Source organism: Meles meles, chromosome 8, assembly GCF_922984935.1.
Source record: "Meles meles chromosome 8, mMelMel3.1 paternal haplotype, whole genome shotgun sequence".
In the NCBI taxonomy this organism is placed as follows: Eukaryota; Metazoa; Chordata; class Mammalia; order Carnivora; family Mustelidae; genus Meles; species Meles meles.
This window is the reverse complement of record NC_060073.1, coordinates 95,544,820-95,833,177: the sequence shown is the minus strand read 5'-3', so window position 1 is coordinate 95,833,177 and position 288,358 is coordinate 95,544,820. Positions and strand designations below refer to the sequence as shown.

General features: G+C 44.4%; 1 protein-coding gene across 2 annotated transcripts; it reads right to left on the bottom strand.

The window, feature by feature from the left end:
* Window positions 1–62,006: 62,006 nt before the first annotated feature.
* ETS1 (ETS proto-oncogene 1, transcription factor) lies at window positions 62,007–190,008 on the bottom strand. 2 transcript variants are annotated; one of them, XM_046016110.1, is made up of 10 exons: window positions 189,886–190,008; window positions 175,783–175,866; window positions 160,347–160,491; window positions 95,131–95,250; window positions 93,409–93,609; window positions 90,314–90,391; window positions 89,107–89,355; window positions 84,576–84,836; window positions 66,760–66,878; window positions 62,007–65,887 (listed from the first exon to the last, which is right to left on the bottom strand). In XM_046016110.1, exons 1-10 carry the CDS (start codon window positions 190,006–190,008, stop codon window positions 65,672–65,674), a joined length of 1,596 nt encoding a protein of 531 aa, XP_045872066.1. In that variant the 3' UTR covers window positions 62,007–65,671. The 2 variants fall into 2 exon arrangements, with proteins under 2 accessions (XP_045872066.1, XP_045872067.1); XM_046016111.1 differs by lacking the exons at window positions 160,347–160,491; window positions 175,783–175,866; window positions 189,886–190,008 and adding an exon at window positions 128,081–128,566.
* Window positions 190,009–288,358: the final 98,350 nt, after the last annotated feature.

Below are 288,358 nucleotides of genomic sequence, written 5' to 3'. Positions count from 1 at the left end.
CCTCTCTGTCTACTTGTGATCTCTCTCTGTCAAATAAATAAATAAAATCTTTAAAAAAATATTTTTTTCAAAATGAACAATTATGGAATTTCAGAATTAAACTTTGCACCTTATTTAAACACTCATCCACCATTTCATTTGTTTCCTCTCTTGCTTTCGTAGTAATGCATTTCAATGTATTTCTGTAATATGGTCTTGTTTGCATGCTTTAGTTTCAATAATTGAAATTCTCTAAAAGCAACAAAACATGATGTCTTTTGACTTCTCAAACACTGGATTTTTTGATTGAAGGTTTCCAACTGATTTTGAAACAAATGCGATCAAAAGGGTGCATTTGTAAAAGTTCAATAGAACCGTAGCCTCCTGAGGTTGATTTACAAAATACTTTTTTGCAATTTCAAATCTTTCTAGACTTTAATAGATGCCAGGCAGGAAAAGATAAAAGTGCCTACCACCATGTTAAGGAAATGAGGAGGAGAAAGGGGAGGAGGAAAAGAAGGAGTAGAAAGAAGAGGAAGGGGAGGAAGAGTAAACATCAGACTCATCACATAAAAAAAAGAATATTTAAAATAAAGACATCTTTTGCCATCTCTTACTGCTAATCACCTGCAGTTTTAATCATCTAAAAATAGTCATTATATACTTACTGTATTACCTTCCTGTCTTTTCCAAATACATAATTTATTTTCAACAAAATTATAATTTGATATTTCCCACCTGTTTTTTTTTCTTATTGCATCAAAAATATTTTTCATGTAAGTACATAATTTTCAAAAATGTAATTTTTATGGCTAGGAAAAAAATCATTTAAATGTTCATAAATTATTGTACCCCTGACCTAGCTGATTATTTTAGATAAGTAATAGTCTGCACAATCTTTATAATATCTTTATAATATTGCAATAGACATCATTGGGCAAAACACTGTGGTTTTGTTTTCAAATTTAGGGTTATTTCATTAAGGAAGAATTCCAGAAGTGGAATTACAGTTATTGTTAAGAGTGAATTTGAGCACATTCTTAGTAAATAGAAGGTTATCGCATTAATTAAATATATCTTAAAATTCTACCACCTACTTCAGTATCCTCAGATAATCAGCATAAAATTCAGCATTAACCATAAACACTTGGAGTTGGAAGGGGCATTCAAGATCATTGGTTGGGTTTTTCTTGGTTGTGTGTGTGTGTGTGTGTGTGTGTGTGTGTGTGTGGTTTGCTTTTGTTTAAAAATATAGGTACACAGATGCATGTATGCAGAGGGACAAAGGGAGAGAGACAGAGGGAGAGAGAAAAAAAGAAACACAGAGAGATACCTAGAAAACTTGAGTAACTCATTCAGAATCAAAAGCAACTTAATGGCAGACTTGGTTAAAAACAAAATTCTATTCTTTCCGTTTCTGTGATGTTTCCACTATAGGATAAGACCACGTTAAACAGTTCACTCCAAGAGGAGCCTAGGTGGCTTAGTCAGTTAAGCATCTGCCTTCAACTCAGGTCATGATCTCAGGGTGCTGGGATGGAGCCCTGCATTGGGCTCCCTGCTCCGCGGGGAGTCTGCTTCTCCCCCTCCCTCTGCCACTTCCCAGGTCACGCTCTCTCTGTCTCTCAAATAAATAAAATCTTTTAAAAAAAAAGTTCACTTCGAATCACATATAAAGAGCTATATTTACTGAAATATTATAAGAACACCAATTAAACTTTCACAGGAGACCTAAAAAAGGAAATTAAGGATGGAAATGATTTAGGAAAACCTGTATTTGATTCAGAAGCTTGAATCCAGTTTCTTCAAAAACTTGTTGAAATATTAAACAAAAATGAAATGTATGCTGTGCTCAAATGTATTAGCTTTCATTATCATAAAAGCCAAGACAAGTTAGAGCTGCTCTTACCTCATCGTGTCCAAATACTTCAGCCGAGCTGTAGATTTCACAGTTATAATGACTGACATAAAACTTCCACCCAAAGAAAGAAATACCATGTTTGGGGCATAGACTAAATATTTTACATTATCCTCTACGTTACCTTGAAGAATCCGTGACACCAGTTATTGTAGACCAAGTTAAAAGAACCATTTAGGTAATCATCTGTAATTGCCCAAAATACTCTCTTTAGCACACGGTACCTGTTAGATGCAACACAAGGTAGATTACGATCGCGTGACTCAATGTCCTGTAATTTCCATGATTCTAAACCAACAATCCCGAAGAGAGTTTGGGCTGCAAGTTCCAGGGTCAAGTTAAATGCTGTTTGGTGTAGGGAATTTGCTCTCTAATATACCAAGAACCTCAGACCGCTCTCCTGGGTAGCCTGCTTTAGATAAAGTGTATGTGTTGGATTTTCCCTGATGGTCTTATTTATACCTATTGCCCCGGAATATCTATTACAGCTCCTCCTTTCATGCACAGAAGTGTTCTACTTTAAATAGTGAATATAAAATAGTTAGCCTACCCATATGGAGTATGTTTACTCATATAACATTTAACATTCAGTGAGTCGCTCACACATGGTCCTGTGCTTAGGGCTTAGTAGAGGTTATTAGGCGGACCTAGTTTCATTTTTACCCAAATCGTTTGATCTTAAAATAACTCAAAATATGTCTGACTCCTCAGACTAATTCCTTAGCGGACATTAGGTGGCTTCTGGAAATGACTTATCCTCTATTCCTTATCCACATAACTGTGGAAAGGGAAAAATTACATCAATCTTACCACACCAGGTACTATGTAATGGTCGAGGAAGTAATGAGGTTTAGGAATTGGACAGAAACCGAGAAAAATGTTTAATAATTAGCCAGTCTAACAGATTGTGGCTGATGGATGTCTTAGTGAATAAAAAGTGAGTAAGTCACCTCTAATTTTTACCTTGTTGCCCATCTTGTTTTAATTGTATCTTCTAAGTGCCCACTCTTTAGAAAGTAGAAATCCTGAGTCAATAGGGCTAGATGCTGCATTTTATGCTTTGCTGGGCTTCTGCTTCCCCTAACATAAGGAGTGTGAGCATGGCCAATAAAGTGATTCCATATCACTGCAAACTTTATTCTGTTAGTGTGAAATAACATAATGAAAACTTTATATTTATATATATATGTGATATATATTTTATAATGATAATAATAATTTAAACAAACACACACACACACACACACAAATACATTTATATATTATAAAGTGGTCCGGTAAAGAGCAGCTAGTATGTTCTTGGACCAATGTCAACCTTCATGCTTCTGCAGCGTTTCCCAACTAAGATCAGATATAAAATCAATGAACCCTTTCCAAGGGCCTGCTGTATTTTAGCTTTGGGACTGGAGAGATGATCATGTCATTAAATCTTCACTAAAACCCTGTGTAGGGGATATTCTGATACTCATTTTGCAAGCAAGTTTGCTAAAACTTGGAAAGAAGGTAAATAATTTACCTCCAAGTTACAGATATAACAGGAAATAAGTGAAGTTTAAGCTCAGATCTTTTGACTTTAGGACCAGCTCTCAGATGCCCAACAACATGGCTGCTCGGTGAGGAGGTAACCACCAGATGGACAATGTAGAGGTTCCATGTTGAAATAGTTACATCTCTTGCCGCACAAATGGCATGTAAATAATACAAAGCTTTTTCTCCCCCACACTACTCTATTGCAGAACCTCAGAAGTCCTGGTTCTATTTTTAGTTCTTTATGTTTTTCTGGTTACTGAATTCCTGCACAATTAAAAAGAGAAAAGGGGGCGGGAGGGTGAAGGAAAATATTCTTTGGAATTTCTTTCATGCTCTGTTCCCAGCCTGTGTGTGTGTTTCTTAGTGTGTTTTTAAAAGGTTGCATTGACTCAGCAAGAGGATAGCCAGTTAGGTGACAGTTCATCTCTGGTTTCTATTACCCATGATTAATGCCAGGGATTGTGTTTATACTTGGAGTCTACACACTAGTTAGGGGCTCAGGGAATTTGGTTCTGGCTCTGGAAAAAAAAAAGAGAGAGAGTGTGTGTTGAGGGGGTGCAGTGTGTACCCAGGATGGGGCCAAGTAGGTAAGCAGGGGACTGCAGGCATTTCCCTGGAGGTAGGGGTGAGAGGTAATGTTCAAGGAAGGAAGATTCACCAATCCTGAATTCCGAGTGAGTAGCGTCTCCTTCCCCGTTCGTGATGACTGCCAGATTTCACTCAGGGACACTCTCAGGAGAAGATGATGGAAGTCAGAGCCAAGAGCTGTGTCCTTGTCAGATCAGAGAGGCCACAACAATCATCCAGTTAATGAATGAACCCCTCCGCCAGCCATGAGTCTGTAATAAGCAAAACTCAGAGTGGGGTTTGGGGTCTTGGGAATAAATGAATAGGTAAGAAACCACTTTGGAAGGGTAGGAAACTTCATGCTTGTTTGCTGGGCACTGGTCCTTCCCATGGCTTATAGACACTGAAGGTCACCTAGCCCAGACTGCCTCCATGCTTGAAGGTCCTCTCGCGCATCTCAACAAAGATCATGTCGGGATAACTCCAGGAATGAAGACGCCCACTCCATTTTGCAGCAGCTCTTACTGCTTGAAAACCATTACTCATTCATTCAATAAATATTTATTCGGTAATAGCTAAGTGCCCCAGCCCTCCTGTAGACCCTAGAGAAAAGCAGTAAACAAATAAACCAAAAGAAGTCCCTATCCTCATGGACTTTCCTTTCCTTACATTAAGCCAAAAGTTGGCTAAACTTCTTCCCACTGGACTACTTATAAACTCCCTGGGTCCTCTTTTTAAGGGGAAAATGTGATTCATTATTCTCCCTTGTAAATACTTGTAAACAATGATAGTGTCCCTGTTTGGTTTTGTCCGTCCATTTCCTTCAACTGTTTCTAGTTATGTAGTTCCAGGACTCTTTGCTGCACTGGTTGTGGATTTCTGAACTTGTTCTCGTTTGTTCATATCCTTTGAAAGTGCAACGCTCAGAAGTCATTACAATACTCCCGACGAGTTCTGACCAGTGGGGAACACGGTGCGGGCACCGTTCCCTCGTGCTGGTTCTCAGATGTCCATTATTACGGTCCGAGTTTACTTTGCCAGTTTTGATATCACATCTCTCTGCTGACTCATATGAAACTCCCAGCTCAGTTTTTAAACCCTGTTATTATGCGAAGGTATTTATCTGCATTGGAAATAAGTCCTATTTTCACTGCTAACCAGCGGCAACCAAACCACACAATGAGATGTGCCTTAAAAACAAGATTGGGGCCTCTCAAAGAGGTCGACACTCCATTTTTAGCCAGTCTGAGAACCACAAGTGTACCCTGGTGCAGAACTCTCCTTCATCAAGTGAGCAGATGCAGACCCTAGTTATAAATGTCGAATCTCAACCTCAGCAGGAGTATTTGCAAACCAGGAGGCAAGAGCAGCTCTAACTTAGCATCCCATTTGTGATCATGAAAGCTAGTACATTTCGAGCACTACATACATTATTTCATTCGATCTCCAAAACAACCCTTGGGCTGGGTGCTAATTTTACCCATACTCGGATTCACAGATGAGAAAAACAAGATATTGAAATTAAATATAAAATTAATTAAATGACCTGGAAAAATTACTAACTTGCCCCAGGTCATTTAGATTTTAAGAGTGCTTTGCCGACTCCAAAGCCCAACCACCTGACTACTGCAATCATCTGCCTTCGTGCATGCATTGCTAGCTGCCCAGGAATGTTCTTTGAGAAGGAAAGAGGCACATCTGCCCTAACATAGTCTTCTTCAATTATCTTGGAAAAGTTAACCATAAAGCAAAAAAAACCCAAAAAACCCAACAGCTTGAGAAGGACTAGGTTAGGCTAGTTTTGTCTACCAGCTCTGATGAACAAGAACACTAAGATGCTTTCGTGAAAAATCCTTCTGATTCCAACCTAGTGAATTTCACGGATCTTGACAATAGTAACACTGTCCTTACTTCTGCGTGTTTTCCCATAGTTTGCAACAGGAGCGCACTGCATTTTCTCTATTGGTCTGACTCAATGGAGTGGTCTCTAAGTCAGGCTGCACACAGCCATCAGGTGAGCAAATGGAAGAGCTTTGGATCTTAGTCAGCTGGGCACTAAATCACACAGCCTCACTGTGCCCTCCCCAGATAATAGCAAGGCTCTAACTCTCTTACCAATTTCAAGCAACCCCGGCCACAGGCAGGGACCTTCCACAGACAGAAAAGAACACTCCTTTTATCAGTGATGAAGAAGAAGGAAATTTCAGATTCTAGCACAGCGAGTGCACAATGAAGTCATGTGCCCAGTGCCATCCTCTTCGTGCTCTCCCCTCTGCTTTTATAATTTATTTTCTGTTATTTCTCTACCCATACATGGCAATTTATTTTTTTGCTTCTTATTTTCTCTGTGTTGTTTCTTTCCCTGTCCGCTCTTCCCACACTCCTTGTGTATCTCCATCAGAGACAAAACCATGTAACAATAAAATTGGAATTACTCATTTGTTGGAAGTTTTCTACTTGTTTTACTAAGATGCCTAATGGCCAAGATAATTGGACAGCAATGTATGTTAAAGCAAAAGTAGATAAACAACAGGACATTCTTTAAACATTGACAGAAAGAGAGTTTAGATGTAATTTTTAACCTCCTTTTCATCTAACTTAAACAGGGATTTGAGGATTCTTCTCATAAAAGAGCCTCAGTATGTCTGCTAAAATCACAAAACCAAGTTACCAAAAAAGTATATGGCTCCAAATTCAATTGAGACCCAAAAAGGTGGATATCACATATACTGACGTATTCTTTGAACAGTTTTTCTTTTGTTTCTACATGGAAGTTACTAGATAAGGGGCCCCAATCTTATAGACTCCATGTGGCAGAAAGTCAGAAAAAAACAAAATGGGTTAAATAGAAAGTTTACAGGGATCTATAATCACTGACCCCAAAGTTCACTCAGAGAAGAGCAACATATCTTTCCATTTGAAAATTCTTCCAATTAATGTGGTAAAAATTCTGTGGGTATTTACAATGACAAAGAGTTAAGTCATCTTTTCAAGTACTGATCTCAGAGTAGTATTTCCCTGGGAGGGAAAGGTCCTCACAGGCATGAGAAGGCCACAGAAAGTACACCTCAGACTCCAAAATATGCTGGGTTTTGGAAGGACTCGTTCGTCTTGGGGGGCTATTGCCAACAATCTACGAGAGTTCTCACTTTAGGAGAGCCCAGTAGTGGTTTTAAAAGCTCCAGCAGGGGCGCCTGGGTGGCTCAGTGTGTCAAAGCCTCTGCCTTTTGCTCAGGTCATGATCCCAGGGTCCTGGGATCGAGCCCCGCGTCAGGCTCTCTGCTTGGCAGGGAGCCTGCTTCCTCCTCTCTCTCTCTCTGCCTGCCTCTCTCCCTACTTATGATCTCTATCTGTCAAATAAATAAAATCTTTAAAAAAAATAAAAAATAAAAAAAAATAAAAGCTCCAGCAGAGTGGGATGCCTGGGTGGCTCAGTGGGTTAAGCCTCTGCCTTTGGCTCAGGTCATGATCTCAGGGTCCTGGGATCAAGTCCCACATCGGGCTCTCTGCTCAGCGGGGATCCTGCTTCCCTTCTCTCTCTGTCTGCTTGTGATCTCTCTCTCTCTCTCTCTGCCAAATAAATAAATAAATAAAACCGTTTTAAAGAAAAAAAGCTCTGGCAGAGTGCAAGAGGTTCCGTGGAGATATGGTCAATGGTGACAGGAGCAAGGAATGTAAAGGCAAATGACCTCCACAAGCTTTGCAGTCTGAATCTGTATGGCATTTGGCTGTTGATCTGTGGGGCTCCAGTTCATAGCAGGATGAGGATGAAAAGATTCAGGGGTCTGTGCCATTTGCTCCATTAGACAGAGTTGCTCAACTGTCCCTCGTATGTGCACTAGTAGCCCCTGAACTTCGTTAGCATTAGAAATGCTGTTGACTCTCAACCTTTCAGATCCTTTGGTGTGCGCTAAAGGTAGACTGATGGTCTCTACACTTGGGGTGGCCCAGCTCATGGAATGTGTGCAGAATCACAAATAATCTTGATGATGATGAAAATAAAAGAACCTGAGTGTGGTCTGTATACAAACCCCATCCCCCCAGGCCATAAAAGAGTTCTCCCTGACCTCAGGCTTGGCCTCACCACTCATCCCTGTAGGATTCTTCCTTAGGGAGTTATCTCCTAATCCCAGGGGCTCCTTGTGCTTCACATTTCCTGTGCCTGTGTTTTTGAAAGACCTTCAGTAAATTTAACCTTTTTAGGAAGCTAGACATCTTGGGGCTGGACCAGAAGACCCAGAGAACCAAACTTCCCAGGCAATTTTGCCCATAATTCCGTTGCCTCCTGGGAGTATGATATGCACTTTCGAAAGCCAAAAGCAGTTTGGAGGCCAGAGAGCATTAAGACTGACAAAGACTTCCTAACCTCAAAGCTGACTTATTCCAGTATAGCTGCCAGGAGTAAGTGGCTGATGGAATATTGTTTCTTAAAATACTGAATTCTACCATATGCATTAAACTCTTCCCAGAAATTAATTCACTCCTTCTTCACAAGCATCATATTAAATTAGCTCGCCTTTACTGATGAGGAATGATTTAGTACAAGTCATGTACTAAAGTCACAAAACTAAGAAATAGCAGACAGTGGACGAACTCAGGCATTTAACCAATAGGTCCGTGAGATGACCTGCCATTGCTGGAACACTCCATCCAGAATCTTCTTAATCAGGAACGGTCAGTGACATGCCCAAGGAGATGGTGGTAGAAGCTGTCTACACTGTGAGGATGAGTATTATGCCACATATGTTGTTTAGAATTGCCAGTCCATGGTGATAATAAAAAAGTTAGTTTCATTATTGTTTTTGTTTATAGAAAATGCAACCTTCTAGGGGCTCATGGGTGGCTCTGTTGTTGGTGAAGCATCTGCCTTTGGCTCAGGGTCATGATCTCAAGCTCAGGGTCCTGGGATCAAGCCCATATCCGGCTCCCTGCTCCACAGGGAGTCTGCTTCTCCCTCTGCCCCTCCCCCTTCTTTGTGTTGTCTCTTGCTCACTCTGCTCTATCAAATAAATTAATAAATAATCTTTAAAGAAAGAAAGAAAAGAAAATGCACTTTTTATTGCTTGCAACAGGGCGGATGTTCATATTCTCCCCCAACCTCCATCTTGAAGTGACTCTCAGGATGGCAAGAGGGTATTTTTTCTTTTTTGGAAAGAAAATCACATCTGGGTTATATATGGGCTATATCATAATGGAACTCCTGGCCTGGACTTGTCCATACGTCCCAGACCAACCCCTATGTGCAGCCTTTTCCTCCTATGCCTTTGCTAGAACCACCTTTTGGGGGCTAGGTTACACTTCAGAAGACACAAAGGAGTTTGGACTCTAAAGGAGTAGTTAGTTCCCAGTGTTCCTTCTGGGGCTACATTTTGCAAAACAAAGAAACATCAACCCAAACACAATCTGTTTTCTCTCACTGAGTTGAAATTCCATTTAAAAAGGTGATATAACTTCCTGGTGGAAAAACCTGGCAAACTCTGCTTAATCATCTAATCAAGGCTAACCTCACCAGTGAAAAGACATATTGATAGTGTGTACCCCCTAATATCTGATGAGAGGGGGACCTCATCTTTCTTGTATTCTTTCCCCAATTCTTTCCCCAAATCCATGCCCCAATCTAATCATGAGAAAAACAACAGATGAACTCAAATTACCTGGCATTGTAACAATCATGAAGAACAGGGGGGAAAACCATCAAAAACCATAGAGGACGAGGGTGACGTGATTGACTAAGTGTAATGTGGTTTCTTGGATCGGATCCTGGAAGAGAGAGAGGCCATTACTGTAAAAAAAAAAAAAAAAAAAAAAAAAAAAAGGAAAAGGAAGGAAAGAAGGAAGAAAAAGGAAAAAAAACCTGTCAAAATTTGGTTACCATTTGAGATCTGCTAATAACAGTACATCAATGTTGGTTTCTTAGTTTTGACAAATGTACCATGATCATAATAGATGGTTAGCATCAGTGGAAAATGGATGAGGGTTATATGGGAATTCTCTGTATTATCTTTGGAACTTCTCCATGAATCTGAAGTCATTAGAATTGTCATTGATGTTGTTGCTTTTAATTTTCTACGTGGACCCTTGAGAAGAATAAAGAACACAGAAGAATAAAGTGGAAAGTCTTAGTGTGTAAGGATCATTCTACGTCCCCATTATTGCCCTGATGATCAGTTTATTGGTTGTTTTCCTGTAGTATTATGAATAGCACCAATTTCCACCCTCAAAATTGTGTTTATTGGGTGATGAAATTCATCTTTGTCTTTGGAGATATTTGCACACTGAAACAAACAAACAACACACACGCACACACACACAAACACACACGGAGCCAATAAACAGAAAAAGAGGCTCAGCAATTCTGTAACAATTAAATAAACGCAAGCAGGCATCATTTTTTTACCTCCAAGTTGACTGAAATTTGTACTGAATGATGTCTTATTATATGGATGTTTTATATTTTATTTAGTTCTCTATGGCTAGATGTCTAGATTACATCTGGTTTCCAGCTCTGATAAATAATGTTGTCAAGAACAATTTCATAGCTGAACCTATGATTATTTACTTAAGAATTTCAGGAAAGAACACCAACAGTTAGCACAGTGATCTGCAGATATTCCTTTCACTGGTAAATAAAATTCCTGTGTCCAGGGAGCAGGGACAAACAAGAAAAATACATTCTATGGAGGAGAAGCCACAGAAGAGAAATGCCAGAAGCTGCTTCGGATGTCAAGAGTAACAGCTGAAATTTAAATCTGTATATTCTTTCATTTGATCTACCCCGGAGGCTTCTATAGATGAGAAAATGGTGGTTCCAAGTAAATAAACAACTCGCCAAAGGTCTTCTGATGCCCACAACAGTATCTTTCCACTTACTTTCCCACCCTCTGAAGAAGGGATGCATCAGCAATGCACATGACATTGATCTGCCTGGGCCCTTTGTTTAGAGCAGAAAGGCCTGGTTTCTCCTTATTGGCGATTTTCTGATTCTCTCCATCCTTGCACTGTCCTGCCATCTACCCTCCGCCAACCCCTATTCTGGCTCAGAAACACTATCTCAAGGGAACACAGAGCTTCTACTGCTCAACTCCACTTTTTAGGCCAGTATCTTCCAAAAACACACTATACTTTTGTACTTTGCCATGCTATTTTCTAATTCCTGTCATTCTTTCAGTCAGCAAACATGAGTTCAACCCAAACTACTGGAAGAAAGGCTTGGGCTAGATGTGGTGGGGAGGCAAAGGCAAGACAAAATCCCCGTCCTACAGGAACTCCAGTCTACTGACATAGATTGGTTTACCTAAGTGTGAACTGAGTGTGTTATTCTCACTCTTGTTTGTTGGGCACTGACAGTTACTGAATTATACATTAGTTAGATACAAGGAATATGAAGGCTGGGGAAGGAACTGGAAGGATCACTCGTATGACACAATCAGCTACCCTGATACAAAAGGTCCTGAAGTAAGGATCCTGAGAAGGGGACAGAGTGCACACCAAAGGACTTCCAAGCAGTCCCAGATGAGAGTGACCTGGAAGAAGAAACATTTAAAACAGATCTTGAAGGATAAGGTGGATTTCAACACAGGGGTCCAGTGGAAAGCGAGGAACTCTGGGGAAGGTGCCAACTTCCCAGGGCACCTGAAATTGTCCGTAGAGTTGGAATACATGTATGTGAGTGAAGAGAGGCAGTAAGTAGATGATAGGTCCAAGAAAGGGATCACTTTGGGGGTCACCTGGGTAGCTCACCTAGGGTCCTGAGATCAAACCCCATGTCGGGCTCCTGCTCAGTGGGGAGCCTGCTTCTCCCTCTCTCCGTGTTCATATTCTCTCTCTCTCTCTCTCATAAATTAAAATTTTTAAAAAGACGTTATGATAATATTTTTATTTTACAGGTATTATTTATTATAAATAATATTTGTTTCACAGGTATCATTTTTGAAGATTGTATATTGGGATAAATGGGCCAGACACGTATTCCTTATACCTCCCATTAGGCCATAAGCTGCTGGAATAAAGGGGAATATGTTTTCTTTCTCTGATGTCTTCTTAGGCATCTAGAACAGAGTTTGGTCTGAAAAATCGATAGAATTCTGCAAACATAGGTACCAGGAATGTGAACGTTGAGTATGACATGGTTTCAACCTTCACAACTAGTGGAAGACCGTGTGGTCAGAAACAGACGAGTTCAATGTCATTTAGGAGAATGATAGAGCACGGAGGGGCACTAAATATTTATACTCAATGAATAGCTGTGGCCTGTGTGGGAGTGTTTGGAGATCCAAAGTTGGCATGAGATGTACAAACGCAGAGCGTGATTTTGAAGAGACCACCTAGAATCTGTTCATTTATGAGCGGTCCTGGCTCTGCCGCTGACCATGGATGTGAACTTGAACAAGTAAGCCTTCTCAGAATCTGTCTCCTTTGTTTACAGAATTAGGAGTTGGATGACAATACTTTTTAGGTTGAAATTTTGATAGGCTTTCATCTTAAGGGGGGGATTTTGTGACTTCTCTGGTTCCAGACCCCCTCTCTCGCTGCCTTCTCCACCCAGGGCCCCTAGAGCCGTGTAGTGTGGCCTCCCACCCATGATCCCTGTGGCCTGCAGGGAGGGATGTGAAAACCTCAGTCTCCTCTTTCCGGAGCCAAAGGGAAGGGCCAGGGCAGGGACCTTGGTGAGCTCTACGCATGCAGTCAGTTCATTGTTGAGCAACAGCACTCCCCCCTCCCCCGGCTCCACCCCATTTCTGTGTGCAGAGACCCATCTGCTCTGGAGCCCTCCCTCGAAGCCCCTCAGGCAGCTGAGTCACCCTCTTCTACTCCCACCACTTTCCAAGAGAAGGAGACTTCTGTACTCTGTCTAATGTTATCTGGTCCCTTTTAAAAAATGAGACTGGAATAGCCACAGCTCCTCTCTCCAAGGGAAACCCTCATGGCACTATTTTAATTGTGTGATGAATTAAACCCTGCTGAACTTCTTTCATAAATCAACTGGATAATGCCTGGAACTTTAGGAGAGAAGACAGAATCGGATTGGGGCTCTAAAAGTCACCTTAAAAGACGGAAGGGGAAACAGAGAGGGACCAGCATTATGCTTCAGAAAAGAATCAGATTCAAGTTCACGAGAAAAATGGAAGAAGCCGAGAAATGTCTCTTTCTCAGAGCCTGGTTATTGTTGGCAAGCACCAGAGGACCTCCCATGATGTCCAACAGGAAAAATAAAAAGATGGGGCTATGCGGGTGTTTTCATTTTAATTAGGGTTATTTATAGAGTGGAGAATGCTGTGTTTATGTGTTGTGCATTTTCTGTCTCAATGGTCATCGTCAGCTTTTTTTGGTATTCTCGTTACAGAAAAAGAGAGGCAACTGACTGCTTCTGGTTAGTGCAGATCTGAGTCTTGGTTGGCACACAGAGGGGGATTCCCGAAACCCCTGCTGAGTCAGGTAGAGACTGAGCTGAGTTTTAAGAAGCAAGAGGTCTGAGGTCCTGCCATTTCTGTCCCAGAAAGATAGAAACTGCTGACATGTCCCGGCTGCCCTGGGAAGGAATTCTCTGGTGTTAGCCTGGACTGTGAACCAGGAATCTCAGAAAACAGGGAGAAGAGATTGCAAAAGTCTCTCTTGTAGAAGCTGATGAGCCTGCAAAGTGAAGGGAAAAAATAGAGGCAAAACCCCAAGATCTGTCACCTCATGGCTCCAGGGTTTAGAAAGAGGGAGGAAGGGCCCCTGAGGGTTTGCTGTTGACCAAAAAGGACAGTAGACAAGGGGTCTGAGGTCTAAGAGCTGGTCCACCTTAAATAGGTACCTTAAATAGGAGTCCTATGCAAGTCACATCTATTCTCTGGTCCTCAGTTTCCCTTTCTGTAAAATGAAGATGCTTGACTCAGTCATCCCTAGGAGTCTTTACTCTTCTTTCATAAACCAAGGAGTTCTGTGAGAAGAGGAAAGAGCTGCCTTGGTCAGTATTTCTTCAAACTCTCATTGGCCAGGGCATTGAATTTCCCAGCAAGCTTATGGACCAGTACTTACTTCTGAAGGAAGGGACTGGGGAGAGCAACAGAAGCCAGTCGAATCCATCCAACTCTGGATGAGACCATATATGTAGAAATACATTAGTAGAGACATTACTATATTAACAAACATGTGAAAACGCACACCTCGGAGTGCCTTAGCCTGTTGTTTTATGTGAATCATTCTTGAATCCTCTGCAGAGAGAAGTGTGTGTGCCTCTGAGAGTAAGAAAACAAACATATTTATCCAATAAAATTTCACCCACATTTCAGAGCATCATGGCAAGAATAGGGGTGGCAGGGTAAAAAGGCAAAAAGAAATGAATGGCAAGTTAGTGCTGTGTACCACTCACAAAGCCTCCTGTGGTTCCCATTTCATGTCTAGGTTCCCTACCCTCCCCACACCCTGCCCCTGACTGCTTGTTCATTAAATTGCTTCCAAACACACCTTGTCTTTGCTGGGGCAATAGTGGGGAAAGGAAGAAGAAAGGTAAAAGAGCAGAGTGGAAAGTCCTAGAGAAATTCATGATTAGCTAAACAAGAGCCAAAAGAAAGAAGAAAAAACAGAGAGAGAGAGAGAGAAGCCACAAGAAAATTTGCTGATGTGGACAGGACAGAAAAAGTTACCTTGGGTGATACACGCAACCTCAAAGCAGGCTGAGCTCTGAAAACAACTTTCCCCTCCTTGACCATGACCAGAGGACCACATCCCTGCCACCCTTCCTTCCCTGCCAGTGGCTTTTCCATCACCTTCCCCCCACATCTCCCTCTTCTGTTTCTGAGCAATCATTCTAGTCAGTGAACAGTGCCCTTACACAGATGTCAACAGTTCTCTCTGCCCTGTTCACTGCAGGCAGATCTCATTCTGTCTGCCTCCTTCAATCTCTTCTGAAGATAAAGACAAAAAGAATGGTGGGTTAACTAGGTTTCCAGGACCCAGCAACCAAAGACCAAATAGACTGATTTGGAGCAAGACTGAGAAGAGGTAGAAGAAAGATTAGCAACACTGTAAATTAGCTAAAAGGAGCTGCAGTACATGCTTCTGATTGCAGTAAGGAGAACCCCTAGCAATTCACTGTATTATTCCTGAGAATTTGACTCATGCTTGCTGCTTTGCTTCAAGATCTTCCTAACTTTTTTGTGGTTCCCATATGCTGAGAAAGCCATTCTTTAGAAGGGAACTGTTATCCATTCCTCAAGTTGTACAATCATCAATTTGCAAAACCAAAGCTTATTACTGCTCTGCCAGATTTCATCTGACCCCAAATAACTAAGGGACCAGTGCTGGTCATTTGCATGGCATTTGGGATCCCAAAAAGAAATACTGAAAAGAAGCACTCATCCTTAAAAGATAGGCTGAAATGATCTTATAGCAGTTTTTCAACTCTGTTAGCCCCCAGAAGGCTTGCAAATCCCTACTGACACTAGACACGAGCCAGTAATGATCTATCAGATAAAAACTGTACAAAGGAGTTTAGTATTAGAGCTCCAAAATTCAACCCCAATTCAAAAAATCACAGCCAGATTTCCTTTTAGCCCAGCCTACATTTTCAACCTCTTCTCTCTGGCTAACTTTGAAACAACTGGATCCATACTAGGATAGTTCCTTTATTTCATTTACAAGTCAGGGGAGAGGTGGTCACACTGTATACATTCAGATGTGCTTGTCTCCAAACCAAGGCACATTTGCGTACAACCCTAACCCATTAAACCATCCATGCCTTCCTTGCCAGAAACATTCTAGCAAACCCAAGGAGCGAGAGTCATCTCTACCTTTTTCTCAGGGTGGATCAGTCCTAGAAGAGCTCTCAAATACATCTTGTTACATCCCTGTCTCTAAGATCTCCACTTATCTTTTCTACACTTTTGAGTCCAGGAAACTGAGGCTCTCTTCCACATTTTCCTACCTCTAGAAGAGACTTCTATCCATTAATAGCCATTCTTTCTCACTCCCCGCCCCCAGTCCAACATTTCCTCTATTTCTGAATCAGCAGTTGTGCCTATCTGGCACAAACAAGCTTTTCTTTTTTTCCATTTGTTACATCCTGGTCTTCTGTTTTCCTCAGTTTTATTGAGCTATAACTGACATATGACATTGTATTAGTGTAAGATGTATGCCATAATGAATCATTAGGTGTATATTTTGCAAAATGATTGCCACAGTAAGTTAACATCCATCATTTCACATAGTTACAACTTTTTTCCCTAAGAGATGGCAGATTTTACCTATTTCAGCATCCACCCCTATTTTTTTCTGCCTTCGCTCCAGTAAAGAAAGCTTGGGAGAATATTGCCAAATCACTCTGCTAATCCTACCTTAGCAAAAGGATCCACTCCAAGATTTAATCTCCTTCCAGACTGTCTCTATAACACTTTTTTCTGGTTTTTCCATTTCCCTTGGAAGGGAGACTGGTTCCATCTCAATCTGGCGGGACAACCGATCATTTTTAGTCATTCGCTTTCTCACTACAGCGCTGGCAGCAACTTCATGTGTCCCCTTAATTCCATAGTAACTTTTGATCTTTTAATAATCTAGAGAGTAGTGAGATGAAGGAATTGACAGCCCTCTGAAGAGAATTCCCTGGCTGATATATCTATTGTCTGTTTTCTAAGATTTCTCTGTCTTCCGAAACACCTCAATCTCCAAGGAGAATGGGGCTGAGTACTCATCCTATGACTCAGTCCTCACACCTCATGTTGGGTGAAAATATGTCTATGTTGAGATACTGTATACCCATTCTTCTTTTCTTAACATCATACTTAACTATTGCTAAGAACTGGCCCAGGTCCAATCAGTGAAAGAGAAAAAAAAAGTGATTTGAAGGATATGAGAATCTAAATCATAATGAACGATTGTAATATTTTTTTCTCAGGATGTTAGGTCACATTCCATTCCCAGTAAGTTCCATTACATCAAACATCTCTAGTGAGCACAGTAATTTCTAATACCCAGCTAAGGGACCACTTATTTCAAGAAATATTAGATGTATCTACCTACATTTAAGAACATCTTAAAAATCAGGGAGATCCAACAGACATGAAAAATTGTTCAACATCACTGGACATCAGGGAAATACAAATCAAAACCACAATGAGATACCACCTCACACCAGTCAGAATGGCTAAAATTAACAAGACAGGAAACAACAGATATTGGTGAGCATAAGGGAAAAAGGGGAACCCTCTTACACTGTTGGTAGGAAAACAGCATGGAAGCTTCCTCAAAACAGCATCTGAAGGTTCCAGGTTCCACTCTGGAAAACAGCATGGAGGTTCCTCAAAAAGTTAAAAACAGAGCTAACTTGTGATCCAGCAATTACATTACTGGGTACTTATCCCAAAGATACAAACAGTGATTCAAAGGGGCACATGCACCCCGATGTTTAAAGCAGCAATGCCCACAAGAGTCAAACTATGGAAAGAGCCCAGATGTCCGTCGACAGATGAATGGATGAAGAAGATGTGGTATATATATACAATGGACTATTACTCAACCATTGAAAAGAATGAGATCTTGCCATTTGCAATGACATGCATGGAACTAGAGGGTGTTATGCTAAGTGAAATAAGTCAGTCAGAGAAAGACAAATATCAAATTATTTCACACATATGTGGAATTTAAGAAACAAAACAGAGGATTGTAGGGGAAAAGAGGGGAAAATAAAACAAGATGAAGTCAGAGGGGGAGACAAACCATAAAAGACTCTTAATTATAGGAAACAAACGGAGGGTTGCTGGAGAAATGGGTGGAGGGGATGGGGTAACTCAGTGTTGGGCATTAAGGAAGGCACTTGATGGAATGAGCACTGGGTGTTACATGCAACTAATGAATCTCTAAATTTTACCTCTAAAACTAATAATACACTATATGTTTATTAAATTGAAGTTGAATTAAAAATTTTAAAAATAAAATAAAATCTTAAAAAAATTAAAAATAAAAATAAAAATCAGATAGATCCTTGGGATTATAAAGGAAAGTTGCCTATGGAATACTCTAGTCACCCTGGTAAATTTCCTTGATCCGTGTCCTCATTTAGTCTTCTGTCTACCCTCTCTTGATGCATATAGGTACATTAAAACCAAAAAGATAAAGGCTTTATTGTGATCTGCAATGTCTGATGTAATCTGATGCCTGTTGCATTTCCAACCTACTCTTCTGTCCCTGCTCATCTTTACTTATTTATTTTTTTAAATCACACCAGCCAGAAATATACCATGTTCTTCCCTACCACACTCCCTGACAATCTCTCACATGCTGTTCCCTCAATCTGGAAGACTTTTCTTCTTCTCTAAAAAGTCACTAACTTCTACACATCCTTTGGATCACAAATACTGTATCTTCCAGAAAGAAGCCTACTTCTACTGTTCCCACACTAATTCACTCATGGTGAACACTTGTGGCTTCTGTGCCCCTTTATCCATTCAACTTTCTAATGATAAGCCTAGTCCATCATTTCTGAAGAACCATGTGCTGTCCCCTCATTCATAGACCATAGTCTCCTGGTGGGGATCCATGGAGTATAGACATAAGCCAAAATGATTGGTACAGACATGGGTTTATTAACCAACAAACCAGACTTTTTAAAAAAGATTTATTTATTTATTTATTCATTTATTTAAGAGAGGGAGTATACACACAGGATGGGGGGAGAGGTAGAGGGAGAGGGAGAGAGAGAATCTCAGGCAGGCTTCGCTGAGTGCAGAGCCAGGCTCCATCTCATGACCCTAAGATCATATCTCGAACTGAAATCCAAAGTCAGATGCTTAACCCCCTGAATCCGTCAGAAGCCCCGACCCAATCAGAATTCTTTTATCTGAGAATGCTGGAATACAGATTTTTGTTCTTTTCCATTGGGCTTAAAGCTGAGATATAAGATCTAAAGCTACTTCATTTACAAGCCTTCTGAAAAGGGCATCCGCAAAGTAGGAACAGATCTGTGAAATGGAGAAAAATAAACCAGGTTCAGGTGGCTTTGGAACCCCTATTGCCAGATATGCCTACAGATTTTAACTTTTTAATTATGTGAACACATAACAGCCCCCACATTTCTTAAAATTTATTTTGTATTATTGATGTATTGATTTTTTTTTATTTTGCTTAAGCCATTTTGATTTGGATTATCTTCCATTCTCAAGAGAAAAGTCCCTGAGAGCCCTGTGTTTTCTTGCATTTTGGCAAGCCCTGATGTGACTAAGCTTTGTCCAATTTCTGTTTTTCACATTAGATTGGGAATTTTATGAGACTGGAAACCATGTGAGTCTTATTTATTTTTGTGTTCCAGTTGCTAGTACAATGTGGAGCACGTAGTAAAATATCAATATTTTTGAATGAACAAAGGAATAAAGAATGCATGAATGGGAAATTCAAGGATTCCCAATGCCTGTCAGGCTCTCTTTTCCAAGGTCTTAACCTCAAAAACGAAACATAGTTCCCTGCATCTAATGTTGATCTTCATGTGCTCTCAGAGGACACTCTTGCCCTCCTTTTCCTCCTTCATTCCCCAGAAGAGTAACTTATCCATGTATGCCTTAGCTGTGTAGATAGGTAGTCTCCACTCACAGTCCCTCTCCTACGCAACATGCCCAGGAACTCTGCTTTGGTTTGAGGGCAGTGAGAGGAAGAAGTGTTCATGCAATGAACACACTCTCTAGCAAGATCATGTGACCTTCACTCCTGAGCCATCTTCTCCAAATACTTCTTTACTAACAAAGACAATAAGTTCACCTTCAGCCCATTGGCTCCACAGGCTGCCTCTCAGTGTCTAAACTGGGACAAGAAACAAATGAGAAGCTCTTTACTCTCCCTATGAACCCCAAAATCCTTTTTATTGGGTTGGAAGTCTTCAGAGTTACACAAAGTATGCAACTTAGAAAACCAAGTTGTACCTGTTGATTAAGGCTTCAGTGGGTCCAGGATTGAAGGCTTGAGGCCCTAGATTTTAGCACCTGTGGGTATTGTGAGGTTTTGACCTTATGCCACGGGACTAGTTTTTATAGTTGTGTGGTTGGCTTGTAACTAGAGCAACCTGTGGAGGCGGATTTCAGCCTTAGGCTTTAGAAGTAAACCATATGGGATTCTGACCTTTGTAAGTCACTGTAGTGCAGTGCAGATTTAGGTGCAGGTGAGCAGCTTTTCTTAACACCCACAGACCTTAGCAAAATGCCAAACAAATGGGGAGGGAGGGCTTAGTAAACATGTGCAAACTGTACCATTTCTGGCAAGGATTCAATCAAAGGGAAGAGTCCTGTTCATCCACCACTTTGGGCATTGTGGTAGAACAGGGAAGTTGCTGGGGCTGAATGGGGACTCTTCCAGTTGTGTTTCTTAGTCCAGAAGGGAGACCTAGACATTAAACTTCAAAGGTAGCTACTTTCCATTTGTGCAACAGAGCATTATAATGTGAGATGTGAGCTTTAAATCTGAAACCAGTAAAGGTGTATCTGAGATCAGCTACACATAATTTTATCTCATCTTATTCTGAAGAGGGATATAACTTTAGAAGGAATAATTTTGCATTCCTATAGCTGACTTACAGGTTCAAAGTCACCCACCCCCCACCGAGTACTGAATAACTAATCACATAGGTTTAGAAGGAGGTTTTAGACTTCAGAGTCCCACACTACAGCTTCTCCCATAGAAGAATAGACTGTTTAAATAAACAAATGAAAAAGGAAGGAGGGTCTATAACATTAAAAACAAATATGCCATTCATTATCTTGGGATAATACAGAAACAATGAATTGTTATTGGAATTATTACAAAAATTATCAATGGAATTACTAAAAACTCAAAGACTAGAAAAGAAATTTAAATACCTATGTCTGTAACACTTGATCTCTGGGAATCAAGCCAGCTCGGGAGACCCAAGAGGAACTGGAATAGTTTGCAAAATCAAAACATTTGAGTCATACAAACAGAACAGGGGCAATAAAAGAGTAGGAAAAATTGTCTAAAAACTGGAAAAAACCAAAGGGGGAGGATGATATTTTCTTTCAATATCATACGAAAGCATTGTATAATAAGCCAGCCCGAGGATGATTTAATTTTCTTGGGGAATTTGTTTATGTTTGGCTTTCCCATTACAATTTGATTAGAGCCCAGACATTGTAAAGTTTGGGTTAACAAGAATATTTGTCTGGTAGAGAAGATAATCCCAAAGGTTAAGTTTTATTGCCCTGTAGGACATTAACCGATTTGGTGTCTACTCTAGCAACCTTATTCCAACATTCCTTTCTCTAATGCCCATAGAATACCTAGTTCCTCACAGCTCCTCGCTTTGAAGCAAGTTCACATTTTTACCAGTTCCTCAGTAATGAACAATTATGAATAAGGTTTGAGAAGTAATGCTTCCGTGTTTGAATGAGAGTGATGTTTTTAACTTTTTGAAAATGGTTCTTTAGCAGTTTGGGAGGTCCTACTGAGATGCCCACAGAGCCAATTAAGCTGCAATTGTCCATTTCATGGATTAAGTCCAAGAATGTCATTTCTTGGTTCCTGTAGGGAGTCTCAAGAGGCACTACAACTTAATCGATCCCGACTCCTCTTTTTTTGGTCTTTTTTTTTTTTTTTTTTATCTCATTCTGCATTTTTGTTTCTGCTTCTGTACTTAACCAACCTTGGTTCTGGCTCTGACTGGTTCATGACCAAGGCATTCTTCCCCATACATGGCATCACTGACGGGCAACCTAGTCTTAACATCTGACCCTTTGGTGATCTCTCTTGGATGACGGGGATCTCTTCTAAGGTGAGACACAGCAAAGACTCTGGTTTCTTGACTTTTGTCTTGTTGTCTCCTCATGAACTCAAATAAATACTATATGCCCTCTGTGAAGAAGAAGAAATCTTTGAGACCTAGTCTGGTGAGTTTCTATGTTTACTTTGACACATGGCCAAAGTTGTAAAATTGTATCCATAAGTGTGGAACGTCTTTATCTCTCAGTGTGTGAATGTGAAATAGTTTTCTACCTCTGGAGTATATTAAGAAATGAGATCATAAAGCACTTTAAGTTAACGAAGCTATATTTTAGGGGCGCCTGTGTTGCTCAGTGGGTTAAAGCCTCTGCCTTCGGCTCGGGTCCTGATCCCAGGGTCCTGGGATGGAGCCCCACATCGGGCTCTCTCCTCAGCAGGGGGCCTGTTCCTTCTCTTCTCTCTCTCTCTTTCCCCCCCACCCCCCTCTTTCTGCATGCCTGTCTCTCAGCTGTCTTGTGATCTCTATCTGTCAAATAAATAAATAAAATCTTTTAAAAAAAAAAGAAGCTATATTTTAATTAGTTTAGAGAGAATATAAACACTTACATAAATCTTCTTCCAGAATTTAGAATATTTTCCTAGAAAATTAAGAAACTAAACGTCTCATACTTTGAATTTTTGTAGAAATAAAAATTCTTTCTTGTAGGAAATCACTGTATCAAAAGTATTTTTATGTAAAGATCCAAATTTGTGTAATTAAGGTGAATCCACACTGGTTTGGTCATTTCATTTGAAGACATTTCATATGAAGACATATTTTTAAATACGGATGTATTTTAAATATGTATAATATAAGCATATGTCTTATTTTTATAAGTTTTTAATTATTCTCTCATGAAGGAATTATTTATTCTGAACTTCCTAAATTTCTTATATTGGCTTAGGGATCAGGTTAGCCAATATGACTCCTACATAATCACTATGATTGTGAAAACAGAAACACTATGTGTTCACCTAAATTAAAATATAATTTCAACAAAGTTTTTAAATGTTCTATAATGTTTCAGCTTAAAAATAATTCCCAAGATTCTTTGTTAACTTTAACTAGGACTATCATTAAATTTGGCTAATCTTTGCACACTTCTATAATCTCTAAGTAAGATAGAATACTCAAACACTGATCATAATATATATCCTAATTTATAGACTTTTGTTTCTTACTTTTATATGTTACATAGTATGGAGTGAATATAAGTCTGGGTCACACTATTGATGATATTCGTTTTCATCCGTTTAGAAAGGCAAGAGTGTCTATAGGCAGTTGCACCATGTTATAGCTTTGAAGTTCTGCTAAAATGCTTACACATGGACAAGTAATTATCAATCATCTACCCTCCAGTTTTTCCCTATAAAAGTAGAAGTTAAGTAATTTAGCTACAAGTTATAGTTAATATGGATAATTATGACTATACTAGTGGAGACAGCGTGCATAATGATAAGCATGTCTTTGTTTGTCAAGAAAAACATGAGTGGGGGCCAGAAGGCTAGAGACCCAGGACAGAACTGATGTTGCAGTTTAAATCCAAAGGCTACCTGCTGACAGAATTCCCTTCTGCAACAGAGAGGGTCTGCCTTTTGTCCTAAGGCAAACCTTCAACTGATTAGATGTGGCCCACCTGCATTGTAGAGAGTAACCTGTTTTACTCAAAATCCACCAATTTAAATGTTAATCTCAGCCAAAAACATCCCCACAGACACATCCAGAATAATGTCTGACCAATTATCTGGACACCCTGGCTTAATGAAGTTGACACACAAATTAACTGACATACTATTGTTTCTCAGGTGCCCAAAACACTGTCTTAATATACTTTGAGAACTCTTGAATTTGTTTTCCTGAGATCATATTCTAAAATGGAAAAGAAATTAACCACTATAGTGTACACCTGCAACTAACATAACACTGTATGTTAACCATGCTGCAATTAAAATCTAAAAACTTAATACAAAATAAACAAACAAATAAATAAATAAATTGGGACCACCACCACCACCCCCTCGCAAAAAAGCAGTTTCATTTACATCCGAAACTATTTTGGGGGATTTCCCAGAAAGGCCTGGACAACAACAAAGATTTATTCCTTCATGTAATATAAAGACAAATACTAGAAGTGATCAGGTATACTTGGTATGGCCTGTACTTTTTAATTAGCTCAGTGATATTTCCAGAGCTGCATGGGAAGGGTTGTTAAATCAAAGTATAATTTTATGTAGGTAAAATGTCATTAATATAAATGTTTCAGAGATTGTACACTTTATGAATTAAAAGTACCTGGAGATTTATTAATGTCTTCACTCTCTATAATATGTTCTTATCCTCAGGAGAAACATTTGTCAAACCCTTATGAAACAGTTATATATTGTCCTCCAATAGAGAAGTTTGCGTACCTTCTTTTGGATATTATTGATGACTGTAATAAATTAAGGACACAAGCTATGATTAATTTAATTTCACCCACAAATATTTTCTGCTTTCCCCTAATGCTTACCTGAAGGCTCTCAGCATTTTTTCTGTGTGTTCAACAAAGGACAATCTCAGAGCCTCATGCAAATGACTCTATTTTTAATTGCTGAAATTTCAGAGTAGAATTTCCTAAGTATGGGCTTCAGAGCTTAAAGCTTAAAGGCATTTTACTTCAAAAGCAGATAAATTCAAGAGCACAGATTGAATCCAGTGTCTAGCAGCGCAGGAATTGATTGCATGGACAAAATGAATTGATAAGGGACAGCTCATTATGGTTACTTACTTGGCAGATTCCTTCTTCATATTGAATTTTCTGATGGAAATAATAAGGAAGACCTTTCCTTTCCTTACATAATCCACCTCAAACTTGCAGTGTGGTAAACTATGTTTTTGTGAATTTAAACTTGTAGTAAATGGTATCTCATTTTCAATGACTACGCAGAAGTCAGAAGCAATTTGAGGGTTTGCAGACCACATGGTCTCTGTGGCCACTTCTCCATTCTGGTAAATAGATTGAAATAAACATGGTGGTGAGTATATCTAAATTCTAAGGCAGCCATGGATTATACACAAATGAATACATATAGTTGTGTTCCAGTAAAACTTTTATTTAGAAAAACAGGTGCTGGGCCTGCTTGACCACGTGGGTCATAGTTCACCAACCCCTGGTCTCAAGCATCTATAAATGTCTCATTTGCAGCCCTAGGACCTTGACTATTCCAGTATCAACCGAATTGCTAAGTCTAAAGTTTATCAGGCAGAAGCTTTTGTGGGTGAATCTTTTTAGGGTCTTTGGATTGGTGAGGCTTTTCCTCTACCTCTGTCTAAATGGATATTTTATCTCGACTGTGGAAGAGGCTAGTAAGCACAAGCCATCTTCACCCGAGTGGGAATTAATTAAGAAACACAAGAGTTAGACAGGTGGGAACCAAAATGGCCCTTTTTGTGCAGATAAAATGTATTTTGGGAGAATGTAGCTGAGATTTGCAGCCAAGTGGGAATGCTAGTACTTGATTCTGAGTTAAGCAGTCTTGCTTACCCAATCACAGGCGCGTTTGGAAGCAGACCTCTCCGTGCAGACCTATCCCTGTAAGAATCAGAGAGCAGGTAACAAGAATGAAAATATGTTGCAGGAGTAGCTCAGCAGAGGAGTGAGAAGGGAGCTGTATAATTCATGCTCAGCGTTATCTCCCAAATTCTCAATCAGAAAAATAATTCCTCCTCCCTAGGGGGAAATTGCATTGGGGCATTCTGAGGTCAGGAGTATTTCTGTAATGGAGGTTTATTCACAGTGAAATATAAACCCGGGGAAAAAAGAAAGGGTTTCTCCCAACACCTAAATAATCTCTGATCCTTAAACGCTCCTGATCAAAATGTTCAATAACCACTCTTTCCTCAGAGCACCAATTCTAGTATCTTAGCCTGGTATTAAGATACTCAGCTATCTGGCTCTAGTTTACCAATGTAATCTTAATAGCTACAACCTACTGTGACTCTGGCTAGATGAGTGGAATCATCATTTCTAGAATACGACATTCACATTCCTGCCTCCTTTCTTTTCCCATGCCACTGCTTCTATCCGAAATCCCTCCCTAATTTTCTTCTTTGATTCCTATCTATCCTTTAGGGCCCAGTCCAGCCTCTGGAGAAACTTCCTTGGTCATTCTAATTCTCTTCATCCTTGAACTTCTAAAGCCCCTCATGACCGTACCACTCATTAGGTATTGGTAGTGTGTGTTGTCAGTAACTTATGCAGGATTGTATTCTACTGCCAAACTCAGATTTTTTTCCAGTTCCTTAAAAATCAGAAACATTTGGTAGGATTCTTTGGATTTTCAAAGCAGCTAACACAGTGATTTCACCTAAGGTCGGTACTCAACTGTTCACTCGATTGTACGTACCTTTTAGAAGGACTTGTTAAACGCTTACAAATTTCTAACACTACGATTCTTCACTAATCCAAGCTGCTCCCATCAGCAAAAGTTAATGAGGAATTGCTCTATTCAGAATAAGTCTCCAGGCAATTTTACACGTTTTTGTGCTGTTGTTGACCCAGAACGATGAAATGAGTTTTCAGCCGGGTTGTTCTCAGCATTCTGGAAACGCAGGCATGCTGGACTTCCTGTCCACTCCTTCAGGGAACAGCTCCGATATTAAGGTTATTTGCTTCCAGGGATAGAAATGGAGCAGTATCTTTCTTTCTCCTTCAAGGAAGTGTCAAATCACCTCTCTCAATAAGACCAAGGTAATTTGGAAATGTTAGAACACTTGGTGGATCGCTTGCGTTCTTCTAAACAACACTGTTCTGTAAAACATCAACGTTAATTTGTCAAAGCAGTTTTTTTGCATCTATAGTTTAGTGCGGATGTAGCTCCACGTTGGTAAGAGAGTCTTAGAAATTTGAAGTGAATTTTAGGTTGTCACAGTATCAAGAGGGGATACTACCCCCATTTAGCCGGCAATGGGCAGGAATGCTAATCATGGACGTATAGGACATCACCATGCAATCAACAACTCACCCACACTCCAGAGAGTTTTCAGATGTCCCTCCAGACATTTACATGGGTAGAAACCGATTCATAATTCTCTGAGCCTAATACTTAATTGCATTTACATATAAACACCTAAGACCTAACTTTTGTATAATTTTAAAACATGGTTTTGTGCAGTTTAAATTTTCCTTAAATGCAATTGCTACGTTAATCGAGAGAAGATTGCATTTTGGCTTGCATGGAAATTTAACAAACTTCGTTAATCATTCTGAAAGCCATATTTCCATGGCAGAACCACTTCCGTCATTGGAATCCCCATTGGAACACACTCCTCAGATGTAGAATCATCGTTTCAGATATTTCCTCCGTAAAGCATTTTCCAGAAACTTCTTTTCTCCAGCTGTATTTAATCCATAATCTACCCCGATCTTATCAATACTAAAAACATCCTCAATTATACTTATTCAGGTGGGCTACAATTTTTATTAATGGTCATGTCCCAGTTTCTAAACTGTGAGCTACCTTAGATATTTAGATATTTTTAAAATCTCACATGGTACCCAATATATAAAAGGCACTTTAGAAACTTTTCGTGAATATGTTCATTAGTCCTTGTATTTGTTTTATAACAAATATTTATTTAGCATTTACTGTGTATAAAATAAAGCTAGATGAGAGGAACATTTCGGGGGCAAATCAAATACGGTCTCTGATCTCATGGAGCTTAACCTCTGATCGGAGAGGGAAAAAAGTATTATTTACACAATTTTTAGCTTTGGTAGAATTGTCATACCTACTACAGTTGACAAGCATAAGGTTGCTGTGAAAGTGGTAAGTGGAGACCAGATCCAGGCTAGAAGAGAAATAGGAAGTGATATTAAACTGTGTCAGCCATCTATTCCTGCATAACAAATCAACCCAAAGTGTGTGGCTTAAAACAACCACCATTTACTGTTGCTCACAAGTCTGCAGATCAGTTGAAACATTTTGTCGCTCTAGGCCAGGCTCTGATCTCCACTGGGCTTCCTCATGAGTTTGTGGGCTGGGGTTGGTTGGTCTGGGACGGCCTCAGCTAGGATTCTCTGGGAGATCAAACCAGGGTCATTCACATGGTGCTGGTGGGGTTCCAGGAGAGGAAGCAGAAGCCTCAGATTCCAAGGGTGGGAAAAGAGAACTCTCACCTCTCAATGGAAAGAGCTACAAAGCCACATGCCAAAAAGTGCAGATGGAGGAGAGGTAGAGAATTATGGCCCTTTTTGTAATCAGTTGCACCAGGTTAAGACCAAAAGAATAAGCAGGAGCTAACCAGACAAAGAAGAGAACTGCAATCTGCCTGTAAAGACCCTAAGGCAGAAAGAAGCTCGGATCCTTCCAGGAATTCAAGAAAGCCAGAGAGGCAGTGTGCTGAGTGAGAAGATGAGCTGTATCAAAGGAGGCTGGTGAGGAAGGCGGGACCACAGGCGGCGGAACTGCGTCATCTAGTCATGTTAAGATCTGGACCTTTCTCGAGGAAAATGGCTTACGCACCCCAGGGACGTGGTCAGAATTTATACACATGTATATTTCAGATCTCTTATGTTATACATGGACCACATCTCAGAGAAGTTAAATTATAATTTCTGGGACCAGGTCCCTGTACTAGTAAAATTATCCCATGTTATACCGGTGTGCAGCCAAGGTGGAAACTCTCAGTATCAGAGAGAGGCAAGACATAGGAAGTTATTAGCGCCAGTTGCCCAGGTTAAAGACGGTAGTAGCTTGAATTGGTCTCTTTACGGAGTGAATGAATGAGCCAGTAAATGAGTGAATGAACGACATGGAACCTGAGTGAGAGGTTGAGGACCTGCCCCAGAACTGCCTGTGTATGGCAACCATACCCACCTGAGCAGTGTCTTATGCAAATGAACGAGATAATCCTTCCAGGGCTCCAAACGCTGTGCCAGCGGAATGGTAGGCCCACAGCGAACTCTGCCGTTACTAGCGAACGGATGGTAGACGGATGATAACTCCAACAGAACGTGGTCTCACGCAGTAAGCAGCTTCATCCCCATTAGTCTCCCCGAGGACACTCGATTCTAATTGGAATCACACTATGCAGTCCCAAGTTGGCTCATGTGGTTGCGATTAAGGCAAGGCCTGAGCTGGGATGAGATAGTGTCCATTTCTGCTTGGCTAGCCATCGACCCCCGGGGCTGCTCCTCCTTGGGTCTAACGCTCTGTCATCTGGCTTCAGCCCATCTGGGGGAGGACAGGGAGAAGCCAGACAGCCATGAATCTTGCTGTCTGCTCGCAATGTCTAACGTCTAGGGAGGACTGAGAGGAGCTCCTGTCAGGGGGGATCTATAGCTCAGTAGCAAAAGCGGGTGCCCTTTGGCTGTGCCACAGCCCAGGGTCAGCTGAAACCCTTCCAGAGACAGCGGGGCTCAAGTGGGGCCTGGGTTGACCACAAACTCCTGAGCAACTCAAAGTGATAAGCAGAGGGGAACGAGCGGGCACCGGAGACTTAGCCAGAGCTGTCTTTGGAGCTGGGGACTGGAGTAGAGTTCAATTCCCAAGAAAGAGGTGATCTTGCACCATTATACATAAAAAAACTCTTTTGAATCAATTACAAGTTTTAAGGAGGCTTGGATGGAAGATGGAGCACTAAGATAGCAGAATGGTAATGGTGATTGTCTCTGAGTAGTAAGATAAGGGGTGTTTTCATTTTCTTCACCCCCCCTTCTCAATATTCTCATGTTTTGCCACTAAGAACGCGTTTTAATAATCAACAAAAGTGAAAATGTTAAAAATCCAATGTTTGGGATGTTAGGACTTTTCCCTGCATTCTTACTGAGTTAACAAATTGTTCTTTAAAATCCTCTGGTGCGGTCCTAGGGAAAAGGAGGTTTCACTTACAAACAATCCCAACGTACCCCACTAGGATGTCTTAGATAATGATGGGACCCCCAAAAGCAGGCCCCACAGTCTCCCCTGCCTTTCCCCCTTTATGCCTCCTCTCCATCAGCTCTTGCCACTTGAGATCTCCCGTACCCATTCCCTAGGACTCAAGAGCTCAGTTTATGGTATAAGAGGTGAGGTAAAGGGGCATCTGGGTGGCTCAGTAGGCTAAGCCTCTGCCTTCGGCTCAGGTCATGATCTCAGGGTCCTGGGATCGAACCCCGCATCGGGTTCTCTGCTCAGCTGGGAGCCTGCTTCCCCCCTCTCTCTGCCTGCCTCTCTGCCCACTTGTGGTCTCTCTCTCTCTGTCAAATAAATAAATAAAGTCTTCAAAAAAAAAAAAAAAAAGGTGAGGTGAATGTAAATCAGACACTTCTCAGTCATCCAAGCCTAACTGAATCCTCAACCCAACCTTGTCATCTGTAAAATGGAGATAAAAGCAGTGCCTGTATCACAGGATGTTTGTGTAAATTAAGTGAGACCCTAGATAGAAAGTATGTAACAGCACCTGGCCTAGAGTGACATTTAAGGAGGTATCATGCTTAGTCCATCCTCTCTCGCTGTACCGTACTGGATGTTAACTGTCATCTGTGGGCTCTGGTCCTTTGCCTGACAGGAAATATAAACAGGAAATCAAAGTTAAGTCACATAGTAAAGACAGGCTAGTTTTTATCATGCCAGCATGTGCCCTGTTGACATCACCTCCTGGGTGGCTGAGGAATCTGAGTGGAGACGACCCTGCCCCAAATATCTCCCACCTGAGAAGATACCTCTGAAACCGATGGTGGTGAGAGGCAGAGCTGTGAAGACAGACCTTGGTCCACACCCTCTGTCCCCTCACGACAGCTGTGGGACTTGAGCAAGCTGCTCTGGGGGGTTTTATTTCTCCGATCCTGGAGAGCCGGGGCACAGGTCCTACTCCGTGATGCCTTCCAGCATGTGCCTGAGGGCTCCCTCGCTTCTCTCAGGCTCTGCTCAAGCAGCAACATTCTGGAAGGCCTTCTCTGATCACCCTGCCTCCCACAGAGGCTCTCCTCCATCCACCCCCACACAGACCCGGACTGGCTCTCCCTCACCTCCAAGATGGACGCCACAGCTCCATGGGGGCGGAAGTCCTGATTGGTCCCAGCCAGTTAATCATTCACTGATACAATGCTGGGCTACTACATTGCTCTCTGAGCCTCAGTTTCTCCACCTCTAAAGACAATACCATACTTCCCTCAAACAGCTAGGCGGAGGACAAATTTCAACCGTGGAAATAAATCTGCCTTGAACACTGTAAACCACCATATAAAAAGGAGATGTTAGCATCATTTTTTTTTTTTAAGTAACTCAGCAGTTTATTTCCTGGGTGACACCCTAAAACAAGAAAAAAATAGTTCCAGTCAGAATGGGACAAAGAGCACGCTTCATTTGGGATCAACGTCTGATTTGAAACCTTGCATCCTCTACCTGACTCACTCAACGCCCCCTCACCCCCTCACTCCCCCAGCAGGCCTCCCAGCTAGCTGCACAGGCACTGCTGGGAGCTGGGCTCTGGAACCCTCCATCCGCCCTCGCCAGCAACACGCCTTTGGCACATCCCACCCTGGAGCCAACCCAAGCTTAGTAATGGGATACAGAGCTTCTCGCTGGGCCAAGTAGAGTTTGCGTCAGGAGAGTTGTCCCTTTCTGCTGGTTGCCTGGTGACCCTAATGGAAAATGAGCTGTGGCGGACAATACCACAGAAACCACTCCCTCAGCTGGCGGGCTCCTCGGAAAGCCCAAGTGCCATAGGAGGGAGAGGGGGCTGCCTCCAGAAGCCTTGCCACCGGGTGCCTCCGCGTTGGTGACAGTAGGGATGGGCACACGAGGGCAAGGCCCAGGGGGCGCTGGGCCACAGCCGGGCTCTCCTTTCTGCCTGACCTGTTGCTCATGAGGGAAGGGTGGGCCCGGCACACTCATGAATGCTGGCCCCAGGCCCAATTTTGGATAAAAGCACACACACACACACACACACACACACACACACACACACACACACGTGCGCGAAGTTCCATCTGTGTTGACACTTCATGGCTCCCACATCATGCGAGGCACATTCTGAAGCTTGAGGAAGCCCTCTCTCAGACTCATTGTATTGATCATTAGAGACGCCGGAGAGGAAAGACTGGGCACGTGGGGGTGGAGGGACCCAGCCAAGAGCAGCGGCTCCCCCAGGACTGAAGGAGGCTTTCTAGTTGGGTAGCCTATAGGAGAGAACACCAGGAAGACCCCGGTTAGTTGGGAAAATATGTGGTGAGGGCCATCAGTGGGAAAATAAATTACGGAGTACATTTACAAGAGCTTGAGCCAGACCCAGGCCTGCTGAAAAGGCCAAGTTATCAAAAAAGTGCAGAGGTCCTACTGTGTGCCGGACACGCTCTCCCATTCTCATCTCATTCAATCTCCAGGTGATTATGATAATATTTGTAGCTATCAAAAATCTGGATTTAGGGACGCCTGGGTGGCTCAGTCAGTTAAGCAGCTGCCTTGGGCTCGAGTCACGATCCCAGGGTCCTGGGATTGAGCCCTGCATCAGGCTCCCTGCTCAGTGGGGAGCCTGCTTCTCCCTTTCCCTCTGCCTGCCGCTCTGCCTACTTGTACTCTCTCTCTCTACTTCTCTGTCAAATAAATAGACACAATCCTAAAAAAAAAAAAAAAAAAAGAGTTTGGATTTAGAGATGAAATCGAAGCTCAGAGAGATTGGACAATTTGTCTGAGGGTCACACAGCTACTCGGAGTCAGGATTTGACACTTGCTTTTCTTTTTTTTTTTTTTTAAATATTTTATTTATTTATTTGACAGAGAGAGATCACAAGTAGACAGAGAAGCAGGCAGAGAGAGAGAGAGGGAAGCAGGCTCGCCGCTGATTTGAAGTCTAGTGTTCGTTCCCTAACAACCGCCCGCCACGCCCCAAAGAAAATTCTTTCCCACCCCCACCGCCCCTCTTTTCCCTCCACTATCCCACTTCACCTCACCCAGTCTCTGGCAAGCAACATGTCCTGCTCCGGTGGTGCCTCAGTCTGACCTTGATTCATGGAGAACGAAGGTTATTTATTTATTCAGTCAGTCAGTCATTTGGTCCTTGACCAACTATTATTTTTTTTTTAAGATTTTATTTATTTATTCATGAGAGAGGGAGAGAGAAAGGCAGATGCAGAGCAAGCAAGAAGCAGGCTTCCCACTGAGCAGGGAGCCCAATGAGGGACTCGATCTCAGGACCCCAGGATCATGACCTGAGCCAAAGGCAGACGCTTAACCGACCGAGCCACTGAGGCACCCTTGACCAACTATTCTGTGAGGCCAATTTCAGGCCCTCAAGCTAGGGGCTGGCCTGCCGCAGCAAACAGAGAGGTTCGCTCCCCATCCTCAAGGAGGGTGTCATTTATTTATCCTTTAACAAGATAGTTTCCAGACTTGTGAAGCAGTTTCACAAATAAGCAACAGCCAATACCCAGCTCCACGCGGCGCTCCCCATTAGTCCTCCTGCTATATTTGGAAAGAAATATAATGCATTTTTTTTTCCATCCTCCTCTATTCAAACTATCGCCTGAGCAACACGTCCCTCATCTTCCCGGTCAGGCTAGTGATTAGTGTCTGTCCAGTGAAAAGGTTATGAAAAATAACAAGTAATATTGTCTTGATTCATATTTTTGTTTTAGGACTGAAAAGGATTTTGCTGAAAGTATTTCAATGAATTTGTTACCAGCACTTACATAATGGTTTGAGTGCAATGAATAATGGCCGAGAGCACAGCTGAGATCAATCCCATTCATGAGCTAATGAGTCAGGGAGACCCAGCCAGGAGTTCAACCCTCCCTGTCTGCCTCCAGGCCTTGGAGTTTGGAGCAGCCCTCAGGTTTCTGGGTGCTTCAGTTCATTTGTACTTGGCTGAAGACAGTTTCCTGTTTCTAAGAAAAGACTGCTCGGATGTCTTCTGAGGTCCTTTGGACAGCAAGTCCTGCAGGCCTAGCTAGGCACGGCCCGGGGGGTAGCGTGGTCGGGGAAGGGAAGCTACACAGGCAGGGTTGGTTCTCATTAACCCCCTGCCGCCCAGAGGCGTCCTGGGATTCACATAACGAGGCTATTACAAATATTTGTCAGACTGGCTGAAAAATGAAGAGAAGGGTAAGGACTGGGCCAAATAACACCCCAGCTCTTTGGAGAACATCTGAATTTGCTAAGCCTCAACCGAAAGACATGACAGGACAAGGCCCCGGGAAAGGGACAGGTGCGCGTCGCACCTTCCAGCCCTAGCAGGGGAAGCCGCCCACCGCGGCTGTGGCTCCGGCTCTCTCCAGGCCAGGCTCCCTGCCTGCAGCTCTCCAGTCCTACAGATCACTTTTCCAGCCGCACCACAGGCCGTTACCATGGAGGCAGATGTTAGCGCAAAACAGAGCTGTCCGATCTTCACCCTGTGGCTTGCAACCCCAGGCCCGATGTGGAGGAGAGCCATGCTGCGGCCACAGGCCTCCGTGGGGCACTCTGGGGACAGACGTAATGGGGACCACAGGGAGGTGCCCTGGCAGGAATGAGACCCCCTGGGGAAAACCCAGAGGAGGGTGGAGCTGAGCCCTCCTGCTATAAGGAGGCCAACTCCCCAGCCACCAACCCCAACCCCACCCCAGCTGGACTCTTCTCCCTGTCCGGAGGATTGGCTAGCCACCCTTGACAGCATCAGGCAGTGACTTACACAGGCTTTTGAAGGGAGAAAACAATGCACTGAAGGTTTATCAGGGTGGGCCCTGCAAGCCGAGCTGCCAGGGTTAGGATCCTGCCTCTACTGCTTAGTGGGGGTATGGCCTCCCTAAGGCCACTCACACTCCTTGAAGCCTCAGTTTCTCAATTAAGAAAATAGCATGTCACTCATTGTCAGGTTGTTGTGATCAGCAGTTGAGATAATCATTCCAATGGATCGCCTCATTTTCACTTTTGTTTCATTCTGATTCTTATCAAGAGCCAGAGAGCTCTTGTTAAAATGTGAATCAGATTGTGTTGCTTCCCTTCTGAAATGTTCCAATGGCTTCCACTGGAAATAAGAGTCTTAGCGTGTCCCACAAGGCCATACCCACCCACCTCCAGTCACTACCTAAAGCTCAGTTCCTAGTCCAGAGCTGCTCACGAATCTGCCTCACCCATCCAGGACTGCTTTCCCCTCTTCCAGTTTGCTTCTGCCTCAGGACCTTTGCACCGGCTCTTCTCGCCTCCCAGGAACACCTCCCCCACTTCACATGGGTGGTTTCTTGGTTGGTCTCTTCTATCTTAGTCAACATCTCAGGAGGCAACCTTCTATGTAAAACAGCTCTGCTCCCACCCCCAGACACTCTCTATCTCATTTCCTCTAGCATTTAATTCTTGGTAATCCTTCATGTCTGAAATCGTCTTCATTACTTTTGTATAATTGTTTACTAACTTTCTCCCCCAGAGGAAAGTAAGCCCCAGGACAGCAAGGATTTTGTGTTCAACCTTATTGCCAGTTCCTACAACAGTGCCTGATGCATAACGGGCACTTAAATAAGTGTCTTATTAAATTAAATCACTTAATGAAATGTCCGTTAAATAAATTGGTTGGTTATATTATTAACTGATAGCATAATAAACATATATTGTTTGAGTGGTGATGGTAGTCCCCTCAGGCACAGCAGGGTTCATCACAGATTTATGGAGATTTTCATGTTCTCGCCTCACATGGTAGCCTACACAATGGCCACCATTATTTTCCCTTCTCGATGAGGCTGAAGGAGACTCGGCAACGTGCTGGACCTGAAACCAGGCCTTTGCCTCCAAACTCCAAAACAGAGTTTCAACCACCTACGTGATCGGCCTTGAGATAACATCACATCTCAAGCTAGGAAAAATTCATGCTTTTCAGAAGGCCTCACTCCTGAGGTGAGGGACAAGGACTTCAGGCCCTGTGGCAGGCAGTGGTGGGAGCCCCCTCTGGTCACCTTCAAATCTCAGTTGCCTCCTTGCCGAGAAGAGCTGTTTCTGACTGGCGTCATCTCGGTTGGTGATTCTTCCAGCACTCATTGTCTGAGGCAGATTCCCTCCATCTCATTAGCTTCCTCCCTGGCCTCCTTCCCCTAGCCCATGTCTGTTTAAGGCAGTTAGAAGATATGCAAATCAAGGCCTGGGAGAGCCTACTGTGGGCTCTGAGGGCCCCAAGAAAGCAGAGCTTGCTTAAAGGTCACAGCTGAGGGAAGAGGGTTTGGAGCCCACTCACCCACTCTTTTTTCTCGTCTCTCCAAGAGGTCAACAGGTCCAAGGGTGGAGCATTGAGGCCAAAGGAAGAGAGAAGTCTCTGTGCAGGCTGAGGCAAGGGGACATTCCCTTCTTCACTCTAGGGGACACATGCATCAAAATAGGCAAACTAGTAATTGCACAGGAGTGATGACCTATGAGGTACCTCACTGGGCTCTAGGATATTGTGGAAGGACCCAGTTCCCTCTGGCTGAGCTGGTTGATCCTAGGATGTTCCCCTTGGTTCACTCAGACCCAAGAACATTTACCACTGTTCGCTGGCATGCTCACGTTTCTCGTTCTTTCCATCACGTCAAATTGGGAGGGGCAGGTTGGAGGGATAGAATCACCCGCCTCTTCTCACCTTTCCTTTGGATTTGCTCAAGGAAATTGTATAGTCATGTCCTGGCATTTCCAGGAATAATAATGCTCCTTTACCCATTTTCAGTAGGTAACGACAGCTAAGGCTTCCATTCCCACCCACATCCAGCCAATGAAATGGAACTAACACGGGCACCAGAACTAGAGAGCTGACCAGGAATTATTCTCAAGGAAATGGAAAAGAAAGGTGCAGAGTGTCCAACTTCTGGAGACCTGTTGTCTCAGTACCGCACATATCAGTAGTGGGACTAGTTAAGGTAGCAAGGATAGGTCATGTGACCCTATAAGGATGTTCGGGGCTAAATGCTGACTTACGATTCAGAGCTCTCAGTTTCTAGAGAAGGAGCAGACACAGCTGCGGTGTGTATACCGTCTGTAGTCAATCAGCCGGATTACAAATAACGACTTGTTAGTTGCTAATTTGGGCAGGATGTCATCCTTTCCCTGCTGGCCTCAGTGTTCCCATACACAAAATGGGGGTAATTAGAGTACTTTCCTTTGAGCATCATTGTGACAATTAAATGGCAAAATTCATGCAGTGTGATTGGCACAGTGCCTGCCACAGACCCAAAGCGTGTTAGATGTTGTCATTGCCATTACTATTATCATTCAGCCGAGGCTGTGTACGCTGCTGGATTCAAACATGCTGGTATATTTCTGTCAAATTCATAGATGAGGTTATCACCAAATTTTTACTTTTATTAGCCTTGTGGGGTCTTTGGGGAGAACTCATTCAAAGGAAAGTGGAGCTAGGTACAGCTATAGTGAATTGTCTCAGAAGCAAAGCTTTAGCCAAACAAGGCTGTGGGGCGATTCTCAGAGGCTCCTGTACATGGAATCAAGGCTCTTCTAATGGGACCTTGCACTTTTGTCTCTAGTAGGGATGGTGGTGTAGGGGGACGGTCATCTGTTCACTTCAGTTTAGACATTCAAAATCTCTCCATTTCCCTTGGGCTCTGATATTAGTCATTTACCTCTTAGTATGAATTCTGCCTGGCTCTCAGCTCTCCCTCACAGTAGAAGCATTGAAAACTCATTCTCTGGGTCAAATGGAAGTTTGTAACAAGTGTTGTGGAAAGTGGGAAGTTCTTCCTTGAGATTCTAAAAGACACATGGGAAAGACACTAGTACAATGGGAACCTTGAGTCCTAGGTTGTCAGGAATAGTCTCAATTTCAAATAATCTCATCTGTTATTCTCATGACCCATCAGCTTTTTCTGGAAACTACATATCCCAGGCTTTTCCTCACACTTGGATGTAGTACAGAAATCCTTTTTTATAACATGCGAGTCTCAGATTTGATCTGTTAGAGGCGACCAGTTCATTAACGAGAAGAACTCTAGATTAGAATCATTTCTGCTGTCAGCTGAGGACTTTGATGGGCTAAGAAGTGGAAGAATTCATGGAACACAACTCAAACCAAGCACTATACCACAAAGGCCGATTCTGGATTCTTTCAAGGCCTTCAGAAAGAAACACCAGTCCCTGAAGTTTCAGTAAAAATCTCCCTGAAGAATGATGGACTTCATAATAGAGAAATAGATTAACACTGTCCCTTGGCAATCATAAAACAAAATCTACTTAGTCCTAGCACGGCATCACTTGAATTTGAAAGGCTGATATAGCAAAGATCTGGTGCCTGAACCATCTGTGGCAAGCTTCTGCGTCTATCAGAGGGATGGGACTGGAACTTGACTGTCCTAATAGGTTCATCTGTGGTTGTCTTAGCCCGTGGAACCTAATGCCTTAACCTAGCTCTCATCCAATGTCAACATAAATTAGCTTCATTGGGATGCCTGGATGGCTCAGTCGGTTAAGCATTTGCCTTTGGCTCAGGTCATGATCTCAGGGTCCTGGGATGGAGCCCTACATCAGGCTCCCTGCTCAACTGGGGACCTGCTTCTCCCTCTGCCTCCCACTCCCCCTGGTTGTGCTTTCCCTCTCTCTCTCTCTCTCTGACAAATAAATAAATAAATAAATATATTTTAAAATAGCCTCATTAAGTAGAAGCAGTTTAAATTTAAAAGGTGACATTGTTACAGAGAAACTCAGTTTCACCACCAGCCCTAGAGATCCCACAAACGGCATTTCCTATTACTTAATTTTGATGCTCTCAGCCTCTGCCTCGCTCTGCTCTCATTTGGCCACTATTCCAAGTCATTTGGGTGTGCTCTCCCAGCCCCTGTTTACTTCGCTGTGAAGTCTGTGGGCGGCAAGCAGGGAGAGGAGCCCCTGGCTCAGACCTGGCCTCTGCAGAGAGACTTGCTCTTGGAGGGACACCCTTGTGCTTAGCGGTTTGGGGCAGGTGAGTGCAGGGAGGGCTGTCAGGGCTCAGTCACCTAGAGACTTTGACTCTGATTCCTACCAAGAGCTGTAAGGAAGGGTCTGAGCCCTCACCTGGACTCACACACACAGGCACACACACACACACACACAATATACACTGCCCCCATCCTCCCACCTCCCACTCATTGTACAGAGGAGAAAAAGAGCCGGGATATCCCACGCCTGGCTTTCTTTACCAGTGCTCACCAGCCCTCACCAGCCTCTGCCGGATTTGGCTCTTTCCAGTGAAAAATGAGCCCTAAAGCCCTGGAGCCTTCTTGGTGATTTACCGAGAACTTTATTTCCACATGGGCTTTCCGGCTACAACAGACCCCAAAGAGGCAGGGGGAGGAAGAGGGAGAAAATCATAAATGGATAGTGAGATGAGAAACAGATGTTTGGAACCTTCACTGGCAGGGAATTCACCACCTCGACCTACTCTCTTCATGGGATTAGAAAGGCTGAGTCCCTGAGAGCAGACTTCTGCTCTACCTGCATTTCTCCTGCCTCCCGACCAGCGCCCCAACTGCCACTCCGTCTTTTGAAAGTCTTCATGGCACCTTGCCATGGGGATATCTACCTGTTAGGTTATTTCTTTCTGATAACAAATGGATGCTAGGTGCTCTGACTGTAGGCACGTATTAGACACGATCGTTTGCCACTGAGCAGCTCACGAGCTAGCAAGGGAGATAGAGAAATAAATAGGCAGTTCCAAGATGGTAGAGTCTATCCTAGGACAGAGGTCAATACTGCACATTCTGGAAGCATGTGGGAGGGACTCTGAACCCAGTCTTAGGGCTCAGATGAGTGCTGGAATGTCAGAGGACATGACATCTGAGTTTTGAAGATGTTAGTAGATGGAAGGTGGTAGAAGTCACTTTGGATGTATTAACTTAGCAGCCTTCAAGAGCTTCATATATTTATTTAGTATAACATAACGGTTACGGGAAACCTCTCCAAAGAGGGGCTGCCTGAGCTTGAAACCCGGATCAGCAACTTATTATCCCATCAGGCAAGTTAATGATTCTCTGTACCTCACTTTCCTAATTTGTCATGGGAAGACAATTATACCTGTCCTAGGGCTGCTGCAGGAAATATGTGAAATATTATTTGTAAAGCCTTTAGGTGAGTACTTGGCACACAGTAAGCACTCTATGTTTTTCAAAGAAAAAAAAAAAGGAAAATTCAAGAAGTTTTTTGAGCCTGCTGCATATCAGGTAATGTGCAAAGCCTTCTGGATACTTTAAAGTCTTAGTCTGTCTTTTTGAGGAAGCCCTGAACGAGTGTGGTTGAATTCTCAATGAATTATGATGCGGTGGTGAGAGAGGGCTGTCATCAGCATGGCGTATTCTCCGTCCTTCCAAATGATCAAACCTGATCTAGAAGCCAGCCTGGACCCTTCCACGGCCCACCCCCATCCCCTCATACTCTATCACCATATCCTACAGAGTTGACTCCTTTACCATCTGCCAGATCCCATCGCTTTGCTCCTTTGCTGTTGTTGATGCTGCCTCTTCTTTCTTGCCACCTCTGGTGAGTACAGAACTGCTCTCCCTTCCTCCAGCTCTCTCTTCATCTCTGAATCAGTTCCTTTCCTTCTTTGGTTCCTTTTTCTTTAGAGAAATGTTTATTCAAGTTCTTCTTAAAATTGTGTTATTTGGGGATTTTTTGCTATTGAGTTCTAGGAGTTCCTCGCATATTTTGGAAATTAACCCCTTATACCATATATACGCTTTGTAATATGTTCTCCAATTGTACGGGTTGCCTTTTCACTCTGTTGGTGCTCTCCTTTGCCATGCAGAAGCATTTCAGTTGGAAGGAGTCCCACTTGTCTATCTTTGCTTTGGCTGCCAGTGCCTTCGGTGCCGTAGCCATGAAATCATGAGACTAGTGTGGTGACAATTTTCCCCTATGTTTTCTTCCAGGGGTTTTGCAGTTTAGGTTGTATTTTATTTTATTTTTTTTTAAGATTTTATTTATTTATTTGACAGAGAGAGATCATAAGTAGGCAGAGAGGCAGACAGAGAGAGTGAGAGGGAAGCAGGCTCCCTGCTGAGCAGAGAGCCTGATGTGGGACTCGATCCCAGGACCCTGAGATCATGACCTGAGCCGAAGGCAGCAGCTTAAACCACTGAGCCACCCAGGCGCCCTAGGTCGTATTTTAAATCTTTAATCCATTTTGTGTTGATTTTTCTGCATGATGTAAAAGGGGTCCATTTTCATCCTTTTGCATGTGGATATCCAGTTTTCCCAGCACCGGTTGTTGAAAAAACTGTCTTTTACTATTGTATATTCTTGGTATCCTAGACAAAGATCAGTTGACCATATATGCCTGGATTTATTTCTGGGCTCTCTCTTATGCTCCATTGGTCTATAATGTCTTGTTTAAGGCCAATACCATACAGTTTTAATTATGAAATCTGTTTTTTACTGAGCTAGAGTCATGTTTTTTGCACTCAAATATCCTCATAGCAATCCTCAGTTCAGAATTTCTCCATTGATCCCCCATTGGTTATAGACAAACAACTATATTCCTTAACATAGAAGAGCCCTTTGTGATCCGATTCTTATTTTTATTCCCACTTACATCTCTGGACATCCTCAACCCCTCAACCCCGCTGACACAACCTTCCATGAAATCGCTGTGCTGTTCACGTGACCGTTGCTCTCCATGTTAGAAATGGTGTCCTAATTTACTAAAGAATGCACACATCCTCTGTAATAAATTCTCTGATTCCTCCAATTCTGCCTTCATCAAAGTTCCTTGCACCTAACTACACAATGATGGGGAGAGTCTGAGGGGTCAGCACCCAGCACCCATTTTTCCTGCATGAGCTCTGAAATAAATTTTTTTTAAAAGACCAAAAAAGTAGATGGAATGGGAATAACTCATGCAGAGAATTTGGGATTGGAGCTGAGTTACCCTTATCAGTAATAAAGCCAACATTATAGTGTGACATTAATAGCAATGGGCAACTGGATAAGGGAGCTTCCTAATAATGACCCCAGAATTTGGCCATCTTAACCTTCAAGGCACGGGTTCTGAGGGACTGGGTCAGTCTTCCTCACAACAGGGCCGACCACTGTAAGATTTAGAGCGTGGGCTAACACAAGAGAATATGAATCCCTCCTGAGCAGGAAAATGAAGCAATATGGGATCAGGAGGGAAACAAACCATAAGAGACTCTTAATCTCACAAAACAAACTGAGGGTTGCTGGGGGGTGGGGGGAGGAGAGGGTGGTGGGGTTATGGACATTGGGGAGGGTCTGTGCTATGGTGAGTGCTGTGAAGTGGGTAAACCTGGTGATTCACAGACCTGTACCCCTGGGGCTAATAATACATTATATGTTAATAAAAATTAAAACAAAACAAAACTCAGTAATCAAATATATTAGTCCTTGGAGTGGGGCAAGTAAAGGACAGAGAAAGGCTAGGAGTGTTACAATTAGCACCTTCCCCATTAAAGGAAACACCAGGAGTAGAGAAGAAAATTACCTATCCCTTCCGCTACACACACATACACACACACTGTAACTCTAACTCATGTTCTATGATATTTTCCTTTTTTGTCTCTCTATGAGATTAAAGGATACTTGTAGACAAGAAATACGACTTTTCATCCTATACAAGTATAAATCAAATACTTATACTTGACGCAAAGTGGATGTTCTGCCTATTTGTCAAACGCTGTTGAAGAGTGAAGAGCCAGAGCGTGGCAGGTTCACTGGAGAAGGAACAGCTCTTTTGGTAGAAGTTGGAAGGGAAGAAAAAATTGGGAGGAGGACTTCATGAAAGAAGAGCTATCGGAGCTGGACTTTGGGAAATATGTAGGCTCTTACTACACAGAAAAGCCAAAGACAACAACAGTTGCATAAACCCAGAAGCACGAGATTGTATAGCAGATCCCTGGATGAGTGTTGTATATAAATGTGGGAGATGAGGCAGGAAGGGCTAACTGTGTTTCTCCACCCTGGAACACTTAATAGAAATACTGAAAAATTTAGCAGCCTAAAGAGTGACTCTTTCCCTGAGTTTCATTTTTTTTTTCTTTTAGTTTACTTTTAATCGTTAGTACAGTAGGGACAGTATTTGAAGGTAGAGGGGAGCCTTTTCTAGACCTGTCTGCTTACTCTCCCTGATCCAAAAACAACTCGTACTAAGAGTACTAAGAGCCTCTGGGCTCACATCTGGGAAAACCCACAATGCTGATGTCACTCCGGCAGTATGAAGCAACGGGGAGTTGGAGGCCACAAACCTTGGCATCAGAGGAATCACATACTGCATGTCTAGATGATGAAGAATGAGAGTCTGAAAAGGCTGCTGGTTGCAGATGGTGTGATTTTTCTATTTAAATAAAAACCAGGAAGATAAGATGATGTTTTCTTTATTTACATTTTTAGGATTTTTTTTTCATGAAATAATCGCCTAAAAAATTCCAGCATAAAATTAAGCTTTATCTACTCAAGAAATCTGATTTTGAACCCTAAAGTTCATTAGCAATGTGTGGAATATATCCCAAATTTTGATTTTGGGTAATACTCGAAACTCTATGATGTTTCGGTGACTCATGTAATGACCACCTACAGGGGTTTCCTCCTGGACCCTCTTTTCTGGGAACAACATGCCCCGCCCACGGGACCAGGTAACCAGTCATATTTCTGTTGTGTGACCCTGACCCCTGGTTATACCTTACTGGCTCAGAAATAGGAACTTGACTCATGCAGAGAATTTGGGATCGGGGCTGAGTTAATCTGTCCTTTATGAGACTTAAATTATAAAATCTAAACTTGGGAGCTGATTATCTGCCATCTGTTGCCTTTGTGTGGACTGAATAATAGAGATGGATGGTGAACAGAAAGGGAAGAAAGATGCCTACATGGATGGCCTAAAAACTTGACGAGAGACTGGACACAGCAAAGGATGGAAAAGGAGTGGTCCAGGTTGATGTCTCCATTTCCGGCCATGAATAGTGTAGGAAATTACCGTACTAACAACAGAATAGAAGGTAGGAAGGGGATATGGATATTGAAGATCAATATTACAACAGTGCTAAATGAAGTTATGAGAGTTGCTAAGTTCTTGAAAGGGTGCACTCCCTGAGGGCCGAGCCCAGATCCTCTGAGGCCACCCAAAATTAAGAGCAGAAGAAAAGGAGACTCTAGGAAAGAGTTAAAGACACAGGAGAGATGTTCCATTTTAGGAAAAAGAAGAAACATTAGGGGCGCCTGGGTGGCTCAGTGGTTTAGGCCGCTGCCTTCGGCTCGGGTCATGGTCTCGGGGTCCTGGGGTCGAGCCCCGCATCGGGCTCTCTGCTTGGCGGGGAGCCTGCTTCCCTCTCACTCTCTCTGCCTGCCTCTCTGCCTGCTTGTGATCTCTCTCTGTCAAATAAATAAATAAAATCTTTAAAAAAAAAAAAAAAGAAGAAACATTAGATTCTCCCTCTCCAATATTTTAGTTATCTATTCTTTTAAAGATTTTATTCATTTATTAGAAAGAGAGAGTGTGACAGAGAGAGTGCCAGCAGGGGGAGGTGGGGGAGATGGAGAAGTAGGCAAGGAGCCTGGTGTGGGGCTCCATCCCAGTACCGTCTGAGATCATGATGTGAGCCGAAGGCAGACACTTAACCCACTGAGCCACCCAGGCACCCCTCCAATATTTTGATTATCTAAATTGAATATTACATGACTACTTGGATGTCGTGGGACAGACTACAGAGTTGTTATTTTGATTTAGATATAGTTGTTCATATATACTGTCTTAGGAACTGTAGAGCATTTTGGAGGAAAACATGGTAATATACATGAAAACTGTTACGTGCCTAGACTTTGACCCAGTAGAGTGCCTACCCAGACAATCCTTTCTAGACACTGCCTATCTTACCCACAAGAGAAGCTCCCTGAAAGAGGGTACCTTTCCCATTGCTACATGGCCAGAGGTGACTACCTGACCCATGCTGAACTACTCAGAGCCGTTTCCTTGGGATTTTAAAAATTATTACTGAGAAAGAGAGAGATATGGTTTCTTGTTATATGGTTGGACCCATGCCACCTAAACTCTGGAATTTTGCAAGACTGTGTTTCCTATGACATGGAGCAAGAGAAACAGTGGAAGCTTGCCTAGAAAGAAAAGGAATAAAGCTGCAGAAATACAGAAAGGAGAAATAGGAGATGGACAGAAAGTCCTGATGATCTTTCAGTCTCCGGTTCTGGAAACTTCACAGTTCCAGCTGCCTTCCTGACTGCCACAGAGGCCCATCACTCACGCCCAAATCCATAAAATGCATATTTCCCTAGGAGACCTCAAGATGTCTTCTATTACTTGTAACTAAACGAGTCTCAACAGTAATCCCATTGGATGGTGATGGATGTTAACTAGACTTATTCTGGTGATCATTTTGCATTATATACAGATACTGAATTATTATGTTGTATACCTGAAACTAATATAATGTGTGTCAATTATACCTCAACAAAAAAGTTTTTAATAAAAGACACTAAGAATTTTGCCTTAGGAAACACTAGCAGATGTGTGAAGTTACACATACATTAAGGATAAATGTCACTCTTCCCATAAAATCCAGCAATCACACTCCTTGATGTTGTCCCAAAGGACTGGAAAACTTCATACGCACAAATAACTCAGTAAAGTTTCTTTATAATGTTATCAATGTCTGGTTAGCTCAGTTGGTTGATGTCCAATGCCAGTGAGGCCAAAGCTATGAGCTTGAGTTGTTCATAGGCCAGTTAGTTTCCAGCAGCAACAAAATGCACCTGTATTTTTACTCAAATTTGGGTCATTGAATTACCATGTGAATGGCTTATGGAAGCTCATAACCACTAGGAGGAAAATATAATTTCTCCAAGTAAATTGTTTATGGGCCATGGATCTTAGCAGATCCTTGGCTGTAATGGAGAGCATTGTATTTTCTACAAATGGTTTCTAATTAAATGGTTTCTAACTAAAGTACACTAAACTGCACCCAATGTAAAGTGTATAATCTGATCTGCTTTGAAATATGTAAGGGATCATGAGACTGTCACCACAATCAAAATACAAAATATTTCAACAACTTCAAAATTTCCTTCATGTCCCTTTGTAATCCATTCTTCTCTCTCCGTCATTCCCGGGTAAGAAAGAACTGCTTTCTTCAAAGCTGAATTATTTGCTTTTTTCTATAATTTCATATATATGAAATCATACATAGGTACTATTCTATGCCTTATTATATTTTAATACTTGAAAAGAAACTAGCTATGCCACGTCTCTTACTCCTGCTATTAGTAATTTGGATCCTCTCCCTTTTTTTTCATTTTTCCTGACCAGTCTAGTTAGAAGTTAATCGATTTTTTTTAAAGATTTTATTTATTTATTTGACAGACAGAGATTTCAAGTAGGCAGAGAGGCAGGCAGAGAGAGAGAGAGGAGGAAGCAGGCTCCCTGCTGAGCAGAGAACCTGATGCGGGGCTCGATCCCAGGACCCTGGGATCATGACCTGAGCCGAAGGCAGAGACTTTAACCCACTGAGCCACCCAGGCGTCCCTAGAAGTTAATTGATTTTAATGAGTTTCTTGAAGAACCATCTTTTAATTTCATTGATTTTCTCAATTGCTTTTCTATTTTCTAATTCATTGATTAGGGTTCCAATCATTCTATGTCTTTTCTTTCTTTAGGTTTCTTTTGCTTTTCTTTCTCTAGTTCCTTTTATTTATTTATTTACTTTATTATGCTTTTAATTTCAATTCCAGTATATTAACATACAGTGTTATGTTAGTTTAGGAGGTACAATATATTGATTCAACACCTCTGTACATTACCCAGTGCCTATCACGGTCAGTGTACTCTTAATCCCCACCGCCTTTACCCTCCACCCACCTCCCCTCTGGTAACCCTGAGTTTGTTCTCTATAGTTAAGAGTCTGTTTCTTGGTTTGTTTTTCTCTTATTTTTTCCCCTTTGCCCATGTGTTTTGTTTCTTAAATTCCACAGGTGAGTGAAATCGTATAGTATTTGTCTTTCTCTGACTGACTTATTTTGCTTAGTATAATACTCTCTAGTTCTACCCATGTTGTAGCAAATGGCAAGATTTCATTCCTTTTTATGGCTGAGTAATTGTCCATTGTATGTGTCTACCACAGTCTTCTTTATCCATTCATCTGCTGATGGACACCTGGGTTGCTTCCATAATGTGGCTATCATAGATAACACTGTAATAAACATGTGGGGTGCATGTATCCCTTTAAATTAGTGTTTTCATATTTCTGAGGTAGGGGGTATAGCTCAGGGGAAGAGCATTTGACTGCATATTTCTGAGGTAAATTTCCAGTAGTGCGATTACTGGATCATAGGGTAGTTCTATTTTTTACTTTGTAAGGAACCTCCATGCTGTGAGAGCAGCCAGAGTGGCTCCTCCAGTTTACATTCCCACGAAGTGCAGAAGTGTTGCTTTTTCTCCTCATTCTTGCCAACACTTGCTATTCTTGTGTTTTGTTTGTAGCCATTCCAGCAGGTAGGAGGCAATATCTCATTGTAGGTTTGCTTTGTGTTTCCCTAACGATGAGAGGGGTTGAGCACCTTTTCATGTGTCTGTTGGCCCTCTGGAAGTCTTCTTAAGGTGGAAGCTGAGTTCATTGATTTGAAGGCTTTTTTTTTTTTTCTTTTCTTTTCCACTATGAGCACTTCTGTGCTATAAATGCTCCTGTAAGTATACTTGAATCCACATCTTCTAGGGTTAAGTTTATGTGTGTTGGGTTTTTATTTTTGTTCAGTTCAAGATACTTGGCACTTTCTCTCTTGATTTATTCTAAAACCCAGGAGTTATTTATGAATGTTAGCTTTGGACTACTTGGGAATTTTCCAGCTATCTTTCTGATACTAATTTGTAATTTAATTCCGTGTGGCTATAGAACAGATTTTCTATTATTTGACTCCTTTTAGATTTCTTTTATAATACAACATATGGTCTGTCTTGGTAAATGTTTCATTGATACTTGAAAAGAAAGTATATTCTGCTATTGTTAATACAGTGTTCTATAATTGTTAATTAAGTCAATTTGATTAATAGCGTTGGTTGAATCTTCTGGATACTTACTAACTTTCTTTCTATAATTTCTATCAATTATTTAAATCTTTGACCATAACTGTGGATCTGTTTATTTCTCCCATTGGTTCATATTTTTTTGTCTCGTGTTTAGTGTAGCTCAGTTATTAAGGGCATAAATATTTAGGATTATTATATCATCTTGGTGAATTGACTAGTTTATCATTATTAAATGGCCCTCTTTATCTCTCATTATATTCTTTGTTCTAAAATCTACTTTTCCTGATATTAATATACCTACTCTAGCGTCATTTTGACTGGTATTAACATTGTATATCATTTTCCTTCTTTTAATTTTAACCCATTGATTTGGGTGTACCTTTATTTTTGAAGTGCATTCTTCTAGTGAACATATAGCTGGGGCTTCTTTTTATCACTGTGACATTTCTGACTTTCAATTTGGGCTATTTAAACTATTTCTATTTAATGTGATTATGTACGTGATTGGTTTTAAATTTACCAGCTGTCTAATTTTTTCAGTTTGTTCCATCTGGGTTTTGTGCCTCTTCCCTACCCCTTATGCTCTCTTTTGGGACTCACAGCATATTTTTATTATTCCATTTTATCTCTTTTTTGTATTTTTTTAATGGTTGATTTAGGATTCATAAGATATGTCTTTAATTTATCACAGTCAGCCCTCAAGTAATAGTGTACCACTTTAAATACATTAAAAGAAACTTACAGCAACACACTTCCCTTCCCTGCTTCATGGACTTTGAGTGACTGTTGCCATACATTTTTATTTCTTCATATCTAATAAGCCCCACATACAGTGCTCTTATGTTTGCCTTAAACAATCAGTGTTCTTGCAGAAAGATTTACATACCAAGAAAAAAGTATATTTTATATTTTTCCATATTATTACCATTTCCAAAGCTTTTAATTCAATTGCACACATTTCCATCTGGGATTATTTTCCATCCTTTCTGATAGCTTTTCTTTTAAAATTGCTTATCTTGTTTTATACTTTTTAAAAATATATTTTAAATTTCATTTTAATTCCAATGTTGTTAACATTCAGTGATACATTAGTTTTGAGTGTACAATATAGTGATTCAACAATTCTGTACATCACTCAGTGTTCATCAAGATAAGTGTGTACTTAATCCCCTTCACACATTTCACCCACCCACCTCCACCTCCGCTCTAGTAACCATTGATGTGTTTTCTATAGTTAAGACTCTGTTTTTTGGTTTGTCTCTTTTCTTTTCCCTTTGTCCTTTTGTTTCTTAAATTCCACATATAAATGAAATCATATGATATTTGTCCTACTCTGACTGACTTATTTTGGTCAGGACTGTAATCTTTAGATCCATCTATGGTGTTGCACGTGGCAAGGTTTTTTTCTTTTTTGTGGCTAAGTAATATTCATATATATACATGCCACATCTTCTTTATCCATTCATCTACCTACAGACACTTGGGCTGTTTTTATAATTTGCCTATTGTAATAATGCTACAATAAACATAAGGGTATATGTATCCTTTCAGATTAGTGTTTTCATATTATTTGGGGAAATACCCAGTAGCATCATTACTGGATCATAGTATAGTTATATTTTTTATTTTTTTTAAGATTTTATTTATTTGACAGAGAGAAAGAGACAAAGCAAAAGAGAGAACACAAGGGGCGCCTGGGTGATTCAGTGGGTTAAGCTGCTGCCTTCGGCTCAGGTCATGATCTCGGGGTCCTGGGATAGAGTCCCGCATCGGGCTCTCTGCTCAGCAGGGAGCCTGCTTCCCTCTCTCTCTCTCTCTGCCTGCCTCTCTATCTACTTGTGATCTCTCTCTGTCAAATAAATAAATAAAATCTTTAAAAAAAGAGAGAGAAAGAACACAGCAGGAGGAGTGGGAGAGGGAGAAGCAGGCTTCTCACTGAGCAGGGATCCTGATGTGGGGTTCAATCTCAGGACCCTGGGATCACGACCTGAGCCAAAGGCAGATGCTTAATGATTGAACTAGCCAGGCACCCCTATTTTTAATTTTTTAAAAGATTTTTATGTATTTATTTGAGAGAGAGAGAGAAAGAGAGGGCATGAGAAGGGTGACAGTTAGAGGGAGAAGCAGACTCCCCACTGAGCATGGACCACCCTTCACCCCAGCCCAATGCAGAGCTTGATCTTGATCCTGGGATTCTGGGATCATGACCCAAGCCAAAGGCAGATGCTTAGCCTACTGAGCCACTCAGGTAGTTCAGGATTTTTAATTGTTTGCAGAAACTTCATACTGTCTTCCAGAGTTCCTGCACCCACTTGCATTCCCAACCACAGTTTAAGAGGTTCCTTTTTCTCCACATCCTCACCAACACTTATTGTTTCTTATGGGTTTGATTTTATCCATTCCGATGGGTGTGAGGTTATTTTATTTTCTTCTTGATTCAATATCTCTATGTGTTGTGAAATGATCACAGTAAGTCTAGTTAACATCTCTCGCCGTATACAATTACAAATGGCTTTCTTAGACTGACAACTTTTAAGACTTGATGATTCTCATAGTGCAGTTCTGCTGGTGAAAAAATATTTTAATATTTTATATATGAAAAAGCCTTTGTTTTGCTCTTGTGTTTGATATCTTCACTAGGTATAAATTCTAGGTTGACTTATTTTTTTCCCTTGTTCTTTAAAGAGGTATACTGTCTTCTTGCTTGAATTGCTTTTGATGAGAAATCTGCTATTATTCTTAGTCCTTGTTCTCTGTATATATATCTTTTTTCTTTCATTACCTTTAAGGTTTCCTTTTTTATCACTGGTTTTCAGCAATTTAAATTGTCATGTACTTTGCTATAATTGTTTTCAAATTTCTTGTGGTTGGAGTTAGTTGGACTTTATACCTTGGATCTTTGAGTCTATAGTTTTAAGCAAATCTGGGATAATTTCAGGCATTAACAATTTCTTAAATATTTTTCTCTATAGTACTCTCTGACCTTTGGGGACTCCAGTTACGTGCTTATTCAGACACCTAAAATTTTCTCACAGGTCACTGTCTCTCTGTGCATTTTTCTTCCAGTCTTTCTTTTCTATGTGTTTGATTTTGGCTAGTTGCTATTGCTAGGACTTTAAGTTTGCTATTTTTTTTCCTTCTGCTGTGCTAAATCTTCCACCAGTCCCATCAGTTGTATCTCTCACCTCTTCCCTTACAGTCTTCATCCCAGAAGTCTGAATTGGGTCTCTTTTTTTCTTTTTTTTTTTAATGTTCCACATATCTACTTACCATGTTCACTATTTCCAATAGCTGTTTGCACATGTGAAATTGTTACACTCCTGTAATATCCTGGGCACTAATTCTATTATCTGTGTCATTTCTGGGAAATTTCCTGACCAATTTTTTTCCTTTTTAGGGTTCATATTTTTCTGCTTCTTTGTATGCCTGGTAATTTTTTATTGGATGCCAGACACTGTGGGCTTCTTGGGTATTTTTGTATTCCTAAAAATATTCTTGAGCTAAGTTACTTGGAAATAGTTTGACCGTTTTGAGTCTTGGTCTTAAGCTTTATTAGGCAGGAGTACACAGTCTTTAGTCTAGGGCTAATTTTGTTCCATGACTGATGTGAAACCTTTCTCTGTACTCTACCCAATGCCTTGTGAATTATGAAGTCTGAGAACTGGGAAAACTAACTGATGGTCATAGTAATCAGAATAGTGTATATTGTATATAAGTTTTACCTCAATAAAAATTATGTTTAGTGTTAAATACACACATATTAATAGTTAAGAACATAAGATGACTTGTAAAATCATCTTCTGAGTATTTTTCAGTTACTTAAATTGTCAATAAATGTACAATCTTTTTAAAACATAGATAAAACTATGGGGCACCTGGGTGGCTCAGTAATTAAGCATCTGCCTTCAGCTCAGGTTATGACCACAGGGTCCTGGAATCAAGCCTCACACTGGGCTCCCTGCTCAGTGAAGAACCTGTTTCTCCCTCTTCCCCTACCCCTGCTTATGTTTTCTCTCTTACTGTCTCTCTTTGTCAAATAAATAAAATCTTAAAAAAATTTTTTTTTAAAAAAACATAGATATGAAGGTATTTCAAGGGCGGGATTCTCTGTCTTGTAGAATGGATGAAGGAGAGGAAACAAATGTTTACTGGGCATTTGCCATATATTAGTCCTTTAAAAGCCACTTTATTACATTGTTCCATTTGGTCAATGTGACAATCTTATAAAGTAGATATTATCCCATTTGCAAAAGGCAAATAGTTATTAGTTCAAGGTCCCTAGGCTTGATTGTAGGTCTGCTGGCTTCTGGAGTCCACGTTTTGGTTCTGAAAAGAGACTTAAGCTCCTGGTATGGTCTTTTGAAATTCAGAGAATAAAAAAGGCTTGGCGGGGTGGGAAAGTCCCAGGAATATATCACTGTCCACAGGCCGATGAATTGGCACCCGGACTGGGGGAGTTCACTCTCCTGGCAAAGTGTATTATTCATCAAAGCAGTCATGAATCAAATATAGTTCATCTGAAACTCAAGGAAGTCTGATCTAAGGCAAGAGAATTGGGTGTTTCAGAGAAAATCCAACCAACCTAGGACCCTGCGTAGCTAATGGTGGGAGCCAGAGTGATGTGTTTCTTCCTAACAATTTGTCAACAGCTTCTAAGGACAAAGGCTGCTTTGTTCCCAGATGGAGTAACCCCTCCAAGGTCAAGGGTCATGGCTGTCAGGTTACAGGAATGGGTGCATTCCCTGTATTGGCTGCCTCCTGCCCAGGCAAGCCTGACTCACAGGTTGGTCACCTGTCTGAAATGGACTGTAGGAGAGCACACCAGGGAGGTCACCCAGAGAGCAGTGGGCCAGAGCAGTTTCCTTGTCAACTTGTTCAGGTCACATCGGCTCCCTCCACTTTGTGTTGAATGCTGTTTCTTTGGGTAGTGAGTCTGTTTCAATATCTACAAGGTACTTTGACTGCTGGGCTTTTTAAAAAAACCTCATTGGCTTGCTGTTTATTGATCCTTTTCTTAAAGTTTGGGATAAAAAAAACTCTGATTCCCCCCCCCCCCCCCCGCAAAAAACCCAGGTCCAACTACAAGGGCTGCGGGGAGATATGGGATTGGCTGGAAGCGAAAGCTCTTTTTAGAATGGCGTTGCGGTGGGCTCTGATGGATTGTGTGAAAGCTGGTTGGGGCTCTCTCAAAGCTAGCCTGTGACCATTAGGAGATCATCGAAATCCTCATGGGATCATCAGTTACGGACAGGAGTCGGCAGAGAAGAAGAGTACGGCTCTCTCACTCCAGTGTCCTTCATCTTATGTCCTTTGCTTGCAAAATGGGAGCTGGGGAGAGGAACCAGAAGAACTGAACCTCACTTCCCACACCACCCCCACACACTGACTCTTTTATAACAGGGCTGGGCTCTGCCAAATCCTCTGCCAAAGGCCAGGCCCCAAGCTAGGCAGGGGCTTCCCAGTTTCCATGGCTCATTCGCTTCTGAGACCTTTGGCTGAGTTGCATCACGGGGGGGGGGCTAATTACTGCCCATTGTGGCACTGTGGAGTGCTACCTTCTGACGTAAAAAATGGTCTGCTGGGAACTGGGCTAAAACCAACATACAACCATGTATTGCACAGTTGTTAGGAAGCCACCAGGAAGGCTTACCCACAGTGGTTTTTAAACATATACATGCAAACCTTCTTTCCTCTTAGAGCCAAGAGCAGCCTATCAGCGATTGTTTTGAAAAACACACATAGGTTTACCTTCCCAACCCCAAGGGAAGGACCCTCTCCAGGGATAGGTAGGAAGATTTCATGGCGAATGAGCTTCACCTTAAACCTTGGATCTTCCCTAGTTTCCTAGCAGAAGCAAGAGGAGAATGGGAAAAGCAAAACATTTCTTGAGTGCTTACTATAGGGTGAGTACTATTCTGTGCATTTACTATAAATGAACTGATCCTCAAAATTGTCCAGTGAGATAACTGGACTCATTTTGTGGAAAATGAGGCTCAGAAATCATATGGATTCCCAAAGTCACATAGCTTATTAAGTGGTGGAGTCAGAATTTAAACTCAGATTTTAACTGAGTGCAAATGCTGAGGTCTCTCCACCATGAACTGAAATCTTACTGGCCCACAGCAATTATTCTTTTACAATAGTCATCGCCAAGCTTTTCTGACCCTATATTCCCGCCTCAGATATATGCGTATTTATTTATAAATTCGAAGCACTAATTAATATCTATCAGCATTGATTGATAATACAATACCCCATGGCATTTATTCTCATTAGTGACAATAGCTGTAAATCGATATTTAATATTGAAGGCACCTGGGTTATTAAGCGTCTGCTTTCAGCTCAGGTCATGATCCCAGGGTTTTGGGATAGAGCCCCGCTTCAGGCTTCCTGCTCGACAGGAAGTCTGCTTCTTCCTCTCCCACTCCCCCTGCTGTGTTCCTGCTCTCCATGCATATCTCTCTGTCAAATAAATAAATAAAATCTTTAAAAATATATATTATATATAATGTTGATAATTTGGAAACTTTTTTGGCCGAATCTAGTTAATTTACTGTTGTTTAGCTTCAGTGCGTGACTGACAAATAATTTGTTCCAGGAGTAGAAGTCACCTGGTTTCTTTTCTTGTCTGTGTGCCACAGTGGTTCCTATGGGTATACCCCAGTTTCGTTGCAGGAAACATTGGAAGGCACTGGTCCATTCTGTGAAGGTTATTTAGTTAAAATTAGATATTCTGGTTTATAAATCTACTCACTGTGTACATGTAAACCATAAAACACTGTAAGATGCTAAAAATGAGAAAAGAAATAAGAGCACTGGCGTACATACCCCTTTTCCATTGTATAATTCCCACTTTCCCCTAGGGTGCTTGGAATATATGCAAATGACCCAAGGAAACCCAACTGCAGGCACCTGGGTCAACATGTATATTGGATATTAGTAAATAAAAATGCATTTCCTAGTTTTAGCCAACAACAGATATGACTAGCAGTTCTAAATGATTTCTTCCACACCCCATGTCTTCCTCTGCAATTCCTGGAGCATGCACGACTTCCCTGGGAGACCCCTGCCCCAGAGGAAGCAGACGCTGTATTCCCACGCAGATACAGAAGGCTGAGGTTTTGGAGGAGAAAAGCAGCCTGTCAGGAACTGCGGAGTCAGCACGTGGGGCTGGGATGAGAAGATGCCCAGCTTGGAGGTCCACAGTACGTGTGCTCAGAGCGCAGGCAAGAAAAAGCCTCCAGGGCCATCCGTCAGATCCCCACCCAAGAAGGGTCAGTCCAACAGCCTGGTTTTCTGGATTTTGTCCTTTCTGAATCCAGGTCTTTGAGAGGCCTCCCTCCTAACTGCATGAATACCAGAGTAACTGAAAACACTCCGCAGCACAATGACCCCTTAAGGTTTGAGTTCCAAGATGGAAAATAAAGGCACTTTAGCCCTTCCATGGATAAAAATAACTTGCTGTCGATTTTGAAATCCCTTTCATTTGTCTCCCATAGACCAGCCCCATACAATGGCACTTTGTGTGAGAACTTTCGGCATGGGCCAGCCAGGCCCTGCTTCCTTCTGCCTGCCAACGGGAGGAGACGAGAGGTGGGCTCCAAGCCCGGCGGTGGGAGAGGACTTTGGGCAGGCCCGACGTTGCTGTTGGACGTCATTCAGAAGTCCCCACTCCGTGGGGGAGTCCAAAGAGGAAAGCAAACAGAGCAAGGAGTAGTGGAAAATGCTGAGTCCTAGAGCTGGCCAGAACAGCATTCGCCTTTCCATGCTTGGAACCAGGCGTTCTGTGACACCCACAGCTGTCACAGAGAACAGGAAGGCCTGGGCACCCAGCGTCCCCAGCCAAGGGCCGGGAGGGGAGGGAACAGATGCTCCCATCTCATCAGATAGGCCCTCCAGAGCTAGAGCCCGTGCTGTGCCCTAATGCTGAAGTCTTCTCCTTGTCCAGGGACTCTGGGGGTGGGATGGAGTGGGAAAATATTTCCAAAGAAAGGAGAGAAAGACTTTCTTGAGCTGTGGTTTCAGATTTACTAATAACTCCCACTTTCATGACACTATGTGTCAAACACCAAAGTAGATTAATCAGCAATCGCCATATCGGTGGGGTCAGTACTATGGTTTCTGTTTTATGGATGAAGAAATTGAGGGACAGAGAGGTTAAATAATTTGCCCAAGCCACACAGCTAAAAAGCAACAGGACTAGGAATTATCACCGTGCAGTTTTGCCTCAGAGCCTGTGTTGTTCAAAGTTACAGACCTTCTCTTTAGCCTGTCACGTATATTTCCTCTCTAGGAATAGACAATCTGAAGGACACAGTGAGGGAACTCAGATGAAGAGTAAAAGGAATGGATGAGGAGAGAGTGAGGCATGATCACCAAGGACGGGAATAAAAAAAAAAAAAAAAAAAAAGGCAGGAGGCTCTCAGTCCAGGAGAAGTCGTGTGAAACCAAGGTAAAGAGATGGCAGGAAATGCCGGATAGGGAATGGAAGCCATGCACCACAAGCCAAACAGACACCTGTTCTTTTGTATGCCCCAAAGAGGACTCTGGAAATAATACGCGGAGATCACTCAGCAAATGGGGCTCAGACAGCTCTCAGAGAGGCTGGAGAGCAGGCAGCTGGAGCAGAGAAACGAGCACCTTCCCTCTCTTCCAATTACAGCCTGGGGTGGAGGCAGGTGTCCATGGCTCAAGAGAGAGATTAGCCCCCTGATGAGAAGAGACAGCTTATATCAGTCACCCAGGGAGGCCTGTCACATCCATTTCTAGGCTGAATAGTTCCTGTCCCTGGAGGAAGGAAGGGAAGGAAAGAGTGAAGGGGTGGAGGAAAAAGGGAGGAAAGGGAGAGATAGGTTATTTGTAGGGAAGAGCCCTTGACCTTCATCAGACACATAGGATTGGCCTTGGAGTCAAAAGTCCTAAGATCTAATTTTGCCTCTGTCACTAGTTAGCAAGGTGATCTCAGATCAGTCACCTAAACCCTCTAACCTTAAACCCTTACCTCTATGGTTCTTTCCAGATCTGAACTCCACAGAATGGTGATCTTGGGACCAAGGACAAGTCATCTTTCCCCACTCCCCACGTTCTGGTCCTAGCACAGTAGTCCACTGCCCATCCACACCAACCAATCACCAAGTCCTAGCCATTCTATCTCCCGAATACCTCTCTGATTTGCTTATTGCTGTTTCTCTTGGAGACAAATGAAGCCATTTTCCAAATGGTCTGCCCGCCTCCATCCTTGGGCCCTCTAATGCTTTCTCTGCTTTACAGATGGAATGATTTTTCTAAGTACAGATCAAATAGTGTGACTTGGCCTGCAGGAAGGTCCTCAGGCCTGTGCCCTGCCCTTCACATGGGACATGAGGCTCGGCATCATCTCTCCTTCTCTCCCTCCCCCTCCCTACTCCATTTCACCCTGGGCTCTGGTACCTCCAAAGGACTTCCAGCTTCTCTAGCAGCCCATGAACTTTCTCACCTCTAGGCCTCAACCTGGAACCTCCTTCCCTTTCTGATGGCTCACACTGCTACTCATCCTTAGGGCATAAATTCTTCCAGCTGGGTGCTCCTCCTAGATGTTAAACCATACTGTACTTGCCCTGGATAGTCATTCACCCTTTACCTGCCAATAGTCTTCATCTACTAAAAGCAGAGTCAAGGTAAAAGTTGTGTCTATCTTTTCCTTACAGCTCCATAATACTGAGTCCAGTGTTAACCACAGAGCCCGTGTTCGATGAATGTTCACTACCTGAATGATTTGTTGAGTGGTATCCTCACATAGGGCACCTCCCAGCTAGGACATGCTATAGTCTCACAGACAGCAATCCCATACCTCCTGCATGTTCAGTTTCTGCAAACTAGGTGTTAGACCTTCCACCATCCCAGGATCTCCTGATCCCAGCCTGAACATGAACACTTAGCAGATGGCTGGACTCTATCAGAACTAATAGAAAGAATTGCCATGATCAATTATGAATCAACTTTAAACTAGGACGTGTTGTCTGGCAACTGGATGAGATCCAACACAGTAGAGGAAGAAAGAGAGGGCTGGGAGGACTTGGAGACAATTAAAGCTACTTTCTAGTAGAAAGTCTGGCTAGTTCTAGACATACTAGAATAGGAGATCTTAGATGGATCTCCTGTTCTAGTAGAAAGTCTATTTCTGTCACTCATCAGGTAACTCTGAGCAAGTCTTTTGGCCTTTCTGGACTTTTGAGTTCATGCATGCCTCATTGAAGAGGCTGGACTAGGAAATCTTTTAGGTCCCCTTTAACTCAAAAATGCAGAATTTCAAATTCTGGTGTTTGCTCTTCCACTCACCAGCGGCTAAGCCAACCATGGGTTTTATAGGGAGACTGTGTAAAGTATTATGGAAGTGGAAGGAACTGCTGTGAATAATTATTCCAGGACAATGGGTTGACCCTGCGACTGTCCCAGGTACACCAGTCTTTGTGGTCACCCTTGTTTTAATTCAGCCTCTGTTGGCAGGGTTTCAGGTTTGTGGTTGTTACTTGTGGTGGCCGAGAAGACGATTTGGAATTTGTGGGATTTCTGTATTGGGATTTTAAGCAGATTGCACACACGGGTACCCAGAATAGCTTACATGCTTCACCATCATGCAGGAGGCCCAGCCAGTTCCCCTACCTGCTCCCGAGTCAGAAGCCTGAGCCCAGATGAGTCCATTCCCTACCCCAGTGGTCTGAAGTCGGTCAGTGCAGAAAATACTTAAAATCCCCTTGGGTTCAAGTACACAGCTCTGTGCTATGCTCATGAAATCTTGACCATAGAGAAAACAGATACCCTGAAGACCCTGTCTATGTACCCTCCAAACACTGGTCATTGTCTTCACCATCACTTACCCTTCCCCTTATATGTATAAACATCTCAGACAAAAGGTGCCTTGGCTGCACTATGATAGTAAACTTTCTTATTCCCGTGGGAACCAGAACAAATGGGACAAAATCGGTCTGCCCAAGAAGTAGATTAGGAGAGAAGATTCCCCAGTTCAATCACTCTCAAGGTTCTGAACTTGTGTTTCCCTGAGATCTATATAAGCAGGGTCCAGTTCATATGAACACTACACCATTCTCAAAGCCCTTTCAAAGTTCCCAATCCCATGTCTCCTTCTCACATTTGGAATATTCTTGCCTCAAAAAGGCAGTCCCAGATCAAGGCTCAGAGTCCTCGTCAAACTTTCCAGCCTTGTGAAGACTGGGGCCACCTCTTCGAGTCACTATTTCCAGCACATCTGGGGGACAGCCCTCAAAAGGGAAGAAGAAGCGTCACAGCTGAAATTTCAAGATTTGTCTGTAAAAAAAAAAGAAAAACGGCCTGCTACTGCCCAGGGTCAGTGTGGAATGGGCAGGGAGAAGAAGGTAGTGGCTATCTCTTGACCCCTTATAATTCCCACAGGTGGCTGCCAGAAACTTCCTTGCCCCTCCCCATGGTACCCCGTGGAGTGAGCAGAGCTGACCCAGCATCAAAGCTCTGTGAAAATACGGTGGCTGAGAGAGCAGGGGAGCCTGAGTGGCAGGAGGAGAGATTAAGGACAGGGCTGTGAACTCATGAGGGCTTTGGGACTCACACAGTACGTCATGAGACCTGGTCACTGTTGATTGTCCCGCGTTGCCATGGACAGATAAGCGTCACTGTCATAACTCTGGACGTCAGCAACACTGAGATAGACCAGGCAATTAAATGAACCTGGCTTTCTCAGGATAGAAATATTTTCCAGGAAAATGGAAAAGGGAAAATGGATCGGAACACTGAGTAAAACAGGAAATGGCAGTGGTCAAGGGGCAGAGGCAGAGCCACCCGAGTCCCTGATGTGCAGCTGGAAATTCTCAGTAAGGGCTTCTTACCTCAATTTCAAGCCTTTTCTAATTTTCATCAACTGGCCAACTCCTGCTTTTATCAACTTCCTTAAATCTCTGTCTCCTTGTAGGAGGTGCCAGGCAAGTGCTTTTCTCTTCTGTCCTTCGCTGTTCTTAGGTGAGGATCCTCATCGCATGGAGGGAGCCCCAAGAGCAGCGAATGACCAGCAGCACGCTGAGTCTCTCTCCCCACTGAAGGGCAAGGGCCACCTGCCCGGGTCAAGTGTCCCTGCATCTGAGCCAGAGAAAGGCCTCTGTACAAATGAACTTGCATTACAAATCGCCTTCCCAGAGTCACCCCTGGGGACAGGCGGAGGAAATGTTGTGGAAGTGGAAAAGCTTCCTTCTAGGGAGAAGACTGTCCTTGTCCTGTGTTTGATGTAGAAAGTGTACCTCCTGGTAACTGGGGCTGTGGCTCCCGTGGATGGGGGCCCATTAGCCAACATCATCAAAGGAGACCTTCTGGAGCTGTTGGGTGGTAACGAGGCCTAATGGAAAGAACAAGGGCTCAGAAGTCAGGTGGTGCTGATGAACATGATGACCTTTTGTACTCCCTTCCACGGTAGGTTCTAGAATAAAACAAGTTTTCTGCCAAGTAAACATGGAACGTGAATAGATAGATATCTTCATAAGGGTCACAAAGTCAAGTTCTGCAGGGACCAGGCAGGAGTGTAAATGTTTGGGGCTGACCTCCTGGAGACAGGAGACCCACGTTCACTTTGAGGGCATCTCACACTCAGTGTCGACCATAGGGCTTGCTCTGAGGAATGCCAGTTATTCAAAGACCTCCCATGACCCTATTGGATACATGGGTCCCAACGCCGTGAATGCCGAACTGAACATCTTTACGGTGCACCATCAGCCCACAGTCTGTCCACATGTAACTTCTCACCTACATTGCCTGCCTCATTTTACCTAAAACACAAATTACAATCCTCTTCCTTTTCAGGTTAAAACAGTTACACCTCATTACACAGGAAGCTCTGTTGCTGTTTTTTGTTTGTTTGCTTGCTAATTTGTCTATGTGGCGTGAATGTCCTACCTCGCTCTAAAGCCATACCTGTTGTGAGCCAGATTAGCCTTGGGCAATTACTTTATCCCATAACTCCCTGAAAGCCTGTCAAATCTAGATTTTTGATGACCCACTTCTTCTGAATGACTCCTCCTTTTCCTTGCATCTTTTTTTATCCTCACCCTACCCTACACCCCCAAATCCTGCAGTTGTTTTAGAAGATACGGTCTCTGGCCCAGAAACAATATGGTGGCCTCGGCAGCATCATTAAGGGAAATCACCAAAGCGCCGCTGCCTGAGACTTTCCCTCTCAACTCTAGCTCCTAGTTGGAGAAACAGAGGCCTAAGCTTATTTCATTCAAGGATATCCTGTATCTTTTAACCTGGTCAGCATTAAATCAGATACTTTGGGAGAGAACAGCCACTTGGCACCAAAGGTAAGCTCTCCGACCAAATTCCTGATGGAGGCAGAAACCTATTCTCTGTGCACTGTTTGTTCAAAGGGAGAGAGCTCAGATGTGGCCTCAGGTTGGCTCAGGAGTTGTGGCTTTGCTTGGGTTTGCAGCTGAAGTCTAAAAAATATAAGGACCTCAAGTCAACTTCCCAAAGTCTCCCAGTGAGTGGTGGCAGCTTGACTGAGGTGTAGGACACCAAACCCCCTCACGGCCGGTCCAGCTCTATAACCACTAGACCACACAGTCAGTGCACTCAGCAAACCTCAAGCTCCAGGCTGGGAGAAACAGATTTTCCAAAAACAGAGCTCTCTTTGTGAACAATTCAGCAAAAGTTCTCTTTCCAGCTGTGAGTAGAGGACTCATGTTGCAAATGCTGGTGTTAATTAAAAACATCCACCTTCTACAGTTTCAACAACAAGAGAAAAGTACCACGTAGGATGTGTTCCCAAGCACTCCTCCCCGAAGCACTCACAAATATGATTTTTATTTATCACATGGGCTGCTGGGGTTCGGACAGATATTATCATTCCCCATTTTCAACCCCCAGTGGAAGAGTTGGGCCAAAGGAGACAAATGCAATGGGTCCCAAATTGCACAGACCAAAATTAGCATCAGAAGAAGAAACCAGAATACTGTTCATGTCCAGAGCATGAGCTAAGCTGTTCAACTTTCCGTGCTCCTATCAGGAACTTTATTCCCTTGAAATCAGATGTTATTCTGTTGAGTCATTAAAAAACTTGTTTCACGTGGCTCTTCGGTCCTTCAGACATGAACAAAATGCGGTGTGACGAGGCCAGGCACATTCCACCAAGGATGACCCCCGTATATTCAATAATTGGGGTATTGCTCTATACTTCCCTGTATTCTCATTACAAGTTTATTAGGAAATCTTTATCTGAGCTGGTCTTGAGATCATGAGATCAGCAAGACTGAACTGCCTTTCTTCCTCAGCTTGTCTCTGGTTGGTGAGTCTGTCCTGCTTTTTCACACACGCACCAGACAGGAAAGAATCGAGCCAAACCCACGTTGTTATGAATGAATTTCTTTGTTTTTAATCTCACACAGTTTAAAATACAATATGAAATCAGGCTACAGTATATAAAAAACTCTCCAGCAAAATGATGTGCCAGCATCAGCTACTAAAATAAACAAACAAAAAAACTCCCCCATAAGAAATTTTTTTTTGCATTTAAAAAAAAAACACATAGACACTTACATCGCTACATCTCTAAGCTACCTCAGTTCTGATTTTTAAAAAGCACCTGCTTTTCCTTTTTTCATCTTGCTTTTAAATTTTCAGCTTTTTAAAAAATATAAATTATATGAAAATACAAGTTGGAAAATAGTCAAACACAATATAACATCTTTTTCACCCCTATACTTCTCAGCTTAAAAAAAAAAGTATTCTTAAAAAAAGTTCAGTAACTGAGGCAGTATTCCTGATAGAGATAATTTCATTTTAATATATATACTTTATATATGTATATGTATACATATATTTATGGTTCCTTGAAACGTCTTTGGAATGTAGATATGAGTTCAACACATTTATATAGACCCCAACAGAAAGCAGCACGCACAGCATGACTAGAACAGAGAAGGTGTGATTTTTCACCATGAAGATTAGGCAGGTTAATGCTCTAAAACCCGGAGTGTTTGTCTCCAAAGTGAGGAAAAGCACATCTGATCTTTGAATGCTACCTCCAATCCCCAAAGCCACAAAACCAGGGCTCTGTGTAGGGAAGTCCCTCCCCTGCTTGGAGAAGGAAACAAAAGTGACCCTGAACCCGACAGCCAAAACCAACACGGGTTAAGGCATCTCCCGGAAAATAAGGGTTTCATCAGCTCAACCAGATTTGCCCATCCTTCCTCTGAAGTTAACATGTGTTTTTAAAAAGCATAAATGCAACAATTCTGCTACATTTCCAGTGTATAAACCACCCACCACTCTTCCTGGGATGGTCTCTGGCCCCTGGACAGAAGGAGAAAAAGCATCTGGCCAGATGGACAAAGCTGTCTTCCCTAACTAGCGCACTATCTACAAATACTGAAAATGGTGGACCTAGAGAGAGAGGCATCTTAGCAAACAAGCGGGCTGAGGAGCAGGAGGATGCACTTTCTTGTCTCTTATCTGCTATGGAGTTCTTGCAGGACTTAGACATGCTCACACAAGGGGAGTTTCCAGCAGAAACGCAAGAGGAAAGGTGGGTGCACTGAGAAAGTCATGTTCTGCCTGGTTGCGAACAGCAAGCGAGACCGATGCCCTGCCTTGGTTCTACTCTTGCCTGTTGCTGAAATGTGGAAAGACTTAACTGAAAAACCCAGGTATTATTGTAGCGGCAGTTCTACATGTCTGCAAGCATGCACACACGCACACACGCACACGTGCACACGCAACACGCGCGCAGGTACACACACACACACACACACACCTTTGACAATGCCCAACAAAGATCCCATAATCTAAGAGAAAACAACGTAATCCAACAGTTCCGCCTAACACTCCCTGAGCAGCTCCTAAAATATTCGAGAGCTTCATTAAGGCACCTGCACCCGGAAGAAGATGCGAAGACACAGCTGGGTCAACTCTGCCTTTGCTTTCCAAGGAGACCCTCCGATTTAACAGTGTGAGGAGACTCATGAATCACAGAGCTGGTTTCCTGATAATTCAGGGTCTGCAAGGGGACCTGGGAGTAAACAACCCACTTTCTGGAAGCTATGTTAGCAGATAGTTAGTACTTCCGGTCTCTCCCTTGGAGCCCAAGAAGGGCTCACCCTGAGAAGCCCACCTGAAATATCTCTTCGCCTCTCCCACTGAAGTCTGCGAGAGCTGTCCCTCGGTCGTCATCCTTTTTAATCAGGCATCTATGGGGGGGGGGGGCGGGGTTCAAGTGTTTTAGGCACTTTTCTTCACTGGTTAGATGTTGGTTCCCACCCTCCCCGCCCTGGAAAAAGACCCGAACCTTTGCAGACCACCCTTCAGCACTGCCCGAGTCAATGGAGTTTGTCGTTGAGCTTTGGAGGAATCAGAAATCTACTCTAATCTCACAGACCACCTCATTTTCTTCACTCAAGCGCCTTTTCTTATGTTTCTTTTGCCTTCAAGTCATTTGTCTCTTCTGCAATTATTAACCTTCACTTACCCTGTGCCAAGAGAACAGATCCAAGCACGGGCCCAGATAGGTTCTGCACTCTTCACGCTGCATGCACGGCCTACCTGACACCTGACTCCACCGGCTGAAACTCCTCAAAGGAAAGCCATGCATTTCTCCTCCCAAAGACAGCCAAGCCACATGTTACTTCCACGCAACCTTAATTTCCATTGTTCCTAAAACCCAGGACATCTAAATGGCTTTGCCAGCCACTCTCCATCTCATGGCATGACTGCATTGCTCTTTCTCTCACCAATCAGAAAGTCGGACATTTCTCTCCACTAGGTAACAGGGTGGGGGAAGCAATAAACGTGGGATGCCGGGATAATGAGACATAAAGGAGAAGGTGTAGAGTGTTGGTGTGGAATGACAAGCATTCAGGACTTACTTCCTAAGACCTGAGGGGTAATGCCCATGCACACAGCTTTTATTCCAAGTCGTATATGTTACAGGTATTGAACAGATAAAGAACCAAGTCAGTCTTCCTCCTTCGATCTCCTTTCTATGACCTCAACAGTGCTCCTACATTGACTGTGGTCCAAAACCAGGGCTGCAAAATACATTCAGTTCAAAGACTTAATGCTTCTTAGTTCAACGTTAAGTCCAAACCCCGAGAATCCACTAATAATAAGTAAGTAGAGGGGCGTGATCATTTCTTAAAACACAGATGAAATTCACATGCACAGGTCTCTTGTACCCAAATCAGCATGATTTTTTTCCTTCATATAGAAGTCACATGAATTTGGGATCCCCGATCTCAGTGACAGCACTTTGCATTTCCAGTGGGGTCTATATAAACAGTTTCCTTGCACTGTGACAGAATCCTCAGCCGGCAAATAAAAAACAAACTTGCGTGACACCGCAATACTGAGACCACCTTAGAGCTTAAGACGATTTTTAAGAAAAAAAAAAAATACTGGCACAAAATTTAATAAAATAAATTTTAACACAAAAACAGTTTGGGTCCCTCCCCACTGAAGTCCATCTTTGTTTCGAAAGTTGAGTAAAAAGTAAATAGTCCTTGGTTTTTAGTGCATCCCCCAAACAAATGTTTCATCCCACCTCCCTCTTTTTTGCCCTCCCAGACCTAAAACCAAAAGCAAATTAACTGCCTTTTCATGGGTCTCATAACACCTGATGTGTCCATTTCTTTTGCTAATAGGTCCATAACTCAAGACATGCCTTTTTTTATTTTTCATGGACGATTTTTTAAAAATAATGGGACATGTTAGTCTCCTCCTCCCTTAAGCCAGATTCCTCAAGCTTCTAAGAAGACCCTTCTCTCTCTCTCTCTCTCTCCCTCTCCTGAAAATTTGCTCAAGAATTTCTCGTCCCACCCACCCCACAAGTCCTGGCTCTCTTTTTCCAACTGCTCACAATTGATTAAGCTGTAGCTCACTTAGCTCCCACCCCTGAATGTAAAAAATGAGTTCTGGAAAATTAAAAATAGAATAACGATTAAAAATTAAGAGTCCGACCAACATGGTTGTTCTTCGAAATGTCTCAGCAGAGTTTTCCCCGACCCCTTGGGTGTCCGTCACTCATCGGCATCGGGTTTGACATCCAGCATGGCGTGGAGCTCCTCGGGCGTGTATCCCAGAAGGCTTTGTAGGTCGCACACAAAGCGGTACACGTAGCGTTTACCCGCTGTCTTGTGGATGATGTTTTTGTCATAATAGTAGCGTAGGCCACGGCTCAGTTTCTCATAATTCATCTTGGGCTTGTTTTTCCTTTTTCCCCATCTCCTGGCCACCTGAAATTAAACGAATAAAAAAGTGAAAAAAAGACGGGGTAAAAACCTAGAGGATAACCCAAGTAGACACCCTGATATGCCCGTGTATCCATCGATTCATGGTGACCCATGATGTCCAAGGAAGATGGGTGGGGATTCACGTGCACGGGAGATCTTTTTCTCACCCACCTATTCTGAATTCCCATTTTTAAGAGATGGGCAAGATTCTTTAAATTAATGAAAATACATTGATCCTGTGTTTCTATGTAATGAAGTGCTGGAAAGTATTAAAGGTATTGGGGGGAAAAAAAAGACAACACTACTGACTCTCCTCTTTCCTTATGTTGCTGGTAGGCTATGCTCACTTTGCAAGCGTGAAATTTAGTGTGAGGGAGTGGAGCCGATCATGCCTGCGTTTCATCAAAGGGCAGCATTTTTTCTGTACTGGGCGTGCTATCTTCTCTTGTCTGCCAGACCAGAGATGTTGTCTCTCTTGTTCAGTGTTTTCGGTTCTGTCATGCTCAGACTAGGGCCTGGCACAGATATGCATTTGTTGAAAACGATATATTTAACGAACAGATTGTACTGATCTTCTAAGACCTCTTGAACTGTCCAACCCATTCCAGAAAAGGCAACCCATATGTATGTATGTATGAAGGGCCCACAATGTGAATCCTGGAACACAAATGGGCAGTGTAGCTATGTCCTCTGCTGTCTGAAGGATTCAACTCAGTCTCAGACAGGCTACGTAGCTGGCTCGAGATCATACAAGCACCGAGGGGCAGAGGTGGGGCTGGAATCCTAGGAAATGTCATCCCGGCCCACGTAACCACTTTCCAGAGTTCACTCTTATCCCCCTTCCACACGGCGCTCGCTCGTCACTCCCTTCTTACCTCATCTGGGTCAGAAAGCTTGAACTCCCAGCCATCTCCTGTCCAGCTGATAAAAGACTGACAGGATTTATCAGTGAGTAATTCCAGAAGAAACTGCCACAGCTGGATTGGTCCACTGCCTGAAAACACAAGCCATTGTGAATCATTACACCAGACGCTCGGCAGTACCAGCAATGAATCCCATCACACAGCGCCCCTCCTGCCTCCTCTCCAGTCCGTGCAGCCCCGGGAGGATGAAGGCAGCATGCAGCACAAAAGTTGGAGGAGGTACTGTGAGTTCACAAGGACTGAAAGGTGACAAACTTTCTACCTGCCCCCCCAAAAGCACTTACAATATACCATTGTCTTATCAATATTATTATTTTTTAAAGATTTTATTTATTTATTCGACAGACAGAGATCACAAGTAGATAGAGAGGCAGGCAGAGAGAGAGAGAGGGAAGCAGGCTCCCTGTTGAGCAGAGAACCCGATGCGGGACTCGATCCCAGGACCCTGAGATCATGACCTGAGCCGAAGGCAGTGGCTTAACCCACTGAGCCACCCAGGCGCCCGTCTTATCAATATTATTTTGATTGACTTAACGGTCAGTCCATTTTTACTGCAATAAAAATTCTAGAAAGAAAATTACTGGATCTATCCTCTGAGACATTCTAGGGTAGCATAATCCTTTGTGCCTTCAAGAACTAAGTCATGTTTGCTTTGATTAGTAATACAGTCATTAACTAAGGAATATCTTGCCACTTCCCATCTTAAGTCAAAGCTCTTAAGTGCTTCTCTGTATTAGAGAGCCTCCAGTCCCTGATTTTTCAGTGACAAGGGTTGCTATCCTAAGGTCACCTAACAAGGACACAGAAGTTAGACATTCTTTTGGTCATAAGGTCATAATACTCTCCACCACCATCCTGTTCCCCCAGGCCACTTACAGGCAGCCTCGCAAAGTAAGAAATGAGAGTATCAGCACTGTATACGGGATTAACCTGCCAGCCATGAAATCTTCAGAGGTCAGGTGAGGACGGTCTCAGAAATTCTTCCTGGGTCAGTATATTCTAACTTAACACACACACACACACACACACACACACACACACACACACAATCCTCCTGTCTTAGCCATCAACACTGCCAAGATCTTAGTTCTGGAAAGCCAGACACTCTGATAGTCCACTTATCTCACGCTCAAGGATTTATGCTCATAGATTTCCTCGTAAGAGAACTGTCTATTCAGAAATGACAGTGCTGCCAGTGGTTCCAATCGCGTTCATGGGCGTGGCTGGAGGGAGAAACAACCTGGTTCAACAACACGGTTCAAGTGCATGGTGCTTGCTATAGGTCTACACTTACAGCACCATCTTAGAAGCCATCTGGGCAGAGGAGGAAAGACAAAGGAAGCCAGGAGTGCTGCAGCTCATACAGGGACACTTGACTTTCTAATCCTTGACTTTCTAATCCTTAACCTGAGCTCAGATCAGTCTGATCCAAAGGAAAGTGAGATTCAATAGGAAACAAACTTTTTTCATCTAGAAAGAGAAATGTTCTTATGATCTGGAGGGGTCAACTCTTATACTTCTACAAGACATGTTCCCATGCATCATTTTGCTAACTCCTAAAATCCACTCCTCAGCCCTCTCTATAGGCAAGGCACAACGAGTCTTAGTGTTTCCGTCCTAAGAAACAAAAAGAAAAATGTTCAGAAAAGCAAGGTGACTTTGCTCTGGGGCACGGTGTGAACGTGATGGCTCTGGGTCCGGTGCCCAGGCCTCCAGACTCCAAGCAGCAGGGCAACAGTAGCTGACATGGACATTCACTGGACAGACAAAGGAAGCATCCTCCCGCCCCCCGCCAATGCCAGCGGTTACCTGCTGGGGGTGAACCCCAGCGTGCTCTCCAGCATAGGCCAAGCTAAAACTGGAAGATGAAATAGTTTCACTTCATCCTTCTAAGACTCTTGAAAACCATCCGGTAAGAAATACCTTATGCATATTCTAGAATGAGATGATCCCATGGACCTACAAAATAACTGAGCATTCAGAGAAACAGCCCAGAAGGTGACCCCAGGAAAACTTTACTTTCTTCTGTTTTCAGCCTGTTAAAACGCGGTTTCACCTACAACTCAGGTGTATTGGCAGGTTTCGTGGGCCTTGAGTTCAAGCTACCCGCCACTACTGCCTGCCTGGGCTCACGGGACGAAACAGGACATTATGGGAGGAATTGGTGGAGAAGCCATTCTGGACAGGAGGCATCAGTCCACGCATCTCTATTAAGAAAGGCTGTGGAATCTCTGCTAGCCAAGAAATTCACAAATAGCCACTGAAACAACCTGGCAAAAGAGCAGGCTTCCGGAAGAGGCGGAAAGAGGATCCTACACCCAACAGGACAGCACTGTCTTCCTACTCTTTGGGAGACAGACTTAACCAGGAAAAGTCAGCTACTCGGAAACCGCGTGAACGAGACCTGGAGTCTGCAGTCAGTCGTCTCCCCGGCCACGCCCACAGACAAACGACAGAACACGGAGAGAGAGGGGACACTATAAGACCCCCGGATGGGGACGCCTGGGTGGCTCAGTGGGTTAAGGCGCTGCCTTCAGCTCGGGTCATGATCCCAGGGTCCTGGGATCGAGTCCCGCATGACCTCCTTGCTCGGCAGGGAGCCTGCTTCTCTCTCCACCTCTGCCTGCCTCTCTGCCTGCCTGTGTGCTTTCTCTCTCTCTCCTTCTCTCTGACAAATAAAATAAAATTAAATTAAAAAAAAAAGACCCCCGGATGAGGAAAAGTGCAAACGAGAGCTTGGGCGTGTCGCACGCTCACGTGCACTGGATACTGTGCGTAATGTTTTATGTTCATCTCATTTATTCCTCATAGTAACCAGGGAGTAGGTACTGGGACTCGCAAATTTGTTTTTACTATTTTTACAACAGAGGACACTGAGTTCCTGGGTCACTTGTCCCCTGGCCTCGTCCAAGGCCATTCAGAAGTAAAATGGCCATGAATGGAACCCAGGCAGTCGGAGCCCCAAATCCCTCTTTGTCCTTAAATAAGACCCACCCAGAGGCAGAAATCTGAACGGGCTGCCTGGTTGAGGTGAGCCATGGTATAAAAGGACCAAGCTTTAAAAAACAAACAAACAAACAAACAAACAAACAATCTCTTCCTCACCGCTCACAGCAGATACGGGACACTGGGCTGGCTGGTGGTTCTCCTGATTGACCATCCAGCTACTGGGGACCTTGGTGTTCACCTCTACAGGTGACATGTCCAGCCCCATGAGTCCTCCCCTCCTGGTAGCTGTGAGGCTAATGTTACTTCACTGTTTCTCCCTCCCCCTATTTACCTGCAAACCTCTTTCCCATTATCTTCACATTCCTTTGGGGAGTGGAGGGCTCAGCGAAGGGGAAGGAAGGACATTTTGGGATCCTTCTACCCAGGCAAGGCCTAGTCCCTAGCAGGGAGCAGCAAGCACGTGACAGTCCCAAAGAGAGAGGCTCAGGAACACATCCCAGTTCCTCACCCTTGGGATCCCTGGGGCAGCCAGAAAGTGCAAAGGGGGTGTGTAAGTCCTGTCACCGGAACCAGCTCACAGACGCACGGATGTCAGACAGAATTATTCCTGCTCTTTCTCCTGCCCAGTGCCATTTCCCAAACTGAAATGTCAGAGGGACAAGTTCTATCTACCTGTGCCAACCCTGCCTGTCTGGGCGGCCAGGGGTGGGAGGGGGGTAGGGTAAACCCTTGTCTGTGGGTTTGGTGGGTTTTGTGTGTGTTTTTTGTTTGTTTGTTTTTTGTTTTTTTGGTCTCATTGTGAATTTTCCTCTGCTCATAAGGAACATAAAACTGTGAAATCTGGGAACTAGGAGCCCAGGTCGTGGGTGAGATACTATCAAAGTTCTTTTTACTATTTACAACAAAGGCAAGAGGGAGCATAAATAGGAAAACCAGATGCCTAACCAAAGCGCAGGAACTTGAACAGGGAGGAATGTCTCTTGAAAGCTTCACAACAAGAAAGTCAAAATACGGTGATGTCAGCTCGAGTCTCTGTCCCCTGACTCTGCAAGGAAGATCCCGGAAGCCCAGCCAGGGCTGACAGGCACACGCAGGGCTCCTGCCGTGGGATTCCTAAAGTGGCTGCTCGCCCTTCAGAAAGCACGGGATGTGGTACCAAATGAAAGGAATCCATGAGATTCTCCACCCTACCCCTCGCAAAGATTCCTCCCTTTGGCTAACTCCTAAAGGGCCCTTTTGGTGGTGGGGAGCCGTAAATAGGAAAGACATGGAATTGTTCTCCCAGCCCGAAATGCCAGGTCTGGGTAAGAGCTCTGGGTCCAGGGTAAGTCCATTCCCCAGCTGGACTCGTGGACAGTCCTGCACGGGAGCCTGGTCACGTTCATTGCAGGTCTTGGGAAGGGATATCAGGATCCCCGGAGGGAAGCACACAGCTGGCAGGTAGCTCCAGGATGGCAATGCACACTGGGTGACCCTGCCTGTCCCATCCATGTCTAGGCCCTGGGGAACTTCCTAGGCTCCAGACTTGTTGAAACCCGGAAATGAGACTAGCAGTGCCGGTTACAGACTCTCCCAGAGGATGTTTCTAGATTCTTTAGTGTAGCTCAGTCCAAATCCCCGGGGCTGCAGGGCTCCTCCATCCTTCGCCCTTGCTCCAACATATCCTCAAACTGTAAAGCCTCTTCCTCATTCTCCCTGTGCCTCCTCTCACCCGGGCCCAGCCCCATCCACCCACCCAACTGGACGGTGCTCCCAGTGACCTTTGTCCCAGGGAGCAGAGAATGGTACTAAGAATAGTGCCAGTCATGGGAAGGGGGAGTTCACACACTCAATGTGACTCACAATGGTGTCCCTGTCTGGGGGCCCCAAGGCAGTCAACGGCGTCCTTCACCATGCTGCCCCGGGGTGTCACACATCAGGAATCCGGTGGCATCACTGGGAAACTATGCTTCTCAAGTAGAAACTCTCAGCCACAACAACAGAGGGGTCCCTGTTAGAAGGAAGTCTCTCTCCGAAGAAGTGAAGGAGGGAGGGCTACACACACACGCACACACACACACACACACACACACATGCACGCACTCTGGCTGGGCCCCGCATGCCCTGCCGATTGCTCCCTCCAGCCCCCTCACCGGCTGCAGCTGGGGGATTTCCTCTGCCGGCTTTGTTCTTCTAAGCTTCTGGGTAAGAGGAGAGTTCTGAGTACAACAGTGACAATCCTGATCTGAAGAACGTGACCGAACCTCAGAAGCAGAAGTGTCAGGTGGGGACCCTCAAGGCACTTGAGATCCAAGTTGTTAGTCTCTCTCTCTCTCTTTTTTTTTTTTAAAGACAAAGCTTCAGGTAAATTCCTTCTCATCGGGGTGATTTCTTTTTTTTTTTTTTTTTAAGATTTTATTCATTTATTTGATAGAGAGAAATCACAAGAGAGGCAGGCAGAGAGAGAGGAAGGGAAGCAGGCTCTCCGCTGAGCAGAGAGCCCGATGTGGGACTCGATCCCAGGATTCTGAGATCACGACCTGAGCTGAAGGCAGCGGCTTAACCCACTGAGCCACCCAGGCGCCCTCGGGGTGATGTCTTAAGTCCCTCCTCCTTGTCTAGGAACTGGAAGGCCCACCATCTACCTTGATGAGGGCTAGTTATAAAAAATCCCCTATTGTTTTGCTGCTATGGTTGAATGTTCCCCAACTCCGACTCTAAGTGAACGAGTTCAATACACAGCAATGGGCGAGGACAAGATCTTACTAAGACCCTCTTGGGAATCATCCTTTCCACTTGGCCACCTGTCAGTGTCTTCTCATTTTCAGGTCCACGGTCACAGACTCACTGCTGGTGAATGGCGACCGGGGCTGGACGGCCGTGCTTCCTTTTCCTTTCACCTGCAAGTCCTCACCCCCTCGTCTGTGCCCCAGCGTGTGGCTAACCTATGAGAGCTGCTTTCCGTGCAGACGGAGGTCAGCATGGGGCAGTCGCGCTCTCTGGTAGCTTCTTTTATGGGTTTGCTTCTACAGAGGCCAAGCCTGATGGTCTGTGTCCTCTGTGCCTGTCTCTCTCATCACCGGGATGCACGTTCTCATGGCAGAGATGGTGTTTTCTCACTGGCGCAAGGCAAAGCGTAGACGATGCCTCACCCCCAAATACCAACAGTCCGAAAGCGACTTGCTGTTGAATGACACCTGCCGTTGGCCCCCTGTGCGCCCAGACTCAATCTTCGAGAGCCATCTTTTCTTGGTGGCAGGTATGGGGTTTCGGACAAGTGGTCAACAGATACTTACTGGTTCATGCTGCTGAGACACTCATCCTCCCTCTTCAGAAAGGTGTCTACCCCAGCTGCCTCTCTCTCTATTAAACCCTATCCGGGACTAATCAACGTGAGTGACTCCCAGGCTGTAGGAGCAACACGTTCCCCCAAATAAAAACACACCCACACGGCCTGTCCTTTGGGGATTCATTTGCTACTTTGAGAAGTTAATCTCTTCAGCTTGACTCTAAAAGTCAAATCAAACACCTCAGGGCAAGCAAGACACCACATTTATTTTAACCTATGAAACTCGCATGGTTGGTCACCCTTGCAACAGGGAAGACTCTGCCCTCAGAGTACACATCTGGCAGGTGGTCTTAAAGCAGAGGAACGGGCCTTGACTGCCCCTCCCTTCCACCCAGGTGTCTCTACCCACAGCCAAACGAAGATGGCAAAAACAGCACACGCGAATCCAGAAATGACCCATCTGCTCACCAATCTATCTTCCTCTGCTGCCACCGTGAAGGTGCCCACCGTGGCTGATATGGGGGGGGGACCCCAGAGCCTCATAAGCACCACGCCCTTCCTGTCAACCCTCTTCTAAATGATCATTCACGGAAGATGCCCAAATCCATGTCCACTGAGTCCTTATGAAGTGAAGCTGAATGACAAACGGGAAACCTCCTGACAACGGCTTGCCCTCCTGCTCCTGACAGTTTCTTGCCCTCTGGACCCAACTCAGCATGAAGCTGCCGACATCTTCTGCCTGGGGATAAACGACTGCTGGATGGTTTGGCCACGGAAGCACTGGGAAGATCGTTAAAAGGAAAGGAAGGGCAGAGACTGCTTGATATTTTGGCATGGGGATATGTCTGTAAGTACCTTTTTCCCACTTCTTCGGAGCGATGCCCATCTCCTGCGTCCACCCCAACCTGATCTCTTCTCAACTCCAGCACGATCTAACTATGGTACATTGCATAACCAGCCAACAGTGCCTTTGGTCCAATGAGTCACATGTTCCGTCACTAAGTTCCTGTATCAGTGGCTAATAACTCAAGGGTAGCAGCGGGGCATACAGGTTCTAGTAATTCAGCACACAACCACAAAGAATATTATCTGACGTGGGCTTGAAAAACACGCTCCATGAACATAACGGATGATAACTTCACGAACATGCATGGATTTACTGCCAAAAGAGCCAGCAGCTGAGAATGGAAGCCAGTCAGAAAACAGCTCTCAAATCAGGTAAAACGCGCCTTTGATGTCAAGTCTGTGTCCCTGGCACGTTAGACCAAAAGAGAGAGAATTTCAAAAAAAATCAAAAACAAACAAACTTATCAGGCAGTGGAAAACTGGAAGAGGAGAGCAGACAGTACCCTCAGAAATTAAAAAAAAAAAAATATGCCCAAGGAATGCGCTAAGTGGGGAGGTCAAGCCTCCAGCACTTTGCTCCCACTTCCTCCCTGATTCACTCCACGAACTTACACAATTAATTTAACCTCTCTGTGCTCTAGTTTTCCCATCCCTAAAATGGAAATAGTTATCCCTGTCCTCCCTACTTTATAGAGATGTCCATTGAGTCCCTGTTATTAAAAAACATGTAAATATAAATTTAAACACACACACACACACACACACATATGCAGAGGCTGTCACAGTGCTGAACATTTTGGGAACAATATAAAATACGACAGTGGGATCGACTAGAAGAATGAATCAACAGAAAATGTATTTTTAAAAGCACACTTTTCAAAGAAAGACAAGCAAAAAGGATGAAATTTAAAAAAAAAATAAACACAGCAAAAGCACAAGATAAAATTCAATTATTCTTCCAAGAATTAAATTGGCCTTTCTCATGGCAACTTTGGGAAAGGATAACGTTGCAGGCTACGAGAAAGGTCAAAGTATATATATGTGACCTTTTTAAAAAATCCTGTACACGAGAACGAGCAGTGTGGATCTGTTCAAGTTCGGGATAACTCTGTGAAGTGCCGGCCCTGATTCAAAGTAGGTGAGCACAAAAAGAACACATGCAAACTGTTTTGCAAGTGAAAGTATGACAGACACTTACGGTTTGGGGAAATCTTGGCCACAGACAGACTTAGATCCTCTTTTCCCCCAGTGTGCTTTTCTCCCTAATCATTTATGCTCCTCACAAAATACACTCTCTCTCATTATTATGTAGGGCTGACCAAGGAATGCAACAGCATTGCCCGCCAACGTCGGGCCTAGAGACAGATCCCATGCCGTGAACGGAAGGTAAAGCCCTAAGTCCTGTCCAGCTAATCAATGTCCAAGACAGACCAGGCCACAAGCCCAGGTGGCGGGCCACAGGTCGGCCAGGCTGCCCCACCTGGAACAGACATAAGCAAGGCTCCCCAGCCCGTCTGTCTTGGTCCTGAGAACAAGATCGCTCCACGCTTTAGCGTGTGGAGGAAAGACCCTTGTTTTTGCTTGGGCTCCTCGCACCTGCACGTTTCAAGTACACCTGTGTGGGGGTGGAAGGAGAAAGGAGACTGGTCTTCTCTTAAAGGGGCAGCCTATATTCAAGTGCAGCGCCCCCTCCCTCCAAACCCAAGGGCTCTATCTAACCATACTCAACCTACCACTGAGACACAGACTTGGACCGAGAGCTGGGGAAGCTCAAGTCAGGAAGTGGGTTCTTCAGAGCTTTTCCTTCTGATGTCTTCTAGGTAACTGACTGTTTTCAGAAGTCACCAGAAATGGGTTACGTTTGGATTTGAAGGTACGGGGTGAGAATTTTGTTCGAAACCCAAGAAATGCTTTTTCGAACCAATGCAAATGTCTAAAAACAAATGCCTCCCTATGATGTATCAAGGTAACAGGAAGAAAGAGAGATGTGTTCGTTGATTAGGATTAGAAAGATGAACTTGAGGAGTCTGAAGCCATAGTTTGTGACCTGAGTGGAACCTCTGGGATTTATTTTATCCTCTCCATATATTTGCACCTGCATATCAAGGGTGAGAGGAATGACGAGCAAAGTCTGCTAGAAATTTTGGGGAGATGACATACAACCCAAGTGGTCATTGGGGCACCGAAGTTTTCAAACTTTAATCCAGAAAAGAATTTCCACGCACCCCCCAATGTAAGGCATGGTCGCCAGATTGGGCTGGACGACAAAGAGAACATGAATGACAGCAAGGGGCATCAGAAGAAACATGTTTTGTTCCACTGTCGTGTGAAGAGCTGAGAACGTCCTACCTACGCCTTGCTTTTAAAGAAGAAAGGACCGAGAATGTAGCCTTGGGGACTTGCACAAGAAACTGCACCCGCCTCAGCTCTGAATGTCAGTCCCCTCCATGGGGCTGTGCCCCGTGGGCACCGCTCCAGCAAAGAGCCTTCCGGCCTCCCGCCAAAGTTCAAACTTTCATATTCACTCACCTTAGGAGAACTTTCACTCTTGTGATTCTCAGGGAGAGGTGAGTCACACAGAAGACAATGCCATTTGCTTTGTTAGAGTCAACAGTGTAAACGCATGGAGCTCTGAAGCCTATCTCAGGCCACCGAGAGCATCGGGACCAGGGTCTGGAGCCCCGCTGTACCACCAGCCAGACAGAAAAACCATGCCAGCCTATCCGACAACACGCAGGCATCAGTTAGGCGTGATGTGGTAGTCACCAGAGCGGTGGCAGCCACGATAAGAGGCGACTGAGACCTCCCGCTGCAGGAGGAGGGAATGCGGGCTTCTCCACTGGGCAGCTTTGACCTGAGGGTTCCCCGGGAGCCTGGCCAAACCTTTCTTGGACCCGAGCTACAGAGGGAGGCTCTTCTCTATCCAGATCCTCCTTCCCTCTCTCCTTTTCCAGGGGGCAGACCTGCAGCATGATCGAAAGCCTTCCCCGCCCTCCCTGGCCAGCCCCTACTTTGTCCCTCAAGATCCCCCTCACACGCCAACACATGTCTTGTGAGTCTAACCGCATCTTGCCACCTGCACCTTAGCAGACCCCAAACAACACAGGAACATGTCCACTGAGAGTGACTGTTTCCCAACTAATTGTCTGACAACATGAAAAACTTCAAAAGGCATCTTCCTTGTGGTTTTCTGTGTGACTTCAGGCTAGACCTCTCTCCCTGTCTGAACTTTGATTCCCTCATTGGTACAGTAAGAATGACTGAAGCTACCTTGTGTGGTTGTTGGTGACAGTTTAAAAAAAAAAAAAAAAAAAAAGGATAACGTACATGAAAGAGACTAGGACACAGGGGGAGCTTAATGCACCCGTGGGCTGAGCTGAAGAGCTGAAACGACCTGATCGGATATTAAGAATCTTCTGTGCCCTAAGTCACTGCTACCAATTACTGGCATTTACTAAATAAAATACACTGTCCCCTGACCTCGAGGAATATAAATATAGAATCATAGCATAGGGGTGCCTGGGTGGCCCAGTCAATTAAACACATGCCTTGGGCTCAGGTCACGATCCTGGGTCCTGGGATTGAGTCCCACGTCGCCCTCCCTGCTCAGCGGGGAGCCTGTTTGTCTCTCTGCCTCTGCCCTTTCCCCCATCTTGTGCACGCTCTTTCTCTCTCAAATAAATACTAAACAAAATCTTTTAAAAAAAGAATTATATGGGAAAGGTGGAGGTTGAGGACTAATACGGAACAGCGGTACTCGCTATGTGCCTAGCAAGGGTTCTGGGTGCTTTCCACAAACTCTGCCTTCAGTGCTCCCAACAACCCCCTGAGTTAGTAACTATTATTATCAGCATCTTGCCAGTGGGAATCCCAAGACACAGGAAGGTGAGCCTGCCTGAGGTCACACGTAGTCCAAGGCAGAGCCGGACCACACTCAGGCTGCCTGGCTCCCGACTCTGGCTCTTCACGCCTACGGGAAGCATACCAGGGCTCACAGAGCCTGGCAAGGCCTCCCTCTCGGATGCTTTACCAGGACTGAGAAGAGAAGGCAGTTCCAGGGGACAGGCTGTCCAACCGGGGGGCTGCACAGGAAAGCTGCCGTCGACAGGACGGGAGGAGAGAACAGCTTCCCTTGAACGGAGTCCCTAGGTGGAGGGACCAGTGAATGTGCCCCTCATTCCCTGGAGCAGCGAAGGCCATCAGGGGAAAGACAAAGATGCCAAGGGGCACCCGCAGGACGATCCGGGACCTCTGGCAGGGCCTTTCCCAGCAGAAGCTGCAGAGAGTTTCCTGGGCCTGCTGGTGAAGGGCAACAAGGTACCAAGGCCTCGGCAGTACCCGGGCTAAATGTGACTCAGTGGAAACATTTTACTTCAAAGGCAAAAAAGGTGGAGCCTCCAACTGGAGACAGAGCAGAATTCCAGAACCGTCACCACCCAGTTCCAGTCTCTGTAGTTAGATTTGGTTAAAGAAACAGTGACCCACATAATGCGAGACTTCGGGACGCCTCCCAAACAGGCAGGGGGCCTGTCCTCAGAAGGAAGGGGTCACCTGGCGAGTTTCCTGCCATCCCAAATCCACGCACCCGCTCGGCCTTGGGTGGCTGGAAACAGCACCAGGGACACGAGGCACGTTTTGTGAAGTGGAAATGGGTAGAGTCAGTTTGCAAGGTGTTGCTGTAACTGAATTAAGACAAGGAGGGGTTCAGTCAGCAGAGGCCTTCATAAACAACTGGCGGAAAAGGGGAACCTCCCTTTCCATATTTTTTTAAAAGACATTTAGGAAAACAAAACAAAACAAAACCCGAACAGGGAGGCCGAATCCTGCTACCCTGTGATCTTTGTCTGCTCATGGCAGAGGGTGAAGAAGGGTAAGAAAGCCAAGCAGGAGGCAGAGCAGTGAAAGTGCTCTGTGGGGCCACAGAAAGGGACTTCTCCTCTCCCAAGGGGTTTCCCTCCCCCGTGCTCTAAAGTATTTTCCCATCAGTCTCAGCACTGGGCAGCATGTTAACCCACAGCACGGAGAATGGGAATCCCACCCAGCTTCTGAGATGCTGGTCCCATTTAGGACAAAGGGGTCCTCCTGGCTTCCTGCAACCTGGTAATCATAGGGCTTCTGAGCCAAAAAGGCGAGACGCTCTCTCTGGGCCGCTATTTCTCATTTCTAAGCTCTTTTCTTCCTTTTCATCCAGGTGCTGCCCAAGGCTACTGCACAGGGAGACTGTGGTGGGCCCCCCTGAAAGCCTGAGGGCCAGCTCCAGCTTTGCCTGCCCCAAGAACCTCAGGGCCCCAGGAGAAGGCAGCTGAGGCCCCCAAAAGGGACCAGAGTTCTATATTCATGTCAACAAGTTGTTTCTTCTTCAATTCAGTCTTATACTGATAGCATTTGTACAGACACAATATTCTAGAGCCTGGGTCGGGTAATCACCCATCCCTTCACCCCCAAATTAAAAAGCTCTACGCTGTTCCTAATAACATACCCACCTGGGTTTAGAATTTTAGAACTCTTGTGCACAAATTCACACTGCACTGTGACCCCTCTCCCCTTTCCTTATCAAGAATGCAGGCTCAAACCAAAAGCTTCTTTAGTTGTTATTTGTACCTGAGTGCCCTAAGAGTATTTTGCAATCCAGTTTTGCTTCAGAAAACTGTGATTTCAGGTAACGCTGCCAAATCTCAGGTTTCATTCTGCACTGAAGCGCTTTGAAGCACTTCCTTTGCAATGAAGTTGTTTATTTTCAAAAACATGTTTTAGCAGCAGCTCTGGGTTACTGAACCCTAAAACTTAACTACGAGCCAGAACTCCAAGGTTTTGGGCTTGGCCTAGGGACTTTCTTACTGTATGACTTGAGACAGTCTCTAGAGCCTCCTAGGACTTGGCAAGATTTCTTTCAGGCCAGAAGCAATTTGAGAGGACCTAGAGAGAATGTATGGGGCTTTTTCTTCTACGAGACTAGCACTCTGTGTGTGTGTGTGTGTGTGTGTGTGTGTGTGTGTGTGTGTATGATGTTTCATGCAAAAGTATCTAAAAGTTGAATTTCAGATAGTGCCAGACTGAGCCATAAGAAGAATGAGGGATTGGATTTTCATAGATTTGCACAGCACTATAAGACAGAATTTGATGACAGTTGACAAGTAGCTTTGGATTTAGCCTTTTTCAGGCTTCCAGATGAAAGAGACCCTTGCCACCTCGTTCACAATGTTGCAACTGTGGGTGGGGACATACCCAGGCACGGGAGAACAATGGCTTTACTACCAGGCCGGCTCAGGAACAGCTGCAGAAGTGCTAGGAACAGATGTCTTATCTGTGGCAATGCCTTATCTGTCTGGCAATCTGGAATGAAGTTCAGTGAGGGTGACTTGTAGGCCAATGACTCCAGATTGAAGCCAAAGGCTAGTGCTATGTCCTACATAGCCCTAACCCATATACAATTGATAAAAAGTGCTAATTAGAGTAACAAGCGAGACTCAAGGCTCCCTACTCTACTGTACGAAAGCAACTGAGATAACCCATAAGTATTCTCTTTCTTTAACACGGAGAAAGATTTCCTAGTTGAGTGAGACATCTGACACCTAAGATTCAATTCAGGAGCTATTTCTGTGTACATGCAAATTATCTGGTCTTGAGTAAGTCACTTTTTGTGCCTCAGTTTCACCACCCATTAAATGGGGCTGCGAGAGGAGAGAATACCAATTGACAATCCAGTATATTTTTCTATAGCTACTGCATTTGGGAAGAAAAAAAAAATCAGAGATCCCTACCTTTTTCAGGGATCTGGAAAGCATTTTGCTTAGGTCTATTAAATAGATAGAAAACACTGGGGCACTTCTCTCCGATTGTTTTGTAATTAGATGGGGTTCATAATGTACCTTCAAACAAGAGAAAATGGAGCTTTCTGATTGTATCAGTCTGATAACCGTAAGCAGTTCACAGTAAGGTAAGAAGGTACATTTTGGCGGAAGCCAGCACTGCATTTGATGTATTCTTAACTCCGCACACAGGCAGGCTTTCAAGCCATGTTATCTGCCCCCACATCTTGACCTAATTTAACAAGTTGCCATGGGAGCCCAGTGAAGGTTGATGCAATTTTCTTATCTTCGGAGGAAGAATGTAACTGTGCAAGAGAATGTGAAAATTCAGTTTCTAACTGATTTCCACACGTACAGTGCAGTAACGAAGACATCCCGTGAAGAAGTGAAATGTATTCCTTTGAAGGTGATATAGACAAAGGCCCCCGTGTGTAATGGCAGGGAAATGACTCTCTTCCCGGCTCGAAGGAGCCATGTGTACACACTGTAGTTCAGGCCAAATAATGCTGATATAACGGTACCACTGCTTCTACGGGGTGGCCACATATACCCTGGAGTATTCGGATTTTGAGAGAATGAACAAAAAGGAGGCAGCACGTGAACTAGAAAATGGGTCTGATTTTTATGAGCAATAAAAAGTTTGCCAGCATTCATCCAATGCTTTCTACTTTCCAAAGCACTTTTCCAACTTTAGCTCACCTTAACACGTCTGTGTAAGGTCAGGTGTAAGGTCATGCTCGCAGGCTGGTGGAGGGGGGCTGCCTAGGGATGTTCCTCTATCCCTCTCCCCATTCCCTAGGATGTACCTGGAATGATGAGGGACCACAAGGAACATGCAAGGGCAAGGGAAACACCGTGTAGAATTCGTCTGCAGGGTGGACAGATACTCGCCAGGCACTGAGCCCAGGGTAAACGTCACCAAAATTTCAGCTGACCCCCACATGCCTCACAAATCCTGACCTTCATTCAGACCACAGCATGAAGAAAATCCAGTCCAAGTCTAAGGACAATTATAATATCTTGAATTTGACCAGATAATGAACCCCCCAAGGGCAACTAGCCCTTATCTATGCTCGACATGTGCTCAGAAACATTTGCTGAAACAACAGATTTATTAAAATGGAGCTCCCGGCACCCCATGTCTAGTACAATGTCTAGCACTCATTTGTATAATTAATTGATTTAGTTAAATTACTTTTCACAGATCTCCCACCACCAAGATAAGGATGAACACTTCCACTTCACTAAAAGTAGAAAAGGGTACAAGGTAAATTTGCCTAAAATCACACAGTGTGCTAGAGCTGGGGTGGGGGGAGGGGGCAGGGGACTTCTGTTTTCTGGACTATTGTTCTTACCGCTGTCTGAGATGGTGGGAACAGTTACATCCCCAGGGTCAGAGAGCAACACTGGGTGGTGAGATGCTTAAAACGTACTTTTAAATTCAAGGGACTACTTTAGTCTTTGAGACCTTTCACTGAGTCACCTTGGCTTTTCTTCCACTCACTGAATGTTTTATTCCCTAAGAGAGACAGAGAGACAGAGGGAGGAGGGAGGAAGGGTTGGGGGGGGGGGGCGACTGAGAGCAACTTTTAAAAAAAAACCCATCCAGATAAAGGGGGACATCCATCATAACTGTGACCTCCAGGACATACCTACGTTTGTGCTGAAAGAGCTTTCTAAGGCTCTTATCGGTTTGGCTTTGAGTCTAGATCGCCAGAGAAGATTCTCAGGCAGCACACTGGTGTTAGCTATCTTGACGGCAGTTCATGTCTCTAATTTGTATTTCATATTTGTTCCTAGTTCTTAGAATTCCCAACTCACCCCTTGCTGTCTCACCCTGAAACTGGGACACTTGGAAAGATTCCCCAGCTCTTAGATAATTCTTCCAAGATACTAAGATCATCTCAAAACGCCTTGAGTCACTCTCATAGGCTGTTAGCTCTGCAGATTTCTCCCAACAGAAAATGCAGTAACTAATACATATCACACTTTCAGAGCGGTTTCTAGCTGAGGTGCACATCAGGCTTTTACCCTTCCCAGAAACTTCTAGATCTTCTGCAGTGCAGCCAGAGATCCTTACCAGAATCTTATCCCATGAAGGCTGACTTCAACCATAAGGCCTTCTTTGACCATAACCCAACTTTAGAACTTCAAGTTAGTTTATTCATCTCGTTATCCACAAAACCACCCTAACTAGCAAACTTTTCATTATGACGTACCTAGCTAAGAGAGAAAGATGCCATGGGAGAAGAACGGTGATCATCGATGCTGGTGGTTATAGGGGAGATGATGCCAGAAAGAATACAGAAATACTTCCAATAAGGACAAAGCAATGTGAGGACTAGCTGGAAGCTGCAGACGAGCTGGACTTTACCGTTGGCAAATGGCAGAGCCCAGGGGAAAGGAAGCAAGTGCCACCAGTTAGAGATCCCGCCACCTGCAAAGTCCTCAGGACCATACTGGAGGCTCCCTGGCCCTTCCTTTCTCCCCCTGATTAAGCTGCACTTCTCCCTCCTTCATCAGCATCCAACTGGAGTCCAGGGCTTAAAACACCTAGGAGCTAAAGCTACAGCAGCCAGCAGTCTCGCACGTCTTGAAAGACACCGAATGTGCTTCTCCTCATTCCAGACGTCCTTAATGGAAAGGGGCCTCCTCTCTAACAGTCTGCGGTCCAGAGATGGAAGAGAATCCACTTGAAAGGCAGCATGTTCCCCCTAGTGACACACTAGTGATGTCCAAGCAAAGACTATGGGAGGTTCCAGTAGGAAGAACAGGGTAGGGGGCATTTACGTCTTTCCGGGTCCCGACTCTCTACAGAGACCTTGTCACTTCCTCAAAACACAGACATAAGTGCTGAGCACCAATTCGTGCAACGCACAGCCCGAGGAGCTATGTGGGATGTGGCAGAAAAGGGCTACTTCTGATCTCTGAAGGAGTCATTTCTCCAAGCTTCTGAGTTGTTCAAAGCTCAGCTGGCTTTTCTAGTAAAATCTTGAGACCTCCCTGACACAGGAATAAGGATCAAGCACACTCCTAAGATCAGACCAGTACCTCCCTGGAAATACAGGTAGGACAGTTTGTCTCCATCCACAGAAAGGGTCCCCACGTGTCAACCTGTCCAGCGTGGAGCTGAGGAGAAGAGTGGCCTACACCACAGCTGAGTGATCAAAGCTTAAAGTAAGCGCCACTCACAACACAATTCCTAATTCTTAGAAATTCTTAGAAAATACTACATTCCTACAGAAAGGATCTAATAGTTAACCCGTGAAAGCTCCCTGGGTATTTCTCAGATACACTCGTCACACGTTTCCAAGGTTAGGCAGCACCCGCGCTAACGACTCACTCGGACAATGAACTGTTTTATCAGCAGATTCTCAATCAGAGCCTAAGCTCTCAACATCCATCTTCCTTTCCCTGTGTCCTTTCTTCACTTACCACTACTAGAACTTTCACTCCTAGAAGACAGTCAGTAATAAAGCTAAATGAGGAAAAAAAAAAAAAAAACAACCAAAAAAAAGGGTTTCCTACAGAGGCCAAGATCTGGACAGAGCATAGGGTGACTAAGGCCTCTCTTCCTATTTGAACAGCCAGCCTAATGAGAATCTACTACAGAAGAATCTAGAGTGTGGCCGTTCAATGATGCCCTTGAGAGAGAAGTTCTTCCCACTGCGCTTGGAAATGATCCCCTGGGATAGAATGATACTGTTTACTTCCAAAAATCAATGGCCATTCACAAACAGAGTGGTGTGAGAGACTGACCAGACCTCCTACTGTCTTCTTCTCCCCGCTCCGCCAAAAAAGAGTCTCTAGGGATCTGTGCATGATGCCTTCCAGCACCGAGCCCACCCATGGCAACAAGCCCACAGAGGCTGCTGAGGTAGGGGCAGGACGCCTACCTGTGTAGCCAGCCAGGGCAGCAGCAGGAATGACAGGCTTGTCCTTGTTGAGGTCAGCACGGTCACGCACATAGTCCTTGAAGGTGCCCTTGGGCTTGTGGTTGGGCAGGGCGGCTGGATAGTCCTCTGAGTCGAAGCTGTCATAGGAGGGGACGCGCTGCAGGCTGTTGAAGGATGACTGGCTGCTCCAGGACTGGGTGAGGCGGTCACAGCTATCGTAGCTCTCCACGCTCTCAAAAGAGTCCTGGCCCCCGAGCTTACCTGGAGGTAAAGGAGGTGGGAAGAGGGCAGGGGAGGAGGAATTGGGAAGAGACAACTGTAAAAACCCTCTTAGTGAGGATGGCTTGCTAATCAGACCTGCAGGAGGGATGGAAGAAGGGAGAGGCCAGTGGAAACGGAAGCTCAGGGGTTTACGCTGGGGAAGGGCGCCCCATGGGGCTGAAATCACGCTGCTCTAGTCTGTCAGAGAGAGACGGCAGTGTGTGGGGCCTCAAGATTCCTGGGGCCGGAAATCCAAAAGTGGAGAATCACACTGGATCTTACGGAATTTCCGGCTGACGTATTCGACTCAACGAAGAGATGAAGAAATCGCAGCAGTCAGGCTCAACTCCCTATTCCCACTCAGGCCAATGAGCTGATTTCAAAAGGCCCAATTTGGCAAAATATTTTGGTCATAAGAAAAAATATTCTATTAGACTAAGAGCGGATTGACCTTCCCTAACCTTGGAACTTAAGTGTTATTTTTTAGCATTTTTTCCAAATACTATTTTAAAAAATGAAATCTATGCCCTGCCTCCATGCCTTCTCAAATAGAGAAAAAAGTTATGAGATGCTTTTTCCAGGAGGTTAAAAAAAAGAACCACTATCGCTCTTCTAAATAGAAACCCATGGTCTTCATCTTCTCCAAGTACAATTTTGTGTTTGAAATTTATACTTCAGTGGGGGAGCAGGGGCAATAAAACACAAAGGAGTTGATTAAAGAGTTAAGGTCCATAGCTATGTCAGAAATCCTTTACTCCATGAGTTGCTTAAGGCATTCTTAACTGACCACAAGATCATGCAAGTTCATTAATTTCCCAAACCAGGTTATAAACAGCTGCTATGATTGCGTAATAGCTCCTAGAGAAATTTCCATTGGCAAAAATGCCATGAAAAGGGAGACAAACCAAAAAAAATAAATAATTTGGAGGAAAACAAATGTATCTAAAAGCTGAAAAGCTCACAGGAATATTTTCTGTGTTCCCCTTTCAGAGACTTTTCAGGCAACCTAAATTAAATCACAGGAGACTCCATGACAGTCTCAGTTCAGCACAAGCCAAGAGGCAAACGGACGTGACAGACGTGTGTGTAGAAATAACAGGTCAACTCTCCATTGCTGAGGGGCGGCAGGTCTGCTATAAAGTTCAAATCCCAGAATACGGCTGGCAGATACAAGCTAATACTGGTGGGTTTCTGGAGTATTCTCCCCTTCATAATAGTGAGGATTGGTTAAAATAATGGAATTCAAATACTTAATTATGGTGTCCAAACCAAAATTAGATGTATAGTAATTAAGAGGGAAGATATGTTGCTCATAAAATTTAAACAAGCAACCAAAAAAATCCATGATAAAAGGTATTCAGTTAAATATATACTTTTTGCAAAGCCACTGTTGTAAGAAGATTTCCCAAACCTCTTATCCCCTCCTGCTGCAAACAGAAAGGTAGCTATCTCCACTTAATCTCATTCCTTCCTCAAGTCATCCGAAGAAGAGTAATCTCCAGAAGGCAAACTAGGAGCTCTCCATGAGTTCCTGCAACTGCCTACCTCATCCACTGGCGTATCTGTAAGTTTTTTATTATCCTAACAAATGAAAGAATCGTCTCTTCCAGAAATTCACAGGAAAAGACTCAAGAAAAGAACCTACAACCGGAATGCAATAGCCTCTTTCTAACAGAACAAGGAAAATTGGCGGCGTCTCTTCAAGAGGTGTTTGCTGAGACCAGACACCCATCTTAATAATGGTCATTCAGGTTCTCCACAAGGCAAACACACCAACAGCTTAGGAAAGACAACTCATCTCTTCGTGGAGAACACCCAGCAAGTGACTGATACTTAGGCAGCATTTCTACCTCAATCTCTCTGAAATGATTCTCTATCCGTCACTTTTGAAGGGCACGTAGACTGAACTTTCCAAAGCAGGCGAGCTGAGTTTCCAAGGAGCCCCGAGAAGCAAGGGCACGAAACTAGGCCATAACCACCCTCTGGCAGCTTCTCAAACATGAGCCAAATGTAACTCTGTTGAGAGTTGTGGTTTAGAGCAGTAGGCTGCTTTCATTTTAGCTCTATTTCACAATCCTGGAGCTGGGAACCTTCGTTTACGGGTATTTTCTCCAAAAATGGGTTGGCTCCAACTGGATGAGGCACTCAGTTATGCTACTGTGCTCAGGCAGGGAAGCCTGTGTCCTCTAAGACGCCCACTGGCCAGCTCCTCTGTGAACTGTCTCAGAGCAAGGCCTTCCAAAGCCATCTGACTTCACCAGACAGACCTCAGAGCACGCTACGAAGCAGACGGGGGACCCTCCCCAGCAACGCTCTGGACAGACTGACACAAAGACAGTACTTAGAGTCCGAAGAAGGGGGACACAGAAGCGCTTTGTATCCTATAATGCGGTCCACAGATACTGTGATCATTACTACTAATCATCAGCCTAACAGTCATGCTTTCTGTCTAACCAATCACCGCGCGTCCGAGGGCAGGTCTGCAGGACCTCTAACATGCAAACAGCAGCTGTGAACAACAAGGGCTTCCTCTCCGGGGCCGACGCTATGGTCGGTTTGCTGGGAGGGAGGGGGAACAGGGTCAGAGAGAAACACCTCCTGCCTCTTTGTACGGGTCGCTATCTGGTCCCCAGAAACTGACATGGGGTTGGAAGGATGGTGGAGCCCCAAACCCAGGACCGAGAGAAGGAGAGAGAGAAGGGACGATCATAGAAAAGCAAAGCCAGGCACAATTTAGAAACAAGGTGACGTCAGAGCTCCCCACGTGACACCATGGCTGGGCCCAACCCTCCGCCCCGGCCTCATCACATACATGCACAGAAAGCCCCGGGAGAAAGAAAGTAGTTTTGTTGCTTTGACCTGCCTGAAGAAAAAAAAAAAAAAAAGATACACACACATGTGTGTATGTATTTAAATAGACATGCATCCAAAAATAAGAAAAAAGAGTCAGAAAGGGGAAGGCAAAACTGGTTCCACCCATCCCCTTCGGTCTAACACACAAACACCCTGGGGCCCTAAGAAGGAAGACTGCAGGTTCAGATTTTGCTGGGGACTTTCCCTCTGCAGGGCCTGCCACTCTTCCTAGGGCCTGCTGGGAGGAAGCATGAGACTGACGCTCGAAGAAGACGACGACGACGTTTATGGCCCCTGGCGGCTGCTGGGTGATTCTTCAAAGTAAAGATGTCTTTGGGCTCCACTCTGAGAGACTCAGAGGAGGAGAGCAGGGTCAACCCCGAGCAGAAATCCCTACGAGGCCAACCAAGCCTGACTCCTGTGACCAAAAGTCTCCGATCACCACTTAGATGAGCGTCTCCTGTTCTCTCCCTGTTTGTAGAGTTTTCTCCTTTATCCACTGGAAAGGTCTTTTTTTTTTTTTTTTCAGCTCTCTAGAAATTAGGTAGTTCTTCCTCGATGAACAAATCCCTCCTTATAGAGGACTGAACTTCTCTCAGACACAAAGCTATCCAGGCACCTGAGGAGGGAGGCTGCTTCTCTGAGCGTTCATGTCCTGATCTTAAATTCGGGTGTACTTAACATTTTCCTTTTCTTTTCTTTTTTTTACGAAGTCAGCTCTATTTTGAAACATTTACTTCACTTTCGGTGAATATTTTATCACTATCATAATAGTCATGTCAACAAGAGTACCTTCTTTTGGAAGCCTCTGGCCACCTCTTTCCCTGGTCCTTTAGCTAAATACACACTTTCACCACAGTGCTGATGACTGGTTCCAAATAAACCGTTGGTTAACCATCTTGTATCTTCCCAAACCAGAGAAGTCACAAGAGGCTGGAGAGCCCAGGCTGAGATGCAGATTCAGATAACATGCCCGGGTATGCAGTGACACAGGACGAGCTTGGGAGGATCGCTACGCTACATGGGAAGCTAAGGGCTTTCCAGGAAGGTCACCTGAACCGTTCTTATCGCATTATGTCTTCCCCAAGCAAAATGCTCTCAAAGAAGATAAATCACACCTTAAAAAACAACCACCTTCCACTAGAGTTATCACTTAATGAAATATTTTACCCAAATGAGAAATGGGATTGGTCATCACGCCAATTCCACCACGGACACACGGTCTTTGTCATCGTGGCGGACTGGGCCACACTTTCAAGTTGGAAAGCTCTTAATATCTAGACATTCTAATAGAAAAACTGAAACTCAGGAATGTACAGGGCCTATAGCAAAGAAAAAAATAACAGGACCTGAAAAACTCACAAAGTCAATTGCATCTTGAAAACCCAAGAACTTCTAGAGAAGAAATCTGACCTACCACGACTGGTCCTCCCCATGCACATGTTGTCTGGGGTTACAACTTCTTGCTTGATGGCAAAGTAGTCAGTCTGCAAGGTGTCTGTCTGCAGAGGGTCCCGGAGGATGACGGAGGGGTAGTCGTTCTCATACTTGAGGGAGAGGAGCTCCTCCGAGCTGATGGGATGGAGTGTCTGGTAGGACTCTGTGATGAAGCTAGGCTCTGAGAACTCTGAGGGAGGAACGCACTGAGCATGCTCGATACCATAACCTGGAAACAGAGAACACGTGCCGTTGGAGAGAGGGCCAAGTTGGACCTACAACAGGCAGGTCTTTGCCATTCACAGCAGCCCCACAAGACGAAAACAAGCTGACTACCTTAGAGAAGGAAAGGAGCATATTTTAGGCCAGAAGGGTCTGGGTGTTTCAGCTTGCTCAACTAGTTAACAAGAGACTTCCCTTTTCTGGCTTAATTTACACATCTCTAAAATGGGGATGATTGCAATCTCCCTCAGAGCGCCGTGAAGAAAAGCAAAGAGTATGTGTGTAAAATGCCAGCCAACCCTTCTTGCTCTCGTTATCTCAATACTTAATATCATTGCTGCTATTAGAATAAAAATCAAAATAAAATTAAAAGGTAAAAGGAAAACAAACCTCCTCAAGACTCCCTTCAAAAGCAAGGCCATCAGATAAGAACAGCCCTACCCTAATCCTCTTCCTCTGGCCCCCTCTCCCGTAAGGTTAGGTGTCGTCTACTACAAGGGAGAAGGCTTTACCTTCTGTAACAGAATCCAAAGCCACATGGCACACTCTTGAGGGAGGATCAGAGGAAATGCTGTCATATCTACTAGTAAAAGGGGAAAGAACAAGGGCCACAACCAAATCCCTAACCCCAACCTCTGATGGCCACCATGGTACGCAGGATCAAGTAAGATCAAAGTTCAGGGGCCAAGTTGCAGTCCCTCTACATGACTTTCATGCTGAAGGTATCAGGAGAGATCCTGGTATGCAGAGGAGTTGGCAGGTTAATAAAAATACCAACATGTAAATAGGTTGAAGCCTCGTGCCTCGGGGGAACAGCAAAATAAATAACAGAGAGGCCACATTGAAGAAAATGTTATTTTCCACAGAATTACCATGAAGGAGCCTGAGGTCATCTGGGACAGGAATCCTTTCCTAGGTTCCCACTATAGCAAGCAAAACGAGAGAAGAGCAGAAGACGAACTTACTAATGAAGTAATCCGAGGTATAGCGGGATTCTGGATAGGTAGGGTTGACTCCATTCACTTGATATGGTTTCACATCCTCTGTAACAGACAGGCAGGGAACCAAACAGAGAGGTCAACAGACAAGTAACATTTGGCCTAAAAGGACCTTGGACGCAAGGACTACAATGATCTCAGTCCCTCCTCTAAGAAATCGGCATGTTCATTAACTGAGCTGGTGTCTGAGTCTACCCTGACTGGGGCCTTGTCTAGAGATGAGATCACAGAAGTATGGCTAAGTCGATTATTTCAGTAGCTGCAAAATGGGATTTAATATCTTAGAAGCAGCACCTGTGAGTAATCTCTAAGGCTTGGGAAGGCATCCCACCCTCATTCTGATGCATGCTTACCGTGAGAGGCTTCAAGATGTCTTGGGAATTTACCCGAATCAGTCCCGAATGCTCGAACCAATCGGTTCCAAAACTTTTTTTTGGAAATACATTATCATCTTTAAGTGGTTTACTTCAGGGCCTCCACTTCTAACAGATGTCTGGTTTTTGTGTTGTGTGTGTCTTTTTTTTTTTTTTCCATCACCCCCAGGCTCAGAGAAGAACGGGATACTGGTAAGGTGACCATTGGGTGGATGGATATGGTGGGGCTCGCGCGAAGACAGAGAACCGTTATCATCAACTGCTGTTGGCAACCAGGTGCCAGCTCCCCTTGGCATGAGAACGGAATGTAGGTAAGCTGAGGTGAGCTGGGGGATCCTCTCATTACCCTGGAATCCAGTGGTGTGACCCCAAATATTGCATGAATGCTCTGATTCTATTTCCCGGTAAGACTCAGACACACAGAAGGAGTGTTGGCTTGGGTTTTTCCTCCGATATCTGATAGCTTGTTGGGAGCAGAGGCTGCTGGGAAAACAAGTTTATGCCTGTACAGAGAAAACAGTTCCCAGTGGAGATAAAATGATTAAACTCCGCTTTAGCCCCTTATCAGATTGAAACATCCCTGTCCCTTTGGCCTTCCACCCCACCCCAAACAGCTATGTTCTGGGGCTGCGTTGTTCTGGTTTAATTACAGAACAAAAGCTGTAGCCTCCACACACACCTCGAGCTGGGCTCTTCAAGGGTCTAAGGAGAGATGGTTCCCACCACCTCTCCCAGTAGCAAACGGGTGGGATGATAGGACGTTCTGTCCTCCAATATTCTCAATGACTTCCTGATCGGCCCATATTCTCTGAAACTGGTCCTTCGCAGGAAGGTAGGCCACACCCATCTTGGGGGCCCAGACGCTGCCCTGCGAGTCCATAATATTAGACAAAGAATGCAGGGCAGGAAATTAAATAAAAAAGACCAAGTTTAAGGAAATGAGCGATCTTGAGGAAACCACCTAATCTGCCCTCATTTTACAGATGAGGACACCAACAGCACACGGCCCTCTTATTTCACGGGGCTGTTTTTTTTTTTTTTTTTTTTTTAAGATTTTATTTATTTATTTGACAGACAGAGATCACAAGTAGATAGAGAGGCAGGCAGAGAGAGAGAGAGAGAGAGAGAGAGGGAGGGAAGCAGGCTCCCTGCTGAGCAGAGAGCCCGATGCGGGACTCGATCCCAGGACCCTGAGATCATGACCTGAGCCGAAGGCAGCGGCTTAACCCACTGAGCCACCCAGGCGCCCCTCACGGGGCTGTTTTGAGAATCCAATGAGAAAACAGATGGGAAAGCACTCGGGAAACAGCAGTTGTGCTACAGTTATTAGTCATGACTGCGATCACAGGTGCTCTGGCACACCTGGTCGCTCCACGGAGACAAATACAGGGAAAGTGCGTCTTACTGGGATATATTTGGGTTCCACGGTCTGGTAGAATCCACTGTCGTGTTTATACACCAACGGTTACATCAGATCTCTTAGGAGCCTGCCCTGTCTTTTCCCTCTATAAACAGGTCACTCGTGTCGACCCGTAGGAGTGGGTGTTGGAGCAGTTAACGTGGACACGGCCTCAGGCCTTCGGGAAGCCTGGGCCCCGCCGTCCCCAGCGGAGGCAGCCGCAGCAAGATTCACCTAGTTCTGGACTGTGTTTATTTATTTATTTTCCAGCGCAGACGCTGAAGAGAAGGAAGAAAGATAACACTTCTGGGCCCAGAGGAATCTAATTTGGGGCTCTCCTGAGCATTGCGGAGTGGAAAATATCCTTACACAAAGGAAGGTATTATATGGAAGAAAAGTGCTAATCCAGAGCTTTGCTCCCTGCCCCCCCGCCCCCCGCCGTGGCATCTGCACCAAGGGTTGGAGCTGGTGACCACAGGGAAAGGGTGGGCCTGGGTCAGAGAGGGCAACGGGCTTCTAGGCTTACAGTCAGCTGGAGGGCACCGCTGACTGCTGGTAACTGCAATTTATTTTAAGAAGAAATTCAGAAAAATAAGTGCAAAAACACCCAAGTTTGCCGCCTGCTGCTGTTTCTATACTCAGCCAGGACTGTGGTACATGAGTCACTTGGTCCAAAAAGGTTGGAAGAGGCTGGTAGGGGAGGCCATGTCATTACAAGGTTGCAACACGGTGTCCCGACCTAACCCCCCGTTTGTGCTCCCGATGAAAAAGGTAGCCCACAGCACGCCAATCCCTCCCTGCCCTCCCAGGCAGGGTGCCAAGAAGCCAGTCTTAGTAAGTAGCTCTAGAAGCTAAGCTCTCTAGTGGAGGTGGACAGGTATCACACTGCCATGGATCAAGGGACTGTGTATTAAGGGGCCAGGAAAAAAATACAACCAACGATCTATCTTGGGAACTGGCTGCAGACCCTGCTCGAGAAGCCCATGAGTCCAAGGTAAGGACTGGGATCAGAATTCCGGCTAGCGAAATGCCTCGGGAATGCCATCTTGCAAAACATTAAAATCTGAACCTCCGATACATAAAAGGAAAAACAAGACATTTATTGAGCACCTGCTGCATTTATTGAGCACCTGCTGCATGCCAGCCGGGCGTGTTTCCAGACACAGTATACGCCCTGATAGGACACTCACAGGTACTGGCATGGATGTCCCGCCCTTGGGTATCCTCCCCCACCCACCGCAGCAGCAACCCCACAGAGCTTCCTCCTCACTCCCTCCCCACACCTTTACCTTTCTGCAGGATCTCGAGATGTTCCCACAAGATGTCCCCAACGAAGTCTGGGGCCAGCTCGAGAAAGCAGTCCTTCCCGAGTGCACAGAGGGCTGCTCCATTCATACAGAACTTCTGGAAGTCCACACCTTTCAGGCTGAACTCATTCACGGCCCACATCACCCAGTCCCGAACATGGGTTTCTGTCCACTGCCGGGGGTCTGAGGAAAGAGATCAAATGAAGATCCAGCAGGTCAGGCTTTCCCTCGTGCCCAGGCCTCAGGGAGGACACCGAAGATCTGTTCTCTGATTCACAGGTTTAGGAAGCACCAGCCTATAAAGGCATGTCAGGGGCGCTCTCCACAATCTTCTCCCTGCCCCACACTCAACATCCCTAGCCTGCAAGCTCGGAGATCATGCCCATCAGCCAAAAAGCAAGACAGGAGTAGACCCCCACACCTCTATTCAGACAGAGACTGATGAACCTCCTTTCCCACAACCTGACTTTCATGAGGCTTTTTTTTAAGCCCAGGACCGAGGAACAGAATGACATCTTTCATAGCAATAAGAACAAAGTCAAGTGCATTCTGGAGACTGCTCCCTCCTATCCCTGCTCTTCGCTGTCATGATTGACCTGAGACATTAGAATTAATCATTTTTATCCTCGCTAACGACGGCTAGTCATAATCATAGCAACTAGTAATAGTAAGTCATTCAAATGGTCCTTAGTCATAACAGCATTATCAGGTACCTGATTTCATCATACCAGACACCCCGCAAGTGTGGAGCAGCGTCAGAGAACAGACAAGACTTGCTCTTCCCGCGTGGCTGGGGTTGAGCACGACTGAACCAGTGTGGCGCTCTCAGAGCTCCGAGGATGGCAGGAAGGCCGGCTGTGGGGCTCCCAATGCACCTGCTGCCCAGCCCCACCCCACCCCCTTCAATCCAGCACATGACTTTATGAGATGCCAGAAAACCCAAGGTCAATATTCACTTGATTCTGCTTTGTGATGCTAATAGGATGTTAGGCATTGCTGTCAGCGGAGGTTTTGATGAAGTAGTATATACATGAGAAAAGGTTTGAAGGTACATTCACAGACTGTCTAAGATGTGGTGTGACTGGGCTGGAGGCAGCAGACGCCTCACTCTTACTTGAGAGAAAAGTATTCTCTGTGCTCTCAGTTGCTCAGGGGATGTTGCCTGCTGGAGGCTTAAGTGTTCTCCAGTCATTTGTCCTTTCTGACAACTCCAGTCCCCTTACATCCCTGAATAATCCCTTTCAGAGGAAAACACCCATGCATAAACCCATTTCACGAAAGCACATGGAAAAGAGAAGAGCAATCAGTTAAATTCCAAGGAATGTAGCTCACTACATTCATCCAGTGATAGCCCAGAATGACTCTAAGACTGTTTTCCAAGCTCAGCTGTGCTCTGGAATTACCAGGAATTTCAACTTCATGGGCCTGGGACATGGCCTGAGCTGTGGGATTTCTTGAAGTCCTGAATCTGGTGTGCAAACAACTTTGGGAACCACCATCCAAGATCAAGATGGCAGTGTCAAAACCTGGGAGATGGGGAAGCACTGGCATGGGTCTACGATTGTTCTAGGAGACGCCTGCCACCATTTCCAGGGGCTGACAGAAGTTGTTAGTCATAATGTCTATCTCACACTACAGCTGAGATAACTAACCTCACCCAAAAGTCTGATCCCATCCCTCTCTTCTCCCATCAACAAAACACACCTTTGGGAATTCCCAGGCGTTGCTGTTCTTTAGAGAAACCACTGAAAGTAGCTTTCAATGCTTGAGACATCATCTCTTTGCTGCTTGGAGTCAAGAGTGGGACATCAGCACATTCCATATCTGTAAAGAAAAAAATAGATGAGTAATAAAACAACACAGGTGATAAAGACTAGACACAGTAGTCATCATTAAACAACAGATACAAATACCAAATCATTATGGCGTATACCTCAAACTAATATAAGCTAATTGTACCTCAGTTTTGAAAAACTACTAGGTAGTTAACCACCCATAAAAGATAACAGGGCATGAATGGCTTGAAGAAGGCAATCTGAGAAATAACTGTACTAACGTCCTCACCAAGGCAGGTAAAATTTGGGGGGCTTTCCACAGTGCGCTAGGCCCCTAAAAAAAAAGACCAAAAAAAAAAAAAAAAACCTGACATTTGACTAGAATGTTCTACATCCTTGACCAAAAAATAAAAAAATGCTTATGTTTTCTGCAGAGCTTTGCTAATTCAGTAATAGCCCCTGCTCAACCTTCACATTCACTGAGAGAATTAATGTTGCTACCAACTTCCATGAAAAGGAAATGACAACATTCATTCATTCAATGCATCATCACTGAGCACTCGCTGTGTGCAAGGAATTAGGGAAGCAAACAGTGAGCAAGATAGAAATGATCTCTGCCCTCATGGAGCTGGATATCAGCGGCTGGCAGGGGATTCAGGCATTATAAAGCTAGTTATACAATTAAACATTCAAACACATCAATACGAGCTTCATAGGAGATGCAGAAGATGAGAGGTTAACATAGAACAAGAATTCCCGGAAGTCTGGAGGACGCGGAAAAGGCCTCCCTTAGGAGAACAGAGATGCTTGACCTGAGATCTGAAACATGCATACTTGTCTAAAAAAGAAAAAATACTCTAGACAAGTATTCCCCAGGTGTGGTCCCCAGACCAGCTGCATCATCATCATCATCACTGGGAAACTGTTAAAAATTCAAATTCTCAGCTCCACTCCGGATCTCCTGAATCAGAACCTCTGGGAGGGGGTAGGGGGAGCCCAGAAATCTGTGCTTTTAACACACAATCCAGGGGCTCCTGATGAACACCCAATTAGAGGACCATGGTCCTAGACAACGGGAGGAGCACAGATGAACTTTATGAAATGGGGGAAGGAGGGGAAATCTGGCCCACTTTCGTATCAAAAAGATCAATGCAGTTGGAGCAGAGGAACCAGGAGGACAGTTGATTGAGAGGAGGTGGCAAGGTAAGCATGGGCTTTTTTAAGGCACCCTAATGGACATGAAGTGGTACCATGCTGTAGTTCTGATTTGAATTTCCCTAATGACTGGTGAACGTTAGCATCTTTCCATGTGCTTATTGGCCATTTTTGTATCTTCTCCGCAGAAATGTCTATTCAAGGATTGTGCTCATTTTTAATAGAGTTGTTGGGCTTTTGTTGTTGAGTTTTAGGAGCTCTCGATATCCCTGAAAGAGCTGAAGCAAATACCTGAAATAGCTGAATCTATCCTAAAGACAGATTTGTATACCCCTGTCCACAGCAGCATTGTCCACGATAGCTAAAATGCAGAGGCTGCCCAAGTGTCCATCAACGATGAATGGATAAGCAAAGTAGGATATACGGACAAGGCGGTATTATTCAGCCTTAAAGAAGGACATTCTGACATGAGCTATGACGTGGATGAACCTTCACATTATGCTAGGTGAGACAAGCCAATCACCAAAAGACAGATTACATGAGGTCCTTCAAATAATCAAATTCATGGAGACAGAAAGGGGAATGGTAGCTGCCAGAGCCTGGAGGGAGAAAGGGAATGGGGAGTTGTTATCTAATGGGAACAAAGTTTCAGTTTTACAAGATGGAAAAAGTTCTGGAGATGGGTGGTGTTGACGGCTGTACAACACTATGAATGCACATAACACCACCGATTTGTACACTTAAAAAGGGTTCAGGTGCTGAATTTTATGGCAGGTATATTTTATCACAATATAAAAATGGAAAAAGAGAGAGGGAGAAGATCACCTTAGCTATTTGGTAAAGAACGGTTGAGCAGATAACTAGGAATAGACGTGGGAACGCTTGATAAAAGGTTCTTACAGTAGCTGTGGTGAAAGGGAGATGGTGATACAGGTAGCGTATGAGGATGAAGTTGAAGTGCATATGCGAGGTAATATCTACACTGCAGGTGGCGAGAACAGTGAAGGATCAAAGTCTGCACGTCCATGAACGTGTCATCCTTTGCGACATCCACTCTATTTTTATCTCTATGTCCAATCCCTCTTGTAATCACAGATGATGTTCAAAGCAAAGATACATAAATATGGCTCAGGTTAAAAATCCCCAGTATTCACTTCAAGTACAAGTTCCCACAAAAAGCTCATGGGCAAAAACAAACAAACGAAAACAAAACCCCTGAGAATTCCTACTAGCCATGGCGTGATCTTAGGGCAGTGGTACACTTTGCTGTAGTAATTTCCAGAAGTCCTCTTCCTCACCCTGGGTCTTGAAGGTGTCATATGAAACTGACTTATACAATGGCTGGGTACCAGGCAATGCTGCCATAGGTGTTCCTCAACTAGCCATCCCTGCCCCCTGACCAGTTAAAAAACATTCCCTGGACATCCGTATGTGTACTGGCTGAATTAAATGGAAACACAGAAGGGAAAAGATAATGACTGGTGATCTCTGAAAAAAGGAGCAAATAAATTGCCTCCAAACGTCAAAATGAACGGAAACTGCATTGCAAGAGAGAAGAGCGAGCACTTTCTCTCTGGTTTGCTTTGAGTGATGCTTTCAGGAAACAGCTTGCAGTCCAGTGCTCCCCTAAAAGCACAGAAGGGCTCACAGCAGCTGCTCCCCAGGCCCTGCCACCGAGGGTGGATTTGAAGTTCTAGGGAGGGGAGAGCTTGGGCTGCCCTGGGCCAAGCCCAAAAAAATCTAGTAATCTAGTGGAAAAATCAACATGCCTCCAGGAAGGTTGACAAAATGATGGAAAATCCCAGATTGTTAAGAGGGAAAAATGGGGGGAGGGGATAAAATTTTGATTACATAACATCTAGCCCTTCAAACAATGGAGTAATCATCAAATGAGTCACCAAGAAAGACATCAATACTGCCCCTTTGTCCCCACTCTACACACCCAAGAACAGCCAAGTGCCAGGTCCAGAAATGTCTCCACTTAGAGTAGAAGTCGGTGTCACCTCAGAGAAAGGGACTTTTTATTTCACCCAAGAACATTCCTTTTGAAAGCATCCTGGCCTCCTAGCACAGGGCAGAACACAGGAGTCAATCAACAAATGTTTAGTGAATTCACTGTTTTCCAAATTTGAATCAACTTCCCTTCCCTTCACTCCTGTCCAACACAAAATGCATGAACTTGAACTGTGTGGGTTTTGCTTTATGTGTTTGTTCCCGCCACTGATTTATGATTCGATGAAAAGAACTTCACTGATGGCGGAAATTGGCCAGGACAACACATGTGGAAAATACGGGCCGGGCCACAGGCACAATGGTTGTGCTAGAGGCTGGAACTGAAGGTGAGATTGGCTAGGAGGCCCCAGGCATCTCTTGCACGGAAGATGCCAAGGGGATGCAAAGGCCAAGGATGACAGCAGAAAGCCCGAGAAAGAGGTTTCCTGGAGTTTGCTTCCTATAACTCTGCACACTTTGACGGTATGGTCTGGACAGGACCGCTGGCCTGACAACACTCCATGCAGGTTCCTGCTTCCTGTTAGGGAACCAGCCCTTCCAGGCTCTCACTCGCTCTCTCCAAGAGAAGCAGCTGGAATACTTTTGCCTGTCTACCTCAATGCCATCTTCAAAAGCCTGGTTCCCATGCTGTCAGCGCAGCTGCGCCATGCCCGTCAGCTCTGCCCCTGGCTGCTGGATCTCTTGGAAAAGTGCTCACAGCCTCACAGCCCAGCTGGCTGGTGAAGGCCAACCCCTCGCACTTGGGACACCTGCATTTGGGCTCGATGAGCTCAGGAGAAGGCATGTTATTGCCTTTGGACACAAAGGATTCAGACAGGAAAAGTAAGCGCTTTTCTCCCTTGTTAAACAGAGGGGAGCATTGGTTTTAAAAAAATGCAAACCCTCCCCTCTCTAAGTGAGTGAACAATTAGCCAGGATTGGCTTTATCAGTAGTAGCCTGGGCATTGCATTTCAATGATGATGAATAATCATATTTGGAAGCAGACATTAATCTAAAAGATTAAATTTTCTTCATAGAAAATATGAACACAAAAATTCCACCTATGGTACTAGTTTGTAATCGCAGCAGTTCTGTTAATTACACTGATTGACAACAATAACAAAATCATTAACAGGTGGAGAATCCACCCTAGTTTAGCCCAAACAGGCCTCTCTGTTATTCCTGTCACATTTCAGCTCATGGTCTGTTATAATATTTTTGCATCAGGTACCAAATATTTCTAATTTGAGGAATGGCATGTAGAAATTAATCAACCCCCACATCCCGGAAAATCACTAACTGTATTTCACGGACAAGTACTAAAATTGCCTTCGTGTTAATATTTGTAATTGCAGTATCTTAAATTCAAATAACACATTTGTCTCAAAATGCTGAGAACCTGTCCTGAAGATATATTACCCCAATACAGTAGAGACTCTAAACACAACACATGGGAAACTGAAAACATTTACGACCATATAGGATTTCCTACCCAGCGATTATCCCTCGGGACCCTAAATGTGAGTTAATATTTATAAGAATCACCCTAAGTTTCAGAGAAAAGAGTTGTACAGAAGCCAGTGAATGAGTAACAGTCCCAAACTCTCATCTTAGCAAGACTGCACAGTATCGAGTCAGAAACGAGCAGGGAGCAGTCCCTGAATTAGTAGAGGCATAACGAACCAGGGCCATTCTGAATGCATGGAAACATCTGCTCATTTTGCATTGTGGCCTGACCCTGAACAAAAGTTTATACGTAACCCCAAGGATGTTTTAAGTCAAATGCAGAACAACGGTTTCAATTCAGTTATATGTAAGTCAAGGGTAAGGGCTGTTCAATGTCCAAGAACCTGTCCAGGACATTTTCATGTGACTTTTCGTGCCATTCTGTTCAGTTGTTTGGAACCAAATGGCTCCTATCAACCATGTTACATAGAATCTATGCCAGAAGTGATGTGTGTCCTGGGAGAAGTCAGGACAGCGCCTTACTGACCTAAGATGTCTCTCTCCTCACCTTCCTCAAACTACACAATAAAGCAGAGCATCTAGGATCTGAATCTGAGGGTTAGGTGATAAGAAACAAAGCTAAGAACTAGAAATGCCAGGTGAATTATTCCAGTCTGCACAACCATCTAACTGGCCAAACCCTAGCAGGTTACCATGATGATACTATCTGTGTGTGTATGTGTGTGTCAGGCTGGTGGGGGTTACTGTTTCCATCAAGAGCAGCATGTAAGAAACACCAACAATGGATAATATGCCTGACATCCGAAAACCAGTTTATGGTCCAATAAGACCCTTCATGAATACTATTCCATGATATCACACATGAAATGTCCAAGGGTCCTTGGGGGGTACTACTGGATTCCCATTTTACAGATGAGGAAACAGAGCTCTGAGAGATCAAGAGCTTCGTGTAAAATCACAGGGCTGTCAGGGCCCAGCAAGGGTGGACCTCAGTCTTTCAATTCTTTTTTTTTTTTTTTTAAGATTTTATTTATTTATTTGACAGAGAGAGATCACAAGTAGGCAGAGAGACAGGCAGAGAGAGAGGGGAAGCAGGCTCCCTACTGAGCAGAGAGCCCGATGCGGGACTCGATCCCAGGACCCTGAGATCATGACCTGAGCTGAAGGCAGAGGCTTAACCCACTGAGCCACCCAGGCGCCCCCAGTCTTTCAATTCTTAAACTCAAGCTCTTCCTACTCCATTCCACTGCTGCAGCAAATCAGATTAGATCAGAGACCCAAGAAAACTAAAATTTGGACAACTCAGAGAGAGAAAATGGGACTTATATTTGTTAGTTGGAAAGTTAGATACATTTTAGGAAATAATTAAAAACTTAAAGCCTTTCCTGGGCTAGCATAATTAAAAGCCATTTACAGGATCGACTGTAATCTTGCCCTTTCTCCGGACTATGGGTAGCGACGCTTCCTTCCTTCCATACAAAGTGACACAGGTTAAATGACAACCTGGCTTCCTTCCCTGTCTGTGTTCACCCCTGAGTCTCCTTGATGGGCAATTGTGTGCATAATATAAGGTTAATTAGTTACATAAAGTCTTACTGAAACATGTTTCTTAAAGTGAAAAGAAACCAAGAAGAAGCCTTCTGGTCCATCCCAGGAGGAAAGAGAACAATAGTCTCAGCTGGAAAGAGAATTCTGAAGACAAGGGAAAAAGACATAGTGGGGCGTGCACGGGACTTGCCTTGGCTTGTTGGTCAAAATCCATGGGCTCTTATCTCAGTGTTGCCACTAATATAATCACACTGGATCAGTCACTTAATCAGTGCCTTGCTAAAAAGAAGTCTATTAATAGGTTCTAGGTTAATATTGAATAGCATTTTTAATTTCCCTTATCGCAATTTTCAAACATCCACCAAAGCGGAGGGAAGAGTACAATGAAATCGTATTCGAAATCTATCAACACTACTGGTTCCTAATTCATCATCTTCCCTACACACTGAAGAACTATAAAGCTAATCCCATACCACATGTCATTTTATCCACAAACATTTTATTGTCAGGCAGACATTCTCTAGATAAAGGAGGATCATAATAGGAAAGCTGACAAGAGACAGATAAACTCATGGAAAAGGAAAATACAGCTTCAGATTACCTTCCACGGTGCTTACAGCTAGGTCTACATTTTGTTTATCAGCCCATCTGAACCACAGAGCTTGTCTGAAAGCAACACTGCCATGATCTGGAAAGTGAGGATGTTGGATCAGAGAAAGAGGAGCTCAAATCAGAATGGAAAGCCAGTCCCTTGGATTCCCCTGTCCGACAAGCAGAGAGCACGGGGATCATTCTTCCTAACGGTTCATGTCCGCATGACCTTATAACTGTAGCTAGGAGCATGCAAGAAAAGGCTGGGGATGCTGGCAAGAATCCAAGGGGCAGTGCCAAGCCGCCTAGAAAGTCCCAGTGTGGGAAAGAAGGCACCTTTACTCCTTTAGATCAATAGAAATAGAAAAACAGAAATAGAAAAAACTCTGACCCCAGAGTTGATTGTCCCTGGAAAGTTGTTACTGGTGTCTAAGAGGACTTCCCCCGTGAAGACACTAATATCTCATTACAGTGTGACAGGGAATCGCAAATCCCGTCTCTGTTGCTCTCTCTCTCTCATTGGTGGACGGTGGATTGGAACTAGGGATCAAGAGACCTGTCAGGGTCCTCTTTCTCCCACACTCCTGATTCTAAATCCTGTGAAAGGCCCTAAAACTTGGCAGGCGGGCCTTCCAGCGGAGGGCGATGGTCTAATCCACAAAGCCTCTGAGCTGAGGTTACCTCAAAGAAGGGAAATAAATGTCCCTCCCCGGCCCCTCAGCTCTGTTTTCACAGACCTAATGATGGGACAGAGTGATTAGGGACAGGCAAGGTGGTGCTCTGGCAAGCAGGGAGCTAAGGTAGGGCTTGGGCACCTCTTCTGAAACCACCCATATCTACCCAACAGTCCATTGCTGCCCCCACATAAGGGGACACCAGGAGCTCTGAAACAGACTCCTATCAGTTAGGAAAACCTACAACTAGGCTTCCGCCCTCCTCTTAATACCTAGTCTCCTACAAGTCGCCTGACAATTAAAAAAACAAAAAACAGTCCAAAGAAGTGGTACAGAAAAATCCCCAATTCGCCCTCCAACAACCAGGCTGACCAAAAAGGCGAGCCAATGTCCAGTTACAGCCTCTCGGCCATGCTGCCCACACACACTGCCACCAGGGAGTACACAGGGCTTGGGTACCCCAGGCCACCTCTGAGGTGGGCACCCCTTCTTGGCCGGAAGCTGCCACGGGACAAGAGAGGTGGCCTCGGGGGAGGCAGAGCATGCTCCCCACTGCACTGGGAAACCGGCCCCAGGTCCCGCAGCCGGGCCTGGGAAAGAAGCCTGCGGAGAGGGCTTCTGAACATCTGAACATCTGTAGGAAGTGACTTCAGTGCTCTCCCTTCTTCCCTCCATCCACCCTGCCCCATCCCCCACAAGGAGTTTTAACACATTATTACCACTGAAGTCCTGAGGATTTGGTGACTCACCAGGCTCACACATGGTTCCAATGAGCCCTTGACCATTACATGGTAGGGGAGCAGGAAAAACAAATGAAAGCGGTTGTAATTCGGCAGCGCCGGAGTTCAGACCTGCCAGACAAAAGGGATTGCAGGCATGTTCCCAAATCCGTTCAGGCACCTGACATGCAAAGCTATTTTTAATCACTGGATTTATTTCTTTCCTACGCCCTCCACCATCCTCCACCTCAGCAAATGTTTCGAAGTCAGAGCAAAATCCAAATTAATTCCAGGTGTTCAGGGAAACCCAGAGAGGCTCTTCCGTTCCAGAATCGGAGCCAGAAAGCAGAACTGCCCCCTGGGTCCTGCAGCTAAATTTTCTTGCTCTCTACTTAAGAGCAGTTCAACTCTCCTACCCTACACATTGGGCAGATGGCCTGAAAGAGGAAATATTTGAATGAGTGAGCCCCGCTGGAATGACTCCTCGGTTCTGCGTTTTTTCTAGCAGCCCTGGCAAGAGAAGGTGCACAAGGACAGGTCTCCAAGAGCAACGAGACGGAGCATTCTTTCGTTATCCGGGATTCTCTCCCCACCTTACCAGAACATTTCTTTCCATTCCCCCCATCATTTTCATTACTAGGAGGTGCTCAGTAAGTAACCAGTGACTTGGAGAGAACTAAAAAGCATCTTGTAAAATATCAAGACTACAAGAAAAAATACACAATTTTACTTCCTAATGCTTTGAGAGACAGCAAGGAGAAGGAATCTGGCAATTTTCCCAGGTACAAGGAAGCAACTGAGAAAATAAGAAAAAATGAACACAAAAATCCCATTCTGAGATGTCAACGGAAATTGACATCTCCACAATCTGGCTCTTTGCTTTAACAGAACAGACTAATTTCTGACCTATTCTGCACCCTCCAGTCTGCTAAGGGGGAAACCTGTTTCGCAGCAATATCATCTCAATTGCCAGGACACCACCTCACAGCTCCAGGATCCAGCATACCTAAGAAGCCTTTTGGTTTCCAAAAAGCCCTAAGAGTGCCATTCAGAGTCAATATGGCACAAAACAAAATTGTAATTTGGGGCTCAAAACCCTTTTCTAGATGTTTGAAACTTGCCAAACCCAAGCTGCATTTTTATCCTCATCATTCACATGCCCTTCAATGAAAGACACTCTCACGATTTAAAATGGGTGGCTCAGTGGGTTAAGCCTCTGCCTTCGGCTCAGGTAATGATCCCAGGGTCCTGGGATAGAGCCCCATGTCAGGCTCTCTGCTCAGCAGGGAGTCTGCTCCCCTTGCTCTCTCTGCTTGCCTCTCTGCCTACTTGTGATCTCTGTCTCTGTCAAATAAATAAAAATAAAATCTTTAAAAAAATAAAAAACACTTAACCTCTTTAAAAAATAAATACATAAATAATAAAAGAATGTTTTAATTGTGGAGATTCGGATCCTGCATAAAAAGGGACAGCGCAACAGGATATTTTAAATAATCAAAAGCTCTGACATGATCCTTTCAAGCCATTTACGGCGTATGTCTCATGCTTCATATCATTTGCTATGTAGATGATTACACTTGACTCCCACCACACCACACATTTTACAAGTCCTGAATCTCCCAGAACTGTGTGACTTCTTTGTCATGAAAAATACAGAGAGAAACGCAGAGCCGCGTTTCCATATTACTCAGGAGGAAAGCCTGAATTGGCCCCTTTCAGCCTCAAAGCTTTGCAGATGGCCACAGGATCTCCTATGCGCTCTTCTGTCACACCTCTAAGTGAGGCCAAACCCCGGCCCTGCCGTCAGCTAAAATCCTCACAAAGGGACCATAAGGCTTTTGGTGCCAACGTGGCCCAGGATCACCCCACTCAAGAAGACTCGGGAAAATATGTGACATGCTCCATCTTGCTACAATCCCAGCTTCCTCTTCTTCAACTTCACACGTGGGCCTTTGATGCCTCCCTTCCTGCGGCCCTGGAGATGCTGGTTAATTGGGGGCTGAGGAATTTATTTTCACTTCACTTGCCTCCCGCCCTTGATTTTTCGGGACTGTTATCAGAACAGAATCTCACATTTTACAGAACCTTCTCCCCCATATTCTAACATGATCCTGAAAACGACCAGGTTTGGGCATTATCTCCATCACATAGGTGAGGACACTGAGGCTCGCAGAGGTCACTTGAGTGACTTTGCTAAGATGGTCAGGCCAGTGCAGTGGTCCGAGCAGCGCACAAACCCAGATCCTCAGATGCCAAAGCCAGGTGTTTTGTACCCAGACCTATTCGCAGAGGTAAAGCAGGGCTGGCGGAAATGCTGAACACCAGGACATTTCTTTCCATTTCCCCCCATCATTTTCATTATAGAGAACATTCCTCCCGGAGAAGGAAAGCACCTCAATCCCTGAGACCCTCTGTAGAGAGCAGTCACATCACCAGAGCTGAGGGGTCTCACCGCACATTCTACCCTAACCCGCTCAGCTCAAGGGCCCACCTGACCCTTGATGTGGGGGGCAAGACAGGCACGGCAGGAGTGGGGAGTGGCGCTCATGAGGATCACCAGGAAGGCCAGGCTGGCCAAGGTGGAAGATGAGGAGTTTTCTCCACGGGCAAAGGAAAAATCTGGGCAAACAAATGGAGTGGAGCCCGTTTATTTAGGCTGGAAGAGGTAAAGTTTTTCTGCACTTTTGAACTGTTTTCTCAAGGCCTGCCTCTCCCTCCCACGCAGGAAACAAACACAGAGACAGGCCTCTTGCAGCGAGGGCTCTAGTCGCTGAAGGCTAGCCCGGGAGAGGCAGAAGGAAGAGGGGCGCGGGGTGGGCGGCAGGGTCCACAGGCAGGGGTGGGGGTGGAGGGAGCTGGGGGGATGGGCAGACAGGGAGGAGCTGGCAGAGGAGTGGGAGGGGAAGAGCTGGCAGGGAAGGCAGATGGCAGAGAAGGAGAGAGGGAAAGAAAGAGGGCACAGAGCAAGGAGATACTGGGAAATCTTAAACCAGAATAAAGGCCAGAGCGCAGAGTGGAAGAGGACTGGGAAGAGCCAGCACCTTCCAATTAATGATGTTCAGAAAGCAGCATTTTTCCATAAATTTTGAAAGGAAATTCTCTCTCGACTTTCTTATTTATTTATACATTATATAAATACATTTCTAAACCAAAAAAGGACCATTTTTTCCAATGGGAAAAAGCCTTGTCTGAGATGAAAGCCAGTCTTCAAAAACCCCTTGGAGGAAGCTGAAACCCCACATGTCTTGGTGCTACAGAAAGAAAAACAAAGTGGACATTCTTCCTGTGTTCTAAGGCTTTTTTATGCAGATGTGTTTTTCTTTTAATAAATAAATCTGGACAGAGAAGGAAAAAGCATACTCATACACATTCACACAGTGCAACTGTCTGCTTTCAACCCAGGGAAACCACAATGAAAAAGAAGAATACATAAGTCCATTTTCCCAGTACAGGGACAAATATTCTCAACAGGGCAGGCCACAGCCAGGGACGTGATACACTCTACATATGTAGCCCAAGGTCCCCAGATGGACAAAGGACGATGTGTGAACGAGTAATGACAATCAGAGGTAAGATCGGACCTGAGACCCAAACAAACACCATGCTTCCCAGAAGGGCCCCAGCAGTCCTGTAGGATGCCACCTGACTTGCTAAAACATTCAGTTGCTCTGTCCCTTTTGAGCCACTCAATTTTCTTTGTGGACTGCAATCATGATTTCTTAACGATTACATGCACTGAGTTCAAATCTGCCCTCTAATGAGTTCTAAGAGGAGAACTTCTCCTCTCAGAAGGAGGGCTTTGTCCCTCCTTCTGTGGGTTGAAACCACGCATACAAGTTTCATCTTTCTTCACCTATCAGTTTCCTGGCTGCTTAACATCCCTTTGTCACCACTTCTAGCCAGGTTTTTAAATTCCTTGGTGGTGCCTTCAAGCATTCATGACGGGCTGGTTCTGTCCATCCCCCCACCCAGCAGCATTCCGGCATGCCCATGTTCCTCAAAGGCATCAGGAACATTCCCAGGTGAACACCATGCTCCTCAGGAGGAAATGAGACCATCCCCCTTCCCCTACACGGCTCACTACTGTGGGTACAGACCAGCACTGAGTTTTCCAACAGCTACACGACAAAAGCGACTCAAAGTACCATGAAGCTGAGCCAGTTCTCTACCCCTTGACTGAATCTTATTAACCTCAGTGAAAGGCTTCACATTTACCCATATTGAACTTGACCTCGTTTGTTTTGCTCCCTGTTTCCTGGTGCAGAGATCTCTTTTTACATCACAAAGCTGTCCCCTTCCCATTAGCTTTGCACCATTTGCAATTTATTAAGTATGTTTTCTGTATCATTCTCTAATATGAACCCCTGATAAAAATTAAAATGTTGAAAAGGCAACGACCGAGTCCTGAGCCCGTAACAGCAGAGACCACACATCATTCTGACACGCATTCATCAAGACCGTTTGGGTACAGTAGCTCAACCAGTTACAAATCCTCCTGATTTTACCATGGTTGGATCCATGTAGCCTCATCTTGACCACAAATATATCATGGAAAGACTTGGACGAAAGCTTCAATGGAATAAAAATATGAAGCTCAAAGATTCAGATGATGTGTCCAACGTGAGGCCAGTTCCCCCCAGGTTCTCCCTAAGTGCCAGACAAGTGGAAAGGCAGCAGAGGAAAATGGAGCTTGGATTCCGATCTGTGCAGGACAGAGATAGAGAAAGAGACCCAGAGAGGGAGGGGGTGGGAGGGGGGAGGGAGAGAGAGAAGGAGGAAGAGCAGGAAGGAGAAAGAGAGAGCGCTTGGAGAGAACCCTACAGCCACTTTGCATCCAGAAACAATGGGTACTTAGAGAACAATGGCTACAGACAAAGTCTTGGTCTATTTATATCTGCCACTGTTAGTCCCAGACAGGAGGAACTGGAAGTCTGCCCTGTATGCACAGCTCCAACTGAACCAGAGCTGGGAGGAAGATGAGGTCACCAAGAATGCTGCCTCCTTTGAACAGGCTCCTTTGCTGCTTGCATAGTTTCTTCTTAGCCTAAAGGATCTCTTTAGCCAAGTAAAGAAGTTTGCTTGCCTACTGCTAAAAAAAACAGCCACCGGTGAGAAGGCCCGGTCACAAATGGAACTGCTGCTCAGCCCAGCCCAAGGCAATTAAGGCCTTTGTCTACAGAGGTCCGAGGAAGGTGGGGATGTCAAGGGAAGACTAACCAGTAGATGGAGGTTAACGCTAGGGTTCCTGGAACAAGAGTCCTATCAGATCTGTATATTACACACATCTCAGGGCTCTATAAAAGAGCTTTTCTGTGGGGAAGTTCCCTCCTCACTTCTTGGGAGCTAGCAGAAACAGGCTAGGAGCTGAAATTCACAGATTGTGTCTCCTGTCTCATGAAGATCTCTGCCTCCTCTTCTGACAGTCTCTCTCTTTTCTGGAAAGGTCGTCTTCTGCTCTAACATGACGCTTCCTGTGCTACTTACTCTTTTCTTTTATAAGGAAAAAAACCCTTTTCCTTTAAGTTTTTATTTTATCTTAATTCCAGTATAGTTAACATACAGCATTGTATTCGTTTCAGGTATATAATATAGTTAAGCGTGTTACTTAGATTCTTAATCCTCCAAGAGGCTGACTAAAAAAGATCAGCAGCGGCCACATCAGCCTGTGATAGACACCAAAATGAAGACAAACAGAGCTGAGCCAGGGAAGAAGGAGGGGGGACCCAGCAGTGAGCCCTGAGGCCAGCCCCCCTGCCGCCCCACTGCATTGTCTGTCTCCCCCGTCGGCCTTCAGCATCCACGGGCGACCAGTAGCCAGCAACTGTGTCTCCTGGATCCAGTCCAACCTGACAGCCTCTTAGAAGGAGTGCGAAGCTGGCATCTCCCAAAGGCACGAAATTCAGGGCTTCACAGAGATCCCCTGAGGAGTCATTTCAGCTTCTTACTCATGCCTGCCAGTTCCTATCACCAGCTTCCCTCCCTGTTCTTAGAAAGCCAACACTAAGGAGGCAGAAAAGAACCCAAATAAGACCATTTTTCTCCTTGTCATTGAAGTAGCTTAGGGTGTGTCATTGAGAATACCCCGGGTCATGTCACCCCATTCACAGGGAACTAGAGGCAACGTTGCTGAACGTGAAGCCTGAAGTCCCGAGCAGACCAGCACTGGACCCGGTTGCAGTAGGTGCCGCCGGCAACAGGTTAAACTTGAGGCGCTATATTCCTTCGCCACCCCAACCCTCCTTGGTGACTTCAGAAGGGCCTGCGTCAAGACACTCAGGGTTTCGGCCATCCGAGGATGGTCTAGGAAACCTGAATGACCGGCTAACTGAGATAATCTGTGCAAGGCCACCACATGCAAACACTCCTGTACATCTTTCCTTCCAGGCAGATGGTGGAGACTGAAACCCGGCTGAGACAACGGACCGCCTAAACCAAGATCCAAGTGGGCGTGTGGGCCACCTCTCCTGCGCCACTAAACTCACTCCAACACTGCTTCCTTGACCCCCTCCCCCACCCCACCCCTGACATGCTCCCAACAGGCTAAAGGTTCCCTTCTGCTCCAAGGGCAAGAGAGAGACATGGGAGCCATACGGCAGCAGGGGGCAGAAGGCAGAGAGACACACATTCCCACCCTGAAGTGGGGCTGACATCAGAGGAGATGCGACAATTCCCACCCATCGGATGTTTAGCAAGTGCTGGGGACAGCCCTTCTCTAGACCTGTCTTCCCAAACGTCTGCGCACCAGATAAAATGCACCAAAGACCGATGGCACCGCCCGAACATGGAACATCTGGAGTTCAGAGCATCAGACTTTATGGATTCGACAGCTCATGAATTAAAAGCCGCACTCGGTTTAGTAAATCCAAATGCACGTTCCTAATGAGGAATCAGAGATCCTGTTGCTTTGAGGGATTTAGCTAATAACTGCAGGGTACAGGCTCAAGTTCCCTGAGCTGCTAAGGAGGTACTCAGGACCCAGAGAGACAGCTTCAAAGGGATTATGGGTATTCTCCCGAAACCACTGGGTTCACTGCTAAACCTATCATCTAAGGCTACTCCAAGGTTTGTTTAGACCTACCTAATCTGTAATTTTAGCCCCTATATCTTCAACTTTGGCCTTTTTTATGGTGTTGGGCAGTAACTATCATCCCATCCACTCTACTTGTGTGTTCACACTTTTCCTTGGCTCTCTGTTCCTCTCTACCAACCTCACTGTAGCTATATGACACATAAAGCCTTAGCTGGGGCCCAAAAGCAGGAAAGAGGAATTTATAGAATTCGCTGTAAAACTTTAACAACTCCTTGGAGGGATGCTCTCCTTCCTGGCAACTCGACGTAATTATAAGATGAATGAAAAGCAGGCTGTGGGTAGAGAGGAGGAGGAGCCGAGGTCTGTCACTGGTCAGGGGTCCTACATTATTCCCAGAACACAAACTTAGAACTCAGACGTCAGCTAGATCAAACCCTTTCTTCTACAGATGGGGAAAAATGAAACCCAGAGAGGTGACATCAACTTGCCTTTGGTCACAGAGTTATTAATTTTAGACCTCTTGATTCCCTGTCCAGTATTCTTTTTTTTCCCCTCCATACCCCTGCTGTTTACTCATAGCAATGGATTGGGGAAGAGCTGGTCTCCCTCATAACTTCACCACTATAAAGTGGTGTCCTTATGGACAAACACTGCCCTTCTCCAAGTTCTTAAGAACCCAAGAGGAACAATCCATCCAAAGATCTAAGAAACATGACTCGGGACTATACAGATCCATGATGCTACCTGTTCCCGCTCCAGACTATAAGCTTTCAATGTCAGTTGTCAGCCTCTACCTTAGTTTCCTTGGAGTGGAAGATTCCAGCTGAATACCAGGAACTATAAAGCAAGCAACCTTTAATACCTAACTTCAATTGCATGATACCACTGTGTCTAACAGCTCTAAAATTTGAGGGTGCTGTTCCCATCAATTCAGACAGAGCGAAGGCAGCCGTTAATTTGAGTGATCTACAGACCTTTATCTAAAAAGCACTGAAAGGAAGAACAGATGACCACCATGCTATTCAAAGGTTCTAGAACGCTACCATTCCAGTCCCGCTGGTATTCCAAATAGAGTAATGGAGACACAGTGAGATGGTTGAGGGGTGACAACAAACCCCACCAACAGAGCCAGCACATAAAATCAAGGGCATTGGCCTGGGCATCGAACCTGATGCTTCTGATTAATGAGGCCATATGTCTGACTCAATGTCCACGTCCTAAAGCAACACCAGCAGCTCCAGTTCTAAATGAAATCCATTTGGAATGCAGGGAGTTAAGGACTTGGGGGGAAATACACCTAACTGTGATCTCTTCACCTCTCTGGGTTATTTTTGTTTCCTCTCTCACTCCTTTCAGAAAGGGCCTCTCCTCATGGCCTCAAACCTTCTGACAACCCCACCACTGCCCCACAGTGTCGCCCACGCCGGCCCAGAGCAGACAGCACCGGATGCCTCTCCCAGTGGCAAACCCTCGTGGCTAAAAAGTCGCCAGGCAGACCCGATCTCCAGATCAATGGGTGTGAGAGGCCAACGGGTGGAGAGCAGAGAAAAAGTGATCAATGCAAAAGGAGGAGGGAGCAGAAGCCACTCTCCATCTGCCCAGGTCTGGTGGGAAGGGGAGACTGAGATGCAGAGCCCTCAGCCCTCATCCGCCGCTAATAAATGGCTCTGCCTCATCAGGAAGCCATTAGGAAATTGCAGCCACCGCAGCCCTCAGCTCTCGGACGGAACGGTCTGCATGCAGATGGTGAAAGCACTCATTATCTCTGCCCAGACGTCCACTGGCTCACTGCACAGTGGAGCCGAAGCAAGGGAGCCACCAAAATAGAGCTGGGGCTTGCCTAGCGAGGGAGCAGTGAGCGAAAAGGTCCTTACAGCTGGGGCACAGGCCGACAGTCCACCCCCCAGCAAAGTGCACAGAGCATCAGGGGAGAGTACTGGGAGCTCTTGTCAAGACACACAGATCCACCTCCTCACGTCCTCTGTTGGATGGTCTTGCCGGCATTCCCTTATTCGAAAAGAGCTACTGTCTGCTAACGGCTATAGGCTTTCTGTTGGGGGTGATGAAAATGTACTAGAATGATGTATTAGTGATGGCTGTACCACTCCGCGAATGCACTAAAACCCACCAAACTGTACACTTTAAAACGATGAATTGTATGTTGCGGAAATTAAATCTCGATCTAAAAGATATATTATATATATTTATGATATATATAATATTCTTATGAATAATATGTTACACATATGTGTGTGTGTGTGTGTGTATATATACATATAAAAAAAATTTTTTTTTTTTTTAAGATCTAGTGAGCCACCTTCTACCAGCCAAGCAATACCCTGGTGATTGGGAGACAGACCCTTCACCTGGATTTTCCTTTTTCATGGGGGAAACAAACCTCACACGGGCAGACAAGCAATAGCCACACAGCCACATCTCATGATCAGCGACAGAACGACGACTGAGACCAAAGGTTTCGCGATGGAGACGAAGTGAGACAGGAGCTGGGTTCCAGAAGCCTTGGGGAAGGGGGTCGGAAAAGGCCTGCCGATGTCCCGTGTCAGGGGTGCGAGACAACAGGGGGGTCAAAGTGTGATGTACCCCTCCAACAGATGGCATTAGAGGGAAAGGGAAGCCGGGGGGCTTTGGACTCTGCCATGTGGAAGCCTCCTGAGAGAGCAGATAGGCTTTGCTCACTGGAGACTACCGGAGAAGCCGAGCAAAGTCCACTTCCAGACTTGCAGTGTCTACAACTTCCGGTGTCCACAGCTTCCGGGGCGGGGCCACTTAGGTGAGGTCTGGGAGGGAGGGACACAGACAGGAGGAAGCAGAACACCTCGCGTTCCCCTAACCCAAAGATATCCTCAGAAGACACTGCCCAAGCACTCAGACTTGGGTCTACCAGGCTTTCATGAGAAAACAAATCTCCATCAGACTAGGTTCTTTCTGGACGTTTCTCTCCCCACCCCTGGAGGGAGACAAAGGAAGGGCAGACAGAACAGACCTTCAGGCAAACCAACACCCCCCCCCACCCCCCCATCCCGGCCAGGTTCATTGGACATGAACCCGAGGAAGGTGCAGTCACAGCACTGTGACCAAAAGAGATCTTTTGGAAAATTCTTTTCCAAGAGGGATCATGAGTTCTGTCCCCTGGAATGCCCTAAAGCAGTTCTGATTGGTTCCGTGGCCCTGACTCAGAATGAGCACAGCTCCACCCTCAGATGAGTAAATAAACGGACCCAAGGAATGGAGGGAGGGAGAGGAGAAAAGAGGACAGGCAGGCGAGAGCAGGACAGGACCAGAGAAAGGCAAGTGCTGACTCTGGTGCAGGGAGCAGACAGATGAGATTTCGAGTCTGTTCCAGAGACGAGTGGTGTGGCAGAATTCACGGAAGAATTCTCTGAGCCTTACACCCCACTCCAGTTGGGATACAGCCCTGCCTTGGCAGCCTGCTCATTGCTGCTTTATAATATACTGAATTAGTCACTGGATTAGCAAGCACATTTACACACACTGGCACACAGCTGTTTAAAGACACAGGATCCCCTTTTCTAGGGGCCAGATTCTGGCTATAAATCAACCATTCCAATAGGCCACAGGCAGGCTCCAGAGGTGCACGGTTCCTACGGACGTCTTCAGCTGCAAAGCACTTTAGGGAGACTTGGCTAGAACTAGGAAGATCTGAGAGTCATCTGCGGGGGACAGGAGGGGCAGCCTGTGGAGAGGAAAGAAAGTGGGATTTTTCAGTCCTGAGGCTGATTATCTGCAGGAGGTTGTCAAATGGATTCACTGGCCTGGACCTTTCCAGGAAGGAGCGAGCTCTCCTCCTAGCTTGCTCTTTTCACAAGTAGCAGAGGTTCCGTCCCAGACCTCAGATGCCTAAGGTTGCTCGCAAGCAAAGAAAGGATTCCAGGGCAAAGAGGAGAGTCCTTACGCAGCTAAAATCATTCTATGCCCTCCCTGATAATTTCAATTCCAAGAAACGTCCTTGTTGACGAGGCAGGGGCAGTGTCTGTGAATAATGCCTTCGGGTTGGAAACGTGACCAAAGCCCTAGCTCAAGTTTGGTTAAGTATGCGTGAGAGGAAGAAGATACTGTTAACTGGCCACAGGGACTGCTCTGGCCCGCTGGTTAGGGGGGTGTCGAGTGGAAAATTTTCTGTAACCAGGTTAACAGTAACCACAGTTTTAACAACTACTGTAGTCATAAGAGCGCTGTCAGCGATGAACACTGTGGCCTACAAGATAATGATAAAATACTATTTACTGAGACCCTGTGGCAGTGGAAAAGTATTGTCTCGAATTATCTCAAACCCGGACAACAGCCCCGATCGTTCTTTATTCGGATCTCCGTTGTAAGGATCAGAAAAAACAAGGCTTAGAAAAGTTAAATGCTTTGCCTAAGGACAAATCAGCAAGCAGAGAGCCTGAATTCAAACTCAGGACTGGTTCACGTCAACCCTGCCCTTCCCAGGACACCGTGGTGCCTGCAGTGAGAGACACCCTCGTCACCCACATAAGGAATAGCAGACTGTGATTTGGGGACAAAGATCACTTTCCACAGAGCAACCTAATGTAAATCCCCTTCTGGACTTAAGATGTCTCATCCACCAAATGGCGAAAAGAGAATATAGAGAGATCTGAAGATGATGGGAAGAAACTTGGGGCACACACAAATCCACCTGACAAACAGAAAAAAAAAAAATTATTGAAAAGGGTACACTGCAGTGAGGTGTTTTGAGAAGATTTGCGAAGAGATCTGTGACTGGTTTGCGTAGGATGAAACTTTCTTGCACCACCAGCTTTTAGAAATTCAAATATTAATTCCTTGGAATTGGTGCGCCCATAAAAATGCTGAAAATATTCTCTTCTTAGAAAGCAAGGCAGCAGAGGGCCACCAGAGACTGGACCCATCTTTGCTCCTCACTCGCTGTCTGCAGATGTCTGCAAGCAGAGCAACCTGACCAAAACCTATGAACCTAGAGGCAAGTCACCAGGGCCCAATCTCATTTAAAAAGAATTTTCTTTTGTTGTTCACCCAGCACCCCAGATCCTTTGGAGACACTAAAGCTAGGATGGCATTTCACTTTTCCCCCATCAGCCCATCCATCGCAGAAGACTACAGGTGAGGGCGTGGAAAGCCACAAAGCCCCCCTAAAAGAAACCTTCAGAAATCCAGAAATAAAGCAGTAGATACTTGATTTTTTAAAAAAACAAAAAAACAACTTCAGCTGAATCAGAGGTTAACTGCAGGTCCGCTGTGTAGACATTGATTCATTCCATGTGTGTTTATTTATCTACAAACATTCCTGTTGCATCAAGTGGCCTCAAGGCCTAGACTTGTGCCTCTGAACGTCCCCTCCCTGGAGAATTCTCAAGCAAGGGTGGGGCTCTTATTTCATTCCTCGATTTCCCAATCTGGGAAATGGGGGCCAAAGCCCCAGCTCTGTACATAAGTTTGGTGAGTTGAGTTAGCGACTTTTCATTTGTGCATTTTGAATTTGAAAATGCATAGTGATAATTCTAGGAACTCTTTTTTTTTTTTTTTTTGGCTTTCTCTGTATTATACATCCCAATGATAGATATTTATAGATCTACTGAATGTTTTCTTCCTTACCCTGATAATCATGAGGATCCTGAAAGAGCATAATGCACAAAAGAATGTTCCAACGATCAAAGCCTCTGATGAGAATGGTAGCAAATTCTCTCTCTAAACAGATTCTAAGTTGGTAGGACTTTGTAATTAGAAAGATCTAAGCTCAAATGTATGACCTGAGAACTCTAGAACCTTAGGAAAATTAATTAAACCTCTCTGAGACTCAATTTCTTACTTTCAAAATGGGGATTAATACACCAAGCTCACCAGGTTGTTTAAGGAAGGTGATTACTGGTGCAAAGCAATTTATTTCCCTCACTCCTGCAAACTGAAACCCAGATACATACAAAGACCAAAAACAAGAACCCAGCAGTTTTGAAGAACGTTTGGTTTCCATTAGGAGGCAAGGAAGGTGTAAGATTGAACTCTTGATCTGACGTGAAATAAAGGACGCATTTCCTGTACACACACACATGACTCACCCTTAGTTTATGTATTCAGTATTGTAACTCTCTATCAGATCTCTCCCTAATTTAATAATGTTTCTTGCATCACCAATGACTCTAGAGTACTTTCTAAACCTGAGCTCATGAACTCTCCCACTCTCTCCTAAGGAGAGGCAGCTCACTCAGGAGGAGCGAGCACCCTACTTCTAGAAGAGTAGGGAGATGATACAGAGATGTGGAGATACTCAGGCATCCCAGAGTAAAAAGAGACTCAGCTCTCTGCATTTCCACACCAGGCAGTAGGAGGTAAAAGGATGACCACCTACAGAAGAGGACCTGCCCAGTTTCAAGCACAGAAAACATTCAAACTGGGCAAAGGTAAGACCAAAGACTCCTTAGACTTGACCCAAACTCCCCACAAGTGGAGAGCTCAAAGCCAAAGTTCAGGCTGAGGAGACACACTTCCACCCATACTGAGATCTGCCTTACAAGAGTAGACTTTCCCCGGCAAGCATTAAGTTTAGGGTTGAGAGTCAAAAGTGCCAAACTTAAAATGATTATTTCCATTTTTGCTGCCATCGGGGGTTCCCATTCCCATCTCCTCTTGCCCTACAATCCAGAGCCCTTCCAAGGGCTGGCTACGTAGGATTCCCTTCACCCCTAGGAAAACAGCAACATGCCAAGGGGACACTTCTCAGGGTAACAACCTCTCACTCTGCCTTAGAACGCTCTAGTTTCCGGAATGACCAACACAAGTAAGGAGGGGACTTATTTTTATTGCTAAGGAACAACACGTTGGATGAGTTTGCTAAACTCAGAGTGTATACACCTGGTGCCATAGCAAATGCCCCTGCCCCAGGGGGGGAAAAAAACCTACTCATCTAAGATGTCATTCCTTCTTATACAACTCTTTGGCACAATTCTTGCTTATAAAATGCAGTATGAGGTTCTCGGTTTTGGCGGGTTTTCTTCCCCTCCCCCCTCCAGCTACCTGAAGCTCCAGCTACCTGAAGAAAATGGACTTCATTTGCTAAAATGGGTAAACAGAGGCACAGAATATATCTCAACACAGGAAAATGGGTTGGACAGGGATTCTTTTCGAAATGCTTTATGTTTAAAAAATAACATATTCTCAAAGTCCAAGGTCAACCCATCCCAGAGGGAAACTGCATATTTATCTAGAAGCTAGTGGAGTAACTCACTTTTTTTTTTTTTTAACTTGAGAAGAAACTAACTTGCCCTCCTACTTAAAAGTTGGCTAGTGGGTTGGCATCATGGAAAGCTATGCAGATTTCTCAGATCCTGTGTCGGAGTCATCTGGGCAACCTACTCAGAGCTCAATAATTAGCCAACTGTGTGGGACCCACTAACTACATATAAAATATGTGGGGGAAATCTATTTGTGGCAAAAGAGAAGAAAGTGTCTTGTTATCATTTCTGATCTCAAGTTCATGTTTATTACTATATTATGATTACTAATAATTACTATTATTATGATTACTATTTCATTAACATTGAATGCACTATGTACTCACCAAATCAAATAGTGAAAATGTATATGGCTAAACAGAAATGTCAGGAAGTTTGGGGAACACAGCTTCCCGTTTTAACTCTACCAGTGAACTTGACCATGTAAACTTGGGGGCCGTGGGGGGACTCAGAATCACTGCTCTGCAGTTGCACCATTTATAAAATGTTACTATCTAAAAAAATTACCTTGAGGTTCAAGTGTGGTGAAGTCACGTGTCTAACTGTAAAAGTGCTACCAAATTATAACCCAGTATTAAGGGAACTGGTCGATAATAGATACAAACAGACCTGAGTGTTTCCCCCAAATTCAACAAGCATCCCAATATTTCTGCACATGTTGGAGGCAGCAGACCTGGAACTTCAGAGTGAGTGGGTCTGAGTCTAAAGCCCTCTGCTCACCAGCTGTGTGAGCTTGGGCAAGTTGTTGAACCTCTCAGTTTCTTCATCTGTGAAATGGAAATAATACTTAGCCATTAGGGATGAGGGTAAAATAACGAGGTCCTCAGCATATGAATGCCCTCATGGATTAATAAGTTAGCACCTACTAACTAATAGGGAAAAAAAAAAGGGTCAAGATGAGGGGAGAGAAGCGCCCACATAAGTACCAGTAGATAAGGTGAACCTTCATACGAATGGCAGTTTTTCTTGTTTTTCCCCAAACTGGCATGCCGCCCTTAGATGCCTGCTGCTGACAGAAAAGGGGAAAAGTGTGACAAGCCCTTCTCAAAGTGTAGAAATAACATCAAGAAAACGATTTTCAGATAACAGCTGTGTGCAGGCGACACTCTTTCACGGCTGCCAAGAGCGGCCTTTGAGAAGCAAGGCGGCCTGAGCTCACCACGCCCCGACACACTTGTAGCTTCAGGGACACGGCTGGGGCAGCTACAGCAGGTGGTGTCTTGTTGGCCCCTGACTCCGCAGGACAGCCAGCGCCTGCAGAAGGGTCAGCTGCTGGCTGCGTGAAGAGCCAGAAGCCAGCAGCCAGGCCCTTCCCTCTATACAAATGGGAGGCAGGGGCCTTGACTCACTGAGTCTGTCAGGAAGAGGCACTGAGACGACTTTCAGCAGAATGCATTCCTGCTGCAGGAGGGGACTGTTTACCTACCGAGCAGCGCGCAGAGAAGTGGCAGCTTAGACAGAATCGGCTCACTGCTCAGACCACATGCTCAGCCCTGAGGATGCAGCTGGGGCCGGCTGCTTCACCTTCCAGACCCCTAACCTACATCTCCTTCCTCCAGATGAGACCCCACACTGGAACCGCCTTCCGCTGCAACTGTAGCAAGGGCTGACGGGACAAGGAAAGCTGTTTCATGGAGGGGAACCAAGAGGAAGGCACGACACCTGGTCCAGGGTCACCCCCGAGACAATGTGCCCCAAGTTTCTCCAACATCAAGCAAGGCCAGGAATAGTCCCAACACCTCCCTCCAGGAGACGTATTAACTTCACAAATGTATCCCCAGTAGATCGGCAAAAGTTGAGGATTAGGAGAAAAACAGCCTCGTTTTGCCCAACTCTTGAGTGACATATATATTCTCTCCGAGCCTGAATTATTTCAAATGTTGTCTAAAATCATAAAATGTCAGGGTAAAGAGAAACCTTATGGGTCATCTTCTCTGGTTCATGTATTTGACTGAGGAAGAACATGAGGTTCAGAAAAAATGAAATGACTTGCCCAACGTCACGCAAACAAACAGGTGCAAAGCCATGGCTAGAATCCAGGGCTGCTGATCCTCCAAGCAATGATGGGGCCCTCCAGAATATACACTGTACTCACAATATTTATTCCTACTACACTGCTAAGTCTTCCCCTTCCCATGAATCCTCACTGTATTCATTTAATTAGTATTTCAGTGATAGAAGACAACCTTCGCATAATGTACAGAATTCACTTAAGTTTTAGGCAAGTAGTATCAGATAGGAAAAACATACAAATACTAGAAGTATAAAGGTCATCACATGGAAACTCTTCCACCAAAAATTTCCTGGTGATGGATTTTCTGAAGGCTATTTTAAAATCATACTCAACAACACACTCTGATTTTAAACGTGAACGCTAAATAATGATTACCCTAGCACAAAACTGTTATCACACAAAATAACATTCGATGAAAGCTGTTTTAGTTCCTACTAAGTAGTAAGAGTTCCTAAATGCTTCAAAAACTACGGATCTACAAACACTCCCCGGGTTTAGGAACGCCCTTGCCTGACCTAGATTTTTTATTTTCCATTCGTACCTTGAAAATACGTACCTGATTGATTCTGTCATCTACTCTGAGGTTTAACGCCTATTCTGATAAACTGATACAGAGGTTTTAACAACTAACAGTATGAGTGGGAGGTAAAGTAATGCTACCCCCCCCAAAAAAAAATATATATATATATATCTATATCTATCTATCTATCTCAGATACCTATTCAGTAACACTTCTCTGTCCTTAAAACCTTCCTACTTTCAAAGGCAAAATTAATTTATCCTGAGGTTCAAAATGTTCTCACATGTGTCCTGCCTTCATGTCTCCTTCTCTCTTCCCTTTCTACAATCAAGGTAGTTTTCTTCATATTTATGTAAGCTTTTCTTTTACTCTAAACTTTCGGCATTCTTCCCACACTGTTCTTTCTATCTAAAATAATCCTTTCCCTGTTCTTACGCCTCCTTCAAATGTTTCTGAAATAGCCATGTTCTCCCTAAAGCTGACCTGTGAAATTATTCTAGCCTAGAAGTGTTGGAAGAAAGAGCCCAGCAGGCACAGAAAATATAAATAATCATTGATCCACAGGCAGGTCCATAAATTCACACAATGGTCCTCCTGCACTTTCAGCCATGGAAGCATCTGGAGCCCAGGGAAGATCTCATCTGATTTACCCCAACCAGCCATGCATCCGCGAGGGATTTAAAGGTTTAAAGGCTCCTGAAAAGATTCCACAGATGAAGAATGGAGAGCCAAGGTCACCCACCTAACCACCTGAGATTGGTCCCTATGACGAATTTCCCAAAAGTCTATGAAATAATCACTTCAATGCTTTTATTCATTTTTCATTATTTCTTTTTGTTCCCTTATGAGTTCTTTCATACTTTCTTACTCTTTTTTTTTTTTTCTCTCTATTCCTTTTTAGCCAAAAGGGATGTTGCAATTGAATCCACCATTCCCTTCCTCCCCTCCTAAAGCACTAAGGGTTTGTTTTTTACTTTTGTTTTTGTGTTTACACATTTTAGTGGTACAAAAAAAAAAAAAAAAAAAAAAAAACAAAAAAAAAACCTCTTTTTTTTTCTTGCCCTTTTTGATCCCATCAGTAAAATGTCTCATCTTGGGCAAGCATTAAAACAAAACAAAGCAAAAATGTTAATTGTCTTCACTTGTGTAATGATGACATCTCCCCCCTACTCAAAAGTTCATTTTCACACACACACACACACACTGCACACACCCCCCACACACAACATGCATAAAGTTTACAGTTCCTCTGAAGAACCGTGCAAAGCAGAAATCAACAGCTTAGCATAGCTCCCCAAAGCTACCAAGAGGTTTCAAATGCTCAAAGTGAACTTGTTTGAGGTTGATTTGTAGTTATTTCTCGGGCTCTGAGAAGTATTACATTATGCGTCAAAAACACATTTAAAAATATTACTCACGGTTGGGGGAAACCACACTGAACTTGAATTATTTCAAACTCTTAATATGGCCCTTATATCTTACTTTGGGAGGTCTAAACCCCAAGGCTAGCAATTGAGAACAGATATTACAGAGAGTATTATCATCTAAACTCAGTGTCTAAGTGGTGTGACCCTCATTTGCTGGGAGAGTCCCAGCTCATGTCCATCATTCTCGTGTAATTATTCACAGTGCCCATGACATTCTCAAAAGTGTCCCAGTTTAGATGATAAATTATAGGAATTTACTACCTAGACATCAACAACTTCTGAAATCCAATAGCCTAAAACTGGTCAATACTACCTTGAGTGTTAAAGCACCATCTGGGTCAGTATTTTACAATTCTCAGGGACAGAACTAAATGCTACAGAGAAGGACAACTGAAAAAAGTTGATGGGACAGTAAGAAGCGACATTTGGAGTGTCCAGTGAGAGGCTTGGACCCAAGCAGCAGAAACTGGAAAGCACCTGGCAAATATGATAAAGTTGGCCAAGTAATCAATAAATATTTATGGCTTGAACAGCAATATTTTGAGTGTGTCTGTAAGCATGGCTCCCTGCCAATGAAATTGGATCCTACCGCAACCTACACCACAGACCATTTTCTTTCTGTATCTGCATGGAGACTCTAAACTTCACAATCAAAAGGAAAAAGGAACACAGATAGGCACAGGACTTTGGAAAAGTAGCCAAGCACAAACAGCTTCTTTATGCAATTTGAAAAACATCTACTGACATTTTGAAAAAAAAAAAAAAAAAAGAGATCTTTAACCCAACCGAAAAAAACTAAGCTATAGACACATGACAAATCGAAATGATAGATTTGGGAATTGTCTTGACCTTCTCGATGCTGAGTTAAGGACTGTATAGTAGCTGTAAGCCAAGAGTGGGCCTAAGAGGCTGTGAAAGGAGAGCAAATCTCATCAGACATTCTGAGCAGGGAAGTAGGGCCAACATTTCATTCTGGCGTAGTCAGGTAAAAAAAATATGGAGTCTGTGTTGTCAATATACAAATCCACCTCAATGATGACTGTGTGGGTCCCAGGATATTAATTACTTGGAGAAAATGCTCCCCATAAGGCAGTGATAGAGGAACCCAGACCTTATCTGGGACAAGTAGTCGGGGCATCTGTTTCTTGATTGGCCAGGGGTCATGGAGGATGGTGGGTCCACAGGTAGAATCCCAAAGCTCGCCCTCCCTTCTTGTACATACAGCCCCTTGACCCATTAAACGGATTTGAAAATACTACATTGTAGTTGGAAAAAAAATAGAACACTGGGTGTGTAGAGAGCAAATGTAGGGGCCTATGGCTTCCTTCGGAAGCAAGAAAATTAAACCACAGCCGTATTAAGAAAACAAACTAATTGCTGATCTATGTCTCTCGTCCGCCAGATTGTGAGTGAGATTATATGCAGAGCTGTGTCCGTGAGCAAGAGGCAAAACAGGCAGCATCAGGAGGCTCCAGGAAGGATGTGACCTTGGAAGTGAACATAATCGCCTCCCCACCTGCGAGAGAGAGAAGTACATCTGGAAGACACTGGAAAAACAAGAACCCAGGTTCTCTGCTTGGTGATCTGAGGCAAGCATAGCTCCAACCTTCAAGCGCCTTCCTAAGGCACCACATCTGGACTGGCGGGCCTGGAAACTGCCCACTGAACAGCCTCTCCCTAAGCCCAGAGGGAGCCCTGCACCTTCTCAACCCCCAGAGAACCCACCATCACTGCTTCCTCATATGCCCCCTTTGTATGTATACATACATATATATGTAATTGTTTACATATATAATTGTAATTGTAGATACACAAATATATATTACATATCACATATATTACATATATATGTGTGTAATTGTTTTAAACATATGTCCCTTTAAATTTCCAGCTTTTTTCATTTTAGATATAAAATGCCTGCAACAGCTCATCAATTTGTAAGTTTCTAACAGTGTGGCCTCGGGCGGATTTTGCATCTCTTTGAATATCATTGTCCTCATCTGAAAATGCAGATAAAATAATAGCTTTCCCCACCTGAGTTAGTGTGAAGGGTGAAAAAGTGTTATTTGATGTGAGAGTGCCAGGTACATAATGTAGGCTCCATAATTTGTCATTTGAGAATGGCAAGAATCTGCCATCAATGCCAGGCCCATGGGATATCACTATAGCCACGGGTTATTCATTCCACAAACCAGAGAGACGTCTGGAATTATGCTGCTGCTATAGCCATTGTAGAGTTATCTGTACTCTTTGAAAGAGAGAGCCACGCTTTCCTGAAAAATCCTGACCGACACTAACCAGCTCTCTGTCTTGCCGAGATTTTGCTGGAGCCCAGAGTAAGCTGGGTTCTGGGAGGCTGACCACGGGCTGGTCTGTCTCCTGGTTGGGGGTGGGGTGGGGGGATTATGATCCTCCTACAGGGTGGTCTGGTCACTTTAAGAAAGAAAAAAAAGTTACATAGACAAAAAAACAGCAATACAAACCAACCAAAAATGCCAGGAATGCAAGCTCTGCCAACCAAATAAATAAATAAAATGTGAGATACTTTATAATAACTGGACACGATGCCTTTCTCAACTCTGCATAACTGAAGCACTGTTTTTTCATCAGCGCTTCAAATGTCCCCCCGGTCCCTAGTCTTGGTGGCCCTCTTGCTTAGAGGTGGCCCTGATCACCTCCGTCACCTGAAGTAACTGACCAATCCTTGGGCATTTCTTTAGATCTGAGTTGGGACCTGGAGATACTCACACACTCGGAAAGTTACCTGGCTCGCTGCGTTAACCCTGGGAGGCAGAGCATGGAACCTCACTGGCATGAGATCTCAGCTAAGGAGATGAAAGTCTTCTCTTTAACTTGCATCTTCTTTCCCTCTCAAAAAAGGGCGGGGAGAGGTGCACAATACAGCAGCAGCCCCTATGAAACATTTCAAGAGCCCCCAAAAATCCTACACTGGTCAGTCTCATTTATGTCGACTTGTTTTCTAGTTAACTGTTAAAACTCTGTTATGGGTCAATACTGCTTTCAGATGGTATGCATACCAATAAACATAATTCTCCTATCAACCCTAAGAGAAGGAACAGTTATTACACTCATTTTGTGGATGCAGGAGCTAGAGCACAGAGAGATGAAGTAATTTGTCCAAAGTCACACAGCTCGTAAGTGGCAGAGCTGGTATTCAAACCCAGACAGGCTGGCTCCAGAGTCTGGGCTCTGAACCACAGGGCTCGTTAGTCACTAATGGAGTGTGGTCCGTAGGGGTCTGGAAGCACAGTGAACGAGCGAGCTTAACAGCCTGGGGAGCTCTGCCCTTCTCTCTTGTCTACACTGATGAAGACACAAAGACTGACCTAAGGGACAGCGGAAGGAAGAAATCTTCCTGTCTCTAAAAGCAGTATGTGTCCGCGATGGCTGCCCATCCCCTGCCATAGCGAACATCCAGGATAGCGAACATCCAGAATTAGAACTCCTGCTTGTCTCTGGACGTTAAGCTCACCTCACCTAGAAGGTGGAATGGGGAAGGAGGAGGGAAAATGAAGCAGCTTGGGAATGTATTTGCTTTGGCACCCAGCCTCTGCCCTTCTTGGTAAGCTCCACACCAGGAGGAAACTCGTGGACTCTCCACTCTCCATGGCTCTGTTTGTTTTAGCCCATTTAAGACCCAAAGAGCCCCTGCAATCACATACTGCAATCAAAATGGTATACCCACTTTACGTTTACAAGGGATATCCAGTTCCCAGATTATTTCAAAATATATGTTCATTTGTACCAAATTAAAGCTGTTGAAAATCCTGGGAGGTCTCGATCTAGAAGAAATGTGAATAAAGGTTCTGGATCAGGTCTTAGCCACAAAGACAGGCGAATAATCCAGGACTCCTGTTTCAACACCCACTTCCCTACTGCCTCCCTACTGGCTCCCATGTATTGGTTGGGGGCGTGGGGTGTAGGGAAATCCTGGTTTAATGATTTAAGCCTGATAAGATCCCAAACTAGTTGTCTCCACACATAAGAAACTAAACGACCCAAAGAATCATTCTGAAAAATATTTAAGTCACAGCTGTGAACACAAAGCCACACTGTGAAAAGTTAAACTTTAAACACATGTCCTATATGGTCTGATGGGCAAAGCAAATCCCCACTTAGCCAGTGTCTTCTCCACCCACCAACAAAGGCAGGCAGCCCCGGCCAATGTTTCTTCTAGCCGTGCACCTGCAAGCTTAAGCCTCAACTGAAGTTTCTTTGCTGATCTTTTCAAAGGTAACTTGCAGTGTTACTCAAGGCAACATACACTGAGAAGTTAAAAAAAGGGACTAATTTTACTCTAGCCACTGGCTTACAAGATTTTCTTAAGTAAATGACTTACCTTCTCTGGGCCTCTATTTTCCTCTCTGAGATATGAGTACAATATTCATATATATCCTACTAAAAAATCCAGGAAAAAAACCCCAAAACTGCTATATGTATTTGCCAGTGTCTCTATTTTCCCCAAAACAGGACCAGAGATCAAATCTCATTATGATGAGAGGCAGAAAAATTGCCCAATTTCTCTTACCCACTGAAATTTTGTTATACCAAAGGCTGCTTACAAAACCTGATCAGTGTCTTGTCAACCTTTTTTGAAAAAGAGAGGCATTGTAAAGACACTTAGTACAATAGATGTTGACTGTAGCATTAGTGCTTACTGTCCCCATTTTACAGATGAGAATGCTAAGCAAAGTTACTTGCCCTGAGGCTTATTTTTTATCAATAACCAAAATAACAACACCATATGCTCAAAATCTCTAATATATAATATTAAATTACCCCCCCCCCAAAATGACTTCAGCTGTTTACTGTGACCTAAAACATGTGTTGCCAGGGGCACTTTATTCCCAGCACATGAAATTCATTGTAGGTACAGGGACTGACCTATCTTACACGATACTTCCCAGACAGCCAACTCTGTCCTTCTCCATAAACACACATACAAACAAGCCATTCTTAAGGAAAGAACCTATTAGTTGAGTTTATATCTATGCTGGCAACTATCATTTCTTTGATACATGGCTTGGATCAACTGTGACTAACAGAATTCATTCTGGCTTTCTTGAACCCCAAACACAACCAGCACAGCGACATCATTTCTGAACTGTAGCTCTAAGTGCCTGAAATGTCTCCGTGGTTCTGGTTGATCTCAGCATTGCTCTGACCATGTCATCATCCTTGTGACAACAAACAAGCTTAGCCTTCTTTGTGCACTTCCCAGCAGAACTCCAAATACTGGGATTGAATGTTAGGGGGTCTAACAGGAGAGGACAGGGCCAGGTCTTCATTAACATTTCGGGAAGCTCTCCAAAGGACAGACCATCAGCCTGGCTTGTGTTGGAAGTTTAAGCAGATGAAGAAAGGGTTAAAATAAGCAACTGATGATGGCAGAGGCAAGGAAGTGTTAACCAAAGGCAAGACCGGCTAAACTTCTCAATAATCAGATACAACAGAACAGCAGGTCACTGCAATTAATTATTTTCCAGAAAGCATCCCCTTCTCTGTATATCTTATTATATATACCTTTACCTCTAGAACCACTAATCTCGAAAGGATAGTTGGCAGTTCCTTATTCTAAAAGAAAACATCTATTCTTCTCAAACCGCCTTTATTCCAGGACTTCTGGACCCTGTGAAACTGCCAATGAAAACCGATCCAATTTTAGGATCATAAATTGTGTCTAAGACAAAATCAAATTTCTTGCCTATCTCCTTCTTCTAAATCCTTCAGAGTTGGATAACACCACCCACCAAAGACCCAAAGTCACGTTTGGGGTCAGGATGTTTTCCCTCTTGTAACAGATCTTTGGTACCAGAGGACAAACATATGGCAGATGAGAAAGCTTTGGATAAAGTAAGTAACCTGCGTGAATAGAATTGGGATGTTTCCAGAAGTTAAGATGATCATTTCAGTTCTCCTACCACCTCCTTGCCCTCAACCCAGAAAAGAGGAGCTAGATAGCAAAGGGACATGTGACAGAGGAGCTCAGGAAGGCAAGACGTTTGAAAATGTGCTTGTAGGCCGGCCAGTGAGACACTGTTTCAGCTCTTACTGCCCAGGGCCCTCCATCCAGCTCCAGATCTAGGGGATGCAGGGACAGCGGGTGATGTCTTCTGCGCAGTGTCCATCCCCCCTAACGCTAAGGAATAAGGCCAGAGCATGCTCTCTCATTCGGAAAGATTAAAAAAAAAAAAAAAAAAAAGGCAGGAATAAGGGTGCTGGACATTCTATAAGCTTTTTCACTACCCACAAGAACACAGCTGTGAAAATAAATACCACCCTCCAAACAAGGATCTCAGGCCACCAACAGTCCTCCTTCTCTTCTCTACCTTGCTCCAGCTGCCATCAGCATCGCCTCGCTCAGGCAGAAACGCACTGCCTGGGAGGGAACAGCGGAAAGGGGGAGAAGCGGAGGGGACCCCAGCCTCTGGCCGAAGGCCGGCGTGGGGGCCTCGACAGTCACCACTCACCCGGGGAGGGGAAAAGCTCCAGATCGACTTTTTCCGTCTTGATGATGGTGAGAGTCGGTTTGAGATCGACGGCCGCCTTCATGGTGCCAGGAGTGGGGGGCAGACAGGCTTATAGCAAGTTTGCTGTTATTCTTGTTGTCTTTTTTATGGGGAATTAGTAACAGGGGAAGGGGGACGGGGGAAATCCGACTTTCTTCCCTAAGATCTCAAATTCCCGCTGACTTTTCCCTGGAGCCCAGAAGGTGCGCGCCCGGCACTCTGTCCCGGGAAGTTGGCACTTTGCGGAGAAGTGCGCGCGCCCCGGGTCCCAGCCTCGCCTGCGCCTCGCCTGCGCCTCGCCCCGCTCCTCCTCGTCCTCGCCCCGCTCCTCCTCTCCGCCGGCAGGCAGCTTCAGCTCGCTCTCGCTCTCCGGAGCCGCGCTCTCCCTCCCTCTCTCCCGCCTCTTTAGGGCGTTTCTCGCGGCGCCGAGCTTCGGCCGCTGGGTCTGCGCTCCCGCCCCCCCCCCACCATCCCCCAGGATCTCCGCAAGGGGGGGGAAGCGGGGGGCGGGGCTGGCGGGGCGGGGGCGGTCCGGGGGCGGGGCAGGATAGCCGCGGCCAATGGACGGCGGCGGCCCGAAAACGAAAGGAAGATGGGGCGGAGCTCCGCGGCCGCCCGCGCCCGCGCCCGCGCCCACTCTCTGCCCTGGCCCAGGCGCCGGGCCGCGGATGGCTGAGCGGGGAGCGGGTGGACGCTGAGTCCGCTCCCCAGCCGGGAAGGGCCCAGAGCGCTCGAGCAGGCTGGGTGCAGAAGCTGCCGCAGCCCTTTCGGGAAAGTCCATCTGATTCGCCACGCATTCTTGAGGACTTGGTCACCGGCTCCTGCCCCTCTTCCCAGTAGCAGCATAGTTTTCCGAGTGCGTGTACATCATTCATTCACAAAGACTGACACACAGGACGTGAGGCATGCGGAGGAAGGGGCGTGCGTGCGAGCGGCCGCAGGGGGTTCTCGAGCTGGTGTCCTCTAAGGGCTTTGGGAGTCCTGGACTCTCGCCGGTTAGTCAGTCAGGAATCAGTGCAGTGTTTCTGGAGGAGCCTTCGATTTTTCAGCCTCCCCCCCCCCCACCCCCGCGTGTCATGGTTAAGAAATTAGTTAAGAAAAGACGGAGGCAGCGTTCGTGAGCAGAATTCTCGCTGCCCTTGAGAAGGCTCAAGCCCAAGGCAGCCTCCTGGAGACCCCAAAACAAAGGCCCAAATGCTTATGTATTATTGGGAGAGCAGAGAACAGGGCCCCCAAACTGGAATGCAGTCATGGGCTTCCATAAGCGGTCAGTTTACCTACAGCAGGGGTTGGGTGGAAGGGGAAGCTATTATTCTATCCCTCTAATTATGTCACCGTTGGCCTTTCCTTTCACAGACTCTCCTCCACTAGATAAAACTGACAACCCTGCTACAACCACCACCACCAGCAAAAAAAGCGGTGCAGAGGCTCTGTGGTTTTGAATTTCTGGAGTACATCATTCGCAGCTGTGACAGAATCAGTGCACAGCCCCTGTCCCATTTGGGAATTCCAGACACTTTGGACACTATAACACGATCCCCAATAATTCATGGCTTTACACTAATAACGTTGGTTATCATAAGTGGAGCTAGTTCTAATTAACAGATCAACCAGTAAATCTAGAGGAACATACACAGACATATGTGTGCATAACAAGCGCCAGACATTGAGATCTACCTTTGATTAACTAGAAGATTAAACAACAATCTTTCTGAACAACCTCAAAGGAAGCTATTTTTAATACTGTTTCCTGATTTCTAAGCCTCTGTTGAACTACCACCACTTGCCTGCAACTGACTTAGATCAGTTTTAACACACCTGCTTACCTTCACCTAATCCCAGTTTTGTCTCCTTGAAGTATTGGTTAGCTTACCTGTTTCCCACAGCAGATGAGAAAAGGAGCTAGGAACAGAAAATAAATCTCTGGTTCCGGGTTCAAATTTCAGATCATGCCCGTCCTCCAGTGACAGAGAAAAATACTTGTATTTGACAATTCTAATTTTTGTAGGATTGTTGTAATCCAGCTGTTTCCAAAAGGTATGAGAAAACAATGCTGGCCTCCAGATGACAAGAACAGACACTTCTGATCCTGGGAAAAGCCAGGGGAAGGGCTGGGAGAATGAACTGGATATTTACACGTCCAAAGGAGCCGCAGAGGAAAGGATCTTGAACTCATCCTGCTTTGCCTCCTCTGAATACATCAGCAAAAGAACTGAGCAAATCGAGAGCTGCTTTGGGGGAATCTTGTTTTATTGATGTTGTGTTAAGAAAATGCTGTTATTTTTAAATCCAAGCGTAAGTACTTACTTTTCTACTTGCAAACAAAGCTGCCTCAGAGCCAGTCTTTTTTCTCTTCCCCAGAATCTTCCTCAGGTTTCTCCCCCAGACTAGCCTGAACCCTGCTGCCAACACCCTCCACCATCAGACACTAAAAGAACCCTCCAGAATCCAACCAGAAACACTTTCCACTCCACGCCAGCAGTGGGACAACTTATTCTTTTGGTTTTGCAACAATGATATCTCACCTAACTATCCATCACCCTTTGTAGCCCAGTCCTGCAGCACAGAAGCTCAAAATATGTGAAGGCCCAAATCAAGGAAGAGGGTTAGGTAAGACAGGAGGGTGGGGAGATAGCCAGGGACCACCACAGACCTCCAGGAAATCTCCTGGTACTTGAGGCTGATTGTGAACAGTGAGTGAAGTTATCACAAATCATGCATCTAACTTCAGATCTAACTGAAACTTTGCTTGGGACAAAGAGCACTGAAGTAAACAAGTTAAAATATGTTCACAAATGTGGGATATTAATAATCGAATCAGGCCTACAAGTATCAAATCAACGCGATAAATGAAATTTTCATTCCCTTTGCGACACGAGTAGATTCTTGTAAATTTTCTACAGACTTTAGAAAGCATTTCTCTCTTACCAGAACCTAAAAAGCAATCCCCAGCCCAATGCCTGACACATTGCAGACACTCAGGAAATAGGTATTCAGTAATGAACTATCAACTTCCTGGTCACCGGGGCATCTATCTTGCCACCAGCTCTCTCTAAGGCAAAGGTTTAAGTGAGTTGTTTCTGCTATGGCTTGTGAAGAGGAACTAAACCGTGTCAACAAGTCCACTCCTAGGTCGGTCCTTTGTCCCCCACGGCAGAGCAGAACCCCTCTTCCCCAGCATTCATGTCCACTCGGGTTCACTTGTACCTCAGTTTCCCCACCAGCAGAACAGGAGCAGCTGGGCCTTGCCTTCCAGCTACTTAGGCAAGTGGTTTCAACTTGTGAGGCACTTGAGAAAAATCAACCAAGGAAATACTTCCTTGCTTATTTTTGTAATGCAACAGTCTGCTCCTCCTACAATTGGGAGAAAACAGAATTGTATTTTTAAACATTCCTAAGACCTAGGGAATTACACCCAGCAAGCGTTAAAATTCCCTAAAAGAGAAACATCATGTCAATGAGGATCAAAACAGGACTGTAAGAGTTGGGGGACCCGGATGTGAGGTTAGACATTAATGATATCAAGGAACTAGTAACATTCTTTATAAGAATTCCCTCAAATGCATAGATGTCCAAAACACAAACTTTCTCTTTACTACTCCGCCCCTCGACTCCACACCAGCCTCAATTAAAAAAGAAACAGAAAAATACACCGAATTTCAAACAGTCATGGAAGACAGACTATCCCTCTCCACAAGCATGCTAGAAGTTATTTGTCTCTTTCTTGAATCTTAAACTTCACCAAACCAAAGAACCTCTGAGTTTTGAGCTAAAATATGCTGTATTGGAGGTAGGTGCAAAAACACTCCGACCACTAACGGCTGATCCAGAACAAGTTTATGACTCACAGATGTTGATTTACTGGTTTAAATGTAAGATTTAAAAAAAAAAAAAAAAAAAAGTCCTCCATTAACAACCTGTCTGAGTTGCGTTTGTGGTTGTTTTTTCTCTGAGAAAAGGCAACAGTCCCCGTCACACACAGGGACCTAGAAACAGGCCTCTGAAGCTTCACTCTAAAGCAAGTGGTTTCTCCATGGTAAGTTGAGTCATTAAAAAACACAGTGGGGCAGAAAACAGCCTGGGGCTTCGATATCTACCATTATCAAGCAGCAATAAAATGGCAAATTGGAGATCGAAAGGAAAATGGAAATAACTCTCTTAATTAAACTCTGATGCCAGAAGGCCTGAGGGTCAGTTTAAGAACCCAAGTGGCAGGCTCCGAGCTGTTGGGCTGCGGGCTGGCTCTGTGACCTCAGCAGAGCCACTTAACCTTTGTGTGTGACAACCTCATCTCTGTTTCAGGGAATAAAATCACCACTGGCTCTCCCGACCATGTAATACACACTCATTAGCTATTGTTTAGAAGGTACAATAAACAATGGACCATAAGAAGAGCCATAGTTAGGGGGAAGTGGGGGGGGAGGGGCAGGGAGAGGGAGGACTTGGGGGCTGCTTGGCCCCGGGAAAGCTTCCCCAATCAGACAAAGATGAGAGTGAGCAGTGCGGGCTCTGGTGGACTCCGGTTCGAACTCTAGCTCTACCCACTAACGGGCTGAATTCTTGCTCCGAAGTCACTTACCCTAAAACCTCAGCTCCTCCACACTCAAGGAAGAAATAGCACCCCCCCCCCTTTTAAGGTCATTTGGAAGAGTAAATGGGATAATGCATGCAAAGCACTTAGCACAGTGTCCAGGTCAGAAAACGTGCTCGGTTAAAGTTAAATCATTGTTCCCACTATTAAAATCCGGGATGAGGTAGAATAGTCCAGAAATCCTATTCCGTCTCTAAGACCACCCCCTTCACAGAGTAACTTGGATCCTCTGTTTACCTGAACCGTCTTCAGGGAGAGATAGAATGATCTTGTTTAATTTAAAAATCTCTCCAGACCCCTACCTCACTCAGTTCCTGATTTGGGAACCTGCTCAGCTTTGGCCTCCTTTGAGAAATCCCAGCACCACCTGGTTAGAAGAGAACACTGTAGATCTGTATGTGTTTTAAGTCATGGAAAACCATAGTTCAATTTCAGAAGGAAAGAGCCTGTAGGTGGTACCCGGTGGAGCCCTCGTCCGGGCTTGGTTTTGTCACATGACGGAGCTAGCTGGGAGTCTCTTAGAGATTTGCAAGTCCAGCCCTCCTGCTCGCCAGAGGGAAAAAATGAGTTTGAGAGAGTAGGTCATTCAGCCTAGAGCCACATAGCCTGAAAAAGTCAATGTCAGTCCTGCAACAGTATCCCCTAGACTATAGTTCCGTCCGTGGCCATCTCCTCGGGTCTATTGATACATTTGAGGAAGCCACGCCATTCGGCATGGTCTGTTACTGGACACTCTCGAGACACAAAGCAGGATCCAGTGTACACAGAAACGGATAGATGACCAGCCTCAATTTCTAGAAATCTGACAGTGTTCTCTGTACCCGATGTGTTGTCTTTGGGCAAATGCAGTGCAGGATAACCACACCAGCATTCCCTGTGGGAGCCAGCTTGGCATGGGCTGTACGGAGAGAAAGGGTCTGGGTTGGCTCTATGGCTGTCTGCAGTTTCTTTAGACTGTAATTATGAACCATTCAGCTGCATCTGGAGCCCCAACAATGTGGGATGGATTGGCCTCATCCACAGACCAAGCGACACTACAAAATCCACAAGTTTAGACATCACGTATTACTCCAGCAGCAGATCGGGCTCTCCCCCCCAACAGAAAGAGGTGAGGAGCTGCCTGTCGAGCCTGCAGGGTTCCGAGGTTTCCTCCACACCCACATTGAGTCCACTTCCTGGGATTGTTGCGCCCTCCTGGGCCTGGATAATGCAGAATGCAGGCTACCCTATGAGCCTTCGGGGACCGTGTAATTTGGATTCCAATTTAAATTGTCCTAAATTGGCCTCTCGAGGAGGTAGAGGGATGATAGCCTTAGCACAGGTGGCGGGAGCACCAGTGTTCTTTAATGACCTGCAGAAGCAGAGAAGCAGGGTCTTAGCAAGGAGCTCCATACCCCAGGAGTAAGAATCCTGGCCCCCTCCCCGGGCTGCAGGTGGTTTCTTCTGGTGGAAGGCTAAGGCCTTCCTCTGATCTTACCCTGCTTTTCTCTTGGGTTACAAAGACAACAGCAGACTTCAAAACAGATGTTCTCTGCATTTGTGGTCTGAATCTTAAATTAAGATAATTTCATTGTGGAATCTTCCCCCTTTTCCTCCCCCTTTCATTTTAAAATGCCAAGGCAATTGCCCCAAAAGACTAGCATTTACCACCCCCAGAGATGAAGGAACAGAGATAGGGTGGGGAATTTCTCCAGCCTCTTCCTGATGCTGGAAGAAGGCAGAGGGAGCCGATAGCACCAGAAGAAGGAATTGTCCTGACAGGGAAAAAGAACAGTGGTACAGGAGGAAGGACTAGAAGGGACCTTCTCAGAGAACAAAGGAAGGACAAGATAGGGTCAGGGGCAGGCATGAGGAAGTATAGTCACAGCAGTTCTATGTCCTTGGCATTTGGGGACTTAAATCCCTAAGATCTTAAAATGAAATTAAAGCCTGGTGATGCATCCAGTATGGTCACAGAGCCCGTTTCATGGTCCTGCGTGGTCATCAGCTATGGAATGACAATAAAACAAATCAGTAGGAGGTTCTCTAGCTGGAAGAGTTGCACAGGATGGTGAGGGGAGGAGAGGGGAGAGGATCTACAGAAGATGCAAGGGGGGGAGCACCTGGGTGGCTCAGTGGGTTAAAACCTCTGCCTTCGGCTCAGGTCATGATCCCAGGGTGCTGGGATCGAGCCCCACATCGGGATCTCTGCTCCACGGGGAGCCTGCTTCCTCCTCTCTCTCTGCCTGCCTTTCTGCCTAGTTGTGATTTCTCTCTGTCAAATAAATAAAATATTAAAAAAAAAATTTTTTTTAAAAAGAAGATGCAAGGGGAAGGCCAAGCTGGAAATCGACCTCGAACACAGACTTTCGCCTACGTGGACATGCTGTATGTAAAGAGTCTCCCACCCCACCCCCACGATGTTCTCCTCTTGTGCTCACCTGGTGAACATTTGAATGGCCATGTCTCCCTCCAACGCTCCCTAAAGGCAGCAACAGGTCTCAGCCATCACAACCTCCGGGGCCCAGCTCAAGAGGGCAGGAGCTTAATAAACTCCTCCAATGATTTAATTAATGAACAAATAACTTCTTAACATTTCAAATATGGATCTTTAACTCAGGTATCCATCTTCCATCTTATTTACTTACTTGTTTCTTTCTTTGTTTCTTTAGTTTTGTCTAATGTACGACTCAAAGTTGCCCAAAGTTCAAGGGTAAAGACCCAGCCATGTGAAGTTTTCCAACTGAAAATGTCTTTATGAAATTTTACTGTGCTCCTGTCCTCTCCAATCTCCTTTAAAGGAAAATGTTGCTTAAGGTCAACATATTCGTTTTATTTTTCATCTGAGCATATTCAGTATTGGTGTGAAAAATGGCATCTGGCTTACCACAAAGCCAACTAGTGGCTTTGTTGTCAGTCTGAACTTTATGCAACATATTGTCCATAATCTCACTCTGCAGCTCAGAGGCAGTTTTCAGCGCTTTCTGAACTTTAAGTTAAATCTTCTATTTCATTGATTATCGTGAAGGTAAGATGCCCAACCATTATTACATCCATTATTTGTAAGAGTCCAGAGAATGCATGGACCCATTATCTCCATCTTTGTGAGGAAGTATAGACAGTTAGATGCTTACACGGAGGCCAGTACCTGTTACAAATCCCCTTTACCTTGTCAAATTTGCTCTAACTGGTCAGGTTCCTGGAAGCAGGGGCCATACTGTAGGCATCCCCCAGAGTGAGAGAATGAGAGCAGGGAGGGAGTAAGAACAGGGAGGGCAGAGAGAGCTAACTGACCCACTAGCACTTAACAGGTCACACAAACACACATACACACACACACGTGCGCGCACAAAAACAAACACCTAAAGAAGGCCTAACCCCTCCTGCTGGCTGGACTGTGGCAGACCATTGCTCCTGTACTTGGTTATATCTACTACTGGATAATGGAAGTGTTGCAACAGAAAAGCAGCTGATCTTAAACCATAGAAACCAAGGAAATAACGGGTTTGGTCAGGGTCCACCATTACCACCAAGCTATAAGGATCATGAATGCACATTATTTTATATCACCTCAACCGGAAGACCTAGGTCCTTTTTTTTCTTGGGCCTCTTCTTAAAGAAGAGGCCCAAGAAAAAATTCAGTGTGTTACACCGAGAACATCTTCCTAGCCAATAACTATGACACTCTGTGGGTCGTCTACAAACATCTTTCTCAGGAACATATTCCTGTCTCACCTTAAGCATCCTTCATTGAACATTATCGTGTCATAAGGAATTCGTACAAATACTACCTTCGGCCCCTGCTAAATCATGCAATGTGGAATTTTTAAATTCCCTTACTGTTTCAGCACCCCCCCCCCTCCTTTGCACATGAACTGCCCTAAAAAATGTGCACAAAATCCAAGTTTCGTAACTATTCAGGAGCATGAATCCATAAAAAGAACTCTAGGGTGTCCAGGGTAATTACTCATTTTTGGAATTGACTAAGTACCCAATATGCCACAGATAGAAAGTTGACAGTTGAAAAACAGCCTCAAGAAGGGATATGTCAACTTCTCTGGGATTACAGCTCGAATGTAATGCTCTGCTCTTGAGGGCGGAGGAGAGATGAAGCCTTCTTTCACTTGCAAGGAGCCAGCTGTGCTTGCTTTGCATCTTACATCACCTCTCGGGAAGGAGTCAGGATGGAGTGGATGGTCCTGGCAATGACGCATGAGGTGGAGCAGACCCCGGCTTGCATCTCATCTATCTGGATTGGCTTCTATACAATAAAAACCTTTCTTCCTCGGAGTTAGTGAAGAGGAGAGAAGCAAATCCGACACGTGTGACGTGCAAGAAGGCGCCATTTAATCAGTCAGGTCTGTGAAGCACTTTCAAGCGTTCAGGGCTTGCAATGATAGGTAATGATAGGTAATGTGGAGCACGAAGAAAGTAGAAAATAGAGAAGTTACTTCTTAATGGAAATGTATTTCATCAGACTGATCAGAAACATGTGTTTTCCCCAGACTGGGAAACCATCTTGAAAGACTTCATCACAAAAAGGCCTTGGGTGGGAAGGGCCACTAGGGACCTGCTGAGGAGGGGAGGGAGGAGGTGCAGCTGGGTGGGGAGCTGGCAACAGACTGTGGGAGAAAGAATAAACAGCAGTCAGCTCTCTGGTGGCACATTCCCAGGAGAGATCCCTTTCCAGGAATTAAAAATTCTAAATATGTTGAGAATTGTCAAAAATCAAAAAGATTACGGACTTTTCTTTCAGGGAATTCCACAGCATTGAGAGAGACCAGATGGCTGGCAACAACCATTCCCAGATCCGGGAGAGGCCCAGCAGCCACACGGACTCTTCATTTTCAATGAGCTAACGTTTTCTGTCACAGAGAGTATTTTTTTTTTTAATTGAATTGAATTGGGCTGAGGTGTAGAGGTAAAGAGACAATTCCAAATAAGTGGTCCTGCTTCCAAATAAGTATTCCTGCTTCCAGATAGCCCATGGGAGGACGGTCAGTTGCTCATCAAATCGACTCTCTGGCTTTGGTGTCTTAACTTCATAGAACGCACTTAAGCTTAAAAATAACTGAGGAGGCAATGCTGTAGAGTAGTTAAGAGCACAGGCTTGGCAGTAGACAGACAGAAGGTTGAGTTTCTGCTTGGCCCCCCTCCAGCTGTCAGTCCTTTGGCCTCAGAAAGCCTCATTCTTCATCTCTAGAATGGAGGTGATCACCATGCCCAGCTCACAGAGTGGAACCAAAGATGGAATGAACGTGTGCCAAGTAATTTGCCCCGTGCCTGATCCAGAATGAGCCCTCAACAACACTTTGCTACTCTCATTTGCTAGAAAAATCAGAATTGTGACTTTGGATTTGGTGAGCATAAAATTTTCATAGAAGTTAATCCAAGTTGTGGTGCGCAATGTTCCCACCATGGAATTAGGATATGGTGACCCCCCCCCCCCGCTTGGTGTGCGCCATTAAATTCATAACATAATAATAAAGATAATTTTAGGTCTAAGAATGCAAAGCACACCATCCTCTTGGATGAAAGGGGATTGGTTCCTGTTACAGAGACATGACATAGGGGTCAGAAGTTCTAATCATATGTTCACTGCTACATTACACATTAGCAGCAAAAAGGAAAATATTCACCCTTGGGTCTCTTCCAATATTGGACTGTCCCCACTCTGGGCTGCAGGTCTCAGACCCATTCCATGATTCTGTACCACCTGAGCAAGATAAGAACTTGGCTTGTGCCAAATGTCTTTCAAGCTGGTCAGTGACCTAGGAGGATCTCACATACTATGTAATACATACCCTGTACCATGCTGTCGGAGGCATTCCTCCAGCCAGCCCCTGTTGGGCAGTACGCCGCCATATTCACTCTACGGAAGTCTTGTCTTGTGTTTTCCCATCTTACAATTCTCTAGGCTATTTGTCTCTTTTTCTGACAGCTAGAGTTTTCTAACAACTTAACTTGGGCTGCAAAGCTGATCTTCAAACCTTCTATCACGCCATACGCCTCCATTTTAGTTAAAGAATTCTGGACCCATTTAGCACTCCTTCAAGCTCGGACTTGCCACCCAGAATTCAGATGGAGTGTTTTACTTGCTGGCATCAACAACCCATGCTGACCAGTGGCCCAAAGGAGCCCAAGGAGAGGTAATTCATGTCGCCCCTTCTGCCGCCAGTCAGAGCCCTCATTGCTCTGTGTTGCCCAAAAGTATCCAGGTTTTCCTATTTCGGGGGCACCGGCTGCATAATTTGTATTCTGGCCCCACCAGAGCCTGGCACCTGGCCACCCAGGCTGGTATATTAGGACACACATAGTCTCCTCACTCATTGCCTGCTCCATTTTGGCAAGATTAATGCCACATCATTGGGGAAAGTGGACTTAACTGGTTTTCTGGGGGTGTTTGGTTAAGCCACCCCACCCCCGCTCCAAGTTGATTAAAGTGCCCTCCAAGTTGATTCAAGTGTAGCTTTGCCCTTTCCGACAACCGTGGCAAACAAATGATGGGGAAATACTCCAAAATGCACATGGCTGGGTCCTCTCGTTCTTTTTTTTTTTTTTTCCTAGTGATTTGGGGAGGTTTGGGCAGTGATCCTGCATACACAATACTGTTCTTGTTCTTCTTTTCTCTACAGAGCAGCCTTGAATAGCTCTGTCTAAAATTATAAGCAGGGGCAGCCCTAGGCTCCAAGAGATCAGAGCCCTCATGCTGGGTCTGAACAAAGACCTTGCTTTTCCCCAACAATTAGCCCTGTAAAAAAGGACATCTATCTCCCTCTATTAAAGCCACCACGTGCCTTCAAGTCAGCCCATTGTAAAGCTAATTAAATAACACGCCTCTCTCCCCATGCAGGTCTCCTGATTAGCTTTCCTCTGTCCAAGACCTCTCTGGGAGACGCCTAGAGATAGACAAGCCAACGTTCAACTTCTCCTAAGCTCCCCCTTTGAAAAGCCATCTTATCAATATCGTTGAGTTTGCTCATGCTCCGTCTTCTTCCATTAGCTCAGACTTTAGTCACCTCCACCTTCAAAGAATAGATACAATTTATTATGACCTACTATTACTATTTTCTGTTACCAGTATTTAGCATTATTTTAAAAAATAATAATAAGTGACATGGGAGGGCCAAATTTCTGTCCCAGAAAGCTTTGGTGGGAATGCACCCACATCAGCCTGAAGACACTGTCACCAGCCCCAGAGGGCAGAATGTGTGAAGGACTTGCAACAGAAGTCACAGAGCCTGGGGAAGTTACCGTCACACCAGCCACAGGGGCCACAGCCCCGTCCCCATTACCCAAGTCCTCAGATGGGGGTGACCGATGAAGCAGGAGCACTTGGAAAGGTATGCTATAGGAAAGCGGAGACAGGAGTTCAACCCAAATGTTGTAAACATGATGTAGAAATAATGAATTTTGATCTTAATAATAATGAATAATGAATTCCTTCAAAGCCTGCTAAGCAGATAAAACCCAATCATCCCCCCATGGAGGTCTCCTGGGTCTTCCTGGATAAAATCGGGCACTTCTACCTCTGCTCTCGCAGAACAAACTGCCTCCCAGGCAGGACCTACAGACTTTCTGACTGAACATTTCCAGCACTGCTGACCACACACCTCAGTCCTTCAAGGGCAGGAACCATATTCGATTCAAGTGGTAATTTCCAGCTTAAAATACAGTGACTTGGACATAGTGACGTAGTAAATGCTTAATAAATGTTAAAAGAAGAAATAACTGAAAAAAAAGGAATGAAAGAAATAATGAATAAATAGATGAGTGAATAAAACTAGCATCTGATATGAAATGTGATCAGATGTGGTAGCGTCAGGCCTGCTCCCAGCTTCACTACACATGGCCCTGGGTGCTTGGAAAAGGTACTGTTATCTCAGGATGTGGTTCTCCATCCCTCTGATATTGTCCGATCTGGGAGCGCCTGGATGGTTCAGTCAGTTGAGCGTCTGCCTCATAGTTTCGGGCCAGGTCGTGGTCTGAGGGTGGTGAGATCGAGTCCCACATTGGGCTCCATGCTCTGTGCGTACTGTGCTTGAGATTCCATCTTTCCCTCTCTCTCTGCCCCTCCCCCCAATCATGCACACACTTCTCTCTCTCTCTCTCTCTCTCTCAAATGAATAAAGTCCTAAAAAAAAGAAATTGTCAGATCTCATACGCATGCATACTGACGCACATACTTCTCAGATACATTTTTTTTGACAATAGAATGGAAAGAGAATAGGTCAGCCATTTTCTAAATTTGCTTAATAGTTCTAGAGCTTTACTTTTCAAACAAACTCTAGTTTTTGAGATCATTGAGTCACTGGACCATATAAATCTTCCTTTCCAAGTGTTTTTAAGAAGATTCACCAATCTTCTTGAATGTCTGATACTAATGAGTGGGTAACTAAATTACAAAGTTAGTCCATATACATTTAAGTTTCCCAAGAAATACTCGTAGACCTCCAAATTAGCAAAAGGACAGATGAATGGAAGAGGTGGGGGAAGGAAGGAAGGAAGGAAGGAAGGAAAGAAGGGACAGAGAGGGAGAAAGAAAGAAAGAATTAAAACATGTGGCAAGAGATTTTGAACTCTGCCAAATCCCCAAACATTTATAAATAGCCAAAGTCACTAAAAGATTACTATCTTTAAAACATTAAGGCCTTGGGTGCCTGGCTGGCTCAGTCAGTTGGACGATGAGACTCTTGATCTCGGGGTTGTGGATTCGAGCCCCACGTTGGGTGTAGAGTTTACTTAAAAAAATTTTTTAATAATAAATATATAAACAAACAAACATAAAACCTCACAGCAAAACTCATTGTCTGATGATTTGTCTACAAAGTCACATCTAAACATGATAAATTTGGGTTGGTTCTTTCCTTGTTATTTTCCCATCACAATTCCAACTTCTAAAAAAGATGTTTTTCCAATATGGGCACCTTCCATAGAGAGAGAAATCAAAGCATAAAAACAGACACAAAGGAAGATTCCATGGTCCTCCAGCAGCAAGAGTTAACCGTTTCAGCAAAAGAGTTTATAACCTCCAACCTGAAACTGAGGGAGAAAACACTGTCATTCACTTGGCAGTCACTTTGTTCTGGCCACCTTCCTACTTGCTAAAGTGGAATGCCCACTTCATAATGATCATAATGGATTGAAAGCCATAAAATTAGATTCTGGCTGGCAATAAGCTCTTTATTACTTGACTTTACCACAATGTGCCTCCATTCTCAGATCTTGCCTTAAGGAAGACCCATCCTAGACTTCTAAGATATGTAAAAATAGGATAATAAATGAAGATAAATAGATCTACATTTCTATATAGATCTGATGCCTCAAGATACAGCTAGGTATGAATACAAAGCAGCCATTGAGCATTGAGCCTGTAAAAACCACTCCTGTTAATTTATCAAGGCCAAATCAAATAAACTACAGGGCAGAAATAAACTATTAAAACAAAGATAAATAGAAAACATGGTAGCAAGGGAAGAATGATTGGAAATAAATATAAGTGTGAATGCCACCATATTAATCAAAGAGAAATATCAGATGCATATAATCAATGCACTTTAAGCAGAGAGTAGGAACGTAAGATAAGAACTAGGTTTTGTAAATGTGAGTACTGTCATGGAGATATTGGGTACAAGAATTAACTACACAGGGTAAACACAATATTTTTACGGTCCTAGAAAATAGCATATCTTATGTGGGAGAGATATGGCTGCTTTCTAAATCCAACTGAGGTTTTCAGCAATATTAAAAGCCATAAAATAGACAAATCAAGACACGAAAGAACCCTCTCTTTAGGAGGAGGAAGAGTTCGGAATTGACGGTATATTGCAGCCGTGTTGATAGTTCATGTCAATACGTTCCAGCCGGCAGGTTATTTAAGCAGTGACATCAGAGTGAGCTGGCCACGTAACTCTGCAAATGGGATCCCTTAGGAGAGCCATCAGGCGCCACCCATGTCATGCTACCTTCACCAAGAGTTTGGGTCATTTTAAATTCTTTATGTGTCAAGCCTCAGAACTGAATGTGAATAAGCACGGCTCCCTTCCTCTGATTGAAGGAACAGCAGTACTCTCCCTTGCCTGGCCTGGAAGGTCACAAAGCACTTCCACCGACGTCATGTCCCAGCACCCCAGAGATATGTCTAGGAGGAAGGCATGCATCCCAGCCCTCAGCATGCCAGTGTCTGTCCAAGGTGGAGAAACTCTCCACTGTTTTTGCTCAACTCTGATGCATAAGAGCTATGAAAATACTGAAGACACACATTTGCTCAGCTCTTGCAAATTATTCCTATGTGCCACATCTCTCTCACCTACCACTTGGAAATCTTTAAATGTGGTTTTTGCCCACCAAGTCTTTTGTCTTCCTTTGTTAGATTTCTTATTAGACCTTTCATCACTTATGAACCATAAACCATCGGAGTCCTTATTTTCCCACCAAGAAAGGGTGAAGGGGGAAAGGAGGGAAGGCATGATGTGGTGGAGAAGAAATTATCAATGTATTAATTCCCACCCAACGTCACTCAGAATAGAAATCAGTGGAGCAATCATGCATCTGGTTGAGCTTAAGGATGAACCAGAGGAAGAATGAAATCAGGGTCGGGATTAAGGGAAAGGGGAGGAAGGACTCAGCTCCCTTCCCATGGGAACTAAGAGGCAAGGGAAACTGACATGGAGTAAGCTCTGGGCTCAGAACATTCGATGTCTGCTACACATCTCCCTCACAGCTGCAGCCGGGAAATGTTGGGAAGCATTAGAAGTAACAGCAGCTGGTCACAAAACACATATTTCTAAATTGTCTTTTTTCTATTTATATATGTAGACTGGGATTTTATAATAACATGTCCCAATAGTGACTTCAAGACAAGTAGGACCTACATCACAAAGGCATGAACAATACATTCTGGGAAATGTTCCATTTTTCTAAAGTCACATACCCCCATTCTTCACCAAGGGCCAAGTGAGCACCTGAAAGAAGAGGGAGAGAAAAGAGGGAAGGGAAGAGAACTTGGGGGCTCAATTGCAGATATAATAACTTATCGACACCTCTACTCCAAGAGGGAGTTCCACTTCCCTTAGATTCACAGTGGTGATTCCTTCAGGATGCCCAAATCGAATATACTAATTTTATTAAAAAATCCTATTTATCACAAACTCTATAGATTCAGAATATTTGCCAGACAACCATTAGTGGCTTTTTTTTTTGAAATCTATCAAAAATAAGACCAAAAAAGTAAGAAGAGAAATATCAATATTAATATCTTAGAGAAACAAACATGCATTAAATGGGATTTATACAATTACATCACAAAATGAATTAATAAAATTTTCCTTAGAGAAGTCTGCTGATTTTTTTTTCTTTTTGGAGTTAAAGAAATTCTGGGAGATTTATTTATTTATTTATCCTTTGCTTTATTGATTCCTCTTAACATTCCTAAGACTTAAAAACAATACACCAAGAAAGACAAAAAGAAACACACTGAAGTAAATTAAAAATAAAATACTATTTGTTTTGGTTTAATCGTGATACAAGAGGTAAGGGGAAAGTGTTATGTTCCACTTCAGAGATGAGGAAATTGATAACCATTTAGCATAACTAGATTTTTAGATTTTGCATTCTTCACTAATTGCACAGAGTGGTCGCTTTCTGCAGCCTTTTCCTCATAACTATTATTTCATAGATCCTGTGCAAAGCCCAGCACAGAGTTTAACATCAGGCTACAGAGTCAGGCTAACCTGAGCTCAGAATTGGGGTCTGTAACTTATGAAAAGTTCAACTTTTAGCAAGTTACTTCAACTATATAAAGCTCAGCTTGCTCCCCTATAAAACGGACTCTCAGATTTTTTGGTACAATTTAAATAAGGTAATATATGTAAAATATTTAACAGTATCTGGCTCAAAATAAACAATAAATGACAATTTCTTTTCAGGTTAAAATTTTTAAAAATCACTTTTGAAACCAGACTTAGAACTCAAGCACCCTCAACTCACTAAGTTCACCATCCATCAAAAAATACTCATCACAGTGAGCAATGTTGAAGAATCACTTGATGCAAATGAATACCTATGCCATGGATAAGAAATAAATAGGTGGCCTACATATTTTAAAATATCTGCTTACAAGAGTGCCAAGACAATAGGATAAGAAAAATTTTTACTTAAGTAAACTCTGTGCCCGCCATGTGGGGCTCACACTCTTGACCCTGAGATCAAGAGTTAAATACTCTACTAACTGAACCAGCCTGGCACCCCAGGATAAGAAAAATCTTTTTACAAATAGTGCTGGGATAATGAGCTATACATATATCAGAGAAAGAAATTGGATCCCTTACTTCACACTATGCACAAAAATTAACCCAAAATGGATCATAGACCTAAATGTAATAATTAAAGCTATAAAACTCTTAAAAGAAAATATAAGAGTAAATCTTCATAACCAGGGTTAGTTAACATGGCTTCTCTGCTGTGACACCAAAAGCATGAAAAACCAAAGAAAAAATAGATAAATCAGGCTACCACAATTAAAAACACTGGAGCCACAAACCAAAACATCAAAAAAGTAAAAAGACAACCCATACTAAGGGAGAAAATATTTGCAAAGTACATATCTGATAAGGAACTTATATTCAGACTGTATAAAGAACTCTTATAACTCAGTAGTAAAAAGATAACCCAACTGAAAAGAAATGGGCAAAGATTTAAACAGACATTTCTCCAAATACAAATCGCCAATTGATAGGTGAAAAGGGGCTCAAGATCATTAGTCATTAAGAAAAATCAAATTGAAACCAGAATGAGATACTATTTCAAGGTCACCATGAAAGTTATCAGATATTGGTGGAGGATGTGTAGAAATTGGCATCCTTATACATTGTTGGCAAGAACGTAAAATGGTGCTGATACTTTGGATAACAGTCTGTTAGTTCCAGAAGAGTTACCCTATAACCCAGCAATTCCACTCCTAGGTATAAAGCCACGAGGAATGAAACATAGTTTCACACAAAAACATTTATGTGAATGTTCATAACAACATTATGTATACCAGACATAAAGTGAATACAGTTCAACTGTCTGTCAAATGATGGGTAAATAAAATGTAACATAACCCTATAACGGAATATTATTTGGTGACGAACAAGAACGAAATATTAATAAATGGTACAACATGGATAACCTTTGAAAATGCTAAAGAAGCCAGTCACGAAAGGCCACATATTGTAAGACTGTATTTACAAGAGAAGGCCAAAAGGGGCAAATTTATAGACAAAAATTAGACTGGTAGTTACTAGTGCATAGGAGTAGGATGGATGAGGGAGGTGACTGCTAACAGGTATGGAATTTCCTTTAGGAGAAACAGAAACATTCTAGAATTAAATTATGTGCTGTTTGTGCAATATTGTGAATATATTTAAAACCCTTAAATTGTATACTTTAAATGGTCAAATTGTATAGTATGTGACTTATTTCTCAATAAAGTTCATCTCAACACTGTCAAAAAAAAAAAAAAAAAAACACCAGAAAACAAAAAACCCTCTGCTTTTCCAGAGGTGAAGTCAAGACAAATAAAAGGGAGAGAAAGAATTTCCTATCAGTCAGTAAAGCCTGCCCAGTGGAGTCTATGAACATCATCTCAAGACGATTTGCTTAACCAAAGTTCAGTGGAAAAACATCTAACATTTCCATGACCTTCTTTTCTAAACTTCCTAAGTGGCTCCGAGAGAGGCTGCCCGGGGAAACTCCAAATGGAACCTAAAAATATTATCTCCTGGCTTTATAAACATCAGGAATGCTAATGAAGTGAGGAGCAGCAGACCTAACGAATGGAACATTTCCTTCAGGTTGGGAGGCCCGAGCAGAGTCTGAATTCATCTCTGAAGGCAGTCAGGAAGGCCCAGGAGGGGACAGATGAGGGCCAGGGAGGTGAAAATCAACACAGGGTGAAGAAGGAAAGAATAACAGTGAACGAGGATACATAAAGCAGAGCAAAATTGACCGCTATTCTAAACATCAGTGAGACAACCCCCTTTCAAATCAAACTCCCCATCCTCATTCCACTGACCAACTTTGGACAGATGAGTGCTCCTCGAGGCAAACACTCAGTATCTTCACTTTCACGTAATTTGCAAAGAGGCCAGAGAGGAAACAGGTTACCTTGGTCTCTCCTTACTCTAGTGTGCAGTGGGAATATTCTTAAAATTCCCACTCTCCTAATGCTCACCTGGCTGCCCAGCATGGGTATGTCGGTCTTAGCTTCCCATCCAGCTTGTGTTGATGCTCCTTGAGGACGACCGTGCCATCCTACTTTGTATGCCCAATGCCTCATGCAGAATAAAAGGAACACAAGTAAGTGTTGATTGATGACAGAGAGAATAAAAGTGCTCTACTCTAACCAAGACCCTAAACCAATCAAAAACCTTGAATTACTTCTGGCCCAGTTGAGGACCAAGACACCAAGCACCCCACCAGTAGCTGTGACGCTTGGACAACCAGGATACAGATATTTATCACATCCTCTGCTCTATGGCAAGTATTGGACTAAACATGGGGAATATGGAAATAAATGGTACATTCCCTTGGCTTAAAAAGAGAGAAACTGAAGACAAAGAACCTTCTGGAACAATCTTTGGATTTTGTTCTGAAGAGTTTAAGGTGTGTGTTTTGTTTCATTTTGTTTTAATTGAATAACTTCTTAACTGATTTTAAAATCCTGGGCAATTATCACAATCATCCTGACAGATGAATCTCATAGCCCCGTCTTGTTTATCCAATAGACCGCAACTGAATGCCTATGACAATCCAGGTACTCTGCCAGGTACTAGGAACAGGACCAGGACAAAGGTCTACCCTCGAGGTACATATAGGCGAGTAGCAAAGGCAAAAATCAGTGATTGCAATACAGTGAGATAATCCACAATTCAGGTACTCAGGTACTGAGGAAATACAACTAGGGCCTAAAATAAGAGATTGACAATAATTATCATCAACATCGTCATCATCATCTTTATAGATTTGAGTGATATTTAGGACACAAGATTGAGAGGACTTGTGCCCAACTCAGTATGGGGATATGGTCTGCTTTTGCATCCCTAAAGTTTCCCCCCATCTTCCCTTACCAGATCCCTCCAACTTCCCCTACCACACCTCTTATTACACTTCCCTTCTAGGAAAGACAAGAAGACATGAGCTAAAGAGAGAGACGGAGGAGGAAGAGTTAGGAGAAGAGGGGAAGAAAGAGACCCAGGAAGAAGAGAGCAAGGGGTTTGACAAGATTATCGCTATCCTAGGGTTCCCCGGACTGGCTCTTCCGGACTCTTCAGTTCTGTGAGTCAAGAAATTCCTTCTTCAGTTTAAGTTAATTGAGCCAGATGTCCACCACTTGCAAACAAAAAGAGCCTCAAACAACGCAAGGGTTAGGGCAGAAAGGAGAGCGTCAATACTAACTACTAGTTTCCTAGGCTGGTGATTGGTAGATAGCTTGACTTTCTCCAAGACAGGATTGGCGGTCTAGGTAGTGTTACAGAGGCAGGAGAGAAAGGGATGATCTTAGGTGTAACTTGGAGACAATGTGTGATAGCCAGGTGAGCTATTCACAGGAAAATATTCACGGAGTAGACTTTAATATTAACCACTAACTGATGAAACGGAGGTACACTTTCCCCCTAAAGTATTCTTTAATTTATAAACTTTCCTTAAAGGGATGGATTATTTTTACAACAATTATTACCAAAAAAGAAGCCTCTCACATTTGCACATGGCGAAGTACTAGTTCCCAGCCAGAAAGAGGGAAACAGTTATGTAATTTAAAGCAACTCAAACCACACAGAGTCTCTCTTGCTTTTCCAGCAGGTCTTCCACTTCAGTTAGAGGGAAGGGAGAATGATAAATTTCCACCTGCCCACCTGCCACAGCTATCAGGAAATACGGGAAGTGAAAAGAATAAGTGACCAACAACAATGGGAAAGATGCAGAAGGACATTTCAAACCGTCTGTCCTTTGCCCCCAAATCTTGTTGGTTGAGTTCTCATAACACATGCCTAGCTGAGTCCCCTCTTTGCTTCATTCACTGAAGCAGAACTAAAAGATTATTCTCAAAATCAATAGCTTTCTTTTCATATCTGACCTGCTCTTTCCCACTTGACAGATTTCCTAAAACATTCCCTTGAAGTTCCCTTAAAAGGTTTTGAAATTTGTGTCTTATGTGATAGAGCAGGATAATAAAAAATGACCTAACCTACTTCTGAAATACCCTGAAGGATATTTGAGGGGGTAGGCAATTCACAAACTCCTTTAATAATGGATTTCAGAGTTAAATTTCACCATAGCTAATCTAAACCTCTCTTTTCCCATTTTTCCCCCACTTTTCCCCCTTCTTCAGTGGATCTAAAGAACAGGTGGTAACTCCCGGATGATACTTGAGGAAGGGTTAAGTCGGCATAGTTTTTTGAATCTTAATTGATTTTATACTTAGTTCAACACATTGCTTACCTGAAGCTCGATTTCTATGAAAGGCAGTGAAAAATCTGAAGAGGAAAAGTCAGTCAAGCAAGGGAAGAGGAATGGACACTTGGTGTAACACTTGATGTCACAGCACCAGTAAGGTTGAATATCATCCTAATTGTAGAGGCCATAGTAAGTGCTAGGGAAAAGCTGTTTTCCTTGTAGATTTCATTGTAATTCTCAAATTTTTAAGTGCTCTCTGATATAAAAACTGGGAGAGCAAACCAAATGTTCCTTCAATTCCATTAAAACTTGTGAGATCAGGAAGAAATGTTGAAAGGGCAGATGGAAAAGCGATTAATTGTCTACTTAAAAAAAAAAAAAAAAGAAAGAAAGAAAAAAATATGGAATTTCCCTCCTCCTCCGCAGCCCAGGCTGTAGGGCTCAGAGAGGCAGGCCGCCCCCCAGGGAATTGCAAACAAATGCACTGGGGTTTAAAAGCCTCATCCCCTCACCCCTCACCCCTGCCTTCTCCCAATTCTGCTCAGAGACATTTCAATTCCATTCTCTTCCGAGGCTCCCCCTCTCCCATCTCCAGAGCAGCAGCCCCGAATCACATCATTGAGTTTAAAATAAAGAAATGCTTTTCCTAAAGAATTCGCACACAAATAATCTCATTACCCCAGTGCTTAGGTTTATACAGCAGCCGTCTTCTGCCAGGAGGGGGAAAAAAAAAGCACTCTACACTCACTCACATGGAACAGCTGCGGGGAGAAAAATGGTATTTAATTCATTGTGAAATATTCAACAATGGCTACACTGCACTTTTAAAAGCCTTTTGATAGTAAAACCCACAGAGAACAGCCCATCCTGTGTGCTGAAAAGCAGCTTCCCCACAATTAGTCTCTCTATTCAGAGGTCTGAGAAGTCTGTGTAAACTTCAGCACGTGCTGTGTACACTGTGGATAGCTTCAAGGGTATAACCTTTCACAAACTTCTTGGGTTTGGTCCTGCTCAGCGACTCTGTCTGCTCCCAAAGCTAGCTGGTGGAGAAGGAGAAATGGGGCAAAGGGAGTGTGATGCTTAGATGAGAGACCCTAAGGGAACTCTCAGCAAAGGAAAATCTGCTCCCCCAAAGGGCTCTACAGATGACCGAGCTCCACCATGCCTGATGTCAGACCCAAAGTAAGAGAGAAGGTCCTGAAAGACTACACAGGCTCATTCTCTCTATTCAGCTCTAAGATTTTCATGGGTCTCTCTGGTTGGTAGGACAATGAGGAAAGCTTATATTCTCTTACCCCCTAGGGCAGACATTAACCACTAGGGATGAGGCAACAATGAAGATCTAAAAAACACTTTGGGGGCAGGCCAAGTTTGCATCAAGGTCAGAGCCTGGGCTTTGCACTAGGATCCCAGTTTAACTGACCCTCTCCCCACCTCCCAGAGTTATAGTTAGACTTCTTTGGGAGGTCAGGTCACCCCACTGAGCCTCATTCATCTCATCTGTAAAATGGGTCATAATATCATCTTCAGAGGAATGTTTTAAGAGTGAAATCACCATACATGTGTAATTCTTAGTATAGAAATTATTTGATGAATGACAATTACTCTTTCTCTCAAGCTGTTCTAGAAAGAAGACAAGCTTCCCTCAGGACTTGCTACAGTAAGATTATTTAAAATTGAACAAGAATGGGATGTGAACTATTTTTTACTCTATATTCTTAAGTTTTTTTTATTAATCAGGAGAGAAGCAACAGAAATAGAGATAGGCACAGATACCTAACTGGAAATTCTGAGGGATCTGAATTATGTTGGAAAAAATAAATAAATAAAAACCTACCAAGAGCCAAACAAACTTTGCATCATGATAGGTTGGTGGTAGTGTTTTTCAGGAATTCTAAATTCAGATTTTCAAAACACAAAGTGCTGATGAAATGCCTGAATATCTCAGATATGGTTGAAGCGACCACTTTTCTGTTATTTCCAGGCTTTCTTCAAGTCTCTGGGAGCAGGACCACAGAAGTTTCAGCCCCTTTCCTTATAAAAACCAACATTCAACTTAGCAACCTCACGTAAGCCATAAGCCCTGTTCAGTGAGGAATGTCCATCTGTTCTGACCAAAGAAGGAAATGCTAAGACAGTACTGGACAGTTCAAAGGAGCTGACCAAGGGTGGGGTCATCTCACTCCCTAGATCTGAAACTTCTGGAAATGGTCTCCACTTGACGAAGCCAGTTTGTGACAGGCGATGGAACGGTCAGTCAGTGGTTCCACAAGAGGCCAAAGATCAGAAATGGGGACCAAGATCCTGAAGGGCGCACAGAGTTGGAGGCAGTTGGGTGGAGGTATGTGGCATCTGGAGGTGTATGTGGGCACCATGATTGTTTTTGTACAACTTGTTGGTGGGGGGTGTGGGCTCTGGACTCTTGCCCCCTTCAGAGGCAGTGTTTCTTCCCCTCACTCTCCCCCCAACCCCCATACACCTCCCGTAGGGGACAGGTGGAAAAGTCTATCACCAGAGGCACATCTGTGAGAAGGAGAGTTCACCATGTGACTCTCCCCTGTTGCTCTGGAGGGGCCTGAAGTGCTCCCCTCCCCCACTCCACCTCACAGTAGAGAGGCCACAGGCCCATAACCTCCATGGTTGTTCACAGAGCTCATTCCATGCAGCACAAAATAAAAGGAGATGTTAAAACAAACAAAAGGTGGAGGGGGGAGCGGGAAATATGGCTGGACTTCAGTCAAGACTTCAATGCCCAGTGTCTCTGGCACAATGGGAAAGAATCCGCTTCCAGGTTTAAATACACTCTCTTGGGACTGACCAGAGTGGTGAGAAGGGATTGATAGGAGGAAGCTCCTACCACGGAATTCAATCCAGGTCCACAAAATAGGCTTTGCACACTCTGTATGCACGCCATGCTTTTAAATGCTGCAGGGGGTACAAAAGTCCCTTTTGTCCTGGCTGGTAGTTCTTAACTTCTGGGTGGTGGGGGTGTCCCAGAGGGCTCAGAGAATCCTAGGAAAGCTACTGACCCTTCGGAAACTCACTGCTGGGGAGGAATCGCACATTTCTGACACTCCTCATTGTCAAGCATGCCTGCTCTCATGAGAATCTGCGGGTCTGAGACTTGGCAGAAAGTTGTCAGGGTTGATTATTTTTTTTTAAACGTAGGAATCAGGTGGGAAATGGAGAGAACAGCAAAGGCGTCTAGAACGCTGGTATTTTTTGAAATCGTGATCTGGAAGAGGTGATGGCCCCCTGACTAGGCTGCCAGATGGGGGCAGGGTCTAGACTGGGAGCCGATGGACCACTCACCCTGGCAGCCTCAGGAAGAGCCAAAGGTTGCCCTATAGATCAGTGGAAGGGTAATTTCTCTCACAGTGCAATTAGGTCTCATGTTTGACCTACGACCTCTGGTCCATACGATATTTATGCTCTCCAGACAGGCAGCAGCAAGGTAGAGGGCTGAGGGAAGGCATTTAATAGGGAGGGGAAGAAAAGGGAGGCAGGCGAGGAGGGGAGGGGGTGGGGAAGGAAGGGAGGAAGGGAAGGAGGGAGGAAAGAAGGAAGGAAGGAGAAAGGAGGCAGGAAGAGAGAAAGGACAGAGGAAGGGAGAGATAAAGGAAGGAGGCAGGGAGGGAGAGAGGAACCTGATCAATTTGCAGCAATGCCTGAAATCATAAATTGAGAGCCATGCTTTGGGGTTCGCCGCTTCCACGTTCAGTGCGGTGCTTTGTTCCCCACCATAGTTCTGTGAGGTAAGCAGGACTATATTACAAAGGAGAGAACGGGGCTCAGAGGGCTCAGCGCTTTGCGGGTAGTTGCTGAGCTGGTGGGTGGCGGGGCTATAACCTTGAACGGAATCCTTGCCCCCAAACCCTCCCTCCCGCTCCTTTCTAAACAGTAACAATCCACACGTGTGCTCTGGGTCGAGCGTTGGGCTCCCTCACCTAATCTCTCCATCTCCCCGACCCACCTAGAACTCCCCCTGACCTCTTGCAAAACAGCATCTGAGCGCAGAATCTTTTCTGTTCCAACGGTCTCTCTCCAAAGCCCGGCTTGGGGCAGATGTGCTACCACAGACTGAATGGAGGGCATTCAGGCCCAGAGAGTTCACGCCGCTCTCCTCTCCTCCCTTCCTGGATCTTGAGTTAAACACTCCGGTCCTCGTCCTCGGACGCCCTACCTCCTGGCTGGCTCTGCCCGCGCCAGCGTCGCTGGCAGCGCCGGGGTTAACCCGGCAGCCCTGCGGAGCAATGATTTCTGTTTTATTTCAGCAGGGGAAGTGTGTGCCTGCCTGATTAGCCTGATGGTTTCCTCTTTTCCCATAACCTCCAGACCCCCACGGCCCAAGTGTTTACTCTCTGAAATAAAAAATCTGCTGGTGTTTTTCTTTTTGTGTGCTCGTGTATTTTGGGAGGATTGCAGAGGAGGGAGGCGGAGTAGGGGTTAGGGACGCGGAGGCTGGGGGAGGGAGCGAGACGCCTCCCCCTGCGGGCGGCCCTCCCCCACCGAGCCTCCTCCAGCTGCGGGCTCCGGGCTCAGACCCCGGGCCGCAGTGCAAGAAAGAAACTTATTAATGAGGGAGCTGGGTCTCCTGCTTCAGCAGCTATAAACACAGCGAACATCTGGAGAGAGAGAGTAAGAGTCTCTCCGCGGCCAGACACTGAGAAAAACAGGCTGTCTCTGCGCATCCTACCCCTACCCCTGCGCAGTCCCACACAGCAGCACTCTCCTCCCGGCCGGACTCCAGCTCCCACGCCATTCACCCAGCCCGAGCTTTCCATTCACAGAGCGGAGCCAGGCCGGCCGGCCCGGCCGGCTGCACCGGGCGGGGGCCCAGGCCAGGCGCGGCACCCACCGTCCCCAGCTCCCGCTCGAGGAGTTCCAGAATAGGGGTCAAACTGCTTGAATCAAATAAGAACTCGCTGCCCCGAGGACCTTTTCCCAACTCGGACCAAATATTTGTGGTTTGAAAAGGTTCAGAGAACTTTTTTTCTCCCCAGCCTCCTGGGAGTTTCAGAGCAAGGCGGTTACATCCTAGGATTTTTGAGAAGCAATGCATAGGAGGACAGCCAACAGAAGGCTTGCAGTCTAACTGGAACTCCACTCAAGTGTTCTTCCTCTATGGAACCTTCCTTCGCAAGCACCTACACAGATGATTCACATCTGTACAGACCTTGGCAATCCATACTGCTCTGGGCTGCTAGGCACAAGTCCAGAGTGAGACACAAGTCTCTGGTCCCTAAGGGAGCAGAGCTTCTCTTCGTGGTCCTCACCAGGCTCCCTTCACTGGTTAAAGGAGACACGTGAAGGGTAAGGTTGGCAGGTGCCAGAAAATCAGCCTTGGGCAAGAAGAGTGGCAAGAGTGGGTGGGACATCTACTTTCCTTGGCTCATTTAAATTCACACTCAGATCGTACTGAAAGGAAAAAGAAGGAGGGTAGTAGCATTTATTGATCACCTGCTACAGGCCATGACTTTTTAAGTATATACCCCCATTTAATGGGCACAAGACTTCTTTGCAGTCAGCGCAGGTGTCCCACCTGTTAAAGGGGAGGGGACAAGATTCAGGGCGTGTTCTTGCTCTTTTCCACCACACCACTCCTCAACCCTTCGCTTGGACTCAACACCCTTCAGCTCATACTCAGACATTTATACCACTAAGTTCTTGTAACGGGCCTATGACCTCGCACACACTTGAAAGCTGCCAAGAGGTCAGGAGATGGGAGTAGAAAGGAGATGGCAACATAACATTGGCAAATGGGACCAAATTCAGTCCGGAGCGGGAGGAGTATCCTTCGCTTATGGAGAACAGGGTCAGGCAGTCATAGAAATCTCATCAGAAGAACAAAATAATACAGTGAGGGCGAAGGGTATCTTTTTTGCATATTCCTCGTGAGGAATGACCCACATCACAGCATCCCACAAACACACACACACACATACACACACACAGGATCAGGACTATTTTTGAAGAAAGAAGAAACTGAAGCAGGTCCTCCACAGAAGGAGAACGTAGCCCGAATGAGGAAAGATCAGACATGTGCAGGAGACACAGTTGGAAATACTGTCATTTAAAATTGCAAGGCCATCTGAGATGGTCGGTGGAGAGGCCAGAGCTGCTGTGAGTATAAACACTTTGGAGCAAGGTGAATCTCCATTCAACAAGTCTGCCTGGCATTATCTCAACGTTCTCAACGCTTAAAAGCCAAACTGGAGGCATCAGCTTCTCCCACTGAAATTTCCCACCTGGCTGTCAATAGCCCTTTCCAAACACTGGGCCTGGTTTGATCTCTCCCAGCCGCCCTGGCTGTCTGGGAAAGCCCCAGGAGAGACCAGAAACTCGGGCTCCCAATACATCTCCCCACTTGAACTTCCAAAGTTTATTTGAGAAAGACATTCTTTCCTCCTACCATTTTACTAGTAAATTTACTTTAGAAATATTAAATAGCAAGATCCAAAGTCACACACTCACACTGCCAAGCATTATCTTATGAGTAAGTGTAATATTTCACGTGGGAGATAATTCTTCCATCCTGTAAGCATACCCCACTCCCCCCCACCCCCATACACACTTGAACCAAGTCGCTTAGAGACAAGGAGCGAGTCTTCCCCTTCTCCAGACATCTGCTCCATTTCCAGTACGTGAAACTAACCACTGAAAGTGTTTGACCAATCAGCGGGGCACTTTATGACTCAATGATACACAGACATTTCTGGACACTCAGGCGTTTCAGGGCAACGAGTGATGACGGCAAACATTCATAAGGTGCTTGCTAAGTGACAGCGCTGTTTCAAGCTTTACATATATTAACTTAGTGGTTTTCAAAGTGTGGTCTCTGGGCCAGCAGCAGCAGCAGCAGCACCTGAGACCTTGTGAAAAATGCAAATTCTTGAGTCGTCCCCTGGACTCACTGAGTCAGAAACCCTGGCGATAGAACCCAACATCCCTGTGTTTTAACAAGCCATCCAGGTGATTCTGACATGCTTTGAGAACCACTGGGCTATGGGAGGAACTGAGAGTACAGAGATACAGTAAGTTGCCTAAGGTCACCCGGTTAGGAAGAGTTGATGTGCAAACCCAGGCAATCTGGTCCCAGAATCTGGATTCTTTACCAATATACTATACATACTTCCTCTCTCATGAAGAATGAGAAGTGGAAGGTAGGCTGCAAACGTGGGTAGATGTGGTTTTTATTGTGTTCAATGACCAAGAACGTACCAGACTGCATTATACAAGAAGAATAAAGTATTGTCTTGCTTCTAAAATCGAGGACCACAGTAAGGAAAACATAGGTTCATTCCCGTAGGGGTAAGTTGGGGGTACTGTCTTGTGTAGCCACAGACTGCTTTCCAGCTCTGAGGAACTATTTCCCAAAAGCAAACCTTGGGTTAGAGCATCCTATCCATAAGCTGGGCTGATTCAAGACAAATCCCATGAAACAAAAAATAACTTGACAGTATATCACTTTGGAAGGGTGCTCAGTAATCATCCTATTTTCTGATACACCTTATTGCCGTTCATAATATGAAAATTAAATATGAACAGCTGTCAACTGGGGACTGACTGTGGGCTTGTGCCGTGGGTCCTCAGGTGGGTGTCTGATGTCGATTTTCTAGTTCCCGATGGAAAACAGGCATTCCATGACCCCAGCCGGGTCTGGGCAGCACTGTGAGCTCACGGGCTTGATCCAAAAATGGCCTGCTGTCTATTCTGTCTCTTCTCAACAGGGCTGTTGTTAGGAGCTTGTCATAATAGTTAATGGCAGTGAAGTGTTAATGATTTCTTAGAGACAATGAGTAAGAGACTGACCTGAAAAGTGATTCTTGCTCTGATGATTGAGAAGGGGCTGATGTTGGGGATAGAAGAGTGGACACGGGAACAGGGAGGAGGCAGGGTCAGTGGGCTCCACTCCAGTCAGACTATAAACAGTAACAGACATTTCAGCCCTGTCTTGTGTAAGGGGCTCCATTGATTCACAAGGCTCCCTGACAGAGGGATGACGAGGAGCCGAGACAGAAAGGGCCATTCATTCATGCAGAACACCAGCTCCCCGTCCCCATTGGCTCTTGCTAGTGGCTTCAGGCTGAGAAGGAGGAGGGGGAAGAGGCGGACGAGGAGGAGGAGGAGGAGGAGGAGGAGAAATAAAAGAAAATGATGACTACGAGATTGTCATGAAGAAATGTACAGCTGCGCAGGCAATTGCATGCAAATGTGGCTTCTCTTTTTAGCCCTATAGTTAATGTCCTCAGATTCATCTGTTTTTTTTTTTTTTTTTTTTTTTTTCCTCTTTCATATCATCTTTCCCTCCCCTTCTTGCCTTGTCTTCTTCCGGGCTCCCCTTCTTTTGCCTTCCCATTCAGCTTTCATTTTCTCTTCCCATCCTGCTTCACCTGTCCACCCATACCTGTATTTTCTGTCCATTCCCATGCTTCTCTGTCTTCCTGCACACCCTTCTTAGCATCTGTTCTGTTCAACCCATTCTTGACTATCTTGGTTACTAAGCATTCTCTCCCGCTCACCTGGTAGGCTCTCCCACAGTCACGTTTCCTCTCAGCTCTATGCCCTATCTTCCCACCCCTCTCCCTCACCCCCCTCTTTCTCCTCAGCCTCGGGCCCCATTGTGAATAAGAGCCACTTTATTAGGAAAGGGCCTGATGTTCCTCAATGGCCCCTCCTGCCGGGTACTCCAGTCATTGCCAGATGTGGAGTCCTTGGAAAAGAAGTTCATTCATTCCTTCTGAGAGCACAAAACGTGAGATGGGAGCGGGGGTGGGGAGTGGCCATGAGACGGAGGACGGGAAGGAAACTGAAGTTATAAATAGGATAAAAGAAGATGAAAAAAAATGTAGCGTATTTTTTTTTCTCTCTTTCTTCTTACTCAACACATCTCCAAGGAAATGTGCTGCAGCTGGAGAAATCATTGGTTGGTCCATGTCTTCATCTCTCTTCTCTATAACCCCAAATCTCCTTCCAAAGCACACCCATCACTGAGGAGGGCTGGACCACAGCCCAGAAATAATGCTGCAACTATTTCGTCTGGACAGCTCAGAAGGCAAAGGAGGGGCTGGAGGAGCTTCGGGTTCTTGCCAGATATTTCTATCAGAGGGAGCATAGGGCAGAGGGAACTACAGACCTCACAGTTGCCACCAAGGCACTGCTCCCCATGGAGGTTTTCTAGTATTTCTGAGCTGCGGTTGACAACAACCAGGTCATTTTAAGACTAGTTATTACAGGCACTCATCTTCCCATCCTACTCAAAAGCCACTGGTCTGTGTGACCCTGTCTTCCTTCTTCTTGCAACAACGAAGTCGACTGTGGGAAGAAGACTGTATTATCCCGCTGTGAATCCTCACATTTTAAAGCAGCTTTATCCCAAGAGGTTCTTCGTGTGCGTCACAGACATGGTCACAGACACGGTGTCATTGGCCCTGAAATAAAAATTCTTCGCTTTCAAAAACCTTGACAAGGAGGAGAATAAAAAATCATCTTCACTTGGGAATATATGTACTTCTCAGCCAGGAAAAAAAAAACAAAGAAGGACCATGTCTTTTAGCTATGAAGAAGGGACCTTCTGATCTTGAGGCTACGGACCAGCATGAAATAACCTCAGCTCAAGGTAACTTCCAGCAAACAGAAGCACCGTCCAGAGCACAAAGTGTTACCACAAGGTCACTTTAACCTGGGTTGTGCGGGAAGATATTAAACGTAAGCCTGGTGGCATTGATAGGATTCAAGAATTACACAAATGAAGGCGCAACCATCCTGACCTTTTGCTTATGCAAATAAGATTTGTTAGAACAGTTTGTTAAGGATGACTTTTTTTCATCCCTTAGAATCTTCAAGTCTAACCTGCAAACAGCTGCAAAAATTTTCCGTCTCCTTTTTAAATAGATGGGTAGTTGAGACATTTGTGTTTATTCTTGGAAGAACCAAGCAGAAAGGGAAGCGTAATATACCAAGTCTGAAATCCAAGGGCGGTGCCGAAGAATATCGTAATATCAATGGCTATTGAGTCCAGAGACTATGAACACAGAGACTGCTTTCGTTCTGCCCTAGAGAAGAACCAGACAACTGGAGAGCGAGTCCCGTGCCTTCCCCCCCAACCCCCACCAAGTGCTTCAGCATCTTGCTTTATGCCTCTATATTTCTGGTCAGAGCTAAAGCAAGGGCAACAAAACAAACATTTATTTTCTGTCTCTGCTATTATAAAAGTAGTCTTCCATATTGTTATGTGAAGTAAAGAAATGCTGAACCAAAGAGTTGTATTTAAGTGAGCTCCCAGTGGCTTTCTCCCTATATCGTGCCTCAGAATTACGTATTTTCAGCATGTGAGAGTAATGAGATTCCTTAGGCTAGAAATTCATCCTGGGAGAAAATACAGATTTGAGCTGGGGTTTTTTTGGTATTTGGGTATATATAATCTGGCCTCGTGATAAATTGAAGTTAATACCCGAATCCATCACTTCAGAACCCCCAAATCAAGTTTTACATTTGGCATTGAACGTAAAGTAATAAAAATGCTGTTCACAGGTTAACGCGGACTCATGGAATTTGTGAGACACACAGTGACTTCTGCAAAACAGGATGGGGGTGAGGACTCTCAACCTGTCAGGTCTTTGGGGGAGGGGGACACAGGGAAGAGCTCTCTGGAGGAATGTCATTCCTGTTCACCAGGGGGCAGCACGGTGACCAGCAAGTCAGGGAGAGAGGGGGATGCTGGGAGGAGAGGAAGGAGGTCTGTGAGGGAGAGCTGGGGAAAGAGAGGGGGTGGAGGAAAAAGGAGCCAGATGCCAGTGGGCACAGGCCAAGAGGTTGAGGACAATGGGGAGAAAAAGATGAATAAAGAAATTCCCTTTTGTAAAATGGCCATTTATCCGGCTCACACGCTCCGACTGCAGAACTTCTAGACCCTTCGTCAACAACCGGGCCAAAACGGGTAAGTCTCAGGAAATGCATGGTGCACAGAACTATTTAAAGAATGAAGACCTGAAGCAACCTCTCTCCTGGGCTCATTCCTACAGTTTCATCTTCCTGTCGCTGGAGAATAAAGTAACGCAGAATTATGGAGAAGTCGCGGGACTTTCCGTTCGAGAACAATAGCATCTTGTCCCCGCAGAAGCCGTGGCAGCTGTTCTTGCTACAGAGAATGAAGCCCACATCACCCTTCCACTGTCCTCTCATTCTATGCGCGGTCCGAGCCTTTGTTCACATTCCTACCTGAGCCACAGTGTTCCAGACCAGTGGGAACTTCCTGAATGGTCATCTCATTCCAGAAAGGGTAGTAAGCTCTTTGCGGGTGATAATTGGACTGGAAGCCACAGGCCATTCGAGGATCTTCATAGGAGTTGATAGGTGCCTGCCTCTGTGACCAGGGAAAAAGTAACGAAATATATTAACAGGAAAATCTCTGTACTCTAGCCCAATGGAATAACGTCTTATCATACAACCACATGTGGATAGGAGTCATCCATAGATGATAGCAGAAGAGAACCAACCACTGGTCACATAACCAACCCCACCCCCCCCCCCCAAATACAGAGAGAAGGAGAAGGGTCTTTTACTTAAATTGTACATCCAATGATTGTCATCCATTTCTTCAAGCATTTGACAACTACCTTTTCTAATTTTCAAATAAGGACCCATAATTAGCAGCAGGCAGAAACTTGGTCATCTTTATACGATCCTGGCTTTTGAATTTTTTTATGATCTTGCTCTGTAAAAACACCATAAATGGATATTCTTATAGGACATTCTAATCTCATAGAACCAGTGGGTGACAGACGCCGAAGGAAAACCAAAATATGGGCCTATGTAATAATAATCACTCGGTTTTCAGCTAATCAATTGTGCATGGGTTTTAATGATATTGATGGCTACACAGAAATTTTCAATTTCTTGCAACATTTGGGGACTGGTGCCACTCTTCCAGGCATTTTGTGAAATTCATAAAATATATCATCCACCCAGTACGCTTTAAGGAAGGCAGAGGTGCTTCCTTAAACACACATGAGAGGCATGTTATACAGTGTTTGAGATCTTATTCTTTGAAGCTAGATATCTTCGTGGATTCACATCCTGGCTCTATCACTTACTAAGGGAAGGCCTGGGCCTATTCTTTTATCTAAACCTCAGTTTACTCAATTATAGGAAGAATTAATTAAAATATGTGTAAGAAAATTATATTTAAAGCAAAATTAAATATGAAACGTATGTGTACATTGTCTACATAATGCCTAATGGAAGGTAGATATTATTTTGATATAACAGACCCTTCACATTCCTGGGATTGAGCAAGAGGGGTAAAAAGTAAGACACAAGGAGCGCCTGAGTGGCTCAGTCATTAAGCCTCTGCCTTCAGCTCACGTCATGATCCCAGGGTGCTGAGATCGAGCCCCACATCAGGCTTCCAGCTCAGTGGGGAACCTGCTTCTCCCTCTCCTCCCTGCTCATGCTCTCTCTCACTATCTCTATCTGTCTGTCTCTCAAATAAATAAAATCTTAAAAAAAAAAAAGTAAGACACAAAAGGAGACAGCAGATTCACAGAAAGATTTCCTGAGGAGTCTAATTTACACTGGCCCTTCCTTTACTTTCTTTTCTTTCTTTTTTATTCTTTTGATCTTCTTTTATGGTCCCTCTACCTTCATCAAAACCACTGTTAAGATAATCAAACTCTGCTATAATTTGATGTGGTTACATCTACTGATATTAAAGAGCTAACTAATAAATATAGCTACTCAGATGGTATTTTCATCCGTGAAGGGTAGCTTGCTAACCCCCAGGAAGAGCCTCTTATTGGAGAACCTCCGATGCCCTCTCTCCCGCTGAGCTACAGGACAAGAGCTCAGCGGTATTAGAGTCAACATTCCCTATCTACTCTCTCTTCCCCATTTTGCAACTGTCCATTAACTTAAGCTCAGTAAAAATAGCAGAAGAGAGTATATTGGCTCAGAGAAAAACGACAATCAAAGCCAAAATATAGAAGGATATTTGTGTGCATTAAACAGGATGACGTTTTCCATAATATTCATAAAATCATTCAAAGTAGGGCTGGATGAAGTTTACTTTGGGGCTGTTGGACTTCTAACTGGGCTAAAGGTGCCAAGAACATAATAACATCCTCGGAACTGCATGGAGTCACCTTGAGTTGTTGAGTAGCAAAGGCTACCATACTTAGCTTCTGCCACTGGACACTGGTGAGAACCACTAGAATATAAATGGAGCAACGGCGTGCCGCTAGCTATTTGTGTTTGAGACCAAAAGATTTAGGGAAATTAACGCTCCCTGGAGCTTCAGTCAGAAAGTGTTTTCTGAATTCTGGTTAAAACCATTGTATAGGGACATTGTATTTTCATATTGCAAGCCCCCGAGGCAACAACTTTTGAATCCCCACAGATAAGTAGGTCTTCAACAACACTTTGCCACTGAATCAGTTTGAAACACATTTCCTAGACTACCTGTGTGCTCTCAATATCTAACCCCATCTTTTGATATTTCTCTAGAGTCTTCCTCAAAATTCAATGTCAAGGATCAGAGTTGCAGGAGTTGGGTCTTGAGTGAGAAAATGTTGATTCTAAATTATATAAAGGAGAATTCTAAGTTGCCTACGCCTGTTCTTTTGGCACAGTGTATACATGGTTTGCCTAAATTCTCCTTGTAGGAGCCTTAGAAGATGGCAGGAGATAGTACGAGTAGAATCCTTGTACATAGGTACAGGTAGGTTGTTATAGGCCCTGCGAGGGTATTAAAAACCTGAGGAGAACTTCTTGGTTTTTGCATTTTATATCATTTACTTTTTTAATATATTTGTTACTCAAGGATAGTTGACATACAATGTTATGTAAGTTTGGGGTATAGACCACAGGGATTCAACAATTCTGTATATTACACTATGCTCCCCATGAGAAGTATAGGCACCACTTGTCACCATACAATGTCATTACAATATTACTGATTATATTCCCTGTGCTGTACTTTTTATCTCTATGACATATTTATTTTATAGCTGGTATTTTGTACTCTTCATCCCCTTCATCTTATTCATTGATCCTCCACACCCCCTCTCTTCTTGCAAGAAAACAGTTTGTTTTCTGTATTTATGGGTCTGTTTTTGTTTGCTCATTTGTGGTTTTTTTCTCTTTTTAGATTCCAAATGTAAGTGAAATCATATAGTATTTGTCTTCATCGGACTCATCTCACTTAGCATAATACCCTCTAGCTCTATCTGTGTTGTCAGAAAAGGCAAAATTTCATTCGTTTTTAAGGCGAAGCAATATTCCAGTGTGAGTGTGTGGGGGGGGGTATGCGGGGGTGTGTGTGTATCTCACATCTTCTTTGTCCATTCATCTACTCATGGACACTTAGGTTCTTCCATATCTTGACTACAGTAAATAATGCTGCAATAAACATAGAGGTGTATGTCTCTGCAAATTAGTGTTTTTGTTTTCTTTAAGTAAATACCCAGTAGCGGAATTATTGAATCATATGGTAATTCTATTTTTATGTTGAGGAAACTCCATACTGTTTTCTACAGTGACTGCATAGTTTGCATCCCCACCACAGTAAACAAGAGTTCATTTGCTTCATCCACACCAACATTTGTTGTATCTCATGTAGTTGATTTTAGCCATTCTGAAAGGTGTAAGGTAATATCTCATTGTGATTTTGATTGGCATTTCTGTGATGATTAGTGATTAGTGACGTTGAGCATCTTTTCATGTGTCTGTGGGTTATCTGCAGTCTCCTTTGGAGAAATGTCTGTTCATGTCTTCTGCCCAGAAGATTTTGAAATTTTTTTTTTGGTGTTGAGTTGTATAAATTCTTTATATATTTTGGATATTAAACCTTTATCGGATGACCACTTGCAAATATCTTTTCCGATTTGCCAGGTTGTCTTTCTGTTTTGTTAATAGTTCCCCCACTTGCAAAAGCTTTTCATTTTAGTGTAGACCCAATGGTTTATTTTTACTTTTGTTTCTCTTGCCCAAGGGGAAGGAATTATAATTATATAACGGAGATATCTAGAAAATATCTAGGAAATATTGCTAAAGGTGATGTCAGAGAAATTACTGCCTGTGTTTCCTTTTAGGAGTTTTATGGTTTCATGTCTCATGTTTAGGTCTTTAATCCATTTTGAGTTTATTTTTGGGTATGGTATAATACAGTGGTCCAGTTTCATTTTTTTGCATGTGGTTTTCCTGTTTTCCCAACACCATTTGCAGAAGAGAATGTCTTTTCCCCCATTGAACATTCTTGCCTCCTTCATTATAGATTAATTGACCATATAAGTGTGGACTTACTTCTGGGCTTTCTATCCTGTTCCATTGATCTATATGTCAGTTTTTGTGAGAGTACTGTTCTGTTTTGATTACTACAGTTTTGTAGAATATCTTGAAATCTGGGATTGTGATAGCTCCAGCTTTCTTCTTTCTCAGGATTACTTTGGCTACTCAAAGTCTTTTGTTGTTTCATAGAAATTTCAGGACTATTTGTTTTAGTAACATGGAAAATGTTATTGGTATTTTGATAGGGATTACAGTGAATCTGTAGATTGCTTTGGGGAACATGGATATTTTAACAAGATTAATTCTTCCAATCCCTGAGCATTGTATGTCTTTCCATTTGTTTTTGTCATCTTCAGTTTCTTCCATCAGTGTCTTACAGTTTTCAGAGTACAGGTGTTTCATCTCCTGGGTTAAATCTATTCCTAAATATTTTATTCTTTTTTATGCAAGGTGGGATGGAGAAATTTTTCTCAAGTTTACAAGTTTAAGCTTTCTCTGCTAAGGAAAGGCCACTGATAGCAAAATGTAATGTGCAAAGAATCGTCGAAGGAAAATTACCTGCATGCATTCTGCAGGGGAGAGATGGAAGGCCGAAGGAGTATTTTGTGGGTTAGGGATAAAGCCATGAGGCTCTAGACACAGGCAATGACAACATAGCAGTGTGATGAGTCCATTCCCAGCCTCTGATTAACAACCATACTCAGCATCAGACTGAATTTACGTTGCTTTTTTTTTTTTAAATCACTCCTGCCTCAAACCAGGATTTTGTCAGGGATAGTTCATATATTATTTTACAAATGGAGATTTATTTTAAGACATTATTTTCTCTTTAGCCGTCCTCAGGGGAGACAGAGGACCCTACTCTTAAGAATGAGAAGGAGGTAATGCACCAAGCTTACCATGAACCACAAACGTCTTTGCTAACAGATGCTCCTGGAAGCACCATGACTCTTGTTATCTAGACACCTGCCTGTTTATTAGACATTTCACAAACTGACTTAATACCTATTTCATAGAGTATGAAAATGACATTTTTACTCAAAAGAACCACATAGCTGGTTCCAATTCATTATGAAACTGTCTTCGTTGAGGAGCAAGAGGCAGGTTATTAACAGGTCAGAAATCTGGGCTGCACAACACCCACCCTGTTGCTTTAAAAAAGCGCCACCCAAAATAAGTTTGATCTCTTTGTTGACATGTCCTTTCCTGGCTGCAACTGGAGGTGAACTCATAAGACGCAAGCAACATTTTCAGTCCTTGTCACAGTTTTAGGAAAGCACCCGTCCTCACTCATTCATGCCACAGGTGATTTTTGAAAGGAACTAACATACACCACACACCTGCTCTATGCCAGTTGGTGTGCTAAGCAGTGTGCAGAAATGGTCACATTTAATCCTCACTACCCTCATGCAAGATTACTATTCCTACCCCTATTTTGCAGAATAAACTTTAAGACGACAAGTAGTGGTGTTTGGGTGGCTCAGTTAGTTAAAAGTTCGACACTTGATTTCAGCTCAGGTCATGATCCCAGGGTCCTGAAATCAAGTCCCAAGTTGGCTCTGAGCTCAGCACAAAGTCTGCCTGTCCCTGTCCCTCTCTTTGTCTCTCTCTCTCTCTCAAATAAATAAATAAATAAATAAATAAAATCTTATTTTAAAAGAGTGCAAGTAAACTTCCAAAGGCCACACAGCTAATAAAATAATAAAGATAGTATTCAAACCCAGGTCTATTTGGTTTCAGACTGTTTTTTCTTCTACTTGTCCAACACGAAGCTTATGTGGCCCTCACACAGATTTCTCAAGATGGGTGACTGCTGTCCTAGGATAGGTACTAGGCAAATTATGGCAGTGGGTATTTATGGAGCAAATTTATATCAGTACACCCAGTCTATGTCGAGTGTCATGTTCGATGCAAAGAACATAATATGAACAAGAAATGAACTTCACCCTTAGGAATATTCTGACAAGTAAACAGGAAATTACAGTGAGGAGATGGGACAGGGTTAAGTCCCAGTGTGTAGGGGGAGGGGCGTGACAGCAGGTAATACTTCCTGGAGGAAGCAAATTAAGGGAACCCAAAGGCTGGGTAAGATTTAGCCTAGGACATGATGGTGAAGAGCCTAGGGAGAGGGGAAAAAAGAGATGATCCCACACCTTAAGGTGAAAGGAACATGTAATCTATCAAAGGAAGAATAAGAAAGATTCAGATAGGTCATCTAGAGAGATATAGACTGTGTCATTTGGTGGTGAGAAGCTTGAGGAAAAGGTATGTCCTTGGACAATGTGGACCCTTGCCGTGGAGGTCAATGAGTAAGAAGCAAGGCTGGAGGGACAGGGCAAGACGACAATGTTGAGAGCTGTAAATACCAGACAGGAATCGGGCTCCAGGAGAAAGGCTTTGGTGTCGCATTAGAGGTAGTGACATGGTGATATGTTCTAGAAGACTCGTTTGATGGTGCCAAGTAGGGTGCGGTGGGCAAGAAGAGGAAATAAGGAAGCAGACATAGGCACTGGAGGGCCTCACAGAGCCATACTGGAGACTAAGGCAAAGAGGGGGGGAAAATCAGTACTACTAACCCTAACTTTATTTAAAATTTTTATTTTTTTAAATAATTTTTGCATTAATTTTAACTTCTGTAAGTTTTGCATTAAGATATCATTTAGCTTGATTCCTAAGGGCTGGGGCACCCCTTATGTATTAGCCCCACATGAGTGTTCCAGGGGCATCCTGCTGGTTGTGGTGCTAAGCAGCAGTCCAGGTAAGAGGGCAGCGTTAGGTCAAGGTCATGAATGTAGAGGTAAAGAGGAAACAAGAAATGTAAGTATGTTTCAAAGCAAGAATCAACAAGATTTTCTAACTGATAATAGGTGAGTGTAAGGTGAGATAAAGGTGAGACAAAGGTGAGTGTAATGCATAAGAAAGGAGAGAGGAAGAGAATTTCACCCTCAGTTATGTTTAGATGGAGTGATGGCAGCTTGGTGGAGCAGGGGCTCCTGAAGGTGGATACAGGATAGAAGAGGACAAGAAAGGGTACAGTTAGATCTGGAAACATGGAGCACCTGGTGAGAGTATAAAGTCAAGAAAAATGGCAGTTCAAACAAAATGAAAAAAAAAAGAAAAAAAAATGGGTCTGTGTAAAAAAAAAAAAAAAATGGGTCTATAAAGTTGCCTACAGTTACAAGAGATGAAAGGGGAAGACACAACCAACAGTGGCTGGCTGAAGACAAAAGAAGAAAAACAAGAAAGCCTACAGAATTGTGGAAACCAAATGCAGAGCTTCGGAACCTAGGGTGGTTGGCCAGTGGCCACCAAGGGAAGGATGGTAGCCAGAGGGCCTTGGAGGGATTTGATCCCCTCCCCTGGGACATCTCAAGAAAGTGCACATTTTGCCCTGTTCTGTCCCACACATGGTGGCAAGATGCCAAGGGAAGGGCACTCTTCTCCCTATCCCATTGGGGGCTGTCAGGGGACACAGCCCAAGCCCACATGTTTCACCTTAATGACACTGGAAACAAATAAAACAAAGCCCCAGAAATCTGGAAGCTACTGGAATGATGGGCACACCCTATCCCTGCTCAGCTTTGAAGGTGAGCCCACTCTAATGACTAGAACCACATATGACCTCGTCCAGTCGCCCTTCAGTCAAGGTCTCCTCTACTTTATTACCTCTGCCTAGCTCCATACCCCAAACTTTAGAGTCAGGGACTCTATCTTCCTCCCAACCCACGACCCCCTGCTGCTGTCTCTTTAGGAGCATTTTCTGCCCTTCTCCTCCCACACCTGCCAAAACTTTTGCTCATTGTCTGCCTTGCCCCTGCCCCCAAAATTTGGAAAAAAGGGAATAGGGGAATATTTTCACAACACCACATCACAAACCCATGCTGGAGACCGCATGTCTATAATAAGATTATGCGTTCAAGTTCACGTCCACTTTTATTCAAGCAACCGTAAATGTCCCCGTGTTTGCCTACTAATGACTCAGCACACAAACTCTGTGGGAGCAAATCTGGCTTTTCTTTGGTCAACTTCAGAATCCAGGGCCATGAGTATATGAGACACAATAACTATTTCTAGATGCTGCTGTTTAAACAACAATAACAACAACAAAACAAACATCTTACACCCAGGGGTGAAGATGAATTAGCACTGGATGTGTGCCTCTGCGGGGACAGCCATTTTTCCGGAAATGGCGTAGATATCCCCACACTCCAGTAGGAAGACGGAAGACAGAAGACAGGCAATCAGGGAGCCCGGACTCACGTCCTGCCCTGCCCCTACAGAGCTGCGTCACCTCCAACTTGTCCCTTAACCTCTAGCTTTTGTTTCCTGAGCAGACCGGCCTCAGTGATCTCCAGGCGCCTCTCCAAGTCCAGCAACTTCTGCGGATCGATCCACATTCTTTCTCCCAACCTGTGACCCACAGCTTTCATGGGTGGAGGAACCTCTAGAACCAAGAGTTGTCCTAGTCGTACGTAGTTTGGATTCATGACATACAAGGGCCCCCTTTAAATTTAGGAACACCTTCATATTTTTCTAATTCTTCCCTAAGACCATGCTCCAACACTGCTTGGACCCTATGTCCCCCATTTCTCCGCAGAGAATTGTGAAGCTTCAGAAGCACCTGTCAACAGAATAGCTCTTGGGCCTCCTGCCTCATTGATGCTCAGGGAAAGTCAGGGCAAGCAAAAGACGGTCTCTCAGCTTCAATCCTTTCCTCCCATTGCACACAGTGGGCCTTCCACATGGGGCTGAACTCCACAGACTTTAACCTAGTCTGGGTTTCCTCATCCTCAGAGGATGCTTGACAAGACGCCTCCTTTCACTCAGCCCCCAACACGTCATGGAGAAACTCTTGGGACAACACTAAGGGGGGAGTTTGGGGCCAGACATGTCGGGGCTTCAGGAGGACACAGAGGCCCATCTGCTTCAGGAGGGCACGTGTGTCCCGCTCCCTGGAGAGGCAGAGGGGAAGGAGGCAAGCAGAAATACTCCTGAGCTTTTCAGCTTTCCTCAGCAGTGCCTTCGAGGAGGAGGAGGGAGGGGAGGGTGTGGCCGCCACGGGAGAAGCAGGAACAGACAAAATAGGAAACTCTCAAAGGGCAGTTTAATTTTAGACTCAAAGCCAGGAAATTCTTCCTAAAACAATAAGAGTGATGGGCTTGGGCCTCGGTGAAAGGGCAGGCCTGACCGCCTACAGGTTTCTGAGGGAGAAACGCAGAGCCCGGACCCAGTGCCGCAAAGACGAGCTCCTCAAAATCCTTCTGGAACTGACCACAGCTGAGGTGGCTCCTGGCAGGTGGAGACCACAGCGGCCTCCACCCACAGCCAGCCTTTGGTGACCCCAGCTTAAGCTCCAGGGTCCCTGACCTTGTCACCAGCCTGAGCGCCCGCCTGCCCTTGACACTTTCCTGCTGGGAGATCCGCAGGGAGATATGTGTTCGGCTTCTATCTACTCCCTTAGCGTGAAGCCTGCCACCTCCCAGTGACTGCAGAGGCGACAGCTTTGGGCACCCCACAGGGCAGAGGTAGAGGGCCAGATGACTCAGAGCCTCCGTCCGGGCCCAGGGTTCCTGGGTGGAAAAAGTCACCTGGGCTACAGGACCCAGCAGTAATTCTAATCTGCTGAGTGCTCTACAAAATGCAGTTTGGGTTTTTTCCTAAATCCGGGAAGACCACCTCATCATAAATAAGGCAGCTAGATGCATGAATGAAAGTCTATTGTAAGTGCGTTGACGTTATCATGTATCTAAAAAATGATGATAAATTCGGTAGTTTAAGGAGTGTCCTTAGCCAGGAGTTCTGGGTTGCACACCGCTTCCCTCCAGCACTGTAAACTCAGGCAACTTACTTAATCTCTGAGGACCTTAAGTTCCTGATATCGGGAGATGGCCTGTAGGTTGTTTCTCTAGGTGGTGCTGCCTGAACCCAGTATCTTAGAAAAGCCTTCTTTTCAAGATGCTGGAGAAGTATACATGATCACTCTTTCCCAGCACAAAAAGTGATGGATGTAAATAATTTCCCTAAGCATCATGTTCCAGCAATCTCTCCAGGGGTAAAGCCATCACCACGACAAGCAACAAGGAAAAAAAAAAGTCCAGTGTTCCCTTATATTCCAAATTTCTTTTGTGTGTTTCTACTTCTCTAATCCCAAATGCTTTATCCATTGTTCTCCAGGATTCACACAAAGGAGGAAAGGGCGTTCTGTGCTAGACTTTACAGCAATAAGCGCAAGCCCTTCCCCTGGGCAGCAGGGACACCTCGGACTCCCTGGTGACCACTCCAAGGCTGGAATCCTGAGGCACGCGGGCTGGAGGTGAAGAGTGTGCGAACAGCCCTGGGTAAGAAGGGAATTGCTTCCCAAGGAGACCCAATTAAACTGCAATTACTCAAGATAAGAGAACCAGGTCTGTTTACACAATGGGGTTGTAAACCACCAGCCCATTACAAGGGAACTTTGATCTGGTGGCGAGGGAGCTGTTTCTGGTGCAGGGTAGTGATGAAGCAAGGAGGTTGCACAATCAGAATGTCTCCATCTTCACCCCAGTAGCCCCCATCTTGCTCAGGCAACACCCTCAGATGGACAAGTGGAATCATCTCCACTCCCCCCCTCCATGTTCCCATCCAACGTGATCAAGAAGTCCAGAGAAGAACACAGAAGAGACAGTGAGCATAGGGGACAGAGAATTAGCTGAGGTCGTATCTGGGGGAGGCACTCAACAAGTATTTTCTCATTGAACCATCATGATGGTCTTACATGCAAAATTACACTCTGCCTCTCACACAGAGGAGGACACTGAAATTCAGAGAGGTTAAGTAATTTGTCCAAGGTCACATGGCTAAGGAATAAGAGACCAGAATTTAACCCACATGTCTCTGACTCCAAAATCCTTTCCATTATAATTGGATGGGCTGCATTCCACAGCTGCCAGGGCAGGCTGTCTCCCATCTCATGTAAAAGAGGCAAGAACAAAGTGGGTCCGCCTCCTGCCTCCCCAGAGTGTCAGAAGGTAGAACCAGAGTTATGTATCCAAAAAAAAAGAAAAAAAAAATCAACCTATCAATCAATCCAAAGAAGGAAGAAAGAACATGTACAAAAGAGGATTTGCTCAAACCACAGAGTGATTGGCAAGATCCAATCTCAAAGGTCTCTGTGTTGGCAAACTGTGCCTGAGGGTGTGGTTTGGAGCTTATTTTTGCAAATACACTTAGCTAAGGCCCATGGCCACGCTACCCCTTTGGCAGGCACCACACTGGAGATTCGAAAGGGCTGCCAGCCCCCCGAGTTCCACTGGAAAAGGACAGGAAGGACAAAGGGCAATGCCTGAAACCAGCCAGTGGCGGGCAGCCTTCCTCGGCCCCCCGGAAAGCTGATATTCGATGTGCTCTCCAGCATACAAGCATCACCCAAATGACTCAGTGATCCTATGTCTGAAATAGCCCTGACCTTGTAGCATGATATTCTATACGATTATAGCCATTAAGTGTCTAGAAAGTATGATCCCATTCATCCATTCATATAATAAAGTCACAAGTCAAAAAAAAAGGGCTTTTGTTGGACAGTTTCTGAAATGCTTCTTTCATAGTGACCATATTTATAAGAGAAGAACATTTGATCCAGAAAGTGGAAGAATGTCAAGTTTTTCATGCTTTTACTCCATCTCAGGGAACATGGGATGTTGCCTAAACCCAGAGCCTTATCCTAGGAAACTTTGGCGTTTGGGACCAACACAGTCACTCTTGCCCCGGCATATTTCTCTATCCCCAAAGGCCTGAGCTCTGAGAGGAGGGAGGAGGTGAGTGGGTGGTGCTAGTCCTTTCCTCTGAACAGTTCAAGGTGCTTCCTAAAGTTTGCATGGCCCAGGGGTCATTAATCCCTGGGGGACCTCCTCCACACATCCTCCTTGCTTTCAAGGTGGCCAAGGACTGGAACATGTTTGGTCAAAACCAGGAGTGGCCCATCCCTCCCATTCCTGCCCTCCCCCAGCTCCGCAGCCTCGGTGGCATGGAGGAGAAGATGACGCATGAGGGGATGAAGGGACCAGCGCTGCTGGGGACTTCCAGGGCTCACCATGGGCTTGCTGAGGTAGCATAACAGGAAGGAGCACTTCCTCCCGTTGGATGAAAGGGTCCCTGACACACAACCCATATTCGTACCTGAAAACGTCACCCCCTCCCACACAATGGCCAGACAACTCCCCAAAGCGTTGTTGCTCGACCTCCCGGCTATGACGCCACTTTATTCATGGCCATCGTCTCCCAGAGGACTGACCTTACAAGGAGGAAAGCACGCATCCTGACTTTGACAAGCTGACCCTGAGGCAGATAATGTGAGTTTTGTGTAAGAAGGCCGTTACCTGACCGTGGAGTTTGTAACTGTTGCTTATGGTGATTTTAAGCCTTCTTCTGGTACCTCTAATTTTTGAATGAGCAATAGGAGAATTAGCCATCTTCGGGGACTAGAAAATATTTGTATCCTGCTTTAGATTTGTATCCAAACTTTAGATTGAACAGTTAAAGCAGCAGCCGAAGCAGAACCCCTCATAACACAAATATATTCTCACTTGTTTTTCTTTTGTAAGATTTCCCTTTCTGAAGTAGTAATTTACACGTTGCCGAGAGCCGCTTAGACCAGTCTGGACATGGAGGACGGTCCTACTTTCAAACCCGATCCCAGGGCTACTGCCACCAGGACTCATAAGCCTCGGCACTTCTGACATGTGGGGCCGAGCATGGGGCCCTTCGTTGTGGGGACACTGTATCGTGTGTATTGTGGGGTGGCTCGCAACATCCCTGGCCTCTACCCTGTAAATGCCAGGGGATGCTGCTGCCTGCTTTTAACGATTAAAAATGTCACCAACTATCCCCTGGGTGCACAATGAAGCCCATTAAAAACCCACTGCTTTACCGTTTTCCTTCCACCCTCAAATTCCCACACCCAAGACAGAGTTTCTTTTCTTCCCAGCCTGGCTTAACCAGATTGGAGCCCAGGGCACCAGGCAGGAGGACGCGGATTATTGGATTAAGTACCATGGGTTGACCTCTAGATAGAGTGGCTCCAACAGAACTGAGCAGGCCCCAGTGTCTGCAGCTTTGACTTTCTTGTCTGGGAAAGTTAATGAAGCTGTGCTCACTCCTCCCCGAAATCTTCTATTGGGATCGAGGGTGTGAGGTCTGTCAGTTTCGCTAATGCCAGTGTCCCAAGGTTAGAGTCTGCAGACAATTTACAGATTCTTTGTTTCTGATGGCGCTGGCTAGGGTTGGAGGTTCTCTGTGGGAGCTGGTTAATTGCACCTGAGTTTGTACCAATACATTTTATTTATTTGTTTGTTTATTCATGCGTTCATCTGTATTAGGGAGAGCGCCAAGGTGAAGAAGTCACAGGACTTGCCTGCTTGCATTAGGGTTCTGAAAAGTTGCCTAAGTAGTCCCAGTGATGGAGAAACTGAAGCCCAGAGAGAAGTTAGGCGTGAAAGTGCTGGAGCAGTAGTTAGCAGTTCTTACGCAACCTTCTGCTTTTACCCAAGCAACTCTGAAACTGAAGCGAGAAGGATCCCACAGGTTGATAATGCTTTTCAGATATGGCTGTTGGGGCTGGGAGCAAATGAGTCCTTTGTTTTGCAACCAGGGGAGACCATTTAAAATGCATTCAAACTAGCCAGTGAATTCAGTTAGGGGTGGGGTCATTTGTTGAAAATATGTACCCAGAGCTGGGTTTTGGTTTTCTAATTTCATACAATTTCCAGACACCCTGCCAAGGTTAATTTAATACTATACCTGTAGTTTGCATACTTGTAATTCCACGTATTTCAGTGTCTAAAATACAATGCATACAAATTTGCATGGCATTGCTTTTTTGGAGAAGTTATTGTCTCGTTTACTTTGATTACCATACTGGCAAAGATAATTAACATAGGCTGGTTTTTAAATCTATTCTTTCAAGCCAATGACATATTTTGCCCTGAAATCCCAAAACCCTTTATTTGTTTTAACAAATCTCTTCAATATCATGTCTAAGAACTATTTAGTGTAATTTGTGCTGACCTCAGATGATAACCTCTGTGTGAGAAGCAGGAGGAGGAGCCTTTCCCTGACAACTTTTCCAGTCCCTGCTGTGACCAGCAAGTGCAAGTCTCTGGGTGATTTCTACAGAGCAAAACTGAGTGACGGCTGGTCAGGACTTGGTGTGTGTGTGTGTGTGTGTGGGTGTGTGTGTGTGTGTGTGTTTCTAAACATATTTCTGGTGTTACTCTAAACTTTTTCCTGATTCTAATTTTTTTAGAAAAGTGAATGGGGGTTATAGGAATGCAGCAGCCATTTAAAACAGAAAAAAAAAAAAAAAACCAGGTGTTTCAGAATAGTCACTGAAGAAAGCAGTGATAATCACTCCTTGAACATAGAATAGCTTTTGAGCAATTATTTTTTCAACGCTATGGAAAATAATTTGTGAATACATCAAATCTTTCAAAATACAATTACAGTGAGCGGGCATGGTTAATGTAAGGATATCAGTGTTAGAAATTCTGCAGATCCTTAGGCAAGACGGTCCAAGACCGGAGTCAGAAAAGAGCATTGGTCCCTTGGTGTCTCCTTAGACCCATAAATGTACAGGAAAGATCTAGCATTAAGCTTATCTGTCCATTTCCAGAGTAAGCTAAAAAAGTTCAACGTTTATATTGGCTTTCTTCATATGAAAGCATACAGGATTTGGAATGAATAGTCAATAATGTATCAGCTAATATTAAAGGTTCTTTCAACATTGCAATTGATCGATGATAGCATCATGGGATTGCTCACACAATCAATTTATAAGAAATGCTTCTAAACCTTCTACTGATAACGCATTGCTTGGGTGAGGGTTTTCTTCCCTATGGGCAAGAAACTTTATCTAGTCCTATTTTTAAAGTTCCTTTTACCTCTCTTATTCTGGGATTTATAAAATTTTCCTATAAACTTACTGTTACCTTTCTCAGTTTTAAATTCTGTGATCAGAAGGCTTGTGTTATTTAGCTTTTATGTATGAGGCCCAAAATAAGTTTAACCATGTTAAACCCAAAAATTTTCACTAAGTGAACTGAGCAGTGAAAAATCACCAGCCTTTAACCATTAATCGTGCTTGAGTCATTTTCTCTGAAACTCAAACACACTAAAAAACCTTCCTCAGCAAATCCATGAGTCTTGGATTTTTATTTTATGTGACGAAAAAAACACAGATAATCTCACAATTTAGCTCCTCCAAGAGATTCAAGGCTGCTTCTGAATCTGGAGTCGGATCCCGGCTTCTCTGTCCAAGAGAGGTCAGGATGCCGGAAGCAAGGGGAAGCCGAGAGAGGCAGGATGGGCAAGGGGAGAGCAGGGAGCAGACCCTACTTACCGCCATCACAGGGCGTGTTGCTGAATAAGGGGCAGGGCCACCGGCTGCAGAATCCACAAAGTAGCTCATGGTCGCTTTCAGCACCTGTGTGGGAGAAAGCCTTCACTGAGCCACTGGTTGCACCAATGTGTGCACTAGAAACCAGAGGGTTCAAGTCTCAGAACTGAGTGTCTCCTAGGAACCATAGAGCTCACCTCTTCTTTTTTTCAATATTTCTTTTGAAGAGGGGAGGAGGGGTAGGAGAGGGGGAGACAGAGAGAATCTTAAGCAGGCTCCATGTGGAGGTTGACATGGGACCCGATCTCACGAACCTGAGATCATGACCTGAGCTGAAATCAAGAGTCAGACACTTACCTGACTGAGCCACCCAGGCATCCCTAGAGAGAAGGAAATGAGAAATCGGAAAGATAAAGTGACAGATCACGGGCACATGGAGAATGGGCAGACCCCAGACAGAGCCATCTCTTAACTGCAAAGTAGCAGGGAGAGTGCCTAGCCTCTGTGAGCTGCAGTCAAGAACCAGGAAAAGCATCTACAAAAAGACCCTTTTGTAGGGTTTCTGGACAAGGAGCAGGACTTTCGTGTCATTTTTAGTGACATCCCCATCCATCACCCTCCCTCCACCCCAGCCAGGCCTGGCACATAGCAGGTGCAGTCAGCATACAGGTGTGGCATCAATTTGATAAAAGAGTAAAAAAAAGAAAGGCCTGAAGGGAAGAAGGATGGAAAAGCCCGACTGGAGAGACACATCCACCAGGACCCCAAGACACAGATAAGCAGAAAGAAGCCCTGAAAAAGGGATAGAACATAATTCATCTGGAACAAAAGGAAAAACACTATGAAATAATTCTGGACCAGAGCTGTTATCTACACCAAAAATCTGAATGTCAAGAAGGCTTGAGGAATGTTCTGACCGAAGGGATTTTATAGCTGGTTGTCAGTCATCAGGAAAATCATTTATGTATCAAACATTTTTATTAATCTAAATGCTTCCTAAAGTACATTATTTCACACACTTTAATCAAATCAATATTATATGCTGAAAAAAAGTCTTTCCCAAGTGATTTAGAAGATTTAGTTCCTAGGCACAACATTTGAAGGCTAAATTCCTATGGTTGAGAAGTGATGTTTTAGGGGTGCCTGGGTGGCTCAGTTGGTTAAACATCTGCCTTCAGCTCAGATCATGATCCCAGGATCCTGGATCTAGCCCCAGCTCAGGCTCCCTGCTCAGTGGGGGGGGGGTCTGCTTCTCCCCTCTGCCCCTCCCCCCATTCGTGCTCTTGCAGGACCCTGCTTGCTGTCTCTCTCTCAAATAAATAAAACCTTATTTTTTTTTAAAGTAACATTTTTGTTTTAACTTGACTGTTTCTGGATCGTACTTGTCTTTTCCTTTATTCTTGCTAATATGTAAAGCCACTGGCACATTTCAAGGAAAAAAAAAAAGAGTATTATATGTCCTATGTTCAGTTTGTGGTTTTGGTTCACTGTCTTCGTTCAGTTGACAGCCAATAAGCCTATCTTCCTTCCTATGAAATGTATTTAAACGATATAGTTAAACCGGCTCAGCAACAGAAAATTTCACCGACTAAGGACTACAATTACAGAGTGGCTAATAATACGTGGTTGAGATCAGTAAATTAAAAATCGTCAAAAGACATACCTTAGCCCAGAACTTGTGCTTCTTGTTTTTAACTAACCCTTTACTTTTCTTATGATGCATTTTCTCCAAAAACAGATGCAGACAAAATAATATTAATTTTTAAAAATAAAATAACTAAGGGGGCACCTGGGTGGCTCAGTGGGTTGAAGCCTCTGCCTTCAGCTCAGGTCATGATCTCAGGGTCCTGGGATCGAGCCTCTGCTCAGCAGGGAGCCTGCTTCCTCCTCTCTCTCTCTGCCTGCCTCTCTGCCTACTTGTGATCTCTGTCTGTCAGATAAATAAATAAAAATATTTCGTAAATAAATAAATAAAGTAACTAAGGGTAACTAGGCTATGTTAATCAAGATGCTATTCCCTTGTTTTTTCGGGGGAATTGATCTCCGTTGTAGCAAAATGGCCCCTTAAGAATTCTGGTGGTGAAGCTTAAGAGGAGACAAAGACCAAAGTATGCAAGTCCAAGGACATTGTTAAAATCTGTATGCAGTTAATATCCCCTGTTTCTCAAAACAATAAGGGTCTATCTTGTATCAGACCCAGCATGACATAGAATAAGATACATACAACATAGGTCAAGGAGGACTGATCCTGACCATATACCGTGAAGATAGTCTCAATGAGTTCAACATTCCCTTCCTACTAAAGCATCCCTTACCTTTAATCTTGAAATCGAATGCAAAAATCCTAATGAATCGTCATCAATCTACACATCCCCACTTGAAAGTTTTTGATCTACTCACGGATGAAACTTACAAGTCAGCAACACAGAATGCGTCATCCTGAGAACAGATTAACTATGATCAGATTCCCTAGGGTACAACTGGCTTTCCCTCCAGAGCCCTGCAGGACAGCCTATACCTTTGGGATCTGTCAGGTATGGGAGCACTGTTTGGGCCAGCCATTCGGCCCTCCGATGTCCTCCCAAAAAGTCCCATGGACCTCCTGAGTCATCACAGACCTCAATCGTTCATGCAACAAGCACAGTGAAGGCATCCTTTGTTAGAAACTTGTTTACCCATTCAGTAAATAGTTACTACATGCCTGCTGTGTGCCAGGCCCTGTTCTGGGCATTTAGGACCCACCTGGTAAACAAAGATCCCCGACCTCATGGACCTCACATTCTCTCCGACTCACAATGAAGCTGAGAAAGACAGTCTCTATCTCCAGGAAGTGGCGAAGACAGACTTACATAGGACTATAATAGAAGGTGATGAGCAGTTTATCAACAATCTAGAAAAAAATAAGTGGTCAGTCCTACTAGATGTGGGGAATGGGAAATCATGGAGGATCGCAGCGTGAGGTGTGACCTTGTGGCTGTATGAATCACCCCTATACTCCCACAAGTGGCAAAGATCTTTCCTCTTCTGAATTCCTATTTTATTTAGGTATTTGTAAGAAAAAGGACTTTTGGAAGGGGCAGCCTTGTCCGGAAGCCCAGCTCGAGGGCACCAGGAGTTTCAATCCCAGCCAGATAACACCCCTCAGAGCAACACAGCTTGGGGAGAGGTTCGGTGGAAATATGTGTTTTCTTTCCAGCAGACGCAGTGAGGGAGGAAATCTATGGCCCCACATATGGTTCATTCAGCGCAGGGCTGTGTTCCTGCGGCTGCGTTAGATGAATGACACTTCCCTTGGGGAAAAGCCCTTCGCCCAGGGAGGAAGCCGAAAAGAGGGAGTTGCCAGAGCTCTCAAGGGCTCTCATCTCAGGAAATAACTCTGGGACAGAAATGGATTACTGCTGTATTATTTTTTGGAGAAAGAAAAAAAGAACTCACCCTTTCTCCACTTGTAGATTGTGACACAGAACAGCTGCTTGGGACATAAACCCTTTCAGGAAAAGCAAAAAGTGTCTGGGTGATGCCTTTTTTTTTTGACTTGGCCAAGGAGAATTCCCTCCCACATAACATGAAACATCAGCTGGACCAACGTTTTTGTTGTTCTTTGTTTTGTTTTGTTTTGTTTTGGCATCATAAACGTTTATTACCTAAATACAAAACAACTGTGTGGCTCAAGATGTACTCCCCAGCCTAGAAGCATCCAGAGGTCCGCCAGAGCGTAGGAACGATGTGAACACCTGATAACAGAGTTGTGTAGAACTGAGCTCAGTTTTCTTGAAGGAACCAGCAATGGCCAAGGAGCAGATAAATGTGTCTGAAGTGACTTAATTCTCAGGATCCTGCCCTGGCCTCTGGGGGTAGTGCTCCCCCCGACCTTAGGCCTCATGCTCCCCAACACCGATGTACCTCTGCTCCTATAACGTGGAACGTCTGTTCCCACAAGCTCATGGGGCCAGTCCTCGGTTCCCTGCCCTTCTCACGTGACCTCCTCTGGTAGAAATGCCTCCTGTCCTGCTCCTCAGCCATCCACCTGCTCTCCTCCAGCTTTGAGACTCCTCTCAGAAGATCTCCCTCCCAGGCAGGGCTAGCTGGCCTTCCCCCACGTTCCCCTCTCCTGTTTCTGTCACTGTGCCTAACACATTGGTTTATAAACATCTGTTTCTATTTTCCTCTCCCACTAAACTCTGAGCTATCTGAAGGCAGGCACTGTGTCTGTTCATCTTTGTATCTCCAGACTTTCAGACAGACCAGGGGGGCATAAGAGATTTTTTTTTTTTTTTTAATTAGTGAATGAAAGAATGACTTGGTCTCCCAAGAAGGAAAATGTTAAGTAGATCAGATTTTTTTTTTCAGATTCTCTAATCAGAGAATCTGAACAGATCCCAGATCTGAATAAAGATCTACTTGAAATAATAGGTGTGGGGGCTCCTGGGTGAATGGCTCAGTTGGCTGAGAGCCCGACTCTTGGTTTGGGCTCAGGTATTTGTGATCCCGGGGTCCTGAGATGGAGCCCCAGGAGTCACCACTCAGCAGGGAGTCTGCTTCCTCTCTACCTCTCCCTCTGGCCCTCCCCTCCTCCCTTGTACACTCTCTCTTTCTCTCAAATAAATAAATCTTAAAAAAAAAAAAAAGAAAGAATAGGTTTGTTGCGTGATCCATTTCAAAGCGTTCGCTCTTAATGCCACCTGGTCACAGAAGTGTTTTCCACCATCCTATGTGACACTGAGCTGCCTGTTGATTGTCTCATCAACACACACCCCCTTAGAACTTAAGGATTTCATCTGCGTCTTCACTCTCTGCTCCAGGCCCTACACCGGTGCCGGTAGGACACGGGCACACAGACTTGCTGACTCTCAGAGTTAAGTTAGAAAACACGTACATGACCTTTAACTCACTTAAGTCCTCCTTTTCTTTTCTTTTCTTTTCTTTTCCTTTCTTTCTTTCTTTCCTTCTTTCTTTCTTTTTTTTAGAGATGAAGAGAAAGACAATGGGCAATGCTGCAACCCAGTGTGGCTGAGATCTGACTCTAGGTCTTCAGCCACCTTCCCTTGGGCTCCTTTCTTCTCACTCTCCTCAATTTTCCAGATGAAAATGCTCAATCCGTGCAGAGGACAAAAAGGATAACAGTTTGGTTTATGTGGGTCTATCAGTCCAGTGATGGACTTTGAACAGTTTTCTGTGGGACTCAGGGGAAAACACTATTCTTAGTAGAGCATGCTACCCAACGGACCTCTTCTAGACCTTTCCACCCTACGCAAGCTTAGTGACTTGGGCCTGACCTGCAGGCTGAAGCTGCCTTTCACCCAGATCTCTGCAGGGCAGGGTGAGGGAGGCCCAGAGGGCAGAGAGGCTGGGGAGGAGCAGGGGTGTGTCAGACCTAGACAGAAGGAGTAGGAAATCCCAAAGAGAGAAGGCTGTTCATGAAGGCTGAAGTCAGTTCACATCAACTCTGCCCCTACTTGGCTGCATCTCTACAGCAGTGTGGTGACATCAATGTTTTTCATTTTGGGTTACGTGCTTTTCAAGGAAATACAATGCCATTAAGGAAATAGTAAACTACGCTTAAATGATTTTTGCTTCTTTTGAAAATGATTGTTTTTGGAAAAAATAATATATATTTATTGAAGAAATTACAATAAAAACACAGAAATGGCTAAAATAAATGCCAAAATCACCCTAAATCCCACTGTCCAGAGGTAATTATACTAATACTCTGTTCGATGTTCCTCTGGGTGTTTTTTAATGTGTCTTTCCGAATGTAGATATAACATATACACGTGATCATAATTTTACCTTCAGGGTATAATTTTCTACATCCTATGTTGTTATCTGCTTTTTCCATTGACATTTGACATGATGTTATGAACATTTTTCTACGTCAAGGAATATAACTCTACATTCCAAAGTTTACGGCCGTCGAGTATCATGCTCTATGTATGCATTATTCTTGACTTAATGAGCCTCTTATTACTGTATAACTGACTTGTCCCAATTCCTTGTCATGATAAAGGTTCTAAAATATTTTCTCTTGTCATTAAATACCTACAAGTGGTATTGTTGGAACAAGGAATGTGTACAAAGTGCCTTCCATAACAGAGAAGCCAAAATTACACTGCCACCAAGAACGGCACTGTGTTCTAACTTTGACCTTACCCTCCAGTCTTCCTGTTAACTTCACAGGTCAGGAATCATGGCTACAATCTATGCTAGATATAAAGATGGCATGTGAAGGATTCAGTGGAGTAAAGCTATGACACATAAATAATGTAGATAATTTGCCATGCAAAAATTAAATAGATTTGCAACTAGAATTTCTCCTAATATCAAGAATTTAGGATTGATGGGAATTCTAAATTCTTGATATTAGGAGAAATCCTAGTTGCAAATCCTAAAAAGACATCCTTTTGGGGGCTCAGTGGGTTAAGCCTCTGCCTTCGGCTCAGGTCATGAACTCAGGGTCCTGGGATCAATCCCCACACATTGGGCTCTCCGCTCAGCAGGGATCCTGCTCCCCCAGCCCCTGCCTCTCTGCCTACTTATAATCTCTCTGTCAAATAAATAAATAAAAAGTCTTAAAAAAAAAAAAAGACACCCTTTGGGCCTAGCATGCAGGAGGAAAAGAATTTGACTTCCAAAAGGACTATCCATTCAAAGAAAAATAACAGAACCTTTGCCAAACTAAAGACATTGCCATCCATATCAAGGCAACACCTTAAATCTCCAATGAATAGTTTGAGTTCTTTTTTATGAATGCCATGAAAATCTGTTTTTAAAGACTCAGAGGGAGCATTCCTTCTTTTCGGAAGCTTTCCCTGAACCCCCTAGGCAGTTAGATGGGCACTCTTGACCTTCCTCCACGGGACTCAATGTAACAATACGCCTACTTCGGTATTTGCTATTTGGTTCAGAGTATTTCCTTTATAAATGTCTGTTTATGCTCCTCAGTCCTGAGCTGCTTGAGAGTAGGACCTGCCTTTTCATATGCTACATAGTAGACATGCAATACGTTTGTTGACTGAATGAAAGAACCTGTCCGTGAAATAGAGTTAGAACATCTAACAGTATGTCTCACAGCCTGAATATACTCAAGAGAGTGACGATATCTCTAGAACAACAACAACAAAAAGACCCATCACCTGTGATGACTTGTGTCCATATGCAACACTAAGATTAGACTTCTTCAATGTTCACTACACGCAGGATCATATTTTTCTTTAAAAAAAAATTTTATTTATATGAGAGAGAGTGAGCAAGAGAACAGGAGGGGTAGGGAGGGGAGGAAGAAGCAGACTCCCCACTGAGCAGGGAGCCTGACCCAGGGCTCCATTCAGGGACTCTGGGATCAAGACCTGAGCCAAAGACAGATACTTAACCAAATGAGTCACCCAGGTGACCCAGAATCATATTTTCCTTTAAACTAACAAATGCACCAGATTGACAAGTTTATCTATTGTACCATTCTCTCTCTTAACTGTCATAAGTGGTTCATTGGTATTTTTCCAGTCATTTTAGTAGATCTCTCCTTTGATCTGGCAGGGTAACAAAAGCTGCCAAGTTCAATTCCCCCCAGAACTCAAATTTAAGCGTACTTAGATCATTTCCTAAGGAAACTTTGTGATTACAATAACGAGAAGAGAAAAAAGTTCGAAGGATTGGAGATGGTTTCTCTTCCTTGCTCCTAAATTTTTAAGAACTTCATTGTCTTGACTGGGTATTTCAACATTACAGTAGTAAACAGTCCTTCTTATTTTAAGTGGCCAACCCTGACCCATAAAGTCAGTGTTCTCATTTATGTGCTGTTGCCTTCTGTGTCTTAAACCAAACAGGCCACCTTCAGTAAATGCACAAAGCAGCCACTCAGGGTACAGCTAGCGTTGCAGTCTTACTTCTCCCCCGCTTCACTGATCATTAGTGCTCCAAACCTTACTTGAATAGCGGCATGAACATGACTCATAGCCATCTCCTATTTCTCTAAACCACCCCCATCTCCTAACTAAGCATAACACTTTCAAGTTCTGTATGAATTGACATAGCTCAACCAATCTTTCTTGGAAGACTATAAATACACTCATGTTATCATACGATTGCAAGAGTATATTGTTTTGCCCTTCCTCAAGGAGTAACTTGTAAATATGCCCTGAAAAAGAGAGAGAATATGAGATGGTTTTTGTCTGTTTTACCATAGCAATTAGGAAATAAGGAGTACCTCATAGACTATTTTATGTTTCCTCCTCATGGAAACAAATCCTTCCCAGTCACGCTGCTGGAATGGCATTGTCAATAGTGGGCAGAGTAGAGTTGCTTCTCATAAACATCAAGGGATACATCCAAACCTGCCTGCTCTTAAGTGTGAGGAATTTATGAACACAGTATCAATCCTAATCCCTGAAACCAAGCAGATACTGGCACTCTACTTTTTTTCTGGGCAATCAGGCTTCATGTGGGAACATCCTCTGGGAGACTGAGGGTAACAGTCTCTACCCTATTTTACAGTAAAAGTGCCCACAGCCTCATCTCCAAATGTCATTCCTCAAATGCTGTATTTAACCACGAAATTCAGCAAATGATCAGAGTTGGCCACCATGCACATCATAGTTATCTATGAATAACTGAATCAATAAATTAAAATTGTTTCATACTAACAAACTAGAAACAAAAAAAAAAGCAAGCTAGAGAAATGATATTAAGTACTCGCTGCTTCACAGTGACAGATATAGTGGAGGTCACGTTATATGAGACTCTTGGCCAACTCGAATCCAAAGAAGGTCTGAAGACTAAAAATGTCACCTCTAACCCAATGGATGCTGCCAAAGAAACCCCTAAAGAGCCTACAATTTTAAATAAATATTTTTCTACTCACAGCGTGGAGAGCACGTTGGATACAATCTAGGATATGGAGGTGGTGTGGGCTCCTAAGAAGCTCTCAATAAGACTGAAAGACATCATGAACAGAGGTCGCTACTAACAGGACATGTAAGGGGAACAGGATAGATTTGAATAACGCCCTTTTCAAACTGAACCAAGGGAGACCAGCTGCCTTAAATCTCTCAAATCCAGCAAGCAACTTCTTGGACTATGTCAGATGGAGATTTTCATGGTGTTGTTTCATTTGTTTTACTGCCCAAACTGTAAGGTTCAAATTTTCTGACTATAATGTTCAACAGCTTGCTGTCCTTCTTGCAGAAAGAGGGACCTTGCAAAGTTAGTCAACTTTGGAGTTGACTGCCATGTTTCGTTTGAACGTACTGGGCTCAGAGAGGTTAAGTGTTTATCAGCAACTAAGAGCTCTGGAGTTACAGACTGTGGGTGAACCGGCAGCTCCTCACTGAGCCTATGGCCAAGGGCAAGTTTCTTAAGCTCACAACGTCTCAGATTCCTCAACTATCAATTGGAGGTAATAATACCCATCCTTTCAGGATCATTGAGAAGGGTTGGATAAAATAAACGTGCTTAGCAGAGTGCTTTACCTATGTATGATAAAATGGTCAACAAATAGTGGTACTTAATTATTGCTGTTTTGTCGTAAGGCCTGGCATTAGTAAACATTCATGCTTTCATCGTCATAGTGGGTTTTATTAATTATTATTTTCAGTGCCCAAAGGAGCAGATGCTATTCATTCAGGTATTAGAGCGAGAACCCAGATGGCCTAAATCCCTTGTCTCTTTTTCTGAAGGACTTGCATTTAAATAATCAGAAAAGGATTCCCTTCCGTAAGCAGAGGTTGAGTAGGCATTAGTTAAGAATTTCCCTGGAGAAAAGAGCCACAATTTCTGTTGAATGGTAGTCTATTTGTGCCATTGTTATGCATAAAACCGAGAAGTAAGCATTTTTCTTACAGTGAGGAGCAAACTCGCTGAAAGACTGCAGGCACAAAGGGGGAGATATTGTAGCCGCTCGAGCCAGACGGACATTTTTTTGACACAAATGTCTATCTTTGGCGGAGTAACACTTTAGCAACTAGATACAAACAAACAAGCTGCTACAGAAAACACTGCAAAAGTTTCTGTTCGTTTGCGTTTTTTAATTTTCTTGTGTGTGTGTTTTGGTTTTTTCCTCTAGAGCTGCGCTTCCCCCAACTGATTTGCATAGGAATCACCTGGGAATCGCGTTACAATGCAAAGCCTGAGTCAGCAGGTCTGAGGTACAGGCGGAAGGTCTGTATTTCCAGTGAGATCCCACGTGATGCTGAGGTTGCGGCCCAGAGGACCTCGGTTGGAGGAGCAAGGAAGCGTCTGGACAAACCTGGTTAAGTTCATGAGTGATTACAACAAAGCAGGTGCGGAGGGGGCAGGGCCCCCTGAGGATCAGGCAAAAAGACACCTGTGGCACAGGCTGAGCAGAATTTGATTTTTAGCTTAGCGACAGTACAAGCCTGGCCAGGGGAACACGTGCGGCTCAGGACCCGTCCCTGCTGCCAAAGCCACGTGCCCGAGGATGGGCGCGTCTGACAAGCCTTCTAGCCTTTCCTAAGAACCTGTGATTGTCGTTACTTAGCCTCGAATGTGGAGAAACTAGCATCGCTGTTCCCTTCCCATTGACAGGAATCCTTTCATTTAAAGGTCACGGGGGACACCAAAAGATGATGAAGGAAAATAATTTGCATTGCATTTTTCACAATTTTAAAGGACACTTTTGGAAACTCTCCGGCGGCTTGTGTTCTGCGACTTCTGCGGCATTGGAGATGATCTCCAAATGAAAAGGTCAAAAAATTTAAATACAAAAAAAGGCCAAAATTCTGGGGGGGGGGGTTCTACTTTCCCACATCACTTGAAAATTTCTAGATTTTACTTCCCCCATTGAGAATATTTTCTTGACATCGTCACCAAGAGGTCGCTTCCTGACTCTCCTGGTGAGTACTATCCCAGCCTTCTCCTCTAAGTTCTTGAGACAGCAGCAGCCCTTAGTCAACTAAATCTATCCTCTTCTGTGAGAAACAAAATGGATCAGAAATAGCTGTCACTCCCTGCTCCAGACATGATTTCTTGCTATCTGAAGTCCCAAGACACTCATAGACTGTGTCACATGGCTTAGCATTCATACTGTCTTTTATTTTCAACCTCTTTTCAGGTAAGACCTTGCCTCCTAAAATAAAATTATGTTGATTTTAGAAATGGAACATCCATTATTATTCCTTCGGTATCTGTTACATCACCCTCCACAAGGCTGAGGACAACACAGAAATCCAATCGATATTTGTCCCAAGAGACATTGGAGGAGAGATATGCTAATCTGGTCAACTAGACTTTGTAACTTTTCTAATGGTCAGTATCTCTCTGACAACGAATGGTTGATCTGCAGATTCCCCTTTGGAAAAGAGGCCTATTCCATAGTATACTCCCAAATAAGAGCAAATCATGAGTCAGAGCAGAAAAATTCAGCCTAAACTCATGTCAGTATCTGAAAGCTATGAAGGTTGCTTTGCAATACTGTGCCAGACCCAAGGTCTGGACTCACAGCGCCTTGGTTCTAACCGGTCCTACTCTACATTGGTCATATCACCAAGCTCAGGGTCATCAGCTGTTAAATGGGAATAACAAGAGTGCCCACCTCAAATACTTTGATGTGGGCTAAATGAAGTAGTCTGTGCAAAGCACTCAGTAAGGACCCCCGAGCATACTAAGTGCTCAATAAATATTAGGAATTATTTTCCTCCTGGGGGGAGAGTGAAGGAAACCAGGTGTGATACTCGGAGAATAATCCAGGTTAAAAGCTGGAGTTCCCTAAAGGGAGCAGGGACAAAGGAGATGAAAAGACACAGAATGAGTTGTTTTCAGATCTGAGTTTCCCGAGGATTGAAAACTCACAAAATTTGCCTCCAACGCCACTAAATTGTTGCATACCACATTCAGTTTGCTCAAATACCAAATACTTTTTAATTTCCGTATAGAAAGAAAGAAAGCAGGGGGTGTGGGGGGGTGTGTCCCAGTTTCTGGGATGTCACCCTTCCTTCGGCTGCTTGCTGCAGAAATGGGAATTTTCAATGGGTAATTAGAAAAGGAGAGTCGCTGTGGAAAACAGATCTGTTCATCAATAAATCAAATCAGGAGGTACACCAGAATGGGAATTCTCAGTAAGAAATTCAGGCATACACTGAGGCTCTGGGTATAATCAAAGAGAGGAATGTCAGGGCTAATCATTTGTTTCCCTACCATTTGTCGGTCTTCTGCCTCACCCTCCCCCAGGGACCTGCACCCACACAGCCAACTTGTTACAATATTATATAGGACCTCCCCTCTCAACAGGATTGGCACTTTCACTCTCTATGCTGTTTACTCCTGTTCTCTCATCTCTGTGGAATAGGTGAGACACAAGTCATCATTCACATTTTAACAACAGTCAGGTTAAGTACCTGTTCTTTGTTACCAAGCCAATCTCTAATGGGACCCAAATGCACATCCACATTCTTGATGCCAAACCCAGCGGCTGGTTCCAGTTCTGACTCTGCTCGCCTTTGAACTTCATCATAATCTGAGGCAGGCACCTGGCCCAGGTCCATGCTCTCACCCAGCTCTCCAGGGTCTGGCATTACCAAGTGTTGAAGGAGGACACCCTTTGCCCACCTTCTTCCAGACTCTACTCTTGGACCTTGCAGCCCTGCTACCCACTAGCGCATGGGTGGAAGGAGCCTGTAAGGAAAAGATGCCTCATCTGTAATCAGACTCTGCCTCCCTCCTCGTCAGCAACAGATCCAGGACGGAAGACGCTGTGTGGCTGCCTTTTTTTTTTTGGCTGTTTGTTTTTTCACTACTGAGTTGGCAAGGATGGGAGTTGTTGATTTACAATTAGAAACAGCATGCTTCTTCAAATATTAATATTAATAACTACAATACTGAACACATGAAAAGGGCCTTTCATCTTCAAAGCACTTTGCAGACATTAACTCATTAGCTGTCCCTTCCCTCCATTCAGGAACAACAGGTAAGTAAGAATCTCAACAGCAACAGCGGCCACCCTGCCAGCCCTCCACGCATAGTCCCTGCCTGCAGAAGGGGAAGGTTTGCTTTTTAGATAAGAAGGAGATGACACAATCCGGAGCCACGGCAGAAGAAGAGTCATTTTACAAATCATGTGGAATTACCAGGGATATCATTTTAGAGGCTTTTCCCTGTTGTTTCGGTGAGAAGTCTTTCAGTTGCCAGCAATGGTATGAAATAAGGGGGGAAATGGTGTAAAATTAAAAAAAAAAAATCTTACCCAAAAGGCACTAAGGAAAAGCTACAAGTGAATGCCTTGATCTCAATAACCCAGAATCTTTTTGAAAATAAAGATTTTGAATCTTTATTCGTCTCCGTATAAGGCTACTTTAAAAGGTGGGGGGTAACAGGGGCTTGTGAACAGCAGATGAGAAACCACAGAGTGGCAATGCAGGATAAAATCACCCAGTGGAGGGGAATGGCCATCCATACCCCCTGTGGTTCCGTAGCAGCACCAATGAAGTCCAGCTCTGCGGGGGAGAGGAGAAAAGCCCCGTGACTTTGAGACTCTCCCTGTCTCAGCTACAGCCCCCCAAACAGGCAGAACATGGGAGAAACTAGGAGTCACAAAACAGGGGAAAACACCAAAAAAATACAAAACAGGAAAAAAAAAAACCCACAAAACAATCTGGCTAGTTGGGCTTGCAAGATTCAAACCTGTGGCAATTTCCTCTCTACAAAAATTCATTAAGCTGCGAGGCAAAAAAAAAAAAAAAAAAAAAAAAAAAGGCAAGCAATAGGTTTGGTAGGAGTGAAAGAGAAAAAAAGGAATTTCTATGTTTAACTACAGCTTTATTTCTTTGGAGCTGCTCCAATATGCGAGGAAAATTCAGAGTTTCTGACAAGTAATCTGCGAGTCTCTAAAACGTGTGTGATTTTGCTTTTATTAAGCAGGGAGAAGAGTGAAACACTCTTGATTTCAGACTATTTTAAGAATGTTAAGAAGTATTTTTGAAAATTTTATTAAGTAATTGAATGGAAAATATCGGAAAATGTGAAAAGAGAAAGAGAAAACCCGCCTGTATCCTGAAAGTCCCCATCAATTCACTGTTTAATTCCCCAGAATGAAACAAAAAGGGGGGGCGCGGAAAGGAAAAGAGCAAAGTTTTAGGCTAAAACTCACACTTCACTTACTACTTTGCCGGAGAGCCTGGGTGAAGAAAAGGTCCTGAGTGAGCTTCCCTCAGTGTCTGTGGTCTCTTTCCAACTACCTGCAGGAATCCTCCGCTTGATGGCTATAGAGGATGCAAAGACCATAATGTTTCTAATAGAGCTGCCTCCTTAAATTGGGGGGTGTGGTCAAGGCCGGGAAAGCTGGGAAAAAAGGCAGTGTGCCCCCAAGCCCTTGACACCGCAGAGGCAGACACTGGAACAGGCTCTTTGGTCTAGGTGGAAAAGCAAATGTTGTTACTGGGCTGGGGTCACACTGAATCACACCTTATTTTCTATCCTTCAAATTATCCTTCAACTAAATACAATGCAGCCATGCAGAGTAATGGGGAGGGAGGTGAGCCAAAGGGAACCAGCTCAGTGGGATAACGTGTCTCATCCTCTGCTGATGCATTAGATTTACTTTCTACTGAATATGTGAATATTCATGGATTCAGTGGTGTCCCATTAACCTAGGCAAGCAGTCTGGAAATGGAAAGCTTGCTGTAGAATCAGGTCCCCCAAGGCTGTCGGAAAACAGGATATCTACCGAACAGTCACCTGCCCTGGCTTATTTAGCTCTGTTAACCTGATGTGAAATGTGATGTTTCCAAAGGAGAAGAAAATAATTATATGGAACAGAGCACTGGGAATTCTTAAAAATAAAATTAAAATACCCTATTCGTGTAAGTCTGGTCTCAGGTGATATCTAAAATAGATTAGTTTCAGTGGCCCTCACTCTGGCACAGTGATTAAAGGACAGAAATGTTCATATATTTCCCATTTAGAGCAAATGTGAGCAGTGTGAAAATCATACATTTGTTTTAGGTGAAAATATACAGCTTCTCTTATTCACATATTTGGAACCATGGTAAGAATGTTACATTCATGCAAAAATCATTTCTAGGAATACGGTTATTTTGTTAGGAGAAAATTTTTTTGAAAAGTCATTATTTGGCTGCTTAATTTAAGAGTTTTATCCTAAAAGATTCTATCTTTTTTGAAGAATAGATGGGAGCTGGATTTGTCATGGTTGGCTCCTTTCCCCTTCTAATGAAATCACAAATGCACAACTTGGAAAGTCTATGAAAATCTAATAAATGTCCCTCAGAGCAACAGCATCATTATCCTTCACTCTATAAAGCTAGCAATGCAGTTAAGATGGTGTTGTAATTAAAATGAGATTTTGCTGCTCATCTTTTGTCTATGCACTTTAATATGGCTTCGAAGAAAGGAAGAGATAATGCCATTTGGTGCAATATTGTTTAATCAATGTCTGTGCCAGGCACTGTGCTAGACACTGGAAAAATAACAAGTTTATGCTGTCGTAGGAAGAGAGACATAAATCAACCTTTGCAATACAGTGTAAGACATGCTATCTAAAAAGCTCACGGTCAATTAAACCCATCACAGCTAATTATAATTGTATTTTCTATGTTTGCAAGACATTTGGGAAAAAAGCAGAGAAGACATGGATTCTTGTTCTCCAAGGGTACACAGTGTGATTTTTAAGAGGTTCTGGAGTTGGACGTTGTCTGCATAAGAGTTCATACCATCAGCAATACTTGAGGACCTTGGCTCCCTCTTCTACCTGTCATGGTGAGAAAGAGCTTGAGCCAGAAATCTGAATGATGCCAAGTAAGTCATCACTGTTGTAAGTTGCCTGGCAATGCCCACGAAAGCAGGAAGTGTTGTTTACAATGGTATTTTCAAAAATGCAACATTAGATTGGTATCCACAGGCAATAAATGAATGAAGTTGAATCCTCATCTCATACTATATACAAAAATTAACTCAAAATGGATCAAAGACCTAAACATAAGAGTTAAAACATAAAGTTCTTAAAAGAAAACATAGAGAGACACTTCACAACACTGGATTTGGCAATGATTTATTGGCTAGGACACCAAAAGTCCAGGCAATAAAAGCAAAAATAGGTAAGCTGGAATTCACCAAAATTAAAACCTTTTGTGCATCAAAGAACACCATCAAGAAAGTGAAAAAAATGGGAGAAAATATTTGCAAATCCTTGATAAGAAATCAATATTCAGAATACATAAGAACTCCAAACAAAACAAATAACTCCATTATAAAATAAGCCCATTGCAAAATGGAGTTTTGTAAACAAATAACCCCATTACAGAGTGGGGAAAGGACTGGAATAGACTTCTCAGCAAAGATATACAAGTGACCCATAAGCACACGAAGAGAGGAAGAGGCGGTCAACATCACTCATCATCAGGGAAATGTAAATCAAAATCACAATGAGATACCATTTCACACCTATGAGGATGGCTCTTATTCAAAAAAAACAAAACAGAACAGTACTAGGAAAGAACAGGTGTTGGTCAAGATGTGGAGAAAGTGGAACCCTTCCACAAATCCTGGTGAGAACATAAAACGGGTAGCCACTACCGAAAATAGCATGGTGGTTCCTCCTAAAATTCAATGTAGAATCATCATAGGATTCAAGAATTCCCTTCTAGGTATATAGCCAAGAGAATTGAAAGCAGAGACTTAAGCAGACATTTGTACACAAGTGTTCACTGTAGCATCACTGACAATAGCCAAAATGTGGAAACAACCCAAACGTCTGTCAAGACATGAATGTATAAGCACAATGTGGTGGTTACAAACAACAGAATATCACTGGACCATAGAAAAATGAGATTCTGACATACTATGACATGAATAAACTTTAAGGATAGCATGCTAGACAAAATGAGTCAGACCCAAAAGACAAATATTGTATGATTCTACTTCTACAAAGTACCTAAAAGAATCAAATTCTTAGAGACAGAAAGTAGAATAAAATCAACAGAATCAGAGGGGAGTGGAAAATGCGGAGTTAGTGTTTCATGGGGACAGTGTTTCCCTTTAGAATGATGAAAAGTTCTGGACATGTAAGGTGGTGGTAATTACTTCATGCCACTTAACTGTATGGTTAAAATGTTGGGGCACCTGGCTGGCTCAGTCAATAGACCATGTGATTCTTGATCTTGGTGTTGGAAGCTCAAGTCCCACATTGGGTATAGAGATTACTTAAAATTAAAACCTGTTAAAAAAAGAAAAAAGATGGTTAAGTGGTAAATTTTATGTAGTATGTATTGTACTAAAGTTTATTTTTTTAAAGATTTTATTTATTTATTTGACAGAGAGAAAGAGTGAAAGAGCACAAACAGGGGGAGCAGGGGAGGGAGAGGGAGATGCAGACTCCCTGCTGAGCAGGGAGCTGGCCATGAGGTTATAGCTCAGAACCCCAAGATCATGACCTGAGCCGAAGGCAGATGCGTAACTGAGCCACCCAGGTGCCCCTGTACTAAAGTTAAAAAAAAAAAATACACTGACTTGAAGAAAAAAATGTAGGTCACCAGAGTAAAGTAGTCCACCCACAGAAGGAATGCTTTCTGACCGACATGGATGGTATGGGACAAACGGAATGATCCTCCGGAAGAAAAGGGTATGGACTTGTAGCAGCGTGGGATCTCCCCCACTATATAGAGCCCCTCGGTCAAGTCATCTGTCAAAGAGGAGATGACATACTGGCCCAATTTCATGAAGTTGTTGAGATGACGGTATAATTGGATGATTAGTATAAGCAATTAACTGCAAAGGGCAAAGCTGGCTGTTCTTTTCCATGCTCTTGGATATCAAATTCTATGGAAAAGGACCTCAGGAAAGATGACTATATGTTTCAAGATGCTCAAGGAAAAAAATATTTAAAAACCCAGTTACCTAGCAAACATGTATCTTTGGGCTCCCACAAGAAAGAGTTAAATTGAAAGAATTGTTTGCTTCTCTAAATATCTCCATAGCCCAGCCTGAAGGATGGTAGTTTCAATATAGTTTAGACACATTTGGAATAGAGCCTGAATGAATTTCTAGAATAATTACCAAGCGATTTACTGCTCTTACTGTGAAGAAATCTTTTTCCTTCTCTCAGCATAACAAATGACATTGCAAGTTTGTATTTCCTAAGAGGAAAAATGGAGAAGAGAGGGAGGGAGAGGGAGAAGAAGACGGAGAGGGAGAGAGAGAGGGAGAGAAGCAGACTCCCCGCTGAGCGCAGAGCCCCACATGGGGCTCAATCTCCAGACCCTGAGATCAGGACCTGAGTCAAAACCAAGAGTCATAACCGACTGCACCACCAAGGCACTCCAGCAATCCGCATTTTAAACCGCCGTCTGCACACAAAACAAGTTTGAACTCAGCAATGGCATTAAATTTAATGAGAAACTAAGCAAAATCATCATTTAGTGCATTGTACATACTATCTCTTTTCTCCTTCCGTCTCCCTGAAAAAACCTCCGATGTTTAAGAAGACTCCATACATGCAGGAAAGCAGCATCTAAACATATTATCAAAACTGAGTGGAGGTAAAATCCAGATACCGTTACAAATGCAGTTGTTACCAAATATCGGAGAGGCCCCAAAAGATAAGATGAAAGGAGAGCAAGGAACAGAGAACCTTTGTCTATTCACGCTCCAGCTCTGCAACTTCTTATCCTGTACTTTGTAATGAATCTATCTCCCTTCCGTGATCAAAAGCCAAGTCTGTGTCTTGAGCCCCAGACGGATCAGCAGTGGCACACACACGTGTGCACACACATCTGGCGCCCAGGTGCCGGTCCTTCTCCGTGCCAGCGGGCCGATGGAGAAGCTAGACTTCTTGGCATAGCCCTCCCAGAACCCCGCGGTTGCTGGAACCAGCTTTCCTGTTGTTTCCGTCCTCTCTCCGAGGTGAAACGGGCCTGGAAAAGGGCCTCGGATAGACACTCTGCAACGTAGCTTAGGTCAGGCTTGTGAAAGACGCTTCACGATCCTGGTTCTCTTGGGTTCGCGGAAGATCCTTTGAAATACATGAATTCGAAAAGTTTGGACAGAGCAGAGCGCTTGATGGTAGGGTATATTGGAGACCGCAGAAACCCATCTCTAATCACCCTCTTTTTGACTCTGTTCCTTTTTCTGCTCTTTGTCACTGTGTCCCTTGTTCCCTCCTCCCTAGAAAGACCTTTACTTTTTCCCTCTGTCGATCGACTCTGACGCGGTTAGCTTTAAATCTCTATTTTTAATTATACAATTAATTTGGGCTTGTAGTATATTCAAACAATACACAAGAATATGGATAAAAACTCAGAACTACCACCCTTGCCCCCTTCCACCTGATCTCACACCAAAAAGGTAACTATAATTTACAGTTTGATATGCACCCGCACACACACACTTGTCCCTACGCCTTTCTCAAGAGTTTATGTATTTGCATTGTTCTGAGACTTCCAGTACGTTTCCTGGTGTCTTTCTACATTTCTCAATGGAGCTCTCTCATTCATTTCAGCAGAAAGTCTAATCATCCTTCACATTGCACGTGAATATGGATGTCATGAGTCTAACAGGTTATGGCTTGACAGGTCAAAATATCATACTTACAGAACGATACCATTCGTTTCAATCTGAAAGCACTAATCACCTACGTCATTTCTGGTGGCATGGAAGATGTTTGCTTGCTTTTCTTCTTATATGTTTGTGTTTTCTGCTTTTCGTATGAAGTTGTGCTCCATTTGTATTAAGATAAGCAAAATTTTCTTTTCAAGTGTGTGATTTTATTGGTCTAATCAAGATTACAGTAGAGCACCACATTCTAACGCAGTGTGATAGACTTGAGATTAAACTGTCCCAAATTGAATCCTAGCCCTCTTCTTCTTAAGTTACCTTGAGCATGTTAAGCTTTCTGACCTTTAGTTCCTCCAATGGAAAACAAGGATAAGGATATATACACCTCAGGGATTATTGTGAGAATTAAAGAAGCACTGAGTGCTAAGTATTTAATTTATTAAGTTTGTACCTGATGAACATGAAACATGAAACATGGTTATCAATGGCAGCGTAGGCTTCCATTTCCTGGCCACCGTGCCCCATGAATCCTGAGAATGCATGGCCACCTTCCCTCATGGCTGGAGTGTTGGGCTGCCGCTCCAGACAGGAGAGCCTGACGCAGCACTGAGTAATGCAATTAGGACAAGCTTGCTGAGAAACAGGTCCTGCTGGGTTTGTACAAGGCCAGCCACAGCTTCTTCATCTTGGGGGCTCCCAGCAAGAAATGTTGCCCATGTTAATTTTCCCTTTAGAAATAGTCCAATGATTACAGATTGAGTCTAGTCTTGGGGTCAGGCCCTCCTCCCTAAGATGATAACAGCACCAAACTTGAATTTCCCCAAGCAGATTTTCTAGTCCTCATTTAGAAGGCAAACCACTTTCACTGGAGGGTCACAGAGACCGTTAATCTATTTCTTGATTTAACTAGATAGAGGGCTCCTAAACTCCTTCTTCTTCATGGGAGGCTGTCAGGGCTTCTGGGAAGCAGTCTGAGCTCTGCTTTCCCCAGGTGCTCAGGACTGGCTGCCTCTGTGCAAACTACACTCTCTCTGTGCCTTGGACATCTCCCTAATTTTGCCCCTCACCTGGATCAAATCAGTAGCATCTGTTCAGACAAGATATGCTTTCCAGAACAGCACCATCATGACAACAATACAGCAGTTATGAGCTTGTGAGCTGGGAAGAATCTTTAGGGATTCTGGAATCTCATCACCTTTCAAGTAAGTAAACAGAATCGGGGAGATCAATCTTCTAGTTAAGAAAGTTAATAAATAAATTTGTGACTTCTCTTCAAAGCCAAAGCATTAGCCTATTTATAGAAACCATTGTCAGCTGCATCTTGAGCATCCTGGGTAAGTCTCGAGGTCTATGTTTGAAGCTAGGGTAACTAGCACTATAGGAGAAAATTCAGATTAATTGAACTGTTGATGAGGTTATTGTCCCATTTTTACATCAGATGCCTGGAGACTCAGTAGACAGCTCCGTCCCCAGTAAACCAGGGAGAGGAAAGAACAATCCAATGTACCAAAACATCACCATGGATTTGCTGTTTCAAAATGTGCTGAGGACCAGAAGTCCAGTTAACTGCAGTCAGCTACAGGCATAAATGCATTGAGAAATTTATAGAAAGCCACATTCATCAGTTATTAATGGGCTCTCTTATTTTGGCCTGGTGCTGATGAATGATTAGAAGTAGATTGGTTTGTTTTGTGCCTTTTGGAACACCATTTCAATCAACTGCCAGGTTTGCTGTTGACATCTTTATCCTCAATGCTTCCCTTTCTTCCTCAACATAACCAAGATGATTCCTGAACTCAGAGGCCAGGGAGACAAACTAAGGTGATCCGTATGTCTCCGCCATTCACATATGCCTGGTTTCAACCTGAATTCTACCTCTATGAGGAGGCTTTCTCTAATCACACCCTCTTCCATCTCTCACTAGATTGTCTTCTCATGACATGTTTTAAGAGTATGTCTTTCTCTTTTGTAGCAAAAAATGATGTTGTAATTACTTGTGTAATATCCATCTCCTTTGTTTATTGGAAAATCACAGGTGGGGGGAATGGGGAAGAAATGAATCAGTCTTGTTTACCATTGTTCCTGTAGCTATTATCATTATACCGAAGACCTAAAGTAAGGCTGGATAAGTATTTGATGGGTGGTTGAATGAGTAGATGGATGGAAGGAAGGAAGGAAGGAAGAGCAGATGGATATTTGAATGTCATCTCTACACTCTCTAATTTACCTAGAATTTCTTAACTTTGGTTCTTTGATCTTTAATTCTCCTTTCATTGTTCCTGTATTGTCACCAACTTTACCAAACTCTGGCACCCAGCTCTGTCCCGAGAAAACACATCACACAACTGTTTCAGCGTGAACTTTCCCCCAATCAACATAAAAATAAACCTGTCAGAAGAATAATTTATCTTTTACATAGCGCGGAGTGAAGTGAAGAACTGACAATTAACCAGAAAATTCAGTCTGTGTAAACAGGCAGAATGAGTCACCACTTCACACCAGATTTCTTTTTGTCTGTTATCTGGGTAATTCAGCCTACATCTGGAGTGTTTTTCCTTTACTATTTGAGTAGAAACATCAGTACAGCCCTCATCTTATTTTTCCTTAAGGATGAGAAAAATAGAAGTAATTGACTTGTGATTGCTGGGCTGAATCTAGACTGTTGGGTTCTGTTTCCCTCCTCATTTGTTTGCCAAGAGTTTCAGGTCTGACAAAAAATCTGAAATGTGTTACTCATTTTTATCAATGACTGTTGGGCACAGAAAACTCTTCACAGTGTATAGGTGTATAGAAAAGGTATCCCAGGACTGTTTCAGAATAAGACGAGCGTAGAGTATGGAAAGAAACACTGTGATTGTACAATCCAGTTTTTAACTTCCCTTATTGCATACAAATCAGTTATCTAAAACACCCATTTTTCTTTCTTTCTTTTGTTCTTTCTTTCTTTCTTTTTTAAAGGGACAGCTAAGGAAATCACATAAGCTTGAACTCAAACCTTGCACCAACCAGAAAACATCTGGGATAGCCAACAATGCTGACCTTGCTCCCAGGGAGAAGCTTGTGACCAGAGAGAACCTGGCTCATTATGCAATAAATTGAACTCCTAATTAAGGCTGCCACCTCTTGCAATTTGCATGATAGCCCACCCCTGGCTAAAGCACAAAATAATTCGGTGGAGCACTTTTTTTTAAAATTTTATTTATTTATTTGACAGAGATCACAAGTAGGCAGAGCAGCAGGCAGAGAGAAAGGAGGAAGCAGGCTCCCCGTGAGAAGAGAGGCCGATGCGGGACTCTATCCCAGGACACCCAGACCATGACCTGAGTCAAAGGCCAGGCGCCCCCGGTGGAGCACTTTTTATCTTATTTTGATGGCACTTCGAACATGGGTTTTTAGAAATTCTGGGTGTTTGGATAAAAGGTACCTCCAAAGAGGGCCAAAAAAAAACCCCCAAAAGAGTAAAAGTGGAGAGAAAAGTATTCTTTCCCTTTTTGTTTTTTTTTGTTTTGTTTTGTTTTGTTTTTGAGAAAAGTATTCTTGTTCCTTGCTTAGTGTAAGGCAGAATTCTCTGGTGGGTCAGAGGTACAGAAGGGCTGGTACTTGCCCAGATAGTAAAAGTCAGCTCTAAAGATGAACAAAATTCAAAGAAGCTTAGAGTGAAGAATTTATATTGAAATCATGCTCTTACCTTTAAATCACTTCCCAAAATGGAAATTCAAGGACTTTAATCTTGAATCCAAGAACAATTCTGCCTTTCTATCTCTTTTTCCAAATAATTACCTTTCTTATTTTTCTATTTATTTTTTTAAAGTTTTTTTTTTTTTTTTTAATTGGGGCGCCTGGGTGGCTCAGTGGGTTAAGCCTCTGCCTTCAGCTCAGTTCAGGATCTCAGGATCCTGGGATTAAGCTCCCTATTGGGCTCTCTGCTCCCCAGGGAGCCTGCCTCCCCTTCCCCCTCTGCCTGCCTCTCTGCCTACTTGTGATCTCTCTCTGTGTCAAAATAAAATAAAAATTTTAAAGCTTTTTAAAATTAATTAATTAATTTTTATAAGTAGTTTAAAGATTTATTTATGTGACAGAGAGAGAGCTCAAGCAGGGGAAACAGCAGAGGGAGAGGGAGAAGCAGGATCTCTGCTGAACAGTAACTCCAACATGGGGATCAATCCCAGGACCCTGGGATCATGACCTGAGCTGAAGGCAGATGCTTAACCAACTGAGCCTCCCAGGCATCCCTATTTATTTATTTTGAAAGAGAGAGAGAATGGGAGGAGGGGCAGAGGCAGAGAAAGAGAAAAAGTCCCAAGCAGACTGCACTGAGTGAGGAGCCCCATGTGGGGCTCATCTCATGACCCTGGGACCATGACCCTGAGATCATGACCTGAGCCAGAATCAAGAGTCAGGCAATTAACTGACTGATCCACCCGGGTGCCCCAATAATTACCTTTTTTAATCTGAAAGTAATACATGTTTACTGTTGAAAATTTGGGAAATAGGAAAAAGTAAAAACAAGATTAAATTCATCTACAATCCCCCATTCAGAGGTAGCCAATGAAAGTAGTTCATAAAGACAATTTTTTTCTAGTTTCCTTACATAGGTAAGTATTTTTAATTTATATAAAATAAAATAGATCGTATTACGTGTGATATTTAACCTATTTTTCTTAGTTATAAATCTTAACTTCTTTTTAATGCCGTCAAGTGGCTTCCCTCAATGGCATTTTTAATGCTTCATGAGATGCTTGTATGTATTCCTAAAAAGTCCAGAAATTTACTGTAGGACTAAGTTTTCATTTTATACTCTACCGATAATGAAAGAATCACCAGACCTGGATGCAATTCCTAGGTCTATAACTGGCTGTTATGTTTGGGGGCAAGGTCTCTGGGCATTGGTTTTTTTGATCTGTGAAGTAAAAGGTTATATCATTAATTTCTAGAAAGTCCAAGAGAAGGACTTCTGGGACATAAATCGTATAATAGTTTCTTAACTATTCCACGTTGCCTATATGTCTACTCCATATGAGAGGGATTTCCCCTTTTCCTTCATCCTTTGATTTGTTTTCCTTTTATTTTTCCATTTCCGTTCTCCTGAAACAATGAAATGTGATGCCTTTGATCTGCTCATCAGAAGGTGGGTGGCTGGATTCTTCTTCCCCCGCTTCTGCAAACTTGGCACCACTCTCCTGCTGTGAATTGCAAGGTCTGTTGTGAGCCCCAGGCCCCAGACAGGTACTCATACAAGTACTCCTGCCACCAGGCTCACTGGAGTTCCATGCCCCTGGTGTAGAAAATCAAGTCCTGGAGCTTCAAGTTAAGTCTCTGCCTTCTTGAAGTCTCCGGCCAGACTATACGAAAATGTAAAAGGCACATTCATTTTCTTTGGACCAAGAACAGAAATGTTAATCTCTCTTGCTTTTAAAGGGTCCAGTAAGGATTTTGTGTTCCACATCAAAGAGAAGCTAGGAAGAGACAATGTTTTTCCACTGTAACTTATGAAAATGGATGGGGAACTCAATTTGCCCGTGAATTGGAATCTAAAGGAATTCCTGAGGTCTAATATAGTAGTTCAGAGAAAGAATTGTCAGGTTCCCTGAAATTTCTGCCTGCAATCCTATAGCACTGAGTTCCCAAGGTATCTTTCATGTCCATGGCCTGAAAGGAAGGGCGTGCCCCTCCCCCATCGCTGCTACTTCAGGTCTCACCAAACTATCCACATAACGGGCCCGAGACTGACAAAGATCAAGAGATGAAGTACAGATCTGAATATTATCTGCGTATATTTCTGGAGTCTGTCAACTTAGCCAACATCTCACCAGAGAGTTTTCTATAGCCCATCCATTGAGAAGATGTGAAGAAGCCTCTGATGTTTTGCTTTTATCATGAATTCCACTGACCTCAGAGACTTGTGATTCTGGTGTGAAATAGGAGGAGAGTGAGGACTAGTCCTGGCACATTTCATTATCTCAGGAGGTGCTGATATTCCCACATATCAGCAAGCAGGATTCCAAAGGATGATGGCATCAGATCATGGAGTATCTTGGGAGACATTTCCTTCCTGATTATTTCTCTCCCATCCCTGTCAGTGTTACTAAACACAGCAAGAATATTCATGGAACCAGGCACCACTCCCTACTGCTGCCTAGGATCCTAGCAGGTCTTTTCTCATTGAGATGCTGAAAAATAAAATGAGATAATAGAGACAGAAAATGCTTTGAAAGTCAAATGCTTTGCATATGAAAGGGATTAGAGATTTTGTTTATGATAGCTCTGATGAATCCTGCCTTGTCTCATTGCAGCAGTCTGTTATAATATTTCATTGTTAGAATTGAAATTGCCTCATAATAGACAAGTGTCATAGACTTGAATCAATAGATAAACATTAAGGGGAGCATATTTCAGATCAAAATGATGAAGTGCTTTTGAACATTTAGAGAGCTTTTGAACATTTGGAGCCATTCAAAAAAGAAATGAGTGCCTGGAAAAGCACTGGGTAAACTGAAATAGAGCTGGAGAACCAACCATCAGGGATGCTGTAGAGAAGTTTCTTGCATTGCACCAGACAGCTAAGGTTCCATCCAACTCAGAGAATCTGTGAAGCCACTATTATGATGATCTCTACTGTTATTTTTAAGTATATAAAGGGCTCTAATGGAGAAGATGAAGTTTTTTTTTCCAAAAACATCAAGCTAGGCCTACTTGATGGAAGGTATAAGAAGCTGAGCTTTGGCACAACAGAGAAACAATATTCAAGCCTTTATAGGTAATTACCTGATTCACAGTTGAGTAGATGTAACTACGGATGCGTAATGAGATCAAAGCTAACCCACCAGTCTTAGACCACAAAGTCCTGATGTTCAGTCCAGTTCTGGGTTCCTGTCTCATGCCTCCTTCAGTCCAAGACCACACATACTTGGAAAACTCATATTCTAAAAATCAGAGAAAAGCCATATGTTGGTGACCACTCATTAAGAATCCTTTCATGCCGGGGGAACCCTCCTCCACTGTTGGTGGGAATGCAAGCTGGTGCAACCACTCTGGAAAACAGCATGGAGGTTCCTCAAAATGTTGAAAATAGAACTACCCTATGACCCAGCAATTGCACTACTGGGTATTTACCCTAAAGATACAAACGCAGTGATCCGAAGGGGCACGTGTACCCGAATGTTTATAACAGCAATGTCTACAATAGCCAAACTATGGAAAGAACCTAGATGTCCATCAACAGATGAATGGATAAAGAAGAGGTGGTATATATACACAATGGAATACTATGCAGCCATCAAAAGAAATGAAATCATGCCATTGCGATGACGTGGATGGAACTAGAGTGTATCATGCTTAGTGAAATAAGTCAATCGGAGAAAGACAACTATCATATGATCTCCCTGATATGAGGACGTGGAGATGCAACATGGGGGGTTAGGGGGATAGGAGAGGAATAAATGAAACAAGATGGGATTGGGAGGGAGACAAACCATAAATGACTCTTAATCTCACAAAACAAACTGGGGGTTGCTGGGGGGAGGTGGGGTTGGGAGAGGGGGAGGGAGTTATGGACATTGGGGAGGATATGTGCTATCGTGAGTGCTGTGAAGTGTGTAAACCTGGTGATTCACAGACCTGTACCCCTGGGGATAAAAATACATCATTATATGTTTATTAAAAAAAGAAAAGGATGAATACCCAACTTTTGTAGCAACATGGACGGGACTGGAGGTGATCGTGCTGAGTGAAATAAGTCAAGCAGAGAGAGTCAAGCATCATATGGTTTCACTTATCTGTGGAGCACAACAAATGACATGGAGGACATTGGGAGATGGAGAGGAGAAGAAAGTTGGGGGAGATTGGAAGGGGAGGCGAACCATGAGAGACTATGGACTCTGAGAAACAACCTGGGTGTTTTGAAGGGGCAGGGGTGGGAGGTTGGGGGAACCAGGTGGTGGGTAACAGGGAGGGCACGTGTTGCATGGAGCACTGGGTGTTGTGCAAAAACAATGAATACTGTTATGCTGAAAAAAATAAATTAATTTAAAAAAAAGAATCCTTTCATGCCTTCTGCCTTATAACCCCTTCCTTTATTAGGCTCTGTCTCTTGGGGGGATGGGGAGGGATTAAGTTCATATGCTTGTGCTACTCTCAGACCTCCAGCAACTAGATTTAATGGAGTAAAAACTCTTGATGGGAATTTTCTATTCGTTGTTAGGTGTTCGTGTTTTTACTACCATTTGGAATGACCCCATACCACAATCCTATTCAGTTGTCACCTCCTCTCTGAATCTTCCCTGCCTGACTTTATCTTATCACTGCCAGGAGTACTGTGGGATCAGGTGTTCACCTTCCCAACTCACATTTTCAATTACTTTGTACATAAATCCAATGTGTTTGCTGGCCTTACACATTAGTTACTTGTTTACATTCAGGGTAAAGATGGTGACTTATCTTTGTATCTCTAGCATCTTACTTGGTACTTGGCCCTCAGGAGCCTCTCAGTATAGGTTTATTTGACTGAAAATATACATAGGTTTTAATTTATTTTAGAGCCTAGAAGGTGAGTTGTAAATGGATCCTGTGGCAGTCTCCAAAGCAACAAAATATGAGCATCTTAAAATTTTAGATACAGTTAGGAATCTCCCCAAATGCCTTTTTAGATCTACTATGAAAATGCTCAAAGACCAAGAAAGTTCCTACCTCAGTGCCTTTGTACTTGACCTTCCTGCTACAGTTCTACATAGTTGCCCCTGACACTCCTCACCTATACAAAATAAAACAATCCATCCCCATCCTCAGTATTCCCTATCCACCTTACTCTCTTTCATTTTTCTTCATAGCACTTACTTTGTCTGGACCTACTTATGCATTTGTTTATTGTTTGCTTCCTCTCTCATCATAAGGAGAGACACTTTGTAGGTTTTGTTCATTGCTGTATCCCATAGAAGAATGCTTGGCATATAAAGGCTCAGTATGTGTTTACTAAACAAGTGAATGATGAATGAATGAATTGTTGAAAATAAAAATATGATTTCCCAATACAAATTTAACAACATACTTGGAAAAAACTCAAAAGAACTCTCCTGGGACAAAGAGCAAAATGTAAAGAAATGCAAAGTATCAAATAATATATGTTTAAAGACATAGAAGATCAACTTGGGATGTCCAACGTTCACCTCAAGAAGTTTCCCAAAAGAGAAGAGAGAAAATAAAGGATAGAAAATATCAGAAGAACATGTATGAAAGCCGAAGAAAGTCACAATCTTTTTTTTAATTTCAATTTTTATTTACCTTTTAAGTATCTCCACACCCACCATGGGGTTCAAAGAGATCAAGAGTCATGCTTGACTGACTGATCCAGTCGGGTGCCCTGAATGTCACCAATCTTATAATTGAAATTTCATCCAAGGATAAGATAAGATTCAAAAAGCTTTTAGAAAGAAGGTAGCAAGTCATTTACAAAAGAATGAGAGTAAGATTGGTACCAGGCTTCATATTAAAAGCACTGGATGATAAAGGATAATAAAGTCATGTCTTAAAGATTTTGAATAAAAGTTATTTTGAAACTAGAAGTCTATACCTAAACTATCAAGCAAGTATAAAGCAAAATAAAAACAGTTTCAGGCATACAAAGAATATGAAGAGTTAGTTTCCATGAAATCTTTCTGAAATGAAAAATAACATGTACTTCAGCAAAATAAAAATAGAAACAAAAAAAAAAAAGAGGAGAAAATAAGATCCAGGGAACAGGGGGCCTTATCCAGGAGACAGGTTTACAGTAGATTTTAAAAACTATTAAAGAACAGGAAAATATCTTTAAAAGAAGGTAGATTTCCTTGTAACATATAATTTATAAAAAGTTGGATGAAAGGTGAAAAAATAAATTGCTTTCAGAAATTGTTCAGAATTGTTTCAGATTGTTTCAGCAATCAGAAACACCAGGAAAAACAAAAAGCTATATAAGAAAATCATATGATGAAAAAGAAAATGTGAACTGATTTTAACTGATTAATGAAATAAGAAAAAGAATTCTTTAGTTCCTAAAATTTGTCATGCTTTTCATTGGCACACATGTATATGACATAGAATTATACCTCATTCTATAAAGTCTAATTACACAGTTTGGTTCTGTGGTGAACCATCTTAATATAAATACATAATACAAATGAGATATCAATTTTTGGAATCAATCTCTAGACAAAACATGACTGACTTAATTAGGGTTACAAATGAATGCAAATGTAACTTTGATGATATGAAGAGGTAGAGATTACGTAGAAAGGTAGAAAAACATAGGAGTGCTAATTCCCTCATTTCACATGACATGAGATCAGAGATGTTATCTAAAGATGATGCACCAAGAAATAAAAATTTGAGATGTACTATTCAAAGTTACAATGATAACTAAAACAAACACCTAAAAACTGGAAAATCACTTAAAGATTCAGAAGCTAGTGGGGTTGGGTATAGTGTAAATGAACCACATATTTTATGTTTTGTATTCATGGTTAATTGACATCGTTTAAAGTGCTTAAGTCAAGAAATAACAGAAGTATATTGCATAAAATATGGAATTAACTATCAAAGTACTAAAAATAGAAATAGTTTAAGTGGCTACCTTTTGGGAGGGTGACTCACTATGAAATGGGTATGTCAACTTTCACTTCTCATTTCATAATATCTGTTTTGTTTGGCTTTTCATTGTCTCATAAATATATACATATTATATATTAAAATCTCTGCTTTTTAAAAAGATACCATTTATGTTGGGAAGATACTGGCCTACAATCATTTCTCTTATGACATTTGATGTGTCAGCGTGAGATAAGTCTGAGCAAGAAAATCCCAAGAATGAATATTTGCCTTTATTTTTCTGATTTCATTTATAAATGCTATGGGGACCTTTGGAAAGACAACAGAAGTTGGTATTAAAAAATAGGAATCTTAGATATATCTCTTAATAAATTTCTATATCTCCATCTTCTCATCTTTCAGTGGGGTCTTTGCTGATGTTTTACTTCTTTATTCAGTGTCCCAAGGAGATGAGAAGTTCAAATCCCAAACTATAGGAAACACTACTGGTGATTGTTTTCAGACTACGTAAACCAGGAATTGTGGAAAAGAGAAGAGTGGTCTTTATGAATTTGTAGCATGCAAATGAATGTGCCAAATGTTTAAATTACTCAATGTGATTTCTAAGTCAACAGCTTCCATGCTCCTTGTGGCATAATCAAATTTCTGCACGAAGAGCTGACTTACTGAGCGCTCTGCCGCCAGCCGCCCACCCAGCTCACAGCACACCTCAAAAACACTGAGGTGGGGCAGAGTGGAGAACTTTCTTCCCAGAGACCTGTAGCCAGCCTCATCCTCCTATCTCAAAGACCTGGATTTTTGACATTTTTTCAACAGGCTCTGGATAGCCATCCATTCTATTGCATCAGGCTGTGAGAGGACAGTGGAAGGTGTCTTGCAAAATTCCTCCCTCCCCCACTCACATGTATGGCTTTCCTCTCTCTAAACAAAGGGCTCTCCAGTTTCTCTTTCCAGAGTGGTGGTGTTTCCACGGGGTACGTTGGGTTGGGTGGGGGTGGACAGGAAATCTACAGAAAATAGAAAACAAAAATGATTTGTGCAAATTCTCATCTGGGAAGCCGGCATTCCTGGTTGCCTGCATTTATAATATTAAGGGGGAAATTACAAATAAGGCAGTCAATGAGTTCGTATGAATCGGATCTTTGTTCTTTGGCAATCCCTGCCTGGAAAGCTGAGTTCAGCCTTCGCATTGACTTGCGGCATCAATATTATAGAAATGGCTTCAAAATGTGCCCAACGCCCATTCTCCTCTCACCAAGCCAGAAAAAGTAGGAGAGGTGGCCACACAGCTGGATCCCCTGTGGTCTGGCTTAGGAAAGGGGCAAACTCTGCGCAGTGCCTATGCACTCCTCAAAAATCTGGAAAAGAAATGAGAAAATGGTCCCATGGAGGGACCTAGGAACAGAGAAGAACAGAGAAAGGGAGCCAATAAGAGTAATTTCTCCTGGCTCTGTTATATGCCACCCACATCCATGGGCTAGATACTTTCTCCGAATGCCAAAACTGCCCTTCCCAGTCACCTCGTAGCCAAAGCGTAGCTTGAGAAGGCAGCCAGAAAATGCTACAGACCAGACAAGCAAAAGAGTTTGACTGTGTACAAGACCATGGGGTGGAAAGAGAGAAAGGTAAATACATTTGTAGATCCCTTTTGAAGTTCAAAATGCCTGCACTTTTAACTCGTTTGTCCTCCAGACAAATTTGCGGAGCAAGCTGATTTTCCCCATTTAATAAATATTGAAAGAGAAGCTTCGGATTTGATCTGGATCATAGCCATTCTGCACAGATAGGATTGCTCTACCCCTTGGCTTTCTTGTTTTATGGTGTTTTCCCCAGAGCACATTACCAGTAGATGTCATTATCCGACCAGTAGATAAATGCTTGACAACAGAAATTCTAGCCACTTGGTGGGAAGGCAAGATTCAGGGGGAGCTTAGCTAGAATTAGAAAGGCTTGAGAACGGTCTTCCCTCCACAGAGCTAGAGGACTAGATTTCATATGATTTCCCAACATCTTCTTATTTCCCTTCTTATGGACACTCAGTGACACCACACTGCCTCTCAGATCTTCTATCTCGTTGAAGCCCCACCACCCCCAAAATGGAGGTGTTGGACCACATGTTTTCCCTCCAGATTTAAAATATAACCCCAAGGGGTTTATTTTTATATCATTATTATGTTGTATTTCGTTGTTACTGTTACTTAATCCTCTCTGGTCAGGAGTCTGCTACACGTCCTAGAACAGGTGGGTTCCTATAGCTTCCATTCTAATTTTAATTTCTACGTGAACGGAATAAACATGGCTGCCTTGATATCTCATTTTCCTGTGCTGATGGAAATTAAAACCCAGCCTCTCTCTCACTGGACAGCATGCTGTTTTGATGCTCCTGCCATTATTAACATGGCAGCTGTCATAGCAGTTACCATGGAAAGACCCATTAGCTCATCTGATCCCATTTCCCTGCCAGGACAGGATATAGGCCCTAAAAATTCTTCCTGGTCTAATGACTGCTTCAGGGTTTATTTATCCTAGGTTACAGCAAACATGGCTTCAAAAAAACAGGAAATAAAGTCTCATCTTAGTTAATTATGATACCAGTTATAACAACATAGTGGAGGCTTTCTGGAAGCAAAACTTGCACTTCCATACAAGGCTGTGCTGGAACTTCATCTATCAGAGAGCTGGAAAGTGCAGCTGTGATAACTCTAATAGGACCTCGGGAATATTACGTATTCCTACTGTTATATTTCATGCGGCCATCAGAAATAAAGAAATTCTATCCTTTGTGCAGTTCTTAAACCGGTCCTAATTGACTGAGCTCCCTGTGGGCAAATTGTCTCATTTGCGTTTGATTATGGTCAGTACTTAAGAGATGCTCAGTAAAATTTTAATTAGTTAAGACTGATTGAAAAGGAGCCCAGGTTTAACAGAGAAGAGGGGAAAGAGAACAAGGATTCTGGGTTCTTTGTATGGAGAAGCCTGAGCAGATAACAGTTCTGCTCAAAAGCAAGAATCATTTCCCCTACTAAGTACTACATTCTTTTCTTTTTTTAAGATTGTATTTATTTATTTGTCAGAGAAAGACAGAGCTAGAGAGGGAACACAAGCAGGGGGAGTGGGAGAGGGAGATGCAGACTCCCCCCTGAGCAGGGAGCCTAATATGGAGCTCAATCCCAGGACCCAGGATCATGATCTGAGCTGAAGGCAGCTGCTTAACTGACTGAGCCACCCAGGAACCCCTAATTAAGAGCTAACACTTACTGCGTACTTACTACTTTGTCCAGTACTGAACTAAACCCTTGGCATCCATTATCTGGTAACAACCCTTAAGAGAGGTGGTATTATTATTCTCATTTTGCCGAAAGAGAAAATGAGGCCACAGTAAGTTAAATGATTTGCCTAAGGTCACATACAAGTAAATCTGAATTCAAATTCAAGTTGCTCTGACTGGCTGAAGCCCGTATTAGTGACCACAATGTTATACTACCTTTCTGCCCTTGGTTTATTTTTGGACAATCCGTGCTTTCAGAGAAGAGAAGTGAGAGGCAATACCATTGCTGTTATTCATGAGATAATTTTAACTCTTCACCCATTTCTGAGAGGTGGTTGTTTTCCTTTTCCACCTTCCTTGGTCCTCAACTGACCCTCACTGGGTCTTCCGTTGCTCTACCCTTCCACTTTTCTCCTCTCAGCCTCTTTCCTACTACAGCCCTATGGGATGGGTGAATTAGGAAGCACAGTCATGGTCAATAACTCTGCTAACCCCACTTTCTTTCCATTCCTGCCTCAAGTTCAGAAGAAGACATCATCTCTTGGGTGCTACCTTCCATGACTAAGGGTCTAACTAAACAGCTATTATTGGCATGGAGTTCATCTAACACCTTCTTTCTCAATGTCTTATTTGATAAACAGGACAACACATACATTAGGCCAGGTGGGATTATTAACCTATTTTACAGATAACAAAACTGAAGCTCAGAAATTACATGGTGTCCAATTTAATTTCAAATCTCATCTCCTTCCCTCCAAACTATTCTCTAATGAGAATTGAACCTGCCTGTCCATGTCATCCTAAAGAGGTGATTAGCTCCATCCAGGATTTCAAATCCAACCCAGGCAGCACTGATACCATTCATGTAGGTGAGGTTTTCTGGGTAAGCAAAGGTTTTCTGTGAGATCTCATTTTATGTTGGGCATTGTGTCCCTCTTCCCCTTGCATGTAAATCACATTATTTGGATTTCCTTTAGTTGTTTCTGCATCGCTTTAAGCATTCTCCTGATATAAAGGGGGAAATATAAGGCCTTAGGCATCAGTACAAAGTTTATCAGTGTGTCTAAGTGGAAATATGTGCATCATTACTGAGCATAAAGAATAAGGAAGTGTAAGTTGAAAGACCTGGATTCTAGCACAGATGACCCAGTGAATTCTAGGAAACCTTGGGAGGGTTTTGCAAGCTCTCCAAGACTCCATTTCTGCAAAGGGCTAGAGGGATTCATATAGAGTCTCAGCATTTAAAAAATCAGTGTTTTTAGAATTCTTGCCCATTCTGACCCTGATCTAAGTCAGGGAATTATATTCATTCTAAACAATTGCTACTGTAGAAGACCAGGGTGTTTCCTTTATGGGGTGGCCAGGCACAAAGGCATAGGAGAGAAGTCCAAGAAACAGAATATGTATTGAGCGGGAGTGGGCTGGTCCGTGGGGGAAAGAACAGAAGTGCTGAGAACCTTCCCTGAAGAGATGCTTCGAGCCCACTGAAAGACACTGATGACTCCGTGGGTGGTCTCCCAACTCTCTTTCTTCTGAGAAACCTGGTACGAAATGGGCTTAGCAGGATTAACTCTTCCAAACAACGTGTACTAAGCCCTTCCGTGTTCCAGATATTTGATAAGAGCTAAAAATAAAAGATAAAGCAATATCGGTTCTTCGAGGTTACAGTTTATCAGGGAACAAGAAACTAGATGATCTACATTTTTAGTGGCGGCTTCTCAAGTGTTAGATGAGGGAAAAGTTCGAGAAACTAAATCCGATGATCTCTAGGGATCCTTTCATCTCCAAAATTTGTGTAATTACTCTTTCTATTTGAACATGATACTATCTAGGGTATTTTTTGCAGATCAGAGTCTCCTCATTTGCCTCCTCACAGCTTGAAACCCTGTATTTGAAATCCTACTATTCCTTCCTTCGTGGTTCAACAGGATACAGTATTTTACACCAACTCATCAAGGTTTCCAACCACTGGCTGTTACAGCCAGTCCTGGTTCCCCATCTATGGATATAGCTCCTTCAGGCCGGATCTAGACTTTTGTCTATTTTGTTTGTTCCACAAGACCTAACCTAACAGTAAGCACCTCAGATCTGTTCTCCAAATGCTGTAGTCCTTCCCCAATCTGGGCACGTGGTAGGTCTCACTTCCCTGTGCCCTTGAAATTGGGAGTAGCCCTACGACTTGCTTTCACTGACGAAATTCGAGCCTTTCTGGCAGAAGTTTGGAGAGCCTGTGCACAGTTTCAACCATTCTGTTTTTCTCTCTGGTATGTGTCGGGTGACAGCTGCTTATCATCCTGGGCCCACAGTCACTCAGATGCTATTGAACATAGCCCCCCAGCTGCCACAGCCACCGTCAACCTGTGATCTTCATGCAGCGATTGTTGATGAGTAAGAAGAGTTGCTTCAAAGCCACTGAGGTGTTTGTCTCCACAGCATAACCTAGTCCAGACTGAAGGCTACTGAAGTGCTTAGCAAACGTTTGCTGAGCTCTGGACCAATGACTTCATGATAGCAGAAGAGTAGGAGGTAAATAAATCAGGTTGGCAATGCCCTGGGGAGAAGCTCACCTCCAATGGAAAGTACTTTGCTAGCTCTCTCCAACATGCTGTTGTTCTTGTTTCTAGAAAAGTACTGACGTTTTATATCTCTTGGCATTTCTTTCACTTGGAATCCACTTTACCTTAGTAGGAAATGTCTGTCTTTGCCTCTGAGACATTCACTTAATCTACCTGTTACGGTTTCCTCATCTGGAATCCAAGGGTTAAGACGAGAACTGCGTTCTGAGGGTTATTGATGACATAGAAAGGTAATGTTCCTTAACAATAAGAAAGCATCTTTATATTTTGTGCTTTTTAAAGGTAGCTTCAAGATAAGTAAGAGCATTTTCTCGAGCACTTAGCACAGTAACTACAACATAGTAAGTCTCCAAAAAGAAAGATAACTCTAAGAAGGATGTGGGAGCATTCATTCAGGGCCATGGAACATAAAAGGAAGCTCTGCTGGGCTCAGCTTCCAGGAAACTCTAAAGTGCTTGCCCAGAGCACAGTGATGCGGCCATTGGCCCTCACTCACCCACACCATGATGATTCATTTTCCAGATATCAGAATCTGCCTAAACCTCAACCAGTTAAAAGTGCTCTCCGAACAGTGCTCAGGTAGCTTCTTAAGAAGCTTAGGAGACCATAGAGAGTAAGGGTTGAAATGAGTTCCTGGGCTGGGTTGCAGGGGTAGCCAGGACACTGGAGGTGACTGGCTTTTGTTCTGGCTACCTTACTCTGAGACACTGGCCAGAGGCCCCAGGACAAGAGAGAACCTGGGAAGTCCTTTGTTCATCTTCATTGGGGGGTGGGAGGGTCCTCTTGTCTTCTTGTTCCAGGTAGATGTAGCCCCAGAAAAAGCAGTGAAGGAGGAAAGGCTTGCTATGACTTCTCCCAACTCCCTCCTTCTGGGCCCTCTCCCTTACCAGACTTCTTACCTGGGCCCACACACTCAGTGCTCTCTGCCCCTGAGAACACCATTCTCCCTGGTAGACTGGAGAAAAGGAAAGTTTGGAATAAAATATCTGAAGCTGAATGCTCCCACAGCAGCTTTTAAGTCGCGGCCCAAATAATAATTAATTATTTTATTATCATATAGCAATAACAGATTTGGGGTTGATTTGGACAGCAGAGACAAAGACAAATTCATTGTCACCCTTGCAGCGGAAGTAAAATTTAGCTGGATGAAAGTCCCGAACGGGTCTCTTCCACTAATTTTTTTCCCTCAACCCTTTCCCTAGGGCAACACACATTTATTCTGTGCCTCTGAGTGCACTAACCAGCGTGAGTAAGGAGCACGAAAGTGTATGAAAGGCGGAGTCCCCAACCTCATCGCGCTACGACCTGAGGAAGGGGCCAGCTACAAAAATAGCTTGTAAGGTAAAGCAGCAAAAGCAGCGTTTGAAATATGGCCAGAGAACTACAAAGAAGGAACACCGCTTGACTCTAGAGAGTTCAGAGAAGGCTTCTCAGGGGAGGACGTGGCCGACCTGAGCGTGAACCATAGCCATGAGTGCGAGAGGGAAAAGAGACGCAAGGAGAGGCAAGCAGGGGTGGGGTGAGAGGGGCAAAGGTTAATTCAGGCAAAGGGAGGCAAGAACAGGGACGTGGGCAAGGAGGAGAAGCCTTTCCCTTTTGCTACCGCATTTAGTAGGAGGTGGAGAGTCATGAAAAATATAGATGTTCCTAGTACCCAGCGAACTTTCATTTTAGAAAGTAAACTCTAAAGTGAAGCCTTGATTACTGGAACCAGTCTACAGCCAGTCCTGCACACATTCCCAGGTCCCCTTAATCCATGCTGAAAATGGAAGGAAGACCAGAATGGGATCGTCAAAATGTTCAAAGCTTCCTCCCAGCCTTTCTCTCCCTCTCTCTCCCTCTCCTGTTTTCTGTCCCTTTTGTGAGTACCAAACCTCCAATAGTAGGAAGCATTTGTCTAAAAATAACCCTTCTAAAAGACCCAGTCTTTTCTGAGTTTCATAAAACATCTGCTGAACAGTTTCCTATAACTGTTTTTGGCCATTAAATCAAAGCTGGGAGAAACAATGTTCTGTTTCTGCCTTTAAAGCCAAGAATTGCCATCAGACCTTCCTCTCAGACCCCGACAACAATAGGGCCAGAAATAGCCACAGGAGGCTTTGAAACACCTTGAGGCCGGGGTCCAAGAAGAGAGTTACTAGTGTCTTGTTTTTCTTTCTTTTGAAAGAGGCTGCTCATCTCGCAAGAGCAGAAAAGAAACTTGGAGAGGTAAAACCTCACGGGAGAGGCTGTCTTGCACCATGCAAATCCGCACCTGGGCCGGCGGGGGCTGGCGTGGCCGGGTTATCAGGGGACAGCCGCGTGGGGAGCGGAGCGTGAGCTGCCTGGTGGCTGGCTGTGTGTTTGTGCGATGGGGCCGACTCCCTTCTTTGCCATGTCTGAGACTTCATGGGGTTCCCGCTGGTTCCCGTGGCACGGAAGGTGGAAGTTCGCACCATCCAGAAAGCATCTGGGAAAACCAGCAACGAGGCTGAACTTGCTGCCAGGGAGAAGCTTGCGACCAGAGAAAATCTGGCTCATTATCTAATGACACTGAACTCCTAACTAGAGCTCCCCTTGCAGTTGGCCACATAGCCCGTCCCTGGCCCGAACACAACGTGATTCAGGGATGTTGGCTGGTCCAAGAGGGAAACTCACAGACACGGTGTCTAAGGACCTAGTGGGTGCCATCCAGAGGATGATTCCCACTAGCTGAGGGTGCTTGGCAAGGCACCCCCCCATCTCTGACCCTTCCAACCGCGGTGAGCTGCAGGCTGACCTCTTGTGAACAAGAGCATCAGTACGCAGACTGTTACCCAAACCGCTGGGCCTTGCAACTGAGGCAGATGGCAGTGGGAGGAGGAAGCCCGAGCAGTGCAGTCAGGGAAAGTGCCCAGGGCCAAGCCTAGCTCTGCCCAGCAGCAGAGCAGTAGGCTCAGAGCTGAAGGTCGGCCAAGGGGCCAACGTGGGCAGAACCGAGGTCAACTGCAGGGCTAGGAGCTGAGATGGCGGGGCACACGGTAAAGCCGGATCCAGTCCGGCGGGGGGACAGAAAACCTGGGACACCTTCTCTCTCTAGGACATAACTTCGGTCTATACAGCCAACTTGAGGGTGAGAGGAAAACACTCAAGGCACAACAGGAGAGGGACATGTGACACTAAGACCACAGGGCTTGAAGGATTCATCTCTAGCATCTCAAATGTTCTCCATAGCACATCATTTGGTCCACAAGACCATACTCTCTGAAAATGGTGATGAAGTCAAATTCAGGGGTAAACTGTGCCATTGTTGGAAGCAACTCAGAACAGAGGGGGACCCCAGGACCTACCCATAAGCACAGGTGTGAACCAGGAGTACAGGGAGCCAAGAATACAAGGCTGGACTTCACGAGCTGTCACCCTCTTCCCAGATTCAGCTCCCTCTGCTGCTGCGTGCCCACCTCTCTGTTTGTGAAAATGGCCCTGGGGCAGGTTCTAGTGGAAACTGGTTTCCGTGTTCCATGTCCGATTAGGTCAGCAGGCAATGGAGGCTAGCCCATCTAATCTGTGGGCATAGTTAGGTGGATCTCATGTCTGTGATTGTGAGGGCAGGACCAAGAGTGAGAGTTGTGTGTCCTCCCCATTGTTCATAGGCTTGTCCAGAATGTAGCCAAAGGATGGTCATACCAGGAGAGAGGTGGGCTCCTTGTCTTCCCAGCTCCTCCCTTCCTCCCTCCTCCCTGTCTTCCTCCCTTTCTCCATCCTTCCCTCCTTTCCTCCCCTCTCTGTCTAGATGCCCAGTGGTACTAGTAATGCTCTAAGAAGTGATAAAGAAAAAAGATACAGATTCATATTTTATCCAAAACAATGAAACCGAAAGCCATTTAAGATGAAAAAGCAATCGTAATACAGTTAGGAAACTTTCCTAAAATCTTCCTGAAAGCCCACTATCCAGGAGATACCTACAACATCCAAACAAACAACACAAAGCAGGCCAACATTTCAGCTGGTTTACAAGATCATTTCTGCACACTTTTCACTTTTTGAAGTACAACGCAAAGTCTGTTCATAGATCTATATTTATTTGCTAGAATAACAACAGCATTGAACGGGCTGCTTCACGGTTTACCTGTTGCAAATTAAGTGTGTGTGCACATGTGTGTACATGTGTCTATGTGTACATGTGTGTACGTGTGTGTGTGTGCACGCCAAGCTGGGAAGTAGTAATGACTAGCTCTGGCTGTGCTCACGGCTCCCGGGTCCCCGAGCCACCCTCCTTGTTTCCCAGCCACCGCACACAGAAGTCCAGCCCCAGTCCCGGCTCTCTGTCTTATTGCTGATGAACAAAACTATGGCTCCTGCTAGTGAAACAAAACCATGCCCAAGTAGAAACACAGAAGTCGCCGAACCTCAGTGGGTCGTGATGGTCGTGTCCCATACTATAGCTGTGGGAAAAACCATCATGATTTTTTTTTTAAATAATTGACCTCAGTTTGCCATTCTAGTCTTAATGTGCCTTAATGGGCCTGTGTTACCAAGGTGGAGCGGTGGTCAGGAGAGCCCTGGGCTTGCCGGGGACCCCTCAGCCCCAGGTGGGATGTCTCGGGCAGCCACGCCCTACCCCTTTGCCCCTGGAGATGCGTGCTGCAGCATCACAGGCCAGCCTTTCCCAGGAGGCTCGCTGGAAGCCAGGTCAGAACTCCCAGGGGGCAGGCCTGAGCCTCTCTGGAAATGCCATGCTCATCTTCCGATGTCCGTCCTTGTCCCCAGATTCAAGGCACTTTCCAGGGGTCATGGAGCCCCTGGTTTCTCCCCTTCTGCTTTTAAAGAGAACTTTGTTTTGCTTCCTCTTTCTCTTTCCCTTCCTATAGAAAAAGACCAGTGTATTCCTCGTGGGATGCAGATGTGAGCAGGACACCTGCTCTGGGGAACAGCGGGGAGGACCGTTGGGGCCCCTCAGCTGTGCCCACAGGGGGCTTGCGCTGCTGAGCCAGGCCTGGCAGCTGGCTCCTGCCCTTGGAGGTCGCTCGGGTGGCCTCCGTGCCATGTTCAGAATGTCCCAAGGCCACAGGCTCTGTGTCCACAGAGACACGACTTTGGGCCTTTGTTCCCTGGAAAGCCACGGAGCTGGCCAGTGGGACTCAGAGTAGGTTTCTTGAGAATAAAGAAGCCTGAAGATTAGAGGGGCCTCTTAACAGCAGCATTTCATGGGAGGAGGTGGCAGCCAGGGACCGTAATCCTGGCACAGGGTGAGCAGCTGCCTGCCCAGGGCAAGACTGGAGGGAAAACACGGATCCTGACACACACATGCACACACATGTGCACATACAGACATACACACGCACAGCCAGACAGACCCATGTTCAAGGTTGGCTTCCCCTCCTAGCTCTGGGCCTATGGGCCAATTACTCCATCTCCCTGAGCCTCAAATCCTCCATCCAAAATAGACAGATAGATGATGATAGATAATAGATGATAGATGGAGAGATAGATAGATAGTTGGATGATAGATAGATAGATAATTGTGCTCTCTATAGGCCTCTGCCAGATCTAGGAACACCATGGGAAATAGTGCAAACACACTACTAATGTGGTAACTGTCCAGGGAGAGGCAGATTACAAACCAGCAAGGACCCTAGTACATGTTCATTTACACATTGTGACAGCAAGCTCCAGAGGAGGGTCCTGACAGAGAGTAACAAGAAGGGCTGGAGGCCCCCATTCTATCTGGGATGGTCCCTGAGGAAGGGGAGTTCAGGCCACAGGCTGAGGGTGAGAAAGAACCGGGCTTTGAGCCCAGTAACGTTCAGTCCATCACGCAGCATCTCTGATGTGCACCGGGCTCTTGGGACACAAAGACAGAGGTCCCTGCCCTAGTGGGGCTTACAGCCCAGTGAGGGGAGAGAGCCCGTAAACAGAGAGCGTAAGAACTAATGATGGAGGCACCGAGGGACAGAATGGGGATGAGGTGCCAGGAGGGGATGGAAAAGAGTTGGCGGTGGGGGGGGGGGGGTCCTGGTTCTTTCGTACAGAAGGCTCAGGGCAGGACAGATGGCAGAATGACACTTGGCTAGCCCTGAGGAAGATGGGGGAAGAAGAGAACCTGACAGGGTGGTCTGTCCACTCGGGCCTTTCATGAGGCAAGCAGGGGACCGGCCAGCATGGACCGGGTTGGGGAGGCAGCCATTGCTAAGCTCCCGCGAGATGTGACATGGCTCCTAGTGGCCGGTGGCAATGCAGGGGACAGGAAGCAGCTGGATACCGGATAGAGTTTAAAAAGTAAAGCCAACAGAATTTGTCCACAGGCTGGATGTGGTTCTTAGGAACAGGGGAGCCAGCACCCTCCAGGGGTCTGGGCCGCAGAATTTGGAAGCACGGGGAGAAGGCTGGAGTCAGGCATCCCATCGTGGCCACATGAATCCCGAGGGGTCTGCTCTGTGGGCGTCCCCTGTGTGTCCGGAGTCAGAAGGAGGTTGGGGCTGGAGACACAAACATGAGGTTGACCTCCTACATCACCTTCTAAAGCCACGAGGCTGGATGTGTTCCTCAGGGAGGAAAGAAGGCAGAACTGAGAGCTAAGGACCCTCCAGTGCCGAGGTGGCAGGAGGGCGAGGAGCCAACAGAAGGGGCTGAGTAGAGACCACAAAGCAGGGGCAAAACCAGAGAGAGGGCTTTCTGGAAGGCCCTGTAAGGAAAGCGTCACCAGGAGGGAGGGATGACGGTGTCCCCTGCTGCTTGAGAGGAAAACAAAACAGAGCACAGACAACAGACAATCTTATCTCAGAGTGACCTGAAGGGGTGTCCAAAGCCCCATCCCCCCGAGATAGTTTCCTTTCCTGTCCCGGGGCCTGGAACCCAGCCTAGAAGCACCCCCGGGGACAGAGCCGCAAAGGCCAAGGCCTTCTCTAGTCTGGGGGGACACCACAGAGGAAAAGTCTGTTCCCTGAGCTGCAACCAGCCTTCCTCACAGATTCATAAGTACCTTCATGTGAGGAAGAGACGGGGTCGGTCTAGGCTCAGAAAGTGACACCGCCCCCTGACAGAAGGGGTTTGGCGGAGGACTCCTCTGGTGGGAACGGCTTGGTGAATGGACTTTACAGGCTACTCTTAATATCCCCACTCTCTCAGCAATTTTGACATTTCCACCCACTCCCTAAACCCCTCTCCGCTGACTGTGTGGGTAGCTGAAGGCAGCTGGACATGAGAGGAGGCCCGGCAGTAGCATCTGTGGTCCGTGGAGGCGAGGAGGGACAGCGCCCAGGGCCGCCTCATCTGCAGGCCCCAGAGCCACCTTCCTGTCCCCTGCGCCACGGTGTTTATGGAGAGGAAGGCAGCGGGGCTGGGCCGCAGAGAGCAAAGCCAAAGGCCTGGTCTGCTCGCCGCTGATAAGTGATTCCACAAGACAACCAGAAGGAATCCAGACAGAGATCTAAGAACATCCAGATGCTCCGCACAGCGGCCGGTTCCTGAGGTATGACAGGCTTTCATGTGCGCCTCAGCTCCTGGGGAGAGGAGCCTGGCTGCCGGCCACCCCTCTCGCCAGCTCAGACCCAGGCCCCCCAGGCAGGGGAGGGGACCAGGTCTGTAACCAGATCTCCTCTGCCCCAGCCACTTCTTCTCTGTACCCCCCGAAGGCACTGTCCCGGCTCTGTACCAATGAGGGGTTCTGCATGTCCTTCATAATTGAAAGGAGGGGTCTGTATCTGACACCTGCCAGGTTCTTCAGATACTTGAATAGATTCAGTCCTTACACACCGTGTAGGAGGTAATTATTTGGTTTCCATTTGACAAATGAGAAAAGGAGGCTCAGAAAGATGAAGTCACTTCATCGAGGTCACACAGCTAATAAGTGGCCACACTGGGGCTCCCCTCCCCTCCCCCCACACAATGGCCATCATATCCCTGCGCTTGCAGACGTAGCCTGCCACGGAGCCTAACTTCCTCGATAATCAGGGGAGAAGGACCACTCATACCTGACAGGCCATTTTTCCACTCCTAAAATATCTGACATCAAGAAAGAAAGGGCATGAGGGAGTATTGAACAAAAGCGAGGTACCACATACCAAAAAGCACAGTCCCGACGTTTCTGGGTCCTCCCATCCCTGCCTCCCTCCGCCAGAAAAGGAAAAGTAAATTGCCTCATGCCTTCTCCCCTGAGTTTGACAGAACAGGAAGCACAGGACAAGAGCGGGGAGGGATGAGATGACGGGTGGAGAACTGTGGCCGCTCGACCTCGTCCCTGTCAAAAGACCATAACCGAAACGGGATCTTTCCACGTGGTTGGCGGAAATGATGAGCTGTCCTCAGAGAGAGGCTCTCCCTCCTACTCTGTGACCACTTGCCATCCTGTGGGACTGATGGGATAAAACACCAGGAAGGAGGACAGAACTGGGGAAAAGAAGAAGCCATGGTGAATGAGGGGAAGAGTGGCAGGGGAAACAGCGAGACAGAGGGACAGACCCAGAGGGAGCCAAAGAACAAAGGACTGGGTATGCTTGCTTCTGAGGTCTTTTCCATCCCTCTAAGTCTGGGAGATCTGATGATTTGGAGAGGATGACCCAAAATCTGGGGCTCCAGAGTGTTCACTGAAAAAAAACCAAGAACAAAAGAAAAGGAAAGTATCTAGACTAGCAAAGCTCCTGGTACATAGAAACCAAAGACTGACAAAGACCAGCAGGGAGAGAACATGGAAAGCAGAGAACAGGGATGGGAAAAATGAGAGTGGATCCACGTTGAGCAAAGAGAGAAAAGTCACAGGTAGAACAATCAGCAGGATGGAAGAAGAAAATCTCTTCACCTAACTATTCCTAACCTTGACCTTCAGATCCAAAGCAGGGGTCCATAGTCCTCCACCTCAGGACTCTGTTGGCTTGTTCCATGCCCTGAGATCCATCTGTAACCGTGGTTTGGTGACCCGTGGAGGGTGGGTAATCTGAGGGCCCCACTAGACATGAGCTCTGCGAGGACAGGAAGAACGGCGGGCACTCTGTGAACACGGGGTTGGGTGGGTGTACGTACAGATGGACTAATGCACAGTGGAGCTTCTCTGCCTTGTGGGACTGACCTTCAGCTGGGCCCTCTCTCAGAGGTGCCATCCCTGTTCCCCTGGGCTCCGGCTGCTATTCCCAGAGTCACGTCCTGCTGAAGAGCGTGCTACTTTCCCCGTGCCAGCTCTGTCTCCACATCTGTCCCCGTCCCTGACTTGCCCCCAGGAGTGTGAGAAGCCTCTTGTGGAGCCAAGAGACAGAGAAGAATCCGGCCCAGCACTGGGACGGGAGGGATGGGCACAAGCGTTGTCTTTTGTGTTCCTTTGTCTGCCAGCCTCTGGTCTGTGCCAGGGTTGGGGGTTGGGGGACGTGGTCAGGCTGGGAAGGGACAAGGAGCTCTGCTGTCCATTCAGCTCCTGGAGGACTGGAGAATGTGAGCCAGCCAGAGACAGATTTTTTTATTAAAGCAGTAAGGCAGGGATGTCCTCTCCAGGCCGACCCAGGGCGCAACACAAAATGAAAAGATGAACAACTTCCATGGTGTGTCTGGGAGGTAGACCCCTTGGGTCCTGTACCAACCGGCTTCTAACTCCAAGTCAAATCCTAAGCATGTCTTCTACAAATATATCCTGCCCTGAGCCAGGTACTCCATATACTCGGTGTCAGGAGCAAAGCAAAAAATAATACCCACTAGGTCCCCATCCCAATGGAACATGTAGGCTACCAGAGAGAGTGTGTCAGCAAGGAACTCGTTTGATGGCAGGTGCATTAAGTACCGTGAAAGAAAAAGCCTAGGATGCAGGGCAATACGCCATCAGAAGACTGTTCCCCTACCGAGTGACTTTTAGTGTTCCCCTAGGAGGTGAACGGTGAGTAGGAGCAACCCAGGCAAAGATGGTGGCGAGGGATGTCACGTGTGGAGGTTGGAGGTAGCCTGTCACATCCCAAAGGGGCTGATAGAGCAGCAAATAAGAATGTGTCTAGGTTGCCCCACTCAGGATGGGAAAACAGAAAGCCTGGGGGCACACCATTCTTGCCTGTGGAGTCAAGATCCTGGATATTGAAAGTCATCCAAGGCGCTAGATCAGCATATCTGTGAAGTCTGGGCTTGCCCCTCCCTGACCCTGTGGCTCAGGGATGGGGTGGGGGGGTCTGCCTAAGAGGCCCTTAAGAAAGGTAGGGCAGTATAGGGAGCTGGGCATGACAGACCCAGAAGCCCCAGGGTCCCCAGGGTGGGTGGGGAGGACACTGGCAGCATAAGGGGATGGGACCAGGCCCTGAACCAGGAGTGAGGTTAACCTGGGTATAAACAAGTACTAAGCTCAGCATTATAGACTGAAGAGACTGCACAGATTCAGAAAAAGGAATGGGCTAAAAGAATTTGGAAGTCTTAGAGAAGAGAGTGGAAAAGTTTAGATTTAAGGCAAGTCAAAGGATGGGCAATGTAGGGACAGGTAACAAAGAGTGTGGTGCATCCCCAGGTGGGGAACAGAAGAGCAGAGCTGAAGGAGGCGTGCACCCCCACACGGGAGAGGAAAGCCTGACGGAAGAATGAGTGGGAGTGATGGGTCTGACTGGCCAAGCTCTGGGACACTTTCTGAATTCCGGGTAGAGGACTTCCAGGAGAGGCCATGGGAGCACGGAAGGGTTCTGAAAAGCGAGCAGCAAACTAACGAAGACAGAAAAGGAAATTTAGTTAGATAGGGCTGTGCAGCCTAGAAGGGGAGGAGAGAAAAGCTGGTTAGATGCCACAGCGATCTGGGCCCTAAGACAATGGGATGAAGGGCGCCACCACAGGTGGGAGGAGAAAGTACCAAATCCAAGAGGCATTTCCAAGGCAGCAAGGGATTTCCTGTGGAGGTGGGAATTAGACTCCTCAGTACACCCCAAGATTTGGAGCCTGAATGACTGGGAGGATGATTGTAATAGCAAAGGAAGGGAGGGTAGGGGAAAATGGAGAACAGATCAGGGGAGGGGCACGTTTATTTGGGAACATTTTTTTCCAGATGTAGGGAAGGGCAAAAGGAGAAAGAGAGAGAAATCTTAAAAAGGCTCCATGTTCAGAGCAGAGCCTGTTGCTCAACTCAATTTCACAACCCTGAGATCATGAAATCAAGAGTCGGACGCTGGATGCTTAACTGACCGAGCCTCCCCAGCACTCCTAGTTGGGGTCATTTTAAATCTTTGCAAAAACAATTTCAACCTAAAAGCCAGTGGTTGCCAAGTTTATTTTAAGCAGCAAGCAGAATCTTCGGAGGAAACTAATACATATGGTAGATTGAAAGGGAGACGTGCTAGTTTAAAAGCAGGTGTGCTGGGAGCTCTGGCCCCCTCAGCACCCCTCCACCCGTATCTCAGATCCTCGGGGCTCCTCCGGATTTCATGGGAAACCCACTGCTACAGATAGTTAGAGATACTGACCCAACTCGGGTGAGAGATTGACGTCAGAGATGAAAACTTAGGGTTCCCAGCGTAGAACTGATAACTGGAGACTTTTATGACATGTCTCAGGAAGAGAAAACTCTGGGGATCAGGGAGAGCAGCTGGTGACCTTGAGCCAAGACTCCAGACAGCTTTGGCTATTTCAAATGTCAAGTTCATGTTTGTAGTTCACGTGTGCAGTAGACATGTCTTCTCTCCAGGACCCTCCATCCGCGCTCTCCCCTACCCTGTGTCAAGGTGTACCTCTTGTCCAACGTACACTCCCCTCCCCTCTTTCTCCTTTTCCTCCCCTTGCTCTTCGCCTTCTTTCTCCACTGGCATCCTTCCCTCTCCTGCCTCCGTGCTCTCAGCTCTTCACCTCCCTCCTCCCCCCACAGCTCCTCACAGGGGTCTGTTCCGTCGTGGTTTATTTTTAGCTTCCCTGCCATCCTGAGGATGTGAACAATATTCCTGAGTCATGGTTTTGTGAGGAAGCAGAAACAGAGAGCTCCCTCGATGTCTCTGAAGATCACTTATCAACCCCCAGCCAGGCCCGCAGTGGGGAGAGCATCACCGGCCAGTTCCTCTTCTGGCTGGAACCCCCAACTCAACCTCTTAGTCAGAGAAGCAGCTGCTTCTGCAGGTCCCCAGGAAGCAACTTGAGCTAAAGTCACTGCATCCACATCATATCCTCCACCGGGCCCATTCCAGGGAGAAGGACCGTGCAAGCCTCTGCCGTCTGGGAGGCAGAGTTCCTTCCGAAAAAGAACGGGTTCCTTCAGAAAGGGAGCAGGTGTAATCAGTTCTAAAGAGCCCTGAATTTGAGTCCAGAGACTTGGGGTTCAGGGCCCTGAGTAGCTTTTCAGTTCTACTCAGCAAGTATTTACAGGATCCCTCCCCTGTGCGAAATGTCCATCTGGGTTCTAGATTCACACAACAAAACCAGGCAATTACGCTAGATTAGAAGGGCTTCTATCCACCGCATAATTACCGTATGCGGTGCAACGTACAAGATTCTCAGGGGCAACTCTGACACTATCCGTAGGGAAAAGTTGAATCTCAAAGGCCTTTAAAAATATATATATTATGTATTTACTTGAGAGAGGGAGGTAGAAAGAAAGAGAGAGTGTGTGTGCACACTAGCGGGGGGAGGGGCAGAGGGAGAAGGAGAAGCAGGCTTCCTGATGAGCAGGGAGCCCGATGCGGGGCTCGATCCCAGGATCCCAGGATCATGACCTGAGCTGAAGGCAGATGCTTAACTGACTGAGCCACCCAGGGGCCCCTCAAAGGGCTTTAACAGAGCCATACGGTCAATAAGTCAGGGTTTAAAATCACTGAAGTGTCATCCAAATTCCAGGCATTTCCAAGCCACCACTCTGCCTCCTTGGACCGGCTCTAAGCTCTGCCTGTCATTAACACAAGAGAATAACAACGGTGTCTTGTAAATGTATCCACTTGCCAGGGACTCAGGCTGGTGGTGTGAAATCAGGAGTTTCAGCAGCACACCCATGGTGATTGAAGATTTGGATCTCCTTCTCCTCCCCGCCCAACAATAACGGAGCAGGTGACATGTTCAGCCAGGCAAGGGGGAGCAATCTCCAGATCAGGACGAACTGACTATTCCTCATAGACCATCCCCGCTGGACAAGTTCCCCAAATGAGAGAGAGGGGATTTTTGTTTCTGTGACATGGTTTCCCCCAGTTCTATAATCTGAACATCTAAAATGTTGTCAGGCAGTAGCAAATAGGACAGAATTATTAATTATAATATTACAGTTGTAAGCCTTAGAGACCTGGCTTCTTCCCGGCCATTTTCCTTCCACATTCTTCTCTCTCTGTTTCTGTCTCTCTTTCTCTCTCTCTCTCTTTCTTGTGTGTGTGTGTGTGTGTATGTGGTGTGTCTCCTTTCTTCATTCTCTCTCTCCTTTCATTGCAGCCTTCCCTTCCCCCCAACCCAAGACACAAGTATCTCGATTTCAGCTTGAGTGTCCCTGCTTGCCTTTCAGATGTTTTGGGATTTCCCGACAGAAAATGTAAACTGATGTGTAAATCACATGGCCGGGTGAGAGGTGGGAAAGCGAAGTAAGTCCTGAGCAAGACTCAGAGACAAGTTTCTTCCAGATGGACAAGAACAGTCCCAGGGGTGTTGCTCAAAGGGGAGGTTGGGCTGCTGACCCCGCTGCAAGTCCCGGGACCCAAATGATCCCTGTAGGATATTAGTCACTCTATAAAGCCTCTAGGCCAGTTTCCCAGGCTATGGGGCCCTATAGGCAATCTCCCATAGGGTCTCGGAGCCTGAGAACCTATGCATCTCACCGCTCGGCGGTGGACTCATGTTGCCTCAGACTGGATTTCTCTTAAAACATGACTTAGCAAATGTCCCAAGACAAAGCTGTAAACGTTCTCTATTCCTCTCCCAGTGGGAGCTCTGCGACCCACCGGGTCACCCTCCTCCTGGCCACCAGGCATTTCTGAGCCTGAAGGACCCCAGAGTCTTTGCCACATGTGTTTCCAAGAAGGCACGCCCTTGTGTCAGAGATGGTCTCAGGCCAGAGGACGTGGCAGCTAAGAGTTGGGAGCAGACGGTCAGCTCCCTGGGCACAGGACACACAGCCTCTGTTGACAGCCTTAAAGATGACCCGGTATGAATCCCTCCCACTGTCGTCCCGTTCTTGGATTTGTTGGGTCTTGGCTTCAATTTCTCTCTTCTCTCCCCAGCAACCGATTTTATCTTCGGATTCCTTTCCACATTATTACAGTTTTCTGTCACCGATGATCCAGTAAAGCAGCAGCAGAGATGTCTCACCCGTGACGGAGCAAGAGAGCACATCCCGTTCCTTCATGTTCCTTCAGGACCCACTCTATCCTTCAGTGCTATGGGCCCCCCCATATCCGAGACATGGAATTCCGATTTAGAAGATGAAGCAAGATCAGAAGGAGCAGACATTGGGACAAGAGAGGAAGGAGGAGGGAATGTGGCTGGGTGACAGACAAGGAGGGCGGAGCTATGCCACCTGGGTGGCAGGGTGTGCAAAGAGGGGGCTCGGCCCTGGCTCCCAGGCCTGACACGGTGGGGCCTGGGAGGGTGTTCACACTCTGGGCTCAGCACAGCCAGATGCCCAGCAGGAATGACTCCCTGGGGCACTCTGTTCTTTCTGCCCCGCTCCCCAGCCCCCTGAGTCCTAGCAGCTCAAGATGAAGCCCAAAGCCTTCCTCCTAAAAATCAAAAGTGGTATTTGACGGTATTTTCGCTCTTGAGAATGACACACGTGAGTGGAGTATCTGGGCCATAAGGCGTTGGAATCAACCCATCAAGCCAGTAACATAGAAACCACAGGAGATTCCAGAACAAAGGCTTCATCCTTTATTCCAACCAGCACAGACAACTGGCCACCGGCAGAGCCCACGTCTCACCCAAGAAGCAAGAGTTTGAGTCCCACGCTGCCGGGGGTGGGGGAGGAGAGACAGGGAGAGAAATCTAGAAGACTGGAAGGGGGCAGAAGGAAAATGGCTGGGCCCTCAAGAGGCCTCACTTGCCAGGTCTTAGACTGACTTTCTGAACACAAATGCAGTCTAACCCCCTGGGTGTGGGGCTGATTTACACTGGCCCGAGGTGATTTCCTGTTTTTGAAGAGAAGAAGTGGGTAGGAGCTCAGAGGCATGTTCTGGGCACCCGGCAGCTTTGACAAAACAGTCCTCTCCTGACTTCAGCATTACTGGGGCAGATACACAAGATAAAATTACTCCCTGGGCCAGAAGTTGTTGTTTTTTTTTTAAAAAAAAAACCAGGCAGGCTCTGCTCTTAGGAGAGGGGAAGATGCCAGCTTGGGGGCTGGGCTCTGGGGGCCTGACAGGGGTGGGCATGGGCACTGAGTGAGCTCCCAGGCCGACGGGCTTGGGCTTTGGCTTTGACTGCCTTCGCTCAGCACCAAACAAAGAACGCGGCCCTGAGAGTGACAAGAGAGTCAGAGACGAGTGCCAGCTGCTGCTGCTGCTGGAGAATGGCTTGCTCGCTGCGTGTTCCTTGTTTATTCGCCGGAAAAAGCCTCACCGTGCAGAGGCCGCTGGGCAGGTGCCGCGGGACCGAAGGGCACTGGAGGGTCAGTAGGACCACAGCCCGCTCGGGATTTCTGGGCAAGACTCAGTTTCCAGTTGCTGATCTGAAGGTGTCCGGATGTTGAACCGAGCTTCGAGACCACGTGCCCTCTTGCAGCAAGGGACGAAAGTCGCTTGCCCTTGTCCATGACCATGGACAGCACTAGATGGGGGTGGGGCGGGCTGGATCTCGCTTCCCATCAGGCACGCACCCTGCTCAGGGAACCCTTCTCCCACCGCTCTCAGGAAGACCGCACACGGGCTCCGCCCTAGTCCCCTCCACGCCAAGCCCTTGCTCTGAATAACAGCGACGATCCCCACCTGACACGTTACCCTTTCCCTGGTCCTGCCCCCTTCTCACCCTGGCAACGTGGTAAAGCATCTGCTAAGTGGTGTTTAAAAGAGCGGGCCCTGGGGCGCCTGGGTGGCTCAGTGGGTTAAAGCCTCTGCCTTCGGCTCAGGTCATGATCCCAGGGTCCTGGGATCGAGTCCCACATCGGGCTCTCTGCTCCTCGGAGATCCTGCTTCCTCCTCTCTCTGCCTCCCTGCCTACCTGTGATCTCTCTCTCTCTCTGTCAAATAAATAAGTAAAATTAAAAAAAAAAATTAAAAAAAAAATAAATAAATAAAAGAGCGGGCCCTTGAGGGAACCTCTCATTTACCCCTTCTCAGCCTCCGCTTCTTCGGCGCGGGGCCCGTGTCTGACAATTCTGCAGCTCTTCAGAGCCTCGGGAGAGGAGGTGCTCTCGTACGTGTACATGAACGCTGGCCGGTTCCAGTGGATTCTGTCTCTGGAAGAAAGGAGGGACGACAGGAGGGTGGCAGGCCTCACAAGGGGCTCTGCCAAGAGCACCCAGAATGTGCGTATCATCGGACCCTCCACTTGGGAAACTTGCTTGGAACCCCAGGCCTGGGTCATTTCTGACTCCCCTCCCCTGCAGGCTTCCCTTTTCCTCCAATGCTCTGTTGACATTATTTCTCCACCCTACACTCAGTGTGACCCAGTCACTCAGGGTCTCCAAGCATTTCTATACCCAAATCAACCAGACTTACCTCGGCCTGACCCCAGTTGAAAGACACAAAGTCCCTGGTTTAACCCAGCAACCCAGAACCATGGCAGCTGACCGTCCCCAGGGATGAATTTCTTTGGCCAGGAAAGCACAGTAAAGTCAGGATGGGCTAGGAAGGAAATCAGGGCGGGGAAGGGTGTAAAAGTCCTCATTACCTTACTTTTTGGGGAATGCCTGCTGGTTGCAGACGATTTCCCATGAACTTGTGGCGCTCGGCCCCCATCCTGAGGGCGGCAGTTTCACTGATGAGGGAGGTGCAGAAAAGTCAGAAGCTCACATGGAGCTTCGAGGAGACCCAAACTTGGGGCCCCAGTCCTCCGGCCATGTGTGCACACACTGAGTCACCCCACAGGCGCTAAGGGACACTACGAAAGAGCCCAGGCTTCGGGATCAGAGAGGCCTGAGAATGAATGATAAACCATTTTGCCAGCAGTGTGACCTTGCAAAAGCCATTTTTAAAAAAGATTGATTGATTGATTGATTTGACAGAGAGAGAGAGGGATAGAGAGCACAAGCACGGGAAGCAGCAGAGGGAGAAGGAAAAGGAAGCTCATGCTGAGCAGGGAGCCCAATACGGGGCTCAATACCTGAGCTGAAGGCGGATGCTTAACGGCTGAGGACCGCCCCCCCCCCCCCCCCCGCCGGCGCCCCGCAAAAGCCACTGGAACTCACTGAGCTTCGGCCTATGTCATGTGAAAATGAGAACATCCCATGCACCCCACGGGGTGGTGTGCCGCTTTGGTGAGACAGCCGGCAGAAGGCGCCCAGTTGGCGTCCAGGCATTGCAGATATTTGATAAGACCAAAGTTAGCACCTGAACCTTTGGTTTGGTAGAACACCGTACAAGGCCCAGCAAGGATTTCAAAAATAATACTATCCGCTCTTTAAAAAGAGGAGAAAGAGATGAAGAGGAGAGGGAAGACAAGGAAGAAGGACAAAAACGAAAAGAAGACTTGAGAGCAGTTAGCCGTGTATTTGAGCGGAAGGATAATAATGGCAGGAATCGTAAACTCAGCTCTCTGCATGGCGGAGGGGGCCCTACGAGCGAGGGGGGGATGCTCTTCGTAGAGGGGGCCTCACACGGTCAGAGCGGATGAGGAAGAATCCAACAAGGAAGGAGAAAGGCATCCAGGCAGAAGGGCTCACACATATCCAAGCACCAAGGCGAAGGCTCCCCTCCTGGTGGCCTGCACCATGGGGTACACAGGGAAAGTAACGAGAAAGGAGACAAAGAGGCAGGCAAAGCCAGAGGGTGAGGGACTCAGTTTGCCTGACTGAGTAGTGGGATATTATCTGAGGCCCCCGGGGTGTCCGTGATGGGGGGCCGCGAGGGGTGGGGTGGGAAGAGACGTGACCAGATTTGTTTCAGAAAGATGACTCAGGTGTTTGTGGGGAGGGGTGTCACAAGCGAGGGGAAGCTGGACCAGGGAGACGGTGAGTGGCCACCCTAAACAGGAAAGCCTACAGGTAGATGCCCCCCCCCCCCCAGCAAAGGAGCCGATGAATCTCCAAGGCCAAAGGTGAATTCCAGAGTTGCTGAATTCTAGAATGCGAGTTGGATTGCCCAGCTTGCTCTATTTCTCCTGCTCTGTGTGAAAGTCACAGTAAACCCTATCTCTGCTTCCCAGCCGCTTTGTAATCCCAGAGATAAAGGTGAGTAATCCAAAGGAAAGGGCCCCCAAAACCAAAGGGAATATTTATTTTAAGGAGATTGACGTCTGTAGGAAGGGGGAAAAAAAGCCTGCCAAGGCCTGAGTGGGGTGGCTGACATTCACAGATGCCTGCCATTGTATAAAGAGAGAAATTCCTCAAGATTGTGTTTGTCCAAGAAATCAGACAGTTTACGGTCCCTGAGTCAAAACACTCAAGGATTGGAAGCCAGAGTTTCCTGGGCTGAACCCAGTTACTAAATAAAATGAAAAGGAAAGAGCAATTAGACGCCATGAATTGTTGTTAGGCGGGTAGGGTTGGTTGCCAAGGCTCTACTCCAGCAGATGCGACAGAAAAAAGGCAGGAACAAGGCCCTCGGGTTTGCCAGCTCCCCATCCCCCAACCTCCCCTCCCCTGCACCCTCCACAGTCCGCCACCTCTCCAACCCAACTGGTACTGCTGGTGAGCCACAGTGAGACCTGCTGGGATCTGGAGATGCCCTAGGACCCTGGGGAGACTGTGGACCGAGCCGCATCTTCAAGGCCAGCCCGCTTAGCACCAGGCCCATCCCAGAGATCCAAAGAAATTTCTGTTCTTCTTGTTAATTGAGTAACAGCCTTTGCTCTTGTCCAGCAAAGAATGACCCCCAGAAGGGTCTGCCTGTCCTCCTTCATCCTGATGGAAAATGCTATGAGAGTTGGGGGTAGGGAGGCTTTGTCACCTACGAGGAAAGGGGATGAACAGGGAAAGCCACCCACAAGGGAACAGTGAAAAGGAAAGGTGGCAGAAAGAGCGAGAAGAATGAAGGCGAGGCTGCCCCCAGAACATTCTGGAGCCAACTCACTTCCTCCTGCACCCCCCAGGGAGCCCAGAAGCCACCGCCGCATGCAGGCTGTAAGTAAAAAGCTCTCTGTTGGCAACAGAGTTCTTATCGGGACCACCCTGGCTGAATACTCAGGGAAGAAATAGGGACAGTGATGAGGAAAGAGTGTGCTTGACATTGTAATGCCTCATCTGGGCGCCAAGTCACTGAAAGTGACCTGTTTGTAGTAAGTTACAATCCAGCTGCCTCCTGCCTGGGGGGAAAATACACCAGGCCACTTCTGGCTGGGCTGTGTGTGTTTGGGCTTGCCCAGTGACCCTGGACATTGCTCAGCTGTCTCACACGGGACCACACCTCGGTGGCCCGCAGAGGGGTACACTTTTCCAAGTGGGGCTGCTCACGGGACAGCGTTTGCTGCTCCCAGATCCTCCGGGATGCAAGTCCTAATGACTGCCCTTGAGGAGACAGCCTTCAGCTAGGCATTCGACGTAATGACAAGTTCAGAGGGATGTGTGAAAGCTCTTAAAGGTGAAGAGCAGAATCATTTCATAAACACATGAAAGGAAAAACCCCAGCCAACGTCTGTAAACTATTAACCGTATCTTGGTTTATTTAAAAGAAAAAGTAGAGGGACTCTGCTTCCTTTTTTATAAATTAAAAGGTTAGATTTTTTTTTTTCCCTTTAAAGTCCTTTTTAAGGAAACTCCATCTTTTCTTCTGAGAACTGGACTGGATGTGTTCTGGAGTTGAAGCCGATCTCGTCTGCATCACCGTGACCGGCGGTGGGGATCAGCCACACCACGTGGCAGAAACAGGCCGGCCGGGCCCGTTCCACAGGCAGACGCCATCAGAGTGTGCGGAGGGCGAATAATTCATATTCATCTCAGGGCTCCACCTTACTCTGTGGAGATCTGCTTCCCCGGGTAGGTGTGGAGGGTGGGACCGTTGTTTTGAAACAGCAGCAACATCCTTTATCTGAACACACTTCGTTTTGTCAAGGGCGGTGTCAGAACCCTCCACGCAGGGCCAGGGCTGGGGGACAGGGGGAAGGGAGGGGCCCTGCAAGGCGACACTTTGTCCCTTCTTTTTTCTTTCTTTCTTCCCTTTTTTTTTTTTTTTTTTTTGCTGACCCTTCTGCTTCTGCTCCCACTCCTAGTTGGTTTGGTTTTTTGTTTTTTTCCTCAACCAAAAAAGGAGCCAACTAGACCAGAGTCAGACATTCGGGACTAAATTAGCCCTCTCTTATGGAAGCGTTTGCGTTTTCCACAGCAGCCGAATTCTCTGGACCAGAGCTGCAGGAGAGGATGGTGCACATAGAGCCAGGAAGGCCAAGACCAGAATGGGGGAGGTGGGGGGAGAGTGGGGGGGCATGTCTGGCCAGGTCTTCTGAGCACATCTCCAATGCCACCAGAGTGGCCCTGATAGTCAGGCCAGAAGTGAAGACCTTTTGATAAAGATGACCTTCAGAGAGTGAGGGGTGGGGGCAGACCAAGCAAAAGGTGATCTTATCACCCTCCCCTGGGAAGTCCTGCAGACAGTGCGGGGAGACAGTCAACGAAGCTGAGTGGGTTTGATCTTCAGCCCGCGACTCAGCAAGAGGCCAGGATCTGGTCGTTGAAAGACCCCTGGAGCTACTTCAAAACAGCTAGAAGGTCCGCAAAGCCTGACTAGTAGCTCAGGAGACTTTAAGCCACTTTCCCCCTCCGTACCCTGTAAAACGCGGACCCTCTTAAGCGATTGTTGGTAACGAAATGGGGTGATACCCTGGAAGATGCCTCCATTTAGACATGGTTTTGCCAAATGACCTCCAGAAGCAACGGGAGCCGCCGTGTTTTCTCTGAGCAAGGTAGTGGCTCTTCCGCGCTTGGCTGATGATGAGAGAAAGCGCCGTCTCACCAGGGCACACCGTTTCTGGGACAGAAGGGTCACCACGGGGCCTTGGACAAGTCTCCAGGAGCCCAGACCGTGAGCACAGGGAGGCTGACCGCAGAGGCAGGCCGCGGGGTCAGGCCACGGAGCAGGGAAATGGCCATGGCAAGGCCCCAGGAGGGCAGGGTCCATGTTCCACACGCTGGGCACTAGGGCTCTCCTGTTTTGAGCTTTCAGGGAAGCCACCCAGTTTGGAACCTCAGATCTGGCAAATAAGCAAATAAGCAAAGGGAACATTGGTCCCAATTATTTTCCAGGGCATCCATTCTCTCTGATGTTAGATTCCCATTAGCATTAACCAGAGGCAGAAGTTAGTTTTATTCTCTTGATGGGCCGTCGGGCTCTAAAACACCTTTCCTGACAAGGTTAAGGGCGCGGAGTCTGACACAGATACTGTCTCGCGTTGTGTGAGTGTGTGAGAGTGTGTGAGTGTGTGTGTGAGTGTGTGTGTGTTAAGGTAGCTTTATAGTTTTCTATTTAAAGTACAGGGAGCAAAAAAAAGAAACAACACACATTGCAATATACTTGACTTCTGAAAAGTCCTCCCGTTCCTACAGTGTAGCAATGTTGTTTTTAAAGAGCTGTTTCTTCATAAAGACAGAAGTCTCAGCAGTTTGGATTTCAGCTTTTGAGTTTTTCTGTTCTTTCCTTGGTGTGTCATTTCAAATTGTGCTGCGGGTCCATCGGCCTGGAACTAGGCGACTACAGCTCAATGGCGCCCCCTGAAGGCCAATAGGGAAGGGTGCAGTAAAGAGGAGGAGGTGAGGAACCCTGTCCCATCAATCCCACAAGAAAAGTCAGTATCTAGGGAGACCCAAAGGCAGAGTTAGCAAACCAAGTAGATGTGTTACCAGCCCTCTCTGACACCCACAAGCTGTTTATGTACGTGCCCACCGAGATGAAAAGAGATTGGGCTCTGGCGTAAAACAGGCCTTGGCTGGAATTCCACTGAAGATGAGTTAGTGTCTCCCCCTGACTCAGTTTCCCTATCTGAATAATATGGAATGCAAAGCAATATATTTTTGATTGCTTACCAAGCAGCAGGCTGCGAGTGCGCTCACTGAAACCCTATGGCTTACATGCCGTTATCCGTGTTATACAATGGAGGAAACTGAGGCCCAATGTGAGTTACAAACCTTCACGGCTGGTACTTCGTAGAACCAGATTTGCAAATCTCATGGTTTAATCAGGAGCCCGGACTCATCACACATCGCACAGCCTCCCATACCTCCCCCATGGGGCCCCTGAGGACTGAGAAGAAGATGATCACGGCTTCACTCTGAGCTTGGCACGAAATAAACACTCAAGAAATAGTAGCTATAATCAGGTTCTCCTTCTTTGTCAGCCACTTCCATACGCACGACTGGAGGAAAACACTGTGACTTCTCTATGCCTCAGTTTTCCCATACGGAGAACAGGTCTATGGAAATGTCCCCTAACTTAACCCAACCTAAGAGTTTCATAGAATCTACCAGATAAATCACTCACTCCACCCCTCAGGATATGTCCTTATCCCTGAATTGAAGTGGCTGGTGATCCTTAAGAACAGTGGTGGTGTCCTGAACACCATTCTGGTTCAAAGACAATGAAGTCATTTCTGTGGACCATCGAGAGAGACAAATATCATGGACCGTAGGCACAAGAGCCAGGACCCATGGGCTACCCCTCGGCGCTGCCCTTGCTGAGGGTTCTGGAGCCCCCTTAACAGAAAGGCTGGGTGAATCTTTACAATGTAATCAGCGAACAGGCTTGGGGGCAAAGAGGTGCTCCAAAAGCTTTCTAGGGTTCTGACCCACGCTTTGGGCTCACTTGTCCACCCAGTGACACAGCGCGTCTAATCTCTACCTCATTCAATCAGAAATAGCGTAAGAAGGAAGAATGCATGTAGGGTACAGTGGGGTCTCTAAATGGCTGGGTTGAGCTCTACTTCCCAGTGTTAGGTGGGAGAGGATCCAAAAGGACTTAGCACCTCACAGTAAAAATGACCATACATGCAGGGAGCTGGGCAAAAGGGATGACGAAAAGGATGCTTGTTGCATTTTAAAACTCAATTAGACCTTGTGCGGCTGCCTTTTTTCATTTGGCCTAATGTCCTCCAGATTCATCCGTGTTGTCACATGTGGAAGAATTTCCTCCTTTTCTGGAGGCTGAGTCATAGTCCATTATATATGTGTATGCCACCTGGCTTCGCCCAACCATCTGTCAACGGACATTTAGGTTGTTTCCAGGTCTTGGCTACTGTGACCAGCGCCGCCATGAACATGGGAATGCAGATATCTCTTTCAGATCCTGATATCAATTATTTTGGATAAAGGCCCAGAAGTGGGATTGCTGGCTCATAGAGCAGTTCTATTTTTAATTTATAGAGAAACCTCCACAGTGGTTTCCATAGCTGCTGCGCCATTTTGCATTCCCACCAAGAGTGTGCAAGGGTTCCAGTTTCTCCACAACCTCGCCATTGCTTGCTGCCTTTCTTTTTTAATAACAGCCCTCCTGACAGATGTGAGCTAATAGCTCATGGAGGGGACATGGGCAAATGAGTTGTCACACATTAATGGGTAAAGAAACCCATAATATTGGGGCAGTCATGACATCACGTCAGAAAATACATTATGTATACATCAAATAATTCAATTAACTCTTGCTTAAAATTCTTGGTCTTCTTCTTGTTATTAACCTGCGACAATAGAAAAATTCATTTCAGGGAGGACTTCCCAATTACATCTGTTACACACACACATACAGTGTCATTATACAAAGAAATTCCTTGTCTAAAGAAAAGAACAGGTGTATCTAGGGCTAAAAGGGGAGAAGCAAGAAGCTGTCTTCTACGGTGAGGGGGTCTTGAAACATGCGTTCCAGAGGGAGGCCAAATATAGGGGTATTTCTTTGGAGAAAGGAGAGGGGCTGAGTTCCTCTTAATATAGCAATAAGCACGAGTCAGATTTTCAAGAAGTCTGGCTTTTGTCCCTTACTAGAAGATGCCCCTCTCTGCAGCTTCCCTTGACTGCAGCGCTGGGAACCTGTGTTCTGCAACTAGAGAGACCCCTTCTGCTCAAATGATGTTGGTGCAAGGTGGCCAACCACGGAGACCTCACGGGCAATGCGGGGAAATGGAGATGCCCAAATCTGCCTGGGGTCTGGGCCGACCCCGCGAGTCAGAACACCCCTCTGCCCCTCACTGAACACTCCCTGGGCCCCCATGTCATCCAGCCAGCTCTTCCCAGCTCCCATGACAGCTGCAGGGGATAAGGGTGGGACATTGCTGTCCCTTTCCATGAAACTCTCAGAGCCCGCTGCAGGAGAGGGCAGGCATGTGTGACTAGAATGTGGGTGGGGGGTCTCTACCAGAAGGGATAGCAGGACAGTGATGATCCTTTTCGCGGACACACAGAACCTTCTCAGAGGCCTGGTGGAGCGACCCCGGCCTGGCACTGTGGGACCCCGGGATTTTGTCTGGGGTTGGGGCATGCAGTGGGAAGCTGAGAATGGAAAAAACCAAGGCTGGAGAGGCAGGATGAGGGGATGTGGAAGGGGGCTGTGTGCCCCACAGAGGGTTTCTGATTTGTCCTATTATTGTGTGTGACCTTTTAGGATTTCAGTGAATGCTCAGCATTTAGAAAGGAAACCCGGGACTTCTCCAGGACACACACCTGAATGGGTTTGGAATGACACAGGGACAAAGTGACAGAACAGTGGCCTCCCAAGGAGCCAGAGACATCTTCCCTTACTTAGCCTCAGTTTTTCTGCCCAAACGTCATTTATCACCTCTTTCCCAGGACAGTGTGATGCATTTATGACCAGAGGGGCTGGCTACAGTGGTCCATACCAATTCCTAATTTAAAGCAAATAATCACAATGACAACAAAAAAGTCTCTATCCCTCCATGGGACTTCTGAGGAAAGTGGAACCTAATATAGAGGAAGTTTGCAATAAAGCAGGAGTAAAAAGATGAAAAAACAAATATAAGAAAGAAAAGCATGACTAAATTCACTTTTAGAGGGTATGAGTCTTTTAAGAAAGATAAATCACATCATCCTAGTCACCAGGTGACCCTCGTGATCGAAGAGGTCAGTAAAGAAATGACTCGTGTCCCAAATGGCCCAGACCTTTAGCATCTCTACAATCTGTTTTTAAATGCCCATGAAAAAGAGTGATCCTGACAAGATGCAAATAGAATAAACGACCAGAAATCAGAAGCCTGAATTCCTACTCAAGTAGAGCCCTGCCCTAGCTGGCTCTCCCGGACAGACATCTGGGGCTGCCCTGGCTTCTGGGCTCCACCTCCAGCTGTCTGGGGGTCCTGTGTACAGAGAAGAAGTGAGAAGTCCGTTTGGCAACAAGGAGCAAACGGAGGGATTTCTCTGTGGATCCAGAAAGCAGCACAGTTCTCCTAAACTCCCTGGAGCTGCTGAACTGATTCCAAGCCCAGGGAATATTCCAAAGCCGGGGCTTTGCCTCAAAGCCCTTCAAGTGACCTCTTCACGAGGTCAGCAGAGGAAAGCGATGGCCCCCCAAGCTCCTGTTACCAACCAGGGGCTCCAAGTTCGGTAATGTGAGCCTTCCCTTGGGCCCCACCCTGTGGCTTTCTTGTAACCCTGGCTGCCTGGAGCAGACAGACTCAAAAGCTGCTGACAGTCCTCTTCTGGAAAAGAGCAGGAAATGGGGCTCCCTGAGATCCTGGAGGGTCTCCCCTCAAAGGCCCTTGAAAAGCCAGGAACGTCCCCCTGGGAAAAAGGGCCATCCGACTAAAGCCCCAGGGTCTAAGGGTTTCACGGCAACTCCCAGCTATATAGAAGTCCAGGTTCCTCCCTCGCTAAAGCAGGGGCCTCCCTCGTTTGTCCCTATGATGCCCCTGCCTGGCACACTTCCGTGCATGCATAGGTGCTCAATCATTGTTGACCGTGTGCATGGAGTTGATAGCAGAATGACATCTCCTTTATCAGCTCCATCCCCGTCATCACTGTCATCACCCAATCAGCAGAAGCAGCAACAGCCGTCTTAGCGCCTCGGGCGTCCCCACCCCTTCAGCAGCCCCATGAGTTGGACCCTGTTGTAGCCCATTTTCCAGATTAGGGTATGGCACCAGCAGAGCTGGGCTGCGCGTGCATAGGTCACACGTCTCCTTGCCCAGTCCCCAGGCCCAGGAGTTCCTGAGACTGTGCCTCAAGAAGGGTCTCCTACCCAGTCAAAGGGTTGACAGCCAGGTCGGCACTTTCTTCCCATTTGCAAACCTGGGAAATATTGTAGGTGTTGTCCTCCCTTCCGCTCTCATCTTCTGTTCATGCAGCAAAGAATTTTGGGGTCTCTACGGTGTGGTCTGCGGAGCACATGCGAGGGATAATGACCATGATACGTGTGGGTCTGTGTAGACGAGCGTCTGTGCATGTTACTGAGGCCAGTGAAGAGAGAGGACGGAAGACAGGAGGAGAGCAGGAGTTACAACGACCAGAAAACCCTGTAACTAGTCTGCTGGCCTCTAACTTCTGCTGCCCTCACAACCACCACCCACTCACCTCCAAAAACCTGCCTTCCTAGACGGCATTCAGAAAGCTATCTAAGGTACCTGCTGTCCGTCCCTCCCCACCAGCATCGAGGCGTGGGAAAAGCATAGATAGCAGAACAAGTAAAACTTCAGTCTGAAGTCCACTTCACCATCCCCTAACTGATGACCTTTCTGAACCCCAGGTCACAGCTGTAAAATATTTTTCCCTTCGGGGCTCACGGAGGGGCTGGCCCCAGGTGGGGCAAGGCACATTGGGGGTGTGGGGTCAGAGGGTAAATGCCCAGTAGGGGAATGGAGACAGCTCATGAAAAGTGGTCTGGGGAAGTGTGCCTGGAGAGAGAAAGAGAAATCTGGTTGTAATTGGGAGTGGGAGCATGGTGGAGAGGAGCCGGTGACTAGGGATAGGAAGGAATTCTGCACCTTTATGAGCTCAGGAGCGTAAGCAGCAGAGAAAGGCTGAGTCATAGGGAGAGGAAGGGTGACTTGGGACACTTGGAAACCAGCAGGTGGTCGAAGAGTGAGGATAGGATGGGGGCAAATAAGTTGGTCCCTCTGCTCAAAGCCGAGTTCGTGGGAGGGAAGTACAGGTGTGGGGAGGTAGAGAGAAATGCCCAAGTAGCCCACAGACACATGGGAATGGTAATTCCTGATAGTACTCCCCCCCCCTTCTTTTTTCTATGAAATTGGAGTAAGAGCCGCTGTGAGGACCAGGGAGTGAAATACTTGAAGGACGTTTGAGATGATGGGGAGGGCAGAAGGTGTGAGGGCTGAACCCCGAGTGTGGGTCATGGAAGAAGGAGATGATTAAACAAGTTAAAAAGCTGATGGGAACCTCTGCGTTCTCGCTGAGTTAGGAAACCGCAAAGTTCAGTTGTGAAATTATACTTAAAAACAAAATGTAGTTAAAAAAATGGTAGAGGATCATCAAAAGTCACAGGGAGGGCCCCTACAGCTCCACTGGGGCTGGGGGACACAGAAGAGCGGGGAACTGATGCGACAGGAGAGAAAAAGTGGACAACGGGCAGAGGGGCAGGAAGGCGCGCCCTTGCGATGACCCAACGCCGCAGGGATAAGCAGCGCAGCCAGAGGTAGCCAATCTCACACACCTGAGCGTTGGTCCAAATGTGTTCGAAGCCCAAGCTCACCTAAGATCTAAAACAGAATTAAACACTGCACGGACTCTTAAAAAATAAATAAGTCAACAGAATCAGCGTGGTACAAACATGTCCTGCTCTGGCCAGGAGATGACTAGGAGACCAGCACAATCGCGTTGGTCTTGCTGCCTATAAAGGCTGGAGCTGTGAGAGCCCGAACCACCATCAGTTTGGGCTCCAGAAGCTACTCCCAACACCCCCAGCAAGGGTTTACCGAACGCTTCCCGTGAGCCAGACATTCTAATCCCATCCAGGGTACCTTCCTTTCTGGAAGTTTTCAGTTCCTGGAGTCCGGCCCGGGGCTGCCGCCGGCGGGTCACCGGGAGAGCCCGCCGCCTGGTGGCCACACGGCCTGCCTGCAACGCGCGCGCCCGCCACGCCACCGCATGAGAAAGTGGTCGTTCCGGGAGACCCAGTAGCCCCACCTGAGTGGCTGCCCCTTCCTTTCCCCTTCTCCCCACCTGTTTCCACGAATTAGAAGCCACTGAAATGCAAAAGCAAATAAATAACAAATCGTAGCGGGAACAACCAAAGAACCCGAGAGAGCTACTGAGTGTCCCCTTGGCCTTCCTGCCCATCGGAGACGGCCACAGGCAGCTTGGGCCACAGGCAGCTTGGGAATCTCACTCTTGAGGTGCCAAAAGCAACAGGAGCCGCAGACCAGAAATCCATGTGCTTTGTCCCCTCCCTTTCCCGCTGGATTATTTTCCCATTACCTCCAACTTTCAGGGGGACTTGCAGAGGGCCCATGGGAAGCAGGGCCTGCTGGCAAGCTCTGGAGAAAGACAGGCTTGGGCCATAGTTGCACATACATCAAGTGGACCTACGGAAGACCCTCCCGGTTTCTTTCATTAAAAAAAATCCATGGTGTCTTAAGGAAAATGGGACAGGTAAGGACAGACCCCGCACAGATGAATGTCTGTGCCCTCCGCAGCTCTAGCCCTTGACAGAATCTTCCAGCTTCATTTTTTTTTTTTTAAGATTTGTTTATTTGACAGAGAGAGAGATCACGAGTAAGCAGAGAGACAGGTAGAGAGAGAGGAGGAAGCAGGCTCCCCGCTGAACAGAGAGCCCGATGTGGGGCTCAATCCCAGGACCCTGACTGAGATCATGACCTGAGCTGAAGGCAGAGGCTTAACCCACTGAGCCACTCAGGTGCCCCTTCCAGCTTCATTTTCTTTGCTCTCCTACAAAAGGGTGGATCCCAGGGAGGCTAAGATTTGTACAGGCAGTCAAGGAGAAAGGAGGCTCTGGCAAATTCCATTTCATTCCGTCATTGTCAAAGCCAAACAGGAAAAGACAAGAAAAAAACCCTGAATTATCAGATTTGGGTTTTAATGATCTTGCGACCATGCGTTTCTTATTTGTCCTATCTTCACTCTGTTCGACTGCTATGTTGGCACAGCCACAGGCTGGAATGAGGAGGGCTCAGCAGAGGGAGGAAGAAAGGGGTGGGGGAGGGGGGAGGGAAGTGGGAGGAAGGAAGAAAAGAAGGGAGGAAGGAAGGAAGAGAGGTAGGGAGGGAGGGAGGGAACTGGGTTGACCCCATTTTCAGATGCTTAAAACCCACATCAACAGAGACTCTCTACTCTGGCATATACCTGTGTCCTTCAGGTAATATCCCCCATTCTCCAGGTTCCTTAATTCCTAAAAGTCATATTTTCGTGGTCTCATGCCTGTAGGACCCTTGGGGGGAGCAGAGGGAACAGAGAGGCTAATGTGTCCTATAGTATCAATGAGTCATATTTACCTCCTCTCATTTACCATTTGGAATTCCAGCAGCCTTTATTGCCCTGACCTCAGTGAGTGAGGGTTATGAAATGCTGATCCCTCTCTCAGGGGGATGTATTTGTAGGGCCGAAGGGAGAGTTGGGAGCTCTTTAATTACCTACAGATTTTATACTGCTTGTAGGACTGGACCAGCATAACTGCTTTACCCAGAGCCAAAGGAGGCCCAGGAGGGTCCCGCCTGAACACAGGCTCCTGAGCTCACTGTCTCTGAAATCATCATTTGCAATCTCCAGAGGAAGTCTGAGGATTTGGGGCAAGTGGGGAACAGAGCAGAGATAAGAGAGAAGAAGGAAGCCAGCAAGAAGGGGAAAAAAGAACTCCCTTGGGAAGCACTCAATGCAATTTAACTCTCTTGCTGGCCCACGCTGTTTCCATGAGCCGGAAGTCTCTGCAGGATGTGTTGGTCCTGATGGAAACAGGAAACTTGTGAAGAAGTATTTAGAAGAGGAAGAAATGTCTCAAAAGATAAATCAACATGCTGTAAACCCCATCATGGTACTTGTTTGGACACAAGCTAAGAAAAACAGGACACCAAATGATCCTGAAAACACACAGCTTAGCAGACCACGAATGGGGACCTGAAGACTGTGGGCTCTATGGCTGTTACCACCGGTCAGGAGTGCTGACCCCCAAACCCACAATGGCTTTTCCTGAAATACCTAGGATTTCAAGCAAACGAAATCTAAGGCCATTATAACCTCAATGGATCTCCATTCCTCCCTTCCCTTTATAAGCATAAGTTTCCACCAGTTTTGACTCCATATTTTTAGGAAGTGATTTCTGGTTGCCCAAGACTGGGGAAGGGATCCCTCCTGCATGCTCCCAGTTTCCAGGACCCTGTTATAAAATAGTCTGTTCTATAGTCGCTTGATGACTTACCTGAATCCCGTACTCTACAAACCCAAATAGGGCAGAGACTGGGTCCTGTTTGCTCTGATATCCACAGTAAGCCCAAGGCCTGGCATGGTAGGCCCACATGTGCCCTTCGTCCCCCCGCAGAGGACATGTATCCAATCAATATGTGTTAAATGGAATCATCTATTAGCCCTCCTTAATAATAACAGCAAATGCGTAGCTAGTTCCTGCTGATCTGCATACTTTGAGCGTATTAACTCATTTCACTTTTATCAGAACCTTCCGAGGTATGGGCTAGAACTCTCCAGACAAAAGACTGACACACAGAGAAATGGAGTTTCTGCCCAGGGACAGCCAACCTTTTAAAAGGCTCCGGGTGCACCTGGGTGGCTCAGTGGGTTAAAGCCTCTGCCTTCGGCTCAGGTCGTGATCCTGGGGTCCTGGGATCGAGGCCCACATCGGGCTCTCTGCTCGGCGGCAAGCCTGCCTTCCTCTCTATCGCCTGCCTCTCTGCCTACTTGTGATCTCTGTCTGTCAAATAAATAATAAATAAAATCTTAAAAAATAATAAAAAAAAATAAAAGGTTCCGACCCAAGGCCCTCTGACTTTAGAACTCCTGCTATCGCCACTATGCAACGCTACCTCTTGCAACTTTTCGAGAAACTTCCAATTCAACAAGCACTTACTTGACATCCAACTACTCCAGACCTAGAGGCACACAGAGGAGGAAACCACGATGCCTGTAAGGAATTGACAGGAACATCTCAAAGAAGATCCATGTTACGGGAGCAAAATGATTCTACCACTTCAAGAAGATGTGTGTGTGAGTGTGTGTGTGTGTGTGTGTATACCAAAGGCACAGTGGTAGCTGAGCTCTGAGCAGCGGGTCCCTCTCGAACATTAGCAGAGTCCAGGTGCAGGGTCCAGCAAGATTCACTGCTCCCATTGTACGATGGAAGCCAACATTGCATATGCCTAAGTGTTTAAAAGTTTAACTCAAGCTAATATACTGATAAATGTATATGTTCTATCCTCTGGCTTGATAAACTTTTACAACAACAACATGTTTTCTTAAATGTGTAAAGCTGGGGAGCCTGGGTGTCTCAGTGGGTTAAGCCACTGCCTTCGGCTCAGGTCATGATCCCAGGGTCCTGGGATCAAGTCCCGCATCGGGCTCTCTGCTCAGCGGGGAGCCTGCTTCCCTCTCTTTCTCTCTGCCTGCCTCTCTGTCTACTTGTGATCTCTCTCTGTCAAATAAATAAATAAAATCTTTACCAAAAAAATGTGTAAAGCTATGAGCCTTTTTTTTTTTTTTTTAGATTTTATTTATTTATTTGAAAGCAAGAGCAAGCAAGAGAGAGACAGAGGAAGTACAAGCAGGGGGAGGGGCAGAGGAAGAGGGAGAAGCAGGCTCCCCACTGAGCAGGGAACCCAACGCAGGGACTGGATCCCAGGAGCCCGGGATCATAACCCAATCCCAAAGCAGATGCTTAACCAACTGAGCCACCCAGGTGTCCCAAGCTACAGTCTTAATAATATTGAGAGTCAGCAAAATATCAAAGATGTCTGAATTTAGTTATTATTTCGAAGGTTTGATTGACATAATGGAACAACAATTGGTGTGAATAAAATAAAGACAAATATAAATAATAAATTTTTCTGTATATTTACTCTGTAAACTTTACTGCTCATGTCTACATTTTGGTCAAATCATCAATTATATTGTTATCATCAGAATTTTCAAATAATTTATGTCCTATTGACAGTGCTAACTTAAAGATAGAAGGTAATCATACTTAGGGCACCCAGGTGGCTCAGTGGGTTGAGCATCTGACTCTTGATCTCAGTGTAGGTCTTGATCTTAGGGTCATGGGTTCAAGCCCCACTTTGGGTTCCATGCTGGGCGTGGAACGTACATATATATATATGAAGGTATATATATATATATATGAAGGTAATTGTACTCAAAGGGTAAACATTTTGAATGTAGCCTATCAAAACCATAAATTGAAGTGAATACTAAAAGGAGAAAATCAATTATTGTTTTTCTTTCCTCAGTGCTTTTCATTTGCCACATACGTCTTAATCATCACATCAGTCAAAACACCAACTATTTCTCTTGCCAAGGCTGCCTTTTCCCCTACCTCTCTCCAAGTTCTAATAGAAGATATTTGAAACATTTACCTTCTCCTTACTCCTCTTTACTCCTAAAGTGTTCTTTTTATGACATTTTCCGTTCCCCATTTTACCAGTTCATTTTGTTAAAAATACTTAGTTTCAGGGCGTTGTTAGAATGTCCCTTACAGTCTGTGCAACCTATGCCTTCTTTCCCAAATCGTTATGTGGCGCTTACTATACACATCCAAACAGATGTTGAAAAAAGAAACCTGAGTGGCTCAGTCGGTTAAGTGTCAACTCATGGTTTCAGCTCCGGTCATGATCTCAGGGTCATGGGACTGAGCCCTGCATCGTCTCCATACTCAGTGGGGAGTCTGCTTGCGATTCTCTCTCCCTCTGCCTCTTCCCCTTCTCTCTCTCTCTACCTCCCCCCCAAAATAAATAAATCTTTAAAAAAATTAACTTGAGTGGATCTGGGTGTCTCCTTTGATTTTGCAGACTGAGTCTTCTTTCAACTCAGAAATATGTCCTTCCATACTAGACCTTTTTATAATATCGACTCTCTCCTATGTGCCTTTTTTCTTTCTGGAGTTTATATATCACTTCCTTCAGGAATTCTTCCTTCATGCACTGGGAGTAGTTAAATAGTCCCCTCCTTTACTCACTCATAGTACCATACACTTACCTCAACTTCAGATCTCAACACATATCATTTCCTAGGTAGTTGTCTCTCCCCGCCAATGAACTTCAGGCTGCTTAAGGACAATGTGTCATGTTCACTGCTGTATCCCAATACCTATTTCAGTGCCTGATACATGGTAGGTTCTCAGGAAATATTGGCTGCTATTAAATGAATGAAATAGGCTCTGACTTCCAAATATACTAGGTGTTGCTGGCAAATCGTCTAGCAAGACCACCAGGCAGCTCCTTTCTGTTGATCCATGGACATTTCTATCAGGGAGCCAGCTAAGTCTATGCAATGTCTAAGGGGTAACCATCTGTCTCGTTGAAGCCCACCTAAGGGTCTCAGTCTGCCAGCACCATCTCCTCCAACTTTCTTTCTTTCTTTCATTTAAGAGGTAGAGTTTTGTGATTCATCAGTTGTATATAACACCCAGTGCTTGTGATATCAAGGGCCCCCCTTAATGCTCATTACCCAGTTACCTCACCCCCCACCCACCACCCCTCCAGTATCTTTCAGTTTGTTTCCTATAGTTAAAAGCCTCTTACAGTTTGTCTCCCTCTCTGATTTCACCTTATTTTAGTTTAATTTTCAATTTTAATTTTCTGTCCCTCCTCTATGTTCATCTGTTTTTTTTCTTAAACTCCACATTGAATGAAATCATATAGCATTTGTCTTTCTCTGACTGACTTATTTTGCTTAGCATAACACCTTCTAGCTCCATCCATGTCATTGCAAATGGTAAGAGTTCATTCTTTTTGATGTCTGAGTAATATTCTTGTGTGTGTGTGTGTGTATACACACCACATCTTCTTTATCCATTCATCTGTTGATGGGCCTCTGGGTTCTTTCTATATTTCGGCTATTGTGGATATTGCTGCTGTAAACGTTAGACTGTAGCTCTCATTTCTAAGCATGCTTTCAACATCCTACTAGAAGGACCAGAATAATTTTAGGAGATGGGCAAGATCTCCGAACCCCCCAGAAAGTAGAAATGTTCAAAGTCTAAGAGGTGCGTGAGAGTCTGGAATTTTAAGTCCTTCAGAGTGCAGCAAAAAGAGAAGTCAGTCCTATGCCGAGGGACACAGTCCGCGAGCCACCTGCTGCATATCGTCCCGCTGGCTCTCACCCTGTCCTCACCTTTGCCCAGAGCTTTCATCTTACATGATTAAGATTTATTTCTGTGGTACCACCACTCAGATTGTAAAAGAAAAGTGCAAAATGGCATCTGGCCTCAATTTAAGTTCTTCATGGAAAACTCCACCAGCCTCCCATTTACTGCTCTTATTAAGACAGAAAAAGACAAAAATTCACAATACCAACATTTAAGACTCTTGATAAATCCGGGAAGACCCACTAGCTGTGGACCCTATAGAACCTGGCTGACGAAAGTGGCCGATGGGTGGGGAACAAGGCAGATCTGCTCATTGCCTCCCTTTGCTTCAAGCTACACGATCTGACTAGCATCAGTAGGGAAGCCAGGGAGCTGTCCCTCTGTCTTGGAGGCACTTCTCTCAACTGTGCCACTTCCTCAGCCCTCTCTCACGCTCAGATCAGAACCTGCTTCCATAACTACTTAGAGGCTGCAAATCTGAGGGGGAAAAAATAAATAAATAAAAAATAAAATAAAAAAAATTTAAAACTTGGGCAGAAGCTAGGTGCAGGGACTAGCAGCATACCGTGGCCTCCTGCAAGGCTGAACATCAGAACAAAAGCCAGAAAAGGGGGCACCTGGGTGGCTCAGTGGGTTAAAGCCTCTGCCTTCTGCTCAGATCATGATCCCAGGGTCCTGGGATTGAGCCTCGCATCGGGCTCTCTGCTCAGCGGGGAGCCTGCTTCCTTCTCTCTCTCTCTGCCTGCCTCTCTGCCTACTTGTGATCTCTCTCTGTCAAATAAATAACTAAAATATTAAAAAAAAAAAAGCCAGAAAAGCCCAGTGAGGCAACGCAGAGCAACAAAAGGCAGGTGAGTCCCATGGCTGCAAGTGCTGGAGCTTAATGGTGTTCAGGCAGCCTCTGTGTTCAGCTTGACAGAGCAAACTACAGGTGGTAGAAGATGCTATCTCATGCCAATTGAGCAAGCTGGCTGAAAAGACAGCAGACACTAAGTCTGCATCAGCCTGACTTTTTTTTTTTTTTGAAGATCAATTTATTTATTTATTTATTTGAGAGAGAGCGCATGCACGTGCATATGGGCAAGGGAGGAGCAGAGGGACAGAAACTCAGGCAAACTCCCACTGAGCATGGAGCCCCGGGGCTTGATCTCTCCACCCTGAGATCCTGACCTGAGCTGAAATGAAGAGTTGAAAGCTCAACCAACTGAGCCACACAGGCACCTCTCTAGCATTTTATAAAAATTAACATCTAATGTATTTGTTTCAGGGGTATAGGTCTATGATTCATCGGTCCTACATAGTTCACAGCACTCACAATAACATATACCCTCCCTGGTGCACATCACTTAGCCACTCCATCCCTCCCACCCCCTCCACTCCAGCAACCCTTAGTTTGTCTCCTGAGGTTAACAGTCTCTTTTGGTTTGTCTCCCTCTCTGGTTTTCCCCCATTTTATTTTTTCTTCTCTTCCCCCCATGATCTTCTGCCTTGTTTCTCAAATTCCACAAATCAGTGAGATCATATAATAATTGTCTTTTTCTGATTGACTTATTTTGCTTAGCACAATACGCTCTAGTTCCATCCATGTCATTGCAATCAGCCTGACTCATATACCTGTTGAAATAAACAGGGAGTTGAACACATGCTTAAGGATACAGAAGGCATATACAAGCCATCTGCTTACTGAATATTTGCAAACATTTTGTTTGGTTAGCCATGGGTCTTCTTTTTAAAAAAGATTTTATTTGTTAATTAGAGAGATAGAAAGAATGAGCACACAAGCAGGGGGAAGGGCAGAAAGAGGGAGAGAGAGAAGCAGGCTCACCACTAAGCAAGGATCCCAACATGGGGCTTAATCCTAGGACCTGAGATCACGACCTGAGCCAAAATCAGAGGTTTAACTGACTATACCACCCAGGCACCCCTGGTTAGCCATGGGTATTACAGAGGGGAAAAAAGTTACAGAGCATGAGAAAAGGTATATCATCTTAAAGCCTCTGGAAAAGAGCAAGCATCTAAAACAATGGCTTCAATACATTGCCAGAAGGTATGGTCTCTTTGACCTAGTAACAGACCTCTAAGGAGAGACAGGATATGATTTTTTTTTATTAATTAATTTATTTTTTTCAGCGTAACAGTATTCATTGTTTTTGCACAACACCCAGTGCTCCATGCAAAACGTGCCCTCCCTATTACCCACCACCAGTTCCCCCAACCTCCCACCCCTGACCCTTCAAAACCCTCAGGTTGTTTTTCAGAGTCCATAGTCTCTTATGGTTCGCCTCCCCTTCCAATTTTTTTTTTATAAACATATAATGTATTTTTATCCCCAGGGGTACAGGTCTGTGAATCGCCAGGTTTACACACTTCACAGCACTCACGATAGCACATACCCTCCCCAATGTCCATAACTCCCTCCCCCTCTCCCAACCCCACCTCCCCCCAGCAACCCCCAGTTTGTTTTGTGAGATTAAGAGTCATTTATGGTTTGTCTCCCTCCCAATCCCATCTTGTTTCACTTATTCTTTCCTATCCCCCTAACCCCCCATGTTGCTTCTCCATGTCCTCATATCAGGGAGATCATATGATAGTTGTCTTTCTCCGATTGACTTATTTCACTAAGCATGATACCCTCTAGTTCCATCCACGTCGTCACAAATGGCAAGATTTCATTTCTTTTGATGGCTGCATAGTATTCCACTGTGTATATATACCACATCTTCTTGATCCATTCATCTGTTGATGGACAGCTAAGTTCTTTCCATAGTTTGGCTATTGTAGACATTGTTGCTATAAACATTCGGGTACACGTGCCCCTTCGGATCACTGCGTTTGTATCTTTAGGGTAAATACCCAGTAGTGCAATTGCTGGGTCATAGGGTAGTTCTATTTTCAACATTTTGAGGAACCTCCATGCTGTTTTCCAGAGTGGTTGCACCAGCTTGCATTCCCACCAACAGTGTAGGAGGGTGAGACAGGATATGATTTTTAAAAGTGTGCAAAAAAATAAAAAGGAGATGAATCAAAATGTGGAAGATTACAAACTAGAGAAAAGTATATTCTCAGAATTACATTAAAGGCAGGAAAAAGGAGAATGGAAATTATAGGGGAAAAAAATAACACAATTGATAAGTGGAGAATAAACGTGAAAAGTTCTTCCAGATCACAAAGGAAAAAAGTCAAATGAAAACAGAAAAAATAGGAGACATGGAGGACAAAGAGTGAAGTTTGGGTCTAAGTCTGATAGAAACCCTGAGGAATAAACCAAAATTGCTCAAACCAGAGTAATAATCAGAAGCATTAACTAAAGAACATTTTTTTTTAATATCCTTGAAACCAAAAGTGTTCACCATGTCCCAATGTAAAGCAACAAAAAGGAGGCATGTTCTGGAAATGTGTTACAAACATAAGATAACAGGGGAAAACCCTGCAAGTGTACAGATAAAAAAACAAGTTACCTAAAGTGGAACAGTAAAAAATATTGGTGGAGTATTTATGGAGGATATTGAAATACAAGAATTCCATGCTCAGTGCTGTTGTCTTTCACTTTGAAAGGAAATGAGAAAATATTTTCAAGTATTCAAGAGCTCAGAAAATATCATGCTGTATACCTTTTTTGAACACACATGCCAAATGAGGAAGGAATTTCAAAACTTAGGAGTAGGGATGTCATAAAAGCATCACACCACCAGGCAACATTTAAATGAATTACATCTAAAATTAAATCTAAACAATGGCCCTAAACACGGTTACAAAAATAAATGCAAATGTCAAAAGTGTTTTCTTTTTTTTTTTTTTTAAAGAAAAATGCAGAGTGCAAAAAAATAATTCTTTTGCAACCATCATCTGGATTAAAGACTCAGGAAAATGGAAATGGTGTATGGAAACTGCTTAGCTGCATTATTTTCTATAGGAAATACTTCAAGAAGCAACTTTACTCTTGACTTTGTATAATTAAAGAAATGCAGATTAAAATATTTTTATAAATGTCAAGGTAACCGATGGATGGTGCAGTTAAAAGTGTAACTCATTCCACTGTTTCTATATGTTTCTTTCCCCTGCAGCTCAGGATTACACAAACAACTGTGCCTTCTCTTCCCTCCAACCTCTACCCCTCCTACAACAATTAAGCACCTTCAAGTCTATGCAATCTTTAAAATATATTTGTATATAATTTCAACCCCGCATCTCCTTCTAACCTGGAGATTGTCAGTTTGGGTTGCTTATTAGTCACCTGGGAGCTTTATAAACTCTCCCAGTGCTTGGGTCTAACTCCCAGAGATTCCGATTTAATTGGTCTTGAGAATGCCTTGGCATTGGAATTTTTAAAAGGATTTCACATAATTCTATCCTACAGACAAGGCTGAGAACCATGTTATTCCTTACTTTCTGCTTCCCTTCTCATCAAAATGCCTAGACTTTTTCATAAAACCTGCTTCCATTCCTTTTCCCCCTAACATTTCTTCAAACCACAACCAGGCTTCTGCCCCCAACACAAACCTAAAACAGGTCTTGTTAGAGGCATTAAAAACCCAAATGCCACAAAAATCCAACAGCATGTTTCAGTGCTCATCTCTGCGACGTCTCTGCAGCTTTAGATGTTTATTATGACCCCTTGTTTCTTTTTTTTTTAAAGATTTTATTTATTTATTTGACAGACAGAGATCACAAGTAGGCAGAGAGGCAGGCAGAGAGAGAGGGGGAAGCAGGCTCCCCGCCGAGCAGAGAGCCAAATGTGGGGCTTGATCTCAGGACCCTGGGATCATGACCTGAGCTGAAGGCAGAGGCTTTAATCCACTGAGCCACCCAGGCGCCCCATGACCCCTTGTTTCTTGACGTGCTTTCTTCCTTTAGATGCCAAGACTCTGCACTCTTCAGCTTGTTCTTGGACATCTCTGCTGCTTTTCAGAGATTTATCCCCTCCCTACCCTGACATCAGAAGTAGACGTTCCTGGGGGAGGAGTAAGATGGTGGAGGAGTAGGAGACCTAAATATCATGGGGTCCCAGGAGTTCAGCTACATAATTATCAAACCATTCTGAACAACTACAAACTCAATAGGAGATTGAAGAGAAGAAGAGCAGCAATTTTAGGAACAGAAACGTGACAACTTTCCGGAAGGTAGGAAGTGCAAAGAAGTGAACCCAAGGCAACATACGGGAAGACAGACCTTGGGGGGAGGGGCCAAGTCTGAGCAAGTGTTAGAACAACAGAGCACAAAGTTGGAACATTTAGAAGTCTGCTTCACTGAGTGATGTCGCTCCAGAGTCTAGGCAGGGGTGGAGCCCTCATGGGGAGAGTGTGGCTTCAGGATCCGCAGGATCACAGAAAGATTGGGAGTGTCTGAGTGTGGCAGAGCTCCCAGGTATCAGAGCAGGGAAGCTGGCAACAGAGATGGAGCCAAAGCGTGTACTCTTAGCTTGGGGTTACCTTAAACCATGACCCAAGGCACAATTGGGCCACTGCTCCTTGAACAGGGACCCCACAAGTGGCAGATCCAGGGAAACTCACCTTCCTCCTCCAGAAGGAGTGGCGTGGGAGCATGCAGCAAGAATCTGCTGAGTTTGGAGGCTCCAAATGGGGGCTGTGCGCCAGAGATAGAAACTCTCAGTCACAGGCAGGGTGAGCTCGAGTGCTGTCAGAGACCAGGAATATGGGAGAGATTGACTGCTTTTCTCTGAGGGTGCACTGAGGAGTGGGGTCCCGAGCTCTCGACTGCTACAGGGCCCAAGATTGGGAGGCTGCCATCTTCATTCCTGTCCTCCAAAGCTCTACAGAAAGCATTCAGGGAACAAAAGCTACCCAGAATGAACCCAAGCAGATTACTTAGCCTGGCCTCTGGCAAGGGCAGTGCAATTTCACCTCAGGCAAAGACATTTGAGAATAACTGCTACAGCCCCTCACCCAGAAGATCAGCAAGAACATCTAGACAAGACCAAGTTACCCATCAATGAGAACTGTGGAACTCCAGAGCTACAGGAATACAGTACACAGAATTCATAGCTTTTTTCACATGATTCTTTAGTCTTTCAAAGTTAAATTTTTTAATTTCTTATTTTTTTCTTATTCTATTTTTTTTTATTTTCAGTGTAACAGTATTCATTGTTTTTGCACCACACCTAGTGCTCCACGCAATACGTGCCCTCTCTATTACTCACCATCTGGTCCCCCAACCTCTCACCCCCGCCCCTTCAAAACCCTCAGGTTGTTTTTCAGAGTCCATAGTCTGTCATGGTTCATCTCCCCTTCCAATTTCCCTCAACTCCCTTCTCCTCTCCATCTCCTCATGTCCTCCGTGTTCTTTGTTATGCTCCACAAATAAGTGAAACCATACTATACTTGACTCTCTCTGCTTGATTTATTTCACTCAGCATAATCTCTTCCAGTCCCATCCATGTTGCTACAAAAGTTGGGTATTCATCCTTTCTGATGGAGGCATAATACTCCATCGTGTATATGGACCACATCTTCCTTATCCATTCGTCCGTTGAAGGGCATCTTGGTTCTTTCCACAGTTTGGTGACCGTGGCCATTGCTGCTATAAACATTGGGGTACAGATGGCTCTTCTTTTCACTACATCTATATCTTTGGGGTAAATACCCAGCAGTGCAATTGCAGGGTCATAGGGAAGCTCTATTTTTAATTCCTTGAGGAATCTCCACACTGTCCTCCAAAGTGGCTACACCAACTTGCATTCCCACCAAGAGTGTAAGAGGGTTCCCATTTCTCCACAACCTCTCCAACACACGTGTTTCCTGTCTTGCTAATTTTGGCCATTCTAACTGGTGTAAGGTGATAGCTCAATGTGGTTTTAATTTGAATCTCCCTGATGGCTAGTGATGATGAGTATTTTTTCATGTGTCTCATAGCCATTTGTATGTCTTCATTGGAGAAGTGTCTGTTCATATCTTCTGCCCATTTTTTGATATGATTATCTGTTTTGTGTGTGTTGAGTTTGAGGAGTTCTTTATAGATTCTATTTTTAAAAAATTTTTCCTCTTTCCTATTTTAATGTTTTTTAACTATTTTATCTTACCAATACCTTTTTAAGCATCTTTTTAAATTTCCACTGTTATAGTCATATTCTATCCTTTCATTCTATTTAACCTTATTTTTTTGTATACATATAGGTTTTTCTTTCTTTAAAATTTTGGGATACAGTTTCTTCTAATAGATCAAAATATACCCTAAATCTAGTGCATGGCTTTGTTCTAGTCTTCAGCCTGATCACATTCTTTCCTCTTTTTTTTTCTTCTTTCAACCAACTTCTTATTACTTCTTTTTTCTAGAATCTTTTCAAATTTTCATCTTTAAAGTCATAGTCCATCCCTTCATCATGTTTACCCTTATTTTTGTGTGTGTGTATATATATATATATATATATTTTTTCTTTCTTTAAAACTTTGGGAGGTAGTTTCTCCCAACAGACCAAAATATATCCAAAACCAAGTGTGTGGCTCTGTTCTATTACCAGTCTAATTCATATGTATATATATGGGGGGAAATATATATATATATATTCTTTCTTCACCCCCTGGTTTCAGATCTCTTCTGATTTGGTTAGTGTATATTTTTCTGGAGTCGTTGCCACCCTTTTAGTATTTTGTTCTCTCCTTCATCTATTCTTATCTGGATAAAATGACAAGGTGGAAAAATTCACCTCAAAAAAAAAAAAAAGAACAACAGGCTGTATTGATGGCTAGGGGCCTAATCAAAATGAACATTAGTAACATGTCATAACTAGAGTTCAAAAAGATGATTATCAAGGTGCTACCTGGTCTTGAAAAAAGCATGGAAGGTACTAGAGAATCCCTTTCTGGAGATAAAAGAACTAAAATGTAACCAAGTTTAAATTAAGAAAAGCTATTAATAAGGTGCAATAAAAAAAATGGAGGCTCTTACTGATAGCATAAATGAAGCAGAGGAGAGAATTAGTGATATAGAAGACCAAATGATGGAGAAAAAAGAAGCTGAGAAAAAGAGAGACACAACTACTGGACCACAAGGGGAGAATTTGAGAGATAAGTGATATATAAAATGAAACAATATTAGAAAAATTGGGATCCCAAAAGAAGAAGAAAGAGAGGGGGGACAGAAGGATAATGGAGCAAATCATAGCAGAAAATTTCCCTAATTTGGAGAGGGAACAAGCATCACAATCCAGGAGGCACAGAGAACCCCCCTCAGAATCAATAAAAATAGGTCCACATCCCACCATCTAATAGGAAAACTTACAAGCCTCAGTGACAAAGAGAAAATCCTGAAAGCAGCTCAGGATGAAAGATCTATAACATACAACGGTAGAAATATTAGATTGGCAGCAGACCTATCCACAGAGACCTGGCAGGCCAGAAAGGACTGGCATGATATATTCAGAGCACTAAACGAGAATAATATGCAGCTAAGAATACTATATCCAGATAGGTTGTCATTGAAAATAGAAAGAGAGATAAAAAAGCTTCCAGGACAAACAAAAACTAAAACAATTTGCAAACACCAAACCAGACTTACAGCAAATATTGAAAGGGGTCCTCTAAGCAAAGAGAGAGCCTAAAAGTAACAGAAAAGAAAGGAACAGAGACAATATACAGTAACGGTCACTTACAGGAAATACAATGGCACTACATTCGTATCTTTCAATAATTACCCTGAATGTAAATGGGTTAAATGCCCCCAATCAAAAGACACAGGTATCAGAATGGATAAAAAACAAACAAAAAAAAAACAAAAAAACAAGACCCATCAATATACTGTCTGCAAGAAACTCATTTTGGACCCAAAGACACCTCCAGATTTAAAGTGAGGAGGTGGAAAACAATTGACCATGCTTATGGACATCAGAATAAAGCTGGGGTGGTAATCCTTATATCAGATAAATTGGGTTTTAAGCCAAGATTATAATAAGAGCTGAGGAAGGACATGATATCATACTTAAAGGGTCTGTCCAACAAAAAGTTCTAACAATTTTAAATATCTATGCCCCTATTATGGGAGCAGTCAACTATATAAACCAATTAATTACAAAATCAAAGAAACACATTGATGATAATACAATAATAGTACGGGACTTTAACAACCCCCTCACTGAAATGGACAGATCATCTAAGCAAAAGTCAACAAGGAAATAAAGGCTTTTAATGATACACTGGACCAGATGGACACAAAAGATATATTTAGAACATTCAATCCCAAAGAAAGAGAATACACATTCTTCTCTAGTGCACATGGAACATTCTCCAGAATAGATCACATGCTGGGTCACGAATCAGGTCTCAAGTGGTACCAAAAGATTGGGATCATTCCCTGAATATTTTCAGACCACAATGCTTTGAAACAAGAACTCAACCACAAGAAAAAAGTTGGAAAGAACTCAAATACATGGAGGCTAAAGAGCATCCTACTAAAGAATGAATGGCTCAACCAGGAAATTAAAGAAGAATTTTTTTAAATTCATGGAAACAAATGAAAATGAAAACACAACTGTTCAAAATCTTTGGGACACAGCAAAGGTGGTCCTGAGAGGAAACTATATAGCAATACAAGCCTTTCTCAAGAAACAAGAAAGGTCTCAAGTATACAACCTAACCTTACACCTAAAGGAGCTAGAGAAAGAACAGCAAGGAAAACCTAAACCCAGCAGGATAAGAGGAATAATAAAGATCAGAGCAGAAATCAATGAAATAGAAATCAAAAGAACAGTAGAACAAATCAACAAAACTAGGAGCTGGTTATTTGTTGGTTTTTTGTGTTTTCTTTTGTTTTTGGGTTGTTTTTTTTTTTTTTTTGGTTTTTATTTATTTGACAGACAGAGATCACAAGTAGGCAGAGAGGCAGGCAGAGAGAGAGGAAGGGAAGCAGGCTCCCCGCTGAGCAGAGAGCCCGATGCAGGGCTCGATCCCAGGATCCTGGGATCATGACCTGAGCTGAAGGCAGAGGCTTTAACCCACTGAGGCACCCAGGCACCCCGGAGCTGGTTCTTTGAAAGAATTAATAAGATTGATAAACCCCTGGCCAACCTTATCAAAAAGAAAAGAGAAAGGACCCAAATTAATAAAATCGTGAATGAAAGAGGAGAGATCACAAAGAAGAAATATGAACAATTATAAGAACATATTATGAGCAACTATACACCAGCAAATTTGACAATCTGGAAGAAATGGATGCATTCCTAGAGACATATAAATTACCACAACTGAACCAGGAAGAAATAGAAAACCTGAACAGGTCCAATAAGGAGATTGAAGCAGTCATCAAAAATCTCCCAACAAACAAGAGCCCAGGGCCAGATGGCTTCCCAGGGAAATCCTACCAAACATTTAAGGGAGAATTAATATCTATTCTCCTGAAAGTGTTCCAAAAAATAGAAATGGAAGGAAAACTTCTAAACTCATTTTATGAAGCCAGCATTACCTTGATCCCCAAACCTGACAAAGACCCCATCAAAAAGGAAAATTACAGACCAGTACCTTTGATGAACACAGGTGTAAATATTCTCACTAAAATACTAGCCAATAGGATCCAACAGTACATTAAAAGGATTATTCACCATGACCAAGTGGAATTTATTCCTGGGCTGTAAGGTTGGTTCAACATCCACAAATCAATCAATGTGATATAATACATTACTCAAAGAAAGAACAAGAACCATATGATACTCTCAATAGATGCTGCTTTGACAAAGTACAGCATCCTTTCTTGATCAAAACTCTTCACAGTATAGGGATAGTGGGTACACACCTCAATATCATAAAAGCCATCTATGGATGGTGAATATCATTCTCAGTGGGGATGAATATCATTCCCAATGGGGAAAAGCTGAGAGCTTTTTCTCTAATGTCAGGAACACTGTCACCACTGCTATTGAACATACTAACAGGAGTCCTACCCTTGGTAATCAGACAACAAAAAGAAATAAAAGGCATCCAAATTGGTAAAGAAGAGGTCAAATTCTCTCTCTTTGCAGATGATATGATACTTTATATGGAAAACCCAAAATACTCCACTCCAAAACTGCTACAACTCATACAGGAATTCAGTAAAGTATCAGGATTTAAAATCAATACACAGAAGTCAGTTGCATTTCTATACACCAACAGCAAGACAGAAGAAAGAGAAATTAAGGAGTCAATCCCATTTACAATTGCACCCAAAACCATAAGATACCTAGGAATAAACTTAACCAAAGAGGCAAAGAATCTGTATTCAGAAAACTGTAAAGTACTCATGAAAGAAATTGAGGAAGACACAAAGAAATGGGAAAACATTTCATGCTCATGGTTTAGAAGAACAAATATTGTGAAAATGTCTATGCTACCTAAAACAATCTACACATTTAATGCAATCCCTATCAAAATACCATCAGTGTTTTTCAAAGAAATGGAACAAATAATCCTAAAATTTATATGGAACCAGAAAAGACCCTGAATAGCTAGAGGAATATTGAAAAGGAAAACCAAAGTTGGCGGCATCACAATTCCAGACAAGCTCTATTACAAAGCTGTAATCATCAAGACAAGATGGTACTGACACAAAAACAGATACATACATCAATGGAACAGAATAGAGAGCCCAGAAATAGACCCTCAACTCTATGGTCAACTAATCTTCAACAAAGCAGGAAAGAATGTTCAATGGAAAAAAGACAGTCTCTTCAACAAATGGTGTCAGGAAAATTGGACAACCACATATAGAAGAATGAAACTGGACCATTTCCTTACACAACACACAAAAATATACTCAAAATGGATGAAAGACCTCAATGTGAGAAAGGAATCCATCAAAATCCTTGAGGAGAACACAGGCAGAAATCTCTTTGACCTCAGATGCAACAACTTCTTCCTAGAAACATCACCAACAGCAAGGGAAGCAAGGGCAAAAATGAACTATTGGGACTCCATCAAGATCAAAAACTTTGCACAGCAAAGGAAACAGCTTACAAAACCAAAAGACAACTGATGGAATGGAAGAAGATATTCGCAAATAACATATCAAATGAAGGGCTAGTACCCAAAATCTATAAAGAATTTATTAAACTAAACACACAAAGAACAAATCATCAACTCAAGAAATTGGTAGAAAACATGAACAGACATTTCTCCAAAGAAGACATGCAAATGGCCAATAGACATGAAGAAATGCTCGACATCACTCAGCATCAGAAAAATACAAATCAAAACCACAATGAGATAACACTCTCATACCAGTCAGAATGGCTAAAACTAACAAGTCAGGAAAAGACAGATGCTGGCGAGGATGTGGATAAAGGGAGCCCTCCTACACTTTGGTGGGAATGCAAGCTGGTGCAGCCATTCTGGAAAACCATATGGAAGTTCCTCAAAAAGTTGAAAATACAGCTACCCTACAACCCAGCAATTGCACTATTGAGTATTTATCCTAAAGATACAAATGTATTGATCCGAAGGGAGACATGCACCCAAATGTTTATAGCAGCAATGTCCACAATAGCCAAACTATGAAAAGAAGCTAGAGGTCCATCAACAGATGAATGGATGAAGAAGACGTGGTATATGTATACATTGGAGTAATGTGCAGCCATCAAAAATCGAAATCCTGCCATTTGTAACAACGTGGATGGAACTAGAGGGTATTATGCTGAGTGAAATAAGTCAATCAGAGAAAGACAATTATCTTATGATCTCTCTGATATGAGGAATTTGAGAGGCATGGCAGAGGGTTGTGGGGGGTAGAGAGGGAAAAAATGAAACAGGATGGGACTGGGGAGGGAGACAAACGATAAGATAATAATTATATATGGCCATGTAAATTTTCATATCATTCAATATTAAGGTAAAAAGAAATCAAGAGATAAGCCTTTTTAATATAATCTTAATTTCTAATTTCTCTTCAGTGAAAACTGAAAAGGAATCCCCTAAAATGTTAATAGCGATTATTCTAGGTTGTAGAATTATGGATGGTTTTTACTTGCTTTTAATATTTTTCAGAATTTTCTAAATTATTTGTAAGAAAAATACAATCAGCAAAAGTTGTATCAGCCAATTATGCTTCCTGTTACAGGTGACAGAAAATTAAATTCAAAGTGGCCTAGAAATGACAGGAATTTATGGGTAACATAATTGAGAATGTTCAGTTATGGTTTAATCAAGGCCCTAGCTTCATTTCCTGCAAATATTTTATGTTTGGTATATTTCTGTGTTTAGCTTCATCCCTAGATTGACTTCCCTCATAATGGCAAAATGGCTGCAATGTCTCCAGGCTTTCCTTCTTTATAGCATACCACACAGAAGGGAAAAAAAAGATATCTGTATACCACTCAGATTGGGCCAGTTTAGGACACAGGTCTACTCCTGAACCAGTCACTGTGGCTTAGGGATGCTGCTAGTCCATTTCTCAATAGCTAGAGTTGGAGCTGTAGTAAGATTCCCTAAAACCATATGGACCACCAAACACAAATTCAGGGCCATTGGAAATGGTCAAGGAGGGAGTGGCTGCTTGATGGACCTGTCTGTTGTAAACATTTAAAAATAAAATACTTGCTTACTTAATTTAAAAGACTGAAAGGTATAATGCAGTGAAAAGGGCACCAGGAAAAGACAAGGATGTTCCTTCCTTACCACTCCTTTGTAACATCATACTAGATACAATATTAATGAAACAAGAAAGGAAAAGGTATACAGGTTGGGAAGCAAGACATAAAACTGTTCCCAGATGACATGATTGTCTATGTAGAACATCCAAAAGAATCAAGGGAAAAACTCCTGGAACTAATAAAAATTAAAGCAAGATTGCAGGATATAAGGTTAATATACAAATGTCAATTGCTTTCCTATATACCAACAATAAACAAGTTGGATTAAAATTAGAAACACAAATCACTTGCATTTGTGCCCAACAAACTAAAATACTTAGGTATAAATCTGACATATGTATAAGAACTATATGAGGAAAAGTACAAAACTCTGATGAATAAAGCCAAAGAACAAAATAAATGGAGAAATATCCATTGGTAAGAAGACTCAATATTGCCAAGGTGTCAACCCTTCCCAACTTGATCTGTAGATTCAAGGCAATCTTGATGAAAATCCCCGCAGGTTATTTTGTGGAGATCAACAAGCTGATTCTAAGGTTTCCATGGAGAGGCAAAAGACCCAGAAAAGCCAACATAATATGGAAGAAGAACAAAGTTGGAGGACTGACATTACTCAACTTCAAGACTTACGGTAAAGCTACAGTAATCAGGGGCACCTGGGTGGCTCAGCCAGTCAAGTGCCCGCCTTCAGCTCAGGTCATGATCCCAGAGTCCTGGGGTAGAGCCCCGCATTGGGTTCCCTGCTCAGTGGGGAAGCTGCTTCTCCCACTCCCTCTCCCCCTGATCATGCTCTCTCTCGCTATCTCTCTCTGTCTCTCTCAAATAAATAAATGAAATCTTTTTTAAAAAGTTACAGTAATCAAAACAGTGTGGAACTGGCAAAAGAATAGACAAATTACCAATGGGACAGAATAGACAGCCCAAAAATAGACCCATGTAAGTATAATGAACTAAACTTTGACAAAGGCACAAAGGAAATACAATGGAGCAAAAACATTCTCTTCAACAATGGTGTTAGGAACAAGTGGATGTCCATGTGCAAAACAGTGAATCTAGACAGAGACTTTGCACCCGTCACAAAAATTAACTCAAAATGGATCATAAACTTAAATGTAAAACTATAAACTCCTAGAGGATGACACAAGAGAAAACCTAAATGATCTTGGATATGGTGATGTCTTTTTAGATACCACACAAGGACACAATGCATGAAAGAGATCATTGATAAGCTGGGCCTCATTAAAATTAAAACTTGGGGTGCCTGGGTGGCTCAGTAGGTTAAACCTCTGCCTTCGGCTCAGGTCATGATTCCAGGGTCCTGGGATGAAGCCTCACATCGGGCTCTCTGCTCAGAGGGAAGCCTGCATCACCCCTCTCTCTCTGACTGCCTCTCTGCCTACTTGTAGTCTCTCTCTGTCAAATAAATAAATTAAATATTTTTTAAAAATTGAATTAAATTAAAACCTGCTGCTCTGTGAAAGACAGTATCAAAAGAATGAGAAGACATGCCCCAGATGGGGAGAAAACACTGGCAAAAGATACATCTGATAAAGGACTGTTATCTAATACACACAAATAACTCTTAAATTTCAACAATGAGGGGTGTCTGGGTGGTTCAGTCATTAAGCATCTGCCTTTGGCTCAGGTCATGATCTCGAGTCCTGGGATTGAGCCCCACATCAGGCTCCTTTCTCAATGAGGGGTCTGATTCTCCCTCTGCCCCTCCCCACTCATGCTGTCTCTCTCTGTCGGAAATAAGTAAATAAATAAACAAACAAACTCAACAATGAGAGAACAACCTGATTTTTAAAATGGACCAAAGTCCATGGCAGACATCCCACCAAAGAAGATATACAGATGGCAAGTAAACATATGGAGAGATGCTCCACTTCATAAGTCATCAGAGAAATAGAAATTAAAAGATGATACAACTACAGACCTGTTAGGTTTTATTTATTTCCAGAACACCAACGAAACCTAATGCTGGCAAAGATATGGAGAAATAGGCACTCTCATTAATTGCTAGTGGGAATGCAAAATGGTATAGAACTTTGAGAGACATTTGGGCAGTTTCTTACAAAACCATATATATCTTACCATGCAGTCCAGGAATTGTGCTCTTTGGTATTTACCCAAAGAAGCTGAAAACACGTGTTCACACAACAACCTGGCCAGATGTTTATAATAGCTTTGTCCATAATTGCGACACTTGGAAGCAACCAAGATACCCTGCAGTAGATGAATGGATGAACTGCCATGCATCCAGACAACGGAATATCATTCAGGGCTAAAAAGAAATGACCGTGAGCCATGAAAAGACATGAAGGAAGCTGAAATGCATATTTCTAAGTGAAAGAACTCAGTCTGAGAAGGTCACATACCATGATTCCAAGTAGATGACATTCTGAAAAAGGCAAAACTATGGAGACAATAAAAGATCAGTGGTTTCCAGGTGGAGGTGGGGGAGATGAATTAGGCAGAGCACAGAGGATTTTTAAGGCAATGAAAGTACTCTATATAACGTTGTAATGATGGATGAATATCGTTATATGTCAGTCCCAACACAATGAATATACAATACCAAGGATGAACCCTTAGGTAAATTATGGACTCTGAGTAATAATGTATCAAGGAAGATTCATCCTTGGTTTAAAAAAGAAAAAAAGGTACCATTCTGGTAAGTGATGCCAACAATTGTGGGAGAAGGAGGTACGTGGAAATCATTGAGCCTTCCTCTCAATTTTACTATAAACCTAAAACTGCTCTTTAAAAAAAAAAATAAATAAATAAAGGCAGGACACCTGGGTGGCTCAGCCAGTAAAGCATCTGTCTTTGGCTCAGGTCATGATCCCAGGGTCCTGGGATCGAGTCCCACATTTGGCTCCTTGCTTCTCCCTGTGCTTGCCACGCCCCTTGCTTTTGCACACACTCTCTCTCTGACAAGTAAATAACATATTATTTAAAAATAGCAACAAAAAAATAAAATTTATTAAAAAATGGGAAGAGGAGGAAGGGCACCGGGACCCAAAATCAGGAGACCTGAGTTCAAATTCTACCACCACCTTTTACTTCCTGTAAGATTTTGGACAGTTCTCCAGGTCATTCGGCATGTTTCCTGCTCTGTTAAATAGCTACCTAAAAGCTCAGTCCTAATAAATAAATAAATAAATATATACCCTAGGAAGAAAGAAGGGTAACATGCAGGCTGATACAGGATGCAGATTTGGTGGCAGGAAGTTCAAAGCCTTCCCAGCTGATGGCTTCCATTTTTTCAGTGAAAGAGACATGCATCACTTGTAGAGCAGGAGGTGAAGTGGGGGTCCTTGAGGTACAGGGAGCTCAGAAAAGGTTTAAAATCAGTGTTGCAAAAGTGAGAGAGGAATATAGTACGAGCATCCTCATAAACTAATAACTCAGTAAATATTTCTAAATAAAGAATAGCTTTAAATATGATAAAGCTGCGCTGTACGATGAGAACAAAATGAGCTACAAGAATGAATGCGCTATCCAAATATAAAATAAGATGATGATTGAAGTTAGAGGCTAATAAGAGAGTTCACTTGCCGGACATTTGCTTTGGATTTTCTCAAATGCAGATGTTCTGTTTGAGTAAGACCATTTTCGAGGATGAACTCGAAGTATTTTCACATGGATCACCGCTATTCCTATGTAATTTGGACTCATGGCTGGGTAACACAGCAATTTAGCTAACTTGAGCATCACCAGGACTAAACAATTATTAAATTTAACTCAACGTGGAAAAGGTAAGAGAAGCTATTAAAAAAAAAAAAAGAAAAAAAAAAGGCGTGGCGCCTGGGTGGTTCAGTGGGTTAAGCCTCTACCTTCGGCTCAGGTCATGGTCTTGGGGTCCTGGGATTGAGCCCCGCATGGAGCTCTCTGCTTGGCGGGGAGCCTGCTTCCTCCTCTCTCTCTATCTACTTGTGATCTCTCTCTCTCTGTCAAATAAATAAATAAATAAATAAATAAAATCTTAAAAAAAAAAAAGGCAAAATGTCATTTTCCTGGAGTCGACAAAGGTCAGTATAAGACAATGACATAGCAAAGGAATATACAATTGAGGAGAGCTTTTGTTATGTTTATTTTATGTAGGTGTCCTAAGAAAGGGAGTACTCTGCATAGGATGTAGGCAAGCATATTACTAAGTCCTCTTTTTTCCCCTCACCACCAGGAAGGGTGGGGCTCTGTGAAGTACCATCAGGCTCTTTCCTTCAAAGGCTCCCTCCCCCAGTCCTCAATTTCATCCCAGTGAAAACTTTGCCTGGCATCCCAGCATCAGGGGAATTCACCTTAGTAGGAAAATAAATAAATAAATAAATAAATAAATAAATAAATAAATAAATTCTTACTTCTTGCCCCAACCCTCGACAAGATTACCGGAGCTGTTTCTTGTGAACCCGGCAGTCTTGTTTGACAATATAATGAGATCTGGTTAAACAGATGAAAAATGCCTTAACCTGAGTGTTTATCTCAACCCTGCCAAAGCTTTCAGACCCCCAGGCACTCCATTCTCTGCAGAAAGGGTCAAGAACCTTTTCTTGCAGCCCTTGACTCTGAGCTGGCGTCTTACTACACCAAGCCACTTTTGCAACAGCAGAAGGCAGGAGTTTCTGTCAGTTTGAATTTCCTGAAGTGTACTGGCCTGTGTCACGATCTCAATGGTGTCTGAGGGCAGTCTGTTCTGTCAAACCCCTGGAACAGAATGGGAAGGGAAAGGAGAAAGTGAGCATTAGAAAGCAGCCGAAAAGCAGGTTGGTAAGAGATATTCAACAGTGTCCGGCTAGGGCTGGGCTGGGTGTGCGGGGGCTGGGACCGCACGGATGAAGAAACTTGAGAAAGCACCCTCTCAAGGTTCTAGAAACCAAATGCATAGTCTCCGCAGAGTCTGTATTCTAGGTGACTCACTGATCATTCCTTTAAAGCCAAGTGTATGAAGAACAGAGTGAAAAGAAATTGAGAAATTACCCAATTAACGTAAATAAATTATGTAGCCAATCAGGATAGCTTTTAACAAAAATGCAATTTCTTACTTGAATGTTTCTCAAATTAGTCTGACCCAGCGGTGATCATGGACCCATCCACCTCAGGCATTTGCGTTTGAACCTGATCCTTTTCTCTGCGAATCCCTAGCACAGATCAGTAACACCACACTGTGCTGTAGCCGTGGACTTACATGGATTTCCTCCACCGAATGGGGCGCCTTGAAAGCTAAGTAGTGTTTTCTCCTGCAGATCTTCCTTCCTAGAAGGTGTTCTACAAATAGACAGTATTGAATTAATCAGTTAATTAATGAATAAAATTAAGGTCATTTGAGAAAGAATACAGAAATATATACCTTGAGGGTTAGCACTTTGTGCTCTGTGGGAACAAGATTACCCCGCACCTTTGCCCTTCCCTACCATGCTCCAAATAAAGGGATAGGTTTCAACACAATGTAACTGACCCCAAGTGCTTCAGAAAGACATCGGCTTCCCCTCCACTTCCTGTTCTGATTCTGGGGCGGCCTTGACATTCAGCTACCCGTCACTTGCATACTTGTCCCATGTAGACTTGATTTTCATGAAGGATCAAGTGATTTCCAGAAAGTTTCTTGAAGGGATAGACACATATCAATATAGTTAGATACTCAAAAAGTTTTGTAGGAGGGCATCTGGATGGCTCAGTGGGTTAAGCGTCTGCCTTGGGCTCAAGTCATGATCCTGGGGTCCTGGGATCGTGTCCCATGTCAGACTCCCTGCTCCTTGGGGAGCCTGCTTCTCCCTCTGCCTCTCTCTCTCTTTCTCTCTCACTCTCTCTCTCTCTGCCTCCCATGAATAATAAATAAAATCTTAAAGACAAAAAGTATTTTTTTAGAGTTTTTAGGAGATATTTAAGCAAGTTATCATTACCTGGAATTTATTGTCTTTCAGTGGTTCACTTTATTTTAGAACATATTACACTGTAGTCTGAGCTAGTCTCCTGTTTATTTCCACGGAGACTCTCAACTCTTTGAAGACAAGGAAAGACCTTGACTTTTTACCTGCCACTTGCTTGGCACACAGTCATGACTCAATATTTGCAGAATACAGAAATTAAGAATGTATTTGAAAATGAGCCCAAAGGAATCTAAGATATGCATAAATTTATATTGGACTTTGTCTCCCTTTTGAGGTGGACACTGTTGCTCTAGCTTACTCTTGATGACACTGACCACAGTAATGCAGACATAGAGGAAAACCATAGACTTCACGTGCCTTGTGTGATGCTCTCGTGTGTATCTGTTTGGGGGTTTTACTTTCTCTTTAAAGTGTGTGTAAGTGAAATGAACACCAAATAGTCTGGATTGCACAAACTGCCTTCCCCAAATGGTAGTCTGCCCAACACCCAAGGAAGTCAGATCTTAAAAATAGAAGGAAAGCCCACGGTGGAGAATGTGATGCCCTAGAGAGAGAAGGGAGGCCAGACCGTGGAGCTGTACAGGGCAAAAGGCAAAGCTGGCAGGAACAAAGGAGATGTTGTCCCCGTTTTTCCCTTTGGATTGTTTCCACAAGGTTAGAACTGAAATAAAGCGACATGTTACTCAGAAAATTAAGATGTCCCTTTTAAAAATGCTCTCTCCAGTGATCATCAGAGCAGCCCGCATCCCGAGGGTCGTTAACCTTCTGCCCTCCATCCCTAACCCCCGGGGGCGCTGGGGGTATCTGTCTAAGAGACCGGCTTCCAGAGGGGGTCAGTATTCCCTCTTAAGAGCCCCCCAGAGCAAATGACTGAACAGATTAGGACGGATTAGACAGATAACAACGCAGACCGTTTTACAAGCACATTTTTCACTCGACACTCAAATTCCCTTCTGTGGCCCACAGCGTCACACAGCCCAGCGACTGGATAGTATTACTGAAATATCTTTGCGCAGCCGAGTGCGTGGAACTGTGCAAAGCCAGATGTTCCTGTAAGCCTGTTTTACTGAGTTATTTATATCCATATAATATTTGACATTTCCTGTGTTGTTAAAGGGTTGGGGGCCTTGACGTATTTTTAAGAGAATGGTGCCGACTTTTTATTTTTTTCTTTGATGCCCAGCACCAGAACTAAGTAATAGAGAAGGGCTGAATTAAACAGATGCTTAGATATCTAAAGTCTACCTTATTTTAATGCCTTTCATCTTAAATGATCTTCATGAACGGCAAGATGCTAGAGTCATCTAGACGGAGCGTATGAATTAAGCCTACCATGCAATAAAACACATGCCCATGGGCTTAAAATAAGTCAGCCATAGACAAAAAATTTTAATAAATATTGAAAATATAATCCACATTTCTAGGACCAAACTTTATGGAGTATTGATATATAAATTATAACATCCCTTTGAACTTGATAGATACGGAAAGGGCTAGTTAAAATATTTTCAGGCTTAGTAAAATATTAGCTGGCAGATTTCTCTGGTTAAGTGAAATAATGGAAACTTTATAAAGCTGAAAGTATTTGTTGATTGTAAGTGGTAAGAATATTTATACTGTGTATGAAATTTGATATCATAAAAAGTAATCATTCTGTTTTCTTTCTTTACTGTAAGGATCCATTCACAAATTATTCTCTTTATTTTTAAGATTTCCAAATTTGAAAGAACCTTTCCCCTTTATAGGATGACAAAAGAATGGGGTCCTGGTTAACAGTCAATTTTTGGTATCTCTGCTGCCCAACACTGAAAGCAAGGATTTTAGAAAAACAGAAGTAAGATGTGAATTATTTATGGGCTTTTGGTCTTCAGAGTTGCTTTATAGACTTCTACTTTTTTCTAAGAGTTATTTCTTTGAGAGAGAGAGAGAGTGGGGGGAGGGGCAAAGGGAGAGGAGAGAAAGAATCTCAAGCAGATTCCCAAACAAGGACGGAGCCCAATGCAGGACTTGACCCCACAACTCTGAGATCATGACCTGAGCTGAAATCAAGAGCCCAGCACTCGACCAACTGAGCCACCTAGGCTCCCCATGTTATAAACTTTTTCAGAACTCCCTATGCTGTTTTTTTTTTTTAAATCTTAAGATTAATTTCCTTCTCCAAAAGCAGAAGAGGTATGCTTATGTCATTGTACAGAGAAACTTCCAGTCTTCCACTGAATGCCTTATTCCTATTCATCCCACTCTATACCCCTTTTCACTCTCTGAAGCTGAGGACCCTCCTTGTAAGTCAAATCCTTCCCCCAGTTTCAGAAAAAAAGATGTCATGGCCCAGCCATGACAGTAAGCCTGCCCACTCCAAAACAGCAGTCAAATCCCTTGCAAATCCGCTAAGCTGTGATAAGTCTCAAGTCTTCAAATAACGGAGATATCCTCTTGGATCATGGAGATCAGGAGAACCCTCAGGACACAGGCTTGCTTTTTGTAGCCTCTTATTACTGATCATATCAGATTCTGCACTGAATCATGCCAAAATTGCCCCAGTACCAGTTGGGATATGGTATCTGGAAGGCCGGTATGATCTAAACCACTGACAAGGGCTTTACTCTGGATCTGTGTCTCCCAGATTTCTCCAGAACCTAGCTAGACCACTGGTCTCTGGCTCCCAAGTCACGATCTTTTCCTACCTCCTGAACCTTAAAATTTTTTCCTCCTACAAATATTTAAACCCCTACTCTTTTCTTTCAAAGACTAGGTTTTTGTTTCTCTCAACATTTGTCAACCTACTTTGCTTCTTTCCTATTTACTTTAGAACTTTTTCCCTACTCCCCTAACAGTGTCTGTCAAATGCTAGAAATTTTCCCATTAGGAGCCACCCATAGTTCCCTGGGACAGTTGTCCCATAGTGTTGGTCATAGTGTCTGGGAAGAGGTCGAATTTCTGTTCACAATCTTCTTTCATCGGCCTTCTTTTCATCTGCCTTCAAATACACACATCCAGTATACTCTCATGGCAACATTTCCTATTCTGAAGTATAAATTTATATGCCAAATACAAAGACTCAAGTCCAAGAGATATTTCCTCAGAAGATCTGGCCCTTTCTTCAATGATACCAATTGATTCACCTAGTTGGACCCTGAAGTTTATGAAACAAAGGTCCCATGTTTTGACTTTGGGGTTGGTGAGTTCATTTCACATTTCACATTTGGGGTTGGCGAGTGACTTTCACAGTCACAAGTAATATATTCACCCAGCAAAACTGGATTAGTGGATGTGGATAGATAAGACAATTCATCAGCACCAAATGGAAAACTAAGAAAAAATGTTAGGTAACATTAAAATTTCCAAATCTGAGTACTGTATGTTTAAGTCTAAAGAATGACATTCATCCCAAAAAATGGAGATAAGGAATAATGTAGAATCTTGAAGAGTTAGGACCCATCGTGCATCACAGGTTCTAGCTTATGAAAACTGAATGTAAATAAGAAAATATAAGCAAAGCACCCAGTACAGTGTCCGTTATATAATAAGGGCTTTATAAATCATAGCTAGAATCATTATGGTTATTATATTTGGGATAGGTAGAGTCTTGCTTTTAAAAAAAGACATGGAGGCACAGAGAGGGAAAAGCTACCTTCTACCAGGCCAAACCCTCTTCTCCTACTCCTGCCCCAACTCTCTACTCTCAAAGCAAAGACTGCCTATAGAGTGACCTATTCCCGATTCCCATCCTCTGAGCATAACATTCAGAAACACTTGGAAAACAAACATCTAGTCACCAGATGTCCCTAACATCTGGCTAAACCCATAAAACTATCCTCTACCACCACTACCTCCTTCCTAAACTCCAAAGTGCAGGGGGAGCGGGAAGAAACTTATGAAATCTCTGATGTAGTGAAATCAGATCTTGACATGTTCATCTTTGTGATTTTTTTTCTTTCTTTGTTGTATGCCCTGACTCTCTCCTCCGTCGTTCAGAGGCACCCACATGGCCATAAGGAAAAGTTTGACTTCTATAGTGAGAGGATTGAAAGAAAGGAAAGTCTAATATTCTATTCTTTTTCAAGTTTAAAGCTAAGCTCTTGCGAGTCAAAAGGGAAGGTCATAAGTGTAACGGGAGGTAATGTGTGTGCCAGAGCAGAGAAGCCAGAGAAGAGGAGGAGAGGAAAATGAGCATACCCTCCAGTCTAGAGAGACCTGTTCACAGTAGCCTGGGCTGGCAGTAGAGGAGTGGATGCGCTGAGGTCAAGGTTAGAACATGTCAGGGGCTGAGACACCCGAAGTAAACCTGGGGGGATTCATTAGAGAGAAAGGAGTCCACATAGAGACAGCCAAGCAGCACATCTGCTCACCACACTGGGGGCCCCAGCAGAAGCGAAATGCCTGAAGACCCCGTGCACTGCTCAAGAGGTAAACAGCTGACCTCAGTGCTCTCAGGGAAGGGTCTTCTGGCATCAGTTTCTTGCAAGAAACCTGTGGCTTCTCCAGTAGAAGGACATCCTGACCAAGCTCCAAGACTTTGCTGATCCTCAGTGTGGGGGTCAATTGGTGAACATTCCAGGATCCTCATGCATCCTTAGTACGGGATGAGTCGTCTGACTCCTACCCAAACAAGAATGGTATAGAAAGGAAAACTCAAATAAAATTTTAAAAAAAGAAAAAAAGAAAGCTCAGCACGGCCCTTGGGTTGTCTGGACCAAGATCTTTCAACCCCAGCACCACTCTTATTTGAAGCTGTATAATTCTTTTTTTTTTTTTTTTTAAGATTTTATTTATTTGACGGAGAGATAGAGAGAACCAGGGAGCACAAGCGGGAGGAATGACAGAGAAAGAAAGAGAAGCAGGCTCTCCACTGAGTAGGGAGTCTGACGTGGGGCTTAATCCCATGACCCTGGGATCATGACTCGAGCCAAAGGCTGACGCTGAGCCACCCAGGCGCCCCGGAACCGGATAATTCTTTGTTGTGGGGGCTGTTCTGTGCACTGGAGAATATTCGATAGCACCCCTGGGCTATAGCCACTAGATGCCAACAACACACCACTACTTCCTGGTTGCAACAACCAAACCATGTCCAGACACCCCCTACAGGGGTCGGCATGCAGAGCTGTCCCTATGGAACTATTGGTCTGGACAGGAAGGAGACCATCTCTAATTACAGTGAATCTGTATCTACCTTCAATATTCCAGTGCAAGACATCAGTGATATCCATTTATAGACACAATTTGTGACTGGCGAGCCACTATCTCAGATGTGACCCCAATAAGTGCATTTATTTTAAGAGTCTCAACATATTTAAAGCACTCACTACTACTATCAATAATTAATAGTTATTAATAATTATTCATTGGTAATAATTGTTAAGTAATTATTAATCTCAACACAATATTCTTACAACACACACATATACACACACACGCAAGCTTTTAATATTAGAAGTCTGATGTAGACCAGCTCCAGTGCATGGGACACCTGGGTGGCTCAGTCGGTTAAGTGTCTGCCTTTGGCTCAGGTCATGATCCCAGGGTCCTGGGATAGAGCCCAGGGCTCCCTGCTCAGCGGGCAGTCTGCTTCTCTCTCTCCCTCTGGGTGCTCTCTCTCTCTCAAATAAATAAATAAAATCTTTAAAAAAAAAAAACCAACTCCAGGGCAAATGATTTCTGAGTGCGGTTAATAAGTTCAGTAGTTAATTGTGAAAGGGAAATTTTTATTAGCCTTAGGACTTCGGGAGCAATAAACGGAAACTAGATAACAATGATGCAAATGGTCAAACCCCGAAAATGGAAAACAAGTCTAATACAGAATTTGGGACGGCTGGCAATTGCTGTGGAACTGACATCCCTTGCCTTCTTAACATTAGACTCAAATATATGTTAGTAAGCTTCCCCACTTAGTAGATGTATAATACTGATAAAAATTAATTTTCAATTTTTCTAACGCTTTTTATTCACCAACAAAACCCAGATATAATAACATACTATAGGATTGCACTACAGATTAAATGAACTAAGTCATTCAAGCAATTAGCACAGGGCTGGACAATTAATAATATCTTCATAGAGTTAGCCACTGTTATTTTCTTTTTTTTTTTTTAAGATTTTATTTATTTGTTTGACAGAGAGAGATCACAAGCAGGCAGAGAGGCAGGCAGAGAGAGAGGAGGAAGCAGGCTCCCCGCTGAGCAGAGAGCCCGATGCAGGGCTCGATCCCAGGATCCTGGGATCATGACCTGAGCCGAAGGCAGAGGCTTTAACCCACTGAGCCAACCAGGCGCCCCATAGCCACTGTTATTTTCACCATAACAGAATAGGGAATTGAACTGGCGAATGATGCGAATAAACACATTTTAGAGGTTTTGAAGCTCTGACTTATCTGATCCCCACTCAGCCTTGTGACACAGACACAGTGACCCTCACCCCCCTTTAACACAGAAGTCAAGTGCTGCAGGTCGACCAGACTTGCTCCCGGACATGTCACTAGCGCTTGGCAGCCTAAGACTTTAGGCTAGATCCTTTGGTCCCTACCTGAGTTCCCTTCTACCAGACAGCTCTACACCCTGCTGAGAGTTAAAACCCCTAGGTCAGGATGATTTCAGCTGACTCAGATGGCTTAAAATTCCTTCAAGTGAGGAATCCTCTTTGCTCATATATCTGGACATTCAGAGGTTGGGCAGATTCCAAGAACAAGCAACCAGGACTCTGGCTGCATTTCCCTGAGATGCTCTAGAGCTGTCTCCCTCTGGGTATCAACTTCGTTCTCATGGCAGCTGCCCTGGGGTCATAAAATGGCCACCAGAAGACATTGAGGTGGAGAGAGAGAAAGCGGCTATCTACCGCTTCTCCTAAAAGTGAGAAAGAACATTCCAGAAGCCTCTGCCATCTTTGCTTCAAGCAGAATAAGGCCACATGGCCACTCTCGAACTCAGTGTTTTCAAGGAGAATGGCATTGCCCTGATTTTTGTTGTCAAATCATAGCCTATCCCTGGAGCCGAGGGGAGCGGAGGCATCCCTGAGAAACCAGGACAGGGCGCGAAGAGGTGTGTACTGTGCTTGGATTCGCTCAGGAAGGAAGGGAAGGACAGGTAGGCCTCCATCAAACCCAACTTCCTAACGAGGGTCATTGTCCAGTTTCCACTTCCTTTGTGGTGAACGTCCACAAAAGAGAGTTCTGTGTGAATTTAATAAAGCCCTCAACAAGGAAGTGGGATTTAAGGAGCCTTTGAGAGAACTGGGGGATCCCTACATCCCTCGTAGAGGCATTTCTATCCCAAACAGGAGAAGCGGCAGGTCTGGATGAAGAGGAGCTAACAGCATGAAATCCTCAAAAAGATGAAAATCCCATGTAACTTCCTTCCAAAGCCTCAGACATCCCACCAAGGGCTTCACCGTCTTCCCTGACATTTCATTTGCTCCTAGTAACAAAGAGCAGCTCTGCACCCTCGGTTTGTTATTTAACACATTGCAGAGAAGTTGGCTGGTCGGGCTTTTATGAACAGTTCCTCCTCTGGAACGTCGTAAATCCTTAGCAGTTCTTCCAGGGTTGGGTTCACTCTGTTTCCAGCTTTCAGCCGCAGCTGATTCACAGATATGGCCTCACACTGGCCCGAAGACGTCCCCGGAGGCCCGGGATGACGAGCTGAGAAACCCTTCCCAGCGCCTGGGGGAGAGGACTACTTAGGCTATGCTTTCCTCACGGGCTTGGGGCTTCTGTGCAGTTCTGAGCGGAAAGCCACCACTCTGGGCCACCCGGTGGAAGGCGGAGGGCGGGCGTCCAGGGGCAGGCAGAGGGGAAACGGCCTTCTTACAGGTCAGAGAAGAGGAGAGAGCAAGAGGGAAGCCCAGAACCGGTGGGTGTGCTGTGGCTTCACTACTTCCTGAGCGGTCCCCAGCTCCCCACCCAGAACCCACACTGGGGTGGGAAGGGACAGCAGCGAGCACAGAGCACAGAGTGAACCTTCCAGGCCCTCCACGATGCCCAGACCATGGGCCCCGCGTGCAACCAGTTCCTCTGCAACGCCCACCCTCCCCATCAATCCCCCGCGAGGTGCCGAGCCCTCACGCACTCGCAGGTGAATCCTGAGAAGTCCTATCGCTAGGAGAAAAGAACAGAAGCAGTTCCAGTAAGTCAGCTGCCCCTTCAGGGCTGCCCAAATATTCCCAGATGATGGGCGACCACCACTCCTCCAGGCACGCTCACACTTTCCAGCACTAAGCTAAGAACCGTTGCACCAGCATGGCCCCCAAACTCAGTCACCCCCTCAAATCTCCATGAGCAGCAAACCCAAAGTTGGGGGGCACGAGGGGGGAATGGGACAGAAGAAGGCCAAAAAGAAGAGCCGCTTTCTTATGGCATATTTCCTGGTCACCTCTTTCTGTTCGGGGACGTGTGCAGTGGGTCTGGGAACTCCGGGCCGGGGGTCTGGGGTCTGGGGGTCCACCAGAGCCATCCCCGGGCCTTGCGAGCAGAGCGCGCCTCCTCGCTCCACACATGTGCTCCCTGAGCTGCGCGAGCCCCAGCCCTTCTGTTTCTGTTTATTTGTCTTGCGTCGTGTTGTTTTATTAACCAGAAACTTGAAAAGGAGACTTTCTTTGTTGTATTGCCATTTGGCAGAAGACTAGAGGTTACAGTAGCAAGCGAGCCTAAACATTTTATTTTATTTTTTTAAATCTCGATGAAAGTTTCTTCCAGAGAGAAAAACTATATCCGATTCCCTGTCTCCCATTGAACCTCCAAAGGACTTCCCACACCTTACCTTCAAATAACAGAACCCCGCCAACAAAAATGGAAAAACATAAATTTGTGCACGTAAAATGAAAAATCAGGGGGTGCCGACAGGCCTGTGTCAACAGGGTATTTTTAGCTATCAGTGAATTTTTAGAATCAAGCTCTAAGGCATGGTTCTTTGCACAAGGACCTGGGGTGTGTGTTTTTAGGATCTCCGCACCCATAACTATCTTAATCTCATTTTTATCCTTGTTAAGTGGAGAGTATCCCCACTTAAATGACGAGGAAAACGGAGGCCCAGTGCAGGGGAGAATGGCGGGCAGAAGTTTCTGGTGAGTGAACGGCAGAGACGACCCTCTACGCAGGACAAACCCTTGATCACTCCACCTCTCCAGCGGTCATGCCCGATCTTCATTTCTCAATATCCACTCCCAAGCCCCCTCCCTAGAATTAAATGGTGCCCTTTTATTGTGTATTATGTTCATCTTTCTCCATTACAGAGTTCCTCTGCCCTAAGCTCAAAGGAAAAAATTCCACGCGGAAGGAGCTCTCTTGGCAAGGTTCTTAGAGTCTCTGTCCCGGATCCTCACCAAATGGTTTGAACGCAAAGGTGACAGTGAGTGACGAGCTCTGGCTGAGGTTCATTTATCTTGGTCCCGCCCCTGGTTCCAGGGGAGGGGGATGCAGGAGAAGCTCAATTTTCCCTCTATTTCCCTCAGCAGCCACGGGTGGCTAAGTCTCAACGATCAAGCTGTGGCAGTTAGAGGCAGGAAATGGAATCGGAGAAAAGAGAGGCGAAGTTACCCACCATGGAGAGGCCAGGGTGCTTTGAGCTTGTCCAGGTCCCGGAGCCCCCAGCCCAGGTGCACCCGAACAAATCCTCTAGGGCTCAGACAGCCCATCACCTTTCCTGAGCTCCTTGTGAACCTGGGTCTCAGTCCCCACCAGCTGGGGTTGCCCAGTGGCTTTGGAGGACTTGTCCTGAATTTCCTGAAAAACTGACTCCATAGGGTCCTGTTGTGCGCCCTTGTATGGGCTGAGAATCAAGTGGAGGGGTCTTGTCCATGCTCCTTACCCAAATGGAAAAATTGGACTGCAAACCGCTTCCCTTTTTTCCTCAATTTCCAGCAACTCTGACACGTTAGGGATCTAAAAGGAGGACACAGTCCTCCAGAGGTGGTGACAGAGACCCCTTTTATCAACATCTTATATTCGGCTCTTGTCTGTGGCCAGTGCTGATTCTGATCAAATTTCCCCCATGTCTGGACACTCATCCACTTAAATGATGAAAATGTGAGACACAACAGAGGCAGCTTTTTTTGCAATCATGCAAAAAGAGCGAGAGGGTAAAAGATTTTCTTTAAAGTCACTAAACAGAATTGTTTATAAGCTGAATTAGATGAATTCCTAAAGCCAAACACATCTCAGTTTTCAGCCTACCACAATGTGTGAGTGTGTGTGTCTGTGTGTGTGCCTGTAAACTGAAGAGAGTTTTCTTACCTTAATAATTAGATCAAGTGGGGCACCTGGGTGGCTCAGTCATTAAGTGTCTGCCTTCGGCTCAGGTCATGATCCCAGTGTCCTGGGATCGAGCCCCACATGGGGCTCTCTGCTCAGTGGGGAGCCAGCTTCTCCCTCTCCCACTCCCCCTGCTTGTGTTCCCTCTCTTGCTGTCTGTCAAATAAATAAAATCTTTAAAAATTTTAAAAAATAATAATTAGTTCAGGAATACTGTTAGATTATGAGGCTGACTCTCTTTGTTTAAAAATCAGTCAGCATTCAGTCACTTATACTTGGGTTTTTATGAAAATTAACAATTTATGAATACATCCCTGGAATTGAGACTGATTTCAATGGAAATAATTCAGTGATTTTTTTTTTATTAGAAGTTTTTCTGGGGATGTTACTACATTTCAGAATAGGTATGCTTTTTTAAAGTTTTATTTATTTAAGTAAATTCTACATCCGATGTCGGGGCTAGAAGTCATGATCAAGATCAAGAGTCCTATGCTCAAACAATGAACACTGTTACGCTGAAAATAAAGAAATAAAAATAAAAAATAAAAAATAAAGAGTCCTATGCTCTTCTGACTGAACCAGCCAGGCATTCCCAGAATAGGTCCCTTTTAGCAACTGTAGCTACTGAATTCTTTAGAGCTTGGCATAACCAAATTTCATCAGTGATAATAAAAAATATTTGAAACATTTAAGATAAAAAGTTCTTTATTAATATAGCTAATATTTATTGAGAATCAGGTTCTGGACATTGTGCTGAGTACTTTAATACATAAAATAAGTTAATCTTTATTAGAATTTTTTGACATATTAGAACTCTTTGTCAATGAGGAACCATTACACAAACCTGGGTCTATTTGACCCAAAGCTGGAATATTACCAACCACACTATATTGCTTCATAGTACGGTTGGTGGTGGAAGTTTAATTGTAATTGTGAAATCATTCTTGACAGCACTGTTAGTCAATCAGATTTCTGAGCCCTTAATAAATACTCAAATTTCTACATATTTAATTCTTTTCAAGGAGTTTTCCAGTAGTTCAAAGAGTATCTTTTACGTTGTTTATATAATAAAAATATAGGTACAAATAAGTCTTTGTGTATGGACTGCATGGCATGATTTTTTTTTTTTGAGAATTATTATCTCCATCCCTTGATAGTCAAGGATATATTTAGGCTTATATTTTATGTCTCAGTACAGAGCCATTTATGTAATGTTAAATACTGATATTTGTGGCTCATCTTAGCCACTTATGACAACTTAGTGACAAATTGAGCAAAAATAGTACAACAAGGTCAGATGCAGCAATAAACACCAGTGTTGTATAGATTCTTTAGAAGATGAACACAAGGGGCACCTGGGTGGCTCAGGCAGTTGAGCGGCTGCCTTTGGCTCAGGTCATGATCTCCGGGTCTTGGGATCAAACCCCAAATTGGTCTCCTTGCTCCTCGAGGAGCCTGTTTCTCCCTCCGGCCCTCCCCCTGTTTGCGTTCTCTCTCTCTCTCTCTCTCTCAAATAAATAAATAAAATATTTAGTAAACAACAAAAAAAGAAGAAGATGCACGCAAATTTTATGTTTCTGGAAATTGTTAAAATGTCAGTTCCCTCAGTTTTCTCTAGGTTCATCACAATCCCAAACACAACCTCAGCAGTCTTGTTGAGATATCGATAAGGAGATTCTAAAATTTATATAGAAAGACAAAGGCACTAGAGTAGCCAAATCCATCCTGCAAAAGAGCAAAGGCACAGGATTCACGTTATCCATACATACTATGATTTTAAGACTCACTACAAAGCTACCATAATCAAGGCCATGTGGTATTGGCAAAAGGTTAGACATACAAATCAATAGAACAGAGTAGAGAACTCATAAATATACCCACACAAATATAGTCAACTGTTTTTTTAATTTAAATTAAATTAATTAATGTATAGTGCATTATTAGTTTCAGAGGTATAGTTCAGTGAGTCAACGGTTTTATATAACACCCCGTGCTCATTGGGCTTAATGCCCATCACCCAGTTACCCCATCCCTTTACCCCCCTTCCCTCCAGCAACCCTCAGTTTGTTTCCTATGGTTGAGAGTTTCTTATGGTTTATCCCCCATCTCATTACGTCTTGTTCTATTTTTCCCTCCCCTCCTCTGTGCTCCTCTGTTGTTCTTAAATTCCACATATGAATAAAATCATGTGATAATTGTCTTCCTGTCGTTGACTCATTTCACTTAGCATAATACCCTCCAGTTCTACCATGTCATTGTAAATGGCAAGATTTCACTTTTTGATGGCTGAGTAATATTCCACTGTGTGTGTGTGTGTGTGTGTGTGTGTGTGTGTGTGTGTACACCCCACATCATCTTTATCCATTTGCCTGTCAATGGACCTCTGGGCTTTTTCCATAGTTTGGCTATTGTGGACATTGCTGCTATAAACATTGGGGAGCAGGTGCCCCTTTGGATCACTACATCTGTATCTTTGGGGTAAATACCCACTAGTGCAATTGCTGGGTCATAGGGTAGCTCTATTTTTAAGTTTTTGAGGAATCTCCATACTGTTCTCCAGAGTGGCTGCACCAGCTTGCATTCCCACCAACAGTGTAGAAGGGTTCCCCTTTCTCCACATCCCTGCCAACACCTGTCGTTTCCTGACTGGTTAATTTTAGCCATTCTGACTGGTGTGAGGTGGTGTCTCACTGTGGTTTTGATTTGTATTTCCCTGATGCCAAGTGATGTTGAGCAATTTTTCATGTCTGTTGGCCATTTGTATGTCTTCTTTGGAGAAATGTCTGTTCATGTGTTCTGCCCATTTCTTGACTCGATGATTTATTCTTTGTGTGTTGAGTTTAACAAATTCTTTGTAGATTTTGGAGACCAACCCTTTATCTGATATGTCATTTGCAAATATCTTCTCCCATTCTGTTGGTTGTCTTTTAGTTTTGTCGACAGTCAACTGATTTTTGAGACAGGTAAAAAGGCAATTCAATAAAGAAAAGATAGTCTTGTCAACAAATAATACTGAAACATTTAGATATCTATGTGCAAAATATTAAGTAATTAAATAATGAACCATTATAAATACCTCACATCTTATACAAAAACTAATTCAAAATACATCAAAGGCTGAAATGTAAAATTTAAAGCTATCCAACTTCTAGAAGAAAACATAGGGGAGTATCTCCATGACTTTAGGTAGGGCAAAGAGTTTTTAGATATGACAATCAAAACAAGACTCAGAAAAAAATATAAACCAGGCTTTATCAAAATTTAAAACTCTTACTCAGAGAAAGACATTAAGAGACTCAAAAGACAAGACACAAAATGGAAAAAATATTTGCAAACATTATTGTGATAGAGGCACCTGGGTGGCTCAGTCAGTTAAGTATTTGCCTTCGTCTCAGGTCATGATCCTTCTGGAGTCTTGGGATCGAGTTCCGCACTGGGCCCCTGCTCAGCCTGTGGTTTTGATTTGATTTGATTTGATTCTCCTCAGCTTCTCCCTTTGCCTCTCACCCCACTTTGCTTTCTCTCTCTCTTTCTCTAATAAATAAAATCACTTAAAAAATAAATATGATAACGAATGTGTTTCCGGGGAATATGAAGAACTCCAAAAATTCTGTAAGAACTCAGGGCCCCTGGGTGGCTCTGTCAGTTAAATGCCCAGCTCTGGGTCTCAGTTCAGGTATTGCTCTCAAGGTTGTGAGTTCAGGCCCAATGTTGGGCTCCGTGTTGGGTGTGGAGCCTACTTAAAAAATAATAATAATAAAATAAAAAATAAAAAGTCAACAAGAGCGAAACAACAAAATCCTAAAGACATGAAAAAGCTCTTCCCCAAAGAAGATGTGTGCGTGAAGCACATGCCCACACACATGAAAAATGTCCAGAATGATTAGGTATTAGGTAAGTGCACATTACAACCAAGCACCCAAGTGCTCAGAAGTGTTAAAAGCAAGTAGAGCTCTCAGACCTATTGGTAGAAAGGCAAAATGGCACAACATCTTGGGAAAAGAGTTTAGCAGTTTCTTCTATAAAGCTAGACGTTCATTAACCATAAAGCCCAGAAATCTCACTCCTAGATACTTACCCAAGCAAACTGGAAACTTATACACAACCAGAAACCTATACGCAAATATTTATAGCTTTATTCGTATTCACCAAAAGTTGGAAATGGCCTAGATGTCCTCCAATAGGTGAATAGATCATCGAAACATGGTGCCTCTGTACGAGTACTACCAAAAAAAAAAAAAAAAAAAAAATACTGCTTTGCGATGAAAAGGTACACACTACTAGTTCGTAGACCAACATGAATAAATCTGAAATACACTTTGCCAAGAGAAGGAAGTAGACCCAAAGGTTACATTTATATGATGTAGTGAAACTGACAAAACTTTGGGCATGGAAAGCAAATCCCAGTGCTTGTCAGGGATTAGGGATGGGAGGATATTTGCATGGTCTCAAAAAAGCCTCCTACCCCCTGCCCTGCCCCGGGGCCCAGAAATACTTGTTAATGACAATGTATCTCCTCCCCCCTCCGATTCTTGATAACTGTGAAGGGAAAAAATAGTAACTTTGTAGTGGAGTACCCTGGCCAACACCACGTTGATCAAGTGCTCCAGGTCAGCATCACTAGTAAGAAGACATCAATGTCATGGACCCTCCAGGATGATATGCTATAAAAGTCATATCACCTCAGTGGCATTCCTCCCCAAAATACATATCTCTAGCTAATCATGGTAAGACTTCAAACAAACCCAAATTGAGAGGCATCCTACATCATACCTCACCAAGGCTCTTCAATAGCATCCAAGTCATGCAACAGAAGTTAAGACCAAGGAACTACTGCAGATGGAAAGAGGCTAAGGATACCTGCAATTAAACCACATAGGGACGTGGACTGAGCCCTGGAACAGAATAAGGATATTGCAGGAAAACTGATGAAATCTGAAGAGTCCGAAGTTTAGTTAATAGCATTGCATTAATACTAGTTTTGGGTAATGGGACCATGGTTATGTAATATGGTAACATTAAGAAAGGTTGGGTGCATACGCATGAACTATATCACTCTCTCCTATCTTTGCAACCCTTCCTGCTGGGATGGAAGGAAGGGAAAGAGAAAGCAACACTAGGTGTTTTAAACGTGGAAGAGAGAAAAGAGTTATGAAATCAGTGGATTGGCAGTGATGTTGAGCAACCTCACCACCTTTTAAAGGAAATGGAAAGTTCATGAACCATGTTGATGGAAACTCAACATGGAAATAGAAGATGAGAAGGGAAAAGACCTAAGTTCTAGCCAGGCCCTGTGGGTCCCCCGGCAAAGCACGACAAATTACTCATATAATTATAGATAATGTCTGTAACTTGTTACTTAGATAATATATGAGATGATTCTAAGAGATTCAATTTTCTCACATATGATTCAGTTTCACCATGAAAAAATGTGGTGATAACAATAATCATGTTGGGGGCGCCTGGGTGGCTCAGTGGATTAAGCCGCTGCCTTCGGCTCAGGTCATGACCTCAGGGTCCTGGGATCGAGCCCCACATCAGGCTCTCTGCTCCGCAGGGAGCCTGCTTCCTCCTCTCTCTCTGCCTGCCTCTCTGCCTACTTATGATCTCTCTCTCTCACTGTCAAATAAAATAAAATCTTTAAAAAAAAAACAATAATCATGTTGTTTAATGAAATAAGATATTTGAATGTTTGAATATTTAACTATTTAAATAACATACTTAAATGTATTTAAATGAAACACCATATTTAAATGAAGCAATTTCGGCTTCAGGGTCTGTTTCTTCATCTGGAAATTGAGCATGATTTCTCTAGGGTCCATCCAATGACATATGACTCTAAGTGCTACATAAAATATATAGACGTTACAATAGTAGAACAAGATCAAGTTTTCTACACACATTCATATCTTTCATTTAACAGAAGCAATATGTGCAACTTTTTTATTAACACAAGTGACCTTCTTGATGGCACATATATGAAAATTGGAATAAAAATTGACCCTAAAGATAATGCAAGAAGGGGGAGAGGCACTTCTCTTTACAAAAGCATTATTTGTTTATGAAATTTTTAAAAGGCAAGACTGTGGAATGCATAGGTATGTTTCCCTGGTGCATAATATGCAACGTAATTTTTAATATAACTGATTTAATAGTAGTTTGTCAGAATTGTATTGCTTTCATCAAAGCAAGTAGCTAAGTACCCACACAACACACATATGTACCATGTGTACACGTGTATGCGGATTCAAACACATAATGATGGGTGGGTTCTTTTCTTATTTTATGTGTCAGAAAGCCATATGAAAAGTGTATCAGGAAAACAATGACCTCCTTCGCTCCAACTCACACCCTAGCTGGTCTCAGTGGGTCCCTTCTTCCCCTACCCTCCACCCCCCACCACCCCCTGCTCCCTGCAGCAGCTGCGGAGTTGAAATGAGGAAACCTGACATCAGCAGCGTGTTCCCTCCATTCCTGTCCCCAGTGGGGCAGGCAGGAAATGCCAGCCTCCTCACAGGAAAGCCTGTTGTGGTGAGATTTCCCGATTTACTTTATAAATGCAAGAAGCCCAGATACAGCAGGAGATAAGCACTCAAGATTGCAAATGCTTATCATCTCTCAGGGTTCTGGGCCCCACAGCCATGACCAGTTTCTTTTCTAGAGATGCAAGCCAAAATTCAGTTTGGTTCTAAATCGAAAAGCCTTCCCAACTGAAAAATTTGACCATCAACCCTTGTCAGAAGAAAACCATTGCAGACAGCTTGCTGAAGTTTGACCAGGAGTGGTATTCTCACCCCAGGAATCCCTAAGCAAATTAAGAGACTCATCTAGGCATGCAGTGGGGGGGGGAGGGGGGGGGAGATTGGGGTAGCTGGTTCCCCAAGCTCGTAGCTGAAGTCATGGAACCCATTTGAGTCTTGTCTCAGCGGATCCATGAAATTTTCCACGGAAACCCTCCTCCCTGGCTTTGGTTTTTCACTGCTGGTGCTGCTTCTATAAACAGTTTAGCAGAGTGCAAAAGGTAGGGATCTCCAAACACAAGACAGCTCTCTAGCTCAGGGGCTAGCTGAGTCAGAAAAGGACACGTGGAACTAGCTCCATTTGAAATCAAGCACAGTCTGGGAGCCGCACTGGCTGACCCATCCCTGGGTCAGAACTTGGAGAAGGGAGTGGTAAGGACTAGAGGGGGCATGACACACTTACCAATTTCTTCAAGACCCACTTCATTCCACCCCTCCCCATCTCGTCAATTTTTATAAAGTAGAACCAAAATCATGACCCCACAGAAGTTAGCGAGCAGGCTCCACAGAGAATGAAACATAATTCCGACTCTGCCCACCTCCACGTTACCAATCACTCTGACGCGATGAGAATTTCACAGTCAAATACTCAGTTCATCCGTGCATCGCTCACAAATCTGAGCTTTTAAAAAGAGAAACGAAGATTTGTAATAAATCTATATTCCCCTTGAGCTTGGCCAAAAATCTAGGAGACACCTTACTTCACAAAGTCTGATCTAAAAACATACGCCAAGAAAATGAAAACACACCCTCGACTTTTGATCTCTGATCTAGGGAAAGCAGGTTCCCTGAAAGGAAGTCACAAGGCAGTGAGTCCCCAGTGTTTATTGTGTTAAGTGGGGGACATTGTTTTGTGTTCAGCTATGACATGCATTGAAGTAATAGCAAGTGACTGTGCTCTCTCCAGGACCCCACTGTCCCCATCTATCAAAGTTGAGGGTCACCAAAATAATAATAATGACACAGCAGACCCGTATTTGATCAGACGAGTAGGTACAGAGCGTCTTTTCCATCTAGAAATTGGAAGCGCTTTGTGGAAAGCAGCACAGTTCTCAAAAGACTATCCTTAGGTATTAGTATTAGGGACATTATTGGTATCTGTCCTTACTCAAGTTCCCCCCACACCTCACCTCAATCCTATCACCTCCATTAAAAAAGCATACCCTAAAGACCTTCGTGTCAGATATAATTGGCATGGGTCCAGCTCGATTTTTGTCTAGGTTTTTTTCTTTTTTCTTTTTGAAGATTTTATTTATTTATTTGAGAAAGAGGTGCGAGCAAGAGAGCAGAAGCAGAAGGAGCAGCAGAGGCAGAGGGAAATCAGGCTCCCCGCTGAGCAGGGAGCCCCATGGGGGGCTCAATCCCAGGACCCTGGGATCATGACCTTACCCAAAAGCAGACACTTAACTGACTCAGCTACCCAGGCACCCCCCTTTTTTCTTTTAGAAATTGGAGTTATAAAGGCTGGCAGGGAGCGATGAATAATAGTGTCACTATTTCAGACAACACTGCTCTGGTGTCCTTGGTGGCCAGAGTCAGCATACTTCTGTGGCAGTTTTCTCAACAGCATCCCAAAGGGTTGTTTTGTTTTCAATTAATACAATCACCCTTCACCTCAAAGTTGTGGTGGACGTACAGTGGTCCCATTCGACAATTTTGAACCCTTCAATATCCCTGATTCATTTCACCTAACACTGCGATGGCGACTCCTTCTACAAAGGGTTCTGAACTTGATGCTTTCATTAATTCTGTTCTCTTTCCTCTTCCAAGGGTTGAGTCAGTCCAAGTTGACAGAGCAAAGATAACATGATCTTTGCGAACCTTTGCCTTCTTAGAGCTAGCAAAGCGATACTACGCAGGTCCTTTCCATGACCCATTTTCCCGCCCCTAGAACACAAATGAATGAACGGATACATGAATGAATTATTCCATTCAATCAGAAAAAGCATCACCCAACCTGCAACCATACTGGAATTATTACGAAGGACTGGCATTGGCCCAGCTAACTCTTATTGTGGTTTTCTCTTTTCTCTTTTAAAACAGGAGCAAGGATGAACGATGTCTCCCAATAAACTAAAAAATTTGTAATTAGAGATGACACTAGTAAAATGCTCTCTAGAATCATAACAATTTAAGATAGAACAGGGTTCAGGGATTATCTAATAAAATTAATTAATTGATATTCATGGTGAGAGAACTTAAGGAAAGAAAATTTGCTAAGGGGGTTGAAGGAAGGAATATAATGTATATAAAAATCTTTGGTCCTACGAGCTCCTCATTGCCTTAATGCATTGTCTTATTCATTCTCACTTCTTCATCCACAGCCCTGGGAAACTTTTTTTTTTTTTTTTTTTCTTAGAGAGAGAGTGGGCTGGGTGTGGGAGTAGAGGGTGGGAACAGAGGAAGAGAGAGAATCTCAGACAGACTCCACACTATGTGCAGGGCTTGATCCCAAGACCCTGAGATCATGGCCTGAGCTGAAGGTGAGTGTGGGATACGTATCAACTGAACCATCCAGACGCTCCCGTCCTCGGGAACTTTGTATGTGTTTGATCTGCAGGTGGGTTGAGGGGTGAATCAGTTAGCTTAGGAGAGGCCCTTTCTTTCTTGTCTGATGGGATCCCAGATCTCTTGATCTGGGAGTTCTCCATCCTTGCTCTGAAATCTCCTTATTTTGCACCCCATGAGATTCCATCCCAAGATCCTTTGTTACGCTGAGGATATGCATGAGTGTGTGTGTGTGTGTGTGTGTGTGTGTGTGTGTGTGTTGGTATGTGATGGGCATCAAAGGACTGACCCCCCGCTCACACGCGTCAGAATCCAAAGTGCCCCAGTCTGGTAGCTCTTCTCATGGAGCCTGTTCTACTCACTGCATCCATTTCCTGGACTTATCTCTCTGAGCAGATTTCCCACTTCTTCTCTCTCCTTGTAATTTCCAGGAGCTCCGTGTAGGTTTGCAGCCTTCAAGGGCTACAAGAGGACACAAATAATGAGAGATAAGGAGCATGACATCTTGTTGGCTACTCTTTAAAACCTGAAATTGCTTGATGGGAGAGCAGGAAGCAACTTCCTTCCTTCCCATCATTAAAAGCAAAGGGAATAGAAAATGTAGAGGACACTGAAACTCAGTGTCATTGAAGTCTTTATTTGGGGTGGAAAGAACCACAAAGAGCAGAATACTGCTTTATACACAAGGCTACATGGGACCAAAAACACTGAGGATGGCAGCTCTTCTGGAGGGTTCCAGAAGAGCTGAGTAAAGTGTGTCAACATTGTCAATTCTTTCACTTGCTTGAGGAAACCAAATCATGGCAAAGTACTATTCCCCACTTGCATCACTTTGCTAGGGCTGCCATAATAAATACCAAAGTATTAGTGGCTTCAACAACAGAAACTTGTTTTTTCACTGTTCTAGAGATTAGAAATCCAAGATCAAGCTCCCAGTAGGTTTGCCCTCTCCTGAGGCCTCTCTCCTTGGCTTAGCACGGTGTACTCATCTCCTATTCTTATAAGGACCCCAGTCCTATGGGATTGGGGCCCACCCATTTTACCTTATTTATCTCTGTAAAGGCCCTGTCTCCAAATGCATTCCCATTCCGAATTACTGGCGGTGAGGGCTTTAATATATGGATTTCAGAGGGACACAATTCAGTTCATAACACTATTCATTAGGGGCAGAACTAAAACTGGAACCCAGAGTTTCTAACCCTAGAATTTTAATTTGCCTTTGATTCACGTGCTTTCCCACATGTGAGGTCACATTCACATGTGAGGTCAGATGATCTCACAGAATTATTGGAAGGCATCTCGTGATGGTCTAGTTGTAACTCTCTCATTAGCCAAATAGGGATACTAAGTCCTCATGGACTTGCTGAGAATCATAGAACCCAAGGTGGCACCCCCCTCCCCCAAGATAACCAACTCTTCTCCCCTACTGGAGGTGTTTTTTGGATTCCAGTCTCCCAAGCTCCTAAAGTCAACATCAGAGTCACTTGCTAATGACCAGGCTCTGGTTGCAAATCAATGGCCCAAGGAGGCAGCCTGGTATGGGCTGGCAGGGAGGCAATAACCAAGGAACAAGAGAGCCCTGCCCCTTTCCCTTTGGAAGCAGTTAGAGGGATAAGCTGGCTTTAATGAGTCTTCCTGCCCCTTTCCCTCATTCTCTCCTTTCTTAGGCTCCACCTTATGGCAGCTGTTACCAATTTCAACAATTTTCTTCTGGCAAATTGAAGGCTCCAGGTGATAAAGGGAGTTGGCCGTATCCTTCTGGAGGATGAGATAGCCTGGGTCCTAATCCCACCCCACCCCTGCTCCCAGACAGGGTGGTTAGGGCTGCCGGCACTCCCTGGGTGGGCCTCCACAAACCTCCCCACCCCCTCACGTGTGCAGACAGGTCCTGCTCTGAAACCCTAGCTGAAAGGGAGTCCAGATCAAGTCCGCTTCCTTCTCAGCTCATCTGTTTTTCCAGGACCACCAAGATTTTATTTATTTGCATGATCCTCAGCGCGAATGTCCATTCTGGCTCTTAAAATTACATGAAGAGAAAGAAATAGGAGGCCATCAGTGCGTGGGTGTGCACAACACACACACACACACACACACACACACAACACCGAAGGGTTTGATATAGAACTAGCAGAGGACACCTCTGTCAGAGACAGAGGATCTCTTGATCCCTGGTTAACCCATTTATGTAAAAATAAAGTCCACCACCCCGGAGCCCTGACTTTCTCCCACGCTGCAAAGCAGAAAATGAATTACTATACTCAGGTGAAATGTGCCTGTCAGTTTTCACTTAGTAACAATGTGATGGCTTGGCTTTGTTTCATTTTCCCTGTAGTTCAGAAAGAAGAGACAGAGTTAAGAAACTGTCCCACTTCAATGCTTGTCCATTTCAGCCCGGGGTATTCAGCCGGGAAGGAAAGGAAAGCAACAGCTGCCTTCAGGGAGATTACAGTCTAAGGAAGGGAGGCCAACCTTGGATGGAGAGGTCTAGGAATACGGGTGTGATAACAACTCTGAAACATAAAGAAGAGTTTAAAATCTGAAGCAGGTACTCAAGTGGTCTCTTCCGAAGTCCCTTTCAAGAAAAGAAAGGAGATGGTGGGGGGGGGGGGATGTTGAAAAGAAGCAATTTCAAATCTCCAGCTGTGCTGCAAAGAACCTCTCCTTAAAAAGCAGGACACTGGTGTGGGATGTGTTGGGAGACCACCAACCTCTCCGCCGCCAAATCCCAGGAACAAAACTATGGGGGCACAGGCCCTTGTACACAGGCCCCTCCCTTCCCCAAGCCTCTCTTGTTTTCCTAAGCAATGGTCAGGAATGTGCCGGGCGGGGGCAGCCTGGCCATCAGCCCCGAGCCCGGGCAGCCCCAGTCGCCGTCCCGGGCTGGCCTTTCACCCCAGAGCTCTCCCGGCTGCTCTTATTAAGCAGCAAAATGTTTCAATATGTTGAGCTTTGGGGGAGGGACGGAGAGAAAAATCGGGATATTGTTGAGAAGGAAATAATGAATAACCCTGCCGCCAGTCATCATACCCCCCACGTGGGGAGATCTGGGTGATAAGTGTGCTTTCTTCAGAAATGGAATCCTAGCAATTGCTTTTGGTCAGAAATTTCCAGAGCAGGCTGAGGGGTGGGGAGTGGGGAGGCGGAGAGGGAGCAGGTACCAAGTTAATTTTCTCAGTGTCCAGAACCAAAGCAGCCAGCAGGGTCTGGGTACCCAAGAAAGAACGAGAAGGGAAAGGCTTAAGCAACTGAGGCTAATTCTCAGAGGGAACAATAGCTATAGGTTTCTTCTTACGAATGACACACTGTACCCTTACCTATCACACAGCCCCCCCTAGCTTCGCCCCACCCCCAACAACACACACCCAAGTTCAGCTGCTCTGGTTCCTGCCAAGGGCTCTGGACAGAGGCCTGGTGCAAAGCTCCTGGTTACTGGAGGCTCAGGAGAAGCAAAGTCATGGAAGGGTGTGGAAACCACCAGCCTGGGA

What these genes read in the sequence shown, in the direction of transcription:
- ETS1 (XM_046016110.1), bottom strand. Translation starts at nt 190,008, where the DNA reads ATGGTCTTTGCATCCTCTATAGCCATCAAGCGGAGGATTCCTGCAGGT. An exon ending in TCTCGAGATCCTGCAGAAAG is followed by an intron (nt 90,392 to 93,408) that starts GTAAAGGTGTGG and finishes TGTCTGTTACAG; the next exon opens with AGGATGTGAAACCATATCAA. An exon ending in AGCTTTCTGACCCAGATGAG is followed by an intron (nt 65,888 to 66,759) that starts GTAAGAAGGGAG and finishes GTTTAATTTCAG; the next exon opens with GTGGCCAGGAGATGGGGAAA.